Raw genomic sequence first — 218,726 nt, forward strand, 5'->3', positions numbered from 1 at the left:
CTTTATTCACCACATTATAAAAAAGATATTGAGACTTTAGAAAAAGTACAGAGAAGAGCAACCAGGATGATTAGGGGAGTGGAGACTAAAACATACAATGAATGGTTGCAGGAACTGGGCCTGACTAGTCTAGTGAAGAGAAGGACCGGGAGACACAGGATAGCAGTCTTCCAACATTTGAGGGGCTGCCACAGAGAGGAGGTGGTCAAGCTATTTTCTAAAGCACCCAAAGGCCAGACAAGGAATAATGGATGGAAACTGAACCAGGAGAGATTCAACCTAGAAATAAGGAGAAACTTTCTGACAGTGAGAACATTCAACCAATGGAACAGAAGTTGCCCTCGGAAGTTGTGGGAGCTTCATCACTTGAGACTTTCAAGAAGAGATTGGACTGCCATTTGTCAGAAATAGTGTATGGTCTCCCGCTTGGCGGGGGGTTGGACTAGATGACCTACAAGGTCCCTTCCAACTCTGTTTATCTGTCATCTGTTACCTAATCTGGTGGTGGTGGGAAACTTATAAATGTATTTTAAATATTTTAACACTCTGGAACTTCCAGGGGTCATTTTTGTTATGTAACATTGCAAAACAATTTTGTCAATCAGTGTTTTGGATCTGGAATATAACTGATGAAATAATTAAAAAAAAATTTAAATGATCTATTAAAATCACATTTACAGAAATGAAGGTCCCCTGCTTTTGTAGTACTGAGTAATGAGAATGCTGCAAATATTGAATCCATAATACAATTATTATGTCTGGCGATTAATCCCATATTCAGACACAAGCAATCATGTGATATTGTGATGACCGCTTGACCATCATGATCTTGTGAAAGCAACTTATGACCACCATTGAGCGCAAAATGTATGTTGCTAATTGAGACATTTGTTACGCAAGTTTTGTCCCATTTTACGACTTCTCTTGCCACGTTTGTTAAGTGAACCACTGCAGTTCACAGTTGTTAAGTGAATCTGGTTTCCCCATTAACTTTTGCTTGTCAGAAGGTCGCAAAAGGGGATCACATGACCCCAGGACACTACAATGGTCATAAATGCCCTTGTTGGACTCCGATTCTGAAGGGGAGGTTGAGCAGCTGACAGGGAGTGGGATTGTGGCTCTGGTGGCTGTGGAAGAAATGGGGGAAGGGCAAAGTCCGGCTGGGCATTCAGAGGAAGACCCAGAGCCATCCCCTCTTCATCCTAGGGCACGCAGGGAGGAAAGGAGAAGTGAGCAACATGGCTTACTGGAGAGAAAAGGGCCCTTATCCCTTTCATTAGTTGCAGCTGGGAGAACAGGATTATAAGAAGGGCGTTTGCACACAGCATCTTGCTGGAAGAAAGCGTGCATTATCTTTGTCGAGGCTTATCTGAGTTTTGGCGTCCTCCTAACTGTGTGCTACATTATCTTTTGGAAGTCTGCAATTCATTATCCTGGCCTGTTAATTCTTTCAGCGTGGTTTGTGTTGTTTTTTTTATTTCTAATCTATCTGTACTTTGGGTTGGGACTGCATTTCTTCCCTTTGTAGACTGTTTTTTGGAAGAGGTTGATCTCCAGCCGAGGATGACTGGACATTGGGGGCCAAGTTTGAGGTATTAAAGGGACTTTACTTATTTTTTGTGACTTTGTTGCTTTTGTGCCATGTCCTGGGTCATGTGATTTACATTTGGATACTATGATGACCCGGGACATGGCACAAAAGCAACAAAGTCACAAAAATAGGTGTGAAAATGGTCAGAAGTGTGAAAAATGATCCTAAATCACTTTTTTCCAGTGCCGTTGTAACTTAGAGCAGTCACTACATGAACTGCTGTAAGTTGAGACATACCTTCAGTATTTAATTCACAATTAAAACTAGGGTGATCTCTGGACTGCGAAATTTAGCTTCAGAAGCAAAAGGACTCCAGTACAAATTAACAGAATTTGGAGACCTGCAGAATTATGGCACATCCATATTCCCCTGCAATTTTTCTCCCTTGAGCACAGCCTCTCAGGCAGAAAACGTGGGTCACTAAATGAACTGTTGTACATCAAGAACTAACTGTATTCTCACAATAAATGCGTACATTTCCAAACTAGACTGTGTTGTTTCTCTGTGTCATGTGAGTATATGCATACCATAATTTTGTATTTATTGATCTTGTTATTTTTATGTAGTGTAAAATTGGAGGTGGTGATCCTTTATAAGAGCTGTATGAATGAATGAATGAATGAACGAATGAACAAATGAATTTTTTATTGGCCAAGTATGATCAGACATACAAGGAATTTTTCTTCATGTATATGCTCTCAGTGTATATTAAAGGAAAATATACATTCAACAAGAATCATAAGGTACAACACGTAATGTATGCAACAAAATTTCATTTTTAATGTATGCCAATCATACATTCAAAGTAACAATAAAATTCTATTCTATTCTATTCCCATCCATTCTTTTTCTCTGTTCTATTCTATTTATTCTATTCTATTCTATTTATTCTAGTCTATTCTATTCTATTCTATTCTATTTATTCTATTCTATTCTATTCTTCATTCCACTATTCTATTCTAGTCTATTTATTCTATTCTATTCTTCATTCCACTATTCTATTCTATTCTAGTCTATTCTATTCTATTCTGTTCTATTTATTCTAGTCTATTCTATTTATTCTAGTCTATTCTATTCTTCATTCTACTATTCTATTCTATTCTATTCTATTCTATTCTATTCTATTCTACTCTACTCTACTCTAGTCCAGTCTATTCCTTATTCCACTATTCTATTCTATTTATTCTATTCTGTTCAAATCTATTGTGCAAAATTTTAGGTAACCGTTAGAATATGAATTCAGATTAGGAAAGCAGAGGATTAAAGTGAAACGAGATAAAATGGGGTGGGGGGTGGGGAGGCCATGAAATAGACCAGAGAAAGGAATAACGACCTGCATGTAATCATCACCGAACAACTATCCGCACCGCCCACTTTTCACAATCCTTCTTACCAGGGGTCTTCAAACTTGACAGCTTTAAGGCTTGTGGACTTCAACTCCCAGAATTCCTCCTGCAGTCGTGTTAGCTGAGGAATTCTGGGAGTTGAAGTCCACAAGCCTTAAACTTGCCAAGTTCGGGGACTCCCTGCTTCTCTCCGCGAATTCAAGGCTTCACTTTCCGGGGCTCCCAACTTCCGACGCCCGAGCCGCGTCCTCGGCTCACCCTTGAACAGCCAATCCGCGCGGGGCGCCGACCACGACGACGTCATCTCTCCGCGCCCAAGCCTTTTGCAAGATAGGGCATGGCGGTGATGCCGTGGCTCAGCAGGCTGCGATCTCTTCCTTGATCCCGACACGGGGCGGGATCCCGGATCTCTTTCTCATCGCTGGTCTCGGCCAGGTTCCCCCCGGCGTCGCAAGCCATGGAGGCCAAAGGGCATCTTTGCGCTGCTGATCGCCTGGCTTGCTAGCCCGGAGGTGGTGCCCGCTTCCCGGGCATAGACGGTTGGACGGCTTCCACTATACAGAATACAAAATAACAAGAGTTGGAAGGGACCTTGTGGGGTCATCTAGACCAACCCCCTGCCCAAGCATTGAAGGAGGGGGTTCCCCAATACCTGGGCAGGACGATGTCCGCCGCCGCCCCTCCTAAACCCCAACCTGGGGTGCCTTCTTTCTGCCGCCGAGCTTGGGAGCCGGTGTTTGCCAAGGTGAAGCGAGCCGTGGTGTTCCTGGACCCGGCCTGCGCAGAAAGCCTCCACTGGGCCTGCGGTGGGTTGGAGGCGCTCTTGCAAGCCGGCGCCCTCAACGTCAAGGAGTTCTCCAGCTTTGAATCTGGGGAGGCTGAGCAACCCAAAGCCGTCTTCGTGGTCAGCACCGCCTTGAAAGGCCAGACCTTGGACATCATCCGGGACATCATGAGCCTCAGCCGCTTCCAGTACTGCGTGGTCTTCACCGGGGTCAGCCACGCGGTGCACTTGCAAGCGTACAACACGCCCCTCAGCGCCGAGGCCGAGAGCTCTGGCCCGGTGGTCTTCGAACAGTTCGAAGAGAAGCTTTGCCAGTGGATGGGCAACATGAACTACACCGCGGAGGTGCACCATGCTGCTTTGTTTCTGGCTCCCCTCTCGCCTCACCTCTTTGTGACGCCGGCCTTTGCAGCGCTTTTCCCTTTGATGGTGGAGGATTTGATGCACCTCAATAGGGCGCGACCCGAGAAGAAGAAAATCAGCCACTTGAGTGATGTGGATTTCTTCTCCCTGCCTGCCGAGTTGCAGCTTGCCATCCGGTCGCTGGTGTCGGATCTCAACAGCTTGTTGGAGTACCTTAGTGTTCGGGAGGAATGTTTTGCCGTTGGATCACTCAGCAGGATTATTGCGGGGGATCTGGCGAATTATTCCCAGGCCAAGCTCAGGAGGAAAAATGCACAAAATAAAGCTGCTATCATTTTTGTGGACCGGACATTAGATTTGACAGGTAAGAACCCGGATGTTGATTTAAAAGGTATTGTGGTTAGCCGACAGCAGGTGCAGATGGCTGAGGAGAGCGAGGACTCAGATGAGGGGGCAAGACCATTAGGGAGTGGACTGCTGCCTTCAGAGATTGTGGGGGCTGGCAGCAGCGATGAGGAGGTTCCCGAGGAGCCTGTGCCAAGTGCGCATGCGCACAGGGCTGCTTTCAGGAAAGAGCAGCTGCAGCAGCATGGGCGACTGGGGAGTAAGGTTGCAAAGTAACGGCCCCTCCTTCAAAAAGATAAAAGCCAGCTGTGAATCGGACCTTCTTTGCAGGAAGCAAAGATGGTTTGAAACTTGAGCCTCATGGACATTGCAGTATCTTAGTTGGTATTTGAAGACTTGTGTTGTAAAATATTTCTAAGTAACCTTATCTGTTATGCTTAGCAGCCTCGCACAAATTTGGCTTATCAAAGTTCATTAGTTTGCAGCAGCCTTTTAACCGGGGATTCGTAAGAATCATTAAAAGGTTTCTGTTCCCTTTGGTTTGTGTTTGTTTTATTGGAAAAGGGTTTGGGTCAGAACAGGTATTGTCAAACTGATGCAGGAATTATGGTATTTGGATATGATTTAGGATTTTTTATTTAAAAAAAAGATTAGAATCATTTTGAAAGTATAGACATAAGATAATCTTGGTTGTCACTTTTTTCTGGCACACATTAAAAAATGAAATTCTGATGCTCGCTTTCAAAATATATTCATATCTATATATGCACATACACATACATATATCTATGTTAGACACACACACATATTAATTACAGACCTTTTAGAATATTAGCAGAAAAAAGAGTCTTGAGAGTTAACAAGGTTGATACTATATGTATAAAGCTATTACAGAATCTAGTGATTCTGTTTCGGAACAAAGAAAACCAGCCATGGAGAAGATGTGTAGCATCCCAGGCAATGCAGGTAGTCCTCAACTTACAACAGTTCATTTAGTGACCATTCAACTGTCATAAATATAGGTCAGTTGTGAAGCACCCAGATGTAAATCGGGTGACCATTGGGATGCTGCAACGGTCATAAGTGTGAAAAATGGTCATAAGTTATTATTTTCAGTGTTGTTCTAATTTTAGTCACTAAATGAACTGTTGTAAGTCAAAGACTACCTGTACCACAGGCTAACTCTGCCCTCTGCCAGGAGTTCGATCCTGACTCAAGATTGACTCAACCTTCCCTCCTTCCAGTAAAATGAGGACCCAGAGTGTTGGGGTAATATGCTGATTCGGTAAACTGCTTACAAAGTGCTGTAAAAGCACTACAAAGTGGTATATAAGTCTGTGCTATTGCTGTTTTTAGAAGAGGTATGATTAAGGAGGATGAAGATTAGTAAAACATGGACTAGAACTTCTCTTGTATGAAGCCCATAAAGGCAGAAATGTTCTTTTTTGTACTTCGAAACCATTCTTTATTATTTTCAAGGCAACTAGAAGCACTTTCATAACTATTTCTTAAGCAAAATGAAGTCATATTTCCTTTAATTTGACAAGATAATTAGTATGTGGATTTTATTTTAAGAATATATTGAACTTCTGAACCAGTTGAGGTTTAATTAAAACATACATCACTTGTGGATTCAGACAAAATTACAAAGCACAGAACTGGAAACATTCAAAAGCCCTAGAAAAAAAAACCCCCAAAACCTAATTATAACAGGCCCTCCAACATTGAGCAGATAATTAAAAAGGTAAAGACCAAAACAAAATTTGTGTTACCATCAGTAAATATTTCATAGCAAGGATTTCAATCGTTTTTGTTCTTCCTTTTGCCCCATATGTATTCATATGATATGACAATAGAGATAGATGTTGTGTACACCTTTCTAAAGTAGTGTCTAAGTCACTACCATTTATCACAATTATATTTTACCTACATTCTGAATAGAATAATGAATATTACATGATAATGGGAGCCACTTTGCTTCCCTCCCTCAAAACTAAGAAATTAGTTATATTCAATAGCAAAATCAGTACAAATAACGAAAGGGCTCCCAATCATTCAAGTAATCAGCTTACTGGTGTTAATAAAACTTGCTCACTGTGACATAGATGAGTAGCATGTTAATCTGCTCAACAATGATTGTTAGAGTTTCCAGTCTCAGTATCATTTGTGCCAATATAGTTAAAGCCAAAGCATGCAACATTTAGGGTGCTTCTTTCCAGTGCAAGGACATGATCCAAGAAGAGTTGATAAGGCAGAAATATTCTTATGGCGTCTGTTGTCAATAGCAGCTGAAACTTAAGACGTCAAGCTGGGCTAAAGAAAACACTCTGATTTCTGGCAGTTGTCAGCTGAACAGGTACTACAGGAGTACTTTGACAAGATCAGTTATCTTGGAACCGTACACATCAGTTGCTGTTGCTTTATATCAGGGGTCTTCAAACTTGACAGCTTTAAGACTTCTGAACTTCAACTCTCAGAATTCCTCCTCCAAGTCATATTAACTCAGGAATTCTGGGAGTTGAAGTCCGCAAGTCTTAAACTTGCCAAGTTTGAAGATGCTTGGTCTGTGGTAAAAGGCCTTCTATGTCTGTCTGTCTGTCTGTCTGTCTGTCTGTCTATCTATCTCCATATATCATATTTCTCTCATCTCTCTATACAGATAGATGGGAGATATGATATATAGATATAGAGACAATCTCTCATCTATCTGTCTGTCTGTCTGTCTGTCTATCTATCTATCTATCTATCTAATTTGTATCTCTCTCTCTCTCTCTCTCTATATATATATATATATATACATATACATAATCTCTCTATCTATATCTAATCTCTCTCTCTCTCTCTTTCTATCATCTACCTAAAGAATCTGAAAGAATTTAAAGCAGCGGTCTTCAAACTTGACAGTTTTAAGACTTGTGGAGTTCAACTCCCAGAGCTCCTCCTCCAAGTCATGTTAGCTCAGGAATTCTGGGAGTTGAAGTCCATAAGTCTTAAACTTGCCAAGTTTGAAGACCTTTGCTTTATATGCAGAATCTCTTGTTTCAGAACGTTTCTAGTTTTCTGTATCCCACCAATCAGAAACATCCAGGTCTAGTGTTGAAGGCACCAGATTAGAAACTAGAAGACTATGAATGCGTCTTTAAGCAAGAAAGCTGTCTGCATCCCTTTGAGCCAGTCACTCTCAGCCCAAGCCACCTCACAGGCTTGTTACAGGGAAAATAGGAGGAAGGATTAGAGATTGTCCTCAATTTACGACTACAGTTGAGCCCAAAATTTATGTTGTTAAGTGAGACATTTGTTAAATGAGTTTTGCCTTCTTTTACAACTTTGCTTTCCACATTTGTTAAGGGAATCATTGTAATTATTAAATTCGCAACATGTTTGTCAAAGGAATCTGGTTTCCCCGTTGATTTTGCTTGTTAGATGGTCGGAAAAGGGGATGAGACACGGCAACTGTCGAAAATGTGAATTGGCTGTCAAGCCGCTTAATTTTGATCATGTGACTATGGGAATGCTGCAACGGTCATATGTATGAAAAATACAAAGTTCAGTGGTAACTTTGATTTGGTTCCCTTGGGTGCTTAGATCTGGCCCACAGAACTGCCCTGGAAACAGCAAAGGACCAGCCCACAGTACCTCCGCCACTGAAAACAGAGCTCAAATGGACTGCGGGGAGCCCTCCTGACCTCCGTTTTCACTGGCAGAGGGTTGCAGGAGGCTGTCATACCCCTGGTGGAGGCTGACTCTGTGGCAGAGGAGAAACAGCCGACAGGGAGTGGGAATGTGGCTCCGGAGATGGTGGAGGAGGCTGGGGAAGGGCAGAGTCTGGCTGAGCAGTCAGAGGAAGACCCAGGCCCATCCCCTCTCCATCCTAGTGGGAGGAGAGGATAAGGGAGAGACATAGTCTACTGGGGAGGAGAGGGCCTTGATCCTCTTCACAGGCCGCAGCTGTGACAACTGGATAAGAGGACGGACATGCGTACAGGCGAATGCTGGAAACAAAGCATGGAAATATCTCTAGTTAATGATTCCTCTCTGAGCTTGGTGTCCTTCCCAGTGTTTGTTATCTGTGAACATCCTCCAGCCCTTATCTTGCCTGGTTTGTGTTGCTTTTTCCCTTCTTGTAACTGTTTGTGTGGGAGTTTTTTGTCTCCCGTCAAGAATATTCAGAGCTTGGAAGCAAAGTGAAGGAATAAAAGGAGCATCACCAGTTTTCTGTGACTGTGTTTGTTTTGTATCCCACCCTGGGTCATCACAGGGGCCAATGCAGCGGAAAATGGAGCCCGTTTTCGCTGGCAGAGTGCTTGGGCCACCACAGGTGCCCCCAACACGAATGATGTCAACCTGGCCATGCCCCCACTGACTACACCCCCCCAGCCCCCCCCAAGGTTAAACACAACCCTGATGCAGCCCTCAATGAAATCGAATTTGACACCCCTGCACTATAATATCACTTTCTCAATATGATTGTTATAGCCATCCACCATGTCTGATACAAACTTAATTCCTCATAAAAGGTTAGATTCCAAAACTTTGAGATACAATTCAACATCACATTAACATCTTTAATTTAATGTAAATGTTTTCCTATAGTTCCACAGTGTAATACTGCATGCTACTCTTTAAAACCACATGACTGTCATGCTCCTGTCAGTGTCTGAATTCAAGGAGGAAGCCGGACAGTTGACAGGGAATGGGAGCGTGGCTCTGTTGGCTGTGGAGAGGCTGGGGAGGGGCAAAGTCCAGCTGGGCAGAACAGGGGAGAGGTGGAACAAGGGAGAGGGAGTTCAGAGAAAGACCTAGTCCCACCTCCTCTTCATCCTAGGGCAGGCAGGGAGGAACGGAGAAAAGAGCAACATGGGTTGTGTGGCTTACGGGGGAGGAAAGGGCCCTGACTCTCTTCATTAGCCACATCTGGGAAGAAAGTTGATAAGAACTGAATGCTGAGTGGGCAGCTGCTGGGAGCAAACGTGACTTTATCCTATGTTGTTGTTGCTTATCTGTGTTTCTGGCATCTTCCCAACCGTGTGAGTTTTGCCGTGCCTTCACGTCTGGAATTCTTGGTCCTGCCCTGCCAAACTAATTACCTCAGTTTGGCTTGATTGGACTTTAAGTTACAGTTTGTGTTGACCATGTTTTGGACTTAATTTTCTGCAGTCAAAGGCTGTTCCTGGGAGAGTTTTTCTCCAGCCAGGACATTGGGGGCAAAGTTGGAGCTATTAAAGGGACTCTTATTGATTATCTGACTGTATTGCCTTTGTGCCACGCCCAGAGTCATCTCAATGAGTAAAATTCTTACACTTTCAGCAAAGGAAATCAGATGTCCATCTTTTCAAATACATATTTTTGAAAGTCCAATGCATTCTAAATATAATTGTTGATGAATCAAAGTTACCTTCACATCTGTAAATACTATTTAAATCCTCTGGTGATGCATTAGCAGATATTTCTGTCAGAACTTTTAAATTTTGATAATTTACTGCATTAGCAATTTTTGCAGTATTAGTCATGGTTTTTAATCCTCTTCTCAAACCAATAATTGAGCATGATAAAATGACCAGATCATTGTGCAGAAATGCCAAAATATGTCTCTTAGAGAGCTTAGGGAAATGAAACTCTTTTTAACAATTAACATGCCATATCACTGTAATTTTATAGACATTAAATCAAAATAGTGCGAGGAATTATCCTTCCTGCAATTGGATCATTTAGCTGGCCACAGGAATCACATCTGACTTTCATACCAGGATTACTATAAAATGTATACATCTATAGTAAAGATCTCTTGTCAGTGATAATTGCTGCCCATTTCTTTTTTTTCATAGATTTTCTCTAGAATGTACATGAAATGGAATTTTAAAGCCTTTGGGTGTATTTCTCTGTCAAGTGATATAAAACTTTTTGCTTGATCTTTCCTAAATCCAGCTTGTTCCCTTGGTAAAACATTGCCTTTGTCTAGATTAGGAGTTTGGCATGTAAAAAGTTAGCACCCACCCCTCTCCTAGAAGAATGAAATCTTCTAGGAAATATTAAAAAGGCAGAATATTATATTTCCTTGGATGAGAAAAGGAGAAACAGGTTTTTAAAGACAAATAGCAGCTCCCTTCCTCTAGCAAATATTTGGTGCTTATTGAGCAGGACTTGGCCAGCCTGTCTACAAGACAGTTAGATCTTCAGCTCCACGGTGATGGGATTAAGACATGACCCTCCAGGACATAATAGGATTATCTATCAGCAGAGCTGACAACCAAGCCCCTTGGTTGCATTACCCAGCAAGGTTCAACCAAACACACCTCAGACAACCTCAGCTGTGACGGCTGCATAGCCCCCTGGATGTCTGACAACCAATAGAATATATTTCTTGCACAGGAACAGGAAGCTCAAGGGCAAGGCCCAAGAGAGGGTATAAATACTTCTCTCTCTCTCCCCCATGTGTTCAGCTGCCCAGGACCTAAAACCCACGTGGTCCTGTCCATCAATAAACCATCTTTCCAAACAGCCTCCATGTTTCCAGTGTATTTCTCCACACTTGGAACTGAACCAGGTGGATATTTCTCCCAACAGGTAGCATAGTTGCATCTTTAAAAAGGATATTATTGCCAGTAATTTTAATAAGCATTGTCAAGCCACTGTATCAAATGTAGTTTCCTTCATAAATTTTGATTCTCCTCCTCAGAAAATGCATTTATTCAGGAAACCGTGACATCAGAAAGAGATGATCTTGCTTTTGTTCCATTTCATGCTTTACTGAGGAAGTAAGTTTTAGTCATTGTTGTTTTTCAAGTGGTTTGAGAATCCCAATTCAATAAATCGCCTTTGGCAGCTGACCATCATCTTTTGCTTCCTTCTTTTGTATGATTTTGCATTTGCGTTTGTCCTTTGTGTTTCTTTTTTCTTTCCCATTCTTATGGCATGAACTAATTGCTTCCAGCGGTGGTTCTTTGGCAGCACTTAAAAACCTGAGTGAAGAACAGATGTTCCCTTAGGTATGCTACTCATGAAGGTTAAAAGAGGAGAAGAATGTTGAAAATATTTAATCTCTTCAGGACCATACCAAGGAAAACATAGGCTTATTGACATAATTCACCGACTGCTGCTGCTGCTGAAAACTTGATAAAGATTTTAATGAGGGTGAAGGCTTGTTCTGCGAGCTTGTAGATTGGTGTCTGAACGTTTCATTACCAGGTTAGCGAACATCTTCAGCTGAGTTTAGGGCCGTGATGGCGAACCAATGGCGTGCATGCCACAGGTGCCACACAAAGCCATTTGTGCAGGCACATGAGCCCCAGCCAAACTTACCTGCATTGCGCATGCGTACGCCTCCCAGCTGATTTTTGGCCCATTTGAGGCTGTTTTCACCCTCCCAGAGGCTCAAGAGAAGCTTCTGTGGCCTTGGAAAGCCGAAAAATGGCCCTTCTAGAAATACTGACAGTGCCGAAACGGGTCTGTTTTTCGGCGTCCTGAGGCTGCAGAGGCTTTCCTTAAGCCTCTGGGAGGGCAAAAATGGCCTCCCTCAGGCTCCAGAGACCCTCCGGAGGCTGAAAACGGGCACTTTCCAGAAGGCCCGTTTTTCGCCCTCCTGAGGCTGCAGAGGCTTCTCTCGAGCCTCCGGGAGGGCGAAAACAACCTCAGATGGTCCAAAAATCAGCTGGGAGGTGCGCGCATGCACAGTGCAGGCACAGTGCAGGTAGGGGTGGGAATGTTGTGCGCTCATGCGCAAGGGGGGCAGGGCGCATTGCATTGTGGGTGCCAGCACACACACACACACACACACGCTTTTGGCACACCACAACAAAAAGGTTCACTATCACTGGATGTCAGTGTTGGTGTTCTTCTGTTTATAAGGGCTTCAGGTGTGGGTGTGTCAAGTGAGGGTCTTGTGATGAGGCAGGTGTGAGTCATCAGTGAGAGTCTTGTGATGGGTTCTGTGATAGATGACATCCAATCAGGGTCACTGGGAGGTGAACGCTCGTGAGTTCATTGAAGCCCGGCACTCCACAAGCAATTCCATCAACAGACAAGACACACTGACCTACAACCAGCCTACGAACCCCTCAGAGACCGAATTAACCGCACAGCCAACCAGAGACTGCACCAACCCTCAACCAACAGCAGTTCACCTCCCAATGACCCTGATTTGATGTAGCCTTTCTATCCCAGGACTCGTCACAAGACTCTCACAGCCAGAGGTGGGTATTCAGCAGGTTCTGACCAGTTCTGGAGAACCGGTAGCGGAAATTTTGAGTTGTTTGGAGAACTGGCAAATACTACCTCTGACTGCCCCATCTATTCTCCGCCTCCCGAGTCCCAGCTGATTGGCTGGGTTTTCTTTGGTTGCCCTGCACAGGAGAACGGAGCTGGAAGGCAGGTTAGTGGGGTGGGGAGGGAATGGGATCTTGCGGAAACCTTCCCCTGTCACACCCACCAAACCACGCCCACCAAGCCATGCCACGCCCACCAAGCCACACTCCGCCCACCAAGCCACTCCCACATAATCAGTAGTAAAAAAAAAAATTGAATACCACCACTGCTCACAGCTGACCCATCGCAAGATCCTTATTTAACAGACCCACACCCGAAGGCCTTATAAACAGAAGAACACCGACATCTCCCAAACTCTGCTGATGATGTTACCTGGCTTGGTAATGAAACGTTTGGAAACCAGCCCACAAGCTCAAAGAACAAACCTCCACCTTCTTCCAACCCCCAAGCTACAGATATTTGCCGAGATTGCAAAGATTTTAATTTTGTTCGGGGCAGGTTGGGATTTCATGACTATCAAGACAACCGTGGGCCTACATCAACTTATATTTGGATCTAAACATTTATTCGATCCCTGCTGGCTAGACTCTAGATGGCATATGCAGTTAATATCAAGTACAAAAAAAAAAACCCTCCCCACAAAACTATTAAATATTAAATATGAATATCCATTATCTAATTCATAAAATCCATTACCTTCATCAATAAATGAAACCGGCAGAAGAAGATCCCATTTCTATGGTCTGTTCAGGCCATGCAGCTCCAGTCTCTGATACTGTGAAAGTAAATCTGGCCTTGGAGTGGGTGAAGATGAAGAAACAGTAATTCAGGCCCGAAAAAGTAGAAAGTTTAAAAAAAAATTAAAATAATCCCATTTTCTTGGGACATAAAGTGGAACAAAGAGAAGTTGTGCCAGGCTTTCAAAATTCTTGTATTCTTTCCTTTGAGATTTATTGTTTTATTTATTTTGTCTTATTTTCTGTTACACTGCAATTGTTTTTAAAAAGTTATTTTTTTAAAAAAAAAAGAGAGAGAATTTCCTTTGCAATCAGTTGAGATCAGATTATTATTAGGAAATATTTCACTACACTAGAGAGATACCTGACTACTTTTCTTTTTTCTTTTTAAGCTTTATTGAATTTTTATTACATTAAAAAACATAAAAAATATATCACTCAATAACAGCTATTTGTTGTGCTTATCATATAACCATCATTTGTGCAATATTTACAGATATTAATTTGTGCACAATTATATTATTATTCTATCTATATTCTATATTTAACAATTACCTATCCTTAGTCTGTCTCCGATTTATGCAGCTATACCATTGTTCCCATACCTTATAAAATATTGAAGCTTCCTTATCTTTTAAACTCAGCGTTAGTTTATCCATTTCAGCACAATTCATAACTTTTTGTATTAAAAAAAATACGTAAAAAGCACAAAATACTTATTATTACATATATTGACTGTTGCTAAGATTGCCTTTGGCCAATGTTGGAAACAGCCATATATACCTGTAGAGGAACTGGTTACTTTTCATCGGGGTGGTTTTATTTTATTTTTTTCAGGAGCCGTCGGGCATCACGGTGACAACTTAGCAGAGAAGATTCTATCCATACTTCCCAAGTTGCCCGGTCATAAAAGTGATGTGATGGTCAATATGACGGAGCTCACAAGCCTGCACGCTAATGAGACAAGTTGCAATATTATAGCCCCCGGCTGCTTGGCACAACCAACGTAAGTACATCTGTTGGAAATGTGGAGTGGGGTCAGGAATGGAGGAGATGGGATGGTTTTTGAGCAAATAGTAATCAGAACTTAACCTTGATTCACGGTTCTTTTATTGCAGAAATAAGTTTTATACGCATTATACATTGTTGTAGAAATAAGTTTGATATGCAGATCCCCTTGCTCATTGAAAACTTGCATGCATGCCTCTGCACTGTGGTTCTGACTACTGTATACATTGGTTTGCTAAAGATTTCTTGTTTCTCGTGGATCGAGTATGGGATAGATCACAGAATAATTTGAACATTGCTGTCTATCATAATCTTCATCTAACGACCGCATAATCCCTTGCGGGGTGGTATCCGGGCAACCGAATGGAACTAGCAGAGTATTTTAATGGCCAGATGCCCTTCCTATCACCAGTGGGGAGTTTTGTTCAGCAGATATATTCTCAGTGTGCCCAGAGAGAGAAATATCTGCTTCTACCTAGGATCGAACTCACAGCCTCCTGATTGTGAGGCAAGAGGCCTAGACCTCTAGACCTTCCTACCACTCCTTGAACATTGCTGTCTGTGCTGTGTGAAATAGTTGTTAAAATACTACAAACAGTCCCAAAGTAGACGTAATTCATGATAGCTGTTCATATTTCTCCCTTGTTCTGCTAACCTTCGGCCTTACCTCCCCATAATGAGGAGTTTAACTCTTTACTTATTTGTGTAGAACGTAAGCAATTTACCACTCCAGCATGCAAGGTTCCATAGTTCCGTCTAAATAGGCTTGGAAGAATCCTACAGCTGGAATCTGGAGTAGCAGTTGCAGGCTAGCATAAACAGTAAACAGTGTTTAATTAAATGCTTCAGTTGTCTGATGCATAACAGTAGTTCAGAGATGCATCGAGTTCTGAAATCAGGCTCGCTGTGATGCTTTCTGCTTTTCTTTATTCAAAGAGAAAGGTTGCAAGAAGAGCAACCTCAGCCAAATGCAAGAGTATCAGATGAGATGATAATGATGAGATGAATCTGTGAGAACAGTGTCTGTGCAGACCGGCTGGAATAATTGATCTCATCTCCAGTGCCTTTCTAACAACTGTATCAGAGTTTGAACGATAGCACTTAGCAATAGCACTTGGACTTACATACTGCTTCAGTGGTTTACAGCCCTTTCTAAGCAATTTACAGAGTCAACTTTTTGCCCCCAACAATCTGGGTCCTCATTTTACCCACCTTGGAAGTATAGAAGGCTGAGTCAACCTTGAGCCAGTCAGGATCGAACTGTTGTCAGTCAAGAGAATTAGCCTGCAACACTGCATTCTAACCACTGCGCCACTACGGCTCTGTAATGATGGTGAATAATTTGGTCTGCTTCCTGTGACAATCTTTATTTTAATGCTAGATTCCCAAATGCTGTGTCCTCAAGAAGTCATATCAAACATAAGGCTGGGTTTGATTGGCGGTGCCTTTGCACCTATGACAGGGGTGTCAAACTCAAGGCACGGAGGCCAGATCCCGCGCCTTTAGGGTGCCTATATCTGGCCCATGGGGCTGCCCTGGAAATAGCAAAGGACCACCCCCGGGGTGCCCTGGAAATAGCGAAGGACCATGCCCTTGGTAGAGTCGGACTCTGAGGGAGAGGAGGAACAGTTGACAGGGAGTGGAGGTGTGGCTCCGGACCTTATGGAGGAGGCTGGGGAAGGGCAGAGGCCGGCTGGGCAGTCAGAGGAAGAACCAGGCCCATCCCCTCTGCATCCTAGGGCACGCAGGGAGGAACGGAGAAGGAAACAACTTGGTTTACGAGAGAGGAAGCGGCCATGATCCTCCTCATTGGTTGCAGCTGGGGAAACGAGTATATAAGAGAGACGGTTAAAACACAGGTTGCCATAAGCAAGCGTGTTTTATTTTGGTCTGAGGTTATCTTGGTTGGTGTCCTTCCAACAGACTGTGCTTTATTATCTCCTTGAATTTGGTAAATACTTCTCCTGTTCCATTGTGGACATTTCGTCCTTGTAGTTTGTTTGGTTTTTTATTTCACCTCTATCTGCTATCATTAAGTTTGGACTGTATTGCTTTCTTTGGAAGACTATTTTTGAATACGTTTTATCTCCAACGGAGTATTATTGAACAGTGGGGCCAAGTTGGAGGCATTAAAGGACACTTATTTACGTTTTGGATTTTGTGTCACACTCTGAGTCATCACACCGGGGTAGCTCTGCCAACGAAAATGGAGCTGGGGTGGGGAGCTCCATTTTTGTTGGCAGAGGGTTGCAGGAGTCTGTCCCAGCTGAAAATGGAGCTCGGGAGTTGTGCCGCCAACACAAGTGACATCATGCTGGCCATGCCCCCCCCTTTGCCAGCCCCCCCCGACTCCCCCGAGGTCAAACCCCGATGCAGCCCTCAATGAAATCAAGTTTGACAACCCTGATCTATGACAAGATTGTCCAGTATCGTGATACAGAATTTGGCAGCTTCTGTTCCCCCAAGAGTGGAAAATGCAGATAGGGAGTAGCTGAATTGCCTTAAAATCGTAACGGAGGCAAATGAAGTAGAAAGTTGCTCCAGTCTAAGATCAAGAGAAAAGCCGATGTCGAAAAACGGGTGAGAAAAAGAAAAGGAAGGAAGAACGGCTCTGAAGAAGCAGCAGGCCGAGGAAACAAGAGCCAAGGGAAGGGTTTTGAAGGAGTAGCAGTCTTTTCTCACCAGATATCCTTCTGATGTGTCACACTATATAATGCCTATAATTTTTAGTCAGTGAATGTCCTGGCTGCAGTCAATGTGACTTGTAGCTCAACTTGTGTGAAATCTACAAACTTGGGTATGATCAATAACAAAAAAGATGGCACTGGTAGAAAAACTAAAGAAATCCAAAATAGTAAAGAAGACAAGAGAATAGGTAGGGATTCATAAGACCAGCAAATTAAAGTTTAAAGTTCAGGTATTAATTTGAAATTACTTGCTGAATGCTTTGTTGCAATCGCCTGATTACGCAGGATTGTTAAAATGGACCTGAAATTTAAACATGAATGTACTTTGCCTCAATGAGCAGCCTTCTCTTAATTCCTTCATTTCGACAATTTTATTACATATTACAAAGCGTATAGTAAAAACATTAACAATCGAAACAAATGGTTGAGTAAAAAGAGAATAGGGGCAGAAGTGTGAAAAAGTATTTTTAAAAAGGAAAGAAAAACACAAATATATACAAAGAACGACTTCCAAATTCTTCCAAGGATACAGAGAATACTGAAAGATTATAATAAAATTTCCATTTCCCCCAAAAGAAATAAAAAAAAATTCCTCTTGTTAAATTTTAACAACAATAAACATATATCAACATTTGATTTTTCTCCATCTCCTACCAAAAGCTTCCAATTACAGATGAATTTCTTCAGTGATTTTTCTCTCATGAGGGCCACTACCTTAGCTGCCATTTCCAGTTCTGTCATCTTTATTAATCATTCTTCTATTATGGATATCGTAGGATTTCCCCAAAACATAGCATATTGAAGTTCTGCTGCTTTTATCATATATAGCAATAAAACACCATGTGATTTTCCCCCCACTGTTTTATCCATTAATCCTAACAAAAAAAGTTTCCAGTGTAAATTGTACATTAATTTTCAAAAAAAATAATGAATTATATTATTAGTTTCCCCCCAGTATTGTTTTTAGCCCTTTTCCAAGTTTATCAAAAGTGATAAAAGGTTACCATTTGAGTGTTACATTTCCAACTACTATTTGGGGATCCTTTGCCTATTTTAGCCAATTTAGGATAAATACAATTATACACCATTTTAGAATAGAGTGGAATGGAGTGGAATAGAAGCTAAACAGATGACTGTTAAGTGAATACTACATATAGAGAGGATCCAGGATGCAATTTATTGTAAAATAAATGATGACATGGCATAATATGTCAGTGGTTGCTATTCATCTGAGGGTGTATTTACCTACTTTTAAGAACTGCTAAGGACCAGATGATTTTTGCTATGTCCTGATATGTTAAACTATAAAGTACTTTCCCCCCACAACATGACTGTAGCTGATAAGAGTCACTTCTTTTCTACAGCTTATTACATTTTAACTTTAAAAAAAACAGGAATTTAAAAAAACATCTGGAATTACTTATATAGATTAAAAAAAAAGTGGGATGAATATTTATGACTAGAATAATGATATAAACCAGAATCTTTCTTTAAACCCAGAAAAGTGCTGAGTGTTTTCAAAGATCTTGTACTTTTAAGATAATCAAGTAACAAATAAGACAAGAATATTGTTACATTTCTAATAGTAGTTTGAATTACTGTCTCACTGTTCTGCAAGCAGACTCCGTTTGTTCTCAAAACTATTTTCAAATGTCTTTTTTCTTTAGATAGAACTGTTTATAACCTTGGCTTCAATAAACTGTTGTTTGTAGGTGTTCTAGCTACTAATTCGGTAGCTATGAAAGAGTATGATGGTAGCAACATTGAGAGGGGAGTGATGGCTCAGTGGTTAAAGACTCTGAGCTTGTCAGCTGGAGTGTTGATAGGCCAGGTTCGAGACCCAAGGCCCGTGCATTGGGGTGAGTTCCCATTCCTTCCCTCTAGCGCAGTGGTGTCAAACTCAATTTCATTGAGGGCCGCATCAGGGTTGTGTTTCACCTCGAGGGCCCTGGATGGGTGCGGTCAGCTCAATGTCACTCGTGTTGGGGCTGCCTGCGTTGCTACCAGCACTCTGCCAGCGAAAATTGGTTCCCGAGCTCCGTTTTCTGCTGTAATGGCTTCCTGCAACCCTCTACCAGCAAAAACAGAGTTTGGGAGGGTCGCATCCGGCCCTCGCAAGCTCCATTTTCGCTGGCAGAGGCACCACGAGCCGGTCCTTCACTGTTTCCAGGTCGGCCCCACAGGCCAGATCTAAGTACCCTGCGGGCTGGATCTGGCCCCCCCCGGCCTTGAGTTTGACACCCCTGCTCTAGCTGTTTGCAAGTAGATTAATAGGTACCCTTTTGGTGGGAAGGTAACAGCATCCTGTGCACCTTTAGTATATAGCCATGCTGGCCACATGTCTGTGGAAATTGTCTTTGGATAACACTGGCTCCCTTGGCCAAGAAACGGAGATGAGCAACATATCCTGAAGCAGGGGGGGGATTCTACAGGTTCGCACCTAATCGGTAGAACCGGTTATTAACGTTCTAAGCAGTTCAGAGAACTGGTTGTTGGAAGAAATTACTGGCCTAATCCTATAAGGAAGGCAGGAAGGAAACATTCTGGTGTTGCTAACAGAAACTGCCTCTCCGTTAACCCTTATTACATTCTTGGCAGGACTAGATTTCCTGTCTCAGGAACTTCTCTGGAGTTATTTTCTCCTCCTTTGCTGGTACTTTGCTTGTGTGGAGTGACCATTCAAATTTACAATGGCACTGAAAAAAAGTGACTCATGACCCTTTTTCACACTTACGACTATTGTAGCATCCTTACAGTCATGAGAAGCCAGGTGAGGAGATGCGTGCCTCAATGTGGGTGATGTTGAGTTGGCCACACCCAGCTAGTCACATTACCACCAAGCCATGCCCGCCAGCTAAGCCACATCCACAGAACCGGTTGTTAAAAAAGTTGAATTCCACCCCTGTCCTAAAGTTGGACATGACTGACAGGGAAACTGTTACCTTTAACAATATTGACAATATATCTTACATGGCAGTCTCTTCCAAAATACTAATGTGTCAAAATGTGGAAGATCAGGCTAAATCAAAAACAAACAAACCATATTACTGTTCAATGTGGTTCATGCCCTTCTCCTGAACTTAGCTATTGTTCTCTTTGCTTTGTTTGTGAATCCTGTACTCCATTGTTCACAGATGGTCCACATGTGGTGCCCTATAAAGTTAGTGAACTCCCAAGTCTAACTCAACATGGTTTGGGAAAGAATGGATTGCAACACTCAATCGTTTGGAGCAAAGTTCTGTTCTTGTGATGACCCGGGGTGTAGCACAAAGGCAACACAGTCAGATAAGCAAGAAGAGTCCCTTTATGAGCTCCAACTTTGCCCCCAATATCCAAGTTACCTTCTGACTGGAGAAAAACTCTCCCAGGAACAGCCTTTGACTGCAAAAAATTAAGTCCAAAACATGGTCAACACAAATTGTAACTTAAAGTCCAATCAAGCCAAACTGAGGTAATTAGTTTGGCAGGGCAGGACCAAGAATTCCAGACGTGAAGGCACGGCAAAACTCACACGGTTGGGAAGATGCCAGGAACACAGATAAGCAACAACAACATAGGATAAAGTCACGTTTGCTCCCAGCAGCTGCCGCACTCAGCATTCAGCTCTTATCAACTTTCTTCCCAGATGTGGCTAATGAAGGGAATCAGGGCCCTTTCCTCCCCCATAAAGCCACGCAACCCACGTTGCTCTCTTCTCTGTTCCTCCCTGTGTGCCCTAGGATGAAGAGGGGGCGGGCCTGAGTCTTCCTCTGAACTCTATCTCCTTTGTTCTACCTCACCTCTGCTCTGCCCAGCCAGACTTTGCCCTTCCCCAGCCTCCTCCACAGCCAACGGAGCTACACTCCCACTCCCTGTCAGCTGTTCAGCTTCCTCCTCCGATTCAGACTCCAACAGTTCTTCAGTCTTAACAGTTACTTGCATGTACTTTTTGTGCAATAATCATCCCAAGCAATACAAAGGCCAGATCTACTTTTACCGTTAGAATCTTGTGCTGTGTTTTCAGGTGTTAAGTTCTAGCTCTTCTGCTGCTACTTTAGCCAACTTGAATCTCCTCACGCATTACGCATTACCAACAAACAAGGAAAATATTAAGAGAAATGCCACACACAGGCAGGCTCTGCTGCAATTTGCAGACTACACCTGGGATAGAGAGCTACTCACCTCCACACTTTCGCTTGTTCTTTTTATCCATCCATTATATTTGCTTGACAACACAGTATTGGACTGCTTTACATAACATCTCTCCTTCCTTTTAACTCTTCATTCTCCTGTACATGAGGAACAAAGGAATATCCTGCAGCCCTTGCACAGAATGTAAAGAGGCCGAGTGTTGCTCCCAGATGGAGAGCAAATGGTGCGTTCTTTGGGGAATGGTGCCATCTACAGAGAACAACAACACCCTGCAAATAAAGAAAACTAGCAGAAACAAATAGTCCTTGACTTATGATTGCAATTGAGCCCAAAATATCTGTTGTTAAGTGAGGCATTTGGGAAATGCGGCCTTTCTCGCCTCAGTTGTTAAGTGAATCACTGCAATGGATAAGTTAGTAACCTGGTTGTTAAGTGAATCTGGCTTCCCCATTGACTTTGCTTGTCAGAAGGTTTCAAAATCCTTGGGACATTACCGTGGGACACAGCGATGGTTATAAATGCGAACCGGTTGCCAAGCATCTGAATTTTGATCACGTGATCATGGGGATGCTAGAAAAGTCATAAGCATGAAAATCGTCATAAGTCACTTTTTCCAGTGACTTTGAACGGTCACTAAATGAACAGTTGCCTGTTCTCAACTTTTTGGCGTTGCAAACCTAAAAGTCAGGTTTTCCTTATTGGTTATTATGCCTTCTGGCAGTTGGGTTGAATACAAGTCCGGTATGTTTAAGTAGATTCTCAGTCATCCAGGACTCAGGGGTCGCCAACCTTTTGGACCTCGGGGACCACCAAACTCATAATTTCAAATCCCGCAGACCACTAATATGAATTTTGACTGACGGCGGCTTGCTGACATTGGTGGGAAAGTTGGTCCCATATTCCAGAGCTGAAGTAGTCACAGGACTGGCCCTTTGGTCATCCCGGAGCAGCTCCTCCAGTCCATGGCAGGCCGGTACACCCGGGTGGAGGAGCAGCTGCTCGGGATGACCAAAGGCCATCCTGTGACTCCTGCAGCTCTGGAATATGGGACCAACTTTCCCACCAATGTCAGCAAGCCACCCTGGGGTGGATTTCCTCTCCCCGCCGTTGGTCTTTACCTTCCAGTTCCAGCTCGTGTGGCTCTACTCAAGGTAAGGTTTGTGCTCGGCTGAAGGGCGGGGGCCAGTGGGTGGGCGGGCCATGTGGACGGTGGAGCCTTGTGTTCCCGCTTAGCCTGGATTAATTGCTTTGGGGGGGGACATTTCTCCGCGGACTACCAAAATTTTCTCACGGACCACCAGTAGTCCTCAGTCCACTGGTTGGTGACCATTGATGCAGGTCATGGTTGTCGCAAAGATGCTTCACCCCCCACACACACACCCAAGAGACAACTGGATGTTCTGGAGTTTTTTTGAGAAGCGAAATATCTTCAAAGAAAAAACAGGAAGTCCTGTTGCCTCTTGGGGAAAAAAAAAGCACTTTTGGGAAAGTCCTGTATGGTCATCAGTTTTCTTGGAATAGAGGGTTTGTGTCATACCCCTGGTGGAGGCTGACTCGGAGGGAGAGGAGGAACAGCCAACAGGGAGTGGAAGTGTAGCTCCAGAGGTTGTGGAGGAGACTGGGGAAGGGCAGTCAGAGGAGGACCCAGGCCCGTCCCCTCTCCATCCTAGGGCACGCAAGGAGCAGAGGATAAGGGAGAGGCATGGTCTACTCGGGAGGAGAGGGCCTTGATCCTTTTCATGGGCTGCAGCTGTGACAAATGAATAAGAGGACAGACCTGAGTACGGGCAAACGCTGGAAAGAAAGCGTGGAAATATCTCTAGTTTATGGTTCCTCTCTGAGTTTGGCGTCCTTCCCAGTGTGTGTTATCTGTGGACGTCCTCTAGCCCTTATCTTGCCTGGTTTGTGTTGCTTTTTTCCTTCTTTGTGTAACTGTTTTTGTGGGAGTTATTTTGTCTTCCATTAAGAATATTTGGAGCTTGGAAGCAAAGTGAAAGAATAAAAGGGGCTTCACCTGTTTTCTGTGACTGTGTTTGTTTTGTATCCCACCCGGGGTCATCACAGTTTGCTTCAATTCTGTAAAGAATAGAGGGAAGGAAACAGATGTAGTAAGGAAGAATCTTAAAACATTGAGGATTTTAAGTTAACTATTATCAGTTACATCTCCTAATTTTAATGGCAACAGACACTCTCAAAATTAGGTTAACACTAGAAATTCAAGAGAAGGAACAAATTGAATATTATATGATATGGAATTTATTTTATCAATGGTTGGAAAACAAATACGGAAGTTAGAAATGAAAAAAAGAGTAGCACAAAATAGTAAACATGTACGAATTAAAAAATGTTAAGATGGATAATTTTATAAGAATTAAATAGATGATGCAGATTAGTATTAAGTAAGAACAGAGTATTAAAGCTAAGTGATGAATATGTATAAACTATCATGGTTATTGCACAGGATATTTATTCCCTGATGACATACTGTTCAAATGAAAGATGGAATGTTTGTATAAATAAAATAAAATAAAAATTTAAATTAAAAAAAGAGAGAGATTCTCCAAACTGGCTTTGAGAAGCAACTTATGGTTCAGCAGCCAAAGATGAAAATTTTTTCCCTTCTTCAGCTGATTTTTGACCAGCTGAGTTGTTTCACACATTCCACAGCTATGTATATAAATGGCTTGTTATCACAGATGCTAAAGTATGTCTTAAAATTACACGTGGGGCCCTAAATCTAGAAGATATCTTGTAACTATTTAACTGAATTGTGCATATGAGTGGGTATTTGTTTTAAGTCCGTGTTAAATAGTCTTCAGAGAGGTTGCCATTTGCTACAAAGCTTGCATAAGATGTTGGACTGTAGGAAATGCTTGCTACAAGTTTAAGATATGTGTTTCCTTTTGTGGGTTTGCCAACTTAAAGTAGTACTTTGAACATTGGTTGACCACAGCCGGCAGAGCTATGTCCCTCGTAGACAACTCTAACATCTTGTCACAATTAGGAACTTACTCAGAAGTTGACATCTGTCATTTATAAGCATATCTTTTTGTGATTAAGAATAGAAATAGAATAGAATTCTTTATTGGCCAAGTGTGATTGGACACGCAAGGAATTTGTCTTTGGTGCAAATACTCTCAGTATGCGTTAAAAAAGATACATTCGTCAAGAATCATCAGGTACAACACTTAATGATAGTCATAGGGGACAATAAGCAATCAAATCATACTAGGAAACAGTCGATGAAAATCATAAGGATACAAGCGACAAAGTTACAGTCATACAGTCACAAGTGGGAGGGGATGTGTGATAAGGAGTGATGAGAAGATTAACAGTAATAGTAGTGCAGACTTTGTAAATAGTTGGACAGTGTTGTGGGAATTATTTGTTTAGCAGAGTGATGGATTTGGAGAAAAAACTGTCCTTGTGTCTAGTTGTTCTGGTGTGCAGTGCTCTATAACTTCGTTTTGAGGGAAAGAGTTGAAACAGTTTATGTCCAGGATGTGAGGGGTCTGTAGATATTTTCACAGCCCTCTTTTTGACTCATTAAGGTATATTTTTGTTTTTTATGTTTTTTCTGTTTTGTTTGTTTTTAAAAACCAATAAAATTGCTTTAAAAAAAAAGGTGTATTTTTGTTATATATCGGCTCACTATTTTGACAAAAAGCGAATGATTTAGAGCGTAATTTGCCATTTCCCTTTCCCCATAGATTACTATGGGAAATGCTTCATTGTCTTCTTCTGAATGCAACGAAAAACAGTGTTTCTTGCTGGAAGCTAGAAGAGATCATTCCTGTAGTTGTTTTGTGTTTTTGATGTTTGATGCGAACCTCAACCCTTAAGGAAGCATCCGTCCTTCCTGTTTGCAGCTTCACACTAAATATGAATTATCTGGATTGGCTCAGCCACAAAATAAGCAAACCTCTGTACCCTTTCTCCCAAAAATTGAGGGAGGAAAGTTCCACGGTTGTTTTGGTCTCCTGAGATATAACACAGATTCAGGAATCTTATTGGCTCGCTTCTCTTTCTTGTGATAGACTTGGCTCTCAATGAGGAAGAAAAGTATAGCAGAACCACAGAGATCATTTTGGAGAAGATACGTAGGGACCATTAGTTTACCAGTTCGATCCTAGGTAGCAGCAGATATTTCTCTCTCTGAGCACAATGAGAATATATCTGCTGAACAAAGCTCTGCAATGGTGACAGGAAGGGCATCCAGCCAGTAAACACTCAGCTCCATTCCGTTCCCAGACTTCACCCTGCAAAGGAGTATGGGGTCATTAAAAGAAGACGGTGATCATTGTTTAACCAGAGCTTAGCCCAGGAAAACAAGAAAATGTGAGAAAGAAACTCAAGGTGGCTTCGCCTTGATTCTTTTATTTTTAAGAGTCTGGGTCTTGCTCAGGCTACGCTGCAGTAGCTATTCACAGGCACTATCTCACTGCTGATTGGCAGAGGAGTTTTGACCTGCTCCGTCTCCAACCTGGGCCGGTTCACCCCGGTGGCCCTCAGCTCCCTGGGGATCACCGTATTGATGCCGAACTTAGTGCGGACCCCCAATCGGCATAGCCCACTGCAGCCCAGAACTCCTGAGCTCAAGCAATCCGCCAGCCTCAACCTCTGGAGTAGTTTAATTTACTTTATTGTCATTGCACATCGTACAGCGAAATTAAATACCATCTTCAGTGTACTATACAGTAGAATTCAACAGAGCTACTGCCCTGGGATGGAAGCTGTTTTTCAGCCTATTTGTCCTTGTTTTTATTATCCTGTGCTGTCTGCCAGATGGTAATAGTTCAAAAAAGGAGGGGTGGGGGTTCCCAGGATGAGATGGATCTTTGAGAATGTTTTGAACTTTCTTAAGGTAACTGGAACTATAAAGCTCTTCCAAAGAGGGGAGAGGACAACCCATGATCTTCTGGGCAATGACGTTAACCCTCTGGAGCGCTTTCCTATCTGCCTAGCTGTGCAATTGGCAAACCATAGAGAGGTGCAGTAAGTTAAGACGCTCTCTATGGTGCAGCGGTAGAGGGTCACCAGCAGTTTTCCATCTACTTGTTGTTTCCTGAGAAGCCTCAGGTAGTATAATCTCTGCTGGGCCCTTTTGACCAGGGCTTCAATGTTGGCACCCTAGGTCAGGTCCTTTATTAGGGTAACACCCAGAAACTTAAAACCGGCCACTTGTTTCACTCAGTCTCCATTGATAAGCAAGGGCTGGATGTCAAATCTGTTCCTTCTATAGTCCACTATAAGTTCCTTGGAATTATTGGTGTTGAGGACCAAGTTATTGTCTCCACACCACGAAAGCAACCAGTCCACCTCATCTCGGTAGGCAGACTCATCCCCCCGGAGATGAGTCTCACCACTGGGTGTATCATCTGCAAATTTAGTTGGATTACAAGCTCAGGCCACTTCACCCAGCTTTCCTTGATTCTTTTTGGTATAAGAGAGAGGGAAGTGAAAATACCCTCAGCCTTTCAAGGGTCTTGCCATTATAGTCTGTATCAATAAAGTAGAATCTTAGTATTTCTTGTATCTGTTTTCTGACCTCACCTGGCTCAAAGAGCTGAGAGAAAAGGATCGTGTTTCACCCCACAGTGTAATGCGGTCAAATGACAGGAATCCATATTTTTTGGGATGGTCTTCACTACCCATCAGGCAGGTATCTTTCTTCCTTGAGTACCTTTTGTTGCTCTTGAGTAGGAAAGATTTAGTGGCATCCTAAGTTCCTAGTTTGTTTCACTAAATCAGAGAGGTCTGTGAGAATTTGCCACAGCCAATTCACCGTCAGACTACCCGCCATGGATGGCCCTCTTGCCACAGAACAACTCACTGCAGGACAAGAGTTACGCTAATATCAAAGAAATAGTGGAATAGAATCATTGAAGGAAGGATGCAAAAGGAAGGACGGAATGAAATGTGAATGGCAAAAATGAAAATATTTTTTATTTATTTGAAATAATTAATTAGAATTGGTAGATTGTCCCGCAGCAAGTTTTCCCACGGTGAGTTGGCCATGGCGAGTTGTCCCATTCGCTAATGAGAGAGTGATCCCTTATTGGGAGGAAAAGGAGAGTTAGGATTCTGTAAAACACAAGCATTGGCTTGCCTACCAAGAATATTCAATGCTGAACAGAAATTGTGGGAATTTTATAAACGTACAGTTTTCTTTTCTGGTGTTTATTGAAAGCACATTCTCTAGAGAAATGAATCACAGTGCATTAGCATAACTTAAAGAAGCAGGCTTTTGCCTCAGGAATCCATTTTTATCTTCCACTGAATGAAATAAGAACTGCTTCCCAACACACAGGCACCCTCCCAAACGTACACGCTATTGTTAGCATTGGAGTCTGGAAGAACTCCAGGAATGTTATATACTATATAGCCTTGGGATATACCCAGATGTTTTCAGTAGAAAACCCACTGTCTGCAAACACAAAATCCCTGGAAGCATATGTCTTAGCCGTTTTATTCCTTCATATTAGAAAGGAAAAAAAAGTGTGACCCTAGAGAAGAAATTGAGACCCTTATAGTTATTTTAAAATCAACTGATGCAACCCCCTTTTGTTTCTCAGTTAAGTATCTGTTGACATTTTTCTTAAAACTATCAATAAAATGTTGATTATAGTTTTTAATCATTGAAATCTCTACTAAAACAAAAGTACGGTAAGTTTGTTCCACCAATTAATCTGCGTGCCGTAGGTTCGCCATCACGGGTTTTGGGCATTTGAACCGAATCGTAATCACTCGTCTTTTTCGTTTTACAAAATCTACAGCTAAAGTTGAGTCTCTTAGGTTGAGGGTTTAGAATAAAATAGGGGAATAAGCTTAAATTACTTTTAAAAAAACAACCTTTAGTGTTTCTTTAGTGTTGACTTTTTCTCTTTTTTTTTTTGGATTGGCATGTTTTGTTTTGTAAGGTGGGAATTTAAACACCACTGATCACAAAGGTGATAATGTGGGAAGTTGGGAACTGTTTGCTGTATAAAGCTGCAGTTTTTAAAGTTTGTGAAAGCACCACCATCAAATATTTTCAGTCTTTTGCTCTTTTTCACAGCGGCTATTGTCATGGCCCCAGGTTTTAATACTAAAACCTTCTGCACCAGGTAAAGGGCTAGGACCTTCTCGAGATTCTGGGTGATAACTCAATACCTATCGGCTGAATGCAGAACCCTACTTATTGCCCCAAAGGTGCTGTTTTCAAGAGGAAACTGGAGTATCTGTTTTTTCTTTGAAGACGTTTCGCTTCTCATCCAAGAAGCTTCTTCACACCACTTTTCTTAAGCCGGGGCCTCTGTGTTGCCTTGTCACAGAACAAGCTGATGTCCTCCAGATGTGTTGGATCTAAGGCTCCTCAAACTCTCATCAACTATGATCACCAGGAGGTGCCTCCTGATGGAAGCCAGGCCTCCTCCAGTCAGATAGCTCGTTAGTACAATAGCTGAAATAGCATATTCACCCCAAAGATGGGTTAATCCTGAACCTAAGCCAATGGTGCCATCCGCTGATAAGATATGATTAGGCTATGAAAAGAAGGAGAGTGGCCTTTTCGGTCATGAAAAATTGACATTAGAAGATATTCTTGTTTTTAAAATAGCTGGCAAAACTCTGCTTTTTCAGTAAATTGGGCCTCTCACCGTTTTCTTTTGGACCCACTTAGTTCTTAATTTTAAACCACTTTAAAGTTTTGCATACCTGAGAGGGGATGCTTTTTCAGCTTGGCCTTTTTGGTCAAAATGCCATGGGGCTGTCTCTGAATATTCACAGTTGTTTTGGAAGCTCAGATTTCCTAAGTTGGAAATTTAGTTTTTACAAGCCTCCGGGCACTGAAATGAGACATCAGCAGCAGACAACAGAGTGGATATATAAGGTGTATGCAGCTATATGTTCCATATAACAGAATAACAGAGTTGAAAAGTACCATGGAGATCATCAAGCAAAACTCTATACCATTTCAGATAAATGGCTGTCCAATCTCTTTTTTTAAAAAAACCCACAACTTCTGGAGGCAAGTTGTTCCACTGGTTAATGGTTCTCATTGTCTGGAAATTTCTCCTTGGTCCTAGGTTGCTTCTTTCCTTGATTAGTTTCCATCCATTGCTTCTTGTCCTGCCCTCAAGTGCTTTGGAGCAGCAGTGGTCCACGGGAAAATTTTGGTGGTCCGCAGAGAAATGTCACCCCCAAAACACCCCCCAAGCCATTAATGTGGAGTGTGAAGGATGTGTGTGTTTGTGTTTATTTTCATGGTCATGATGTGCACTGAAGATGGTGTTTGATTTTGTTATATGAGGTGCAGTGACAATAAAGTAAACTAACTAACTAATCCAGGCTGCACGGGAACACAAGGCTGCGCCACCTACATGGGCTGTGGGAACACAAAGCTTGCATCCCTTACATTGTCAACAACACAAGGTAGTGAGGGGAGAGGGGAAAGGGCGGGGGGGGAGCTTGCCCCACTTGCCCCCCACACCAGGCCTGGCCACCAGGCTGCTTCTTTCTGCTTCTTTCTTCTGCTGCTTTTGGCTGCACACAAGGAAAGCAGCAAAAGTCTTTCTTTCTCTCCCCCAAACTACGCCAGAAATGAGTCTTTGGGACCCTGCAAGGCATCTTGCTCCAAGAGGCTGCGCCAGCACGACAAGTCTCACAAAGACTCATTTCTGGTGAAATTTGGGGGAGAGAAAGAAAGACTTCTGCTGCTTTCCTTGCATGAAGCCAAAAGTCTCTCTCTCTCTCTCTTTCTCCCCCTCCCCATCCCCCGAGAATGGAGTTGGAGATGGTATCCTGTGATCCCAAATAAAGATTGATCGATCGGTAGGAAAATGGGGTGAGTAATTTTCCTGCAGACTTTTGGGGGGACTTTCCCAGGGTCCCTGGTCCGCAGGATTTAAAATTATGAGTTTGGTGGTCCCTGAGGACCAAAAGAGTGACGAGCCCTGCTTTTGAGAATCAATGTATCCCTCTTTTCTTTGTGGCAACCCTTCAAATATTAAAACACTGCTATCATGTCACTCCCCTTCTTTTCATTAAACTAGAGGTACCCAATCCTGCAACATAATATAACTACATTGTTTGGGCTGGAGATAATACAGTTCAGTCAGGCCGTCAGATCACCTCATCCATTTTTTCTCCATAGATGAATAACTTACCCTTTTTTAACTCCCTTTTTAACTTTTGATGCTATTCTATCAAGCACCATTACCTTCAGAATGTTACTTTTCAGATTCATTGCATCATCCAGATGTCTAATAATAGTTGGAAATGAATTTTCTTCTCTGCCAGCAACTCGGCATTTTTGCCATACAATACAAACAATCATTAAGAATATCATCCTGTCAGTATATGCAATCGTTATGAATCTATCAAGACAAATATGGTGGATATTTTGTACTTAAGGGTGGCTGTTATATACAACATAGGGGAAACAGCTGATTGGCCGCAGTGAATTACTTACATTTGTTAACTGTCAGCTGCTTGTTTGCAGAAACAGACAAAGCAATCAAATCTTTTGAATCTGAGCCAGAGATACAAATGGGAGGGAGGGGAAGAGTAAAACTTGATTTTTTTGTTAGCTTTTTAATGTCCATATATTTCTTTAATATAATAAGTTTATGCGATGTATATATGCTTGTTTTACTTCTAATGATTTTATGCAATAAAAATGTTACCCGCATTTCAGCACAGTTCCAAGAAATACAAAGCAACCTTTTGCTTTGATTGGTGAAATTAAAAGCCTATGTTTGTCAAATATCTATGGAAATTTTCAGTCATCCAGGTCATGGTTGTTGCAAAAGTGCTTTTTTTCAAGAGGCAACTGGACTTTCTTGGTTTTTCTTTGAAGACATTTTTGCTTCTCATCCAAGAAGCTTCTTCAGCTATTCAGCTGGATAAGAAGCGAAACGTCTTCAAAGAAAAACCAAGAAAGTCCACTTGCCTCTTGAAAAAAAGCACTCTTGGGACCTATATTTGTTACTTTGGATGCTTGATGTGAACCAGTTTCATTCCTTACTTTGCTAGATTCATTAAGAATCAAATACCTTCCTAAGTGGAAAGGCCTGTCCACTATTTGTTTCTTGGCTGCAATGCAGCATGACAGAATATTGGAAATATATATGCAGAGGCAGGGCTGTATTTTGGTATTTTCTTATCGTTATCTCTTATCTTTGACTAAGTCATAGGTTTATTATGCAGATCTGAAGTAAGACAAGCCTAGGCCAGAGATCACATAAGTAGTTCTTTTTAGAAAGTTCATTTCACTGGGATATAAACTCATTTCCCTAGAACAATTTTGTTTTACAATTAATTAAATCATAACCACTGTTCAGCACAGAACTCCATTTTCCACTAAAACAGCTCCCATTTGACCTACGTTTCCTGTTAGTTTCCAACAAACTCCATTTAGTTCAGATCAGGATAAATTCTATTTAAGATGCTACCAAAAACAGAACTTTTGTTGGTGAGGGACATAATTTGAAATAAAGCATAAGACCAAAAGTTGATGTAACACATTGTAATCCTCAGAAAACATCCTTAAAATCTTTGGGAACGATTCACTATCATTTGCTAAAGTGTTCCTGGGCTGAATCCCCTTTACTTTGTTAATGAACTCAAAACTTGGCAACTGTACTGAAAACTAATCCTTCTGTGCTTTCAGAATTTTGCTCAGAAAACTTTCCCTCACTCCAGAATTCTTTTATAGTCAGTGTCCATTTGCTCCAGTAAACTCAATCAGAACCCGGATGCACAGCCTTTGGGTCTTCTAAAGCAATGATCAGATCACCTCTCACAGTACAAATGGAGTTTAAGGGTTAAATTCAAGTGATATGTTCCATCGGACTGTTTCTTGTCTGTTTTGTAGACCATGCACTTGGAACATGCTGTTTGTGAGGTCTGAATTGACAAGGTAGAAAGCAAAGGTGCTAGCATGCCTGCATATAAAGATGCATAAATTCTGTGTCATGCGACTGTTGGAATCTGAATCTGAGGAGGAAGCTGAACAGCTGACAGGGAGTGGGAGTGTAGCTCCATTGGCTGTGGAGAAAACTGGGGAAGGGCAAAATCTGGCTGGGCAGAGCAGGAGAGAGGTAGAACAAGGGAGAGGGAGTTCAGAGGAAGACCCAGGCCCACCCCCTCTTCATCCTAGGGCACACAGGGAAGAACGGAGAAGAGAGCAATGTGGGTTGCATGGTTTATGGGGGAGGAAAGGGCCCTGATTCCCTTCATTAGCCACACCTGGGAATGAGAGTTTATGAATCAAAAAGTTAAGCGTGAACATGTGTGACTTCTTTTGCAAGCAGGACCAACCAGGATCGCTTATCAAATCCATCTTCACTGGATTGCTCTCCTCTTTGAAAAAGGAAAACAAGCAAGAAGGAAATTAGATTTTTTAAAAAAATCCATTTCATATATAAAAACCAAATGTTTCCTGGAGAGCTTTTATTTGCTTTTTAATTCTTCCAAAAAGGTGCCTTAGAAAGATCCAGGCTCTAATCCTCACAATGTGATTTTTATGTTTCCAAACAGCACATATGCTTGGAAATTGCATTCCAGTATATTTTCATTTTTCAAATTGGAATCCTTACAAGAGTTCCTAGAAATGTTGGCACAAATGTAAATTACGAAAAAGAGCCTTTAAGTAGTAAGTAGAGCAGGAATAGTAAATCAAAATTACAGATAGTCCTCGATTTACAATGGTTCATTTAGTGACCATTCAAAGTTACAACAGCACTCAAAAATTTTTGACCATTTTTCACACACTTCAGATGCTTCATACTTATGAAGAGTGTGGTGTGATGACCCAGGTTGGGATACAAAAGCAACAAAGTCACAAAAACAGGTGAAGTCTCTTTAATTCCTTCAACTTGGCTTCAAAGGTCCAAATATTATTGACAGGAGAAAAAACTCCCCCACAAACAATTGCGAAAAGGAAGAACTTCCATTCAAACTCAAAATACATATAAATTATAAATAGACAAAAAACAACACAAACCACACTGAAGCAATTAAGGAGACCAGGCAGGATAAAGGCTTGAAGACGTCCACAGATATCGTAACATACACTGGGAAGGACGCCAAATTCAGAGAGGAACGACAGACTAGAAGTATATCCACACTTTGTTTCCAGCACTGGCCCATACACATGTCCGTCCTTTTAACCAGTTCTCACAGCTGCAGCCCATGAAGAGTATTAGGGCCCTTTCCTCCCCCGTAGACCACGCCATTCACTTCCTTATCCTCTCCTCCCTGCGTGCCCTAGGATGGAGAGGGGATGGGCCTGGGTCCTCCTCTGACTGCCCAGCTGGCCTCTGACCTTCCCCAGCTTCCTCTACCACCTCTGGAGCCACACTTCCACTCCCTGTCGGCTGTTCCTCCTCTCCCTCAGAGTCAGTGTCCAACGGGGCATGACAACAACCATGCTTTTAGATACCGGTATGTTATCAGTTCTTAGATTAAAGATAAAAATAAAGGTTCCCCTCCTACATACGTGCTAGTCATTCCCAGCTCAAGGAGGCGGTGCTCATCTCCATTACAAAGAGAAAGAGCCAGTGTTGTCTGAAGGCGTCTCCGTGGTCATGTGACCGGCATTACTAAATGCCCAAGGCGCACGGAATGCTGTTACCTTCCCACCAAAGGTAGTCCCTATTTTTCTACTTGCATTTTTATGTGCTTTTCAACTGCTAGGTTGGCAGAAGCTAGGAAGCTAAGTAACAAGAGCTTCCTCCGTTATGCGGTGCTAGGGATTCGAACTGCCGAACCGCCGACCTTTCTGATTGACAAGCTCAGCGTCTTAGCCACCAAGCCACCTTGTGAACTTCAGCAAGCCACCTAGATTATTACCAACCAAAACAGGGCGGCTACTATTGTAAAAGTTGAACAGTATTTCTGTACTTTAAAATATATAGGCCACATTCTGCAATATGGACATCACTAAGCTAGGACAAACCTGTTTGATTTTAACAGATGTTAGTCTAAACTTTCCTTTTGTTAACAGAGAACCAGCGGCTAGATCTCTCTGGGAGTCCTTAATGAATCTGAAACAGAAAGAAGGTTTGATGGAAGTTAGAAGACACCTTGTGGAAGCTGCAAGCCGAGAAAATTTGCCAATCAAGATGAGCATGGGTGAGCCCATATGCCATTAACTAACTCTACACTGCGAATGCACTAGAAGTAGCGCGACTTCATAATGATTGTTCATTTGATAAGCTGGCATTATTTCTCATTGGACAGGAAGCTAAATTTTCTGAAGTGAGTAAGATTGTAATGCCTTTGTTATATAGAGAGACCATTTCTGTGGATTCTGCATTCAAAAATCTGCCCTGTTTTTTCTAATGGAATTAGAACAGTTAGACAATTGTATCAATCTGCATGATTAATAGTATGCTGAAATAAATGTATTGTATCAGAAATCGTATTAATGAATCTTTTGCCTGTTCCCACAACACTGTCAAACTATTTACTAAGACTGTATTCTTCTCATCTTTCCTATTACCTATCTCCTCCCACTTATGACTACAACCTTGTTGCTTGTATCTTTATCTTTATCTTTGTATATTTTTATTTAGTTTCCTAATATGATTTGATTGGCTATTTAATATCCTATGACTATCACTAAGTGTTGTATTTTATGATTCTTCAAGAATGTATTTTTTATGTAAACTGAGGCACTGAAGACAAATTCCTTGTGTGTCCAATCACACTTGACCAATAAAGAATTCTATTCCATTCCATTCCATTCCATTCCATGTAGAGTAGAGTAGAGTAGAGTAGAGTAGAGTAGAGTAGAATAGAATAGAATAGAATAGAATAGAATAGAATAGAATTCTTTATTGGCCAAGTGTGATTGGACCCACAAGGAATTTGGTACATAAGCTCTCATTGTACATAAAAGCTATAAGTGATAAATCATGATCATAATCATCATAAAAATACATTCATCATAAATCATAAGATACAGCACTTAGTGATAGAATCAACATAAATCCTTCTAGGAATCTAAATAAAACAATATAAATTGTAAAGATACAAGCAACAAAGTTATAGTTATAAATAGGAAAGGAGATAGGTAATAGGAAAGTTGAGAAGAATATTAATACAGCCTTACTAAATAGTTCGACATTGTTGTGGGAAATAGTTGTTTAGCAGAGTGATAAGATATTCAATCCTAAATCATTGGAGTTTTCTTGAAAGACATTTATGCATGCAATTTCCCATAGGGATGTTCATAATATCTCAGGTTGATTTCTTGCTCTCTGTCTCCAGTATTGTAGGAACATGCAGTTGGAAAAGAGCAAATTGGATGTCATGTTTTGTCTAGGAGTGGGAATCTTTGGTATTTTGGACTACTTAATATTTCCAGCCCTGGACACCTCCCCACCCTCCATTAAAATAGTCAAACTTTCATATGAAACTGCAGTGCATTATTTTTAATGTTGTAAAACTCTGAAGTGAAAATGCAAAGAAACCCTTTGGGGCCTGCTGTGTTCCCTGTGAGCTATTAAACTGATATCTAGAGATATGGAAATGTATATCGTTACCTCCAGATGGAAATGGGGAACTCGAGAGCAATGTATGGATGAAGAGGAAATAAAAAGCCTTCACCTATCCTGATTCTGTAAGCCTTTGCAGAATACCACAAGTTCATTTCCTGTCCATGACTCAGAAGATTAGAGAGAGCAATGTTTCCATACTTTTTTTTTCTAACACATAAAGAGGATTATATGTCCAGGTAGTTCTCAACTTACAGCAGACCATGTAAAGTTACAATGGCACCAGAAAAAGTGACTTATGACTGTTTTTCACACTTATGACAGTTGCAGCATCCCCATGGTTGCATGGTCAATTGCCCCCAACAATCTGGCTCCTCATTTTACCCACCTCGGAAGGATGGAAGGCTCAGTCAACCTTAAACCTGGTGATCATTTGAACTGCCTCCAATTTGGTCGATCGAATCCCGCCAGGTTCCAAGGTTGACTGAGCCTCCCATCCTTCCAAGGTGGGTAAAATGAGGAGCCAGATTGTTGAGGGGGGGATAGGCTGACTGTATAAACCACTTAAAGGAGACTATAAAGCGACGTAAAGCGGTATATGCCTAAGTGCTATTGCTACGATCAAAATTTGGGTGCTGGGCAACGGGTTCATATTTATGAATGTACAAATCATAGTATACCAATAGGAGGAGACAGTAGGAAAGACGAGAGGTGAGAAAGGTGAGAAGGTGACAAGGACATTCCTAAAAACAAAGATTTATTTTTTTCAGTGTAAATACTACTGCTGTTTGGTCAGCCCTCCCTTTCTTTGGGTCCTCTTTTGGTGATCAGATGCATGGAAAGCTTCTCAGAGTGAAGATTCATAATGCTTTTTGTTTACATCTTTGCTGATAGCGTGTTATTGAGCAACCAAAGATGCTTTGTCATCAATGCCGTGGTTTGACTTCAGAAGTAGCCCGCCTTGCTTGGCAGTTTTAACAGGGGAAAGGACATCTGAAAGGAGCCTGAATCTCTTTATTATGTCCCTTTATTGTCATGCTGAATGATAAAAGCTGAAACGCCAGGAGAATAAGAGAAGCAAATGCTCCTTTCTGTTGCCTGACTCCTCCACGAATGGAAAAGGGCCTCTTTAGTTCATCCTTAGTAAACTACGCAGAATGAAACACACGAAAGGCTAAAGGAGCTCATTAAAAAGCACAAGGCAGATTTAGCCTACAGTAACACTATACTGATGCAGCGGGCTTCGTTTGAGAGGCAGGAGTAAAGCTACCGTACATCCCTTAAACAGTGTTGTAAGTACACAGGGAGGGTAGGGGGAAACTTCAAAGGAAAGGACAGATCTGTGGAGATAAGGTATGTCTGAACTTTATTTGGAACATGAAAGAACATCCAAGATATGAGAAAGGAACAAAATGTGACCATCTTTGGACATTGTGAAATGGGGACAGAGGAAAAACTTACATGAGCCTCATATTCCCACAGTTTTGAATGTTTGAGTTGGAATTCAATTATCTCTGTATCACATCCATCATGGGGAAATACAAATTTGGAAATTTCATTTTGAACATTAATTATATAAGCCCCATTTAGGCATTTGTTTCTAAAAGGGCATTTTGAGAGTGAAATAAATGTTGTCACTTTAAACAGGGCTGGGCTGCTGGGGGTGGGTTCTCAGGGGGTTCGAGAGAGCCCCTAGCTAAGATTCTGTGCAGTTCAGAGAATGGCCCAAATCTCACTCCTGGCTGGCCACGCCCACCCCGCCTCTCCCAGGAGTCCCCACCCGGCCCGTTTTGGATGCAGACAAGGGCAGGGCGCACACGGAGGTTCAGGGAGGGAGAAAAATGGGCCTTCGGGAAGGCCAGAAATGGGCCTGTTTCCAGCTCCCAGAGAGCCTCCGGAGCCCGGGGAGGCCGTTTTTGCCCTCCTAAAGGCCTGAGGAAAGCCTCCGGAGTCTGGGCAGGGCAAAAACGCACACCCCCACACCGTGGTGCAAGAGGCAGACTAGGCCAGGGGTCTCCAACCTTGGCAACTTTAAGACTTGTGGACTTCAACTAGGCCAGGGGTCAACGTTAAGACTTGTGGACTTCAACTAGGCCAGACTAGGCCAGGGGTCTCCAACCTTGGCAACTTTAAGACTTGTGGACTTCAACTCCCAGGATTCCTCAGCCAGCAAAGCTGGCTGAGGAACTTTGGGAGTTGAAGTCCACAAGTCAAAAAGATGCTGGTTGGAGACCCTGGACCACACCCACCATGGCCATGCCCATCCAGCAACCGCACAGAGAACCCGTTGCTAAAATTTTTGAAGCCCACCCCTGACTTTAACCCAGTGTTTCTCAGTCTTAGCAACTTTAAGATGAGTTGACTTGAACTTCTAGAATTCTCCAGCCAGCCCTGTTGGCTGGGGAGTTCTGGGAATTGAAGTCTACTCATCTTAAAATAGCTTAAGGTTGGGAAATACTGCTTCAACCTGTGCGCTCATTGACACCATGAAAGAACTATAAACGATCAGTGAGATGTGGCTTTACAGGAGCCATCATGATTTTCCTTCAGTGAAGTTCACTGGTATAACTGATTCATCTACCTTGTTGCTGGTTGTCCTTTTCCTGCCTTTCCTTCCTACTGGGGAAATATTGGGGTCGTATGTCAGAGCATAAAAGGAGCGGCACGGTCGCCTAGTGGTGAAGAAGCTTGCCTCTCATTGAGAAGGTTAAGAGTTGAGTCCTTAGGTAGTGACAGATGTTTCTCTCTTAGAACACACACACGAAAGATCTACTATGAACTCTGCATGGTGTCAGGAAGAGTATCCGGCCAATAAATGCTCAGCTCCATCTAGTCACCTCGATTCTACCCTGAATTAATGGATTACAGGCTCATAAAAAGGGAGTTTTATGTCAGAGGACACAAAACAGCCAGTTTGGGGTTACAACACCAGGCTAGAAATCAGGTAATTGTGAGTTAGGCATGAAAACTGGGTGAGTCACTTTGGGCCAGTCACTTTCTTTCCGCCCAACTCACCTCATAGGGTTGTTATGAGGAAAATAGGAGGAGGAAGGAGTATTTGTGTGTGTGTTGGCTGTCTTTTGTTATTTTTATAACTTTATTTTTTATTTTTTAAATACTGTTTATTAAACATTTTTTTCTCATATACAACATCATTTCCATTCATTGCAATGTTTCCGTAACGGTATACATACTTTTACATAAACGTTAACTATCTGTACATTTATCTATATTCCTTAATCTGTCTTTGTCCACTATAACCTTTACCTTATTGTCCTATTGTCCTATTGATCTCTGTATCTATTATTTAGCCAATCCTACAATGCATTCCACGTCAAATAATAATCCGTTTCTTCTCTGTCTTTTATCTCCATGGTCAACTTATCCATCTTGGCACACTCTAATATATTTTTTTATCACATTTTCCCCTAGTGAAAATTTATAACTCTATTATATATGCCTTTACTACAGTATACATGGGGAGCTTGGTGCTCGTGAAGATCAGAGCATAAATCAGATAAGTAGATAAAAAGGGAAGAAAAACTGAGTAACCGTGTCCAGTATGAAGCGTTCTACAAGATGGCGTTAGTTTTTGTCAATTCAAGGGATCTGATGTATAGAGGAGACTGTTTTTGAGCTACAATGTATATGCAGCCAAATAAATTAAAACCTATAGAAATATGCTCCATAGCTGTTTAGAAGTCAGGAAGGAGTTTTCTGTACAGATTTTTGTGACAATTATAAGGAGCCTGTAGTAAACTGCTGCTAGGGGTTTCCTTCTTCCTCCAAGCATGATTAAAAATTTCCTGATGCAGTAGTTACATTTGGCAGCTAGTCATACCAAAACATGGAACTAATCAATAGACTCAGTGCATAGACTATTGGGAAAATAATCTTTTTTTTGCTTGTTCATTCTAGCAGTTTGGAACTGACTCCTTGAGTCTTGGCAGCTTTATAATACCAGAAAAATTCTTAAGTGACCTGAGTAATTAACAATCCTTCCTTATTCAATAGGGCTCCATGTTCAGGCTGCACCCAAGCCTAGGAGAATAACCAGATCTTCAGTAGCTTCCTAAATAACCATCAGGGTGGGAACCATCCAAATCTTTGTGGGTTATCATTCCAGAGGGCAGATACTACAACTAAGTAGGCTCCTTGGGTCCTGCTAGGCATCTCATTGTTTAACCAATGAGACTCAAAGCATGTCGACTCTACCCAATCACATGGGGCAGCAGGAGATAGGTGGTTCCTCAAATCAATTGGACTGGTGTCATGAAGGGCTTATAGGAGATAACCAGTATTTTGAATTGTGCTTGGAAGACTGCTAATAAACAATGGTTCACAGGAGCACAGTGGTGGTATTCTACTGGTTCGGCCCGGTTCGGCCGAGCCGGTAGCGGCAATGGAGACCAAACCGGTTCTCTCCGCTTGTCTGCTGTTGGGCCCACCCGCTGGCCCGGGCTCCCCTACTCACAGCTGCTGCTTTGCACAGAACAGCAGAGTGCCACGTGGCAGCTGCTGAAGCAACTGGGAGAGTGCAGGCTTGCAGGAGGCGAGTTGGAACGCCTCTGCGCCTGTGCAAAGTGTGCGTTTGGTGCACGCACACGCACAAAGTGCGTGCACACGTGCAAAGTGCACCCACCAAGCCACATTCACCGAACTGGTAGTAAAACTTTCTGAATCCCACCACTGCAGGAGCATAATAAAGCGTTCACACCTACTGCCTACACCACGGCATTCTGGATCACTGTACGTCAAGCGCTAGGGAAATGAGGAGATATAGGCCAGTGGTGGCTAATCTTCTTAGGCTCCTCTGCCAAAAAATTGTGCGTGCGCTTGCACTCACGCTCATGTGCTAGAACTCAGAAGGCAATGCACACCTGCCATGCTCCCTATGCATGCGCAATCCCCAGCCACCTATCCCCTGCCACACCCATACCTGCACTGCACCTCACAGCTGATTTGAGGCCAGTTTGAGGCCTTTTTCGGCCTCCCAGAGGCTTTAGGAAGGCTTCTGCAGGCTTTGCAGGACGAAAACTAGGCCCGTTTCATCACTTCTGGTATTTCCGGAAAAAACAGGAAATGATGAAACAGGCCTAGTAGATTAGAAGCCTGCAGAAGCCTTTCTAAAGCCTCTGGGAGACCAAAAAAGGCCTCAAACCAGCTGAAAATCAGCTGTGAGGTGCGTGCATGCTCAGTGAGGTAAGTTTGCTTGTAGCTCGCGTGCCAGCACAAATGGCTCTGCGTGCAACCTGTGTGCCAGAGGTTCGCCATCACGGATATAGGCAGTTCAAATGGTTATAAAGGTTTATTGCCAGCTTAAAGTCTTTATAAGAATCTGAACTTCTAACAGCCCAGGCAAATTGGCAGTAGATAAGGGTCACAGGAATTCAAAGTGGATTGGACTTGGACAAACTTGACATCTTTAAGACTTGTGGACTTCCGCTCCCAGAATTCCTCCTCCAGTCATGTTAGCTCAGGAATTCCGGGGGTTGAAGTCCACAAGTCTTAAAACTTGCCAAGTTTGAAGACCCTTGGACTTGCATCTCTTGAAGGGGCAAAGGGATTCATGACTGATGATGTGTTTGACTCTTCCTTCGGGCCCAGGCTGGTCATATCCTAGATCTGTGATGGTGAATCTGTGGCACGCATGCCACAAGTGGCATGCAGAGCCATTTGTGCTGGCACGTGAGCCCCACGCAAACTTACCTCAATGCGCATGTTGCGCCTCACACAGCTGATTTTTGGCTGGTTTGAGGCTCAACTTCCAGAGGCTTGAAAAAACCTCTGCAAGGCTTTTTCAAGATGAATAATAGGCCTGTTTCATCACTTCCTGTAATACTAGAAGTGATGAAATGGACCTATTATTCGTCCCGAAAAGCCTTGCAGAGGTTTTTTTTTCCAAGCCTCTGGAGGCCAAAAAAGACCTCAAACCAGCCGAAAAATCAGCTGTGAGGTGCAGTGCAGGTAAGGGGGTGGGGGGGTGGGGCGGATTGCACATACATGCACAGTGGGTGTGGATGCATTGCATTCTGGGTGCTGGCATGTATGCATGTGCGCCAACATGCATGCAATTTTTGGCCCAGGAGCCCCAAAAGGTTAGCCACCACTGTCCTAGATATACCCTCCAAGTGACCTTCAAGGGTAGCCCCACGAACCGTATATCACAATAGTCCACTTGTGATGCGACCAGGCATGACGGACCCTTTGAAGCACATTCAGGAAAGGATGCAACTGGTGCACTAGATATGTCTATGCAAAGGCCTTCTTGGCCATGGTGGCTATCTGCTCTCTGAATAAAGTATTCAAGATCTTCCTCAACAAAAACCATTTGAGTCAATAAAGGAAACACAAGGTTTGATTTGGAAAGACAATTAGTACCAGTTTTATGGCAAAGCTAATATTAATTAGATATGAGTAGGGAATAATGAGTGAATACCCATTTTCTTAAATCCAATGTGTACAGGTTTGGGGCAAGGAATGGGTAAAGAAGAGAAATAGCAGAAAAGGACCCTGTACTCACGAGATAACCATAGTTTTTATTTTATTTTTTAAAGACTTTAACCAAGGGCTTAATAAGTCTTGTATTCAAGATTGGCCTAAACAAGGTTATCTTAATATCAGATAAGGTTTGCAATCCATAAATAAGACATTTCAAAGGCTTTCCTTATGCTTTTGTAGGCAGGTTGGTTGCTTGTTTGATTAGGCAAAATTTTATAGTAAATAAACTTTAACTTAATTAGTAGAAGGATGCACACCCTTGTCTTTAATTTAGCCAATAGAAATGTGTAAGCCATGACGATCAAGACATTTTGTTCCTTGCAATCGTACTAAACTTTTCCTAGTTGGGCTCCCAGAACAAAATGAACTTTTAGAAGATTTTGGATAATATTTAAGCAAAATAAAAGTCAATAAAATATCAAGAAACAAACCAACTGTAATATGGCTGTGGATTTATTCATTTTGGAACACCAAAAGCTGGTCTTTTTTTACAGGGTTCATCCTTCTGTTGTCCTTGAGAGCCATCACTTAGTAATGAACTCACAGATATACTATTTTCTGTTGTTGGCCTATATTAGTGTATTTCCTCCCTCCCTCCCTTCCTACCACCTTCCCTCCCCTTCTTTCATCTTCCTTCCTTCCCCCTTCTTTCCCTCCCTCCATTCCTTCCAACGACAGGTCGCTTATTATAATTTTAAAAAGGAAGGGACTTTTGGATATGTGTACTGATTTACATCTTGAAAGTCATCTGATAATGATTAAGGAATAAAGTTGTTATGGTGTCACAAGAGAGCCATGATGATATGGGGAAAAGAAATTTTATATTGAAACAAATGAAGAATATTATTTTCTGCCTGAAAAATATTGCCTAAATGTATCTGGACACGGCTTATGTTTTCTGTGCACTTTATTCCTATACTCTTAAGAACAACTCTAATACATAAGTATTTTTTTTTCTCTGCCCCACAGGGAGAGTTACCCCAGAACAGCTTCACTCGTATATCCAGCTCTTCAAAAAGAAATTTGACGCTCTCAAAAATCATTGTGGGCTTTTGCAGATCGCACTGGCTGTTGTGCAGACCCTAAAAGACCCCCAGAATGCCAAATGGGACAACTTTTTAGCCTTTGAACGGCTATTTGTACAGGTACCCTATAAGCTGAACTTTTTTTTAGGAGCAGACGTTGCTTATGCTGCTTTCTTATTTTACTCCTTATGTGTAGGTAGTAATGAACTTCGTAATTCATTAAAAAGCAAAGTGGAGATGACTTGAACTGCCTACCTCAGAGTTAATTCAGAGGAGAGTTTCTGCCAGGGCAAATGAGAAGCAGAATGAGGGAAGAGCTCCCGCCAGCCCAGAATAGATTACAGTGATATTTTGCAGATCTGCAGCACTTCAGGGTGGAGAAAATTAGTTTTGCTGCAATTGGCAGAACTAATGATGACCGGACCTATTCTGAACACTCTGATTTGGGCTTGATCCTGGTGAGATTCGATCTGCCAAAGTACAGTCAGCTGGCAGTCAGCAGAAGGAGCCTGCAGTACTGCACTCTAACCACTGCGCCACAGAGGCTCTGTGAATGATAGCCATGTATCCATACTCCAGCTGTCTTAAGTGCAAGGACTGATCTTTAGACACTTTTTTTCTTTTCTTTTTTTATAAAGTTTTTTATTTTATTTTTATTACAAACATATCTTCTTCCATTTGATGATGTGTCGCCTGGATACAAGTACCTTGTGCAATGCAATTGGTAATTAAAATCATATTCATTACATTGGTATTATTCTCTAATCTTGTCTTAATATACTTAATATCTCTATCCTTTTACTCTTTTCCTTAACTTATTTATTTCTGTTAAGCTATCTTCTGTATTTAACATTAACTAGTCCGTTAACTATATCTAGTTTTCATATTTTTTCTCTAGCCATTGGTAGAACGCAATTTTTTTTACTACTGGTTCTGTGGGCGTGGCTTGGTGGGCATGGCAGGGGGAGGATACTGTAAAATCTCCATTCCCTCCCCACTAACCTACTTTCCAGCTCCATTCTCCTGTGCAGGGCAACAAAAGAAGACCCAGCTGATCAGCTGGGACTCAGGAGGCGGGAAATGGGTGGGGACGGGGTCAGTCAGAGGTGGTATTTGCCGGATCTCTGAACTACTCAGAATTTCTGCTACCGGTTCTCCAAAACTGGTCAGAACCTGCTGAATACCACCTCTGGTAAAATGATTGCCATACCTTATAGTATTCAGTTTGCTCTTTTTCTTTAATTGCAAGTTAGACACTCTCCCCCCCAGTGTCATTATAACTTCAAATGAATAAGACTTAGACTTAGACCAGAGAGAAAATAGAATGGAATGGAATGGAGAGAAGATGGAAGAGAAGACAAGACAAGACAAGACGGAAGAGAAGATGGAAGAGAAGGTGAAGGGAGAGGAGAGGACAGAAGATAAAGGGAAAGAGAAGATAGAAAGGAAGGGAAGAGAAGACAAAATGGAATGGAATAGTTGCTAAACAGATGGCTATTAAATGAGGACTACAGGTAGAGAGGATCCAGGATGCAAAGGGTTATTCTGGACTCCTTCCAGTCAGTCTTCAGATGAACAACATGATACAGCATTGATCAAATTTTAGATGACCTCTAATAGGACTGGGACAGAGGAAATGCATTCTGCATATTGTAGCTGTTCTTGGTCTCTTAGTGGCTTTTGATAGCATTGACTGTGATATCTTCATGCTTCAGCTTCAAGATTTAGCAATGGGAGGCAGGGTGTTACTTTTTTTCTTCTTCCTTCCATCATAATTGTTCCCAGAGGGTGTTGCAGCAGAGAAGATAAGCCCCTTGCATGGCAGCATCCACCATTATGTCGTCCTGTCTAGACTACTGCAATGTCCTTGCACGTGGGATTGTCCTTGAAAATCTTGTGGAAGCTGCAGCATAAGAAGTTATGAGTGCATGTTGTAAACCAGGGGTCTTCCAACTTGACAGCTTTAAGACTTGTGGCCTTCAACTCCCAGAATTCCTCCTCCCGTCATGCTATCTCGGGAATTCTGATTGTTGAAGTCCACAAGTCTTAAACTTGCCAAGTTTGAAGACCCTTGTTGTAGACTATCATGTCTACTATGCAGCATTGTATTTTTATTTCCTTCTTGTCATGTTTCTTCAAATTGATCCTGCAAATTAGAAGGCTTAAAGTTCTCATTGACAAATAACAGAGTAAAAGACTTTACCAATATTGTGAAAGCAGTATGGTCCAGGGATGATTTCAAATTGCCATAGGGACCCCATAAAATATACTTGAAGAGACAATCTATCACCAAGACATTATCCAGGCCCCAAGTTTGCTTCTATAAGATCTTTGGTATTTAAAAAAAAACACTACTAGATCCAAACTCATCTAGATAAATCTCTTTGAAGTCCAATTAAACTCAGTGGGAGAGTTAAGCTTGTACTAAAATCCCTACCACTAAAATCCATCCAACTCAGCCTGCAGTTCTATATTAAGTATTTTTTGAACTTAAGAGGGCTTTTTCTCCCCAAAATCCATGCACAGAATTAGGTTGCCTGGCTTTGGCTGGACCATACTAATGGTGTCTGAAGTATGAGTATTCAGTTTATAGTTTTATTTGAACAAACATAAACATACAGTACTTCATAAAGAGTTAAAACAATCCAACAACGGTGTTGCATTTAAAACTGAAGAAAAATAAACAAAAAGGAAAACAAAGTAGCACCAAATCCTTTCCTAAACATCTGTCTCTGGATTTATACCCATTATGTTTGTTTCTTTTTTTTTAAATAGGCCAGGAATTGCGACCGAAGTCAGCCTTCCCATTCAGCATTGTCATTATCTCTTGTGTACACGGTCATTTTCTTTAGTCAAACATTGCATTATATGACCCATAAGGCTTGCAATTTTCTACGTTCTGAAGTAGGGTACGGTGCTATTTCGAATCTAGAGCAGGGAAGCATGTGGCTTAAAGAGAGAGAGAAAGTCCAGTTTAGTAATTGAATAGTCTGCCTCTAAGAATTCAGGGTCTCAGAAAATTTCCTTATGAATATAAACTGTTAGCAGGAGTAACATCAGCTGGGAAAGAGGCCATTTTGATCGGTATTGTGAGATGCATGTAGTTGCCTTGCAGAATTTTGGTTCTGTTTACTTGCCTTGAACATAGTAATGAATAAGCACGGTACTTAAAATTGTGCAGGACATTTATTTATTTACTTACATTTTTAGAATAGTTAGCTTTGAATCTTTCTTTCTAGTCTATCAGAGCCCAGAGACGGCTAAGAATTGAAAAGCTACCTGGTCACCCTGGGGGAAGGCAAACTCCTGTAATTAAAATATTGCATCCAATTAAGTTGACCTAAAAGCTAATTCTATGCATTTATATGATTCCAACTGCGTCATTGGGGGACAATCAATTATTTGATATCAGTCTTCAAAAACTAAAATTCCTTGTCAAATGGAAATAACGGATTGGATAATGGAAATAATGGATTGGATCAAATTTACTTAATAAAATATTTTATTACCTTAAAAAAACATTGTAAAGCAAAATCTCATTAAACATTTTCTATGTTGATCTTGGAGTGTGCTACACAGTTCAACACAGTCTATTTTCAAGGCAGTTTTATCTCTGCATATCTCACTAATTTTTAAGAACTTTTCAAGTACATTTGAAGTTCTGCCATTGTTGAAAGCATTAAAGAATCTATATCCCTTAAACCATAACCAAATAGGTCACGTCTTGTAGAGTAGTTAATTAATAAGAATATCTCGGTAATATTTAAGAGGGAAAAATATTAGTTTTACGGATGGATTATCTTGAAAGGCTAGACATTTATTGGTCTTAAGAAAGAAAAAATAATTTGAATAATTGCTGTATTGAATATATGTATTTTAAAACTGATTAACATTACACATATTTTTATGACAGTCAACTTTATAGACACATTGATTTACAAGGAATAGACATGGTATTCAGCAGGTTCTAACCAGTTCTGGAGAACCGGTAGTGGAAATTTTGAGTAGTTCCGAGAAACGGCAAATACCTCCTCTGACTGGCCCCGCCCCCATCTATTCTCTGCCTCCCATTGAGTCCCAGCTGATCGGCTGGGTCATCTTTTGTTGCCCTGCACAGGAGAAGGGAGCTGGAAAGCAGGTTAGTGGGGTGGGGAGGGAATGGGGATTTTGCAGTAATCTTTCCCCTGGAGTGGGGTGGAAATGGAGACTTTGCAATATCCTTCCCCTGCCACGCCCACCAAGCCACGCCCACTAAATCATGCCACGCCCAGAGAACCGGCATTAAAAAAGATTGAATCCCACCACTGATAGACATGTATGCATTACATCTGGTAAACATCTATTAGCTTTTGGGAAAAAAAAACATGCTTATGCTTGATAATGTATCTTAATAACCTTGAATTAACTTTTACTTCAGATAATATTTTGAAGTGGCACAACTTCAAAGGATAACAGAAATATATTTTATGTAATCAGGAATAACTGTCTTGCAGTCATGTTGTGTTTTTGTGTCCCTGCGTTGCATGACTGTTAGTCTCATGCTTTTTGATTGCCATATAACCTATAATGTTTGTAAGTGAATTGAAGTACAGAGTCAGAGCCAAATATAATTATTCCGAACTAGTTATAAATGGTCTGCTTCAAAAGGATACAAGACCTGAATAGCTTATTGATGTAGAAGAACATTTGTTGGGCACTTGTATTTCTTTTATTGTTAAGTGAGTTGATCTCAAGGTTATGTTTCCAAAGGATTCGTGCTTATTTATTTAATAGCCATGTCAATTGTCAGAAAATTATTGAAAATGTGAAACGGATAAATGAAAGGAAAGGAACAGTTTTTTTGGCCTGAGATTTGTCTGAATATCAGCTGTAGGAAAAAGCATAAGGAATCCTTAGGTTGTATCCTACTCTAAGATAAATTGTTTTTCTGGTCATAAAATAAATAAGATTTGCTCCATTTAGCTAGAAGGAGTTATACTTTTTTCCCTTAAAGCAGTGGCCCCCAGCCTTTTGGGTACAAGGGACCAATTCCGTGGAGAGAGGTTTTTCCACGGACCGGAGCAGACGTGGTTTCGCATGCTACCTGCATCCTGCAGATGGGGCTTCGCTTGTTTGTGTGGCCCGGTTTCTGGTATGCTGTGGCCCGGTACCAGTCCACGAACAGGGGGTGGGGACCCCTGCTCTAAAAGTTGAGTAGAACTACAAAGCAATAAGAGGTCCTTGAAGGGGAAAAGCATCCAATATTGCAAAACTTCTTATCTTTTCCTCCCTGTACGTGTCTATAACTCCGTTTCAACTGATTTGATTTTTTTAAAAAAAGACATTCAAAGAACATCCTCAGCTCATGATGTCATTCAAGCAGTGACCGCAGAATGACTATGATAATGACAACTCAGGGATCGCTATCTGGGACATCACCTACAATCCATGATTCATCGTTTTTAACACGAATGGGAGTCAAGAGATGTCTAGATGGCTGCAGATACGGTCTCTCTCTCTCTCTCTCTCTCTTGCGTTACTATCCTTGCAAGCACACGGGATCAAGGTCTTCATTTAAATCCTGCTAGTAATGGGTGTAGTTGTGCGTGGCTGGGATACAAAATAGGAGAAGTGCTATTTACGGCTCCTTCGGCTCCTGAACAAAAGTTTGGTTTTGATTTTGTGGGTTTGCTTGTTTGTTTTTCTGGTGACCATAGTGACCTACAGCTACATGTGATTAAAGGGACATTTGCTCAAACGTTCTGTTTTACCTCCATTAATTACACGGGGCTGAGTAAAACAAGCGTTGACAAAAGTTTCTTGGCAATGATATATACTGTCTGTCCTCTGACAATACTCTGCCCACTGTTGTGAAAATTAGGCCATTTATAAATATTTGCCTGTACGAAATCTTTAGCAAGCTTCTCTCCATCCCCTTACGGTATAAAGGGTGTATTTTATTTCAAAGGTTACATGTGCTGTGTGTTTGTGTATCTGTGTGTGTCTACTAGAAATCATTTTCAGATTCTTACTGCTGTATGGCTGGTATCAGTCAGAAGGAACGTGATTGTGTCTGCGTATGTGTGTGTGTACTCATACTAGTCACTCAATAGTGACTAATGCCTTTCTCCCGCTATAGTTTGATTAAGCTCTACATTAGGTGGTAAAGAATTCATGAAAGCAAGAAAAAAAGAAAGAATGCATTCCTGTTGAAATTTAGCATCAGGTTTAATATGTCTGGAAAATTATGCTGCAACACAAATTTAATATAAAGAAATACTTTTTTCCCTCCTTACTTTGTCTTGTAAGCAACTTGGTGCAATACTGCCATCTCCTGACTCTTTACTTTTTAAGGAAGACAAAGGATTCAGCCAGCTTCCAATGAGGGTTGTTGTTTTTTTCCATGTAACAAGTACACACACTTCACAAAGGAAAAAGAAGTCTGTTTCATTGGGAAAAGTTAAAGAGTGCCAGAAAAAAAATATTGCTCTTAACATATCTTGCATTAGATTACACACACATGTGTGTGGTGTGTCAGCTTGTGCAATTAACTGGCTTGGGGAGTGTCCTGTTCATATAACCATTATGGAAGCAACAAGAACAGAATGGCTAGCAGTACAGAACATTGTAATTCGAGTAATTGTCTCTTATTCTCATTTGGACAGGAAAATAAGATTGAGTTGCATAGAATTACTGCCAAGGTAAATAAAGCCATTTGCGAAACGTCTCGCCCAGTTTCTCACAAGATCCACAAATTTTAGTCCTGCGTAAGACTTGTACAATTATTTTGTGTGTGCTTTTTTGTCTGTTTTGGTCGAGGGCATTTTTGCTGGGGACGCATCATTTTTTGCAACGGCAAGCAAGTCGATCCCCACTTTTCACATGAATCATTGTTGGAAGTCAGTAGTTAATCTGCTGTGTAAAATCTCCTCATAAAAGCTGGGAGAAGGGAGGGATAAGGCTCAAGCCTGGAAGACATTAAATTAGTTCCAGTGTGTCTCTGCCTTAGTTGCTGGAGCAGACAAAACGGAAACAGGCCGTTTATAACAAGCACTCTGGTTCAAGAACAGTGGGGTTCATTTGAGAGGGAAAAAAAGAGAGAGAGAGATTTATATTCCTCCCTTACATAAACATGACAAACGCCGGCCCGGCAAGGACGCAGGCCAATCTTTATCAAAATCTCTCTTAAGAAACTTGTTCATTGTGAAGGAAAGGCAGCACGTCCCCTCATTTGAAGGGTTGCCAGTATTTGCGCAACAATCTACTTCGGAGCTCTTGGTTAATTAAAACCTCTTTTTGTTTCTTTTTTTTTTTTACTGCCGATAGTGGACCACCTACCGCTAATTTTATTCGCTTGCCGAAAATATTCACATTTGACTTCTGCAGAAGACACAGAGCATAGAGATAGCACCTCTCAGAATTAAATATATCTGTGGGGGTTTTTTTGTTTTTTTTTTAAGGGTTAGTCTTCAATTTATATATTGTCTCTTGACAATCCTTCAAAGTTACAACAAACATCCCCAGAAATATTTTCAATGTGGTTTCGGTGGCTTCTCCCTGTCCCGCCCCCGCAGAGCTGTGGTGGGATTCAAATTTTTTTACTACCGGTTCTGTGGGCGTGGCATGGCAGGGGAAGGATACGGTAAAATCTCCAGTCAGAGGTGGTATTTGCCGGTTCTCCGAACTACTCAAAATTTCCGCTACTGGTTCTCCAGAACTGGTAAGAACCTGCTGAATACCACCTCTGGAGTCACATGACCACATTTTGAATGCTTGGCAACCAGCCCATTTGCTGCCTCCTGTGATCACATGACCGGTTTTACAAGATTTTTGTGGAAAGCCGGCATTTTGCTGTGTTTCCAGTTTTAGGTAAAACTGTCTACTATCAAACAGTTGGTTCATTTAACAACCGGGGGGGTGGGTGGGTTGTTCTGACCCAGCTCCCGAAACCTGACAAGCCCTCTGTATTTAAATCAATCAATTCATTTATTAGGAGTGCCAGTAGCCCTGGCAAAAATTTCTCTCTCAAAAAAGGCTAACCGCTGTATACATAGTTTTATAGTAAATAATTGGTGGAATGAATAGTATTATTTTATTCTGTAATGCAGGCTAAAACTATAGAAATGAATAAATACAATTGAAATATATTATTGGTCTACTTGGATATCAGAAGTAGGTTCATGGCTACTGCAATAATACCATGTATGTAGTTGTGTATATAATAAGTGTCTACTGCGAATTTAGTTGATAGTTCAACCATGCAGTCGTGCTATTTTTTAAATTATTATTTGGTTAGAAGTAAGGACACTATGTTTTGTATAATAAAACCAAATCAAGCTTTTCAAACTGTTGAAATAAAATCAGCTTTCCAAAATCTGTACATTTTAGCAATACCTAAAACTCTCGCACTAAGGATCAATATCATTGCTTTATGGGCAGTTCCTAGTCAGCTTATCTAACCTAGAAGTTCTCTTGCGTACAATTGAATCCATTTTTAACTAAAATAGATATTATTGCTCCCTGTCATTCTCATGGACTCAAGGGTTGTTCTGCCAATTTATAAAGGCTAAGTCTCATATAGATTGAGCTTTATTTTCTGGTTATAGGGACTTACCTGTGGCATTCTCCAAGTTTTTTATTGCTTAGCAGCCTTTTTAAAAAAAAATCTTCAAAGATTTTCAGTGGAACTGACTAAACTTCTGCAACTTTTACAGATATATGTGTTATAATATCCACTCTTGTTCTATGCATTTCTGGTGCTGCCTTAACATCCTATTTTTGCTGGCTTGCCACCAAGGCAACGAAACAGCTGAAGCAGCTGAAAAAAATTATGTTACTTTGGCCCCAACTGTAGCGCTGGGACAGCATGTTTAGAAGGCTTGGTAGTTGGCAATTATAGGTTTATAATTTGTTATTGGAGTTGGGTCACTTTTGTTTAAGCCTTCCTTTTATGGCATAATAAAATCAGCAGCAGAATCTGACAAATTCCATTGAGAAGAACACCAGAGCAAACCAATGGCTGAAAGTTTAACTGAGGCCTTTCAAAAAGTTAGCTGTTGGACAGAGGTGAACAAAGTGATGAGGATTTCTCTGTCTTTGAAATAACCCAGAAAATGAAAATTAAACCTTTCCGATATATATCCTTGCTGAATACCCATTTTAAGAAAAGCACATTTTCATCTTTAGAATAAATTAGACTTCATTTGAGAAGGAAATTCATTTTTTGTGACTTATTAATTTATACACTCAACCCTATTTTTAAATCTGCCAGTAGGAAAGACCGACTATTTGAAACAAAACCTCCATATTTTAAAGTTATCTGAATTTCATTATGGTCCTTTCCCTTATGTGTACTATCTTTTTTTAAGGATACAGACGATAATTATCCTTTTCATGTGGCTCATATTTATTCACATTCTGGTATGATTCTAGGGTAAAGTTAAGTAAGGGATAGTTTAAAGAATAGTTTACTTTTTTAACATATAGTATTGTGTTGAATTTTTATACTTTGATTGTTCAAGTGATTGACTGATTTTTCAGCCAAAATTCTGTTCTGAGTTATTTAATTTTAATTACGGACAATTACAATAGACGATCACCTCCACTGCCTCCTGACTTAAAATAAATACTTTCTGAAGTTTTGGCATATGTGTATCCTTTTTTGTTTTTAATAAAGTGGAAGGATATAATATTCATATTAAGGATAGTAAATGGATACATTTGCATGGAAAGTTACTAGTCATGAATTATTTTAGTTTAAAATAGCAGTTGGAACATTCATGTAAATAAATTTACACAAATGACCCAATTTACACAGGGGGAAAAAAGGAAATAATTGGGGGGAAGAGAGAAATGTGTAAACCAGAAGACCCTAGCAAGTTAGGTAGTTTATATTTGGAAAATGCCAGCTTGCCTAAGAACAAATCAGTGCATTTATCTGCATTCTGTTTTTATTAGGAACACCAAGCTAATATTTAAATACAAAAACTGTGTGGGAATTAATTCATTACCAATGGGATAAGCAATGAAGCAGGGACTTATCTTTATATTCATAAAAAAATATGAAACCTATGAAATATAATTTTGACTCCAAAGTGAATAATTGATTGATTGAGGTGGCAATAATTGTAACCCACCCTAATTGAAAACTGTTGTTTAATACACAACAAATCAGATCACATCAACCCATCCTAGATAATCATCCCAACAACAAATCAGTTAATTTGTTTTCAGGAAGAGAGTAACATTACTCATTTTATGGGAATCCATCGCATGTTTATGTTTTATTTCAAAGTATAACAGTTTCATTTTCTAATGTTGGTTCAGAATTAGAAAATTTGTGTACAGGTAATGCCAAGAATAGAACTATTTCCAAAGAGAACTTCAGAAGTTTCATGTGAAAATTTTAATGTTTAAAATTTTTCACCTCCCAAGTGAAAAAGCAGGCAGATTTTAATTATGTACTGCTGAACCTCTGGTAAGCAAAAATATATGCTTCTTTTGCATACATCCTTTGTCAATGCTAAGGTGGAGTGAATTTTACTAGAGGTTATCAAAAGGGAGTGAAATTTACCAGAGGTTATCAGAAAAGACAAAGTATTAGTCTTCTTTGGAGCCATGTTAGGCAAACATTTTCAAAAGCTCAGAATTGAGATTTTTTTCAAAAAAATTACTTTTACTGGACCTCTTAATGATAGGTAAAGAAGTCTAATCAGAGGCCAACCTGACCAGCAGGAAATTTGGGACATGGATGGTTTCTTTTTTTAAATCTGGTGCTTTAGGGGCCATTTGGTCAGTGTAATTAATTGATTTGTAATTGCACTGAGAGCTCTTAAATCATTAGAGATGGCTAGTTAATGACAAACTACTAGATGGTTTTGTTTGAGGCAAATTTCCTCACTATCTGTGGTATTCACTAGCACTCTTTAAGAGAGCTGGTTTTAATTTTTGTTTTAATTTTTTTCTATAGCCCAGCGGGCTTATTTATATAAAATATTTCCCCCTCCCTGCAAAATTACAAAAGGGAAAAGAAAATGACAGCAGGCAATAACAGCAACTAAGATCAAAAGAAGAAGCATTCAAGACCTTAATATTGTGAAAAATTCTCATTATCCCTGTGTGATTCCAGGTCAATGATTAAAACATGGGGCCTTCATAAATATCATGGTTTCCCATTCATGTTCTCTGCTTCTCTAGTTATGTTTGCAAAAAAGCAAAAAAAAGGGAATTGTCCTCTAGTGTTTATATTCCTTATTTACTATTTTGTTTTAAAATGCATTTCAAAGTATCAATTGAAAGAAGTTTGACTTTCTCCAGGGATAACCGTCTTGGTAATGAGGGCGCTCGGCATTAATTTAGAAGAATATTTGTTTAATATATTAGTTTAATTAATTTGTTTAGAGTTATGAATATCTGAAAAAATGTTTTAGGCATTTAAAATTAAAATTAGGCATCTAGTCAAAGAAAGAAGCCACCTGAAATTATGGAGAAACTTCCTAACAGAACGCTTAAGCCGTGGAACAGGTTGCCTTCAGAAATTGCAGATGCTTCATCACTGGAGGGTTTAAGAAGACACTGGACGTCCATCCGTCGGGAAATTGTATAGGGCTTCCTGCTTGAGAAGGGGGTTGGACTAGAAGACCTCCAAGGTCCCTTCCAGTTCTATTCTGATTGAAGGGAATTAAAATCTGAGCTTCGGGATCCTCTATTTTGTTCTAAGAAAAAAGATGCTAATTCTGAAACCAGATTATAGTCTACAGTGGAGATTGTCATTTCTTTCTTCTTTTTTAAACTGAAGATGATCAAAGTGCAAGGACCAAGTATTTATAATGCAAGCCCTTTATCGTAATAGTCTCTTTGATTAGGCAAATAAAGCAGGTTCTTATTTTCTCTTTTAAGCGTAAATATTAATGCTAGTCGTAAAGAAACCGGAAATTGAAAATAACCTGATCTACACACTAACTGCCATACTAATGAAACAACTGGCTTTCATTCTCAGTCTTCTCCTGCCTGGCACCCTCTCGATATCACATAGCCTGGGCCTGTGTGTGCTGCCACTGTGTTAAACAAAGAATTCTTTACTCCCGAGAGCCAGTGGGAACAAATTAAATTCATCCTGTTTTTTTTTTCCTCTTTTCTGCTGTACCTCAGGAACCAATGTGAGGGAGACAAGGTTGAATAACACCTCCAAGTAGCAATATGTCTGCCCTTTTCAGGTGCCCCTCAAGTTTCTGTGCCCTCTCTCTTTCTCCCCCTCCTGTGCCTAGTGTCTCTATCGGTGGTGTGGTTCAAATATTTTTACCACCGGTTCGGTGGGCGTGGCTTGGTGGGCGTTCTTTGTGCGTGCACGCCAGTGTTCTGGCCCAAACCCTTTTCCAATAAGACAAACAATAACCAAAGGGAACAGAAACCTTTTAATGAGTGTTACGAATCCCCGGTTAAAAGGCTGCTGCAAACTCATTAACTTTGATAAACACAAACCTCGCCGAAACAGTGCAAGACTGCCAAAAATCACAGATAAGAAATATTTCACAACACAAGAGTCTTCAAATACCAACAAGATACTGTAATGTCCATGAGACTGAGTTTCAAAATGTCGTTGCTTCCTGCAAAGAACATTTCACTTCACAGCTGGCTTTTATCTTCCTAAAGGAGGGGCCATTACCTTGCAGCCTTACTCCCGAGTCGCCCGTGCTGTTGCAGCTGCTCTTTCCTGCGAGCAATCCTGCACACGTGCAGTTAGCACAGGCTCCTCGGGAACCTCCTCATCACTGCTGCCAGCCCCCACAATCTCTGAAGGCAGCAGTCTACTCCCTAATAGTCCTGGCCCCTCATCTGAGTCCTCACTCTCCTCAGCCGTCTGCACCTGCTGCCGGCTAACCACAACAGCCAAACACGCACTTTGCATAGGCACAGAGGCTTGCTGACTCACCTCCTGCGATCTTGCACTCTCCCTGTCGCTTCAGCAGCTGCCACGCGCCAATCTCTTGTGCCACGCAAAGCAGCTGCACTTCAAATTCAGAGGACAAAGGTGAGTATGGCAGCCTGGGTGGGCCCAACAGCAGAGTGTTGGAGAGAACCTATTCGCTCCACTGCTCATCAGTGCTACCAGCTCGGCAGAACCAGGCTGAACCAGTAGAATACCACCACTGGTCCCTATGTTTAATCAAACTGCAAGCCATGTTACATCTGCCTTAAGTTCTTTCCTTCTAACAGATGCAGCTAGGCCCCTGGTAGTCCTCGACTTATAGCAGTTCGTTTAGTGACCATCCAAAGTTACAACACTGAAAAAAAAGCGACTTAGGACTGTTTTTCACACTTAATGACCATTGCAATATCCCCATGGTTACATGATCAAAATCCAGATGCTTAGTAACTGGCTCATATTGATTTCCATTTTCGTGTGTCCCCAGTTCATATGATTATCTTTTGAAACCTTTTGGATAAGCAAAGCCAATGGGGAAGCCGGATTCAGTTAACAACTTCATTGCTAACTTAACAACTACACTTGATTCACTTAACAATGGTGGCAAGAAAGGTAGTAAAACGGGACAAAATTCACCTAACAAATGTCTCACCTAGCAATTGAAATTTTGGGCTCATTTGTGGTCATAAGTCTTTACTGCCTGTACTTTCTGGTGCTCGGGTGGGATGCTACCAGTTCTGCCTGGTTCTATAGAACCGGTGACTCTGAAGAGCAGCAGATACAGAACCGGTTCTGTGTTTGCCGCTGTTTGGTCCACCTGACCGCCTAGGCTCTTACCTGTCCTTTATTTCCTGCTTTTTCAACCTCAGCTGCTTTGCGCGGCGCAACTGAGGTTGAAAAGCAAGGAAGAAGAGTATTTTCAAACGCTGCATACCTGCATGCTGTGCTTTTCAGCTGTCCGGGTGGCACAGCTTGTTTTTTACATGCACGCGCAGCATGTGTTAGGCATGTGTGCGTGCAAAGTGCGCATGTGCACACAAAACATAGTCACCGAACTCGTACTAAGACCGGTTGAATCCCACCCCTGCTGGTGCTCCTTTCTATATTATCTTACTACCCTCTGTTACATCAACATTAAATTTTATGGAATTAATTCTTTTAGTGCTCTGACAATCCCTCCCAAATTTAACAAAGGGCGCCTGTGAGTTTCTTCCCAAAATATCCCTGTGTGAGGTTGCATTCAGTGGAGATCTTCAACTTGACATTCCAGAATAGAATTGTACTCTACAGCTGAGAATACAAGCACAACCACCGTCTAATATATACAGGAAGTGCCAATTTGGGGAAGAACTACTCAACAATTGGACTGATTTTTTTTCCCCATTGTATCCAGATTGCCAACAAGTCAGAGGGAAAAGACAGAATCAGATTACAACTCTGATAAATGTATCTTTAATTATGTGACTTGACAGAAAAGCCGGACTTTTAAGGGGGTGGTAGTGATGTTAAGGGGGTGGTAGTGATATTAAGGGAGTGGTAGTGATTTAAGCAGTATATAAGTGATATGAGCTGTGGCTTAGTGGCTAAGGCACTGAGCTTGTCGATCAGAAAGATCGGCAGTTCGGTGGTTCCAATCCCTAGCACCACGTAACGGAGTGAGCTCCCGCTACTCGTCCCAGCTTCTGCTAACCTAGCAATTCAAAAGCATGTAAACATGCAAGTAGAAAAATAGGGACCCCTTTGGTGGGAAGGTAACAGCATTCCGTGCGCCTTTGGCACTTAGTCATGCCGGCCACATGACCACAGAGACATCTTTGCACAGCGCTGGCTCTTCGGCTTTGTAACGGAGATGAGCACCGCCCCCCTAGAGCTGGAAACAACTAGCACGTATGCGCGAGGGGAACCTTTACCTTTAGTGATATTACTTCTTATAAGTAAATCCAAAGACATAGAAAGATATACAAGGAAAAAAGGGGGTGTTTTTAAAGCATATTTTCTCTTCCAAATGTACATGTTTTCTGGATGCAGCCATGAAAAAGTCATCACAATTTTAAACAAGTCAGACCCCCCCACCTCCGACTTAACAGTCCAGTTTTGTTCCTTCCATATGGAAAACATAAGTCAATTATTGTAATATCCAGTCTCCAGCAAGTCATGAAACTTCAGGAAAAGATCTCGTATCATGTTATAGTTAAGCGCTATCCTTGAAATAGCTAGGAGACTGGATTGTAATGTTATTTTATGAATGGATTTGGCAGCAGTGATTATAAAATAGCACACTCCATCCTTGTCTTTTTCCTCTGAGAAATCATTTTGCTAGGGAAATGTGTCTGGATGAAATGGGTTGGAAGGCTGTCTACAATGTTTATGTTCCCAGGCAACAACTGCAGGCAGTCCTCGACATACAGCAGTTTGCTTAATGATCATTCGAAGTTATGACAGTATTGAAAAAAGTAACCTAGGACCATTTTTCACATTTAAGACCATGGCAACATCCCCATGGTCACTCACATGATTTACATCCGGATGCTTGACAACTGACTCGTATTTATGATGGTTGCAGTGTCCGAGGATCGTGTGATCATCTTTTGTGACCTTCCAACAAGCAAAGTCAATGAGGGAAGCCAGATTCATTTAACAACCATGTTACTAATTTAACAACCATGGCGATTCACCTAGCAACTGTGGCAAGAAAGGTTGCAAAAATCACAACTGATTTCTCACTTAGCAACATAAATTTTGGGCTCACTTGTGGTCGTCATTCAACAACTACCTTTATAAAACTTGAATCATTGATCCTCCTGGCTAGGGATGATTGTTGTCACACCCCTGTTAGAATCTGACTCTGAAGGAGAGGAGGAATAGCTGACGGAGTGGGAGTGTAGCTCCGGAGGTTGTGGAGGAAACTGGGGAAAGGCACAGGCCTGCTGGGCATTCAGAGGAAGACCCAGGCCCATCCCCTCTTCATCCTAGGGCATGCAGGGAGGAGCGGATAAGGGAGCAACATGAATGGCGTGGTCTATGGGGGAGGGAAGGGCCTTGATTCCCTTCATGGGCTGTAGCTGTGAGGACTGTTTAAAAGGACAAACTGCGCATGGCCCAGTGCTGGAAGCAAAGTGTGAAAATATTTCTAGTCTGTCTGTTCTTATCTGAGTTCTGGTGTCCTTCCCAGTGTGTGTATTTTGATATTTGTGGACATCTTCAAGCCCTTATCCTGCCTTGTCTCCTTAATTACTTCAGTGCGGTTTGTATTGTTTTCTCTATTTATAATTTATATGTATTTTGAGCTTACATGGAATTTCTTCCTTTTCGCAACTGTTTGTGGGGGAATTTTTTTTCCTCAAGTCCACGATAATTGGACCTTTGAAGCCAAGTTGAAGGAATTAAAGGGACTTCACCTGTTTTTGTGACTTTGTTGTTTTTGTATCCCACCCGGGGCCATCACAATTGTAGTCCAAAACCTAAGGGAACACAGATTAAAAAGCTTTACTATAAAGGGAATCAAGGTTGTAATAGCAACGTTTGAATTTGCACTTCCTAAAATCGGTTTAAAATGTTACAGGCCTTTTGTCCCATGATTCCCTTGACTTTCAAAGTGTAAAATTAAGGATTTGTGTTAAGGTATTGAGATTTAATAGCTTACCAGCTCTTGTAAGGCTGATGCAATGAGGATGAATCAGCATGGTTATTGCCCTTTTAAGACTGAGGATGGGTCCCACAGGGTTTTACCAGTTTAAGAAGCAGTCTATATATGAGGCCATGAGAGGGCATAGCTCTCTCTCCTTGATTGCTAGCCAGGTATTTGCCTACCACGTATATGTGTGTATATAGCTTGTCTTGCATATAAAGCACTGCTAAAAGACAATACCTCTGTGTGTGCTGTGTTTTGCTCCTGGATTGTCTCACAATAGTAGTCACGCTGCAAACACTGACAATTTGTTGTTGTTTTGTTTTCAGAATATTGGTGAGTCAACATTATTTAATGCACTGAAGCAACTGCTACCTATTATCAAGCCTTCCAGGAACAGAACAGCAGATGATTACACTCCCCAAGAGTTCCTTCTATTATTGGTGTATATTTACTCCATAGTGGGAGAAGTCAAAACTGGGAAAGAATTAAATGAGGCCGAAAGTCAAGTGAAGGAAGCCTTTATCCAAGCTATTTGCGATGAACCAGAGCTATCACCTTTGCTGCAGAAAATAATAGGTAAGTGGAACACTAGTATGCCTCCAATGGAGGTAACTTTGAGTTTCAAGCGGGCAATGTTTTCATGCAGGATTTCAGTAGGGAGTCAAGTACCTGCATTTAATTCTCAAGTACTTGAGGAATCTTTTAAATAGTAGGAAAAATGGATTTTTTCAAGTACCAAAAATAACGTGGATTAAGAGCTGTTTTGTGGGGATAGGGAGAAAGATTAAGATTAACAAAGCAGCTCTCTTGAATTGAAAGAATCTTGAACTGTTTTCTTTTTAAAAAATATGATAGATAAAATAAGGTAGTGAAAGAACATGATCAATATTGTTGCTTATTGATTCCCCCTACCTAAGCTCTAGAAGAATAAAATCTTCTACCAATAAGTTACAATGCAAACAAAAGGCTTTATTCTGAATTGTATCTACTTCTACGTCTTGTCTTTTCTAGCACTGCCACTAAAGCACATTTTATTTATTTAATATGAGTGTTAGCTAAATAAAAGGTGAACTGCATTAAGTCCTTGTCTGTGTTTTGGAAATACCTGAGATAACTCGTGTGAGGCGGCCTACAGTAGTGTCATTAATTCAGTTTCAATAAGTTTAAAAAAATAGAACTGTGCAGTAATATTGACGTTTACAGATCCCTTGGGAAGTGCAGATTGTTTACCTACATACTCAGAGATTATTTTTTTCTTCACTTGGAGATCCATTAGATTTCTTGTATAAATACTACTACTTGAAAGAGTCTTCAATTGGCCTTATTTGGTTTGCAATTTATTAAAGCTTATCTTTCTACTCAATATATATATATTTATTAAATTGTAGTTAGATAACATAAATCTTTGGAGGAGAGATGGAAAGTTTTACAACCAAGTTTACCAGCAGGTTTTACATGTGCGTTATTGTATATGCTTTAACTTAGGAGAGAGTCTGTGACCAACAATACGGATTTGGTAGGTCGTTGTTAAGTTTTTTCTGTAGAGTGGTAGATATTTGTTTATAACAACGTGTAAAGGTTGCCAGACTTGAATAAGAGAGAATCCAATGAAGTTGTTTATACAGAACGTACAAAATAAACAACATTCACAGAACACAATATAGCTTGATTGTTGACATCATATCAGAAAAAGCTGGGATGTAAAAAAGTTAAAATGCACAGCTTTCATGGAATAGTTTTCTGATACATACATAGAATATTTTTCTCATTGTACCTGACGTTCAGAATAAAAATTAAAGTTTCCTCCACCTGAGACATTTTTGTCTCACATGGAGGAAAGGTATGTGCATATTACCAAGAGCATGCAGAATGGCAGTCTCATTCCAAATTTTGTCCTTTCATCTCCATTAATATATGAAAATGTTTGTTCTCATTAGCACATTTCTCCATTCTCCTCCAAGCAACGGCCTGTGATGAGGAACCCATTGGAGAAATTGACTGTGCAATTAACGTGGGAGACAGATTAAGTTGAACCAGCTGTACTTTTAACAGCATTTAGACAGCTTCCACATTTTTATATGGAAAAAAAACCCATGTGCAGCAAATTTATCCTGTCGCATGATTAATGCACAAGTCTTTGCATTAATTGTTGGTTGGCAAAACATTTCAGACAAAAAGATTGATTAAGCCTTCATTGAGCAGCAATAATACTTGTTTTAACCTCGTATGGGCTAGAGGTAAGGATAATTTTACATTTTGAAGATTTCTTTTATTGCTATTTACACATAAAATTCAGTTGGATCTCTTTAAAGTAGGCATGTGACTCTCAATGTTCTAAAACACTTCCCACATCTAGAACTAGCTGGAAACCCATGCTTCACAACGAATCTTTGTGATCGGGCTATGCAGGAGAAATTTGGTTGACAATCCGTTGGCTAAGTGGTGGCCAGTGATTGAAACACGTAAGGGAATATCGCTCCTGCCGCCTTGAGTCCAGAAGCAGTTCCATAGGTGGAAGGCGTAGACATTTTGGTGAGGTACCAACATTTAGTATTGTGAAGGAGCCCCAGACCACTCCTGAGTGAAGGAGTGGAATGTCTGCCAGTTTGAACTGAGGTAACGGGATGTGAGGCAACTGGCAGTTGGAACAGAGTTCTTTTCAGGTGGGGAGGGGGAGTAGAACTCCTTAGCATCAGAGCGTATTAATTACTGTATAAGAAATACTAACGATCTGGTGGTCATTTCAAAAAATCCTTTCTTAGTGAGCACCTAAGAAAGAAGCCAAGAGGAACATACGTGCCAAATTTCAAGTTTGTAGGCATTACGGTTCTGGAGAATTCATGATGAGTGAGTGGTACTTGGCTAGATAGATAGTTAGTTAGATAGATAGATAGATAGATAGATAGATAGATAGATAGATAGATAGATAGATAGATCGTGGAGTTGTATTTTTCTGGAAAAACAAAGCAGGGTTAATATTGCTGGGAGATTTTCAAGGAATCTTACGGCGATGAGTTAAACTGAGGAAAATCAGACTGGTAGAAAGTAAGGGGAAACCATTGACATAATGTTATCAAGAAAATGGCCTGGGTATGTCCATGAATTCAATGGGATTCAAGCTTGGCTCAGAAGAGATGTGACTTTATTTACCCCAACCAACCTTTTCTCAAACTTAGCAACTTTAAGATTGTGTGGATTTCAGCTCCGAGAACTTTGAAAAATATCCATCTGGAAAGTACTGGAGCAACTATGCCTATTTTACACCATATTTTAACTTAGCAAATGAAGTTTGAGCAACACTATAGTTATCTAGTTATTTGCACATTTAATTTGATCTGGCTCTAGATGGGACAATGACTATAATAGTTTATGCATTTATATATGCAAGCACATATGAATGATGTATTTGCATGTACATAATATATTGGGGCACAGTAGCTCAGCAGTTAATGATGCTGAACTTGTTAGCTGGAAAGCTGACAACCAGGGTTGAAGACCCAAGCACCATGCAACTGGGGGAACTCCTGTTACTTGGCCCAGCTCCTACCCACCTAGCAGTTCGAAAGCATGCAAATGGGAGTAGATAAATAGATACCACTTTGATGCAAAGGTAACAGTGTTCCGTGTGCCTTGGTGTAAATTCATGCTGGCCACGTGACCATGCAGAATGTCTTTGAACAATGCTGGCTCCCTTGGCTAAGAAACAGAGTTGAACACAACTAGGTAGGGAAAAGCTTTACCTTTAATAATATATCATATTAATATTTGACAGCCGGGTTGGTGTAGTGGTTAAGGCATTAGGCTAAAAAATGGGAAACCATGAATTCTAATCCCTCCTTAGGCATAAAGCCAGATGGTGTGTGTGTGTGTGTGTGTGTGAGAGAGAGAGAGAGAGAGAGAGAGAGAGAGAGAGAGAGAGAGAGAGGAGAGGGAAGAGGAAAGAGATACTTATATCTCTGTGTGTGTGTGTCTTTGTGTGTGTGTGTCTTTGTGTGTGTGTGTGTGTGTGTGTGTGTGTGAGAGAGAGAGAGAGAGAGAGAGAGAGAGAGAGAGAGAGGGAGAGAGGAAGAGGAAAAGAGATACTTATATCTCTGTGTGTGTGTGTCTTTGTGTGTGTGTGTCTTTGTGTGTGTGTGTCTTTGTGTGTGTGTGTGTGTGTGTGTGTGTGTGAGAGAGAGAGAGAGAGAGAGAGAGATCCTTGCCCAGTTAAGTCTAATTGGATCTGGGAATTGTTCTGTTGCAGATTTATTAAGTATTTATGTTTCTCAGAGTATAAACACATTTGCACTGAGAAGTCACTGAGCACCTGGTGCTTAAAAATTAGCAAGTTAGCATAGCATAGGATAGCATAGCATTTTAGGTTTATATATCGCCCCACAGTGCTTTGCAGCCCTCTCTGGACAGTTTATAAGATCAGCATATTTTCCCCAACAATCTGGTTCCTCATTTTATCGAGCTTGAAAGGATGGAAGGCTAAGTCAACCTTGAACCTCATCAGGATCAAACTATAGGCTGTGGGCAGTTTGCCTGCAATACTGCACTTCAACCACTGCGCCGCCAGGGCTCTTCAAATTAACTAGCCTTAAAATCAAACCACATGATTTCCAATTACATATACAGCCCTTTCGTGAATAATCTTCCCTCTTCTTGTTTTTCATACGGCATTAAAAAAGAACTGGCAAAAAAACGATTTAGGCATATTGGAAACATAACTATCCTTCTGGATTTTGGCATTCAGAAGCAGTGACGTGTGACTTTACTTTTACTGACATTAAAATTCAGAGTAGGAAGGAAAAATTGCTCTTCGGTGACAAATAATTTCCTGCAATTTGTGTTGAATTTTCATATTCTGTAACACTGGGTTTTTTTTTCCATGAATGATGATGAGATGTATCTTCTATTTGCAAGATTGGAGAGAGCTTCTCTGTGTGTCTGTCTGTCTGTTTCTCTCACACAGAGACACCAGATTGTTACTGACAACAATTCCAATCTTCATCACAAAAATGGGAATAAGTATAAAGGCTTTTTCCCCTAAAATTACTGGTAGCTATTAGGTTTGATTGAAAAACTTGGGATTGAGAAATCCCAGCTATCAAGGGAAAAAAATCAGAACATATTACCTTGAACTGAATTTCCTGATTCAGCATTCCAAATAGCCAATTTAGTCAAACAGAGGAATCCTTTAAACAAATATTTTTAGCAGTGTCCGATAATTTTAAACATGCATGCTTGAATGCAGTCTTATGGTAGCTCACATCCCCAACATCCAGTCTATCGACTGGTTCCGGACCTCACATGCAAGAAGCGCCACCTGCAGGATGCAGGCAGCATGAGAAACCACGCCCCCCCCCCCCTCCCCATGAGAAAACTTCTCCCCACAGAGTCGGTCCCTGGTGGCAAAAAAAAAATTATTGGTAATAAAGCTTTGGCCTTTGATATATCTGGGCTACAGTCCAGAATGCTCTTTTAGGAATCACTAAAAATTTATACACGCCCTAGATACATGATGGCGAAGTTATGGCACACATGCCCAAAGTGACATGCGAAGTCATGCCCAGCATGTGCCGCCTTGCCTGTCTGTCTTGCGGGTTTCTGATATGCATGCGCATGCAACGGTCAGCTGTCCACGCACGTAGTGCCGAAAACCGGTGTGCCCATGCGCACAGGCCAGCTGATTGTCGGGCGCGCATGCGTGCCAGAACCCAGAAGTTCAGCTTTTCTGTAGTGTGATCATTTTGCGCACATGGCCGTGCCAAAAACCAGCCTGCGCATATGCGCCAGCCAGCTGATTGTTGGGCGCACATGCATGCTAGAAGCCAGAAGTTTGGCTGTTCTGGAAAGTGGCCCCGACGAGTGTGTGTGCGCTCAACATTTCCGCAAAGATTCACCATCACTGCCCTAGGTGATTGGTTCTAAAGAGCATCTCCTGTTGCCATTATCATACACTTAATTAATGCTCACAGTAAAAAAAAATTGCGCTGTAGTAGAAGCTACTTTTCAAAGAGCAAATGTGCCAAGAGTAAAGATCTTTCGGATGTGCAGAGATAGCTGTGTTATTTGTTAAACAACAACTGTGGAACAAAAATAGGAAATCCGTGCCTAGTGATTTCTGCTGTATCCAAAATGATGGGCTATGGAAATTTTCCAGGTTGTCTGAAATAACCATTTTGAGAAAAGGTAGCATAAATAATTAAAGGTTCTACTTATACTAAAGCAACAAGATTTACACGAAAGGAGGCTGAGTCTACCTATAAGATGATCTGCCCAAATATAGGGCTAAGAGAAAGAAAATAAAGTAAGGTGAAAAATCCTATTCAGTGCCCAGCTTTCCTTCCCAGAGATCGTTCAGATTGGATCCGCTGATAAATTATATAAAATAAATATATCTAGAATGGCCAATTCCTGTTGAAACCAATCCTGGAATTTTTCCTCTTCCCCAATAAAGGGTTTCATTTATCTTAATTTATTAATTTAATCACCCCAGCTTTTGAAGACAGCCAAAATCCCACCATGTCACAGGAAGTGCAAGAATAGTAGCGATCTCAGATCAACACATTGCTTGAGTGTAAAAGCTGCTTTGGGGATAATTCCCTCTGCAAATTACATATATATGGAGACAGGAAGTCTAGTGCTCCTGCATGTCATTTAAATTGAGCCTAAATGGCATGTTGTATGGAATACATGTTATGGGCAAGTGTATTTATCCTTAACACAATCCTGATGCAGCCGTCAATGAAATCAAGTTGGACACCCTTGTACTAGAAGGTTGCCACCCAGAAGAACCATAGTGAAGACATTTAAATATTATTAGGTCGTTCTGTTTATTTCTGGGAAAGAGCTTATGGGCAGAGTGGAATCCTTGAGCCATCAAGAACTATAACAGCCTTTCATTATTGTCTCATCATCTCCGCTAATAGTGCATCTTTTTTTTTACCATTATAGTGATATGTAGCTTTAGTTTTTCATTCTGCTGAGTCACTCTTTCATTCGAGTTTGATCAAAATGAGGAACCTGATGAAAATTGCAACAAACCACTACGTGACTATGATTGGTAGTTTTCTTCCAGAACCTTCTAACATCATCCCCCATTTAAAAAAAAAAACTTTTTCAATCGATATGCATTGGTCTGGTTAATCTGGCCACTATGTTTTTCTGTCTCATTGTGTCCTTGACTGATTTAGATGTACTGTAGGGGGTTTTTTTTATTCTTTTATCTGCCATCTACTGACCATTCAGATTTGTGCGAGCAAAATACTTCTGCCGATGTGTTGTTGAAGAGATTGTTTGAGAAAGGGGTTTAGTTGTGGGGATTTGTGTGGGAACTCTAAACTAAGAACCCATGGGGAAAGTAGCCAAGGACACAGGACTTCTCTGCCAGGAGTGACCATTGGGAAGGATGTTAGTCAGGCAAATTATAGAATTATCACAGCCAAGCCTTTCAATTATACGCATTAACTCAAGGATGAACTAGCCACTTTTGGTCTATTCTCAACTTCTGTAGGTTAAACCTGTCAATCAACCCATTTGACTTAGACTTAGTCTAACTTTAGTGTCACTTTGAATGTACACTAATTGGCATACATTAAAATGAAATTTCATTGCATACAGTTCTCAAAGGGTCACCATTTCCAATATGCACTACATCAGTGGTCCCCAACCACTGGGCCCCAGACCGATTCCGGTCCGTGGATCATTTTGTACCGGGCCACCTATTTTGCTTGGGCACCGCCATCTTGTTTCAACGGCGCTTGAGAAAGTGCTTCTGGGTGAGCCTGTCAGTTGCCGGTTGGAAAGTGGCGTTTGGGTGCTGAAGGAATCCTCGGGCCTTAGTTTCGTCGAAGAGGGTGGGGCGGCTTCGAATGAAGAGCCGTCCTGATGGCGGTGGAGTCTCGCATTACTCAGGAGGAGATTAAGAAAGAGCCCGAAAACCTCATCGACCGCGAGAAGGTACAAAGGAGGAGTTGAAGGTGGCAGGGAGAAGCGGGGGATGGCTGGCTGGCCGGTTGCTCGGCTCACCTTGCCTTGGTCGTGCGTGCACCGGTCCGTGGATCATTTTGTACTGGGCCGTGGTACAAAAAAGGTTGGGGGCCACTGCACTACATAAACATGATAAATAAACAAACAAATAAATAAATAAATAAATTCAAAATTATGCATATAGCAACATATATTATATGAAACAGAGAAACAACACAGTCTAGTTCGGATGTATATATGTACACAGTGAGAAAAACAAGTCTTGTGAGTTTACCAGATGGATGGCATAGAGAACAAGGCTATTATAGAATCTGGTAGTCCTGCTAGAAGTACTTCAAAGCCTCCTCCCCAAGGGGAGCAGTAGAAACAGACCTTCAAATAGGTGTGTGGGGTCTCTAACAATGCTTCAAGCTCTAAACACATAGTGCTTACAAGCAGCATCCTGAATAACAGGAAGTGAGCTTCCTATAATCTTCTTGGTTGTCCTTTCCACTCTCTGTATGGACTTTCTATCTGAGGCACTGCTGCCACCAAACCAAACAGAGATGCAGTTTATTAAAATACTCTCAATCGTGCCTCTATAAAAAGCGGCCAGGACAGAAGGAGAAAGATGTTTTGAAAAACAAAGTGGTTGCAGAAACTGGTATTCTGGTCTCCTTTGTAGCCAAATGAGCACTGAAGAATAGATACTGAGCCTTGGAGCAGGACAGATGGGAACAATCCCACAGCAGACTGTCTAGAACAATTGGGATTGTACAAATCACTACCTCTGACTATATCATCTCAAACCTTCTTCTCCATGCTCCATGGATTGTCCAGATGGAGAAGGTTGAATTTGTGCAAGAGGGAAAACACCACTTATCAACTGGAGTACTTGAAGCCATCTTTAGGCTGCTCAACTGCTCTCTAATGATGAGGTAAGGCAGACACATGACATTATATCCTCTGGGATATTTAGTGACACCTCTTTGTCCAGCAAGCAGGCTCTGTGGATGTGATTTCCAAGGTACCATATCAGTAGAGTAATAATGAGAGTCGCTTTTCTACCATTAAAAATGCCAATTTGATGCCTAAATCGTCTTAGTACATTTCTAAAATCTTATATGTTCCTCAGAAAAAAAATGTCCTTTCAACTTCCCTTGCCTTTTATTCAAATTAAATCTGTAACAACATGTGATTAGTGGAAGACAGACAAAAGGTGATTACAAAGGTTTAAACCCTTTCCCTCTTTCCATTACAAAGACTGAATGATAATCTTATGTCTTATAAATCAATAATGATTTACTATTTTACCACAAAATAACAGGAACGGGGGGAGGGAACCTGTCTATTAGGGCTGATCCTTGTTGTATAAATAGAGTTAAGATGTTTATAACCTTGATGTAGTACTTTAAATGAAAGGTTAGTAAGATGTGCCTAGTAGAGTAATAATTTATGATCTCTCTCTTTTTTTAAAAAAAAAAAAGCTTGTTTGGACTTACAATTCTTTTACATACTTTTTAAATCCTATGAAGGGCAATAAAAATGGTCTTCACTGAGCTTGAAGCCTATCGTCATCTTTTAATGAGGGTTGGATTTGAACATTTGCAGTTTAAAAGTCAACCTAGATAGTATCACTTACAAGTTGGCCAAAGTGATTTGAGATGTCATACTGGAAAAATTCAAGGGATGTTTTTGGGATGTTTCAGCATCAGAACCAGTTTATCTATCAGGCTGGGGAGCAGCTGTGAACACCTGGTACAGGGGTGGGATTCAGACCAGTTCGGGCCAACCAGGTGTTAAATTTGCATCTGGTCCGCTAAAACGGTATTTGAACCGACCGGCTGGCCCTGCCCACCCCGCCCCTCCCAGGAGTCTCCATGTGGCCCATTTTTGATGCAGGTAAGTTCAGGGTTCACACAGATACTCTAGGAGGGGGGAAATGGACCTTCCGGAAGTCCAGAATCGGGCCCATTTCCGGTTTTCGGAGGGCCTCCAGAGCCCAGGGGAGGCCATTTTCGCCCTCCCAGTGCCTCTGGACCCTTGGGAATGGAAGGATTTATATTCCTTGCAGACAGCTGGTCATTTGCATCCTAAATTTACAGGGTCATTGAGGCTACTTGGTGGTTTATCTGTGTCCTCAGGATTACCTGAGTAGTGCTAATGGTTCCTGTAATCTGCAATTTCTCTCTCTCTCTGGAATTCCATTCCTACTCCCACATGATTCCAAGACTGTTCATGCCAAATTGTACAGCTAAAGGTCTGTGGAGATTCTCAGCTATCCAGGCCGTGGTTGTCCCAAAGGTGCTTTTTCAGGAGGCAACTGGATTTCCTTGTTTTGTTTCTTTTTTTTCTTTTCTTCTGAAGGCGTTTTGAAGACGTTCATCCATGAGAAGCGAAATGTCTTCAGCAGGAAAAAAAAAAAAAGCGAGAAAGCACCTTTGATTCTGGGCAGAAACGTTTCCAAAGCGATTGATTGTCCGCTGTTCTTTTTCTGTTTGTTTTAATGTCGGCTTGCTTTGCAGTAGAGGCATCTTGGATCTTTTTGAACGTAGGTGAGTCCAGATCAACCTACACGACTGCACCTTATTTCTGCCCCTCTTCTGAAATTCCAGCAGTTTATATTCAGTCTCACCCCCACATGTGATAGTTACAAGGGGCATAGTCAGAGTGAGTTGCTTGCAAGCTCATGGGCCTGGCAGTTGAGGTCTTGACAAATGGCCCAGTTCGGAGTCTTTCCATGAATAATGACTTGACTTTGTCAGTGGTTTTGGCCTCTGCTGTACAAGTTATATGTTTTCAGAACAGATGGAGCTGCTCTTATATGCCATTCTCCGTCTTTTGAACTTCCTGTTCAGGATATGGTTCTCATCAACACAGATTCTGCTGAGAGCACCTCCTTCTCTTTATTTTTTTTAAACAAAACAAAACTCTGAAATATGTAGCTTTCCTCCTTAGCCAGAAGCAAACAAATGGAATTTTTCTCTGTTCGGAGGCAAACGCAGAAGTGCTTGTTTTTCAGGTGAAAATGTCCCCCCAAGACATGAGATTTTCATTGACAGCAATTAGAGATCATTTAGGATGAGAACAAGGCTTAGAGTTCACCGCTTTCCCTTTTTAATGTTTTATTTTAATTGCTTTGCAATCACTTGCTGATTGGGTGGGGTCTCATTGACTGGAAGGCCAGACTTCTGCGCAACATGGCAAGTAGGTTCAGACAGCAATAGAACATTATCTGCAGCTGCAAGATGACAAGCTCAAACCACAGTCTTGATAGCAGAAAGAAGCTTAAAATGGGATACACAGCACAACCTAAAGAACATCTTCGGACATTTATGCAAGCATAGCATCATTAATGATCCAGAAACAGCAACATCTTTTCCTGCTCCTAGACTGTGGGCTCATTATGTAGATGAGCAAGGGCGTGGTGGCTGAGTGGCTACGATGCTGAGCTTGTCAGTCAGAAAAGTTGGCAGTTGGGCGGTTCGAATCCCTAGCTTGTCCCTTACTTGTCCCAGCTTCTGCCAACCTAGTAGTTCAAAAGCACGTAAAAATGCAAGTAGAAAAATAGGGACCACTGCGATGGGAAGTTAACAGTGTTCTGTAAACCTTCGATGTTTAGTCATGCCAGCCACGTGACCACAGAGACGTCTTTGGACAGTGCTGGTTCTTTCGCTATGTAACGGAGAGGAGCACCGCCCCCTAGACCTGGAAACGACTAGCACGTATGTGCGAGGGGAACCTTCACCTTTATCTTCAGATGAGCCTTGCAAGTTGTAGTTCACAAAGCTGACAGCCTTTGTAAGTGAGACAAAGTGTAATATTAAGACCCAGATTGTCCATCTCCCACACTGCAGTTGGGAGCCTTCTGCTGCTTTGCTCTCAGAGCATCCCTTTGTGCTGCACAGACAAATAATATTAAGCAGGCCTCTTGGACATCAACAAGAACATTGCAGCTTTTAAAAACGGCAGCTGTGAAAGAATGTCTCAAGATAGACAGAAGGGGGGCTGGAGGAGAAGAGGTTTTGCTAACCGAAACTCTGATAAAGGGATTAAATTGAAAACTACATATTGTGCATATTACGCATCAACCGTATTTGCAATTTAAAAATTTCCATCATTGCCACCACCACCACCACAATCTTTTTAATAAAGCATTGGGATGGAACTTAATGTTCTTCTTGTCATTTATGAATGATGTGTATTGCCTAACTCTTGACAAATGTGGGCGGCTCACAACCAAAAAGGACATCGCAGTAAAATCAATAAAACATATAAAAATTTTAAAAAACAAAGACAAAAGATGGCAAGCTTGATGAAGTAAGGAGTCTCCGTCTTGCCAAAGGTCTTGGTGAAGAGCTAGATCTTCACAGCTCTTATAAACAACAACACAGGTTGTGTCAGGGTGACTTGAACCTGATTCCAGAGAGTAGGCGCTACCATAGAGAAGGAGCACATCTTCGATGACCTGGGGTGTGGCACAAAGGCAACACAGTCAGATAAGCAACAAGAGTCCCTTTATTATCTCCATCTTTGCCCCCAATGTCCAGGTTACCATCTGGTCTAGAGAAAAACTCTCCCAGGAACAACCTTTGACCGCAGAAAATTCAGTCCATAACATGAGCAACATAAAATATAACTTTCCAAACAAGCCAAATTGAAGTAATTAGTTTGGCAGGGCAGGAGCAAGAATTTCAGACTTGAAGGCATGGCAAAACTCATACAGTTGGGAAGATGCCAGGAACACAGATAAGCCACGACAACACAGGATAAGGTCACGTTTGCTCTCAGCAGCTTTCCGCATGCAGCCTGCCTTTATCAACTGTCTTCCCAGCTGTGGCTAATGAAAGGAATCAGAGCCCTTTCCTCCTCCATAAGCCATGCGACTCACGTTGCTCCCTTTTCCATTCCTCCCTGCCTGCCTTAGGATGAAGAGGGGGTGAGCCTGGTTCTTCCTCTGAACTCCCTCTCCCTTGTTCTACCTCCCCTGCTCTGCCCAGACGGACTTTGCCTTTCCCCAGCCTTCTCCACGGACAACAGAACTGTTCAGCTTCCTCTTCAGCTGTTCAGCTTCCTCTTCAGACTTCAACAGGAGCATGACAACATCTGTGATTGCATTGCTTAATCGAAGGAATCCAGAATGTGCCACCCTTCAGGATCAAATAAACTGGAAGATGTTATGGAAGACAGGCAATCTCTCAAGTCAAACATTCCCTGCAGGGTTATATAAAGAAAGACGCACAGCAACTCTGATGGGGTTGGTTTTTTTTAGTTTTTAATCATATTAGTTTGGAACGATTTATATTCCTTCTGCCACATTACTCTCGGCATTAAATAAAGAATTTCACAGAGCTATCGGATGTGTAGTTTGATGTTTTACAACAGCCTTTGCCGCTTCATCATGATGTTTATCCCTCTTTTTTTAATGATGGGGATATCAAAAAAATTTTAATGTCAACCACACAGTGGAGGCCCAGCTAATTTCTTACATACGTATAAATATATAGGAAATTTATTCATATCAGAAACGATTAGAAAAGCTCTGTGATTCTTTCTCTTTTTTCCTTCATTTCATTATGAATAACAGAGTTGGAAGGGGCCTTGGAGGTCTTCTAGTCCAATCCATTGCTCAAGAAGGAGACCCTCTTCCATTTCACACAAACAATTGTCTCAATTTCTTCTTAAAAATCTCCAGTGATGAGTTTTTCTCACTGTCAGGAAATTTCTCCTTCGTTCTAGGTTGGCTCTCTCCTTAAATTAGTTTCCATCCATTGCTTCCTATCTTGCCGTCAGGTGCTTTGGCGAATACGTTGACCCCAGTGGTGCTTGGTGGGCGTGCTTTGCGCCTGCACACACTTAGCGCAGGCGCAGGGGCTTTCTGACTCACCTCCTGCAAGCCTGCACTCTCCCTGTTGCTTCAGCAGCTGCCGCGCACAATCTCCTGGGCCACACAAAGCAGCCGCGCTTCAAAAGCAGGATATAAAGGTTCGCATGGGAGCCCGGGCAGGTGGACCCAACAGCAGAGCGTCGGGGAGAACCAGTTCCGTCTCCGCTGCTCATCGGCGCTACCGGCTCTACAGAACCGGGCTGAACCGATCGAATACCACCACTGGTTGACCCCCTCTTCTTTGTGGCAGCCCTTTAGATATTGAAACACTGCTATCATGTCAGCTTTTATCCTTCTTTTCATTAAATTAGACATACCCAATCCCTGCAACCGTTCTTCATATGCTTTAGCCTCCATCCCTCTTGTTGCTCTTCTCTGCACTCTTTTTACAGTCTCTTTTTACCTCATGGCAAAACCAAAACTGGATGTAGTATTCCTAATCTCTGATCTTAAATCTTGGAAGTCAGTCCCACTGATCCCGATTTACTTTATCTCCAAAAAGGGATCGTTCTCGGAGAAGTTTCAGACCAATCTGAGCTTATTTCAAAGTATTTTCCTTTGTCATTGTCCGGATTCTTTTCAGGTCAGTGTGTTTTCTATGCACCTGTATACATTAGAACTTATTTTGACTATTCTGCGGGTGGGGGGAACGTTCTGGAATGTGATGATACTTGAACTTAATCCCGTGACTGGATATTGTAAATTTCTTCAAGCCATAGTTGTCAGAGAAGACATGACCTGAGGGTAAAAAAAAATAAATGAATAAAGGATGGTGCTCACTCCCAATAATAGAGTGAAAAATACCCATTTCAGACACCTCTTTGAAAATGTACCAGATCTTGTATGCCCATCTGGTTACATATAAAGTGTGCATAATTACATACAATCTGTTTAGAGTGCAGGTATAAGGTAAGGATACCAGCATAACGTCACCAAGCTGCCTAGCATTTAAATTTATCTAAATTTCAGTTTTCCCTTCACTCATCAACATTCCTATAAACCTCAGTCATGAAGCAGAAGGGCTCCACTTACAAAGAGGGCCATTTTAATCCTCACTTGATTTAGAGTGGCAGTTGCTATTAATTTGTATCTTAAGTATCTGTGGTGTTTCCCACAGTGTAAAAAAAAACTCGCCAGTGTCTTTCCTAGGGAATCAGTCAGCCTCTTTGTTCCCTGAGAAGAAGCAAATACACTGGCTATTTTGACTGAAGCCCTTTTCTGGATCTCCCCAAGCAGATCTTTTGGAGATGAATCTGCTCGCGAAATAAAGGCCACTTTTTATGCTTTTTAGCGCAGGCAGAGCGGCTGCCAAAGAAATATCTGTGAACTTACACTGAGGCTGCATCCTCCTCTTCTACTATTTCCTGTCCTGAATAGCTAAAATTAACGATAAACTGCAGTACTGCTCAAGGTAGGAAGAGCTGCCTGCCAGAACTTATTTATCACTTCACTGGCTTTGTACCATTAGCATCCGTCTGAAGTTAAAGGCAACGGAGAGAAGAAGAGTTGGACTATTCTCTCTTCCTTCGACCCTGCCAGCCACAGTGTCTTGTTTAAAGATGAAAATAAACGCTCAGTGTTTAGCCATTCGTGTTTCCCATCTATCTGAGAAGCCGTGGATGGGAGATCTGATTTTGACTCAGGTGTTTTAAGCTACTTAGTCCCAATATAAGTCTTGTTCCGGCAAAAAAAAAAAAAAAAAGGCACCCCAAAACAAAGGAGACTTTGAGGCAGCTAATTTGGAATTTAAATAAGCACATCTTGCTGGGAGTTTTTTCTTTTTTAATAATACGTTTTTTTATTTTTCAGTTTCAAAAATACAAACATTTCATTTTTTTTTTCCTCAAGCAGTGTGTCGTCTAGGCACAAACACTTCTGTGCCACATCCTTCACCTCTTACAACATTGTTTACATTCACATTGATATTATTTCTCTAAACTTGAAGTTAAGATATATCGAGCAGTTAAACATTATACAACTCTTCTGGAGATGCGGTGGTACCTCATTGGAGTTACATCTCATTATTCTTATCATACATATAATAACAATTATCGTCTTTTTTCCATCTCTATCTTAATTTTTTTTCTATTCGCCTTTATTCTTCTTCATTTGCAAATTCTTTTTTTATTCTCTTAACCATTGATAACCTATTTTTCATATCATATAATACTCTGTTTGCTCTTTCTCTTTATTTGCTGGTGTTAATGTGTTCATCTCTGCACATTCTAATATTTTCCTGATTACTTTCTCGTCTTTGGAAATCTCCTCACCTTTCCAATGTTGTGCCAATACCATTCTAGCTGCAGTTAGTACATGAATAATTAAATAAACATTCTCTTTGTTATAAACTTCAGGTAAAATCCCTAACAGAAATATTTCTGGTTTTAGCTCAATACGTTGTTTTATCATCTCTTCCAACCATGTCTTTATTTTCATCTAGTATTCCTTTGCTTCTCCACACATCTACCACATATGATAGTAAGATCCAGGTATCTGGTGACATTTCCAACAGTTAGCTGACTTATATTTAAACATCTTTGGCCATCTGGCTGGTGCAAAATGCCATCTATAAAACATCTTATACAAATTCTCTGTATAGGCAGTTGACATCATTAGTTTATAGTTCCTTCCCCACAATTTCTGCCATTTATCTAATTCTACCGTATAAATTTCTGGGAGATTTTAAATGGGTTTCTGAAAGATTGCAGCACCCTTAAAATGCAGTTTTATATTAAGGTCACTTATCAGTTTCCTACCTGTTTTAATCGTGATTTCCATTCAACCTGAAACACAGAAGTGTAAGTAACCATATTAAAGTGGTTAACGTGGATGTAGCTGATTAAAGAGATTAAGGCAAAATTTTTATTTCTAAGCAGAAAGCTACATTGGAAAATAGGATAATCATTGTTTACAGGAGAAACTGTTCCTTGATAACAATGGCTTGTGCAGAGTTATTTTACTATCAGCCAAAAGCATAGCCCTTCTACCTTAAGAAAATATTGGAATTATAAAACTACTTTGGTTCATTCTATGGTCTTTGATCACTAAAGAGTAGGATTACCATATGATTCCTGCATTATCATAAGAATTCGTATTCTTCTCAATTGCTCAACATCAGAATATAATTCAAGGGGATTTTCAAATACTTAATAATTGTCCTTCCAGATTTTAACACTATAGAGAACCATTAGTTTTTGATTTAGGATTCAATATCTCTCCATTAGGGCAAGGCATAGGTAGAAAGTGGAGATGTTTAGCAGAGTTTGCAGTCAAGGGGGTCAGTTTGAATTCCAAATCCTATTTCACATGGAAAACTAATATACTATAAGTAGTCCTCATTTAGTGATCATAATTGGGACCAGCAACTGGTTCATTAAGTGAAATGGTTAATAAGAGAAACCAGATGGTGCTTATGATCGTACTTCCAGCTTTCCTTTCCTTTACAGGTGGTCCTTGCTTAACTATGACTCATTCGGCAATGGTTTGAAGTTACAGTGGCATTGGCAATGGTCCTTACAACTGGTACTCGAACTGGGCCATCACAATATCCTCATGGTCATGTGATTGTGATTTGGGTGCTCAGTGACTGGTTTGCAATTATAGTGTTACATTACAGTCATGCAATCACCATTTCCAACATTCACTGACCACCTCTAACAAGCAAAGTCAAATGGGAAAGCCAGTGGGAAATCGCAAGTGGCAACCATGTAATATCCCGCTTTACAATAGCGTGGTATCTGCTGAATTGCAGCAACCAGAAGTTCTGGAACTGCCTTCGCCAAGTAGTGTAGTCATGTGACATCACACTTTGTGATTGCATCACTTAGGAAGGCAAAGAGTCTTATTTTGTCTAGTGATTAAGGTACCAGTCAAGAAAGCTGGAGACCATGAGTTCTAATCCCACATTTTCACCACGAAAGCCAGCTGGGTGACCTTAAAACAGGAAGGGTTTATATGAATATATTTGGATGTGAAAAGCTTGTCATAAAGAAAATGTTTGCAGATACCCAATATTTGCTGTCTTTGCAGTGAATCTTTTTAACATTTGCTTTTTTTATTCATACTATAATGAGATTAACCAAAGACAGTAGCACAGAAGTCAATGGGAAACATATGTGGTTACTCTGAATTCAGCTCCAGAGCTTTTTAATTAAGACTATAACCTTATACTCAGTTACATGAGAATAAATACTATTTAATTTAATAGGGCTTATGTTTGCATCGCAATCCATAGGAATTGCACTGTAATTTATGAAGCTATTTAATCTGACCTGAAATATTTAGATACACACACACACACACACACACCACACACACACACCACACACATGCCACACAGAAAGAGAGCAGATTCTAATCTGTGTCAGAAGTTTTGTCTTCCAAGCTTTCTTTGTCTCTCTCTGTCTTTCTGTCTCTCTCTCTCTCTCTCTCTCTTTCTCTCTCTCATTCTATATATAAAGGTTCCCTTGACACATATGTGCTAGTCGTTTGTGGCTCTAGTTATATTATCTCTGTTACAAAGCCGAGGAGCCAGAGCTGTCCGAAGACGTCTCCGTGGTCATGTGGCCGGCATGACTCAACACCAAAGGCGCACGGAATGTTGTTACCTTCCCACCAAAATGGTCCCTATTTTTCTACTTGCATTTTTACAGGCTTTCGAACTGCCAGGATGGCAAAAGCTGGGACAAGTAACGGGAGCTCACTCTGTTACACAGTGCTAGGGATTCGAACCACCAAACTGCTGACCTTTCTGATCGAAAAGTTCAGCATCTTAGCCATTGAGCCACCACATCCCATGCATACACACACACACACACACACACACACACACACATCCCTTACAATTAATCTTGATGATCTCCAATATTATTTAATTTTATTATAACATTAATATTATATTATTTTGTTGTACACTATGCTTACTGCTTGCATCTATAGTGTGTGTGTGTGTATATTTAGATATACGAATATGTGTATATAATGTAGTTTATTGAGATCAAAGGTCATAATAAAAGAAGATTAGAGCCACCTATGTTTATTTAGTTCTGGTATCTACAATTCAATACCGCAACAAGAAGTTGGAGACAGTATAAGCTGAACCATATAGAAGAAATATCTTCCTCCTCCTTGTCATTAGCCATCAACAGCAAAAGATGACATCATTTGTTCTCCTGAATCTTGGGGCCAAACCTCTGAAAATTCTATAGATAAGGCCACTAAGAGAATTGCAATGATGGAGTCAACAGCAATTATGCCTGGCTTCATTTTTTGAATTAATGGGGGTTTGTGCACTTCCTTCCTTCCTTCCTTCCTTCCTTCCTTCCTTCCTTCCTCCCTCCCTCCCTCCCTCCCTCCCTCTCCCTACCCCCCGCTCTCCAGCGGTTAGGTATCTAGTACACAGAGCACCTACTTTAAAATTATGTTTTGCACTCAAAAATAATGCTTATTCCCAATAATGTGCATAGCTGCCTAAAATTTGGCAGCTCGCTAGCTCAATAATAAATATGATTGGAAAGCACTCTGTTTACCTTAAGTGCCCTTTTCGGGGGGCGGGGAGAGAACGAGTAAGGACATCCTGTGAATTGTCCATACTTCAAAGACCATAGTTAGAATCTTAAAGTACGCTAATAACTTCCCTTGCTATTAGTAGTGCCCTTTAGTTAAGCGCAACAGTAAGAAATGAATTGGGGGAGAATATCCAAGAAGTTTGTGGCTTTTTCCCACGGTGGTCCCTTTTTTTGCTAAGTATTTATTATCCTGTTTATGGTCTGACCAAAGAGATAGGTTTATTCTGATGAAGATTGCTTTTAGGTAGGCGCAGATAATATGCTATCCCTTGCAACAACCAAAAATAAATGGTTTGGGGCTTCACGCTGCCAGTGCAGTTATTAATTTGGTTCCCACAACTAGTGTTTTGATTCTTTCAAAGCTTTTTTGTAATTTGGGCCTGGCTGTGTGTATTTCGGTGGGCGGTGAAGTTTTTCATGGACCTGCTCTTTTCATTTGTGGTTTCTTGGCAGCCAGGATGGACGGAGCTTCATAAACATGGCTGGTCCTATCAGGTTAATTTATATAGCTAAGGCACACTTAATGCTTTTTAATGTAAGAGTAATACAAATTGTTAGTTAATTCAAGCTATCATTATTGGTCTTCAATATACTATGGAGCTTTGTGTGTTTTATTTGGACCAGAATTTACCCACTGGTTCCAGCTGAGGTTTGTTTTTTTTACAGCAGTGTCTTTCAGGGAATTCTTTCTACACTGACATTTTATTGTTATTTGTATTTCTCATTCTTCGACATAAGAAAAGAATGAAGACAGAAATGTAGAAAAAAGAGTATGTATGTATGTATGGTATTCAGCTTTGTTCAGGTATTTTCCCACGTCATTGTAGTTGTGCTTTTAAAGTTGTAGCAACGTTTCGGCAGAATCTCATCTGCCATCATCAGGCTTCTGTATAAGTGGTCGTTTGTGAGACTCACAAACAAAGCTGAACAAAGCTGAACACCATACATATAAATACCCATGAAAACTTAAGAAAACAGTTGTGGCTTTATACACACACACACACACACACACACACACATACATATTCTTTTACTTTTACAGCAACTGTAAGTATAAATGCAAATTTACCACTTACTCTGTGCTTACACTTTTTCTATAATCGATTTTTTTAATCAAACCCATACATCATAGCTTCATAATTTCATTTTTCCTATTGGTCACAAAAGTTAATAATGTGTTTCCAATCAGCACTGAACTTAATATTTAATTAAAGATGTCAACTTAGCCATCTCAGCAAGTTCCATTATCTTCACCATCTATTCATCCATTGGGCATATTCCTGCATCTTTTCATCCTTGTGCATAAAATAGTCTCACCATAGTTGTCATATACTGAAAGAAAGTTCCATTTTTCCCCAACTGTTTATCTATCAGTCACTTCCAAAAGAAAAGTCTTTGGTTTCGATTGTTTATAGATCTTCAAAATCTATGTGCAATTGAGTACAACATTTTCTAACTTTTTACACATCCACAAAGCATGATAAACCATCCCGTCTTGTTGATTACATTTCCAGCATAAATTGGAAGAAGCTTTATAAATTTTGATTGTTTTTTTCAGTCTTGTTTTATATTCTCCATGAAAAAAATTAATATGTCAGAATAAATTAACCATTTCTATTTAATTTCATTTCTCTTCTATAAATGCTTCCTGTGCTTGGATCCATAAAAATATTTTCGGCCACAATCTAAGTTTAAATCCTGGTCCACATTCTCAGTATAGCATCTCTAACAAAATGATTTTGTTTTTAAAAACTACATTAGCTTATCATACCGTAGATATCCCTGCTACCCAAATCTTGTCATGTCTTTCTAATTCCAAACGATTTCTGTTTCTCGGCGACATCCATTCTTTCATCCAAACCAACAGCAACCTGCAAAATATAATTGCAAATCAGGTAAACCCAATTCCTCTCTTTCTTTCACATCTTGAAACACCTCTTGTGGTTTTTTTACCCCGTCACTTAAATTTAGATAAAACTTTTCACCATTGTTTAATTGCTATATCAGATGTCAAAACATTTATTGTCTGAAATAAAGATAACATTCTCTGCAAAGCATTCAACATAACCACAGAAATTCTTCCTGACAATGATAATTGTGTTTTCTCCCATTTTAGGACATCTTTTTCAATTTTGTTCCAAGCCAATTATTTTGAAATAACATACAATTCATATTTGTCATATTAATACTCAATTTTTTTAAAATCTTCTTCTTGATCTTAAAACCCATTTTGAGCCATGGTGGCATAGTGGTTAGAGTGCAGTACTGCAGGCTACTTCTGCTGCCGGCTGCCTGCAATTTGGCAGTTAAAATCTTATCAGGTTCAAGTTGACTCAGCCTTCCATCCTTCCAAGGTGGGTAAAATGAGGACCCAAATAGTTGAGGGCAATATACTGATTCTATAAAACCATTTAGGGCTATAAAACACCGTAAAGTGGTATATAAGTCTAAGTGCTGTTGTTATTTTGATCTTCTATCTTTATATTTTTGACAACATTTTTGTTTTCTGTCTATTAAAATTAAAACCTGCTAATTTTCCCATTATTGTTTCCGTTCACTTTAAAGGATCTTCTAAATCTGAATTGCAAAAATACTTCATTTTTAAGTCTTTTAAATCTTTACATCCTTAATCCTGCATCACACAGACAGTACTTAACTATAGTCCAGCAACAACAGCCAGCCAATCAAACAGTCTGAAATCAGACCATGACTCAGAAATATCCGAACAAACAACATTCAGATGAATTTGCATCTCATAAAATGGTATTTAAAGACCTGTGTTCTGACAGACGAGCATAACTCAAAACACACTGACGAAGTCTCCTCGAACAGTGATGAAAAGTTTGCAACCAAATCGCCAAGCTCGGAGCTCAAACCAACAGCCTAACTAACTAACAACCCGAGCTACTAACATTCAAATACATTTCATCCTCAATCCTCTCATCTTTTCTCTCGTCTATTCATTTTTTTCTAAAACTAAAATAAACAGAAGTGACAGTGGACAACCTTGTTTTGTTCCCCACACTGACATTTTTGTGGGGTCAATTTCAGAGTGATTACTAGGCCATGTTCTTAGTCAGTGATGGCGAACCTTTTTGTTGTGGTGTGCAGAAAGCAGCCACGTGCCGGCACCCACAATGCAATGCGCCCTGCCCCCCCACGCATGTGCACGCAACACCGTTCCCGCCCCCCTTACCTGCACTGTGCATGCCTCCCAACTGATTTTCAGCCCACTGCTGCCATGGTCATAGAATAACAGAGTTAGAAGGGACCTTGGAGGTCATCTAGTCCAACCCCCTGCTCGAGCAAGAGAGTCTATTCCAAATATTAGCCTCTACCTCAGATTGAATCACAGTCTCCTCTAGGCCACCGGAGCTGCTCAAGCGGGAGAAACTATATAGATGGCTGCCTGGTCTCTTCTTAAAAACCTCCATGTCGCGACTCTATGTCCTCCTCCATTGATCTGCGACAGACCATATCTGTGCCTCCCGATCTTGTTTTGTTGTGGATTGGGGATCCGTTGTCATCTGGCATTGTCGGGATGTTGAGGTGCCTCATACCTGTATGGGACTGATGTCGGGCGCCATCGTTCTTCAGTGTTTTGGTTCCGACTATGCGGCATGGCTGGCTTTCACTGGAGGCACCGGATGATGATGATGCGATACAACCCATGGGCGGAATACAGACTATGGGCGAAAACCCAGATGGGACTCGACGGGCAGGGCACTGTTAAATGCAGCATAATTTCAAATGCTAGTGGTGACGGGTTGGTGGTGGTTCGGTAACATTGATGGCGATTATGGTTTACGGTGGTTGTGGTGTTAATAAGATAACGTGAACTGACCTACCATGTTAATAGTAACTCCGGATGTTGGCGGGGCAATGATAACCGGATGGTGGCTGGGGTAATGGGATAATCATGTAATTATAAATACAGCTTTAGAGTGAGTTAAAACTCAGAGCTGACTTTAAATGACATTGTTTAGTTGTTGCTTGATATTATTGTGTGGAAGGAAAATGAAAACCTCCTACCTGCTCGGAGTGAGTGATCTTTTCGTCGCGGTGAGCTCTAAAGAACGGCTGAGACTCCAGTGATGGAGCGCTGATGATTTCTGGGGGCAAGCTGTCCCCACTCTCAGAAAGTTTCTCCTAATTTCCAGGTTGCTTCTCTCTTTGGTTAGTTTCCAACCGTGGTTTCTTGTCCCACCCTCTGGCGCTTTGTAGAATAATTTGACCCCCGTCTTCTTTGGGGTAGTGCCTCAAATACTGGAATGCTGCTTTCATGTCACATGTTCTGAGGGCTTCCTTGATGTGTTTTAGGTTTGTTTGTTTGTTTTCTTTTCCAAAGAGGCCATCTACATTAGGACTGAACAGCCGTATCTCAACAGGATTTTTAAAATGTTGTTTCTTCTATGGATGGAGTTGATAGTTACCAATGGAAATATCTCTAGGTCAGTGGTAGTTAACCTTTTTGGTCTCCTGTGCCAAAAATTGTGCGCGTGCTTGCACGCTCGCACTTGTGTGCCAGCACCCAGAAGACAATGTGTGCCCCCTCCATGCCCTCTATGCATGCGCACGCGATCTCCACCCCCACTACCCCCTAACCTGTACTGTGCCTCACAACTGATTTTCAGCCAGTTTGAGGCCTTTTTCAGCCTCCCAGAGGCTTTATGAAGGCTTCTGCAGGCTTTTCAAGCCGAAAACTAGGCCTGTTTTGTCACTTCCGGTATTTCAAGAAAGCAAGAAGTGGTGAAACGGGCCTAGATGCCTGCAGAAGCACTCCTGAAGCCTCTGGGAGGCTGAAAAAGGCCTCAAATTGGCCGAAAATCAGCGGTGAGGTGCGTGCATGCGCAGTGCGGTAAGTTTCCCTACAGCTCGCGTGTTGGCACAAATGGCTCTGCATGCCACCTGTGGCACGCGTGCCATAGGTTCGCCATCACGGCTCTAGGTGTTTCTCCCAATAAAGATTGAAAATACGTATTGCAAAAATCAAAATCCAGCACTTAACTATGTAGCGTATTTGTGTAGTGCTGCCTGATTTTGAAGGGAGCTGTACAAATGCAAATCACGGGGAAAAATAATTAAGATAATGCTAGCATATTCATCTTTATTTTTTTCTAAGCTATTCCATATTACACAATGAGTTTGTAGATTCCAGTGTTTTGCAATAAGAGGTTGTATATATATATATATTTGGTTATTGTGGACTATTTATCTGGGAGAGAGAAATGCAGGAATTATGAACAGGCCTTCTGATACTCAGATGTTTCACTTATTGAGATGTATTTAATACTAAATTCTTCATGATATGAGAGATTGTGGACAGGGATGGGAAAGGAATGGGAGAGAGAGAGTAGACATAAACAATCAAGAGACAGCAGGCTAGGCAGTTGATAGCTTATCTCATAAATGGCAACTTAGTCCAACTGTCGAGAAATATGGGAAGAAGCATTTTAAATCAAACATTCAACAAGGATCCACTATCTATATTGTCATTTACTTTATTGGAGTCTATATTCTTGATTTTCTTGATCTTGCCCATCGGCATGTAGCTTGATTCATTACCAGGACCATCTGGCACAGGTGATTTAGAGCACATGGGCTTTGTTGCACCAAATTCCTGGGCTTTAAAATTGGCAGGTTTCTCTCCGTTGTTCTTAACGATGCAACCCATGTCTGTCTTGTTTTTAATCATCTCTTCTTATAAACAAGATTTCTTTGGCTTATCTTTCCCTATTTATTTTCATATAGTTTCTCTCTGGTAAAATTAATTTGGAAGCCCAGATGTTTAAGGTCTCTCTCTTTTTTTTAAAGGCTCAGGCATAGTTGCTTTCTTGAGTTGTCTGACTTATGACTGACTTCATTAAATCTATTTCTTATATTATTCTAACAGCATTGGTTACTCCCAGAGTGTTCTTAGGGGAAATCAATGCAAGGGGATCGGTATTAAATATAAAATGAAGCTTGAATGGGATGTGTGCTATCAATTGTGTAGAAAATAATCAAACTAAGGGCAATCAAACTTCACATGGGTAATAGTACTTGGCACTGTATATCCAAATGCATTCCTCTACTTTTAGATCTCCACAGATATTGCTGCTGTATATGACATACTGGATGCGCTTCAACAACAGTTTCATGTTTTGTTTGTGTCATCTGTGCAACATAGCCAACAGTTACTGAAATTTTTAAATTGTAAAAATATAGAAGATTTCTACAAAATAATATACATCCTCTCATTTAACAACCCCATAACCCCTTGTGGGGTGGAGTCTGGGCAGTTGAATGGAGCTGGGTGTTTACTGGCCGGATGCCCTTCCTGTTGCCAATGTGGAGTTTTCTTTTCAGCAGATACATTCTCAGTGTGCCCAGAGAGAGAAATATTTCCCTCTACCCTAGGATTGAACTCACAGCCTGAGCTCCACTTCTAGGCCCTTGCACCACTCTCTACACAAAATAATATACATGATATGTTAAATTACAAGTTATTTTTGTGATTAGCAGCCAAAAATCTATAAGGTACACCCCAAATGTTTGGGAAGTAAAATCTTTGGCACGCAGTGTAGTAAATATTAATAAAGATAGAATTAGCCTCCTTGTGTAGTTGATGTCTTGGAATAGCAGTCTGCATGGGAAGTGATTAGCCCATTAATGGTCACATTTGACACACAAGATGTGGCTATATAAAGGCTATTTTTTGTATTATTTGAATTTTAATGGAACCGTTAAGACCACAAATCCAGAAAAACTCCCATCTTAGAGGGATCTAGCCAGATTCTATTTTCCCCAAATCCAGACTCTGAAAACTCCAGACACTGCACTTTCATTGCATCACCTGTTTACCTGGGGATAAGATGTATAATTGGGTCTCATCAGCATATGGATGATATCAAACTCTGTGCAAACCGATGACCTCCCCCCAAAAGTTGATGTTAAATAAGAATGGATAGAGGAAAACTCTCTGAGGCGCATTCCTTGAGCAGATCTCTCCTCTGCCAGTATAACCCAACCAGAACCATCCCTTCAGGAAGCAGCATTCAGACCTGATGCATAAATCAATCTTTCCCTTTTGTTTATCATCAGTCTGTATGGGAAGGGAAGGAACCCTGGAGGGAAGGGAAATCCATAGTTCTCGTGGTTTCCTCCTTCCTGAATTCATCCCTCACTGAGCTGAAAGTTAAATGTTAGGAGATATATTGGGGGACATTTGAAATGGCAGGAATGGAGAAGAGCAGATTGTCCCATTTCTTAAAACATTGTAATTCTAGGTATGCTTTCTGTACACGTAGTGGTACATGCAGAACAGTGATGGGATTAAAAATAAATTACTAATGGTTCTATGGGCATGGCTTGGTGGGCGTGGCTTGGTGGGCGTGACAGGGGAAGGATACTGTATAATCTCCATTCCTTCCCCCACTCCTGGGGAAAGGTTACTACAAAATCCCCATTCCCTCCTCTCCGTACTAACCTGATTTCCAGTTCTGTTCTCCTGTGCAGGGCAGCCAAAGAAGACCCAGCCAATCAGCTGGGGCTCGGGAGGTGGAGAATCGATGGGGGAGGGGCCAGTCAGAGGTGGTATTTGCTGGTCTCCAAACTACTCAAAATTAACGGTTCTCCAGAACTGGTCAGAACCTGCTGAATATCACCTCTGACACAGAACAGTTCAGTGAAAGATTTATTCATAAATACATTTATTCAAGGTGGAGACATGTAGCATTCCAAGCTTAGTAAAGATTTAAGTTCCATCGTTCTTGCTCCGGGAAAGTCACAATGTGCATACGGCTTAATTTGGGGTAGATTTGTTGGCACCTCCCTGACAAGCAACAAAATGGAATTTACCTTGGAATTTGCTACAAAAAATTCCGGTGGCTAAACCATCCCCCCTTTTGTAGTGCACAACGTTTTGAAGAATGTTAAAATTATTTTGTTTGGGCCATAAAAATTATTTTTTGGCAAGTGGGATACTGGGGAAAAACAACAACCTCTCAATAAAATGGAAAAATTACGCAATGTGGGTGTGACGCTAAAAACAAATTTACTTTGGAAATGAGGGCAGGCTTGAGTTACGGAGACCTTTAGAATGTTGCTTGAAAAATAAATTAAGGGAACAAATATGCAGAGCAATTTGATTTGAAGATAAAATAGTACTTTAGGATGAAGATTTTGAGAGAAAACCATCAGTTCAGTTTTTGTTTTTTTTACTTTTGAAGAAAAAATAGAATCTCTTAATTAGAAATTTCCCAGAGAGATGCTTTCAGTAGAATGGAATGGAATGGAATGGAATGGAATGGAATGGAATGGAATATAGAATGGAATAGAATAGAATAGAATTGTTTGTTTTCATTGATATTTGGAGCCATGTTTTGCCACTGTTAGGAGCAAGAGTTATGAACTGTTTCCTCAACTTCTCTGTGGGTGAATTCAACAGACCCTGTACACATCAACATTCTTTTAAACTACACAAACAGCCATTAAAAGTGGTGTCTTCATCCATACAGCATTTTGATCGCTCCCATTATTATGATGCTCACTCACACCATCAGCCCGATGTTTAGACGGGATGTGGCATTTTTTGTCCATCTGTCGAGTCTTCCCAAGGATCTGGAATAGACACATACGGTTGCTTAATACTGTCAAAGGTAAATCACAGAATGTACCCTGTTCCAAGTAAAGCTACCTTTTGCAATTGACAGGTGGTGATTTTGTCAATGCCGGCGGTGTCCGGGTGATGCTACAGAGGTTTTGGAATTACCTTCAAGGCACCTTTTACTGCTGGTGCTAACTTTATTTCATTTAGCCACAGTCATTCAACTTTTTGTGTGCAGGTCTCTGTAGGTTGTGATTTTGTCCAGTTCTTTTAATCTATTCTGCACTCTCTAGCTGCTGCCACACCAACTGTCCTGACTTTTTTTGTCTTATCGACAGTTGTTAAGTCTGGGGTATTATGTGTCAGGTGCTTCTCTGTTTGGATTCTAAAATCCCAGAGCACTTTAGCTTTTTCATTTTCTCTTATTTTGTTTATTTTGTGGTCCCACCAGTTCTTGCTTGTTGCAGTGCATTTGTGTTGCAAAGGTGGCATTTGTTGTCTGTTACTGCGCTCTCAATCCTGGTATATTATATTGTGTTATGTTATTCTGTTACATTACATTATGTCCCATTACATCATAACAGACACATACTTGGAATGCAGCATCCAGTTTTAGTCGCCAAAAAAGTGCAGAAAAGAGCAACAATGATGATTAGGGGACCGAAGGCTAAAACATTTAAAGAACGGCTGCTGGAATTGGGCATGTGTCTAGTTTAATGAAAAGAAGGACTAGGGGAGACATGATAGCAGTGTCCCAATATCTCAGGGGTTGCCCCAAAGAAGAGGGAGTCAAGCTATTCTCCAAAGCACCTGAGGGCAGGACAAGAAGCAACAGGTGGAAACTGATCAAGGAGAGAAACAACTTAGAACCAAGGAGAAATTTCCTGACAGTCAGAACAATTAACCAGTGGGACAACTTGCCTCCAGAAGCTGTGAATGCTCCAACACTGGAAGTTTTTAAGAAGAGATTGGATAACCATTTGTCTGAGGTGGTGCCTGAGCAAGGGGTTGGACTAGACGACCTCCAAGGTCCCTTCCAACTCTGTTATTCTAGTCTAGACTAGTCTAGTCTAGTCTGCATTCATTCTATTCTATTCTGTTCTGCTCTGCTCTGCTCTACTCTACTCTACTCTACTCTACTCTACTCTACTCTATTCTGTTGTTGGCCTTCATTTTCCCCAAATTCTTCTCAAGAACCTAGGGTGTTGTAATGTATCACTTAATGTATGAGCAGATCCAAGCATTGGAAGAAGAAGAAGAAGAGGAGGAGGAGGAGGAGGAGGAGGAAGAGGAGGAGGAAGAGGAGGAGGAGGAGGAGGAGGAGGAGGAGGAGGAAGGAAGAAGAAGAAGAAGAAGAAGAAGAAGAAGAAGAAGAAGAAGAAGAAGAAGAAGAAGAAGAAGAAGAAGAAGAAGAAGAAGAAGAAGAAGAAGAAGAAGAAGAAGAAGAAGAAGAAGAAGAAGAAGAAGAAGAAGATTATTTATACACTATGATTTATATAACTCAAACTTGTACTTTTACTTCCAAGAAAGAACTGAGTTCAAAATACTGGCCATGAGGAAAAGTTTAAAGTACATAGTGGTGATATTAAAAAAAAAACATTAAAGGGTTTCTTAACTTGTTTCTAAAAATGAGATTAAAATAGGAGGTTCTGATGTCGAGAGCAGGAGTACTTATTTGGGTGCTTAAATGCAGTGGGTTCATACTTCAGTAAATTAAAAGGCGTTGTGCAACTATTTCCTATTTTCTTCCTTAGTGAATTATTTTCCCTCTCTTGCAAGAAAAAATGTGGATGAAAGAGTAGGAAAGCATGGAAAAGTTGCAAATCAAATGAAGTCTAGACTCCCTGCAAAATTCTACAAGTGAGACATCCATAGATGACAGATAAAAGCTACATCTGGAAGAACTGTTAAATTAAGAAAAACGTAAACACTAACATTTTAACTTTTTATTATAGTTGACTGGTATTACAATCTGGCAAATTTCATCTCTCTCTCTCTCTCTCTCTCTCCCCCTCTCCTTCTCCCTCTCCCCTCCCTCCCTCTCTCTCTCTTCGCCCCCCAGTTTCAGATATTCATCACACTTTATGTAACACTGAAATAATTTTAATCAAAAATCTTAACAGGAATTGTACAATTTCAGAATTGTATATTTACATGTAAGAATTTTGTATTTTGCCATATAAAATATTTTTTAAAAAGGTAATCCATGGATGAAAGCTAGAACCTTTCTCTTGATATTTTGGATTTGGTTAGTTAGCTTGATTATATAGGCTGGATATATATCAGAGTTGGCTGGAGAGTTGCTCCCAACTAATTTTGACAGCATCAAAATAGGCGAACCAATGGCTTGATATGAAGGACAATTCCTACTTTTTAATTGAGAAGAATCAATAATAGACGTAACTCTCCCTGGCGTGAATCAAAAGCATTCCTTGAAAAACTGATCAGCTACACGGAGTTGAATGCTTGAGATTGCATGCTTCAAACAGTTGCGGTTAGTCATGTTTTTCTTCAATGTGTTTCTCTACGTAGTTCCATGTTTGCTGAGATGGGTCGAAAACAAGGACTAATTGGTAATTCTCTTCAAAATATAGTAGCCACCTCTGTGATACCGATTTTTATATGGATTAAGCAGGCAGATGATGTTAAACTATTCCATGCTTGTCCCAGGCAGTCACTTTGCATTGAACAATACTGTTTGTCATGCCCCTGGTGGAGGCTGACTCTGAGGGAGAGGAGGAACAGCCGACAGGGAGTGGAAGTGTGGCTCCGGAGGTTGTGGAGGGGGCTGAGGAAGGGTAGAGGCCGGCTGAGCAGTCAGAGGAAGACCCAGGCCCATCCCCTCTCCATCCTAGGGCACGCAGGGAGGAGAGGATAAGGGAGAGACGTGGTCTACTCTGGAGGAGAGGGCCTTGATCCTCTTCATGGGCTGCAGCTGTGACAACTGGATGAGTACAGACATGCGTACAGGCAAGCGCTGGAAACAAAACGTGAAAATATCTCTAGTTTATAGTTCCTCTCTGAGTTTGGCATCCTTCCCAGTGTGTGTTATTATCTGTGGATGTCCTTCAGCCCTGATCTTCCCTGGTTTGTGTTTCTTTTTTCCTTGTAACTGTCTGTGTCTCCAGTCAAGGATATTTGGAGCTTGGAAGCAAAGTGAAGGAATAAAAGGGGCTTCACCTGTTTTTTGTGTTTGTTTTGTATCCCACCCTGGGTCATCACAGTGCTAGTTCTTGACCTATATACAAACAAAAGCTCTTATTTTAATTTAATTTTACCTGAGATTTGCATGATTATTGGCACAAAACTTCCCTGATTTATTGTAAATATGAAAAAAAAAAATACAGTGGTATTTATGGATCTTTTTGTTAAGTAGCTCAGCATTGAAATTGAGAAATAGTTTTGCGAGCATATCTAAAATAATTATATTGGGCTGCCTGATACCAGTTATTCTCAACTTACAACTATTTGTTTAGCGATGGTGTGACATTGCAACCGCACTGAAAGAAGCGACTTACAATTGATTCTCGCACTTATAACCAACCCAGCAGCCCCATGGCAATCAAAATTTGGCAACCAGCATGTATTTACAAAAGTCTCAGCCTTTTAATTAACTTTTACTTAACAACCACGTGATTCACTTAAGAAAAGTAGCCACCACCACCCCATTCCCACCCCCAAAAAAGATTGTAAAATCATGCACAACTTACTTAACTTTAGCCCCTATTGTGGTTCTAAGTTGAGGACTACCTGCACTTTATTGTGCCTCTGACCAGAAAGTTAAATATAGGTAGTCCTTGACTTTTGATCACAATAGACCCCAGAATTTATGTCGTTAAGTGAGACGTTTGCTAAGTGCTTTTTTTGCCCCATTTTATGACTTTTCTTGCCGCGATTGTGTGAGTTACACAGTTGTTAAGTGAATCCAGCTTCCAATTTGCTTGTCAGAAGGTCGCAAAAGGGTGTCCCATGACTCCGGGACACTGCAACCATCATAAATGTGAGTCAGTTGCCACGCATCCCAACTTTGATCCCGCGACCGTGGGGATGCTGCAGTAGGCATAAGTATGAAAAAAACAGTCATAAGTCGTTTTTTTAGTGCCACCGTTAACTTCAAACAGCCACTAAATGAATTGTTGCGAATCGAGGGCTACCTGTAGAGATTTTGTGAGGCAAATTCTGACTCTTACGTACCTGCATAGAATTCACAATGTAAATACAAAAGAGCAGAGTTTTTACTGTGAGGTCTGTATACACAGCTTATCACATTGGTGCCCTCGTCATTCCAAACAGACAACAATATAATTTAACAAATAACTAATGGGGGGGATAAATATAATCTGTATTTTTTTCTTATTAAATATACTTGAAACTCCTAAGCCCGTGAGGGCGAACCTATGCCATGCGTGCCAGAAGTGGCATGCAGAGCCATTTCCCCTGGCATGTGAGAGCTCGCCCGGAAGAGCACCACTGCGCTTGCACATGCGCCGCCTCCGCCCGACAGCTGATTGTCAGGTATCTGGTGCGCATGCACGGGGGAGGCACAGGAGACACGTGCACATGCTCAGAGATCCGCAGCACATGCTGGGGGTCGCGGGCGCATGCACAGAGACACGCGGCATATAGAGGTATCATGCACGCATGCACAGATGGATGGCGTGCAGGGGTGATCACGCGCACATGCGCAGATGCACAGGGCACAGCAGGAGAATTGCGCATGCGGACATAAAGATGTACTGTGCACAACGGGGGAATCACGCATGCAGGCACAGGCGCCCAGCATGCTGTGGGGGGATTGCGTGTGCAAGGTGCAGGGAGTGTTGGCGGGACCAGCACACATTGTCTTCTGAGTGCTGGCACGCGAGCATGATTGCAATTATTGGCATGGGAGCCAAAAAAGATTTGCCACCACTGTCCTAAGCTGATCTCAGAAGAATTCTTTATAATGGTGATGGACAGCTTAGAGTTTAAGAATATTTGATTTGCTTGAGGAAATAGCTATAATAGCAATGCAGTCAATAATAATAATAATGCAAGGAGATCCCAGTAAGGTGGCCTTCTGCAGCTGACCAATGGGGATCTTGTCAGTGCCAATTGTTTTCAAGTGCTTGCCTAGGTCTTTAGGCACAGCACCCAGTGTGCCAAGAACCACTGGAACCACCTGCACTGGTTTATGCCAGAGTCTCTGCAGTTCGATTCTCAAGTCCTGATATCTGGTGAGTTTTTCAAGTTGTTTCTCATTGATTCTGCTGTCACCAGGTATGGCAGTGTCGACGATCCACACTTTTTTCTTCTCCACAATCGTGATTTCCGGGGTTCTGTGTTCCAAAACTTTGTCAATCTGTATTCGGAAGTCCCACGGTAGTTTTGCATGCTCATTTTCGACCACTTTTTCAAGTTTATGATCCCACCAGTTCTTCATTACAGGCAGATGGTAGTTGCGACACAGGCTCCAATGGACCATCTGAGCGACTGTGTTGTGACGTTGTTTGTAGTCAGTCTGAGCGATTGCCTTGCAACAGCTCAGTATGTGATCGATGGTTTCGTCCGCTTCTTTGCAGAGTCTGCATTTGGGGTCATCGGCAGATTTTTCTATTCTGGCTTTGATTGCATTCGTTCTGATGGCTGGTTCTTGGACTGCCAAATCAGGCCTTCTGTCTCTTTCTTCAGTGTTCCGTTGGTCAGCCATAACCAGGTTTTTTTCCTTATCTACTTTTCCTTGGCTCTTTTCAAGGAACTGTCCATGCAGTGCTTTGTTACACCAGCTGTCAGCCCGAGTTTGCATCACAGTTTTCCTGTATTGATTCTTGGTTTGCTGCACTTTGAGCAGCTTCCTATTCTTGACCTGGTTCAACACTGTCTTTCACATAATCTGCCAGAGCATGCTTCTCTTCTTCGACTGTCTGCTTCACTTGCAAAAGTCCTCTGCTGCCTGCTTTTCTGGGCAAATATAGCCTGTCGATGTCACTACACAGGTGCAGTGCCTAATGTATGGTCATCAGTTTTCTCATTTTCCTATCCAGGCTGTCCAGCGCTGCCTGTCTCCAGATTATGATGATGATGATGATTAATTATTATGATTATGATTATTTCGACTAGTGATACGAAACCCAGCATAGTTATCTTGTTTGCTGTATAAACTGTTGTATAATAATAAATTAAATTAATAATTTAAAAATGTTTGCCACCTAACTCTCAAGCAACACAAGTCTGTTATTCTTCCCAGTTGCTAGATTTTGAATGAACTGAAAACAAAACAAACAAACAAAATCCAAAAGTTCTATAATACATTTACTGCCTTAATTTTGGAGGAAACAACATACGGTGTACAATTAAGCTTTGCTACTCTTACATCCCAATTTACTTGGTTTTCTTAATGTTTATTGATGCTTAATCTAACTTTTCTGAGTGCAAGTGAGCAAAGAGCTTTTGTTTTAGTGTTAGCAATAATACAAAATTAGGAACATTTCCAAAAGCCACCAAAATGGCTTTTAAGTAATGGACTCTCCCGCCTTGCAAAGACATGTTAGTTCATGTTTTATACAATACATTATCCTTTAACCTTTCTTTACTTTTACCCTGGGATCCTGGCAAACAAGTGTTTAAATAGCATTATCCTAGCTCTGTAATGTGTTCCATCTGTTGACTCAGCACCATTAGCCAAAAGGTGTTGTTTAGTTTCTGTGTGTAATAGTTCACAGAGCCAAGACTGGGGTCTCTTGCAAAAGGAGTAGACTATCCATTTCATCTCTTGGCAAAGTTTATTTTATGTTAGCAAAACAAGATTGCATTGATTTATGGGAAAAGATGGTGTGTGCATATGTATGTATGTATGTATGTATGTATGTATGTATGTATATTTTAAATAGCAGGACTCTCAGGCACACTATTTTATTTTATTTTTTGCTTACTCAAGGAAAACAGCATTTTAATGCACGACAGTTTTGCTGCATTATCCCAAAATAGAGAAACAAATAAAAGTATCTGACTAGTATTGAATTAAATGGAGTAATTTTATTTCATGGTGCAGCCCAGGCTCTTTTATCTTTTTACAAACAACAGAACTTCAGGTTTTTGATTGCTACTGTTGAAGAATCAACAGTACTAGGCACTAAGAGGAAGCTCCAATATTTCTTCTGGAAATCAATCTACTTTGATGTCTTGCATGAATAAATAAAGTGGGACTGTTAAATTGAAGACTGTTGAATTCCATTAGAATAAATGGAAGAATGCATTAATACGACTATGTCAAGGTTAATATTAACTTATTAGTTATTTTTAATACTTAAAATGTGTATTTTGCTTTTCCACCAATGATCCCATAGTGCTTTATATTTTAAACAATATAAAAATAATATAGATGTAAATGTATTAGTGTATTGAAAAAAAATAACACAGAAAGTAGCAGTTAAAATATGTTTTATGTAGTATCTTAGTTCATTCCAAACTCTACTTTTTGAGGTGGAGTTAATTAAAGCAGTGCAACAAGGGGAAACTATCTTGTTCCAAATTCTGAAAATCATCTTCAAGAGACTAACCAGAGCATCCAACTAGTTGACAGACAAAGATCAGAATCATGCAAGCGCTGATTTCCCTTATGATACTCTATGCAAGTGAAAATTGGTCTTTGAAGAAGCAGAATAGGCAGTATATTGACGCTTTTAAACATTGGTTTTGGAGAACATCTCTAAGAATACTATGGATGGCCACAAAGCAAGCAGAGGGGTCGTAGAATGGGTCTCACTTGTAAGGCATACACCACAAGGTTATTATCATATATTTGATACCTAATGTGAAGACCTAAGCCCATGATGGCGAACCTATGGCACGCAGAGCCATTTGTGCGGGCACGCGAGCCCCAGCCAAACTTACCTGCACTGCAAATGCGTGCGCCTCCCAACAGATTTTTCCAGAAGTGCTGAAATGGGCCCATTTTTCGGCCTCCAAAGGCTGCAGAGGCTTCCCTCAAGCCCCTAGAAGGGAGAAAATGGCCTCCCCCGAGCTCCAAAGGCCCTCCGGAGGCTGAAAATGGGCACTTCTGGTATTTCTGGAAGGCATTTTTCAGCCTCCCGAGGCTGCAGAGGCTTCCCTAGAGGGTGAACACGACTTCAAACGGGCCAAAAATCAGCTGGGAGGCCCACACATGTACAGTTCAGGTAAGGGAAGCTTGTGCACGCATGTGCAGGGGGGGGCATTGCATTGTGGGTGCTGGCACACACGTGCTTTCGGCACACCACAATAAAAAGGTTCGCCATCACTAACCTAAGCAGCCTGAAAGACTATAATGGAAGGAAAGTTAAAAAAGGAGATGATCAGGAGCAAGATTGATGCACTCATTTAAGCAACAATTGGTGCACCCTTGGAATATCTGAAGGACCAAGCTGGGGGACAGAATGTACTGAACGAAATCTATCTACGTGGTTGCTATGAGTTGATACCCACGCCAACTGAGTGGACTTTCTGGAAAGTCCAGTTGCCTCTTGAAAAAGCACCCTTGGGACAACCATGACCTGGATGACTGGGAATCTCCACAGACAACTTTGTGGCACATAATCAAACACACTACAAGGAACTGTAGCTGCCTTGTGTTGGAAGGCATCTGTTTTCAAGAATAGGAACAAAATGCAGCTCCAAGCGTTTTTCATTATCAGCTCTGGGACTGGGAATTGAAGTACAGCTACAATATCCTTGCTGAAGACTGATCTGGCTATTTAATATCAGCATCCTCTTAGTGACTTGCTTGAGTCTGCAGTGGGAAAAAAATAATCAAAAGGTTGACCACGTAGCTCGTTGTGTTCTGAATCCATCGTATGAGCCACTGGAATGCCATCCTTTAAAATGAACCCTACACTCTTCTTTCTATGAAGTCCCTGAATGGAAACAAAGCAGCCATCCACCACCACTTTTCAGAAGTTACGTTGTGGTTCGCCGGCAGCCTGTGCAGACAGCAGAATCGGACAGTGGGGAAGAACAGGGGCCAGTCCGGGAGTCTTGGGAAGACTCAGATGAGGGTCCTGCATCCAATACAGAGGTGGGGCCAGGACCATCTGGGAGTTATGTGCTGACTCCGGAGCCTCCAGAATCTGTCAGCAGCGAGGCAGAGGAACCAGGGGAGCCCGTTCCCAGTGCACATGTGCGCAAAGCTGCTAGAAGGCAAGAGCAGCTAAGACAAAAGGGGCGACTCGGGAGTAAGGCTGGGAGGTGATTGCCCCTCCCCTAAGGTATAAAGGAAATGCAAAGGGACAGAAACCTTTGCAGGAAGCAACGTTGTTCGCTCTGTTCAGATTGAACCTTGAAGCTCTTTGTACTTCGTTTGGTTTTTTACCATTAATTTGGCACATTAGTTGTTGGGCAGCAATTCAAAGGAGATAAAGGTGGGTGCTTATCTTGAGGGATTGTTTGACTCTTTATGGGCTGGGAATGAACATAATTCCCAGCGTTGAAATAAAACGAGAGTTTTTGGACTAAGTGTGTGCTTAATTACTCAGAAAGCCTTGGTCAGAACAAGTTAGAATAAATAATGATTATGTGATTTGCCCCCTTCCTGGTCCTTCAACTCTTCCAATGGTGTACCCATTGCTACTGTGATTGGGTCCATCCACTGTCTGCTGGCCATCTTCTTTTTCCTTCCATCTTTCTCAATATTATGGCCTGCTCAAAGGAATTGGTGTTTGTGTACATTAAGGCATTCAAAATATGATCATTTGACACACACACCCCTCCCTTGTCCTTCAGGTAAGAATTTTGTGAATTGATTTGTCTGATGATCCACTTGTTTATTTTCTCGGCTGACCAGGGATTCTCCAAAGACATTTCTCCAACACAAAGAATAAAAGCATCGATATTTTTTTCTACCCTGCTTCCCAAAATCCAATTTTCCCTTTGAGAAAGTGTCAACAGGGAAAAACTGCTGTGTGCAGAGTTTGGCCTTCGAAGGTTTGAACATGTCACAGCATCCAAAGGCATTTTCCTTCACTGCCCTCGATCAAGTGCTAGTTCGTAAGTATTTGCTACTCACTTAAGTGCTGATAGTCCGTCCAAAACAGAGAAAACTTACTTTAAAAAGTAAAGAAGAAATGAGACATTTCCCGCCTACCTATCATCTTGGCAGCTGTATCCTGAAAGAATACATTCTAACCCCATCCAATGTTTTAAGTTTCATAGAGAACACAGATTGGTAGAGCATTTTGTTTTCATAAAAATCCACAATGGGCTTTTTTGTACAGTTCTGTTCTGATTTTTTTTGGCTAGTTTTCAGCGTTAAATTCTCTTCATGTCACGTGGCCATGGGTGAAAAGCATGAAGAAGTAACAAAAATAAATAAAGCCAGTTCTGGCTTGCCTAAGAAAACATAGGGAGATTAATTTCCCAGGATGTTCCTATAGATCTTTGTACTGAGTCCAACCATTGATCTACCTATGGCCACACTGTCTATTCTGCCATGACCAGCAGCGATGCACATCCAAGGTTTCAAAGAGAGGCTTCTCAAAGGTTCATGTGAAGAACCACAGAATATATACAGTACATACCACACGCCAACACAAATCCACAGAGAAAGTTGTTCGGTTGGCAATAAATACAATCAAATTGACTACCTATTTTGCCAGACTCTTCATTCCAGTCAATTTCTGTCCAGATGTTTAATAAAAGATTGGGGCGACTTTATTATTTCTGTTGCAAAAACAGAAGCTGCCTCTATTACCTAACAGAAAATAGGAGAATTTTAAAGTGAAATCTTGAAGTTATCTATAGTTCTCACACACCCCAGAAGGTAGAACCATTTTTTCCAGCATAAAAAAGTCAAATATTAGCTCTTTGTCAGCCTTAATTCTACCCTGGTTCTGCTGAGAGCAAAACAATATAAATTCAGTCCCACCAGAATACATGGTGAAATTCCTTTCTATCCCTCAAATACATCAAGTTACAGCTCAGAAAGTTTTAATCACACCATAGAAGTAACTTGATAGGCCTTTTTGTTATTCAGCTGACTACTTTTTGACTTAGGTTTAGCAGGGTTTCATTTTCATCTTGGCAATCCAATCTTTTTATAGATGGACACAAGCATTCTATGTCCCATTTTTGTTTTCCAAGTATTGCAATCAGGGTATCTCTGTGGACGTCTGTTCTAGTCCGGTTTTCTTATTTCATCATACCTCTCACTTGATAAATGCTGATGGAGCATTTCTAAACGGGAGAAATCGCCACAAATGTGCAAAACCAAACCTCATTCTTTTCAAGCCCTGATCGTTTTGGAAGGTCTTTAGAGACGGGTTATGGTTGGCACCTCATGTGGTTTTTAAATGTAAAATAGTTAAGACCAGTGGTGGGATTCAGATTTTTTTACTACCGACTCCATGCGTGTGGATTGGTGGGGCGTAGCTTGGTGGGCATGGCAGGGGACAGATACTGCAAAATACCCTTCCCTCCCCACCCCACTAACCTGCTTTCCAGCTCTGTTCTCCTGTTCAGGGCAACCAAAGAAGACCCAGCCGATCAGCTGGGATTCAAGAGGCAGAGAATAGATGGGGGCGGAGCCAGTCAGAGGTAGGATTTGCCAATTCTCCGAACTACTCAAAATTTCCACTACCGGTTCTCCAGAACTGGTCAGAACCTGCTGAATACCACCTCTGGTTAAGACTTAAAACAGTTTGGTGGTGTAACTATTTTACATTGAAACAACTGTGCAAGATATATGCCTTAATATAGTTTGAATACATATACAGGTAGTGCTTTGGGTGACGAAGACAATTGGGAGCGGGATTGCTGCCGCTAAATAATGCATTGTCGTATGACCACGTGGCTCACCCATGGCAACAGTCAAAACCCTATGACTGCATGGGTCATTAAGGGGTGAGGAGGGAGTCCCAGGCAAGAGGGCAGGGTTGCTGTAGATGGGGTGCCATGGAGATGGTGATGCCAGAGAGCAATAGCACCAGTGGTGGGATTCAAAAAAATGTATTACCGGTTCTGTGGGCGTGGTTCAGTGGGCGTGGCAGGGAAAAGATACTGTAAAATCTCCAGTTAGAGGAGGTATTTGACGGTTCTCCGAACTACTCAAATTTTCCGCTACTGGTTCTCCAGAACTGGTCAGGACCTGCTGAATACCGTCTCTGAATAGCACTTAGACTTATCTACCGCTTTACAGTGCTTTTACAACCCTCTCTAAATGGTTTACAGAGTCAGTCTCTTGCCCCCAACAATCTGGGTCCTCGTTTTACCCACCTCGGAAGGATGGAAGGCTGAGGAGTCAACCTTGCGCCTGGTGAGATTCGAACTGCCAAATTGCAGGCAGCCAACAGAAGTTGCCTGCAGTACTGCACTCTGACCACTGTGCCACCACGTAGAATGGGGGACCAGAGGGTGATCAACAGGAGTGAATTAAAGGAGTGAGTTGTGCAGTCTCCCTTGCTGCACTTCCCCGTTTCCTTTGCTTGTGGAAGCCAGCGGAGTAAAGTCGCAAATGACAATCATGGTTGCTAACTTTGCAATGATTCGCTTAACAACTGTGGCAAGAAAGGTTATTAAATGGGGCAAAACTCAATGTCTGTCTCGCTTAGCAACAGAAATTTAGAAAACAACTGTGATAGTAAGTCGAGGAAAATACATACCTTGCAAGTTTATATGGCAAAGTAATGATCACATAAAGTATTCGTATTTTAGTTGCCTCTGTTAGGCGCATAGTTACTAATAATCTCTTAGCAAACTAAGCACAGGAATAGAAATACATTTGATCCTTATCCAATGATCTGTAAACAGCTGCTAAGCACGTAAACTATCTGACTGGCCTCTATTCCAGAGAGGCTGATTATTTTAATTTTATTAGAGAAAGCTTCATATATATATTTTGCAGAAAACATCATCGACAGATTCATTCAGACAAGATGTGATCACATTTTCTTTTTTTAATCTGTTAGGGTAGGGTGCCTTCTTGTGGCCACCCTGAGTTAATATTTCCTTCTTGGAAATACTAAGGGCTTTAAAACAAACCCCCCCCCAAAAAGCCTTTCCTTTTTCCCCCGCCCTGCTAAAACAGATCTAATAATATTAGAACGCTATAGAAAGAATCTGTGCTATAGAAGGAAGCTTAAAGTAAGTGCGAGTTTTCGGTTCGAATGTATTGCTTACCAAAGCTTCTCTGTCTGTTTGACATACCCAAGGATTTTCCACCCCCTTTCTTCGTAGAATTCTTTTTTTTTAATCTGTCCATTGCTGAGATAAGATTTGAGAATAGGTTTCTACAGCTTTGAGCTTTTCTCGTACACTGCCGGTATCACCCCAAGTGTCTTGGAATTCAGGCCTCTTCCTGTCATACATCAGATTAGTTTCATTTCACTTGCTCGGTGCTGTTATTCCTCAGAGTAATGAATTTCCTCTGTGCCTTACAGCACACAAACATGGTTTTCATTAGGACTTCTCTTGCAAGGGGAAGGGAAGAGCCCCAGAAAAATTGTGTGTTTTTACCGTAGAGCTAAAAGCAAGGCAAGAAACTGCTTTTATGCACACAAACCAAACAGTTAAATAGGAGGAAACCCTTTGCTTGGTGGAGAACTGAGCTTTTTGCCTTGAAAGAAAAAAAAAAAAAACCTTGCAAAATATTATGTGTAAATTGTGCGTTGGGGGAACAAGCTGAAGCTATAGTAAAGCCTCTTGTCCATTCCACACGCAGGTCTATAAATCGTTTTAAAAATCGTTCTACGTGTGCAATAAATTCAGGCTTGAATCTAAACAAAAAACCCTTATTTTGTTTAAAGGTTATGGTCAGAATGTTACTTCTTGATCTGCCTTCTACTTGTGTGTCCAGCACGACTGGGTCTTTCTGCTCGCTTACCACCCTTTTAAACTGTCAAGCGGGGCTCGCCATGCTGATGGAAGAAAAAAACAGAGACCCTCCGTTGAATGAGGGGGCACAAATTCTTATCGGAGGGCATGTTTTGAACTGAGTGAGCACTGATGGCCTGTTACATCAATGCTCACAGCTGCAAGGACTTAAAACCACGGCCAAATAGTTTTGAAAGCCATTCTTTTCTAGCATTTGAAGCCACAGGAGAATAAGCTAGTGCTGTTCAATATTGGTAAGATGTGTTCAACACACCTTTATATATATATCCTGGTGGACATACGAGCCTTTGAATACTTAGGGGAGAAATTATATTGGAAGAACGATGGAGCATACATCATCCTTCATTTTCAGCAGTTTTTGATGAAGGGGAAAGTGTTCTGACCAAGGCTTCCTGAGACCGTAATTAAGCACATGCTTAGTTAAAACGAGTCTTGTTTTATTTCAACGCTGGGAATGATGTTCATTCCCAGCCCGTAATGAGTCCCAAACCGTCCCTCGAGATAAGCACCCACCTTTCTCTCCTTTGAATTATTGCCAACAACTAAAGTGCCAAAATAACTTTAAAAAGCCAAACAAAGTACAAAGTCCACACAGCACTTCAAGGTTTAATCCGACCAGAGTGAACAATGTTGCTTTCTGCAAAGGTTCCTGTCCCTTTGCTCCTCCTTTATATCTTCCTCTCCTCCCAGCCTTACTCCCGAGTTGCCCCTTTTGTCTTAATTGTTCTTGCCTTCTGGCAGCTCTGTGCACATGCGCACTGGGAACAGACTTCCCTTGTTCCTCTGCCTCTCTGCTGCCAGACTCTTGAGGCTCCAGAGTCAGCACACCATTCCCAGATGGTCCTGGCTCCATCTCTGCATCAGATGCAGGACCCTCTTCCGAGTCCTCCCCAGACTCCTGGATTGGTCCCCATTCTTCCCCACTGTCCAATTCCGCTGCCGTCTGTACAGGCTGCCGATGAACCACAACAGGAAGCACATTGCTAAAAGTTCTCCATTAAAGCCAAGGGTGTGTAGAAAATAGTACTTTGGCTTCTTTCATTTTGTGCAGTCATGTTGGAGTTACAGAGAGTAATGTTGTAACTGGCAGGCTTTTTTTAAAAATGTACTTCTTTAGAAAATTTATATGGCCACCCACTCACTCAGGGTCTCCAACCTTTCCAGCTCGGTAGACCCAGTGGAGCTGGGAGAGGAGGAGAGGGGACGGTTGCGCACATGGACTGCTTTCACCAATACAGCATCATGCATTCGCTCACCCACCATTTCCACGGCCCGGTTCCAAATGGACCATGGCGCAACATTGGGCTGTGGACCAGGGATTAAGTCTCCTGGTCTAGATGGGTTTACAGAACTAAAACCCCAACATAACAAACCCTCGGTGCCCTGGCAACAACAATCAGTTCAGCGAATTGATGGGCTCCATATTAGGCCTGGAATTTCTGTTGGCAAAATTCTGTCTTTAAGGCCTTTCCAAAGAATATTAAGGTGTGGGTCAGACTTATCTCTGTGGGAGTGATGTTCCCCAGGGAAAAAGCCATCACAGAGAAGGTCTTGTTGATCCCACTAGATGGACCTCCTTAATTAGAAGGGATCCATAACATATCCTGACTCCCTACTCTAAATGAAAGTGTGCACATTTTCAAACCAGATTTTGCTGCTGTTAAATTATTCACATCTCTGATTAGTTAAACCCACCATGTTTTCCTAAAAATAGACCTATCCTACAAATAAGACCTACCATGTTTTTGTAAATGTGCTCAATATAAGCCCTACCCCCCAAATAAGCCATACTTAAGGACCTGTGCAACTGGCTACCTGCCTATTCCGTCACGTTGCTTGTGGTGCTGCAGCTGCGAAGTAAGTCAATGTGGTGAAGCTGCCCCATGCGCCATACACCGGCTTACCTCAGGGCCCCCACAGCCCAAAAGAAAATAAGACTGGGTCTTATTTGGGGGGAAACAGTACTAAATCTACCAATCTAATTCTAGAAATGATTCTAGGCGAGAGATGACTTTAGCCCTATGCTGGGTTATGAATATTGTTTTATTTCATGACATAAGCCAGCATTCCATGCAGTGTTAAAGAACATAACTAACATGGCTTAAGGGGCCTTTTTTGTTGATGGGACACAAATTACTGAATCAAAAGTTCAGCAAGAGTGGAAGAGTCCTTTAAATTTGCCTTTTGATTTCCTTTGGTTTGGGGGCAAGTAGTTGTGTTATTACAAATGAACTGCTGAAGATTAAAATTTCCCTGCCCTTTCTCTGTGTAGCATACTGTTCTCTAATCAGACCTCTCTAGACTATAAATCACATTGACTGTGTCACTGTTTTGATTGGAAGCATGAGCTGGACCGCTTCAAATCTCTAAGGAGACGTAACCTTTGCAGCTGTGGAAAGTTGGAACGACTGGCTGCTATTATTAAAAGATCTGGGGAGTGTGTGGAGGGGGGGAATATGAGTAAAGATGCAGTGAAATCCATAGGATGCTCAAAACCTTAGTCGGAAAGTTTAATGACCAGGTAGCCCCCGATGATGTGGAGATAGTGATGGAGAGGGTTTCAACACTTTTATTTTGGGAGAAGGAAAAAGGAAAGAACCAGACATGATTTTTAAACATCAAATATCTAGTGAGACTAAAAAAATATTCTTTGGGAACAAGCTATGCTTTCATTGTTTTTTTTTCTAGGGCAGTGGCCCCCAACCATTTGGGCACACCAAGGACTCATTCTGTGGAGAGAGGCTTTTCTGTGGACCAGTGTGGGCGTGGTTTTGTGTGCTGGCTGTACCCCACAAATGGGGCTTTGCTTGTTTGCGTGGACCAATTTCTGACATGCTGTTGACCAGTGCTGGGAGTTGGGGACCCCTGCTCTAAGGCATGACAGGCCATTTTTTCTCTGAAGTTTATTGTGATTTAGGAATGATGACTTTAACAAGGGGAATGAAATGGAATTCAGCTGTAAGGTATCCAGAAAGTATCCATGATATCAATCACTCCGAGACATATTCTCTCCAATTGATTTATTTAGGAACAGATTTGGTACGTCTAAGGCAATTTCCCAAAGTGAAAGTATTTTCGCACGTTACACAGAATCCACCTTCTCTCCTCCCACTTCTACACTTCATAAATCACGAGAACCAATTAACTGCAACTGGAATTTCTTAGTACGACATACAGAATAACCTTGAACGTTTCAACTCCTCCTCCACCACCACCCTTCCATTATGTGGCAGCTGAATTTCAAAGCTGACATCAACATGTGGTCAAGTTGCAGGGCAGTGTTATGCAAGTAGACACTGCTTATTTAATCCAAACTATTTCCAGACTCCCCAAATCTGTAGGACTGTATATAATCCTAAAGGTAAAGGTTCCCCTTGCACATTCATGCTAGTCGGTCCAGGCTCTAGGGAGCGGTGGTCATCTCCATTACAAAGCCGAAGAGCCAGCGCTGTCCAAAGACATCTCCATGGTCATATGGCCGGCATGACTAAACGCCGAAGGTGCAAGGAAGGCTGTTCCCTTCCCACCAAAAGGGTCCCTATTCACTACTTGCATTTTTACATGCTTTCGAACTGTTAGGTCGGCAGAAGCTTGGACAAATAATGGGAGCTCACTCCATTACACAGCACTAGGGATTCGAACTGACGTACTGCCGACCTTTCTGATTGACAAACTCACTGTCTTAGCCACCATGTGTGTATGTGTGTGCACATACATACATATATACATATATATACATATATATACATTAACATATACATTAGTGGTGGTATTCTACCGGTTCGGCCCAGTTCTGGTGAACCGGTAGCACCAATGAGCAGCAGAGACAACCGGTTGTCTCTGCTGCTCTGCTGGTGGGCCCACCTACCTGCCCGGGCTCTCATACTCACCTTTATCCTCTGAATTTGAACGCAGCATAGAATAGCGCTGTGAGGCAGCTGCTGAAGTGACCGGGATCGTGCAGGTTTGCAGGAGGCGAGTTAGAATCCCTCTGTGCCTGCGCAAAGTGTGTGTTTGGCATGCGCGTGCATGCAAAGTGTGTGCACGCAAAGCGCACCCACCAAGCCACACCCACTGAACCCGTGGCAAAAATATTTGAATCCCACCACACATATACATACATACATACATACATACATACATACATACATACATATTTCTCCTACTGGAGATTATTTTTGCTTTGATTCTAAAAGAGGTCTTACTGAATTGATTCAGTGCAACTTACTCCTGGAATATAAAACCTGGTTTGGTCCCAGGCCTGGGGTATTATTTGTTCAGTGGCCCCCATGTTGTTCTGTTGGTTTTGTTATTTATTAGGTTATTTTAATCTGGGCTGTCTGTTTGATCCTGCCTTGGGCAGCTGGTGGGATTAGAAGACATCTTAAGTCCTTTCCAACCCTAAGATTTATTGTTTTTAACTGGGGTTACGGTTTTTTTATATCTAGCTTTGTATGCTGCCCAGAGTCCACTAGAGTTGAGTGGCCAATAAATAAAGAGTTGCAGCTGCATGTAGTGTTTTGAAGAATACTGATGCAAGTTAGAGTAGATTTTAAAGGGGGGGTGAAATATCAAGTCCTTTTCTTTGTATGGATGCATAGGTAAAGAGGTAGGTAAAATACATCTATCGGTAAAAAAAAATGGATTTGTTGTATCATACCAAATTTTCTGAACACAAACCATTTCAAATTTTGAAACAGTTGTTTTATTATTATTATTATTATTATTATACACAAAAAACAACAATGTATACAGCAAATGAGATAACTATGCTGGGTTTCACATCACAAATCACTAGTCGAACACTTCCCAACCGTTTAGGACTGCGTGATGTATTGGCGGATTATGCGAGCAGATCCCAGTAAGGTGGCCTTCTGCAGCTGACCAATGGGGATCTTGTCAGCGCCAGTTGTTTTTAAGTGCTTGCCTAGGTCTTTAGGCACAGCACCCAGTGTGCCAAGTACCACTGGAACCACCTGCACTGGTTTATGCCAGAGTCTCTGCAGTTCGATTCTCAAGTCCTGATATCTGGTGATTTTTTTCAAGTTGTTTCTTTTCGATTCTGCTGTCACCAGGTATGGCAATGTCGACGATCCACAACTTTTTCTTCTCCATAATTGTGATATCTGGGGTGTTGTGTTCCAAAACTTTGTCAATCTGTATTCGGAAGTCCCACAGTAGTTTTGCATGCTCATTTTCAACCACTTTTTCAGTCTTATGATTCCACCAGTTCTTTGCTACAGGCAAATGGTAGTTGCGACACAGGTTCCAATGGACCATCTGAGCGACTGTGTTGTGACGTTATTTGTAGTCAGTCTGAGCAATTGTCTTGCAACAGCTCAGTATGTGATCGACGGTTTCATCCGCTTCTTTGCAGAGTCTGCATTTGGGGTCATCGGCAGATTTTTCTATTCTGGCTTTGATTGCATTCGTTCTGATGGCTGGTTCTTGGGCTGCAAAATCAGGCCTTCTGTCTCTTTCTTCAGTATTCCATTGGCCAGCCATAATCAGGTTTTTTCCTTATCTACTTTTCCTTGGCTCTTTTCAAGGAACTGTCCATGCAGTGCTTTGTTACACCAGCTGTCAGCCCGAGTTTGCATCACAGTTTTCCTGTATTGATTCTTGGTTTGCTGCACTTTGAGCAGCTTCCTATTGTTGACTTCCATCAAAGCTGCTTCAACACTTTCATGTAATCTGCCAGAGCATGCTTCTCTTCTTCTTCGTTCTCAATATCTGTAAGTAAATCTCTCTCAATTCATGGAAACTTTTTTTAACAGACATAAGATAGTAATTGTCATCAGTTGATTATCATAGCTTTTTATCTATTATATTTACATAACAGAATCACAGAGTTGGAAGGGACCTTGGAGATCTTCTAGTCCAACCTCCTGCTCAGGCAAGAGACCCTAAATCAGTGGTGGGTAACCTTTTTGGGCTCCTGTGCCAAAAACTGTGTGCCCGCTTGTGCTCACATGCCAGCACCCAGAAGGCAATGCGCACCTCCACACGCCCCCTACGCATGCGCACGCAATCCCTTCCCAGCCCCCCCCCCCCCCCTTATCTGCACTGTGCCTCAGAGCTGATTTTCGTCTGGTTTGAGGCCTTTTCCAGCCTCCCAGAGGCTTCAGAAAGGCTTCTGCAGGCTTTTCAGGCAGAAAACTAGGCCTGTTTCGTCACTTCTGGTATTTCTGGAAAAATAGGAAGTGATGAAATGGGCCTATTTTTTGGCCTGAAAAGCCTGCAGAAGCCTTCCTGAAGCCTCTGGGAGGCCAGAAACCAGAGGCCTCAAACCAGATGAAAATCAGCTATGAGGCGCCTGCATGCACAGTGAGGTACGTTTGCCTGCAGCTCGTGTGCTGGCACAAATGGCTCTGCATGCCACAGGTTCGCCATCATGGCCCTAAACCATTTCAGACAAATGGTTGTCCAACCTCTTCTTAAAAACTTCCAGTGTTGGAGCATTCACAACTTCTGCAGGCAAGTTGTTCCACTGATTAATTGTTTTAACTGTCAGGAAATTTCTCCTTAGTCCTAGGTTGCTTCTTCTCCTTCATTAGTTTTCATATTATGACAAATGTCACAAATGCATTTCTAAAGTGTTGAGGAACACCGTTCCTTGATCCTGTTGGAAAAGGAGGCAGTTAAAAGTGATAAGAAAAATCCAGTCTATGGAAAGGCAGATTTCACCACGGCAGTGCAAAGGAAGGAAGAAGCATAAATAGGAAACTGAAAGAAATGACATAAGGATATAGACAGAGCGAGAAGCAAATTTAGCCAATTTGTAATCAGCAAACTGTAGACTTCATAGAACCCCAAATTTTGATTGGACGTTTTGGCAAGGTATGCCATGGGTAATTGCATGTTTTCCAAATCACTTTGTGATCAAGATGGCCATACAAGCTGATAGACAGGCAAGTAAACAGATATCTGATTGAGAGGGGTATTTATGTCATTGCAGTTATGTCATTTTGACAAATTTGACATTTTGACAAATTATGTCAATTTGGGTTTGTTCATATTAAACAAGGTAAAATGCTTGTGTATTTGAAACAGTCCCTCAAGTTCTCAACCTTTTAACACACCCACGTAGTGTGGGAGTACGGTAGTAATCATAGCAACAACTGTGATATTGTTGACAATTAATATCCCACTTTGTTAAAACCTGCCACGTGCCGTTAGAGGCCTTTTCAGGTAATTTCAAGCGCATTTGTCATAAAACCTTCCCTACTGTGCCTAATGGCAACAACTGTGTAGAAAAACAACTAACCCTGCCTCTACAAGCAATCTGTTTAAAATGTCTAGAAAAATGTTCTTTTGTTCCCCTTTCTTAAAAGAAGAAAGAGTTTACGGTCGCTATTTTTTAACACTCTATATTTTCAAAATAGAACCATGGGACAGTTTGGCCGAAAACATAGAGAAAGCCAATCAAACCTGTGTAAATTAGACCCTTTAGAGTGGGGAGGCAGAGAATGTTGCGGGTCCCACCCCTGAGGGAGATACACCTGGTGGGACCCAGAAGAAGGACCTTCTCCGTGGTGGCTCCCTCTCTCTGGAATATCATTCCCTCAGAAATTAGAATGGCTCACACTCTAGCACTCTTCTGAAAGGCACTGAAGAAGACCTGGTTTTGCCAGCGGGCCTGGGGAACCCAGAGCGGGATGGAGCCCATCAAATGGCTAGCGTGATCCGCTGTCGTTGGGGCGGGAGTTGGGAGTTGAGGGGTGATTTATTTTTATTTTTTTCCAGATTTTGTTCTATTGTACTTTATTAATTTATTTGATTCTTTTTGTTAAATTTTATTATTTTTTATTTTTAGTTTTTGTTTTAAATATGGTTTTACTTTAAGCCGCCTCAAGCTGCCGTGGGTGAATAGGCGGCAGCATAAATTAAATAAATAATATAAACCAATACATTCATAAATAATTCATGGTCTATAAAGCTAGGAATAGCAATAGCAATTAGCACTTAGACTTGTATACCGCTTCACAGTGCTTTTACAGCCCTCTCTAAGCGGTTTGCGGTGTCAGCTTATTGCTCTCAATAATCTGGGTCCTCATTCTACCCACCTCGGAAGGAGGGAAGGCTGAGTCAACCTGGAGCCAGTCAGAATCGAACTGGAGTGAGCAGTGAGTTAGCCTGTCGTGCTGCATTCTAACCACTGCACCACCACGGCTCTTAGAATGAGATGTTGGCCTACCTACTCCATTTTCACCCTGCCTCTCCTTCCAATCTCTTTGAAAAGCAGCTTGTATTTTGGTTTTACTCATCTCTGACCTGGAATCTTCCAGATGTGTTCATGTCCCCTAATCCTGCAGTCTGTGTGGTTGAAGGCTGGGTAAAGTTAGGTTCGGGAAGTAGCGTTCAGAATGTCAACAATAGGTCTAGCGAACCTAAGAAAAGTAGGCACTCTCCGGAACTTTGTAATCCCAAAAGCACAACTTTATTGGATATGCAATTTCGGTACTGAAGAATCAAAACCAGCTCTGGTTTTCCCGTGCGATCCTTGCATGGTTAAACAATAGCTTCCCCTTCTTCCACCCACTGGTGTTCACACTGTCCAATTATGAATCGTCCTTTTGTTTTGAGAACAGTTCACTTCTTTGTCGGACACCCACAGCAGAGACCTTGGTGGGTCCTTGGTTCACACGATCTATTCCTAGAGCGTCTGTATTCCTTCTCACTCTTCCCTCCCGCCAGTTCTTGGGCCAGTTGAATAGTGAGAAGGCTCAAAAGTTTCAAAAGGAGTTCAAGCTTGACATGCTGACCCCCTGGGGAAAATGGAAGCCCTGAAAAGATATCAAACATTGATCAACATCATTGTTCAATCTTTTGGGTCTCCACCCTCATCCACGCACCCCATTTTAGCGAGTGCTTGGTGTGAAATCTTATCAGGAGGCTTCTGATGAAGGTAAAGGTTCCCCTCGCACATACATGCTAGTCATTCCTGGCTCTAGGGGGTGGCGCTCATCTCCGTTACAAAGCCGAAGAGCCAGCGCTGTTCGAAGATGTCTCTGTGGTCATGTAGCCGGCATGACTAAATGCCAAAGGCGCACGGAGCGCTGTTACCTTCCCACCAAAAGGGGTCCCTATTTTTCTACATTTTTTACATGCTTTCGAACTGCTAGGTTGGCAGAAGCTGAGACAAGTAATGGGAGTTCACTCCATTATGCAGTGCTAGGGATTCGAACTGCCGACCTTTCTGATCGACAAGCTCAATGTCTTAGCCACTGAACCACCGCATCCCATATATATATACACACATGCACGCACACACACACACACACACACACACACAAGGTATTCAGCTTCGATCAGTTCGGGTCTTCTCCCTCTCGTCTCTCTCTCTCTATTATAGTTGTGCTTTATATATAATGATAAACGTATTCAGTTTTTGGGAAAATACCGGAATGAACAAAGCTGAATACCATACATGTAAGTACCTGCGAAAACTTAAGAAAACAAATATATACATACATACATACATTTCTATATATCCACTTACAATTAATCTTGATGATCTCCAATATTTCTTGCTTTCTAGCTAATCTAAATTGCGCGGCACAGCTGATTACCTCCCCCTCGCTGTTGTTTACCTCGGAAGGCTTCAAAATGCTTATTTTTTCGGCACCCAGCCTGCCGCCCCTTGCCCCGTTTTGCTCCTGGAAGGCTTTCCTGAGGCCCACTAGGCCAAAAATTGGGCACGGGGGGAGGGGGGGAGGTGCTGCAAAAGAAAAAAAAAAAAAGACTTTTGACACCACCCCCAGTCACATGACCACATAGCCACGCCCACCCAATCCCATGGCCTCCTAGCCACGCTTACCAAACCTGTAGTGAAAAAATGTTGAATCCCACCACTGGTCATAAGTGTGAAAAACACTTAACTTCGGTCACAAAGTGAACTGTTCTAAATCAAAGACTACCTGTAATACACCATCTGCCCTCCCCCTCAAATTTCTTCTTCGAAGCTATCCCCTCTTCTTCAGGGACATCCTGTCTGCTAATTTGAGGCTCAGATTTAATTCTTGAAACCTGCCAAAGCAAATGCAAAGTAAATACTGACCTCCACTTGTACAGTAATCGAGATTCAAGATAAGCCCACCGGTACACAATCTTGGATCTGCTTATTGCTACCCTGGGGGCTACTCACTCATTAAAATAAATTAATTGGGGTGAATAAGTCATAGTTATTCAACTCACAGCTGAGTTGGTTCCCAAGATGAAGTCTGGAATTCCTGATTCCTTACCACCCCCAGATACGGGGTCCTGATTGGTTTTTAACAGATTAATAAGAGTTGGACTTTGTAGGTCATCTAGTCCAACCCCCTGCCCAAGCAGGAGACCCTACACCATTTCCGAAAAATAGCAGTCCAGTGTCTTGTTGAAAGCTTCCAGTGATGAAGCTCCAACAACATCTGAAGGCAACTTCTGTTCCATTGGTTGATCGTTCCCACTGTCAAGAAAAATTCTCCTGATTTCTAGGTTGAATCTCTCCTTGTTCAGTTTCTATCCATTGTTCCTTGTCTGGCCTTCAGTTGCTTTAGAAAATAGCTTGACCCCTTCCTCCTCTCTGTGGCTGCCCCTCAAATATTGGAAGACTGATCTCCTGTCTCCCCTGGTCCTTCTCTTTACCAGACTAGCCATGCCCAGTTCCTACAACCGTTTTTTATATCTTTTAGCCTCCAGTCCCCTAATCATCCTGGTTGCTTTTCTCTGTACTTTTTCTAGAGTCTCAACATCTTTTTTATAGTATGGTGACCAAAACTGGATGCAGTATTCTAGGTGTGGTTTTACTAAGGCTTTATAGAGTGGGATTAGTACTTCCCTTGATCTCGATTGCATTCCACATGTTTTGTATATGGATTGGTTGATTATGTTCCACTGGGCAAGTGTGGCCAAATGCAGAACAGAAAGCAACAGGGACCTGCAAATAAATCTTTGCGTTGGGACTGAGTTTAGGCTTCTCTCTTGTGTGTGTGTGTGTGATACTTGATCACTGTAATTAGCGCCCGCCAAAAGGATCTACCTATCAGTTGCATTTTTTAGAAACGTACACTAGAGGGCAGTAGAGCAGCGCTTGCCTTTGACAAACAACCTACATCTTTGTAAGAGGGGAATGTTATGGCAGAGAATTTGAGAACCAAGCACATATCTTTCATCCTTGCTTTAAAAGATATTCATTTGAAATGAATATTCCCCCCCCCCAGAAAGCTATTTTCTGCTTAGTTCTGGATTTGATGGTTTTGAGCATACAAGAATTTGGGTTTTGATTGGCCCTTATAAAGGCTTGCAGGTCTTGTCGAGGTTCCCTGCAGTCAACAATACATTGTGGGAAGTAGAAAGGAGAGCAGAGCGAATGAGTTTGCTTCTGCCCCTTGACTTCACCCTCCGGTTTTAGTCTGAGCCAAGATTCGTGGAATCTGGCTTGAACGCTAGATAATTCATCCCTGGCTCATCCGGAGATCCAGCTTTGAAAAACGGCACTTATCATTTCTGTCCCCCAATTAATCAGCCTCACTTTCTCAATGTGGGAAAGTAACAGCGTGGTGCTAGAAAATATGGGTTATACAAGAAATGACATCGTTTAAGAAGAATTTAGTCCCAAGGAAAGGTCAGGGGTGCTCTCACGTTTGGGAGAAGATAGACAGCTACGTTCAGGGGTGGGCTGCTGGGGATGGATTCACAGGGGTTCCGGAGAGCCTCTAGCTAAGATTCTCTGAAGCTTGGAGAACCCCCAAATCCCAGTCCTGGCTGGCCCCGCCCACCCTGCCCCTCCCCTCCCCAGGGGTCCCCACAAGGCCCGGTTTGAATGCGAGGTAAGTGCAGGGGATGCCCGGCGGCTCGGAAGGGCAAAAGACAGGCCTCCTGGACAGTGGTGGGATCCAAATGTTTTTACTACTGGTTCTGTGGGCGTGGCTTGGTGGGTGTGGCAGGGGAAGGGTACTGCAAAATCCCCCTTCCCACTAACCTGCTTTCCAGCTCCGTTCTCCTGTGCAGGGCAAAGAAGACCCAGTCGATCAGCTGGCACTCGGGAGGCAGAGAATAGATGGGGGCGGGGCCAGTCAGAGGCGGGATTTTCCGGTTCTCTGAACTCATCAAAATTTCCGCTACCGGTTCTCCAGAACTGGTCGGAACCTGCTGAATGCTACCTCTGCTCCTGGAAGTTTGGGAAGGCTGGAAATGGACCCGTTTCTGGCTTCCAGAGAGTCTCCGGAGCCTGGGGAGGTCATTTTCACCCTCCTGGAGGCTCGAAAGAAGCCTCCGGAACCCAGGAAGGGCAAAAACGCCCCCCCCCCGTGGTGCAGAAGGTTCACTAGGCCACGCCCACCATGGCCATGCCCACCCAGCAACTGGTCAGAGAACCCTTTGCTAAAACTTTTGAAGCCCACCCGTCTACATTTCCACCCCTTTTAATATGCAGAGAAAGTGGTTCCTATACTCTGGAATTATTGTCTGGATTTTTATATTACCAGTGAATACGTTGTGAAGATAAGTATTGCTTTAAGCTCTCAGGGAAAGGAGAAATGGGCATGCTTGATGGGAAATGAATTTTGAGAGAATCCGGCGCCATTCAGACTTTGATATGTTATGTATTTGCATATCTTATAAAGCCCTGGAAACCACCTAAACTCTAGAGAGACACCAAGAAGAACTAAGAGCTCAGAATTATTTATCTTCAAGTCTCCTAAGGAGCAGAGTGAACACACCAGTATTCATCCATAGCAACATGTAGACAACAGCAGGATTTGTAATTCAGTATTTTTCTTTTTAAGAAGCGTGTCTATTTTCAGCAAAACTGTCAAATAATCCTGCCCAAATCTGGTGCATATTCTAAAGGATTTCTAGAAATAGTTCCAATGTTTTTCTGGCCATTTAGAGAAATGTTTTTGATTATTTCACCGAATTGGTATATGTGATTACGCTTAACAATTTTATTAGGTTATTGTTTATGCATCTCTTTTGTTTTCCATGAAAATACTCCAAAGTGGTGAGTTTTAATCTGATGTAACCACAGGAACCAAAGAAATAAGAGATGCTACTGAATGTTTATTGCTCCTAAGTGGGTGAGCTGAGTAAGAACGCTAAGCAAACCTTGGAAATAGTGCAGAGGAGAGCAAGAAAGATTATTAGGAGGCTAAAACATATGAAGAATGGTTGCAGCAACTGAGCATGGCTAGTCTAATGAAGGGAAGGACCAGGGGCGACATGATAGCAGTATTCTAATATTTGAGGGGCTGCCACAGAGAAGAGGAGGTTATTCTCCAAAGCACCTGAACGTCACACGAAGAATAACGGATGGAAATCGATCAAGGAGAGATTCAACCTAGAAATAGGGAGAAATTTTCTGACAGTGAGAACAATCAACCCATGGGACAGCAACTTCAGAAGTTGTGGATGGCCCATCACTGGAGGTTTTCCAGAAGAGACTGGACAGCCATTTGTGGGAAATGGTATAGTACCAGCTGCATTAGCAGGGGGTTGGACTAGAACAGGGGTCACCAACCTTTTGGACCTCAGGGACCACCAAACTCATAATTTTAAATCCCGCGGACCACTAATATGAATTTTGACTGACGGTGGCTTGCTGACATTTTTCCAGGGTTTCTGCAGAAAGCAGCAGAGACCCTGGGAAAATCCCCCAAAAAGTCTGCAGATCCTACCGATCGATCATGCTTTATTCGGGATCACAGGATACTGTTTCCAGCTCTGTTCTCCGGGGGCGGGGGGCGGGGGGACTTTTGGCTTCATGCAAGGAAAGCAGCAGAAGCTGCAGAAGTCTTTCTTTTTCTTCCCCAAACTCTGCCAGAAATGAGTCTCAACGTGTCGCACCGGTACAGCCTCTTGGAGCAGAATACCTTGCAGGGTCCCAAAGACTCATTTCTGACAGAGTTTGGGGGAGAGAAAGAAAGACTTTTGCTGCTTTCCTTGCGGACAACCAAAAGCAGAAGAAGACAGAATTGGAAAGAAGCAGCCTGGTGGCCAGGCCAGGCGCGTGGGGCGAGGGGGACAAGCCCCCCCCCTCCGCCCTTTGCCCCCTCCCCTCACTACCTCATGTTCACAATGCAAGCGACGCAAGCCTTGTGTTCCTGCGCAGCCTGGATTAATTGCTTTGGAGGTGACATTTCTCTGTGGACCACCAAAATTTTCTCACGGACCACCAGTGGCCGCCAGCCCACTGGTTGGCGACCACTGGACTTGATGACCTCCAAGTTCCCTTCCGGCTCTGTTACTGTCATAGTAACTCTCAGAATAAGCTCCATTTTGAGTCTCCAGGCTTGTCTATAAGCAAGAAACATTTTTCACCCTCAGTACAGAATATCACTGTACCATGAAAGCAAAACTGTGTCGCTTGTCTCCAGCATCTGCAAAGGATCATGAAGGATCAGGATCTAAAATGGCCATGGAGGACTTAGGCTATGCCCAGTTTACAGTGGTCTCTGCCACAGAGTAAAGGCCGCCTTCCTTCCCATAGTGAGCAAAGTCAGATACAGGCACATTGTACTGCCTCTTTTGTGTGGTGATCGGGTGGCTGCAACCCCTGTCCTCACTTCTTCTTTTTTTTTGACCCTCTGCCACTGCCAACAGCTCTGCCTCCTAAAACCACCCATCCAAGTAGGAAACGGACCATTTCAACCTGTGCCAAAGGATACAATGACCGATTCGGACTGAGTGTTGTTTCTTGAGAGGAATTTCAGAGTCACCAAGCTTTCTCTTCCAAATTTGTATTAGAATAATTCCAGAACATCTGGATCAACCAATAACTGCAAGAGATATCCAGCAGCCATCTGCATCAGTGGTGCAATTCAAAAAATTTTACTACTGGTCCTGTGGGCATGGCTTGGTGGCCATAGTGTGGCTTGGTGGCCATGGCTTGTTGGGCTTTGCAGGGGAAGGTTATTGCAAAATCCCCATTCCCTCCCCACCCCACTAACCTGCTTTCCAGTTCCCTTCTCCTGTGCAGGGCATCAAAAGGAGACCCAGCCAATCAGCTGGGACTTGGGAGGCAGAGAATAGATGTGGGCGGGTCCAGTCAGAGGTAGTATTTGCTGGTTCTCCAAACTACTCAACATTTCCACTACCGGTTCTCCAGAACTGGTCAGAACCGGCTGAATACCACCTCTGGTCCAGTGGTGGGGTTCAAATTTTTTTACTACTGGTTCTGTGGGTGTGGCTTGGTGGGGGTGGCAGAGGAAGGATACTGTAATATCTCCAATCACAGGTGGTACTTGCTGGTTCTCCGAACTACTCAATATTTCTGCTGCCGGTTCTCTAGAACTGGTCAGAACCGGCTGAATACCACCTCTGCTCTGGTCTGCATTCAACCCTTTTCATAAGAAGGGGGTATGAGCAACCAGCTTGAATATATGTGTGTGTGTGGTGTGTGAGAGTGTGTATATATGGACGGGGAAGAGAGAGAGAGACTGGTTTTATATTTACACAACCACAGGTTGCCGGGATAGTGAATTTATTCCTTCTTGAAAACAAGGATTTCAACTCGGCTCTGCAAAGTAAAAAAAAAAAACAGCTTGAGAGAGTTATGACAGCTATAAAAGTTCAAATAAACACTTATATAGCATTGTTACAAAGAGGCCAGAAATGTTCTGACTTTGTTTTCCAAGCCTAGTTCAAGCTAGCCGAAGCCTCCTCCTGCTGCTGTTGCTGGATGGAGGCAGTTCTGTTTTTGTCCTGATAAATGATTTTGTAGGTTGCCAAGGTCCTGGGCAGTCTGAACATTTTAGTCTTATTAGTTTAAAAAAAAAAATGTCATGTGTTAGAACTAATGGCAGAAATTTATCCCCACGCGGTGCTATTTTAGCATTTCCTCCTCCTCATCCCACAGTTGCTATATAAATACTTGGGTGGTTGATATGGCGACAGGAAAAATGATGTTCCTTAACAAAATGGCAGCTCAACCACTGGCTACTGGCCCCTTTTAAAAACATACTGGCGAACACATTTTAATTATCAGTACTGTGTTAGATTTTCTTAGTGTTTGGTAAGATCTGGCTCTGCACTCTGTTTCCGAATTGAAAGTGGGAATGGTGGCTTAGAGGAAGGCAGCATTAAAGTAAACACCTCTTCCGGGCCACATAATAGTACTTCATAGTTAAGGAGAGAAAAGGGTTTGTAAAAGGGAACACACGGAATCAAATTTGCTTGAACTTTGCAGTGAAAGTAATGGCCTAGATCATGGGTGTAAAAGTCAAGGCCCATGGGCCAGATCCAGCTTGCGGGGCCATCCTATGCTCTACTATAGTGGTGGCTAACCTTTTTGGGCTCCTGTGCCAAAAATTGTGTGCACACTTGCATGCTCACACTCATGTGCCAGCACCCAGAAGGCAATGCAGGCCCCCCCATGCACTCTATGCATGCGCACATAAAAACCCACCCACCTCCGCTGCCCACTTACCTACACTGCACCTCATAGCTGATTTTCGGCTGGTTTGAGGCCTTTTTCAGCCTCCCAAAGGTTTGAGGAAGGCTTCTGCAGGCTTTGCAAGCCGAAAACTTAGCCCGTTTTGACACTTCCGGTATTTCCGGAAAAACAGGAAATGACGAAACGGGGCTAGTTTTCGGCCTGCAAAGCCTGCAGAAGCCTTCCTCAAACCTTTGGAAGGCCGAAAAAGGACTCAAACCAGCCGAAAATCAGCTGTGAGCTACGCGCATGCCCAGTGAGGTAAGTTTGCCTGCAACTCACAGGCCGGTACAAATGGCTGTACATGCCACTTGTGGCACGCATGCCATAGGTTCTCCATCACGGCTCTGGTACAACTGTTTAAAGCTAAGTACTCTGGTCACCCTTACGTTGTGAGAAAATTGATTCACAAATACATATTTAACTATACGTTCAGATTCAACCTCTGTGGCACAATGGTTAGAGCCGTTAGGGAAGTAGTACAAGCTACTTCTACAGCCAGCTGCCTGCAATTTGGCAGTTCAAATCCCACCAGGCTGAAGGTTGACTCAGCCTTCCATCCTTCCAAGGTGGGTGAAATGAGGACCCAGATTGTTGGGGGCAAGAGGCTTACTCTGTAAGCCACTTAGAGAGGCCTGTAAAAGCACTATAAAGCGGTATATAAGTTTAAGTGCTATCTGGATAGGTTGTGGTTTTCTAATCAGTGGCGGATGAGAAATGAAGACCTTATGAATGTATGTCTGACAGTCTAATAAACTGGAGTATAAAGAAAACTAAAATGTCATTTGTGAAAGTGTCAGGTTGTACTGTTTTCTCAGGGTAAAACTCATAATATCTCTCATAACTAGATTTCAATGTATTTATTTATTTTGTAGCTGAATAACATAAACTGGTGAGTCTTTAAAAACTCACAGCCAAGTTTTTCTTCTCTGCTGTAACTTATCGAATGTGGCATTCAAATGGATTGCTTTTTTTTATGGCGCTTGGCAAGTTTGCCAGACCCCCAGCAGGAGAACAAAGAAAACCTCAAGTTGTAGGAACCTGCCAGCCTTACACAAATTTCCCCCTAACTCCGTTTTCCTTTGTTTCAGGCTGTGAGTCTTCTTCCACCAAGGTTACATTTGAAAAAGCCACGGCTGCAGTGAATGAGGTCTTTAAGTGCCTAAGGGATGTTACGCGAGCTCGGACGCACATGAAACAGTTTAATTCTGTACATATCCCGGGAAGCCACAGCCAACAGGCAAGTTGACATGTGTTTTACTAATCAGTTTTCATCTTTCTCACCCTGGCAGGCAACCAAAACTACGCTTTCCTGAACGTGACCAATGGGGTGGTGTTCAGATATAATATATCCATTTTGCTCCCCAGAAGTGGGCTTTTAGCACACATCTGGCTTCCATGTGCCATCGTGGGTTTTTTTTATTTTTTTAGATTAATTGCTAAAACTGAAGCAATTCGTTTGAATGATGGCGGCTTTACATTTAACATCCACGCAGCGTTCCCATAACTTTCTGAAAGCATACTGATTAAATATGTATGTATGTATGTATGTCCCCCCTCCCTGTCTCTCCCTCCCTCTCTCCCGCCCTTTCTCTCCCTCCCTCTTCCTCTCTCTCTCCCGCCCTCCCTCTCCCTCCCTCCCCATCTCCCCCCTCCCTCTCTCTCTCTCCCCTCTCTCCTTCCTCCCTCCCTCCCTCTCTCCCTCGCTCTCTCTTCCTCCCTTTCTCTCCCTCTCTCCCCCCTCCCTCTCTCTCCCTCTCTCTCCCTCCCTTTCTCTCCCCTCTCTCTCTCCCTCCCTCCCTCTTCCTCTCTCTCTCCCTCTCCCCTCTCTCCCTCCTCCTCCCCCTTTCTCTCCCTCTCTCTCTCCCCCTCCCTCCCTCCTCTCTCCCTCTCCCTCCCTCTCTCTCTCCCTCGCTCTCTCTTCCTCCCTTTCTCTCCCTCTCTCCCCATCTCCCCCTCCCTCTCTCTCCCTCTCTCCCTCCCTTTCTCTCCCCTCTCTCCCTCCCTCCCTCCCTCTTCCTCTCTCTCTCCTCTCTCCTCTCCCCTCCCTCTCCCCTTCTCTCCCCTCTCTCTCTCCCCCTCCCCTCCCTCCCTTTCCCTCTCCTCTCTCTCCCTCTCTCCTCCCTCCCTCTCTCTCTCTCCTCTCTCCCCCCTTTCTCTCCCCCTCTCTCTCTCCTCCCTCCCTCTTCCTCTCTCTCTCTCTCTCCCTCCCTCCCTCCTTTCACCCTCTCCCCCATACCTTACTTTTCTGCTCTGATGAACGCTTGCTATGACTTCAAAATCTAAACATGAAATTGGAGAATTAAAAGTTATTATATATACACACACACACACACACACACACACATACATATATATATTTACAAATACAGCTTGAAACACTTAAAAGCCTGTCAAAAGAGACAACGTGTCTTTTCAAATGTTCTAAACTCTGGGAGTCCATTCCATGGCCTTTTGAGCAACCGAGGGGAAGGCCTCTCCTATCGGCCCCAAAGACAGACTTCTCACAGCGGGGACATCTTCCAAAGGTCCTCTCCTGCTGATCTGAAGGACGTCATAAATTCATAACGAGAGATGTGGAGCAGAATAATCAGAGCCTAAACTTTTCAGGGCTCTCGAAGCAACGCCCGAAATCGTGTCCAATGCAGATCTTTTTCCTGCCCCACTTGGCAGCCAAGGCCCCACTACATTGTGCACTGCCTGAAATTTCTAGGTGGGCCACGTAAAAGACATTGCAGCAGTCAAGGCAGAGAGTCATCCTGGTGTAAATGATCTGATTGCCTCAGGCACAGGCATAAGTGTATAAAATTCCCCCTGTCACAGCAAGAAATAGCTACAGCTGGGGCTGAAGGAGCAGCCAGGAAGCAAAGTTGATCTTTCAGAGAAGTTGCAATCCCAATTAAAGGCAGGTGAACCTTAAATTCCCAAAAGTGAGTCCGCTGTTTTTCAACATCACTCCCATCGTTTGGGGGGATTTGGCTTAAGTTTATTCTCTCTCCTCCAACCAGTGGCGGTATTCAAGTTTTTTTACTACCGGTTCTGTTGGCGTGGCTTGGTGGCCGTGGCAGGGGAAGGATACTGCAAGATCCCATTCCCTCCCCACCCCACTAACCTGCTTTCCAGCTCTGTTCTCCTGTGCAGAGCAACCAAAGAAGACCCAGCCAATCAGCTGGGACTCGGGAGGCAGAGAATAGGTGGGGGCGGGGCCAGTCAGAGGTGGGATTTGCCAGTTCTCCAAACTACTCAAAATTCCCGCTACGGTTTCTCCAGAACTGGTCAGAACCTGCTGACTACTCTCTCTGCATCCAGCCCATTAGTGAATTTAAGCAGATCATAAAGAGGCCACTTACTTCCCTGGTCTTTGCTGGAGATAGACCTGGTTATCATCATCACACGTATGTTACCCTTCTCCAAACTGTTGGACAACTTGATTTTACACAGATTCTGATCGGTGTGCTGGGCAAAATGGAGTCCTGTACTGAATATCACTTCATGTATCGATCTTGACCCTATTCCCTTCGCTGACGTCACTGGGTTTGCACCCTATCGCTTCCCATCCATTGGAGGAAAGAAAAATGAAATTAATTGCAGCATAAAGCCAGAGGGTGGGGGAAAAGAGCAAAACCGTAACTGCACAACCTTACAACAAAGGCAGAACTTTTTATGCCATCACCTAGATAGAGTAGCAAATTCCAGACACAGAAGCTTCAGGTTGCATTAAGCTGGACCAAAGGTAATAGCAATAGCACTTAGACTTATATACTGCTTCATAGTGTGGCACAGCATTCTCTAAGTGGTTTACAGAGTCAGCATATTGCCCCCAACAATCTGGGTCCTCATATTTACCGACCTCAGAAGGATGGAAGGCTGAGTCACAATCAAACTCCTGACCATGGGCAGAGTTAGCCTGCAATACTGCATTCTAATAATCACTGTACCACTGCAGTTCAAGCTTACGTTAGTCTTAGTATAATTTATACTCAAGCTGTATATGAAAAGGTGACCATCCTTAGTGGATAGTTAAACAACTGTTGCAGCCTCAGCCCACTGATAAATCACTGTTAATATGTTCCATTTGTGAAATATGACTTGCCTTCCAAAACAGTTACATCAGAAAAATAATTATTCTTCTTAATTCCATACATTTGCTCTTTTTGTATCTTATCCAACTAAGATAACGAAGGGGTCAAACTATTTTCTAAAGCTATTTTTTAAAGTGCCTGTAGGCCAGACAAGGAATAATGGGTGGAAACTGAACAAGGAGAGATTTAACCTGGAAATAAGGAGAAACTTTCTGACAGTGAGAACAATCAACCCATGGAACAGAAGTTGCCCTCTGAAGTTGTGGGAGCGCCATCACTTGAGACTTTCAAGAAGAGATTAGACTGCCATTTGTCAGACATGGTGTAGGGTCTCCCGCTTGGGCGGGGGGTTGGACTAGATGACCTATAAGGTCCCTTCCAACTCTGATTATCTGTTATCTGTTGCCTCATATTACATAAATATGTTTCTTATTGAATTCACAACAAGCAGTACAGTAAAGAGTTGCATCTCCTAGAATAAGTGTAAAAATGTGTGATCAGAACGTTTCGGCTAGTGCTTCTAATTTTCTTTTGTCCTTGGGTAGAAGAAAAAAAAGGATGTTGATCTTCCAATTGGCTGGATGAGGAAATAAATGTTGATGGCCGTAATTGCTCTGGAAAATAATTTTTCTTTCAAGTTCTCCAGATTAAGTGGTTAGTTTCTCGTTTGTTTTTCCGCCCCCCGCCCTAAGATAAGCAGCAGTTCCATTTATAATTTCCACCGCTTGATTCAGCATGAATTTTCTAAGAAAACTAGAGAGGAGCTTTCTTGGAATAACAAAAGTAAGAAATGTTGCCTGCCATTTTGTAAATTATAAGCTTCCTACTTAAATTGTTGCTATTCATTGTTTAATACTTTAGATTTACAGTATAGTAATTGCATAAATCCATAAAATCGAATATGGGCAGTTTTTTTCACTAACTAAAAGCTTTTAATTACGTTGCAGTTTAATCCTGCATCATTCTAATAATGTGTGCATTTATATCACAGCAGATATTTATTTTAATCATGGATAGAGTTCTGTTCAAATACGTAGTCTTCTACAATGATTTTCAGGGAATTCAAACCATTCAGCTCCAGTAATCATTAATGTGGCGTAATTGAAGAATATCACGAAAGAGCATTTTGTAATATCAGTGAAATTATTTACCTAACAACCATCTGTGTTATTTGTTTAGAATTAGTGCATGTAATCCCTAATGCTTAATAGAGGAATTGCATGGGTGGGAAGTCAACAAACTGGTCAAAAGACCAGATTTTCTCAGCCTTTGTCTCAACTAAATGGCATTTTTCTACAAGAGATACTCCAGACGTGGTTCTGTTTATCTCACTATAATATTTTCACATTTAAATATGGCTTTGTGGAAGGAACGTTTGGGATGTTCAGGTAAACAGCCTTCAAGAGAAAGTGAGTGATTCCTCTAGCTTTGAAAGAGGTGAGGCTTTGCTTTCTCTCCAAGAGGCATCACAGGACCTAACCATCCTGAATTATTTTTGTCCAGGTTCCAAACTTTCCTTTTGGAGGAAGGAACAGAGTTCAACCCTGGACACTGTATAGCACTGATTCCACTGGTATACTCATTGATTGAAGAGACCCTCCTTATGTGCACTCATGCCTCATTTTATCTCAGTAGCAGTGGTGGGATTCAACCAGTTCACACCTATTCACGAGAACCGGTTGTTAAATTTTCTGAGCAGTTCAGAGAACTGGTTGTTGGAAGAAATCTCCTTTTGTTTTTTTTCCTTTTTACAGGGCTAATCCTGTAAGGAAGGGAGGAAGGAGACATTCTGGTGTTGTTTCTAGCCTAATCTTTATTGCCCTGTTTACAGAAACTGTTCTCGGTTAACCCTTAAAACAGCTAAAGGTTCTTGGCAGCACGCCCAGACTTACTGTCCCCTGAGCTCCAGGTGTTCTTTTTTTTCTTTGCTGGTACTTTGCTCGGGCTTGACTTTCTTAAAGGGGAAGGGTTGTTTTAAGCTTTTTACACTGCTGTTGGGAGGAGATACTCCCCTGTTGGAGTTATTCCAGCTGGGATGCAATGATCAGCACTTTGAAGAAAAAATTGAATAACAAAGCAAAACAAAGCTGCCAGAAAGAAGCTTTTAATGACAAGGAACCAAGATGAGTGACAGTCAGATGTCAAGTTGGCCATGCCCATCCAGTCACATGACCACCCAGCCACGCCTACCCAGCTGGTCATTAGGGCAGAGAACCGGTTGTTAAATTATTTGAATCCCAGCACTGCTCAGTAGACAAATCCAGGAGACAAAATGGCGTTTAACTCATATTTAAATTTAATTTCATATCTTTGATCTGCCCCAATGAATTCACTCGGCTGCCATTAAGTTCTCAATAAATGATTGATTTTCTCTTTCTATCACTTTAAACGGTTTAAAAAATTTCCTCCAGCCTTGTAGAGTCCATTCATTTTTTTATTTTTATTTTTTTTGTAGAGGCAGGGGATATTACACATGGCCTACGATCTTCAGGTTGTATCCTGTTATTTAAAGTATGAAGAAATCTGAATCCCTTTGTCAAAGCTAGTAGCACTAGTAATAGCACTTAGATTTGTATACCGCTTTATGGTGCTTTACAGCCCTCTCTAAGCAGTTTACAGAGTCAGCCTCTTGCTCCCAACAATCTTGGTCCTCATTTTACCCACCTTGGAAGGATGGAAGGCTGAGTCAACTTTGAGCCAGTGACAATTGAACTCCTAGTGGTGAGCAGAATTAGCCTGCAATACTGCATTCTAACCACTGCACCACCGTGGCTCTTGTAAGTAGAGGTAATCCTTGACTTACATCTGGTTGCTTAGAACAGTGCCCCCCCTCAACTTTTGGGGCACCAGGGACCGCTTCCATGGAGAGAGGTTTTTCCATAGACTGGAGGGCGTGTGATTTTGTATGCAGCCTGCATACAAAATCAACCGGTTCTATAGAACAGGTCCGAACTGGTAGAATCCCACCCCTGCCTGCGGGCCAAATCCGGTCTGCAGGATGCATAGATCTGGCCCACTGGCCACCCTGAAAACAGTGGAAGGACTGGCCTGCGGTGCCTCTGCCAGTGAAAATGGAGCTTGGGAAGACCACTGGCAGAGCGCTGGAGCAGGAGGCCGGTCAATAATGGGGCCCGGGAGGGCTGCATGTGGCACCCTTGAGCTCCATTTTCACTAGCAAAGGGCTGCAGGAGGCCGTCATGGCTAAAACATAGCTTGGGAGCCCATTTCTGCTGGTAGACCACACGGGCCCCCACAGGCGCCCCTGACATGAGTGACATCAAGCTGGCCACTCCCCCGCTCCCGAGGTCAAACACAACCCTAATTTGGCCCTTAATAAAACCGAGTTTGACACCCCTGATTTAGATTGATACCAGAGACCCCTTTTAAATCACTATCACTTAGAGACAAATTTTTCCGAAATACAAATAGGAGAAAAAAAATATGAATTAATTCACCTCAAACTGAAAGCACAGTTTAAATATCTATTGAGAACATAACCTCTCTGACGCATTATGGTGTTTTTTTTTAATAACAACAGGGGAATTAATTAAATCATATATAAGCTATAGGGGTGGCACACTCAAATTAGTAATTGTGGGGGAAACTTTTTTGAAATGTTTGAATTGAAATAGAATTTGTGAAATGGTGAAATAAGAACATGCGATGAAATTGCAAACCTGACAGATAAAAGTATCAAAGTGCAATGAATATGAAGATAAGAGAGTTATTTAAAGTTTAAGGAAATAGATTAAGGAATGTATTGGAAAATTTATAGAATAAGCTGGAGGAAAGTATTTGAGGAAAATAATGGAAAATATGTAAAATAAGGGTAAGATATGAAATTAAATGTGAAAGATGAGTACGTAATTATAGTCATGTTTGTATATGGAAATGTGAAAACCTGGAATCATGCTGTTCACTAAAAAAAAGATGTTTTTAAATGTGGAAAACTCAAATAAAATTTTATTAAAAAAGCAACAACAGGGCCCTATCCTTCAATTTCCTGGAGGAAAACAGCTTCCTATTTGTCCAGATGTTTATTAGTTATCATGTTCACTTTCAAAAATGTAATGTATTTTAATTTTAACTACTAGGGGTGATTTATTTTTTTAGGCCTCTTATAAACCATTGATGAAGCAAGTGGTGGAAGAAATTTACAATCCTGATCGACCTGATCCCGTTGATATTGAACACATGTCTTCTGGGCTGACAGATCTTCTGAAAACAGGGTTCAGCATGTTTATGAAGGTAAGGTAATCATATGACAGATCACAATGCCATCCGATTAAAATTTTATTGCGGAATTTTATTAAGCAGATAACGCCATTTATTCCCCCCTACTTACTTCCTATCTGAAATGTTTATACCTTTTGGGGTGACATTCCAAGAAGATCAGTGGTAGCACTAGTGGGGTACCCGTGCCTCACTATGAAACTATGTGATCGGGTAAGGTTTGAGGGAGGAAAATAAGGGGGGGGGAATTTTGCCGTTGTCTTCCAGCATCCATCGGTATTCATCTGGCTAGTGTCCTGTCAGCGTGTGAGAGAGTTGAGGGCTGTTTGGAAATTGAAACAGTATTTGCTGTGTGAGCAAGAAGGAGACAGCAAGGAGCCTGGAAGTGGCTTAGCTCAACTGAAATTGGAAGAGATTTCTTTTCAGGTGCGGAGAGGGAGTAGAACTCCTTAGCATCAGAGCGTGTTAATAATAATGTACAAAATACTAATGTTGCGATGGTCATTTCGAAAATCTTTTCTTAGTGAGCACCTAGAAGCTAAGAGGAACATACCTGCCAAATTTCAAGTTTGTAAGCTTTACGGTTCTGGAGATTCTGTGATGACAAATGAGTGCTTTTTCAGTTTTATAGATATAGATTAACAGATGATGATCTATGATAGGGATTAATTGAAGGCCCAACTTTTGTCCCTGTTACGTGGCAGTTGTTTATCTGTCCCATTAATTGATAGAATCACAATGGTCTGTTGAGTATGTTGAGAAATATAAAAATCTCATTATTAATCATGGCAGTGGTGCAGTGGTTAGAATGTGGTACTGCCGACTACTTCTGCTGACTGCCGGCTGACTGCAGTTTGGCAATTCGAATCTCACCAGGCTCAAGATTGACTCAGCCTTCCATCCTTCTGAGGTTGGCAAAATGAGGATCCAGATTGTTTGTTTGTTTTTTAAACAAATTTTATTCAATTTTTCACATAAAAACAAAAAGCTCTTTTAGTGGACAACATATTTCCGGGTCATCACTTTTACATACAAATATGACAATAGTTATACATTCATATATGCATACTTAATTCAACTATTACCTTTTCCATTTCAAACTTTCCGAAAGGAGAGAAACAAGCAAGTTAATCCTAGTCTCTTACATTAATCTCAAAACATCTTTTTGTTCCATTTCAATTATTTCAAATATAATCCTTTAATATTTATTTTAAAAATAAAAGTAACAATATATGTTTGCCTAATAAAAAAAAGTTAACCAATGTCTCTCCTTCCTTTTAATAGTCTGTATTAGCTTATTAATTTAAGTAGTTCTTTAATCTGTCATATTTGCTTTCCATCACACATTCTTTCTATAAATTCTAGGTTAATACAAGTTTTCACACGCACAAAAAAAAAGAAACAAGTATAGGTTTCCCCCTTTTACTACTTTGAGTGCGACACCTCAGTGGTTAAAATACACCTTTATTCCCTCATCTTAATTCCCAATAAACCATTATTTTTAAGTAGTTACAGTAATAAATTACATCTTTTCATTTGGATTCCGCAACATATTTTCCCCCCTTAATTTTATTTCTAATTTCAAAGGAAGTAAAAGGGGGGAAATTGACTATTCAATTTCTGGTCACTGATATTAACCTCATTTTTAAACATCTTCATATCCATTTCAATTATTACAATTTCTTCAATAAACCTTAAAATAAAGATATATATTCATCTAATAAAAGTTATCAATTTCTATCCCTCCTTTAATAATCTATGTTACCCTATTTTCTAAGTATTTTTTTTAAATTGCAAATATATTCTTGTTACCCCTTGTCATTCTGCAGAATCCCCTTTTTAATTCATCAACCATTATCTCTGAAAAAACTATTTCTTTTCATCATTTTATTATTTCCATAATTCTTTATTTCATGCACCTGTTTCTTACTGCCTCTCCTCCCCCCCCTTTTCCCCATATCTTTTCTCATTCCAGTTTATATCCCTCTCTTTCTTGATATCTTCCTTTCCCCTTTTCTGCTGGATCTTTCTAACTTTCTACCTTCACAGGTGTTCCCTTTTTTGATTGCCTTCTTAAATCTCAACTTTTTAACCTTCCTTCTTTCCCCTCATCTTTGTAGTTTAGGGTTTTTCGAACCTCAATATTCCAGCACAATCCAGTCTCCAATTTGTAAATTTTATTATTATTATTTTTGACAATCTTAAGTCCAGCTTTATTTTATGCGTATTTATTGCCAAAATATTTTTGTCCAATTTAATTAAGTCTTTAGTTCCGGCTTCTTCCTTTCCTGGTTCGAAGCCCCGCTTAGCTGTCAAAATTATTTTCTGATTTTTTCCTGTCCCTTTATATTTCCACCGCTCACTTTTCTTTTCTTAAAAGTTCAATGTTACCTTAATCCCGGGGTACTTTTTGTTTAGTTGTTTTGTCCAATTGTCCCGGTTCAGATGTTATCCACCTCTTTCTTCCCTCCTGCACAAATCTTAGTCCAGCTGAGTCCTCCCCTTCGGGGTGGCCATTGTAGACCATCGCTTCAGTCGTCTTTGGGGGGAAAAAGACCAAGCCCAGGAGGGGAGATGCGGCTCCCCTAAACCTGGCTTGCAGCTTCCCCTTACTCCACCGCCCCTCCAAGGCAGCTTCAGCCCCTAATCGCAATGATCGGGGCTCTCCGATGAAAGAGGACAGACCATAGCCGCGGACAGTCGCGATCTACAGTCTGTCAGTGAGGAGGGCTCAACCCAGAAGTTGAGGATCCAGATTGTTGTGGGGGCAATAGGCTGATTCTATAAACTGCTCAGAGAGGGCTGTAAAGCACTATAAAGCGGTGTATAAGTCTAAGTGCTATTGCTATTTCTATTATGGGAATTAAATGTCCCCTCCATTATGCCTTAGTGTTTTTCATCTCACCTGAGTTCCTGGAAGAAAAATAAGACACAAATCTAACAACAAAATACGTAAATAATAACGACCTTATATATTCACAACTCCAAATTCTAATTAACCTAATTTCACTGTTTTGTACCAAAAAAAGTATTTTTTTTCTGGCTTGAAAAATAAAGAAAACCTGCCATTTCCCCCGCATCATAAATATGAAGCCTCTTAAGAGCTCATCTGTAGGAAGAATCATAAGAAATCCCTCCTTTTATTTCCATGCCCCCCACCCCCCCCCCCGAGAAGGCAAAGAAAAACTAAGAAGCTAAAACAGTCCCAGCCTTCCCAGCCAGAATGGCCTCAAGTAACCCCCGTTAGAAGACTGAGACAGGCTGAATTCAAAACCCCCACAGAATTCACATTATCCACCTTTCCCCAAGGCTAGCCTTGATCCTGATTATAAGCCAGAAAACCAGATAGGGACAACTGGAATATAGAAAGGTGCATTATTAATCTAATCAAATAACCCCACCAGGCATCTCAGTAAAAGTCCAGCAGGGTCTCTACTCTACTCCCTATGCCTTCGTGTCAGCTGTCCCAGAACTGGTGCTTGAGTCACTCGAAAGATTCTTAAATAAATGGAGACCTCCTTTCCTGCAGCTTGCCTCCAAATTCATTCCTCCTGCACCTTTTCCCCACCTTGGAAATGGACCGGATTTTACTTCCAACAGATCCATAGTGTCACTAAACTGCTTTCTGCAATTTACAGGTGGCAGTAGGTAGTTTTCTCCTTGTCATCAAATGAGAGAAAGCCTTCATTTCCCGAGTACTAAATCTTTCCATGAATATTTACTATTACTACACTAATATTTGCTCATATCAAAAGACAAGAATATTTATTTTTTTAAAAAAAAAACACCAAGGAAATGTCAAGGTACCTCTGCATGGTTTGTGATCTAGGTTTTTTTTAATCAAAAGATTGGTGAACGTATGTTATTTGCAATGTGGTACCATGAATCTCTGAGTCTTTTGCACTAGAAAAAGAAAAAGGTTCTTACTGCATTTGCTACACTGACCTCCACATATATTCCCCAAATATAAATGTGTAGTTTCTTTTCTGTTGTTATGTTTGCCACCATTCAAGTTGAATGTGGATGTGAAAAGTTGGACAGACCTGTCAAAATGTGAAAAGCATTCCTTGTTCTTTTTCCAAATCTGACAGGGGTGGAGATAAAGAAAGATGGTGTTGAAAGGTTCTTCTGTCTTTTTCCTTCTCCCCTGCTTCCCTTCTAACCCCCAAAACCAGGACAAAGTTGGCACCCATGCATCTCATGCATGTCACAAAAAAATATCCCTGGCACCACAGATCACTTGATGACCTGCCGTGGTGAAAGAAACGGCAGTCTATTTTAAGCAATGAATATTTTAAGCAACGCTCATATGTATGAAAAAGATTTAAGATTTTAAGGACAGGCACCGAGGGCAATGAATTGTACGATGAATTAAAAGCAGTAATGGCTTAATGTTCAAAAGCCTTCTCAAAATAGCTCTCCTGAGCAGAGGAAAACGAATCAACTAGAAACGAGACATTTCCAAATGAGAAATGAAACAAAAAAACTTGCTTGTCTTTTAGCCAAGTGTGAATCACTTTTTTTCCTCTGCCTGTGTTAGTTAAACTTGGCCCTTACTCTAGTTGCCTTCAAGGTCTTTGCTTGACCAGAAGAAGAGCTTTAGGGTATGCTCTCCTTGAGGTTTATGTATCCTTTGAAAATTATTCAGAAGTGCTTCCTAGCATAACATTAGGTCTCTGCTGAGTGTTAAAGTAGCTCAGGGGTGGGATTCAGATTTTTTAACAACCGGTTCTGTGGTCGTGGCTTAGTTGGTGGACATGGCTTGGTGGTCATGTTATTGGCTGGGTGCGGCCAACTCAATATCACTCACATCAAGGCACACATCTCCTCATCTGGCCTCTCATGACTGTGGGGGTGCTGCAACAGTCGTAAGTGTGAAAAATGGTCATAAGTCACTTTTTTCAGTGCCATTGGAACTTTGAATGGTCACTCCACACAAGCAAAGTACCAGCAAAGGAGGGGAAAAATAACTCCATAGAAGTTCCTGAGACAGGACGTCTAGTCCTGCCAAGAATGTAATAAGGGTTAACGGAGAGGCAGTTTCTGTAAGCAACACCAGAATGTTTCCTTCCTGCCCTCCTTACAGGATTAGGCCAGTAATTTCTTCTAACAACCGGTTCTCTGAACTGCTTAGAATGTTAACAACCGGTTCTAGCGAATGGGTGCAAACTGGTAGAATCCCACCCTGAAGTAGCCTGTTACCTTTATGCTTCTGCAAAACCAGAGGCAGGGGGAAAGTGCTGTGGTTATTTTAAGAATCATGTTCACTTCAATTAATTGATTCCTTAAAGCAGAGATCCCCAGACTTGGTAACTTTAAGACTTGTGGACTTCAACTCCCGGAAGTCCACAAATCTTAAAGTTGCCAAGTTTGGGGACCCTTGCCTTAAAGCAATGCCATCTTGTTTTCAGGCTGGATCAGGAGTTTGAAAAACATTGGGCTACTTTCCTGAAGAGAAAGTCCGTTTGGTCTGGTGCAGGAGTGTTAAACTCTATTTCATTGAGAGGCGCATCAGGGTTGTATTTGACCTTGGGGGTGCTGGGGGTGGGCGTGGCCAGAGTGGGGGGCAGCATGACATCGCTTGTACTGGGGGCCGCGTGTGGTGGTTGAGTGCTCTGCCAATAAAAACAGGCTCCTGAGCTCCAATTTTGGCTGCAATGGCCTCCTGCAACTCTGCCAGCGAAACTGGAGCCCTCCCAAGCTCTGTTTTCACTGGCAGAGGCACTGCAGGCCAGGCCGTCTCTATTTCCAGGGTGGCTCCGCAGGCCCGATCTAAGCACCCCTCAGGCCAGATCTGGTCCCTGGGCCTTGAGTTTGACACCCCTGGTCTAGTGGTTAAGGCACCAGGCTAGAAATCAGGAGACTGTGAGTTCTAGTCCAACCGTAAGCACAAAGCCAGCTAAGTAACCTTGAGCCACCCCATCTCACTTAGTACTAGGAAAGAGGCAATGAAAAACCACTTCTGAAACACCTTGCCGGGAAAACTGCAGGGACTTGTCCAGTCCAAAAGAGACTTAAAGACATCTGTATGTCCCACACAAAAAAAAACTTTAATGAAGAGCAGAGGATGGAGTAAGAGAGCCATGGGATGGGAGAAGTGTCCATAAAAGTCAAGATGACAGCTGTGTCTGCAATTGAAGCTCCAGCCTTATTACATAGTGTTAAGGTCTTGGGATTTAAGAGCCAGCCAGCAGAGAAGCTGATGCAATATAAGCTGATGCAATAAGAATGTATCAGCATAGCATGGGTATTTCCCTTTAAGACTGAGGATGGGTTCTACCCCTTTAAGAGGTGTTTATATAAAGGCAGCCATTAGAGGGTGTGTTCTCTTTCCTTGTGTCCAGTATTCATTGCAGAGTTCTCTGTGTAAAGAAAAAGAAGTTTGATTGCTTGTAAGGTGTTTTGCCTACCATGCTTATTTCTATATATGTCTTGCAGATAAATCACCATTAAATGTCTAAGTCTCTGTGTGCTGTGTTGCTCCTGGGTTGTCTCATAATGGTAGTCACGCTGCAAACGCTCTGACACATAGTAGACATTTCAGAGTGGCAGAGCTTCAGTCACACGGCCATGACCACCATCTTGAGTTGGAACTCCCGCCTCTACTTGTGCAAGATTGGGAGCTGCCTTCTAAATCCTTTGACGAAGTATGGATAGTGGTACACTTCCAAACGGGAAGCTCTTAAAAGAGGGCAGTAGGTTTGACTCATATGAAATCACGTTCCAGGTATGGAATGTGAGAGAAAGTTCAACTTTAACTAATTTGCACTTTGTCAGCTGACTTGCAGTTACGCTGTATTTCTAATTCCTAAATTTTCCACTTCTGCTGCCCAATAAAAATAAAGTAGCCTGCAAAAATGCATAGGTTAGCGGGAAGCCCGCAGAAAATCTCATCGTATTATTTTGCATACTCAAATTTATTACGTATTTACTTCAATAGCTTTATTTGTAAGATCAATATCCTGTCTTGTTATTACTTCAGAAAACTAATGCCAAGAATTTATTTTAAGCAAAATAAATTTACGGCAGGAAAAAATGAGAAGGGAAGCAAAATCACAATTTTGAAGATTTCTCTTTTTCTTTTTCAAGATCATCTAATATTATCCAGCTGTTTTTCATTACAACTATAGTCAAAGTTTCCCCTGGGGTCAGATCCTGGCTGTACTTGTCTTCCTCTTTTTGAGTCCAAATAATGAGAATCTACTCTATGGCATTCACAAGGCAGGATAGAGAGTGGGAAGGGAAATATGCTACAGAAATCCTTCTCATCAATCTGCATTTCATTTTAAGAACACATACTGACATCCAAAGCTGTTTCTTCTAAATATCATTATTTTGCTTTAATGAATTTAAAAGTAAGGATAAGGCTGTGCCCTAGGCCAGTGGTAGCTAATCTTTTGGGGCTCCTGTGCCAAAAATTGCACGTGCGCCAGCATGCATGCACTCATGTGCCAGCACCCAGAATGCAATGCACCCCCCCTCCCCATGCCCTCTGTGCACGTGTGTACAATCACCCCTACCCCCTTACCTGTACTGCGCCTCACAGCTGATTTTTCAGATGATTTGAGGCCTTTTTCAGTCTCCCAGAGGCTTGGAAAAAGCAAGGCTTTTCAGAATGAATTATAGGCCCATTTCGTTACTTCCGGTATTACAGGAAGTGATGAAACGGGCCTATTGTCCTGAAAAGCCTTGCAGAGGCTTTTTCCAAGCCTTTGGGAGACTGAAAAAGGCCTCAAACAACCCGGAAAAAAAATCAGCTGTGAGGTGTGCACATGCGCAGTGAGGGCAGTTTGCCTGCAGCATGCGTGCCGGCACAAATGGCTCTGCGTGCCACCTGTGGCATGCGTGCCATAGGTTCGCCATCACGGCCGTAAGCTATAATATATTTTCTTGCTGCATTGCATGTCACAAGGTAATGAGTGTAATCTGCAGACTGTTTTTTAGCGCAGCCTCATAAATAAAGTGTAAAATTATTGGCCTACAAAAAAGTATTAATAGTAGATGGAGGGCAGTATCGACCCAATTTCCATCATTCCTATTATTGCAGGTAGAAAAGAAACATTCTTCTTCCCCCCAAAAGATGCCTCTAGCTGTGGTTTGTATGCTTTGTTCCTCTTTTAACCAGACATTCACTTCCTCTGCACCTAGAAAGAGCATTAATGTAGATGTTGTCAGTTGCAGAAATTGGGTATGTCTAGTTTAATGAAAAGAAGAACATGGGGCAACAGGATAGCCACGTTCCAATATCTACGGGGCTGCCACAGAGAAGAGGGGGGTCAATCTATCTTCCAAAGTACCCGAAGGTAGGACGAGAAGCAACGGATGGAAACTAATCAAGGAGAGGAGCAATCTAGAACTAAGGAGGAATTTCTTGACAGTCAGAACAATTAATCAATAGAACAACTTGCCTCCAGAAGTCGTGAATGCTCCAACACTGGAAGTTTTTCAGAGGAGATTGGACAATCATTTGTCTGAAATGGTATAGGGTTTCCTGCTTGGACCAGAAAGCTCCCAAGGGTCCCTTCCACCCATGGGTGGGCTGCTATAGGTTTGCGAGGACCCGTTGCTAGCATTATGGCTGGTTCGGAGAACCGCCAAATCCCACCCCTGGCTGGTCCATCCCATCCCATCCCTCCCAGGAGTCTCCGTTTTGCGGCCCGTTTTGGATGCAAGGTAAGTGCAGGGCCCGCGTGGAGGCTTGGAGAGGAGGAAAAACGGGCCTCCCGGAAGTCTGGAAACGAGTCCGAGGGCCTCCGGAACCCGGGGGAGGCCATTTTTGCCCTCCCAGAATCTTGAGGAAAGCCTCCAGAGCCCAGGGAAGGTGAAAACAGCCCCGCTGCTGTGGTGCAGGAGGCCAACTAGACCACGCCCACCATGGCCACACCCACCCAGCCTAGGACTGCATTTTTTGGCAGCTGCAGCACATTGCTGGCTCATATTTAAGTGATTGTCCAGCAGGACACCTAGATCTTTCTCACTTGTGCATTTGATTTTTCTGTGCCAAATGTGTAGGACCTTACTTTTCTCATCACTGAGTTGCATTTCATTGGATCGGGCTCAGTGTTCAAGTTTTGTCAAGAACCTTCTGTACCTTCTATCATGTGTTTTATCTTCTATCTTCAGCAGTGTTGCCTGCAAACTGTGTTTCTCAACCAGTAATAGAAATATTATTATACCTTCATGCTGCTTCATAATTTGTGGATCAGTCGGGCTCCTAACTGGAAGTCCTCTCCTATCGTCTTTCAGATTCCTTCCTTCTTTCTTTTTTATCCAATTTTTATCCAAATTAAAATAATGTTCACAAATACATTTTTCATACGTTGTAATTAGAATTGTAACCTTGAGCCATTGTACAGATTCGTAATTTCCTTTTGCGTTATTTCTGTTTCAAAATAGCAAATCTCCATTTCTGAGCAAGAGAATATACGTTTCATAATAAATAACTTCTACTTCTTTGATGTATTGGGGACAGCTCCCCTTTTAATTTGTCCATTCCTTGAAGTTTTGAAATCAGAAGCCCATCCAAATGTGATTCCTCATGTTTTCAGCACAAATAATTTGTGCTGACTGACATGCAGGATATAAATTCACATGCTGGAGTATGATATTGAAATATTGGAAGCAGAAACTGGGAATGAGTTTAGAGATGGTTTCCAAATAATGACATTACTTTTAATTTTAAAATATGCCACCCACACCCATGTGTGTGTGTGTGTGTGTGTATTTGCTCCTCCGCATCCGTTTGAATTTGAAGGGAAAATGCTGCTTTGCATGGGGCATAGAGTTGCTCATATCCTTAAAGCAGATGCATCTGAGGTTGTGTTGCTGTCCTTTATAGCTAAAATGTGAACCCATGAGGAAAAAAATATCAGATTTGGAATCCATCCATGTGTATTCTATTTTTCTAAGGTCCCGTGTAGCCCACATGCAGGCCTGTATAACAAAAAAATATTAAAAGGCCCGGATAAAAATGAAATGTGAATCCTTCTGTAACCGCTAGGGGGCGCTCTCAATTGCAAGAACAATCTGTACCATGTTATCCTAGCCTGCCGTGGAAAACACCCTCTCTGCCAGGGGCATCCGTGACAGGACCTGGAAAAGGTTTCCCCGTTGAAGAAAACCTGGCATCAGTTTCGTGGGTGTAAGCCATCTCAAGGTGTAGCCAATTCCTCCGTCAGTTCTACCACTCTCCAGTGTCCACCACCGGAATGGGACAACTTGTCACGGCCAACACACTGCGGCCAACTCATAACCAGGACAACTTAACAACTCAGTTCAATTGTTCAAAATAAACTTTAAAATATTTTTATTTTTGCCATTCACATGTCATTCTGTTCCTCCTCTTGCATCCTTTCTTTAATGATTCTATTCCACCATTTCTTTCATATTTGCGTAATATTGGCCCCACAGGGAGTTGGCTGTGGCGAGTTGGCAATGGAAAATCATCATAGAGTAGAGTAGAATGGAATGGAATAGAAAATGGAATGGAATAGAAAAGAAGAGAAAAGGAATGAAAAGAAAACAGAATGGAATAGAATATGGAATAGAAAGTAGAATGGAATAAAAATGGAATAGAAAATCAAATGGAATGGAATAGAATAGAAAATAGAAAAGAAAAGGAAAGGAAAAGAAAAGGAATGAAAAGAAAATGGAATGGAATAGAATAGAATAGAATATGGAATAGAAAATGGAATAGAAAATGGAATGGAATAGAATAGAAAATGGAATAGAAAATGGAATGGAATAGAAAAGAAAATAAAAGAAAAGAAAAGAGAATGGAATGGAATAGAATAGAAGAAAACAGAAGAGAATGGAATGGAATGGAATGGAATGGAATGGAATGGAATGGAATGGAATAGAATAGAATAGAATTCTTTATTGGCCAAGTGTGACTGGACACCCAAGGAATTTGTCTTGGTGCATAAGCTCTCAGTGTACATAAAAAGGGAAAAAAATGCATTCATCGAAAACCATTAGATACAACACTTAGTGATAGTCATAGGGTACAATAAGCAATGAAATCATACTAGGAAACAGTCAATAAAAATTGTTATAAATAAAATAATCATAGACCCATCCAATAAAAACCGTAGACCCATCCACCAGTCCCTGCTGTTTCCATTTATAGGTGCCCTCACCCCTCTGCAAGCCAGCCAAGGAGGGAGTAGCCAGGTCTGTCTCAACAGTTCGCTGGTGATGGGCAGACAGGCTCCATGGTGAGGGCAGCCTTGAAAGTGCAGCTTGCATTGCTGGAAGGAAACATGTTTTTGGGAGGTTCTCTTTAGCGAAGGAGAAAGGATGCATAGCAGACCCAACTCTTAATCTTCTTCCAGCCGTAAAGCAGTTGGACAATTCACACCACACATTAAACCCGAAGCAAAGCAACCACGTTTTGTGCTTAGAGGTTACAACTATACTTCGTAATGCTAAAATCATGGCAAAATTTCCCTTTGCCCCCCCGTTTTTTTTTTTTTTTAGGAAGGGTTGGAGGATTTTAAGGGGCGAAATTCATGGCGTCAAGCCAGCACAGTCTTAATGCTCTCATTCTGATTTGGGCAGGTGTGTATAAAAACCGTGACCCTAAAAGCGATCCAAAATGCAATGTTGAATTTTAGTAACGTGATCCAAGACCGTTCTGAAAACAGCAAAAATGATTCTGTAGTATTTGCAATACTTCATTGGGCAGTGAGTTGCCAAGCCGTGTCTTAATGCAACGTGCGAACCTAGCTGGTGTATAAAATCTTTTTCGTGGTCCTTTCCAGAGGTGGTCTATTCAGCAGGTTCTGACCAGTTCTGGAGAACCGGTAGCGGAAATTTTGAGTAGTTTGGAGAACCGGCAAATCCCACCTCTGAACCGCCCCGGCCCCCATCTATTCTCTGCCTCTCGAGTCCCGGCTGATCGGCTGGGTCTTCTTTGGTTGCCCTGCACAGGAGAACAGAGCTGGGAAGCAGGTTAGTGGGGTGGGGAGGGAAGGGAGATTTTGTAGTATCCTTCCCCTGCCACGCCCACCAAACCACACCACGCCCACCAAGCCACACCCACAGAACCAGTAGTAAAAAATTTTGAATCCCCCCACTGGTCCCTTCACTCTCAACAGCAGGGAGGGTGCTCTCAATCATGCTCCTTATCCAATGTAAGAGGTCGCAGAAAAAATAGCCTTTTTTTTCTCTTTAACCTCTCCCTTCTTTCTTAGTTACTATCATTGCCAGCCATCACAGAGGGATGTTAAACAGCTAGAGTTACTCAGTAATTGCTAATGTGTATAAAAACTTCAGCACAAAACGTCATTCCTTGTGTTTGAACCACACAGGCTTTGGTATGTAAATTTTGTAGTCTTACGATGGATTTGCAGAAATGTTTTTCCCATTAGGAGGCACATACTTTCAAGGAACATAAATCAAGCCCACATGGCATTCAAAATTGGAATCCTTTCTTTCTGTCTGTATGTCTATCTATCTATCATCTATCTTTCTATCACCTATCTATATCATCTATCTTTCTATCCATCCATCATCTATCTATCATCTATCTATCATCCATCTATCCTCTATCATCTATCGATCTATATAATCTATCTTCTATCTTTCTATCATCTATCTTTCTATCTATCTATCTATCTATCTATCTATCTATCTATCTATCTATCTATCCATCCATCCATCCATCTATCCATCTATCTATCTATCTCTAGCTCTTATCTATCATTTGTTTATGTGAGTAGCCCTGGAAAATTATTCACTGATGGTTTTTAATATGTGAAAATATGGAAGAACTCAAGATTCTCCTTTGTAACTCCATATTTGTGCACATCGAAGAAATAAGGGGGTATTTTAACATAACAATAACAGAATAACAGAATTGGAATGTCTTGGAGGTCTTCCCCTTGCACAAGCAGGAAAGCTTATACCATTCTGGACAAATGGCTATCCAGTCTCTTCTTACACACATACATACATACAGAGAGAGAGAGAGAGACACACACACACACATAAACTCTCCTCACAGTGATGTCAGAAGAAAAGATGGAGGGAAGCATACCATCCCAAAACTCACTGTAGTTGATCCTCATAACATTAAACTATGGTTAGCCTTACATCTGCTCGGCAGTGGTGGGATTCAAATATTTTTACCACCAGTTCGGTGGCATGGCTTGGTGGGCATGCTTTGCGCACATTCATACACTTTGCACGTGCGCACACACCAAACGCACACTTTGTGCACGAGCACAAGCATTCTAACTTACCTCCTGCACTCTCCTGGTCACTTCAGCAGCTGCTGCACGGCACTCTTCTGTGCCGCGCAAAGCAGCTGTGCTTCAAATGCAGCGGATAAAGGTGCGTATGGGAGCCCAGGTGGGCCCAACAGCAGAGCGGTGGAGAGAACCGGTTTAGTCTTTGCTGCTCATTGCTGCTACCGATTGGGCCGAACCGGGCCAAACCGGTAGAATATCACCACTGCTGCTCGGTCTATATCAGGAGATGAACTTGCTTCAGTAACTTATTCCAATTGACATCTGCTAACATTTCTCTTTTCACTAAGTTTTAAGGGAAATCTAATTTATTTCGTGTATTTTTACAACTAACAAGATAATATTGAACCATGAAATTTTCTAATTCAGTGGAAGGGAATATAAGTGTATCAATCAATTAATCAAATATTTATTTTAGCATAGAGCAGAATGCGTAGACAGCTTTTGCACATATAATGCTAGAAACAAGAAACAGCCATAATTATGCACATATTGTTTGGTAGCACGCCCCATTAAAATGACTGAATACTATATCTGCTCTACTGTTTCTTCTGCTGGAAGAGAATTCAGCTGGAAGAAACTTGAAGGCAAACACATTTGTTTACATATGCAAGCGCATACACGTGCATATTCTATCTATTTTACCATCTCACACTATACCAGCATGGTAGATGGTTTAATGATGAGAGCTCTGTCCTGCAGTTTATTGATTCAGGATAACAAGAATGTTGCACAGGAAGCCGGATGATTATTTATCAGCCCACACAGGACCAGCTTGGTAGATTAGATGCCATAACCAAGGAAGAAGCCTTCATATGTCAGTGGATTAATCTGGAATAAAATAACAACAATAAAGGAGGAGAAGGAGGAGGAGGAGGAGGAGGAGAAGGAGAAGAAGAAGAAGAAGAAGAAGAAGAAGAAGAAGAAGAAGAAGAAGAAGAAGAAGAAGAAGAAGAAGAAGAAGAAGAAGAAGAAGAAGAAGAAGAAGAAGAAGAAGAAGAAGAAGAATCACTTTATTAAAGATACTTATGACAAGTGTCAAATGGAAACTCAACCTTAAATGATACAACTGCAACAATGAGCAAGAGTGAATATCCAACACTATCAGTAAAACCACTGTGCGAAACAGAATTTAGATAGAATTGGGCATGGAGAAGTCTGTTCTAAAACTTCAGAGCTTTCTGTTCTGTATTGAAGCTTGTAGCCACACTTCTATTTCCAGATTCGCTGCATTTTAATTCTGACCTTCCTCCAAGGAACCGAACCCAAAATAGGTAGTTATATTTCCACGCATATACATCTTGAGTATTGCTTGCTCACTGCCAGGAGTACGATTCTGACTGGCTCAAAGTTGACTCCTCCTTCTATCAGCCGAGGTCGGTAAAATGAGGACCCAGACTGTTGGGGGCAACGTGCTGACATTGTATACTGCCCAGAGAGGGATGCAAAGCACTAAGAGACTATATATAAGCCTACTAGCTGTCACTATTGCTATTAGCACTGAGAATCTGATTTCATTGCTCTGCATAGAAACTACTGTATTAAACACATGGAGAAGGAGGAGGAAGTTTTGGATAGTATATTTAGATGCAAACGCTATTTTAGCGTAAAACAGCCTGTAGCTTCTATCAGTCAATCAATTAAAATATGTATTCCTGCGTTTTCATTTGATAACCTAAACTCCTGCCTTTTTAAAACCATATATACATGTCACTGTTAGGATGTCCAAGGCTATGTGCTGCAGTAGCCTTTACTGAAATGATTCATAAATTCATATTTATGTTAAAAAGGGAAATGTATTCAAAAGAAATCCTCATTGCATTCTGTATGAGGTTCAGTGGTGGGATTCAAAAATTTTACTACCGGTTCTGTGGGCATGGCTTGGTGGGTGTGATGTGGCTTGGTGGGCACGGCTTAGTGGCCGTGGCAGAGGAAGGATACAGCAAAATCCCCCTTCCCTTCCCTCCCCACTAACCTGCTTTCCAGCTCTATTCTCCTGTGCAGGGCAACTAAAGAAGATCCAGCTGATCAGCTGGGACTCGTGGGGGCAGAGAATAGATGGGACCAGGGCTAGTCAGAGGTGGAATTTGCCGGTTCTCCAAACTACTCAAAATTCCCACTACCGGTTCTCCAGAACTGGTCAGAACCTGCTGAATACCATCTCTGATGGGGTTTATGTATATTCTTATAAAACATGATTTTCCAAAAGTTGGCATCTGAAGTATGAGATTTCTTTAGGACTTTGTGAAGCCTCTCCAAGATCTACCAATCATAGCTACTACAACAGTTCCTGTACAATTGTGTATGCCTAAACCTCATTAAATACCTGCAGCATCTATAATACATACCGCAACTATAATACATACCGCAAATCATTAGTGTGATTTGAAACCTAGTGTAATAGTATGAGAGAAATTCACATCCTGACCTCTGGACATTCCTCTTGTATTAGTTAAGACAGCCTCATCAGCAGTTCCCACAGGGACAATGAGTAAAAGATTAGGAAGGACTCCATTTTAAGAACCTGAGAGTTGAATTGGACTCGGAGGATTTAAAAAGACAACCATGTTGAGTTATCCCTGTGTGAGGATATTTCTGTCTTCAGAAATTCTTGTTAGACTGAGCAAGAATCTTACTTTCTATGAAGGTTGGATAGCTAAGAACCTGAGATTTCTTCCCATTGTAATTTTGAACAGTGAAGATTGGCAATCTCAGAAAATACTATATATGCCATTGGTGGGGAAATGGCTCATGTAAAAAAAAAAATCATATAGAATCTTTGTTTGAATTCAGAATGTTGTAACTTCCGTTTAGTATGTATGTTAAAAACAATGTGTATGCTCAGGACAGTCTGCCAGATATTTGTTAATGTGTTAATAGAGGAATCCAAAATCTAATTTAAGAACAATCCATTAACCTAACTAGGACATGATTCTGAGTTGGAATGTAAATTTGCAGCTGGGCATATGATCCGGAAAGTTATTTAAAAGAAAATAAGATTTGAATAGTTACATCTTTGTAATCTTGATATTATATTCAAATGTGCCTCTAGAGATTGTTGTTTTTTTTTGTAATTTACTGTCCAGATTTTAAAAAATGGGAATAAAAGTACAAAATCCCCAAAGTTGTTGTAATGATACTAGTCTACAAGTATTAATATTATCCCAATTATAGGTATCTTGATTTCATGCATACATGGTACAGAAGCATTAAAATATTCAGTCATTTTTACGACCCTTTTCCAATAAAACAAACACGAATCAAAGGGAACAGAAACCTTTTAATGATTCTTATGAATCCCCGGTTAAAAGGCTGCTGCAAACTATTTAACTTTGATAAACAGAAGCCTCGCCAAAACTGTGCGAGGCTGCCAAGAATCACAGATAAGAAATATTTCACAACACAAGAGTCTTCAAATACCAACTTAAGATACTGTAATGTCCACGAGGCTGAGTTTCAAAACATCTTTGCTTCCTGCAAAGAACGTTTGCTTCACAGCTGGCTTTTATCTTGAAGGAGGGACCATTACCTTGCAGCCTTACTCCCGAGTCACACGTGCTGTTGTAACTGCTCTTTCCTGCGAGCAATCCTGCACGCACGTGCACTTGGCACAGGCTCCTTGGGAACCTCCTCCTCGCTGCTGCCAGCCCCCACAACCTCCGAAGGCAGCAGTCCACTCCCTAATGGTCCTGACCCCTCATCTGAGTCCTCGCTCTCCTCGGCCGATGTTCCGATGTATTATATGTATGGATGCAAGTAGCGTGGCCTTTTGTAATTGTGTCATTATGGTTCCTCTCTCAGTCAGCCAAGGCTTAGACTGGAATTGGCATTTTTATCCCCCTATCAAATCCTTCACAGGGACCAGGGATAGCCAGATGTTGATGTCTGATGATGTGAAGAGTTATCGACACAGGATGTTATATCAGTTTGCCTTGAGTAAGAACCAGAATTGAATTGGAAGGGACCTTGGAGGTCTTCTAGTCCAGCCCTCTGCTCAAGCACGAGATCCTATACCATTTCGGACAAGTTACTGTCCAGTCTCTTAAAAATCTCCAGTGATGAAGCACCCACAGCCCCTGAAAGCAAGCTGTCCCACTAGATCATTGTCCTCACCTGTTGGGAAGCTTAATCCCAGGTTGCTTCTCTCCTTGATTAGTTTCCATCCATTGTTTCTTGTCTTGCTTTCTGGGGCTTTGGAAAATAAGTTGAGCCCCTCCTCTTTCCGGCAGCCCCTCAAATACTGGAATACTGCTGTCATGTCTCCCCCAGTCCTTCTTTTCTCTAGACTAGCCAAACACAAATCCTTCAACCTCATATGTTTTACTCTCCAGGCCTTTAAGAGTCTTTGAAATAGGCAAGAGTGAACTATTTAATGTTCCATATTATAACTGTACTTCGTTATGTTTAGCATAAAAAAGAAAAGTGGACACAAAGGAATTAAAAAAATGGCTTCTTATGATCTTCTTACAATTTGCTAATTCCAGGCTCCCTAGGAATTTGACAGCTGTGCACCTGAAACAATCACTTGTTTGGGACTTGGTAAAAACAATATTGTCAAAACACCAAAAGGGGGGGGGAATATGCTTTTATGAACCCTTTTCTTTTTTAAAGATAGCAGCCAACGATTGAATTTCAGGGGTTCCAAATAGATATATTTGTAACTGTGTGGGGTTTTTTTGGCTTCTGTCAAGAATATTCGGAGCTTGGAAGCAAAGTGAAGGAATAAAAGGGGCTTCACCTGTTTTCTGTGACTGTGTTTTGTATCCCACTCTGGGTCATCACACTTAGACTTATACACTGCTTCATAGTGCTTTACAGCCCTCTCTAAGCGGTTTACAAAGTCAGCCTCTTGCTCCCAACAATCTGGGTCCTCGTTTTACCCACCTTGGAAGGATGGAAGGCTGAGTCAACCTTAAGCCTGGTGGGATTCAAACTGCCAAATTGCAACCAGCCGACAGCAGAAGTAGCCTGCAGTACTGCACTCTAACCACTTGGGCCACTGAGGCTCAATCTTCTCCACTCAAACTAATAAGTAAAATCATCCTGTGGCCAACTCAGTTGACGTAACCCTCTGATAACATCGCATTTTCTAGAGTAGAACCAATCGGAACATAGTCCAAAAAAGATGTGTTCTCATACATAAAGTAACTTCTGTGCATTTTTATATTTACCTTTAATTGTCTTTGATTGGTCTTTCAATTAATACAAAACATAAAAGTGACATTGATAAATACATTGTCAAAAAGAAGAAAGCAAAAAGTGCTCTAACAAAAAACTAAAAAATATGACAAAACCCCATATGATATGCCATTAAAACAATAAACAATTCTACTGTATATACTTGTCTAATGCAAACATACTCAACTATGCATGTTTCTAATACTTTCATATGACTCTTGTTTATCCTTTTTAAATATAATTTATATTATATATAAATGAATCTTGTATTTCATTCTACTTGTCCGTGCAAAGTCTGTCTGTAGACAATAAGTGGCAAGTGCCACCAGGTCTTCCAATCCATTGAGTGAAAAAGCCCATGCACAAAAAACAATTGCTACCAACCTGCCTTCAATTGAAGACGTGTATACTGCACAAATCAAAAAGAGGGCTGTGAAAATATCTTCCCCCCAGGATGTGACCCCTCACATCCTGGACATAAACTGTTTCAACTCCTTCCCTCAAAACAATGCTATAGAGCACTGCTCACCAGAACAACTAGACACAAGGACAGTTTTTCCTCAAATGCCATCACTCTGCTAAACAAATAATTCCCTCAACACTGTCCAACTATTTACAAAGTATGCACTACTATTACTGTTGATCTTCTCATCACTCCTTATCACCCATCCCCTCCCACTTGTGACTGTAACTTTGTCGCTTGTATCCTTACAATTTATATTGACTGTTTCCTAGTATGATTTGATTGCTTATTGTGCCCTATGACTATTTATTATATGACTATTTATTATATGACTATTTATTTATCGTTTATTATGATACCTGATGAATGTATCTTTTCTTTTATGTACACTGAGAGCATTTGCACCAAGACAAATTCCTTGTGTGTCCAATCACACTTGGCCAATAAAGAATTCTATTCTATTCAGATATCTTCCCAATGCTGCAGTATCAGTCTTTTGGCCATAGTAAGAGCATGGAGAATCCCATTTATGCTGTGCAGTTGTCAAATTCCTTGTATTAAGCCTGTAGTTTAAGGGTATAACATCCTATGTCAGGAAGTTTAACTCCAGTTTGCTTCCCTCCTTGATTAGTTTCCAACCATTGTTTCTTGTCTTGTCTTCTGGTGCTTTGGAATGTGTGTTCCAAATTATGTGTGCATTAGGTCTCTAGCAGTATTATAGATAGCACAAGGATGTGATGAAACACATTTTGTTGTGTGGTTAGAATGCAAATCAAGGATTAACCGGCCATTTCCTTAGGAGGAATGAGTCCAGGAAGCTAAGAGAATGTATGGAGGCAGGCAATTTACAAACTAGAGATGTAGTAGAATCTTGTACAGAGTGAAAAAAAGGGGTGGGGGGGTGGGAGAAGGATGTAATCTTGGGCTACCAAATCTGGTGGCCATATCCCAGATGATCACCATATGGTACCTATAATAGAGGGTTATAGATGTTTTGTATCTGTCTCTCCCTATATATTGGTGGTCCTATGGATATTTGCAGTCATTTCTAGTAGCTGCATATAAGCCCTTTTGACAATCACTTGAACAGGGGGAAGGAAGGATGTTGTTGATTGATTTCTTTCAAGAGAAATAAATGATACATTATCTGTTCATACAGTGCATTGTTCAAATGCCTAAACTATTCATAACCTTCTGACTGACCAAGAGACAGAAGGAAACAACAGGTAACGGAGGTGACACCAACTTCAAATTTCAATGTCTCATATATATCATTCTGATGGGGTGAATGAGAGATTTTTAAATATAGGTATTTATCTTCAAAATCTATATATATATAAGCGAAAGACCAATCACACATCATCACAAAATCTCCAGAACTGTAAAGCCTACAAACTTGAAATTTGGCATGTTTACAGATTACAGATTATCAGAGTTGGAAGGGACCTTGTAGGTCATCTAGTACAACCCCACTCGCAACCGGGAGACCCTACACCATTTCTGACAAATGGCAGTCCAATCTCTTCTTGAAAGTCTCAAGTGGTGGCGCTCCCACAACTTCCGAGGGCAACTTCTGTTCCATTGGTTGCTTGCACTCACTGTCAGACAGTTTCTCCTTATCTCCAGGTTAAATCTCTCCTTGTTCAGTTTCCATCCATTATTCTTTGTCTGGCCTATAGGAGCTTTAGAAAATAGCTTGACCCCCTTTCTCTCTGTAGCAGCCCCTCAAATATTGGAAGATGCTATCCTGTCTCCCCTGGTCCTTCTCTTTACTAGACTAGCCAAGCCCAGTTCCTGCAACCGTTCGTTGTATGTTTTAGCCTCCATTCCCTAATCATCCTGGTTGCTCTTCTCTGTACTATGTCTAGAGGCTCAACATCTTTTTTATAATGTGGTGACCAAAACTGGATGCAGTACTCTAGGTGTGGTCTTACTAAGGCTTTATAGAGTGGTATTAGTACTTCCCTTGATCTTGACTGTATCCCTCTGTTAATGCAACTTAGGATTGCATTGGCTTTTTTGGCTGCTGCTGCACACTGCTGGCTCCTATTTAGCTGGTTGTCCACTAAGACTCCAAGATCCCTCTCACAGTTACTGCTATTGAGCCTGGTTTCACCCAGTCTATATGTGTACAGTCTTGGAAGTCTTTCTGAACAGAAAGTACATCCTTCTGGGACAGGTCATTTGTACCAAGATGTATAATAGCATCAACATCACAGTCCTTGCTGGCATTCTTGACTATCTTAAGAATACGCTTCTTGTCTCTGCTGGCAGTAGCACCTGGTAGACACCTGACCTCTTTCAAAACCTCCGTATTTTTTCCTAAATTTGCATCCCTTACAGTTGAGTCCCCAACCAGAAGGTGGCTTCTCTTGTTGGATGCCTTGCTCTTCTTGTGTGACTGGTGCGTAATACCTGATCCACACTTTCTCCTTTCCAAAGTAAGTTCTTCTTCTAGGACCATGATCCCTGGCTTACTTAAGTTATCATTATCACAACTACCTTGACCTGTCACTTTAGTGTCCCTTTTAAGGTCAGCAAGGGCATTGTATCTGTTATGCTGGGACACAGCAAAAGCTTTGTGTTTATGGTCCATATAGCTCTTACCCTGCCAGATCCCACAGTTGTCCATACTGCCGTTTTCCTGTAGGATCTTTGTGGTAGTGGAGGCTGGTAGTACGGCAGCTCAACAGATGGCTGGATTGGGCACTTAATTTCTGCTTGGAGAGCACAGATTAGAGATTCTAGATAGGTAATCTGTCCATGTAGACTGGCAATTTTTTTTAAAAAGAGGACAGTATCCAAGTTTGAAAAGAGTACACGTATGGCTTCTAGGTGCTCACTAAGAAAGGATTTTTCAAAATGACCATCGGAGCGTTAGTATTTCCTATATTATTATTAATATACACGCTCTGATGCTAAGGAGTTCTACTCCCCCTCCGCATCTGAAAAGAAATCTGTTCCAAATGTAAAACACAAGCAGAAGAGAGGAGTTTCAGTTTTAGTTTCACAGTACCAAGCAGCTTTGGTACAGAACAGTTGAGCTAAGCCACACCCAGGCTCCTTGCTGTCTCCTTGCTCACACAGCAAATCCTGCTTCAGTTTCCAAACAGCCCTCAGCTCTCTCACACACTGACAGGACTCTAGCTAGATGAATACTGATGGATGCTGGTAGGCAGAGGCAGAATTCCCCACCACCACCACCATTTTCCTCCCCCAAAACTAAGCCCGACCATATAGTTTTGTACCGAAGCACTGGTATCGAGCTAGTAAATGTACAAGAGATTAGGACACTTCCAATGAACCCAATTTTGCTGCAAAGGATAAAGGATAAATCTTTTTAATCATTTTGTCTTTTTTTTTCCTTCTAAATCTTGAGTTTGTGAGAAGGTTTGAAGAGGTATCTTTTCCCCCTTGACCTGGAAAGGCTGACCAGTGCCAGAATAGAATGACCTCATCTGTAAAATGGGTTAATTGGCACATTCTTGTAATATCAACAATCTGCTAACAACAAAAAAAACCCACCTAGTCTGTAATTATATGTTTCTCTTTGTCACACTTTTGCACAGACAAGCCCTTTAAAATCAATAAACGGAAGCACCGTAGGTCTGTATTGGGTCTTAACCGGTGTGTTTTAGCACATTATCATCTTTTAATAAACATTGTAAATAGGTCAGTTATTCCTACTTTAGAAATGAGAGCAGTTGCTGTTTATGATCTTATCAGGAACGTGCACAAAATCTATCCCTGAGCCGGTTTCCTGCGGCGTTTTTAACATAATTGTTCTCTGAAGCCATTTTAGTTCTGGTTCCTTTTTTTATATATAACTTTATTAAAATTCTGATTCTTTTCCTATGAGCTTACTGTTAGCTGTCAAAATCTGAAAGAAAGCAGTCCAAACTGCAAGTTCAAAACTACTTATTTATTGCAACATGAAAATATTAGCAGCAAAATGAATATTAGGCAGTATTATTAGTCGATTATTAGATGTATTTAGCTTTAGATTGTTCTATACCTTTATAGCAAGACAATGTTTGTGTTATTTTTTTAAAACAAAATTGATATTTTGTAGTAGCTGTAATGCAGAAGCATTAATTATCCTGTATGGATAATTCAGAAAGTCTGGATGAAACCATCATAGTTTTCACTGAAGAAAGCTGAACAAACAACAGATCAATAAGCAAACCACATTCTGCTTTCTTTTGTTATTTAGTTTTCATCATCATGCTGGAGAAGAATTAAAACGAGTTAGCTATCAAGAATAGCATCATTCATTCTCCTTTAGATCTGGCCAGCAATCTTAGGACTACGACTGTAAAATTGACTGTAAAATTGCAATGACAGAGAGAGGAAAGTGAAAAGTAAAAACCTTTTGTGCTATTAACAGAATAGCCTGGTTCTGAAACTCTTGCCTCATAATTATAGCAAACCATGATGGTAGCGATGGGATGATGTCCTTAGTTCGTCTTCTCAAAATGACCTACCCTCAAAATGATGCTCTAGAGTACTGCTCACCAGAACAGCTAGACACAAAGACATTTTTCCCCAAACGCCATCCCTCTGCTAAACAACTAATTCCCTCAACACTGTCCAACTATTTACAAAGTCTGTACTGCTATTACTATCAATCTTCTCATCACTCCTATCACCCATCCCCTCCCACTTGGGACTGTATGACTGTAACTTTGTCGCTTGTATCCTTATGATTTATATTGTTTCCTAGTATGATTTGATCGCTTATTATGCCCTATGACTATTATTAAGTGTTGTACCTTTTGATTCTTGACGAATGTATCTTTTTTTAATGTACACTGAGAACATTTACACCAAGACAAATTCCTTGTGTGTCCAATCACACCTAGCCAATAAAGAATTCTATTCTATTCTATTCTACTCTATTCTATTCTATTCTATTCTACTCTACTCTACTCTACTCTACACTCTTCTCTACTCTATTCTGTTCTGCTCTACTCTACTCTATTCTATTCTCAGACCTGTGAGCTGTTTTAAAAGAGAGATGTTTCTTTCAGTTCTCTTTTGTAGTCCCCCACCACTCCCAAGACAGAAAAAATGCTTTTATAGGATTAAAGACCAGATTCCATAAACATTTGTTCTCTTTCTTGATCAGGTGAGCCGACCTCATCCAAGCGATCACCCTATTCTGGTCATCTTCATGGTTGGTGGCATAACAGTATCTGAAGTCCGAATGATAAAGGATCTTGTAGCCGCACACAAGCCTGGAGTAGAGGTATGGAATATATAATAAAGTAATAAATAATAAAAGAGCTGGTATGAATAGGAGGAAAATTTGCTCTAGATAGTCCAATTGTCCTGCTCTTGCCAGGTAGAGGGAGACTGAAGGGATTTAGAAAGAGTTTGGACAATGTCCATTTCATTTGGATGGAGAATGAGGAGATCAGAAGGGGATGTTTCGGTAGTATTGGAAAGTCTGTAATGCAATTCAGCTTTCTTGAGGGACTTTCAAGGACATTTTTTGAACAAATTGTTGTTCTGACCAAGGCTTCCGAGACCATAATTACACACATGCTTATTTTAAAAACAAGTCTTGTTTTATTACAATGCTGGGAATTATTTTCATTCCCAGCTGGTAATGAATCTCAAACAGTCCCTCGAGATAAGCGCTCACCTTTCTTCCCTGTGAAGTGCTGCCATTAACAGAAGTGTCAAATGAACTAGAAACAAAAACCAACCGAAGTACAAAGAGCTTCAAGAATGAATCTGAACCGAACGAACAACTTTGCTTCCTGCAAAGGTTTCATCATCTTGGTCTGTCCTTTGTACCTTATGGGAAGGGCAATCAACTCCCAGCCTTACTCCCAGGTCGCCCCTTTTGTCTCAGCTGCTGTTGCCTTCTGGCAGCTCTGTGCATACGTGTACTGGGAACAGGCTCCCCTTGTTCCTCTGCCTCGCTGCTGCCAGATTCTGGAGGCTCCAGAGTCAGCACACAACTCCCAGATGGTCCTGGCCCCATCCCTGCATCGGACGCAGGACCCTCATTCGAGTCGTCTCCAGACTCCCTGACTGGTCCCCCTTCTTCCCCCTGCCATCTGCACAGGCTGCCAGCGAACCACAATAGTTGTGTTCCCGAGCAAACCTTCACAGCAAAAGTTCAAAATCCTCTAAGGTTTAACATAGGAAGTCACAGGTTATTAGATTTGGAAGGCAAGTAATTCATGGAAGCTCCTGAAAGAAAGAGTCTGAAAAATAATCAAAGTACATTAATGCTTTTGAACTTTTTGGAACTTATTCATCTTCCCTCAGGAACTTGTGAGCGGGACAGTTTCTGGAGAATTCTAGTCAGCATTGTGGTGCTGTTTTTCAAGCTTCTGGATGTGGGTTGTCCACTATTTTTCTCATATATCTTATATATTTAGATATAACTATATAAGCAGCCAAGAAAACAATCCTGGGCTGTATGAACAGAGGCATAGAATCAAGATCACATTAAGTATTAGTACTGCTTTACAGAACCCTAGTAAGGCCACACCTGGAATACCACAACCAATTTTTGGTCACCATACTACAAAAAAGATGTTGAGACTTTGGAAAAAGTTCAGAAAAGAGAAACTGAGACAGAATTCCTCCTCCAGTCATGTTAGCTCAGAATTCTGGGAGTTGAAGTCCACGAGTCTTAAACTTGCCAAGTTTGAAGGCCCGTGAACTAAGATGATCAAAGAGCCTGGAGACTAGAACATAGGAAGAACAGCTGCAGGTTTTGGGTCTGGCCAGTCTAAAGAAGAATCAGGGGTGACATCATAGCAGTATTCCAGTATTTGAGGGGCTGCCACAAAGAAGAGGGGGCCAAATTATTGTCCAAATCACCAGAGGGCAGGACAAGAAACAATGGTTGGAAACTGATCAAAGAGAGAAGCAGCCTGGAATGCAGGAGAAACTTCCTAACAGTGAGGACAATTAACCAGTGGAACAGAAGTTGCCTTCAGAAACTGTGGGGGCTCCATCACTGGAAGTTTTTAAGAAGAGTCTAGACTAGGATTGTCAAACTCACCTCGTCGTGGTGGCATCACATGATGTATCAGGACTTCCCCCCCCCTTCATTAAACCAGGTGCGGGTGTGGCAAGTGCGTGATGCATCCGGCCTACAGGCCGCGAGTTTGATACCCCTGGTCTAGACAGTCACTTATCTAAAATGGTATGAAATAGAATAGAATAGAACAGAATATAATAGAATAGAGTAGAATAATGGAATGAAGAATAGAATAGAATAGAATAGAATAGAATAGAATAGAATAGAATAGAATAGAATAGAATAGAATAGAATAGAATAGAATAGAACAGAATAGAACAGGACAGGATAGGATAGAATGGAATGTAGAATGGAATGGAATAGAGTAGAGTAGAATAGAATAGAATAGAATAATGGAATGAAGAATAGAATAGAATAGAATAGAATAGAATAGAATAGAATAGAATAGAATAGAATAGAATAGAATAATGGAATGAAGAATAGAATAGAATAGAATAGAATAGAATAGAATAGAATAGAATAGAATAATGGAATGAAGAATAGAAAGAATAGAATAGGGAATAGAACAGAATAGGATAGGATAGAATAATGGAATGTAGAATGGAATGGAATGGAATGGAATGGAATGGAATGGAATGGAATGGAACAGAATAGGATAGGATAGGATAGGATAGGATGGAATGTAGAATGGAATGGAATAGAATGGAATAGAATAGAATAATGGAATGAAGAATAGAAAGAATAGAATAGGGAATAGAACAGAACAGGATAGGATAGAATAATGGAATGTAGAATGGAATGGAATGGAATGGAATGGAATGGAACAGAATAGGATAGGATAGGATAGGATAGGATGGAATGTAGAATGGAATGGAATAGAATGGAATAGAATAGAATAATGGAATGAAGAATAGAATAGAATAGGACAGGACAGGACAGGATAGGATAGGATAGGATAGGATAGGATAGGATAGAATAATGGAATGTAGAATGGAATGGAATGAAGAATAGAATAGAATAGAATAGAATAGAATAGAATAGAATAGAATAGAATAGAATAGAATTCTTTATTGGCCAAGTGTGATTGGACACAGAAGGAATTTGTCCTGGTGCAAATGCTCTCAGTATACATCAAAGAAAAGATACATTCATCTAGAGTTAAGGATCATCAGGTACAACACTTAATAATATTCATAGGGTACAAAAAGTAATCGAATCATACTAGGAAACAGTCAACAAAAATCGTTAGGAGACAAATGACAAAGTTACAGTTATACAGTCACAGGTGGGAGGGGATGGGTGATAAGGAGTGATGACCAGATTAATAGTAATAGCAGTACAGACTTTGTAAATAGTTGGACAGTGTTGAGGGAATTATTTGTTTAGCAGAGTCATGGCGTTTGGGGAAAAATTGTCTTTGTGTCTAGTTGTTATGGTGAGCTGTACTCTAGAGCATCATTTTGAGGATAGGAGTTGAAACAGTTTATGTCCGGGATGTGAGGGGTCTGTAGATATTTTCGCGACCCTCTTTTTGACTCGTGTGGTATACAGGTCTTTGATTGAAGAGACGTTGGTAGTAATTGTTTTTTCTGCAGTCCTAATTACTCTCTGAAATAGGTTCTCCTGTTTGAGCAGGAGGCTGGACTAGAAGACCTCCAAGGTCCCTTCCAGCTTATTCTATTCTATTCTGTTTGTAAAGGCTTTGATGCATATATACACTTTCGGCATAAATCAGTGGCTCCAATTCTAAACTTTTTTCACCCATTACGGAAAGATACTAAGAGTTTCCCCTCTTTCTTTCTTCCAAATCCAGGGCTGCCAACAGCAACAGGAATTCAAACAGATACCATCCTTCCTTTCCACCTAAGCTCCCTTATATCCTAAATTACATACGCTTTACATATGGAATGTATCATAAAGCATGCTGGCTACATGATCGTTAATAATGGAGCTAATTGTAGGAGGGCCCGCCGAGTAACTGCAGGCCTGGATTAAATGCCTCCTCCATGCTAATGGCATTCTTGACTTCAGAGCTCATTTAATTGTTCCTGAGATTTAATTACTTCTCTAGAAACACATTTTCATCTGATAACATACCTTTTTTTTTCCCCACTTAACCTCCCAATTATCTCCTTAGAGTAGTGAATCAACTTCTTTGCTGTCTAAGGCAGGTCTTGAATTTGTGATGCACTGATGGACAAGTTAATCCAGACTCTCAGTGTATTACTCTAGCTTGAAAGATAAGCAGAAGTTTAATGGGTGATGAGAGAGAAAATGGCTGTAGCCAAGTTTTGGTATTTCTATCTGAGAGGGATTGAGGTTTGACACCCTGGCGGTGAATGGGTCAGCTTGTGAGAGAAAGAATTCAGAGGCTTTTACCATTAAATGCCCTTTGTACAAAGCTATTACACTAAAGCAGTGCTTTTCCCACCCTTGGTGACTTTAAGATGTCGTGGCTGGCTGGGAAATTCTGGGAGTTGAAATCCACAAGTCAGCCCAGATAGAGAAACCGCTGCACTGGAAGCTTAAGAGCTTTAGAATGGGAGCAAAAAAGAATTCTAAAGTTAGTCACTTCAAACAAAAATAAATAAATGTGGGCCTTTCATGCAAAGTTATTTCAAAGTTGCTGCATGTAAAGCTGCATTTCTCTGGGTCTCTGAATATTTACCCCTTGTGCTAGTTGATGTTTCCAAATAGCTAGGCGTTTTAAATATTAAGCAAACAGTTTGCTATTTATATAGATATTGTATGTAGCCAAGGTACCATGTAACAGAACCAGCCATACAAACTACACCTGTATGGGATTCATCTAACAATCTGGCACAGGATTTTCACAGCCCTCCAGAAGACTGGGTGCAACACAATTAACCAGTGTGTGTTTTAAACAGGAATTAGATTAAACATGTAAAACTGGAGTATTTTTTTTTAGCAGGAACTGAAACAGATATATAGATAGATATAGTTAATAGATATATGTGACTAAAATGCAAGCAATTCAATTAGGTATAGAGATGTAAAATGCATAGTAATTCACACAATAGGGATCAGATCTGGATTTATGCTGATAATGTAAATGTTTATGACACAATTTTTTTAAAGGGGTGAGCCCAATTGTTGGTATTTCAAAGAGAAGATCCTGCAAAAATGAAATTATGACTATGATTATTGTAGTAATTGTACTGAATTATGTGTGTCTGTGTACACATATACATATACATACACACACACACACACACGTGTGTGTGTGTGTGTGTGTGTGTGTGTGTGTGTGTGTACATATATATATATATATATATATATATATATATATATATATATATATATATATATATATATATATGGTATTTAGGTTTCTTCGGATATTTTCCCACGTCTTAATAGTTGGGCTTTTAAAGTTATAGCAATGTTTCATCAGAATCTCATGTAGTGCCTTAAAACAAATATTAATATTAATGTTAAAATTCTAATCGGTAGGTGCAATGAAAATATTAATGGATATAGTCGGTGTGGCAAATTTTAATCAGATCAAAGTACATTTTCAGTTTTAGTCTTTCATTCTACTGTGCCATTTTGTATATTACTGTGATGAAAAATATTAAATATGGCTTTAGTTTCTAGTAGCGGATGGGAACTTTTGATTATTAGTTCATGCATATCGCAAGAAGGAATTATACTGAGATTTGGTAACATAAAATTTAATCAATTTGAAAAGGACTACAATCAACTAAAGTGCTTGGTAGCCTTACTGCATATATAAACAACACCTTGATCATGAATATTTGAGCTGCATGTAAAATAATACTTGCCAAGGCAAGTAATAATAATACTTGCCAAGGCAGAAACATCAATGCCTGTGACAGATTTTCCCCCCAGGGGGACTGGATGAGAGAAAATGACAGTCTTTCTTTCTCAGCAGTGAGTTGACTAAATAATGGAACAAATTGGAGCTGAAGAGAAGCAGGAACTGCCTGGGACCACTAGAAATCTGTAGTGCAATATCTCTGTATGAAGGCTAGGCTAGCCGATGATTAAGAGATGTCTAGTCTCAACATATGTAAGCATATATATCAGTGGTGGGATTCAAATTTTTTTACTACCAGTTCTGTGGGCATGGCTTGCTGGATGTGGCAGGGGAAGGATACTGTAAAATCTCCAGTCAGAGGTGGTATTTGCCAGTTCTCCGAACTCCTCAAAATTTCCACTATCGGTTTTCCAGAACTGGTCAGAACTTGTTGAATACCACCTCTGATATATATGATATAAGCCATGATAGTCTCTTCCATTAATGTCGGTCACTGATAGCCCTATACCAGGGGTGTCAAACTAGATTTCATTGAGGACTGCATCAGGGATGTATGTGACCTCGGGGGGATGGGCGGGGCACAGCCAGGATGGGTGTGGCCAGCTCGACATCACTCATGTTGGGGCACCTGTTGTGATGACCCGGGGTGTGGCACAAAAGCAACACAGACACATAAGTAAGAAAAGTCCCTTTAAGACCTCCAACTTTGCCCCCAATGTCCAGCTACCTTTGGCTGGAGAAAAAACTCTCCCAAGAACAGTCTTTAAGTGGAGGGAATTCAGTCCAAAAACAAAGTACATAAAAACTGTAAATAAAAATCCACCCAAACCACGCTGCAGCAATTAACTGGACAGGGCAGGATAAGCAATTGCAGATTTGAAAGGCCAACAAGACACACACAGTTGGGAAGACGTCAGGAACCCAGATAAACCATGACAAAACAAGATAATACCTGATTTGTTTCCAACAAGTTGCTGTGCGCAAACTCCCTTTTAAACACTGTGTTCCCAGCTGCAGTTAATGAAGGGAATCAGGGCCCTTTCCTCCCCCATAAGCCACGCAACTCACATTGCTCTCTTCTCCGTTCCTCCCTGTGTGTCCTAGGATGAAGAGGAGGTGGATCTTCCTCCGAGTTCCCTCTGCCTGAATTACCTCTTCCCTGCTCTGCCTAGCCGGACTTTGCTCTTCCCCAGTTTCTCCCACAGCCAAGAGAGTCACACTCCCACTCCCTGTCAGCTGTTCAGCTTCCCCCTCAGAATCAGATTCCGACAGGGGCATGACACCTGTGTTGGCCAAGTGCTAAGGCAGGACTTCCCTCAGACCCTCCCTCACATTATAATCTCCTTCCTTCTTTTTCCTTCCCTCTTCATTCTCCTTTCTTATTCGTTCCCCTCTTTCTTTATTTTACCTTCTTTGCTCTCTTCCCATCTTTCCTTCTTTCTGGGGGAGCCGTGGGCCCCATTTTTGGTCACAACAGCCTCCTGCAGCCCCCCGCCAGCAAAAAGGCCTTGAGTTTGACACCCCTGCCTTACACAATCAAGAAACAAACACTGCCTAAGTCTAAAATTACTTTTATTGGAATGGCTCTAATAACAGGATCTGGATGTGTCTCTTCCTCCTTAAATCTGTGCAAATTAGAAGGGTACCTGTCTTAGGCATGTTTGTAAATCTCTCTCATTCTATGGGCTTAAGTCCGGTTTACTCGTTCAATGCCTTAGCAATGGATCTTTTCTCTCTCCGGTCACAACTTGTGCAATTTGCCTACTTTCTGTCATATACTTCCCTTGCATCCTCTTCTGTCCTTATGTCAGCTCATTAGGAAGACATCAAATTGGCAATCATCCCCTGGGAATTCCCTTTTTGTAGCAGGAGGAAGGATGGCATAGAAAATCACATGTTAAATTTTTCAAGGCATGCGGTGGCTCTCAAGATTAGGACGCCAGGCTGACCATCGGGCAGGCTTGCGTTTGAGACCCCATTGCTGCCGCAGGATGGGGTGAGCTCTCCTCACATACTCCTCACAGCTACTGTCGATCCAGCAGTTTGAAAATGGGCAACTGCGAGTAGATAAATGGGTACCACTTTGGTGGGCATTTATTTAGCATATGGCAAATACATGGACTTATAGCGGTTCAAATGTCAGCGTCCAGTCCATCCAACCATTCAAGGACAGGCTGGTCTATGTTGAAGAAAATCAGACATTGGGCCGGTGTAAGCTCTGGATGGACATTCGGACACAAATGTGATGGATACTTTGTCGAGGAGCACCACAGTCACACTGTGGAGTAGACGCAAGACCCCCATTTAAACAATTTAATGGGGACAGGTAAGGAGGCTCCAACTGGGCATCCCTCAGGCAATGGTGATATCACTGTTCAATCCTTTCAACCCAAAAGCACTTTAGTGCTCCAGACACGAATGTAGCAGTAGTACATTTTTCGATTCAGATTCTACAACACTGAACGCACATTCAATAGGCAACATTGGCTTCCATTCAAATAGGAAAAGGCCAACATTGGCTCCCATCCACTGAGCACATGATGGGGCGAAACTGTAAAGACAATCCATAAATGATAATCGTCATCATCGCAATGCCCAACCTTCCTACCACTAACTTTAGTTTACTTTACTTTACTTTATTGTCATTGCACCTCATACAACGAAATTAAATACCATCTTCAGTGTACATTATTACCATGAAAATAAACACAAACACACATCCTTCACATTCTATACATTGAATTGAAAACCCCTGATGTTGCATTAATATTGCACTATGCAATAGAATTCAACAGAGCTATTGCCCTGGGATAGAAGTTGTTTTTCAGCCTATTTGTCCTTATTTTTATTATCCTGTACCGTCTGCCAGATGGTAATAGTTCAAAAAAAAAAGGTTCCCAGGATGAGATGGGTCTTTGAGAATGTTTTGAACTTTCTTAAGACAGCGGGAGCTATACAGCTATAAACTTACTGAATTACAGCAATTCTGACGATTGAAAGTTTGCCTATGAATTGTACGCCGAGGAGATAACCATGTTAGTTTATTCGCTCATAGAACCACAACTCTTTTTTGCTGAAGGTTTCCATCACCGATGGAGGCAGCAAAAGCAGATCATCCTAACCATATATGCATATGTCTTTTGCTTTCCAGGTAATTATTCTCTCTACAACTCTCCTGACACCACAGAACATTCTGGAGCTGCTCTTCGCAACAGACTGTCTCAAGCCAGACATCGGTATCTGAAGTTGCCAAAGCAGGCACCTGACCCAACTTTGTGGGAAACACACCAAAGTCTTTGCCTTCTATTTTTCAAGAACATTCCTTTAAAACAGAGATGCTCTGAAATTGCCCATAACATGAGAAATTTTCAGGTGGGAAAACGTGATGAGCTCCATGTTTGTGAAGAAAAACATCTACCTTAGTCATTGCTTCAAAGCCATTTTTTGAGTGATGTCATGCTAACCTTCCTCTCCTTGCAGAAATGTTGTGTTTAGCTGAAAATCCTTTATCTCCAAGCTTATTAGCAGCGATGATTGTTGCAGGGCATTATTGTATGAGAGCCTGTGGAGATTCAAAGAACATTGTAAAACTATGAAAGAGAGCAACCCAGGCCTTCATTTTTAGACAAAGCTTTTCCTACATTCTTTTGAGCACCATGGCTCACAGATTTTCTTTAGCAAGGTAGATAAAAGATACCCACTGCAAAAAAAAACAAACCATGGGAAATGTGTGAGTAGCAAATTTGATCTGAAATATCTTTATTCTCTCTGAGTTAATGTACCCTTCTTGGCAAATAGTTATGGGGAATGGGGAAGCAAGGCCAAGATTGGCCAAGGTTCAGTGGCATTTGGAGCGTGGGTCAAAATAAACAAAACAATGGTTGTGTGAAATTGCAATCCAAGCGTTTCCCTTTTTGTGAGTGCACAAGTCTGAAAGGTTTCCATTATGTTGTTGTTACTGCCATCTTTTTTTTTATTCCCTTCATGTCACCACCATCTAGATCAGTGGTCGCCAACCAGTGGGCCAGGGACCACTGATGGTCGACGAGAAAATTTTGGTGCAATGTCACCCGCAAAGCACCCCCAAAGCAATTAATCCAGGCTGCACGAGGGAACACAAGGCTGAGCTGCCCACATGGCCCACGGGAACATAAGGCTTGTGTAGCTTGCATTGTGAACAACATGAGGTAGTGAGGGGAGGGTGGAAAGGGCAAAGGGTGGGGGGACTTGCCCCACTCACCCCATGCATCTTGCCTGGCCACCGGGCTGCTTCTTTCCGCTTCTTTCTTCTTCTGCTTTTGGCTGCAATCAAGGAAATCAGCAAAAGTCTTCCTTTCTCCCCTCACCAAACTCCACCAGAAATGAGATTTTGGGACCCTGGCAAGGCACCCTGCTCCAAGAGGCTGCGCCATTCTGGTGAAGTTTGGGGGGAGAGAAAGAAAGACTTCTGCTGCTTTCCTTGCATGAAGCCAAAAGTCTCTCTCTCTCTCCCTGAGAACAGAGGTGGAGACGGTATCCTGCGATCCCAAATAATGATCAATTGGTAGGAAAATGGGGTGGGGAATTTTCCTGCATACTTTTGGGGGGATTTTCCCAGGGTCTCTGCTGCTTTCTGCAGAGACCCTGGGAAAATGTCAGCAAGCCACCGTCAGTCAAAATTCATATTAGTGGTCCGCGGAATTTAAAGCTATGAGTTTGGTGGTCCATGAGGTCCAAAAGGTTGGTGAGCCCTGATCTAGATTACATATTAGTAGCCAAGTTACAAGGCAGGAGACACCTCTGTGGGAAAAGTTCATTGGCAAGAATTTGAAGCTAATTGGTTTTCCCGCCAAGAGCTCCATTTTGCAATTTTCTAAGGTAAAACCAGCCTCATGTTCCCCCTTTAAACAGAAACAGGAAAGATTCCATCAGCCTCTGTCATCAAAGACAACGCTTCAAATTTATCTGAAGCACTACAGATTCCTTATTCCTTATTTAGAACTTGGTACTCCAATAAAAGCAAACCCAGACTCTTTGCTGGGTAACTGATGTGTTCATGCAATCCAAAGTTATCCCTGGCCAGCATACCTTCCCACCCCCACCGCCCCCCAAAAAGTGTGAACTTGCTTCAGAAATCACCTAAAGAGATCATCTCGTTGTCATGAAGGCCCGGGATTCTAACCTTCCAGGAGGGAAGAATATCCTCATTCATGGTACTTGCATCTCCTAGCTCTTCCGTCTTCAGATCCGGTGTTTCAGTTAAACCTTTGGGGGAAAATGTTTGAGACCTTCTTTGTTTTCAGCATGAAGAGAGTCTGTCTGATGGTATTTATTGGATGGAGCCTGTCCCGTGTAGGATATTCAGAGAAAGATCCACATCACCCACACCGAACACATACACACAGAGGGAAAGTGGGTATAGAGCAGTGGTGGCTAACTTTTGGGTGGGTCCTGTGCCAAAAATCACATGCGCATTAGCGCGCACGAGCACCCAGAATGTAATGTGCGCCTCTCCTTCCCCTGCACATATGTGCACAATCCCCCCTGCCATCCCATTACCTGGCACTGCACCTCACAGCTGATTTTTCGGCTGGTTTGAGGCCTTTTTAGGCCTCCCAGAGGCTTGGAAAAAAAACTCCGCAAGGCTTTTCAAGCTGAATTATAAGCCCGTTTCGTCACTTCCAGTGTTACAGGAAGTGAGGAAACAGACCGATTTGTCCTGAAAAGCCTTGCAGAGGCTTTTTCCTAGCCCCTGGGAGGCCAAAAAAGGCCTGAAACCAGCAGAAAAATCAAGCTTTGAGGCGCATGCATATGCAGTGAGGTAAGTTTGCCTGCGGTTCGCGTGCCAGTACAAATAGCTCTGAGTGCCACTTGTGGCATGGTGGCATAGATTCGCCATCACGGTATAGTGTGTATGTTTGTGTGTGTGTTTACAAGTTCAAAGCAGAGTCTGGCTAGTGTTTTTTCTTTGCAGTTTATTTTCTCAATAATAAAAGGTAGCATGATTTAAGATAAGGAATCAACGCCTAATTATTGCCAACCCGATTTGTGACATGGTTTTCTTTTCATATTGCTATCGCTCAGTTGACTTGGCTTCTGATTATATTTTGTAGCAGTAGAATATAGCCAGATGCTGCCTTCTTCAATGGAACCAAATCCAGCAGTTTGGTCCGACCCCGTGTTTCAAGGGAACGGATGCTGCAGTCAAGCCGGTGCAAAAACAGCCCCCTTTTAAAAAGACTTTTCACAGCCCCCATTGAAGACGATTGAAATTGGGCTGCAGCCTGACGGTTCAGCAAACAGAAGACGACTACTTTGTGAATCACTCCTCACAGGGAAAAGGGCAAACTTCTGAGCATTTACTTATGCTTATAATCTGTGGATGAGCTGGCAAGCCAGCATGAGCGATAAAACTACTTAATGGAAGTGCTTAGAGAGAAAAGGGTAAACACAGTCCCCATGGTTACCAGGCCAGATCTGTCATATTGAACTAATAGGCTAAATTCTCTATTAAATGGAAGGATTCCGGTATGGGCCGGCTCTCGTCTTATACACAACTTCATTGGAACACGGGCTGAAAATGGGGACTACGGGAGAGCTGAATTATATAGGACTTTGTGTAGGGTTACCTTGCACTCTGTTCATGCAAAATTCCAGAGTGTTGCTTTTTACAATCTTTTAATTGCCTTTCCTTATCAGTAGAGAATAGATTTAACCTCCAGATCAGAACTGTCTATAGTAGAAGGTGCCAGAAAAACCAAAATGGACACCTTATTCCATCAGACATGCAAGGAATGCTTAAAAATGAGACTTTGCCCAGGTAGTCATGCCTGCTAATCTTGCCTTATTTCTTACACACACACGCACACATGCTTCTGAGTCGAGTTATAACTCTTGTGGCACAATGGAAACAGTACCACAACACAGTACCTTAGTACCACAACTGCTGAAGATGCTTTGGTGTTTTTGATATGTTGTGCCAGGTAAGACTTTTTGGGGAGTTGTGGCCAAGTGGTAATGCCCACAGGGTTTTTAGTAGAAGCTCTTAAGCAATGGGAGTGGCCACCATGTAGTTAGAAAAGCATTTGAGAAGCAGGTAGCTTTGTACAACAGCTACACAACTGTTGTGGTAGAGAACTCTTATATTTGCAAGAGAGTTGCTGATGGGTGTGTAGCATTCTCAAAAATCAGTGGACCTGTGCCACTGTATGATTTGTTTCACACCTTCACATTTTTTTCCCCTTGCTTCACAGGCAATAGAAATCTTACTAACACAAACTGATTTTTTTTCCCTATGTACTTTGCCTAGCAACTGGTTAGAAAAATACAACAATTCTTGAGAAAACATTGTTTAATTTAATGATGACACAAAAGAAAGAAATTGTAGCCTGGTAATGTTTCTGAAACATGAAATAAATAAATTACCGTGTAAGGGGAACGCACGGTATTGCTTTTTTGTTAAACTGCATCAATGTTATACTTATGCATGTCTTATTTTAAACTTGTTCTGCTTTATGGGACAAGCCTCGTGGTCCAGCACGAGGCTTGTCCCGTTTGTAATTGTTAAATTACAAAAAGCAGGCTGATATAACAGTGGAATGTCCCTTCTGCCTCTAACTAACTGCTTAGCTATGAAGGACTTGCTCCCACACCTAGAAGTGACATGAACTGAAATAGTATGACTTTCAATCCATATTTAGATCAGTTAATTTGGATTTATCTGGAAAGAAATTCAACACGGCATCAGAAGACCAACAGTCTTCAGAATATCTTAAAATCTTGAGATTATGTAGTTGTAAAAAATTACACTGAGTATTTGCAACACAGCTTATGTCTCATCACAATCAAATCTAATCCCTTAATAATGCCCAAAAATTTTACACCAAAGACTGTTCCTGCTCTGTTGGACCTCATGAACTGGAGTTAAAAAATAATAATCAAAAGTCTGTAGGGAGATTTATGAAAGAAACCAGCCCTAATTCATAGCATAAGGATATCTGTTTCCAATGAAAGAAGATGGCATTCTGAGTATTTCACCTCATCTTCTACAATTAACGTAACCAGGATAGCAAATACTAAGCTATCCTAACCTCCATCACAAAATATGGCAATGTTTTGAATGCATTAAAATGTCCTGCTTTCAGCATGAAAATATGCGATGTGTCCCTTCTTTATTCAAGTTTTGGCGGAGTTTCTCCTTTGCATAATGCTCTATACTCCCAAGTCCAGTATCACCTGAACACATATACTTTCTCTCTCTCTCTTCTCTTTGATCTTGCTTGGTTGCCTTGGGGCCAGCAAAACGTTCCCAAATTGGAACCAATGGACTCTTCGCCGAGAATGGACCCTTTTCCCATCCAGGTCAACCAACTTTTCAGACAGAGGTAACGGTTCTCACTTTGGCCGACAAAGCTTGCTTAAACCTTCTCTTCAGGTCTTGCATGTTGGGCGACTTGGGCCTTGAGATGAGAGAACTTCTCCGCTTCTCTGTGGTGCCGGTGGGTTGTTGCTTACTGACTTCTTTGCATAAGCTCTGGAAGGCACAGAAGACCTCTTTGTAGTTCTCACTGACGGAGACTTCGTAGAAATTGCAGCCCAGCATGCTGGCCAGCTGAAGTCCATGCTGAGGTTCCACCTCTTTAATATGGAGCAAGTCTGCTTTGTTGGCCACAATCACTACAGGCACTCTATTTCCGGGATGCACCTGCCGTATATGCTGGTGGAAATGGCCAAGGAGTTCGTAACTTTTATGGTCGGTGATCGAAAAGACGATTACGACTGCATCCGCCCAACGAAGACACTTGCTCAGCTGTTCGTTACAATCCAGGCTGGGCCTGTGCATCTGTAGTTTTTTTGTTTTTTTGATTTAAAAAAGGGGGGGAGGGATAGAAGATTATTTGGATGCAAAGGTTGAAATGAAAATTACAGATCTTTCCGATGCAGCTTCTATTCCATTTTACATATACGAGTTAACGCTGTTCTGGTTCATTATTCTCCCCAAAGTTTAATCTCCTTTCCTGTTACTTAAGCAAAAACAAAAACTCAGGCTAAACTGGGTTATTCTGAAGCTTGCTATACATTCAAGTGGAAAACCGACCCGCGTCACTTTCTGTAAAGTAAAATAATTTGTGGTGCCAAAGAATGGGAAATTAACTGGCTAGACAGTCAGCAGGGAATGGAGGCGGGACGGGAACAAGAGGTATGAGCTGGAAACATTTAGAGTTGGAGGCTTGCCCAGTTCAAAAAGGCAAATTTTGACCTTACGCATGTCTATCCATTTAAACTTTCCACCATACAAAATCCACTCCAAAGTTGTTTTAATGAGTACAGCTGCTGGTACTGCTGAGTTGTTTCAATTATGTGTTTCTTAAATGACACTTGATTGGGCTGCTGCAGTAAAATTTGAAAATATTTCTGGTACATTTTGCCAGGAAACAAAAACAAAAATGTTTTAGTTTTCCAAGAAACAGCTTTTTACCCATTAGCAACATTTCTGGTTTTATTTAGAGAGGTTGCCTCCTTAAATTAAAATAAGGGCTGTGTTTTCAAGTGGGCAAAAGTTGAATTGAAATAGTGGGTTGCTTTCTTTTATACACAGATCATTTACTTGACTGTTTACAGTCATTCCTAGCACAAAAAGAATTTGCAGTGATTCCGCTGCCTAAAGCCAGCCCGCTTCTCAGCAAACATCTACGACAACTCTAGTCTTGAAGCTGAGCAACACTGAGTCTCCCTTTTAACTTATGGAACGCAAAGGAAACAACTTACCTGTACACCAGGTGTATCTTGAACCTGAATTGCAAACATCTCTCCATCAATTTCAATCTGTCTGCTGTACAGATTACCTGGCAATAGAAATAAAGGCCGAATTTTAACACAGGATTGCCAAAACTGAAAATACTTCTTTAAAAAAAAATTGGCAGCGAATAGAATGGCCATGTTCTACTTTGAAATGGGGTGGGGAAAAACATTCTAACTTTATTAGATGCATGCTTCCATCACAGAAAATAATTAGCACAATCCTAGGCATCTTACTTAGCCATTCAATGGGACTAAATTGCAGATGAGTTTGCATAAGACTGCAGCCTAAATGAATAGCTACAGAGAGGTAAACAAACAGCAGAAGCAGTTGTAAAATTAGTTGACATTGTCAGATGACTTTACACATGCTTTCTTATAAAAGTAACTTGAGGCATAAAGTTACTGCTAGAGACAGGTGCAAAAGAATTTATTAGCTGTCTGGGCCTTTTGTACAGGGCAGTGTTTCTCCATCTTGACAACTTTAAGACATGCAGACTTCAACTCCGAGAATTCACCAATTTCTGGGTTGCCAAGGTTGAAAAACATTGGTATAAGGGAATAACACACCTTGTAGTTAACAGGAAATTTATGGGACAATTATGCTGTATCAGGATAATTAAATGTGTTTACATTTTCTGCCACAAGAATAAATTAATAGTGATGTGCTGCATTTTGATTGCCATGTTTTTACTTTGATGATGACAGTTTCTACCTGCCAGGTAAGTCTCCTTCATCCCATTAGCCTTCTATTAAAAATAAACCCTTTGGTTTCATTGATTTATCATCTGTATCAACTATTCTTCTTCTTTTGGCTGGGCAGACAGGAAGTTTATTTAGTTATGGTCAGGACAAGGTTGCCATGGCACCCTACATGTGGACAGGTCTCAGTGTTGTTGTTTTTTGCAGTATTTTGGCAAAACTTTGGACTGGGTCAGTTACTTTGGATTATTAGATGTTTCAATTAAGTTTACATTGTTGTGTTATTTTCCAGGAAGGGTGGGGAATCACACCTCTGCTTTTTTAGCACTCTGCAGTAGAAATCCAGTCATGAGATTTGCTCTAACACAAACACATTTTGCTGCAAGTTGATCTGTTTTTTTTAGAATGTTTAGCCTGTTGGCACCATTAGAGCAAATTATTTATGGGATAAGCCAAGGTGCCTCCTTCGTGAATGTAAACTACCAGTAGCATCCACAGGGCATGATCAAAAGTCAAGGCGGATACCACAAGAGTATAATTGAAGCTCCACCTGTTTTGCCAGCAGAGTTTCAATCATACAATTGAGGCAGATACCTTGACAAACCTTATCTTCTTTACCTTCACATCCCTGACCTTATCTTCTGGATACCCATCTGCATTTCCAAGGATGAAGCTAGCTAGGCATTCATGGTAGCAAATGCTGAATTTGATTGTTCCCGCCTCAGCCATCTCTGGAAAAAGCTGCTCTTATTTTTTATTTTATTTTATTTTTTTCAATTTGGTTTCATCTGCTTTAGAGGGGCTTCCATCATTTAATTCCCCGCAGTTCCTCAGAACAGCTGCCCTTGCTTTCTTTTCTTGCCTTTTCAGAATAACAAAAGCACTTTAAAGTTCAGTCCAAAACCTATTTGCATAAATACCTTGATTACAGATAAAGATAGGAGCTGAACTAAGCGAGGGGAGCTTAAAGCCACATCTTTTAACTTGGAATGCTTTTCATTACTGCTGATGTACGTGGGTGGCAGAATCCATGAAAAAGATGTCAGAAGTCAGGCATTCCAGCTTGAGTGAAGTAACCCTCGGGATGCCTTTTTTTTTTCCCCCTTCCGAAAACAGACAAAGTAAGACTGCATACAAAAAACTTTGTCCTCTTGCTATACCGATGAATGCACCCCCCCTTCACCCCTTTTTTCTCCCAAGGGTGAAAATACATGGGAATGCACTGCCTAAAGAAGGCGACGCTGATATCGCAGAATCCTTTCTTACCTGCGTTACGTTCATAGTCTCCAATGAATCGCTTTGTGAGAAATCTCACTACCAGGGCTGCAATTAACAAAAAAAAAGGATGTCATTTATCAAGAGGAGAGGAAAAAGTCATCAATCACTATTTCAGGCTTCTTAAAAACTCACTCCCTGTCTTGCTGCCCCCATCTCCACCCCAATGCACACAGATCAGCTGTGGATAGAGCAACCCAAAGGAATATGGTCCTTCAAAGAAAAACTCGAGGAAGCCAAGGCAACTGGCTATAGGATAATGAGAGAGGTGTGAAGGTTCAGGTAATCTAAATTCCTAGTTTTTTTCTACTCCTGGCTTTCTGTCTCCTTAAACTTGTAGGATTAGAAGACTGGGGTGCCCACTGTTAAAAATCCCGTGGGAATCACCCTAACAACTCTTAATAGATACGAACCTATTATTCTTTTATGCTGGGGGGAGGAGGTCTTAATATCATGCCAAGGTGGGGGGGGGGAAACATCAATTTTTTTTCCACTTGACTATGTCCACCCCAAATCCAGCAGCAGGTGCATGGGGAACATGGGTAGGACGCAAGATCTGCCTAGTTCTGTTTAATATGAATTCAAATGACTACATTCTAGGGGCCCATTTTTTGGGGGGGGGGGGGGGGGGGGGAGAAATCAAATACAAAGCAGGGGCGTCTGTCGGTTCCCTCTGAAGTTTGAAAGGCATTTTCTGCAGCAGGAGAAATTTCCTTTGGGTAAAACGGGCGGATGGAGCAAAATGAGCGGTGGTGATGGAAGAGGGGGAAAAAGGATGAAGAAGAGGAAGAAGGAAAGAAAGAAGGAAAGAAAGGAGGAAAGAGGAAGAAGGAAAGAAAGGAGGAAAGAAAGAAAATGGAAGGAAGGAAAGAAAAGGAAGGGAAGAAAGGAAAGAAGGAAAGAAAAAGGAAAGAGGAAGAAGGAAGAAGGAAAGAAAAAGGAAAGAGGAAGAAGGAAAAAGGAAAGAAAGAAGGAAAGAAAAAGGAAGAGGAAGAAGGAAAAAAGGAAAGAAAGAAGGAAAGAAAAAGGAAAGAAGAAGGAAAAAGGAAAGAAAGGAAGGAAAGAAAAAGAAAAGGAAAGAGGAAGAAGGAAAAAGGAAAGAAAGGAAAAGAAGGAAAGAAAAAAGGAAAGAGGAAGAAGGAAAAAGGAAGAGGAAAGAAAGAAGGAAAGAAAAAGGAAAGAAGAAGGAAAAAGGAAAGGAAGGAAGGAAAGAAAAAGAAAAGGAAAGGAAGAAGGAAAAAGGAAAGAAAGGAAAGAAAGAAGGAAAAAAAAGGAAAGAGGAAGAAGGAAAAAGGAAAGAAAGGAAAGAAAGAAGGAAAGAAAAAAAGGAAAGGAAGGAAGGAAAGAAAAAGAAAGAAGGAAAGAGGAAGAAGGAAAAAGGGAAAGAAAGAAGGAAAGACAGAAGGAAAGGCTCTCTCCTCCAGCCTTCCTCTCCCCTTCCCCCGCCCCACCGGCCGCCCACAACACTCACCGGTCTTGCCCACCCCGCTGGCTCCCACCACGGCGATCTTGATGAGCCGAGGGCGCCCACAGGCGTCTCCGCTGCCGGCGTGCTCTGCCTGGGGATACTCGGCGATGGTCCCCATGTTCTGGATCAGGCGCATCGCAGCAGCCGCGGGGGCGGGGGTTGGCTGATAAAAGCCCAGGCGAGCCTGCAGGGACGCCGAACGAAGCCCGAAGGGAAGCCGGAGCAGCGGCGCGACTCTCCCGCCCAGCGAGCTCCTGTGCGCGGCTCCCTCGCCTCTGCCCGCACCTTTTTCTCCTCTTGGCCTTGGCTCCGCCCCCGCTCCTCCCACCCCTCCACCCCAAGTTTCCCGGGAAAAGGTCCGCCCCGCCTCTTTCCTCCTCCCTCCAACCAATAGGGCCTTAAGCCGCCCCTCCCCGCCCGCCCCCACCCACTCTTGGCCCCGCCTCCCAGCATCTCCCGAGCTCACGTTCCTGAGCAGGTTTTGCTGCAAGTGTGTGGATCCCCCCCCCCCGTTCAATGGGGGGGGTGTGTGCGGGTGCAAAGCGTGGCTCCCCACGCGCGACGGCTTTCCTTTATTTTATTTATTTTTATTTTATTTTTTTTATTTTATTATTTTCTCTTCCCGCGCTGCCCCTCTTAGGCCCTCCCCACCTCTGCGCCTTTAAGCCCCCCTCACCTCCGACAGGTGGTTGGCCAGAGGCAAAGCACGCCCCCCCCCCGTCCCAAGCGCGGGATGGAGTCAATCGGTCAGTCAGAAAGAACACCGCGGCCTCTTTTCTGCCGTGGGCAGCGTGAATCAGCCGTTCCCACGCGTGGGGCAGGAAAGTTTGACCCAGGCTTGGCTCTGTGTGTGTGTGTGTGTGTGTGTGTGTGTGTGAAGGGGGGCGCGTGTTCAACCGCGTGCCCTTCCCGCCTTTTCATTCAAGTCGCCCCTTCTCCGTCCCCCCCCCTCCCCAAATCCTGCTGGGGGTGGGTGGGTGGGTGAAGGTTTTATTTACAACGCAGCTTTAAAAGGCGACCCGCTTCTCAAAATTCTGTCCTTGGGACGTTAAAAGCCGGGGAGAGAAAAAAACAGACAAACACCCGATTCAAAAGAAAGTTCCTGCCTTCCCAGAAAGGGTTGACATCTCCTCCACGCCTTGAGTAGAAATTTAGCACGTTTTATATCAACCCTCGAGAGATAAGTGACCTCTTCCTCGTCATTTTCTTTAAGGCACACCTTAAAAAATGAAAAAGGAAAAAGTTTTTGAGGAGAGGAAGCTGGCAAGAAGATGACTGCAACAGTTGTCAATAGTGCTTTTAAAAATGAAATGGGAGAAGGATGTGTAGGAATAAAAAAAATATGAAAGAAGAAGACTGAAGAATCTGTAGGACTGTTAGCAAAAGTATACATATACACATGCTATATACATATACATATAAATATATGTGTGTATGTATGTGTATAGACTATGTATAAATGTATATATGTACCTTCATATACATACCTACACCCATATATATACATACATCATATACATACGTGTGCGTGTGTATATACAAATTCCTTGTGTGTCCAATCACACTTAGCCAATAAAGAATTCTTTTCTATTATCTATCGATCAATCTCCATTGATCTTCATCTATATATTTATATATATAGAGAGAGATCAATATCTCTATATATGTATATATCTCTATACTGTATATCTCTATCTCTCTATATATATCATCTATCTATATGTATAAAATTGTCCATCTTAAATACATATCGGAAAGCGGACGCTTCTATGTCCACAAGGTTGATGCTATATGGAACAAAACACTGACTGAATCTGGATGTTTTGCTTCGGATACTACGAAACCTCCTCCTCCCTGAAGGTAACAAGGAAAACAGGTTGTAGAGAGGATATGTAGCATCCCAGACAATCCTGAGCCCCCCGGTCAAGCATCACTTATGTGCCATGTCCCGGATAGACGGAAGTGAACTGCCAATAAATGAGCCAATTGACTGTGTCCTGTGCATTTTGCACGCTAGAAAAGTAGCTACATTCAGTCAATATGCTCATAACATAATCGGTGGCTTTTCTGCACCGGCTCCAATGACTATGAATTGGGAGCTAGAGGCATAGACACATTCACCTCCTGCTTTCTGAATTGTCAGTGTGTGTTTAGATTGCTTTCACAGTTTATCTGAGTTGGGTTGGCTGCTGGATCGTGAAACCTGAATCCTTTGTTCGACAGCCTAAATGTCTACGGTGGATGCTGTTTGTATCGTTGGGGCATGAAGCACACTGCCCTGAAAGCAGGAGCTGTGGTGTATATGCCCAGCTGTGTTGGCAGCTGCTCACCTGGTGAACTCTGTACACTTTTAATGAGGAACAACAGAGAACTCCTTTTTTTGATTGTAAAGTCTCCTCTTTAAATATGCCCTAGCCTAGTTCACACTTAGTCATAAAGTTATTCTAATACTCACCTCTAAAGATTTGGTCCTAAGCTGAAGTATTTCATAAGCGTTCTGTATTTATCTGACAAGGATTTCTATGTGGAGCCTTACCTTCTGAAAGATAAGCAAAAGTTAAAAGTGACTGTGTTGTTCTTCAAAGTCTCTTGCAAGCACTTTGTTGTTGAACACTGAACCTCTGTTTTAATGGAGAAGCCATACGAACCCACCACTCGTGGGTTAACTCCTCCTGTGTCATTGCTGGAGGAGGTATGGGGAAAGGCTCCTTCACAACCTGTAAATTCTTTGCAAAAAAAAGTCCACAGTTATACCATGTTTTTCCTGAACCAAAAAAGGCACCAGGTCCTATTTTCAGGGGATGTCATCCACTGACTAACCTCACTTGCGCAGATCACCCTTGGCCTCCTTTTCACTGTCAGAGGCCTTCGGGAACTTCTTCTACGGCCAGCAAGGCTTTCCTGAAGGCCTCTGCAGCCAATAACCAAGCTCTGGGTCTATCCAGAGCTTTGTAATCAGCTACAGAGGCCTTCAGGAAAGCTTTGCCAGCCTTACCGGCTGCAGAAGAAATGGGCCGGTGAGGCAGGTGTCGGGGTATGTGAGGCCTGGCTGCAACTGTCCAAAGGTAAGTAATAGGGTAGTTCCACCACCCCTACCCTAGCTTAATTTTTTACCTATCCACTCTGGAGTGGGCAGGATCTTAATTAGGGCTTATTTTGGGGGTAGGACTTATATTGGGCACACCGGTAAAAATCAAGCTAGGACTTACTTTCAGGGTAGGTCATATTTTTCAGGAGTGCAAGGCCTGGCTGCAACTGTCCAAAGGGTAAGTAAAAGGGCAGCTCCATCAATCCCACCCTAGCTTAATTTTTACCATGCACTCTGGGTGGGATCTTAATTAGGGCTTATTTTGGGGGGTAGGGCTTATATTGGGTGCACATGTAAAAATCAAGCTAGGAGTTACTTTCAGGGTAAGTGGTATTTTTAGGGAAATGGTAGCAGCATGGAGATTTTCTGGCATCTGTCTCCAAGCTGAGCCAGATCAGAAACCACAGGGAAAATCCACTCCATAGTTGCTGTTGTTAGCAGAAAGCTGCTTCATTCAAACCACTGTAGGACAAAGAAGGATGAGAGCCAGAACTGAAAGGAAATTAAATACAAAGGCAGTCAACTTTGCTTTGTACTAGGGTAGGTTGGCAGGGCTGAAGCTTATTGTGTGAGATAGGATCTCTTTTTTTTGCTGAGAGAACTCAGCAAAACAGGCACACACATAAAAGCCGCTTGGCTTTTAAGGCAGTCTGAAAGCGGCCTTATTTTCTTCTCCTTTCCACAGAAAAGGCTGACTAATGCTCTGCAGCTACATTAAGATTTTTATCACTTTCGACAGCTTTTGTGGCGTGCTTGCTTTCCCTGTTCCAATTTTCTTCTTTATGTCTGTTGGGCCAGAGAAGGGGTGAAAGTGCACTCCATCCAGACACCCTTCTCAGTCACAGAAACACAGAATGGGATACAGGGTGTAGTTTACTATGGCTTTTGGAGGCAGAGCAACAAGTGGATCGGTGGTGGTATTCAATTTTTTTTATTACCGGTTCTGTGGGCGTGGCTTGGTGGGCGTGGTGTGGCTTGGTGGGCGTGACAGGGGAAGGTTACTGAAAAATCCCATTCCCCCCCCACCCCACTTAACCTGCTTTCCAGCTCCATTCTCTTGTGCAGGGCAACCAAAGGAGGCTCAGCCAATTAGCCAATCAGCTGGGACTTGGGAGGCAGAGAATAGATGGGGTTGGCGGGGCCAGTCAGAGGTGGTATTTGCCGGTTCTCCGAACTACTCAAAGTTTCCACTACCGGTTCTCCAGAACCAGTCAGAACTGGCTGAATACCCACCTCTGAAGCAGATATGAAAAGCAAGTGTGATTTTAGAAAGAAGGGGAGGAGGGAAGGGGAGGGGAAGAGGAGAGAAGGATGGAGAAGGGGAGGGAGGAAGGAAGGAGAAAGGAAAGGATTTTAAGATGGATCGATTTGCTATAAAATTACTATTGCTATTTTCACGGACTCATTTCATGTAACCTCCAATATGTACACACAAATCTTTTTTTTTAAATTGTTCCGAGTACCAGGTTCAATTGCTGCTGGAAATCAGCATGCAATGTGGCAAGGTATACCCTTTAAAAAGAGCAAGTTTCTGCTTGTTGGTTGCTGTTGTTTTTATTTAACCCAGTTTTGTTTTTGATCAACCTCAAGGCACTGTACATTCTTAGTGCTTCCATCTCCTATTTTCTCTACAACAACAATCCTGTGAGGTGGATCGGCCTAAGAGAAAATGATTGGCGCAAAGTCAACCAGCCAGCTATCATATCTGAAGGAAACCTAGAACTCACAGTCTCCTAGTTTATTACTTAACCATTCCTCCGAATTGGCTCGATGTATGTCTTATGTTTTTATTTCAGTTGATTTTCATTCATCCACCGGATCTCAAATGCATACATTTAGTTTCACCACGTGTAAAATTGCCTTTGTAGTGTTGATTGTTTCTGACAGATATCCAATTTTATTCTGGTTTTGTGGTTCCCCTACCTAAAGCCTTCGTCTCCCTGACAAATTGCAACTATCCATAAGGACTAATTTTAGATTTACATTTTTTTTAATCCCACCTTTTAATATTTTTCTAAATAATTCAAGGAAGCGAGCATAGTTCATACTCCTTCCTCTTTTCATTTTCTCCAAAACAATCCTGTGAGATGAATTTCCTGATATATATGTGTGTTATTCCTGTGCTTATTTTACCAGCAGGATTGCATCGTTTTCTATATAAGAATGTAAGAAATTTGAGGAAAGGAATCCAAGGCAACGATTAAAAAAATTGCTTTAAAATGCCAGGAATTGAATCGTTGGAATTCCGTCACAATCTTGGAAACTGAATGGATATGGAGAAACCAGAGCGATTCAAGATCAATAAAGCCACCAATGCCGTCATGCTTTCTTACATTTTTTCGTTTGCTTAAACTCCGAGGTTAGTTCAAAGTTTCTCAACGTCGACTACTTTAACCCCCATGGACTTCATCTTCAAGAATTCTGGGACTTGGAGTCTACATGTCTTAAAGTTGCCAAGGTTGGGAAACCCTGGTTTATATCAAAGATATCTACAAAGATTTTCATCAAAAATAATGAAAGCATATGTGGGCTTCCGTGACACAAATTCAGCTCTTTGTATCTGTAGGAATGCAGCTTACAGATTAATGCTGCTTTCATCATTTGTGCCCTTTATCCCGCCTACTTCCCACCCTCTGACTCCCTCTGTCAAGGTGTGTCCACAGAGGTTAAAAAATAATCAAATGGTGGTCAAAACCCAGGGGTGGGATTCTACCAGTTCACACCTATTCGCTAGAATCAGTTATTAACATTCTAAGCAGTTCTGAGAACCGGTTGTTAGAAGAAATTACTGGCCTAATCCTGTAAGGAAGGAAGGAAGGAAACATTCTGGTGTTGCTTACAGAAACTCCTCCTCTGTTAACCCTTATTACATTCTTGGCAGGACTAGACTTCCTGTCCCAGGAACTTCTCTGGAGTTATTTTTCCATCCTTTGCTGGTACTTTGCTTGTGTGGAGTGACCATTCAAAGTTACAATGGCACTGAAAAAAGTGACTTATGAGCATTTTTCACACTTACGACTGTTGCAGCATCCCCACAGTCATGAGAGGCCAGGTGAGGAGATGCGTGCTTTGATGTGAGTGATATTGAGTTGGCCACACCCAGCCAATGACCACCAAGCCATGTCCACCCAGTCACATGACCACCAAGCCATGCCCACCACCTAAGCCATCACGATAGAACCGGTTGTTAAAAATTTGAATCCCACCCCTGTCAAAACCCATGTGAAAAGGGACAGGGATTCAATTGTGGACTTTTTTGACATACACATGCACACTCCATAAACGCCTCTGGTTCAAGAAGACCAGGAGATAGAAAGTTGAAAAGCATATGAGAATTTATACTGAGTTTCACCAAATTTACTCTGGAGAGCAGGATAGAGAGAGAGAATGGAATAGAGTAGAGTAGAGTAGAGTAGAGTAGAGTAGAGTAGAGTAGAGTAGAATAGAATAGAATAGAATAGAATAGAATAGAATAGAATAGAATAGAATAGAATAGAATAGAATAGAATAGAATTCTTTATTGGCCAAGTGTGGCTGGACACACAAGGAATTTGTCTTGGTGCAAATGCTCTCAATGTACATAAAAGAAAAGATGCTTTCATCAAGAGTCGAGAGTCATCAGATACAACACTTAATAATAGTCATAGGGTACAATAAGCAATCAAATCATACTAGGAAACAGTCAATAAAAATAGTTAGGATACAAGCGACAAAGTTACAGTCATACAGTCACAAGTGGGAGGGGATGGGTGATCAGGAGTGATGAGAAGATTAATAGTAATAATAGTGCAAACTTTGTAAATAGTTGAACAATGTTGAGGGAATTATTTGTTTAGCAGAGTGATGGCTTTCGGGGGGAAACTGTCCTTGTGTCTAGTTGTTCTGGTGTGCAGTGCTCTGTCTATAGCATCGTTTTGAGGGAAGGAGTTGAAGCAGAGAGAGAGAGAGAGAGAGAGAGAGAGAGAGAGAGAGACTAAACAATCATATCTTAGTTGAGAGGCTTTGGGGCTGGACAGGTATAATGTCAGTTGCCCTACTATTTTGCTCTATGAATATATGCAGAAGCCATCTGTTGCTGTGTTCTTCAAAACACACTGTTTACAAGAGAAGGATTGGCGCATATTCAGTATTTGCACTTGTGCATCTTTCCAGATAATCTATGCTCTTGTGACTGGAAAGCTCCAGGCTATCTGATTATTGAAAAGGAGTTGGCTCCAGACCAAGAGATTTTTTTTCTTTGTTCTAATGGGCAAAGGAAGGGATACAGATCATAACAAAATGGCGTCAAAATGCCATTCTCCAGCTCCTGCCCCCTTTCTTTCTGAACATGCCTCCCATACTTTCTCTCCAGCATTGCTCTTCTCTGGTTCCTACAGCCCACCACTCAGATCCAAGACCCGAAGACATTATTCTGGGCAATTTTATTGTAAACTGTCCAGACACACTCAGGTGAGATGGGCACTAAGTGGTAGATACCTACCACTAAGAGGACCCTCAGTAATTTACATTACATCCAAATGTAATGACCTGCTTTGTTTTTGCTTCTGTGTTTTCATCGCAGAAAACAATTAGCATAATCCTATAGGCATCTTATTTCATATTATATTCAATGGAATATTACATCCAAATGTAATGCTCTGTTTTGATTTTGATTTTTTTCAACTTGTTTACTTAACACAGTTACACATTCATTGCTGCAGTTTCTTATGTTTATGTCTGGTAATGATAAATCTAGCAAAAGCTGTAATGCCATAAAATGTGTTTGCAGTTGCTTATATTTACAATCAGGTGTATCCTTGGATTTAAAAACAAAAAACCTCAAGATCATATTGCCCATAAAAAATAGAGGTTCAGTCCCATCAGGATGACTGCCATCTTACTTCTTTTGTTGTTATTTTTACTATACCTTGTAGACATCCTTAGCACTATATGTTACTAGGTCGAAGAATGTAAGGTTGTGATAGAATACGTGGTTCTGGGAGTTGTTGATTCATTCCTCATGTGAAATTTAAGGTGACCAGTCTATAGGTTTGTATATCTGTCAGAGTTGGGTGTTGCCCACATAATGGAGGAGTTGTGTTCTCATTAATGATAGGTTCAAATCTTGGAAATGCATTTAGATCCAATTGACTATTAGAGGCCCCAGTGTAGCCAGCAAATTTTTACCAAGTGAGGTTCTACTTTAGTATTGGCCCTACTATAACTTTTTGTTTAGATTACTACACTCTTTTATATGGGTTTATCCTTGAACATGGTACAATAGCTTCAGTTAGTGGCCAAATAAATGGGAAACCTCTTGATTTCTCAGTAGCACAGGAAAGAATGAAACTAATTAGATGCTTGTGAAAGCCAATGCGATATTTCTTTTTTCTGTATTTCCTTCTGCCTGAACTGTATTTGCAAGCTTGCTTAACCAGGAGTCACTGGCCATGTAAACCCAGCCAAGTGTTTTCTTTCTGTGCTTGACCAGACTCCACAACAAGGACATTGGAGACTTCATGAATTGTGTTCCCGTTGAATAGAGCAGTGGATCTAAACCTCATCACTTCAAACTGGGCAAGTTTAAGACTTGTGGACTTGTGGACTCCCAGAATTCCTCAGCTAACATGACTGGAGGAGGAATTCTGGGAGTTTGAAGTACACAAGTCTTAAAGCTGTCAAGTTGGAAGATCCCTGACTTAGAGAATGCTGAGGCAACTCAGCCATGTTAATCTAACAAATGCTGACCTGAAGAAACCCTTAAATTTCCCCCCATGTGAAAACTTTACAAGTGCAATTAGTGTATTTTTTTTAAGTGCTTTTCTGAATCTTGCTCATCCTCTCAAAATAGTTCACTTGGTGCCTACATAAGTGTGTCTTCAGTTTCAGACAAACTCATATTTACGTGGTCTTTTAATGTTGATTATTTATGCTTCTGTGGCACTAAATGCTTGATGTCTCAAGATCTGAACATTGAGATGTGAGCTGATTATTATTAAACGTCTTACACTATTTCATTTAAGTAAACTCCTACTGCAATTTAGCAGATCGAATCCCACCCGGTTGACTCAGCCTTCCATCCTTCCGAGGTGGGTAAAATGAGGACCCAAATTGTTGGGTGCAATAAGCTGACCCTGTAAACTGCTTTGAGAGGGCTGTAAAGCACTAGAAAGTGGTATATAAGTCTAAGTGCTAAGTGCTATTGCTATTCCAAAAGGATGCTTTGAGAAAATTGCCAAATATCGGAACATAAATGCGTAAATATAAACGCAGTGCATTCTATTCACGTTGACTTCCTGGCAATAAGAGCTGGAGTTCCTGAACTGATAAAACTCTAAAAGGAACCAAGCCTGTAGTGATTAAAAGAAGCCACCACCACCCAAAAAAACCAACAACAACCCATGACCTTTATTCTCACTGAATCTGTGCCCAGGTAACTATTGTTCAGACGGTTCCACACATATAATGCAAATCCATGGCCTCCTCTTTCATGGTCAAGTCTAAGAAACTGCAATCCACACCCCAATGGGAAGCAGGCATATTAGGCAACGTACTTAATGAGAAGGCATTACATCAAAATACTTCTGCCCTATATATTCTTTCTTAGCTTTATCTTGCCCTGATTACCTAGAGGGGAATATAATGGTTTTAGATAACAACGTGAGTCATATAGTCGCCTACAACTTGGGGAGGGGGAGAAAGCGCTCATTTTCTATATAAAGAACAGACCACATCCAAAAATAGAAGTAACACTTAAAAAAAAAATTCAACTCCTGAAGGACCTGCAAATTCCAAACAACAAAGATTGGAATGCAGGGTCATTTCTGCAGAGAGTATAGTGAACACGGCATCGCGTGTGGAATGTAAACTTAAGCAACGACATTTTAAGGCATTCCTAGGTTGTCTAGCTTCCTGGTCTACTCTCTTCTTCTTAGTAAGTTTGAGATTTTCTCGCTAAGGATCTGAGAATTTGTGCTGCCTTGACACAAACTCCATAAATGCCAGCAATGAATATGCAAGTGTGTTTAATTCAACATGTTAAGAAGAGTTGGGGATTTTTTTAAAAAAAACAAAACACCAAGCCTTGCATTTGAATGTAATTATAAATTAAATAGGTGAACAGGCACTTTCTGTCACGTGGTTTTGCGAGCCTGAATTGTTTACATGAACATAAAAGCACTGGAAGCTTTTGCAAGTATCAAGACGCTGCCGAAAGAAGAGCAACGTATAATTAACTAGAGGTGTTGTTTTGTGCACAGAAAAATCCAATTAGCGAAGAGATATCATAAACCATTGGTCTCTAAGGGGAAATCTGAATGCGTAACCCAAGTTTAGGCCTGCAGAGGTCATTTTGCAGAATAGAGGTCACTAATCTTTATTGGCTGGCCATTCCACCAAGCAGTGTTGAAAGTCTGTGTAGGTAATCCTCGAATTAAAAATGTAATGGAGCCTGCCAATTACATTCATAACCTGAGGATCTGTTGGAGTGAATCACATAAAGTAAACATGAAAACTCTCTGTTTTCGCCCACGCATTCACTAATCGAATGTGCGGCAGAGATCGTATTCAGCAGGTTCTGACCAGTTCCACCTCTGACTGGCCCCGCCCCCCATCTCTTCTCTGCCTCCTGAGTCCCAGCTGATTGGCTGGGTCTTCTTTTGTTGCCCTGCACAGGAGAACGGAGCTGGAAAGCAGGTTAGTGGGGTGGGGAGGGAATGGGGATTTTTCAGTATCCTTCCCCTGCCACACCTACCAAGCCACACCCAGAGAACTGGTAGTAAAAAAAAATACTGATGCATGGGTCTTTAAGTGCACGAGATATCTCAGGGTGGGGAACCCTCTTTTGCAAAGAATGGCAGCCTGAAGTTGCATGCGATCACAGCCCCCAGAACCTTTCATTGTTGGTGCACAAAAAGCATTTGCAAGCCGATCGGACCCTGGAAGCGAAATCTTCCCGTTCTCAAAGAAACCGTAGCAGAGAGGAGACAGATCTTCACAAGGTAAGTGAGTCTGGCACATCCAGGTGGGGGGCAGGGAAGCAATTGTGGGGAGCCTGGTGCGGGAGGGAATAGGCATTGTGAAACATTGCAGTGCTTCTGCGGTCATTCATAAGGGTGAACAACTGCTCTGGTGTTGCTACATTCGTAATTTCAAGACTATCGTAAATACTTGGGGAGGATTATACCATAACTTTGAATGGTCACTGCCCACTTACCTGCACTGCAAATGCGCATGCCTCCCAGCTGATTTTTGGCCCATTTGAGGCCGTTTTCCCCCTCCTGGAGACTCAAGGGAAGTCTCTGCAGCCTCAGGAAGCCGAAAAATGGGCCTTCCGGAAATACCAGAAGTGCTGAAAAGGGCCCATTTTTTGGCCTCCTAAGGTTGCAGAGGCTTCCCTCAAGCCTCTGAGAGGGTGAAAACTGCCTCAAATGGTCTGAAAATCAACTGGGAGGTGTGCACATGTGCAGTTTAGGTAAGTTTGGCTGGGGCTCGTGTGCCGGCACAAATGGCTCTGCATGCCACTTGTGGCACGTGTGCCATAGGTTCGCCATTAAGGTCCTAGAGGTATTTGCAAAGAACAGCAATAGAAAGGAAGATGGTAGAGACCTGCCCCTCATTGTATAACTTCATGGAAGTCATTTTGATTAAAGGTAGTTTTATGAACTCTGAATAAAATAACTTGGAAGGTTTAATAATTGCAAAGACACAAGAATTATTTAAAAATAAGCCAATGGGCTAGGACACGGGTCGGCAACTGTAAACACTCAAAGAGCCATTTGGACCCATTTCCCACAGAAAAGAAAACACCAGGATCCACAAAGATCCTAACCGGAAGCCCCCCATTCAATTCTGGAGCCTGCCAGAAGTCTGGTTCCCCTACCATACAGTCTCCTCCTAGTACAGTGTCCTTTTTCCTCTACCTGTCCTAACCAAATGCCGTATCAATTGTGGAGCCAATTGGAAAACCTTGCCATGGAGTCTCTTCCTGACATGCCGTGCTTTCCCCCCCTAACTGGAAGATCCTCCCAAAATTGTGGTGCTTACCGGCAACAGGGACCTGCAGCAGAGAGATGAAAGAGTCATATGCGGCTCTAGATCCACAGGTTGCCAACTCCTGGTCTAGGATCCTCCTCAATTCCTCTCTCGTCAGTGGATTTAATGCACTCTCTAATATTTGCCTGACTCTTTAAGAATCCCCAAGGAAGTTGTGGTTCATCCCCGGAGAACTTTTTAAAAAGAGACTGGACAGTGAATTGTCTGAGATTGTCTAGGTTCTCCTGGTTGAGCAGGGGGCTGGACTAGAAGACCCCCAAGGTCCCTTCCAGCTCTATTCTGATTCAGGGGTTGTGGGCACTTCATCACTGGAGGTTTTTAAGAAGTGGACAGCCACTTGTCTGAAATGGGATATAGGGACTCCTGCTTGAGCAGTGGGCTGGGAGGCCCGCTCCTGCCATTTTCTCTTCTTTCTCCTCTCAACTGATCATCGGAGCTTTTTATAACTACCAGTTCAGCCAAACCGGGCCAAACCGGTAGCATTTCACCACTGGCGCAGTGATTAGAATGCAGTATTGCAGGCTAACTCTGCTCACACAGCCTGGAGTTCAATTCCTTCAATCCTGACCGGCTCAAGGTTGACTCCTGAGCCTTCCATCCTTCCAAGGTGGGTAAAATGAGGACCTAGATTGTTGGGGTCAATATGCTGACTCTGTGTGCCACTTAGAAAAGGCTGTAAAGCAGCGGTATATAAGTCTAAGTGCTGTGCTAATTGTCTACCGAACCAGGTTCATTTTTTTTTACAAGCATATAGTCCTAAATAACTTAGGACCAGGATATTTGGTAGGGAACATCCTTCATTTTCAACTTGGACAATCCCTAGGACTATCTGAAGGAGTCTGGCATTTAACCTTCAAGCAGATACTTTTTGTGGTGAACCACTGAAATGTGAGAAGTACCTACAAAAGCCTCTTCTAAGAGCTTCTGGCAGACCTGTCTCTCCAGCCAGGCCTTCTCGGTGTGAAAGTTAAAAGTACATGATTTTGTTTTGCTTTGTTTTCGATTTCCTTCTTTCCACCCACATTTTAATTAGCGTCTTAATATTCTTTTAACTTACTATCAAGTACATGAAACCAAACTTGACAGATTTGCAAAAATAAAAATGGATACAAGCCAAAATCTTTGACAGAATCACCCATGGTTACTTCAAAATATATAGCATATTGGTCCTGGAATAATAGTCCTGGAGCTTTTTGAGATCCTAGTAAATCACTCGCCTCACTTTAGATTTGCAAAATGGCTTTTTTAATGAGAAATAATGCCTCCAGTACTGCTGCTAAAATTACTCAACACAGATTTTAAAACTAAAGTTAAAAATAAAATAAATTGGCTTGGTTCTAACCAATAGGAAGGCGACATCTAAGAATACAAGACCTGGATGGCATGTGATATTAATACGTTTTAAATGAATTAATATAAGCTTTCATTACTACAGGATATTTTAATCTGGGTTGACCTGAGATCTCTGTTAGAGGTCTGGTACAATTTCGGCTGAGATGCATTATTAAACTACTGAAAATCATGGAGATTAAATATTCAGCAAATTGAAGTATAAAGCTGGACTTTGTCTACTAAGAAAGTATTTCTAATTGGGTTGCTCACCAATGCACCAGAAAATATTTTCTCCTCTCTCCTAATAAGAACAAAAAAATAAATAAAACTCACACATTTAATCCCATGAAGTATTTCCTAAATGCTTCACCATTTAAAAAAAATGGCCTTAAAAATTAATTGATGCAAGACAGCCATGGGCTGCTTGGGGGAAGAGAACTATAGCTAGCTTTCTAAGCTTTTGTTTCCAAACTTCAATTGCAGCCAGTTCACCCACTGCTCCAATAAGCCAACGGGATTTCCTTTTCATGACCAAATGGAGCCAAACAAGGCATTTCATGAGTGATTTTAAACATTGCTGATTATTTAATGCTAACTCCCATTTTGGTTTTTCTATTGTTTTTCTCATGGCTAAAGCCTGGACCAGGTCTTTTAGGAATGGTACCATTTTAAATTACTAGTACTTATCTTTCAAACCCTGCACCTAGGAAACCTCAGTTTTTTGGAATTCTTGACATGCACTTAAGAAAACTCCGTATGTAACTCATTAGGTGATATATAAGCTACGGGGGTGGCACACTTTAATTGGTATTTGTAGGGGAATTTTTTTTGTTTTAAAGTGTTTGTATTCAGATGGAATTACTTGAAATGATGGAATGAGAATATGCGATGAAATTGTAATTATGACAGATAAAAGTATAAATATCATGAATATCATGATATGACAATTACTTAAAGCTAAAAGGAATAGATTAAGAAATGATTGGAATATTTATAAATAAGCTTGAGGAAAATATTTGTGAAAAATAATAGAAAATATGTAAAGTAGAGGTTGATATGAAGTAAATGTGAAAGATGAACATGTAAGCCAAATTATGTCTGTACGGAGATGTAAAAACCTGGACTCAGGCTGTTCACTAAAAAGAGATGTTTCTTTTAAAAATGTGGAAAATTGAAATAAAACTTTTACCCACACAAAAGAAAAATCCCTATGTATTCAGCCAGAGGTGGTATTCAGTACATTCTGACCAGTTCTGGAGAATCGGTAGTAGAAGTTTCGAGTAGTCTGGAGAACCAGCAAATCCCACCTCTGTCTGGCCCCACCCCCATATATTCTCCACCTCCCGAGTTACAGGTAGTCTTTGACTTGCAATAGTTCATTTAGTGACCGTTAAAAGTAACAGGGGCACTGATTAAAGTAATTTATAAGTGTTTTTTTCACACTTAAGATTGTTGCAACATCTCCATGGTGAACATGCGATCCAAATTCAAGCGCTTGGCAACTGGCATGTATTTATGACGATTGTATGTAACCGGGGTCAGGTAAGTACCATTTGTAACTTGCCAGCCAACTTCTGAGGAGCAGAATCAATGGGGGAAAATTAGATTCACTTAATGGCCACACGAATCACTTAACAACTGCAATGGGTCTATGACAATTCGCCAAGGCCAACTCGCCATGGCCAACTCGCTATGGCCAACTCGCCACAGGACAACTCAGTGCGGGACAAGAGTTACACTAATATCAAAGAGATACTAGAATGGAATCACTAAAGAAAGCAGGGGTGGGATGCTACCGGTTCTGCCTGGTTCTATAGAACCGGTGACTCTGAAGAGCAGCCGACACTGAACCGGTTCTGTGTTTGCCGCTGTTTGGTCCACCCGCCCACCCGGGCTCTTGGCTGTCCTTTATTTCCTGCTTTTTCAACCTCAGCTGCTTTGTGCGGCACAACTGAGGTTGAAAAAGCAGGAAAGAAGAGGATTTTCAAATGCTGCACACCTGCGCGCTGTGCTTTTCAGCTCTCCAGGTGTGACAGCTTAAGGTTTTTTTTTTACACACACACGCAAAACGCAGTCACCAAACCAGTAGTAACACCGGTTGAGTCCCACCCCTGAAGGAAAGGATGCAAAAGGAGGGACAAAATAAAATGTGAATGGCAAAAATTAAAATATTTTCTAATATGTTCTAAATAGTTAAATAGATTTGTTAAATTGTCCTGCCATGAGTTGTCCCATGGCGTATTGGCCATGGTGGGTTGTCTTGCAGTGAGTTAGCCATGATGTTCTGACAAAGGTTTCCTGAAACAGTAACAATCACACACTGTTACCAAAACCCTTTTTAAAAAAATTTCAACGGCTGTCTCAGGGCTCCGGCATCCACCCCCATTTAAATCATAAGTCTCTAGCCACATCTCTCAGAGTAAAAAAAGATGATTTATTAGGAGTGACCATGTCAGCCTTACCTGGGTGCAGCCGACTCTGAGACACATCATTCATTTCATCCTGGACCCTGGTCTTCCCCACCCCACTGGATGTATATTCTCCAATGGGACACATCCATAGGCAAGAGTCATCAATCATGCTCTCCAGTAATAATCTTGCGCACCAGAAGCTTTGGACGCCTAGCAATTATCTATAAAATATTTAAGGTATGCATTACTTCCCCTACTCCCTTTCTGCTGACAACTCTAAAAGACCAGAGAAATATTTTTGAGTTGACAGGCTGTGATTTATATGCATTCAGAAACAGTTAGACCAAAAGAAGTCTGCCACAGTCTTTCGGAATAAGGCTGATAAGCACCCACCTTTATCTCCCTTGAAATGCTGCCAATGACTAAATTGCCAATTAGCTGTACAAGGTTAAATGGAGCACAAAGTCAACACAGAGCTCACGATTTTAAACTGACCAGAATCTTTAACTTATCTAGTGCTTATCCTTATTTTTTTTACAATCCATTTATCTATCCAACAATCTATCTCTGCTCAATCCAATCATACCATTTTTCCCATATTTTGTAATATATTCTTCTTTCTCTTGTAAACTCAAAGTTAATTTATCCATCTCGCCACAGCTCATTATTTTTTGAATGATCAATTCCGCTCGTGGTATACATGTATGTTTCCAACACTGGGCATAGGCAATCCTGGCTGCAGTTAAAATGTGCAATATTAAATATTTTATATTTCTCCCATATTTCTTTGTGAATATCCCCAATAAAAATAATTCTGGTCTAATTCTATTTGCTCACTGGTAATCTCCTGTAACCATTTTTGAATTTTTAACCAATATTTTTGAGTCTCCGAGAAGGACCACCACATATGTTTCTTGTTTTCATTAGGTAGCCGCTCTTTTAAAACTCTTTAGCATGCATACTTTCTGCACTTTGGGGGAGGCTGGAGAGGACAATAATTTGTTATTATTTCCTTTGATAAGCCCAAAGAAATGATGCAAGTTACAGTATGTTCTCTTTGCATCTTTGAAGCCATTGAAGTACAGACGGTGCAGCTTAGAACTGATACAAGAAAATCTAGCTTAAGCCTTAAAGGGTCTGCCAAAAATACTATTGGGTCATTCTTCGTGATTTTAAGAAAGAAATTATAAAGATTTTCATAGGAAACAATTGTATTTGCCTGTTCCAGGCTACACACTGTTGTGAAAAGAGAAAGTGCTATTTGTAGTTAGATTAAGCAATCAAACATTATTTTTACATCTTGGAAACTCTCGGGCAGATCATCTCCAATGTCTTGCCCTGTGAATTTTCCTTTGGAACAACCAGTTCTTTCCCTCTGTAGCATGTTTATGAAAACTTTTGAACAAGAAGGTCACACACTAACATAAATTAATATAAACTGAGAAAGGAAGAAAAAAGAAATTAAAGGAAAGGCAAAACGTGCAAGGAAAGAACAAAGTTAAAGAAAAAAATGCAGAAAAAGGATCTAAACAAGTAGTTTCTGATATTCTTCCCTGCAGTTATACGTAAAGTACTGGAACAAAACAAAAAAAGAATGGAGGCCCTTGAACTCTGGTGCTGGAAAGACTCCTGCGAGTCCCTTGGACTGCAAGGCGATCAAACCAGTCTGTCCTCGAGGAGATCAACCCCGACTGCTCTTTAGAAGGCCAGATCCTGAAGTTGAAACTCAAATACTTTGGCCACCTCATGAGAAGGAAGGACTCCCTGGAGAAGAGCCTAATGTTGGGAACGACTGAGGGCAAATGAAGAAGAAGGGGACGACGGAGAATGAGATGGCTTGGATGGAGTCACTGAAGCAGGTCAGCGTGAGCTTAAATGGACTCCAGAACAGCGGTCATTACTGGTGATCCACGAGAAAATTTTGGTGGGCCGCAGAGAAATCTCACCCCCAGAGCACCCCTCCCCAAAGCAATTAATCCAGGATGCGTAGAAACACGAGGCTGCACCATCCATATGGCCCGCGGGAACCCTCCCCACCCACTCACCCCTTACCTGGCAAACTTGCCTGCTAAATTGCTATTTTTCCTTTTTCCGACCATCATCTGTTCTGCTGTGCTGGGATTTAGATTAGCTAGGAAGCAGGAAATGGCTGGATTTCTTGCTTTCTAGCTAGTCTTTAGATCTTCAGTTCTGCTTTTAAGCACAGCCAAACCTCCCTTAGGACTGAAGGTTCTATTATTCAGTGCAGACTCACGGCAAGCAAATTTGAGAGACTGAGCTAGCCGATGGCAGATAGATAGATCACTGAATGATTCTGTGAGCAACTCAATCTGCCTGCCTGCTTTGCCTGATTTTGAGTAGAAGTTGCTCTTTTTTAATAAAAAAAATTCAATATTTATAATATTTACATTAAAGCCATGCCCAGCCAGTCACATGACCACCAAGCCACACCCAAAAATTAGGCCATGCCCAAAGAACCGGTTAGGTGGTCCCTGGGATTTAAAATTATGAGTTTGGTGGTCCCTGACGTCCAAAACATCGGTGGCCCTTGCTGCAGAAGAAGGTAAAGGACAGGAATGCCTGGAGGAATATTGTCCATAGGGTTGTGATGGGTCGGACACTACTTCGCAACTAACCACCACAACAACAACTGGAAGAAGCTGTTCTGTATTAACATTACATTTTCAAATGAGGACTGAGTATATCATGCTTTGTTTTTCAGCCAGAAATACATGGGAGGGAGAGAAAACAATTGGCCACCTCAGAATATGGCAAAACATTTTCTAATCTAAGTTTTCAAATGAAATGACTAAAGCTACTATGTAAGATCATGGGTCAATGAAACGTTGTTTGTTCTTTTAGTCAGTTATTACACACCTGAAAGACACTGACTGGGAAAGCTAAATTATGCTTTCTCGGAGCCTTGCTTTCCTGGAATATAATTTATACCACTGTTTATTTGCTGTTGTTGTGCCAGAATGTAAGAGTTCAGAGGAGATGAATCAGAAGTCAGCCATATCATTGGTTGTTGTTTTCAAGCTGCTTAAATGCTACGCTCTTGGAGACCCAGTTTGGTGTAGCAGTCAAGGTACTGTATCAGATTAGAAACTGGGAGATAAACAATTTAAGTCCTGTGTTTGGTATAAAGCCAATTGGGCCCGTCACTTTCTCTCTGCCCTAGAAGGAGGCAATAGCAAGTCACTTCTGAAGAACCTTGCCAAGAAAACTGCAGGAACCTCTGAGAACTGGACATGGTTGAACCGAAGAAAACATAGACTAATAGAGTTGGAAGGGACCTCGGAAGTTTTCTAATCCAATACCCTCTACCATTTCAAACAAATGGTTGTCCCGTCTCTTTTTGAAAGCCTCCAGTGATGAAGCACCCACAACTCATGAAGGCAACTTCTGTTCCACTGGTTGATTGCTCTCGCCCTTAGGAAATTTCTCCTTCATTCTAGGTTGTTTCCCTCCTTGGTTAGTTTCCAGCCATTGTTCTTGTCTTGCCTTTTGGTGCTTTGGAAAACAGTTTGACCATCTCATCTTTGTAGGAGCTCCTCAAATATTGAAACACTGCTATCATATCACCCCTAGTCCTTCTTTTCATTAAACTAGACATACCCAATTCCTGCAACTGTTCATATGTTTTATCCTGCAGCCCCCTAATCATTTTTTTTTACTCTTCTCTGAACTATTTCCAGACCCACAACATCTTTTTTTGTATTGTGGTGACCAGAACTGGTGCAGCATTCCAAGTGTGGCCTTACTAAGGCTTTGTAAAGTGGTAGTAGAATTTCATGTGACCTTGATTCTATCCCTCTATTAATGCAGCCTAGGATTGCATTGGCCTTTCTGGCTGCTGCTGCACATTGTTGGCTCATGTTTAAATGATTGTCCACTAGGACTCCAAGATCCCTGTCAGAGTTACTGGCATTAAGCGCAAGAGGAATGCTACGCTCAAAAGTGGCTCCTATTAAATAAATTCAATGTTAGGACTGTTTGACTCTCTGAATCACGTAATCAGAAAAATACTTAAGCAGTTATACTATATCAATTAAGAGTATGCAACCTGGAACTAGAGTCCTAAGCTGGACTTCCCAGTTATCTTGGCTAATGGTAAGGGAATTGTAGTTGAAAATCTTAGTAGTAGGGTACGATGTTGCCCACTCTCACTAAGGGGCATGTATAATGTTAGGCAACAGATATGTCATCTGCATCTACATGATAAGTTAGGGTTTGTATTTCTAGATTCTTTAAAAGCTTTATTTAGTAACAATTAGAATATATTCTGGAAATATAAACGAGGAAATGTGATTACACAAGATTAGCCCATTTCTTGGATACATACCAGCACTTTGGAATTTGACTGCTTATCACGAATTATGACTGCCTCCAGCATAGGAAATGGCAGAAAGAATTGTATTGAGAAATTGGAACTGTAATATCATTCAAGATGTCAAAAAATAGTTGTCACAAATGTGTGACTGATTTATTATGGAAAAGACATTTTTTACGAATCAAATGGCTGCAGCATACTTTACAATCATATTTTGTACTGTTCATATTAGTGTATTTACTAGTAAACTAGCAACTATTGATAAATATAAAAAATAAGATTTTTTTTCTCTTCTTTTTTCTTAGTTTGAATTTGAATTTATAATTTATATAGTTGTTATTGTTTGGCTTAGGCTTAGGGAAGATTGCTACCACAATTGCAAATACTTCTATAAACCCCGATACAAACGTCTTGGTTGGCTGGTTGGATTTATCTCTTTGGTGCTTGAGGATAGACAGCCTCCAGGAAAGAAGGGCCAAAAATAAACACATTTGTCTTGTGCTGTTTGCTTAACACATTGAACCAGTCAACTCTTCATTTATGAGCCTTGTTGTGTTTTGGGAGAAGAGTCCCTGAAGTAATTTCAGATATTCCTAAAACTTTTTCATCCATTATAACTTTTCCGAGACTTACCATACCTGGGTGGGTGTGCCCTGAATATATTGGGTTATACCTGTGCCTTGTGTTTTGGGGACTACAGTTTCCATCATCCCCAGTGGTTGGGCCTAGCAGGAACTGTAGTCTGTATTCCATAAGGCTGCTCTGTAAAATTACCGGTACACAGCAAAGACTCCAGCATATTAGGCTGTTCTCAGCAGGAGAGCTGCTGGAATATTTTAAGGGTCACAATCTGAATTAGAGTTAACATTCCAAAAAGGCCTTATAATTTCCAAATGGCCTTTGTTTGCCTGCCAAGTCTGCCTGCCTTCGCAGTCCTTTGTGAAGAAAGAGCAGACATACCAGGAGCCTTCTGGTGGGGCAGAACTAATGGACAGATCTGAGGTCTAGGAAAAATTAAGAGCACTGGGGGGTGGGAAATAAAGGTAGCTTAATCATCAAACATTTCAAATTAGTTTGGCAGACAAAAGGAACCGGGGAGGAGGGAGAGAGTTATCTTGGAATTACATGCGGAATGTTTTGGGAGAAGTGATGCTGTTTTTCGTAGGAATCCAAACATGGATCAGGAAAAAAGGCAGTCTTGAATTTAGGGTGACCTGAAGTGGACCTCAAAATAAAATAAAATAAAATAAATCCACACCATACCACATTTCTATAAGAAATCTTGGAAAAACAAAGATAGATATTCCCCCCACTTCTGGCTCTTGAGAATTCCCAGTATTTGTTAACTTCTAGGACCGGGGTTCCCAAACTTGGCAATTTTAAGACTTGTGGACTTCAACTCCCAGAACCTCAACTCCCAGAATTCTGAGAGTTGAAGTCCACAAGTCTTAAAGTTGCCAAGTCTGGAGACCTCTGTTCCTGACTATTATCAGGAATGTGACAACTCACTGCAGCCAATTCTCCACAGTCAACTTGCCACAGCCAAGTCTCCATGGCCAACTTGCCACAGGATGACTCTTGCAGGACATGTCAATAATTCAGTTTAATTATTTAAAATAATTTAAAATTTATTTTAATTTTTGTCGTTCACATTTTATTTTGTCCTTCCTTTGCATCCTTTCTTTAATGATTCTATTTTGAACTTTCTTTGATATTAGTGTAACTCTTGTCCCGCAGTGAGTTGTCTTGTGGCTCATTGGGAACAGCAAGTTGTCTCTGGCAAGTTGGCCTTGGTGAATTGTCTTAGCTCCACATCTTTGCTTAAGAGTTTTAAATGAAGCCTTTAGCCACCAGAACTTTGAACTTGGTGCGGGTGGTATAGCGCTGCTGGCCATTGTCGCCGTCGTTGCGCTCTGTCAGCCACGTACTCCTTCAGCTAGCTCAAATCAATAGACTTCATTGCCTCCGCATCCCATCCTCGTCGCCAATGTTAGATCTGGAGGACGGTTCAAGAACGGAGGCAAGACTCAGATAGCAACAACAGCTCTTTATTAGTGACTTCAGATCTGAGCAACTAATCCCAACCGCAGCAGCCCCTTATATAGGGCTGGCTGCGGCTAGGCAGCCAATGAAGGCGATTTGAGTTTGCCGCTCTTGGCAGGGCCAATCGCGGCAGCCCGTTTACTGGCCAATCGCATCAGTCTATGGCGACCAATCACGATCGGCTATCAGTGGGCAATCAGGTTTGCAGGCTTCGAGCCTGCTAGTCCGGAACAGAGTTAATTCCAAGCAAAGTTGCAGCAACAGATGTTTGCAACTAGTGTTCTAATAAGTCTCAGTATGCAAAATGTTTTAAGATCATTGTTAGAAGTGTAATATTGTCAGGAAATAGTACAAGAGAAAAGGAATTCTAAATTCTATTTATTTGTTAATTTAGATTGAAAGGATGTGAGTAATTTGTGGTTATTTCCTAATAATTATCAAGAAAGGGAAGATAAGCGAGCAAACACCATCATAATAAGGCTTTTTACTAGCTAGAAATGAAAAGACCTGGTGATTTCAAAATTGGTTCAGGAAGTACATAATGTAATACTGGGCATAGATTATTTTTCTTCTGAACTCTGTTCTGAAATTTGGAAACTCCCATTTTAGCCTAGATTACATTATGAAAACTAAAGGCAGTACTTACATTTCTTGGAAAGGTACATGCATTGATGTTCCAAGTACTTTAATTAACATTACTTAGAGAAGATTGCCATGGGAATAAGGGCTAATCTATGATACACAGTGTGTACATATGCTATGTATAAGTGCATATGGGTGTGTGTGTGCGTGTTTGTGTGTGTACGTGTGTGCAACTAGTCCTACATCAAAGGCCCAGAGACTAAAACATATGAAGAATGGTTGCAGGATTTGGATATGGCCAGTCTAGAGAAAAGGACTGGGGGAGGATATGATAGCGGCATTCCAGTATTTAAGAGCCTGCCACAAAGAGGCAGAGTCAATTTATTTTCCAAAGCACCAGAAGGCAGAACAAGAATCAATAGATGGAACAAGGACAGAAGCAACCTGGAATTAAGGAGAAACTTCCTAACAGTGAGGACAATTAACCAGTGGAACAACTTGGCTTCAGAAATTGTGGGTGCTTCATCACTGGAGGTTTTTAAGAGGAGATTGGACAGGCACTTGTCTGAAATGGTATAGGCTCTGGACTACAAAACCTCCAAAATAGACCTCCAGCTATATTCTGATTCTAATGCAAGTCAGGTCAAGGGTAACTTTGATGAATCGCTTCTCTAATTTTCAGATTAGGGTGACAAAATTCCTAGTTGTTATGTCCTGAGGACTCAAGGAGTTCTCACTCAGGTCCACTCACTTATGTGGGCGTTCTTTCCCCCATTCCCATTGGTTGGTTCTCCCCAGCAGCCAGCTATAAAAGCAGGCTGCGGGGTCCAACCAGTTGCTGATTGCTGCGAGCCAGTTCCAGGCTTGGCAAGCACGGTCAGCCCTTTATTGTAAAATAAAGTATTGTTGCACTCATGCTCTGGTCCAGCCTCTCATTGCTCAAACTTAACACTGGCGACGAGGGTGGGATGGCTACCAGAAGCACCGTGCAACCGCTGAGTCACTAGCCACCGATCCGCAACCCAGAGAGAGCGATCGGCTGGCGATAAGGAAAACGCTGATCCGCAGCCAGAGAGAGCGGTCAGCCATCAAAACGAGCGATCAAAAAGAGCAAATGCTGATCCGCAGCCAGAGAAAGCGGTCTGATTCAAAAAGTTAGAAGCGTCTGTAGCCGCTTGTTAGCCCCGCTACGGGGAAAGTGAAGCGCTGCGAGCCGCAGTCGCTCTGCAATTGGCGCGAAATTCAAACGGGTGTCATTTGAATTTCGAACCAGTAGGAAACACAGCACAGCGCTGTAGGAAGTCACTAACGCCCACTTTTTGGCGCGATTCAAGACACCTCCAACGGCTAGCAGCCAACGTGGTAACCCAGAGAGAGAAAGAGAGGGTAGCAAAAAAAACCCTCCAGAGCTGATATCACTCATACTCACGAGCTCTCGTAGTCCCAGAGAGATTTTTTCCACAGGTAGCCCAGCTGTTCTAGCACCATGAGTTCCAACCCAGTATTCCCAGCGTTTAAACCAGACGAAGAGAAGTGGGAATCGTATAAGAACCGCTTCAATCATTACATCGATGCGGTCGGCCTGGCGGACGCGGGAGAACATCGGAAAAAATCCTATTTCCTAATCTACTGCGGAGCCACCGTTTACGATACCGCCGCAGCCCTCGTAGCGCCGAGAGAATTGAAAGCGTTCCGTGGTCCGAGTTGCTTGAGATCCTCACTAACCACTACGCTCCCAGGCCTTCACAAATCGCCAGGAGGTTCACGTTCCGTATGAGGAAGCAATCAAGTAAGGAGACCATCAATCAATATATGGCCGCCCTCAGAACAGCAGCCCTGCACTGCGGGTTTGGAACATACCTGGAGGACATGCTCCTCGATCAATTAGTTTGTGGGGTCAAGGATCTCCAACCTACAGGCGCCTGCTAGCAAAAAGGACCTCAACCTCGCGCAAGCAGTCGAGAGGCCCTAGCAGCCGAGCTAAGCGAACTCAGCCACCGAAATTCAGGGCCCAAGTGCCAAGCTAGCATCGTTCCCAGTCCATTCCGAAGAGGTGGAAGTGGAGGAAACCCAGCAGCCCGAAAACGGCGTCCACCGCCTCACCAACGGTGACAGCGGTGTGCAGGTAGGGGCCAAACAAGAACACACCGGTCCACCCAAGCACATCACATTGTGCCTAGCCTGTGGGGATCACATCAAAGGGCCACCTGCAGGTTTAAAGGAGCCACTTGCAACAACTGCCATAAGAAGGGGCACATCGCGAGAGTCTGCCAAGCCCCCAAAGCGCTGCACGCAGACCCCGTCCTCGAACTCGGGACCACAGAGGCAAGTATTAAACTGTCGCACGAACCGCCTTGCCAGGCGTACTTGCCACACTGTTAGTAAAATTTCTCTCTCCGTTTCCCTAGAAGGTAAACCGTGCCACATGGAGGTTGACACAGGGTCAGCGCTCTCAATAATCTCGTGGAACACCCTCAAGAGACTCCACCCCAGCCTATCTACTACCCGGCTTCAGAGATGCCAGTTCTGTCTGAAGGACTACCAGGGAAGGCCATTCCCGTGATCGGCAGAGGCAAGTTTTTTGTCAGTTTTAGAACTTTTAAAGGCCACCTACCTCTAGTGGTAGTTAACGGCAATCTACCAACCTTATTGGGGCTCGATTGGTTTCCCCACCTCGGCCTAGGGTTAACAGGAGTCCATGCTGTCTCAACCTCAGACACTGACTCCTTGTTAAGCTGACTACGCAGATGTGTTCAGCGAGGAGCTGGGGTGTTATAATGGAACCCCATCTCGTTCACTGTTGACCCCCAGGCGGTCCCAATCAGATTAAAACCACGCAGAGTCCCATTTGCTATTCGACCAAAACTAGACGCTGAATTGGATAAACTACTAAAACAAGGGTCATTGAGCCAACAGATTTCGCCAAGTGGGAACGCCCATTGTCACACCCCTTAAAAAGATGGTAGCCTGAGAATTTGCTCGGACTACAAGACAACAATCAATAAATATTTACAAGTTAGCGCCTACCCTGTGCCCGTCATTCAGCACTTATTGCACACATTCGAACCGGGCAGCATTTTTGCTAAATTGGACATGTCTCAAGCGTATCAGCAGTTCCCTGTTGATAACCAAACAGCGGAACTTCAGACCATCGTTACTCACAGGGGTGCCTTCGATGCAAGCGTCTCCAATTTGGCGTAAGTGTTGCCCGGGTATTTTCAATCCCTCATGGAGGCGGATTTTACAGGGCCTCCTGGTGTAGTACCCTACTTCGGCGACATCTTGGTCTCGGCCAGGGACAGACCCCAACTCTTCCAGAGAGTATGAGCAGTGTTAGAGAGGTTCAGACAGCATGGCCTCAAGTTAAAAAAAGAAAAATGCGCCATTGCCACTAGACAGGTGGACTTTCTGGGTTATAAAATTGACGCCTCTGGCATTCATCCCCTGGAGTCCAAAGTTAGGGCAATCCACGAAGCTCCACGCCTACTTCCAAAGCGGAGCTACAAGCTTTCTTAGGGCTGCTGAACTTTTATGCATCCTTCTTGCCCCATAAAGCCTCAGTAGCCGAACCCCTACACAGATTACTAGACAAAAAGTCACCGTGGCACTGGGGGCACAAAGAGGACCAGGCGTTTAACGCCGTCAAATCACTACTTACGTCCAGAGCGGTGCTCATCCAATTCGACCCCAACCTTCCTTTAGTACTGGCAGCAGATGCATCACCTTTTGGAATTGGGGCGGTCCTTAGTCTGAACTTCCCAATGGCACCGAGGCCCCCATCGCCTTTTTCTCCAGGACGCTCTCGGCCACGGAGGCGAAATTACAGCCAAATAGACAAGGAAGCCCTAGCAGCTGTTGCAGCCGTGAAAAGTTTCACGAATTCCTTTTTGGCCACTTCTTGAACTGGTCACCGACCATAAGCCCCTCCTGGGCCTATTGGCCGGCGACAAACAGACACCTCAAGTCCTTTCCCCTAGGATGACAAGGTGGACACTTTTCCTAGTGGCCTACTCATACAAACTTATCCACCGCCCGGGCAAAACTCTATCACGCCCGATGCTCTCAGTCGCTGCCCCTTACCCGCTCCGGCTGAAGACCCAGCTCCTGTCAACGCCATTTTGAAATCACCCAGTTGGACCTGCCCATCAACGCCCTTGACATCGCCACTAAAACCAAGGCAGACCAAGCGCTCGCCCAGGTGCTCGACTGGGTGAGGAGGGGGTGGCCGGGAGGCAACGTTGATAACAAATTCGCACCCTTTAAGACTCGCATGCAGGAGCTGTCAGTTTGCAGGGTTGTCTACTGTGGGGCACTCGGTGGTCATTCCGACCTCGCTGCGTACCCGAGTCCTGGGCGTTGCACGAGGGACACCCTGGCATCGTGAGAATGAAGGCATTAGCACGCAGCTACGTGTGGTGGCCGGGTCTGAGAGCGAGGACATTGTCAATTGGGTAAGTTCCTGCAGCATTTGCCAGGAATCCCGTCCTGCTCCCCCCCATCGCCACCCCTACCAGATGGGAGCGCCAGCGCCCCTTGGTCTAGAATACATATCGATCTGGCGGCCCGTGCATGGGAAGATGTTCCTAGTGGTCGTGGACGCTTATTCCAAGTGGATAGGCGTGGCACAGCTATCCACGACCACCACACTAGCAATCACCAGCGCGTTAACGCGCCTGTTTGTTACACATGGACTACCCGACTCCTTGGTCTCAGATAATGGCCCTCAGTTCGCATCCGTAGGAATTCAGCCGCTTTGCAGCCAACCTAGGCATTCGCCACATTTTCACAGCCCCATTTCACCGGCGAGTAATGGGTTGGCTGAAAGGGCCGTCCGGACCACCAAAGAGGCCCTCGCTAGGTTTGGCAGAGATGACTGGCACCACAAACTCTCACGGTTCCTGATGAGCCAGCACTCAACCCCCTGTGCAGCCACCAATAAGTCCCCAGCGGAACTTCTGATGGGCCGGCGCCTGAGGACTGTATTGGATAGACTGCACCCACAATACTGCCCTGACTCTCCCTCGCTTCTACTTGAGGTTAAACATTTTATGTTACAGGAGCCTATATTCGCAAGGAATTTTGCTGGGGACCCCCTTTGGATTCCAGGCGAGGTCATCGCTGTCACCGGGCCGAGATCATATAGAGTCAGGCTGGAGGATGGTCGCGTCTGGAGGAGACACATAGACCAACTCAGAAGGCGCCTCAGCAACCTTGCCAACAAGAATCCAGAGTATCCAGCGGAAGGGAACCGTCTCATCCGCCACCCAGCCACATCACACCCAGCGACCAGTCCGCACCAGCGGTCGTTCCGGTCAGCCCTAACGCGGACAACAGCGCCCAGAGGTTGGCCAGCCTGATCCAACCCACGAGCTCGACCCCAGTAACCAACCCGGGGTTTCGAGAGTGCCCAGTCTAGCGAGAGTGTTAGCGACACTATGCCGGCTCAACCGTCTCAGACTGATACCGAACAGACAGACAATGTTCCCGAGTTGCGCCGCTCCGGGCGCCAACACAAACCCCGTCTACCTCAAGGACTATGCATGTTCGCATCTGGGGGAAGGGGTGTTATGTCCTGAGGACTCAAGGAGTTCTCACTCAGGTCCACTCACTTATGTGGGCGTTCTTTCCCCCATTCCCATTGGTTGGTTCTCCCCAGCAGCCAGCTATAAAAGCAGGCTGCGGGGTCCAACCAGTTGCTGATTGCTGCGAGCCAGTTCCAGGCTTGGCAAGCACGGTCAGCCCTTTATTGTAAAATAAAGTATTGTTGCACTCATGCTCTGGTCCAGCCTCTCATTGCTCAAACTTAACACTAGTCTTACATCAAGGGCCCAAAATTTTACTTTACCAGGATCAAAGAATACCTTACTACTAAGATGCAACATGCAGGGTGTCCATTTTGGTGTATGTGTTCAAATATAAGTCTTTACAAATCAGGAATATATTACAAGACAAGTGTAGAAAAACATCAATGTGCAATAGGTGCAAATACAGGTAACAATGAGTGTGAATGATGAGATTTTCTTAGCTGAATTAAGCGTACATTTTATGCCAGTATTTTTACACCAATGTAAATCTTTCTACTTGCACTTCTCACCAGCTAAGTGCCTTGCCTCTGTTTGTAAAAAGATGCCTCTGTAACTAGAACCACCAGTTAAGTTTTTTCAAATGGCTCCTTAAATGCTAATGAAAGGGACCTTAAGGGCTTATGTGGGTCAGCTTTTAGGCTCATCGTTATATAGCGCAGTGTTTCTGAACCTCAGCAACTGTGTGACCTTCACCTCCCAGAATGCCACAGCCAGCATGCCCACTGGTGAATTATGGAAAATGAAGTCCACACATCTTAAAAGTAGCCAAGATTGAGAAACAGTGGTTTAGACTATCACTACTGGAATGTTCTGCTCCAATATATTGGCCCAATTTAACAAGAGAATTATCACACTAGGAGAGGCTGGATTATTAGTGCAATGCTCACATCATCCTCCGGGATTCTATCTTGATAAAAATGAACACATACCCTGTCTGTTGTGGAGGTCATTTGTAAATATATATTTCTTATTTTTCTTCAAAATTAAAGTGTAATCCCACTTACTTAGAGATGTCTTTGTACAATCTATTGAGTTTTGCTACCATTATTGAATCCTTCCTTCCTTCTTTCTCGCTCTTTTTGAGGTAACATTACATTAATTGTGAGAAGATACAAGGCAACACAGTCAATATTTAAACCAGGAGAACAACCGAACAACCAAGGAGTCCCCAGCCAACAACCATGGTTGACTGGGGAATTCTGGGAGTTGAAAGTTGCCAGGGATGAAAAACTCTGCCCTTTCTTACTATGCCTTAATCGAGTATTCTAATAGCGGACTAATTACTTGGTCTTCCAGCACTATATTGGGACCACTGGTCAACAAAGGATGTAACCCTAGAGCAAAACAAACTTTTGACTGAATTTACATTAAGAGTTGAAATATTTAGTTCCTATGGAATCAATACCTTGCAAAGTAAAGCCAATAATTACCAGAGTTGCTAAATACTGTAGCATGTTTATTGCCAATGAATTTTGGGCACTTCCCCCACCCCGTTTTATTTATTTTTATTTTTTGATTTATCAATTGCTTACAAGATAATAGGTATAAGTATAAACATAGTTATGAATACATGAAATGGATACATATAAGAAAAATAAAAGAAACAATAGGACAGGGACGGTAGGCACGTTGGTGCACTTAAGCATGCCCCCTACAGACCTCTTAGGAAAGGGGTGAGGTCAATAGTAGACAGTCTAAGGTTAAAGTTTTTGGGATTTGGGGAAGAAACCACAGAGTCAGGTAGAGTATTCCAGACATTGACCACTCTGTTGCTGAAGTCGTATTTCCTGCAATCAAGTTTGGTGCGGTTTACCTTGAGTTTGTATCTATTGTGTGCTCTTGTATTGTTATGGTTGAAGCTGAAGTATTCATTTACAGGTAGGACACTGCAATGTATAATTTTATGTACTATTTTATAATTTTATGTACTATACTTAGATCGGACCGAAGGCAACATAGTTCTAGGTTTTCTAGGTCTAGAGTTTCAAGTCTGGTGGCATAAGGTATTCTGCAATGGGTAGAGGAGTGGAAAACTCTTCTTGTGAAATATTTCTGGACTTTCTCAACTGTGCTAATATCAGATACGTAATGTGGGTTCCAGACTGATGAGCTGTATTCAAGTATTGATCTAGCAAATGTTTTGTATGCTCTAGTTAGTAGTGTGATATTACCAGAGAAAAAGCTACGTAGGATTAGGTTAACAACTCTTAATGCCTTTTTGGCTATGTAGTTACAGCGAGCTCTTAGCACTTAGGTCATTTGAGATGAGTACTCCAAGATTCTTGACAGAGTTTGGATCATCAACAAGGTTTTGACTATTCAGCTTGTATTTTATTTTCTGATTTTTTTTTTGCCAATATGTAAGACAGAGCATTTATTTGTTGAAATTTGAAGTTGCCATTTGTTTGACCATTCTGACACATAGTCAAGGTCTTTTTGAAGGGTAGCAGTATTGTCTGTGGTGTTGAATAGCTTTACATCATCAGCGAAGAGAACACAGTTGCTCTTGATATGATAACAGAGGTCATTTATGTTGAGTATGAAAAAAGTTGGTCCTAGAACACTGCCTTGGGGAACACCACTGTTGACAGGTACAGAATTTGATAGGACGCTCCCAATTTTGACCATTTGTTGTCTGTTTGACATGAATACTTATCAAGGGAAAGTTGATTTCACTAAGTGGGAAAGGAATAAGCCCTTTGTATAGACTTTAAAATGCTCCTATTAGTGTCGTATCAATCTTTGTCCATTGTATTTTTAAAGGTGTTCCTTTTTTATCACAATGAAAATGATTATTCATTATTATTCACTCATTGTTCATTTTTATCCACCTTTGAGGATCTCTGAACATTTTAGCTGAGATTTCAAAAGGCTGTGAACTATTTGTCCTAGATTGCACAGTATCAGTATTCTATGACATGTAATTCTCATTTAGTGACTGCCTCATTTAATGATCGTTGCAATTATTGCAATTATGTGATAAAGTCACTTTGTGATCAATCCTCACATTTCTGAGCTTCACAGGTCAATAAGGCAAAGCTAAAGATTGTAAACACAATTGCAGTTTTACTCAGCAGTTGCTTGGCTTAATACATTTTGTGTAACGTTTTAGCTGCTACCAGTTGAAAATAAACTTAATATGGTCATTATTGTCATTACTGAATGTGAAAACTTCCTGCTTTCCACATGCCCTGTCCATGCCTCCTTGCCCTGCTGGGCCTGGCTCCACATAATTCTAAATGCATGGTTATTCCGTTCTTTCTCTGAAAAAAGAAAACCCCACATTATGAAAGCAACATTTTTGGTATTGAAATTTTCCAAGGTCTGGTACCTGGGACAGCGTTGCCTTAAATTGTACTTTAACCTCAAGATTGTTTCGTGCATTTCACAACACCGAGCTTAAGCCAACGTTTTGATGAGATAATTTGTATGATTCATGAAGAATATCTCGATAGGAGACACATTTCATTACAACTGTTCACGTTTTTGGATATAGCCATTGAGAGAGAGAGACCTATTCTATTGCGGAAGGGCAAGGATGAATGAATAAAAGTAAAGGTTCCCCTCACACAAACATGCTAGTCATTTCTGGCTCTAGGGGGTAGTGTGCTCCTCTCCGTCACAAAGCCGAAGAGCCAGCATTGTCCGGAGACGTCTCCGTGGTCATGTGGACGGCATGACTAAACACTGAAGGTGGACGGAATGGTGTTACCTTCCCACCAAAGTGGTCCCTATTTTTCTACATGTATTCTACATGTGCTTTCGAACTGCTAGGTTGGCAGAAGCTGGGACAAGTAATGGGAGCTCACCCCATTATGCGGCGCTAGGGATTCGAACCGCTGATCTTTCTGATCAACAAGCTCAGCGTCTTAGCCACTGAACCACCACGTCCCTACAGTGAATGAATAAGCATACATTAAAAAAAACATTAAAAAATCATGTAAGAAATTCAGTGTGTAAAGAAGCCTGTTTGTAACCATGGGACACTGGGGGACGCCTTAGCCCTGTTATATCCACCACTCCATCCAATTTACATGAAGACCTACTTTATGGAGGCTTCAGAGGGCAAATTATGAAAAAAAAGAAATTTCTCCCCCACCTCTTTTCTTCTGTGATGCTATGCAAGAATTTGGGTTTTGTTTTCAGAATTCCCAGGTTCCGTGCCATGTTCTGCAGCAGCCAATCATCTGAGAGCTTTCAGATAAAATGTGAGAACCTAGAAACTTGGATAGTCTGTCTTGGCATTTCAAGACATCATTACTTACAGATCAGAGTCTGTGTCGGCTTTCCTTGCATGCTATGGGGAGCGTCCCAGCCACATTCCTAGAATTGATGGTGACCTGGGCTTCACCTCTGATGGCCTCAGATCAATAAGATGTCGTGTCACTTCAGTCTCACTCTCCTCTGAAATTCTTTTACCTACTTATAAGCTTTTCAGCTAGGAAGGGAAACCCTGCGACTTATTACAATGTAAACATTGCAATAAGGAGGGGAAGGGGTGATGGACTTTTATTGCACTTTTATAAAAAAAATCATCTTTGTCAGGGGTGGAATGCTGCCGCTGTAACAACTGGTTCAGTGATCGTGTGCTTCTCGGCGTGTACGTGAACAGTTTTCCAAAAACACTTACCTACTATGTTACTACTGGGGAGTAACACAGCTGAGAAGCGGCAATCCACTCTGCAGTGCGAATAAGCTGAGAGGATATAGGTAAGTAAAGCGGAGAGGCCCACATGATCACCAGAGCAAATCAGTTCGCTGCCAGCTGATTGTCAGAGCTAGGGGTTCGCCTGACTGGTCCAAACCGGTAGAATCCCACCCCTGATCTTAGTACATTAGAATGGGTAGGCAAAGAGAAACAGAATAGACCTGTTACGGTGAACCTATGGCACACCTGCAAAAGGTGGTACGCAGAGCCATTTGTGTGGGCACACAAGCTCCAGCCAAACTTACCTTTACTGTGCCTGCATGCACCTCCCAGCTGATTTTCAGCCCATTTGAGGCCGTTTTTGCCCTCCCAGAGGCTCGAGGGAAGCTTCTGCAGCCTCGGGACGCCGAAAAACAGGCCTTCTGGAAATACCGGAAGTGCCGAAACAGGCCTGTTTTCGGCCTTCCAAGACTCCAGAGGCCTCCCTCGAGCCTCTGGGAGGGCAAAAACAGCCTCAAACGGACCGAAAATCAGCTGGGAGGCGTATGCAGGTAAGGGGTGGGGCGGAGTGTTGCATGCACGTGCATGGGGGGGTGAGCTACAGTGCATTGTGGATGCTGGTGTGCGCATGCTTTCAGCACACCACAACAAAAAGGTTTGCCATCACTGGAATAGACTGTTAATATTAGAACCTCAGGAAATGGGAACACATGCATACAGATAGTTCTCAGTTCAAGACTACAATTGGGTCCATAATGTCTGGTGCTACTTGAGGCATTTGTTTAGTTTTTGCCTCATTTTTGTGACTTTTCTTGCCCCAGTTGTTAAGTGAATCACTGCAGTTCTTAAGTTAATAACATAGTTGTTCTATTTATATTTTACCAATTAAGAAATAAAGGGAGACTAGCCTGGGTCTACTTCAAGCTATTTAGCTCTCGTCAGCTAGTCATACCCTTCCTGGGATTTGAACCTGGGCTACTTTGCATATTAGGTAGATGTATTAACCTCTAAGCCAAGGGCTCTTCTGGCTTTGTTGGCTATACCAGGGGAGAGAGGAAGTGTTTTTCCAATAGACCGGTTTCACCAGAAAAACACTTCATAACATAGTTGTTAAGTAAATCTGCTTTCCGCACTGACTTTGCTCGTGAGAAGGTCGCAAAAGGGAATCACATGACCTTGGGACATTGCAACCATCATAAATATGATCCAGTTGCCAAGCCTCTGCATAGTGATCATGTGACCATGGGGATGCTGCCGTGGTTGTAAATGTGAAAAAGGGTCATAGCTCACTTTTTTTCAGTGCCGTTGTAACTCTGTACGGTCACTAAATGAATGTAATTCGAGGACTACCTGAGTGGCCTTATAGGCCTTTTGGTCAGGAAGATCTAGGGTTTGCGGCGGTTCGGGAGAGCCCCTAGCTAAGATTCTGTGCAGTTCAGAGAATGGCCCAAATCCCACTCCTGGCTGGCCCCGCCCACTCTGCCCCTCCTCTCCCAGGAGTCCCCACGTGGCCCATTTTGGGTGTGAGGTAAATGCAGGGTGCACACGGACACTCAGGGAGGGTGAAGAATGGGCCTCCTACAAGTTCAGGAAGGCCGAAAATTGGCCTGTTTCCAGCTTCCACAGAGCCTCCGGAGCCTGGGAGGCCCTTTTCACCCTCCCGGAGGCTCGAGGAAAGCCTCCAGAGCCCGGGGAGGGCAAAAATGCCCCCCGCCACCATGGTGCAGGAGGCTGACTAGGCCACACCCACCATGGCCACGCCCACCCAGCAACCGGGCAGAGAATCCATTACTAAAATTTTTGAAGCCTACTCCTCTCTAGGGGTACTTTGTACAACACTGATTTTGAGTTACCTTCTGAGAACATGTAGGGGGGAAGGACAGAAAGCGGATCGTCCAACAAGGGCCACTAACATGGAGTAAGACTGCAGAGGACTGGATGCAAATCTATAAAGAGGAGGAAAAATAAACTCAGAATTTGGAAAGTTTGTGGCGATGGGGAAATACCTCCAATCTCTGTTTTTCCCCCAGCCTCCCTTTTTTTCCCTGATGGAAAATACATTCTGCTTTTTGGTCCACGAGCAAAGACCAACCGTTACTTTCCCAGATCGTGTATAATTCTGTCCCCAGAATGAAGTGCGTCCTGGTAGAAAAATAAATAGATGAGCAGAGAACCTTGGGAACAATGAGACCATGTGTACTTTCATTAGAACATGCTGGCCACTACGTGATTCCAACTGTGCAGTAATTTCCAGGCGGCCTGTATCTCTTTGAAATGTTACAACTCCTATAACGCGAAGTCCTCAAATGTTTATGAGGCTCATGCTGATCCAGTCCAGCGTTAACTTGTTTAAAAGATTGCAGCCTGCAGGTTATTTCACAGCAAGACCTCTGTTAAGTTATTTCTGGATAGGAGGCTTTTGCAAATAGGACCATGGGCTCGGAACGGAAAATCTTCGCGTTACCTTGCTTGGGAGATACATGTCTAGAAGCCAATGTTTGCTTCACCTCACAATTTATTAAATGGTACCTTAACAAGCATGGAAATATTCCTTAAAAACTCAAGCACTGAGAGTTGTTCCGACCTAGGCTTCACAAAACCACTTTATTAGGCTAATGTGAATTTCTATCATTCACATCCAGCAAAGTCCCGGCAAACAGTCTTTCAAGGGTGAATTTACAACCACAGACCTTATCAGGCTTGGAGAGTTGCCAGGCCGATAGCTTCCAAGTGCAACGCTGTACAAGAAAATACTCGGCAAGGGGTCTCCGAGAGTCACAAACAATTCTTCACACTAATTAAGCAAACTAAATGTCTCCTGCAAACACCACTCCCCTTTTGCTCCTCTTTATTCTCGATGGGAGGGGCTATTCACCATCCATCTGTGCCTTTACTTCTGAGTTGACCCTTGTTCTTTAACTGTTCTCTTCTCCTGGCAGCTCTGCGCATGCACACACTGGGAACAAGCTCCAGCTGTTCTTCTGCCTCACTGATCTCTGACTCTGAAAGCGGCTGATAACTGTCAGACGGCCCTGGCCCATCTCTGCCTACGACACAGAGCATTCGTCAGAGCCTTCCCAAGACTAGTCCATGTTCCTCCCCAATTTCCTCACTGTCCGAGTCTACCGCCAGCTCCACTGGCCTCTGGCAGGCCACAACAAGAATCTTCTGCCCTTGTATGTTGTCTCAGAGCTGCCATTTTGTATACTTTCTTCACTTGGACTTAAACCTGGGTTGAACACGGATCTAATTGTTTTAAGAAGCTATGTTGAATTGTCAATATTTTCCTCTGCAGGAGCACCATCGAAGGGGAGAAAGTCTGCTGCAATATGAAAAAAAAAAAACTCTGAATGTGGAAAGATCCACCACCTGAGCCTTTGGCAGGAAAAAACATGACTTAATAAGAGGTCATATTATTTTTGTCAGAAGGTATCATTCTTTCAGCAGAAGGAAACCAAAAAATATCAGCTGATAAGGATTTTCTAATAGCAATAGTAATAGCACTTAGACTTATGTACCGCTTCACAGTGCTTTACAGACCTCTGTAAGTGGCTTAGAGAGTCAGCCTATTGCCCGCAACAATCTGGGTCCTCATCTTACTCACCTCGGATGGATGAAAGGCTCTTGGAGTGAATAGTGAGTTAGACTGCAATACTGCATTCTAACCACTGCACCACCAGGATGCACAAAAAACAGATCGTAAATAGATTAACTGAGTTGGAAGCAGAGATGGTGTTCAGCAGGTTCTGACCCGTTCGGGAGAACCAGTAGTGGAAATTTTGAGTAGTTCAGAAAACCAGCCAATCCTACCTCTGACTGGCCCCTCCCCCATCTCTTCTCTGCCTCCCGAATCCCAGCTGATCAGCTGGATCTTCTTTGGTTGCCTGCATAGGAGAATGGAGCTGGAAAGCCGGTTAATTGGGGTGGTGTGGGGAGGGAATAGGGATTTTGCAGTAACCTTCCCCTGCCATGCCCACCAAGCCACACACATCAAGCCAAGCCACCCCCACAGAACCGGTAGTAAAAAAATTTTGAATCCCATCACTGCTTGGAAGAGACCTTGTAGGTCATCTAGTTCAACCCCTGTCCAAGAAGGAGACCCTACACAATTTCTGACAGATGGGTGTCCAATCTCTTCTTGAAAGTCTCAAGTGATTGATTGCGCTCACTGTCAGAAAGTTTCTCCTTATTTCCAGGTTAAATCTCTCCTTGTTCAGTTTCCATCCATTTTTCCTTGTCTGGCCTTTGGGTGCTTTAGAAAATAGATTGACCCCATTCCTCTCTGTGGAAGCCCCTCAAATATTGGAAGACTGCTATCATGTCTCCCCTGGTCCTTCTCTTTACTAGCCTAGCCATTCCTGGTTTCCTAGTATTTGGGAAAGGCTCAGACACCACCTCCATAATTGGCGGAACTAGCATTAGAAGGAGGATGAGATACAATACAATCAAGCTTGCTGGATTCTGTTATTATAGCCACTGTCAGTAAAAGTAATGTTAGCCCCCTGTGGGGTTGATTTCTGAGCCTGGTCTACCTCAAAGAGCTGACTTCATACCAAAACAGCCCATTGAAAATCTACTAGAAATCATTAAAAATAAATACCAACCATCCAAACACCTCATGGAACTAGCAGAACACTGCTTAACCAACACATATTTCATATACAAAGGACAAAGATACAAACAAATTGAAGGAGCCCCTATGGGATCACCACTGTCACCCATTATTGCAAACCTGTTCATGGAAGAATTCGAATCCAGAGGCCTAGCCAATGCTACACAAAAACCTAAACTATGGTTAAGATACATTGATGACCATTTGTTATTTGGCCTCATGAAAAAGAAAACCTAAACAATTTCCTAACACACCTAAACAGCACACACCCCAAAATCAAATTCACCATGGAAATGGAAACAAACAAACAACTACCATTCCTAGATGTACTAATCTACAAAAAAAGATGACACACTAGGACACACCATATACCAGAAGAAAACACACACCAACTGCTACCTCAACGCCCAATCCCACCACCACCCAGCACAGATAAACTCCATGGCCAAAACACTAATTGCCAGAACCAAATGCCTGGCAGACAAGACACACATAAAGATTGAACTATGCACCCTGACTAAAGTACTGACGGCCAACGGCTTCCACAAAAGCAAAATCACAGGCCTGATCCACAAAAACACACTGAGACATAATGGAGACCTAGAAGTTGAACAGACCTATGGAACAGCTGTCCTGCCCAACATAAGAGGTACTACAGACAAAATCAGTAAGATACTACACAGGCATCACATCAAGACTGCCTTCAAAACAGACAAAAAAATGATAGCCATCCTAAGAAAACCCAAAGATAAAATTAATCTGGAAAACCAAGGCATATATGAAGTCCCCTGCGCATCATGCCCTGCCACATTCATTGGACAGACCAATAGAAGAATAAGTACCTACCTGGATGAACACAAAAATGCAGTAAAAAGGCTGGAACACACTTCCTCACTAGTCCAACACATGAAAGCCACAGGTCATAGCATCAACTTCAATGGCACCAAAACCCTAGCCACTGTAGAAAACCCCAGCCACAGAATCATCAGAGAAGCCGTAGAGATTGAAAAAAAACCTGAAAGCATGAATAGAAGAGATGACTCCATCAGACTGTCAATTATCTGGAAGCCTGCACTCTCAAACAAAAATATCTCCACACCACAAGCCAAGCAAACACCTGGGCACAAGCAGACCCCTTGTGATACCTCCAGCTCAAACACACCCCAACCAGGCACCCAGATGAAACCTAGCTTCCCAATAAATGATAGCTGTCCGTTTACTCCGAGCCAAGCCACACATGGGGTCTCCTGCTTGATCAGGGGGTTGGACTAGAAGACCTCCAAGGTCCCTTCCAGCTCTATTCTGATTGATTGATTACTCCATTTCCATGGCTGTCATCCTAAACACTTCTTCCATGACCAATTGTGGGATGACCCAGGCCATGACACAAAAATAACCAAATCACCAAAGTAGAATAAATTCCCTTTAATGCCTCCAACTTGGCCCCAATGTCCAATTATCCTCGGCTGGATAACAAACTCTTCAAAAAACAGTCTATGAAGGGCAGAAATGCAGTCCAAAACCAAAGTAAAGATAATTAGAAATAAAAAAAACCAACACAAACCACACTGAAGTGATTAACACGGCAGGCCCGGATGATAAATTGCAGACTTTCAAAGGATAATGCAGCATCCACAGTTGGGAGGACGCCAACACCCAGATAAGGCTCAACCAATAATGCATGCTTTGCTTCCAGCAAGGAGCTGTGTGCAAACACCCCACTTATATCCTGTTCTCCCAGCTGCAACTACTGAAAGGGATCAGGGCCTTCTTCTCTCCCATAAGCCACGTTGCTCCCTTCTCCGTTCCTCCCTGAAGAAGGGGTGGCCCTGGGTCTTCCTCTGAATGCCCAGCCAGACTGTGTCCTTCCCCCGTTTCTTCCACAGCCACCGGAGCCACACTCCCACTCCCTGTCAGCTGCTCAATCTCCCCCTCAGAGTCAGACTCCAACAAGGGCATGACAAATTGCTTCTTCAATCCATGTCTTGTAGTTATTTCACAGAGATTTATGAACAAAAGTTAAAATTCTCAGAGGATGTTATACCCTTAAACTACATGCTTAGCACATGGAATCTGACAAGCGGACAGCATAAATGGATTTTCCATGGCCTTACCGTGGCCAAAAGACTGATACTGCAGCATTGGAAAGATACCTGCATGGCCCTCTTTACTCAACAAATTGGAAGACCTGATAGCATTTGCCACCCTTCCAACTCTATTCTGGTTGGTTGGTTGGTTGGTTGGTTGGTTGGTTGGTCAGTCTGCAGGGTGGGTGTGAACTCTCCTAGGCAGACTCTAAGCTTGGACGACACAGCTATTGAAACCTGAGGATGCCTCGAATGGAGGGCACGGGAGTTCCTCTCCTTCTAATCCTTCCCCTCCTGATTCCAAGCACCCTCACAGTTCCTTCCAGTCATAGATTGCTTGTCTCATCTGGAGCTATGGTGGGCATAGCTCTTGCCTTCCAAACGAGACCTCATTTATGCCCTAGTTAGCATTCTGAGCCAGCAAGGAAAATACAGTTAGTCTCCTCGTCCCTTCTGTGTAACTCAATTGAAAGTGTCAGCTTTTTCGTGTTTAGCTGTCATGAAAAAGACAAATTGCATATAGGAGATCATTAGGAAAGGAAACAAACATTATGGTGACTATGAATGTTTTCGTTTACTGAAAATTATTTTCATTGCAACGGAGTTGAAAAGTGATGATTGATAGAACATAGAACATTGTATGTTAGGGTTGGAAAGGACCTTGGAAATCTTCTAGCCCAACCCCTTGATCAAGCAGGAGAACTTATACCCACACGCAGAGCCATTTGTGCGGGCACGCGAGCCCCAGGCAAACTTACCTCACTGTTCATACGCGTGCTTCCCAGCTGATTTTTGGCCCATTTGAGGACTTTTTCAGCCTTCCAGAGGCTTGAGGGAAGCCTCGGCAGCCTTTGCAGGCCAAAAAATATGCCCGTTTCATCACTTCCTGTATTTCCAAAAATACCGGAAGTGACAAAAGGTGCCCATTTTTTTGGCCTGCAAAGGCTGCAGAGGCTTCCCTCAAGCTTCTGGAAGGCCAAAAAAGGCCTCAAATGGGCTCAAAATCACCTGGGAGGTGCAGTGCAGGTAAGGCAGTGGTGGGGAGGCAAGGGGGATTGTGCGTGCATGCCCAGGGGGCATCGGGTGGGCTGTGCACATTGCCTTCTGGGTGCTGGCATGAGAGCATGCAAGCACAAGCATGTGCACAATTTTTGGCACAGGAGCCCAAAAAGGTTAGCCACCACTGCCTTATACCTTTCTGAACAAATGCTTTTTTTAAACATCTCCAGTGATGAAGCATCCACAGCAATGGTGGGTTCCCACCATCGGTTCAGTGGGTGCGGCTCGGTGGGTATGGCTGCAGGGGTGGGATCGCGCGACTCTCACAATCACGTGTGCACACATGTGTTAAAACAGTAAAAACTAAGCCACTGCACCGCTTAGCTTTTTAGCACAGCAATCCACTCTGCTGCGCCAAACAGCTGGGAGGTTAAAAAGGACCAAGGAGCAGGGGCAGGTGGGTGGGCCCAACTGCAGAGCGTTGGAGAGACTTAGAGTGAACCAGTTCTCTGCCAGCTGGTCTTTGGCGGTACTGGCAAGCCAGAAGTGGGCCGAAGCAATAGAATACCATCCCTGATCCAGGGGTGGGATTCAATACTTTTTACTACCGGTTCTGTGCTTGGTGGGCGTGGCAGGGAAAAGTTACTGAAAAATCCCCTTTCCCTCCCCACCTGTTGTGGTTAGCTGGCAGCAGGTGTGGATGGCTGAGGAGAGCGAGGACCCAGATGAGGAGCCAGGACCTGGTGCCTTCAGAGATTGTGGGGACCGGCAGCTGCAATGAGGAGGTTCCTGAGGAGCCTGTGCCAAGTGCACATGCAAGAAGGATTACTTGGAGGAAAGAACAATTACAGAAGCACAGACGACTCAGGAGTAAGGCTGCAAGGTAATGGCCCCTCCCTCAAGAAGATAAAAGCCAGGTTTGGCTTTTGCAGACAGCAAAGAAGCTCTGAAGCTCAACTGGTAGACATCTTAGTTTGTGTTTGGAGAATCTTGCAAATTAGTTCTTATCTCTGGGTTTTTGGCAGCCTTGACAAACACCTTGGCAAGGCTCTTTCTTGTCGGAGCTAATTAGTGGAAAGCAGCCTTCAGAACAGAATTCGTTATTAAACCTTAAAAAGTGGGGGCTGCTGCCTTTGTCTGTGTTTGCCCTTTGAGAACCCGGTTGGGTCAGAATACCACACCACTAACCTGCTTTCCAGCTCCATTCTCCTATGCAGGGCAACAACAGAAGACCCAGCCAATCAGCTGAGACTAGGGAGGCATCTCACAGCACAATGGTAATAATTCCACAAAGTAAAAGCAAATGCAAGAGGAGTGCATATCGACTGCAATCTCTTTCGGCTCAGCAGGTGAATATTATTCTATGCAGACCCTGTGTATTTCTACCAAGATGTTTCTGTTCATGCCAATTGCTTGCCAGTTTACCCACTCCATCATGGAAAAACTACATGCTTTATGGAAAGTTGCATGGCTCACGGCGTGGGCTCTGCAACTTCAGGGGAGGCAGGATCATCTAAAATCTAGCAATAACAACACCCTACTCAGAGTTCTCTCAAACCCATAAATTACAGTAGCAATTTGCAAAAGAAAACGAAAAAAAACCCTGTTCATTTTATAAGCAAGAGTTTAAATATATTGATTTATTCAAGGATACAGATAAGCTTGGATCTTTATTTAGCTCCCTTTGAGCATCTGCTCACAATAGGAAATGCACAAGATATAAAAGCTGTGCTTGACTCAAACTGTCATTCGGAAGAACAGATGGTTTATATATAATACTTATGAATTATAGGCTAACAGTAGCAGCAAAACGAGCTAAAGACTGGTCCTGGGGTTCAGTGCCAACTATGAGAGGGGGAAAATGCTATTCATTAGCTCAGCACAACTGAAGGGAGTGCCTCAGACTGACCTCTGAGAAATTTTTTTAAATTAATTATCAATTAGAAGAGTTTAAAAAATAAATTAAAAATGGGGTCCTTTGCTGAAATTATGGCCAATCCAACCCTGATTTAATGGATCTGCTGTACAGTTAATAGCTGGATAATTTGATGCGCACAGAATATGATGCTGCCCTATGTTGTCTTTGGACATTCTCCCTTTAACTCCCTTTTTAGGGCCCTGTAATCCCTTTATTCGGGGTAGAGTCCCGAATGGAGCTGAGCGTTTACCGGGCAGATGCCCTTCCTGACACTTCGTGGAGTTCTCATAGATATATTTTTTTCTTTGCACCCTAAGAGAAAATCATCTGCTGCTACCTAGGATTGAACTCTCAACTTTCCGAATGGGAGGCGAGCATCTTCACTGCTAGGCCACCAAGCCACTTGTCTTTGTACATACTTTGTACATCTGTGACGGCAAACCTATGGAACGTGTGCCAGAAGTGACACACAGAGCCATTTCTGCCGGCACATGAGAGGTCGCCCGGAAGAGTCCCACTGAGCTTGCGCGCACACCCCTGCCAGCCAGCTGATTGTTGGGTATCTGCCGTGCATGCGCAGAGTCATGTAGCATGAAGGGGGTAGTGGCGTGCGCATGCAGAGGCGTGGGGGGTCATGGGCACATGCACGGAGGCGTGCAGGGGGAGTTGCGCGTGCATTGCATTATGAGCGCTGGCATGGGAGTGTGTTCTGACCCAACCGGGTTCCAAAAGAGCAAACACAAGACAAAGGCAGCAGCACCCACCTTCTAAGGTTTAAACCACGAATTCTGTTTCTTCACAGATAAAAGGCTGCTTCCAATTAATTAGCTCTGACAAGGAAGAGCCTTGCCAAAAAACAACAAATAAGAAATAGTTTACAATACAAGAGTCTTCAAATACCAACTGGAATGTCCACGAGGCTGAGTTTCAAAACGTCGTTGCCTTCTGAAAAGAACGCTTCTTCAAACCTAGCTTTTATCCTCTTGAGGGAGGGGCCATTATCTTGCAGCCTTACTCCCGAGTCGCCTGTGCTTCTGTAACTGCTGTCTCCTACGATCAATCCTGTGTGCGTGCGCACTTGGCACAGGCTCCTCGGGAACCTCCTCATCACTGCTGCCAGCCCCCACAATCTCTGAAGGCAGCAGTCCACTCCCTGATGGTCCTGGTCCCTCATCTGAGTCCTCGCTTTCCTCAGCTGTCCACACCGGCTGCTGGTAAACCACAACAGAGTGTGCGCATGCACGCACTTTTGGCACGCAACGTGGAAAAGGTTCACCCTCACGGTACTAGATGATAAATATTTGTGGGTTCATTCAGTAATAAATCAGGCTTCTTTCTGGGCAAAATGTGGTTTTGCAAAAGAGGAATGTTGTCTTTATTGCCATTATTCTCATTACTGGAATCATGAATTTAAGTTGGAAAAGGCCACCGGGATCACCTTCTCCAAACTTCGGTTATGTGCAGGAAAATCAATTTAACCGTTCCATGAGAATGGCTTTCCTGGCTCTTTTTTTTTTTAAAAAAAAAACTGTCATCATCACCATCACCACCATCATCATCATCATCTCATCTTTCAGCCCAAAAAACTTTCTAAACGTGCTTCCATCTTGCCAAAGAACAGAGTAATACAGCAGCCTCTTTGAAGACTAGATTAACGAAGTGCAACAAAATCCTTTCTTGTTTAAAATGTTGGCTCAAGCAACAGAAGCCCTCCAGGCCACAGAATGTTTTGGGGCCAAAACTTCAGGGATGGAACAACTGTCCTCATTCATAACTTGAAGGGTAGTAGAAACTTTGTTCCATGTTGGGAGTCCCATGCTGACGTTCAGGTGCCAGATAATCAGACGCATTTTTCTTCTAAATATGCACACAGGTGCAGTGAAAAATGTGTGCTTCTTTTCAGATAAAACGGCTGGATTTGTGTGATAGCGCCAGAGAGACATACAAAACCAATGCGTTCTGATCTATTCATCTCTATAAATAATGCCCTTTGCTGAGGTAAAAGTGGGACTATTTTTGATGTTTTGTGTCCCTTGCCATGCCATTTATTTAAAAAAAATAAATCTCACAAAGACTCCATTGTTTAGCAAACAGACTGTTATGATAGAAACAGGGAGTATCATGCCCCTGGTGAAGACGGACTCTGAGGGAGAGGAGGAACAGCTAACAGGGAGTGGAAGTGCGGCTCCAGAGGTTGTGGAGGAGGCTGGGGAAGGGCAGAGGCCAGTTGAGCAGTCAGAGGAGGACCCAGGCCCATCCCCTCTCCATCCTAGGGCACAAAGAGAAGAGAGGATAAAGGAGAGACATGGTCTATGGGGGAGGAGAGGGCCTTGATCCTCTTCATGGGCTGCAGCTGTGACAACTGCATAAGAGGATGGACCTGCGTACTGGTGAGTCCTGGAAACAAAGCGTGGAAATATCTCTAGTTTATAGTTCCTCTCTGAGTTTGGCATCCTTCCCAGTGTGTGTTATCTGTGGACGTCCTCCAGCCCTTATCTTGCCTAGTTTGTGTTATTTTTCTTCTTCTTCATGTAAGTGTTTGTGTGGGAGGTTTTTTTTGTCTTCCGTCAAAGATATTCGGAACTTGGAAGCAAAGTGAAGGAATAAAAGGGTCTTCACCTGTTTTCTGTGACTGTGTTTGCTTTGTATCCCACCCTGGGTCATCACAGGGAGGGACAGACCAAAAGGGGATAAAACTCTGATGATGCTTGTGCACATCTCTAATACTTACCCATATTCATTGAAATAATAAATGAATCTAGGCCACATTTTTATGGTGGAATCAGGGTGGCATCAGGCAGTGGTGGGGTTTTACCACAGGTTTGATGGGCATGGCTTGGTGGGCATGCTTTGCACACGTACACACACTTGGTGTGCATGCACACTTGAAAGGCATGCTTTGCACAGACACAGAGGTGTTCCAACTCACCTTCTGCAAGCCTGTACTCTCCAGGTCGCTTCAGCAGGTGCTGTGCAGCACTCTGCTGTGCCGCGCAAAGCCGCTGCATTTCAAAAGCAGAGGTTAAAGGTGAGTATGGAAGCCCGGGCAGGTGGGAGGGCCCAACAGCTGAGTGGTTCGATCTCTGCTGCTCATCACTGCTACAAGCTCGGCAGAAACAGGCTGAACCAGTTCACCACTGGCATCAGGTAAATGTGGGCGCTCCATCAGTGGATGTTTTTAAGAAGAGTCAGGGCCAGGGGTGTCAAACTCGATTTCACTGAGAGCTGCATCAGGGTTGTGTTTGATCTGGGGGGCAATGGGGGAGGGTGTGGCCAGCTCAACATCACTCATGTCGGGTGTACCTGTGGTGGCCCAGGTGGGGGTGGGGAGGGATCCATTGTCTCCAGCAGAAGAAAGCAAGACCAGGGAGAGTGCCAAACCCTTGTAGTTCAGAGAAGCCTCTCAGGCCATGTGGAGGACTCCCAGATGGCGATGCAGGCCATCCAGAGCCCTAGGCAGTGGAGGGCAAGCACCTCCCCAAACTCCGTTTTCGCTGGCAGAGGGCTGCAGGAGGCTGTCGTGGCTGAAAATGTGTTCTGACCCAAACCCTTTTCCAATAAGACAAACAATAACCAAAGGGAACAGAAACCTTTTAATGAGTCTTACGAATCCCCGGTTAAAAGGCTGTTGCAAACTATTTAACTTTGATAAACACAAACCGTGCCAAAACTGTGCTAGTCTGCCAAGAATCACAGATAAGAAATATTTCACAACACAAGAGTCTTCAAATACCAAATTAAGATACTGGAATGTCCATGAGGCTGAGTTTCAAAACATCTTTGCCTCCTGCAAAGAATGTTTGCTTCACAATTGGCTCCCGAGTCGCCCGTGCTGTTGCAGTTGCTCTTTCTTGTGAGCAATCCTGCACTCACGCGCACTTGGCACAGGCTCCTCAGGAACCTCCTCATCACTGCTACCAACCCCCACAATCTCTGAAGGCCACTCCCTAATGGTCCTGGCCCCTCATCTGAGTCCTTGCTCTCCTCAGCCGTCCGCACCTGCTGCCAGCGAACCACAACAAAATGGAGCCTGGGACGGCTGTGCATGGCCTTCCCGAACTCCATTTTCACTAGCAGAGGCCTCAGGGGGGCCCCACGGGCCAAATCTAAGCACCCCATGGCTGGATGTGGCCCACGGACCTTGAATTTAACACCCCTGTTCTAAATACACTTACCTAAATACAAGTTTAACTTCGTATAATTGCTTTTCTGTAGATCAGATGCCCCTTTTGAGGTATTGTTCTTTTCTTCAGCAATATTGGTGGTACAGAGGCAGCCACTATGCATATTCAATATAAATTCTGCAATATTAACACCAGATCAGAAGGAGGACCATACTAGAATAAATTTGATTCAGGGTAAAATTCCATACTTAAATATTGTGTTGCTTGCTGTTTTTAAAAATCAAGCCTTTTTTCTGCCCGGGGAAGAAAACGTGTGATGCCGCGGTAACAAAAAATTGGTGCCTCAAGATGCCAGGACGAGATTCAGGGTTCGGGATGAAAATTCGGGAGGCAATTTTTTTTCGATCCCAAATACAAAACGGATACCAGGACGAGATTCGGGGTAGAATTCCATACTTAAAAATGGTATTGCTTGCTGATTTTTAAAATAAGGCTTTTTGGTGCCTAAAGAAGAAAACGAGTTATGCTGTGGTCAGAAAAACTGGTACCCGGGGAGGCAAATTTTTTTTGATGCCGAATGCTAAAACGGATGCCAGGACAAGATTCGGGGTATAATTCCATACTTAAAAATGCTGTTGCTTGCTGTTTCTAAAAATGAAGCTTTTTTTTGTGCCCGGGGAAGAAAACGCGTGATGCTGTGGTCAGAAAAACTGGTGCCTGGGGAGGCAATATTTTTTTATGCCAAATCCAAAAACGGATGCCGGGACGATATTCGGGGTGTAATTCCATAGTTAAATATCGTTTACCTTGCTGTTTTTAAAAATCAAGATTTTGGTGCCTGAAGAAGAAAACGCGTGATGCCTCGGTCAGAAAAACTGGTGGCTGCAGAGGCAAAAAATTTTGATGCCAAATGCAAAAATGGATGTCAGGACAAGATTCGGGGTAGAATTCCATACTTAAAAATGGTATTGCTTGCTGATTTTAAAAATCAAGCTTTTTGGTGCCTGAAGAAGAAAACGCGTGATGCCTCGGTCAGAAAAACTGGTCCCTGGGGAGGCAAAAAAATTTTGATCCCAAGTGCAAAAATGGATACCAGGATGAGATTTGGGGTAGAATTCCATACTTAAAAATGGTATTGCTTGCTGTTTTGAAAAATCAAGCTTTTTGGTACCTGAAGAAGAAAACGCGTGATGCCGCGGTCAGAAAAACTGGTGCCTTGGGAGGCAAATATTTTTTGATGCCAAATGCTAAAACGGATGCTAGGACGAGATTCAGGGTAGAATTCCATACTTAAAAATGGTATTGCTTGCTTTTTTTAAAAAATCAAGCTTTTTGGTGCCTGAAGAAGAAAACGCGTGAATTTGTACTAACTTTGGAAGTGTTGAATAGAAATATTAGACAAGATAAACGTATAAAAGGAATGAAAATGAAAAAGGAAGAATTTAAATTGCAAGCCTTTGCGGATGATTTGGCATTTATTTTGGAAGACCCTTTAGAAACAGCTCCAAAATTACTGAAAAAGATAGAGACATATGGTGAGGTGGCTGGTTTGAAAATAAACAAAGATAAAACAAAGATTTTGACAAAGAATATGCTACTAAGACAAAGAGAAGAACTTCCAGAGCTACTGAAAATTCAAGTCACGAATAAGGTTAAGTATTTGGGGATACATTTGACACCAAGATGTAGTACATTAAAAGAGAACAACTATATTAAACTTAAACAACAGATAGCGTTAGATTTGATGAAATGGGAAAATCTACAATTGTCATTAATAGGGAAAATTTCAACAATCAAGATGAATATCCTACCCAGAATCTTATACTTGTTTCAAACAATACCTATTAGGCTTGGAAAAGACTATTTTGAAGATTTAAATAAAATTGTGTTGAAGTATATATGGCAAGGTAAGAAAGCGAGAATAAAGTTGAAACTTCTACAAAATGCTAGAATTAGAGGAGGATTTGGTTTGCCTAATTGCGAGTTGTACTATCAAGCTGCAAATTTGACGTGGGCTAAGGAATGGATAACATTAAGAAAGACCAGATTGTTGACACTAGAAGGACATGATTTGTTGTTGGGCTGGCATGCTTTTTTATGGTATAAGGGAACTAAAACACAGGGCTATTTTAGAAGACATCATATACGGGAGTCCTTGTGGTTAAATTGGGAGAAGATTAAAAGACAATGCTATTTGAAAATTCCAGTTTGGTTATCGACTATTGAAGCATTTTCCTATCCTATAATATACAAGAAGGAACAAACAGTTAGATATGGGGAAATATTGGATGAAAAGGGTGAACTCAAATCGATGCAAAATTTAGAGGAACAAGGTATAAAGATGAATTGGTTTTCATATGCACAAATACATTCAAGGTATGATGAAGATTCTAAAACAGAAGGATTCTATGATAAATTGACTGATCTAGATAAGATTTTGACAGGTACTGATGAAAAGGTGATTAAAAATTTTGTGGTTATTTATTGGAAATTAAACTAGAGGAAGAACAAGTTAAAGAAACTATGCTTGCTTGGGGAAAGAATTTTGGATATGGAATTGATTTAGAGAAATGGCAAAAATTGTGGTCTCAAAATTATAAAATGACAATGTCAACAGCATATAAAGAAAATTTGTATAAGATGTTTT

General features: G+C 42.0%; 2 protein-coding genes, 1 long non-coding RNA gene and 1 other non-coding gene across 4 annotated transcripts; 1 reads left to right on the top strand and 3 right to left on the bottom strand.

Annotated features, from left to right (window-relative positions):
• The first annotated feature begins 3,056 nt into the window (after nucleotides 1–3,056).
• Nucleotides 3,057–159,959, top strand: SCFD2 (sec1 family domain containing 2). The gene is made up of 9 exons (XM_026699894.2): nucleotides 3,057–4,448; nucleotides 14,266–14,434; nucleotides 34,243–34,370; nucleotides 43,208–43,383; nucleotides 60,125–60,374; nucleotides 119,140–119,288; nucleotides 126,244–126,378; nucleotides 150,383–150,502; nucleotides 159,214–159,959. Exons 1-9 carry the CDS (start codon nucleotides 3,602–3,604, stop codon nucleotides 159,304–159,306), a joined length of 2,067 nt encoding a protein of 688 aa, XP_026555679.2. The 5' UTR covers nucleotides 3,057–3,601; the 3' UTR covers nucleotides 159,307–159,959.
• LOC148125485 (uncharacterized) lies at nucleotides 10,302–14,329 on the bottom strand. The gene is made up of 3 exons (XR_015744168.1): nucleotides 14,212–14,329; nucleotides 13,388–13,485; nucleotides 10,302–11,388 (listed from the first exon to the last, which is right to left on the bottom strand). It is a non-coding gene; the product is annotated as an uncharacterized LOC148125485 (long non-coding RNA).
• On the bottom strand, nucleotides 25,639–25,901 carry LOC148125486 (signal recognition particle RNA). Its single transcript, XR_015744225.1, has one exon.
• A 3,415-nt stretch (nucleotides 159,960–163,374) lies between the features above and the next one.
• RASL11B (RAS like family 11 member B) lies at nucleotides 163,375–169,595 on the bottom strand. The gene is made up of 4 exons (XM_026699895.2): nucleotides 169,288–169,595; nucleotides 167,808–167,864; nucleotides 165,810–165,886; nucleotides 163,375–164,883 (listed from the first exon to the last, which is right to left on the bottom strand). Exons 1-4 carry the CDS (start codon nucleotides 169,418–169,420, stop codon nucleotides 164,416–164,418), a joined length of 735 nt encoding a protein of 244 aa, XP_026555680.1. The 5' UTR covers nucleotides 169,421–169,595; the 3' UTR covers nucleotides 163,375–164,415.
• Nucleotides 169,596–218,726: the final 49,131 nt, after the last annotated feature.

The sequence above is a fragment of the Pseudonaja textilis genome, chromosome 6, assembly GCF_049901715.1.
Source record: "Pseudonaja textilis isolate UNSWEBS1 chromosome 6, rPseTex1.2, whole genome shotgun sequence".
NCBI lineage: Eukaryota > Metazoa > Chordata > Lepidosauria > Squamata > Elapidae > Pseudonaja > Pseudonaja textilis.

Bases quoted from the DNA above. Each gene is read 5' to 3' on its own strand.
- SCFD2 (XM_026699894.2), top strand. From the start codon at position 3,602: ATGTCCGCCGCCGCCCCTCCTAAACCCCAACCTGGGGTGCCTTCTTTC. The intron at 43,384-60,124 runs GTACCCTATAAG...TTTTGTTTTCAG, and splicing joins TTGAACGGCTATTTGTACAG to AATATTGGTGAGTCAACATT. The intron at 60,375-119,139 runs GTAAGTGGAACA...CCTTTGTTTCAG, and splicing joins TTTGCTGCAGAAAATAATAG to GCTGTGAGTCTTCTTCCACC.
- RASL11B (XM_026699895.2), bottom strand. From the start codon at position 169,420: ATGCGCCTGATCCAGAACATGGGGACCATCGCCGAGTATCCCCAGGCA. The intron at 167,865-169,287 runs GTGAGTGTTGTG...TGTTAATTGCAG, and splicing joins CAGCGGGGTGGGCAAGACCG to CCCTGGTAGTGAGATTTCTC. The intron at 164,884-165,809 runs GTAAGTTGTTTC...AAAAAACTACAG, and splicing joins AAGATACACCTGGTGTACAG to ATGCACAGGCCCAGCCTGGA.